Raw genomic sequence first — 278408 nt, 5'->3', positions numbered from 1 at the left:
GTGTGAATTTTGTGCATCTTTATATTATACCATGTATCATATCAAAATGGAAGCTGAGGTCCTGAGGATGAATAAAATACAGTAACAGGTATCATGCCAGGTGGATAATCAATACATTTTGGTTCTGTAAAGGTATTATGGTATTTTTCCTTAGACTCTTCTAGAGATTTCTGGAGTAGGGAACTTGGGGGCAGAGTTCATTTCCCCAGGAATTCTATTGACTGGCTAGGAGACCACATACTATACTTGAAGCAACAAAGAAGCCACATAAAGCACATGTGCTCCTAACATCTCTGGGAGAATCATCTAGAGTCCTAGTTGAATCTCCATATTTGCAAACATTTTCATTTGGGAGAGTATTGCATTTTATTACTTTACAAAGGACTGTAATGTAAATATAAAGCAAAGGACTAAGGTATCAGCCAATTTGCTGACTAGTGAGTGACTCATTAGCCCACACCAGCCTCCAGCCTGGGTGACTCAGAGGTCTGCCCCACCAAATTGCGTGGACTTGTGTGATCTCACAAACGTCAAAATCACCAATGTAAATATGAGAATGTCTACAGTCTAATATATGGTCAAGTGTGCCCTTGAGTTACAGGAATCAAAACAACGGTTAGGCCAAAATGAGCTTGCCTAGTCATTAATTGTTCATGGAGGACATATACGTAGTCTCAGAAGAAGGGTGTGTTTAAATTAGCAAAGAGAGAATTCCAAGTACATAAATCAGCATGATTTAGGATTAAAGATCAAAATGAGAATGATGACCGTGAAACAATGAATAAATAAATTTAATGCATGACATTGACATTGAAGTCGCTCAGTCGTGTCCGACTCTTTGTGACCCCATGGACTGTAGCCTACCAGCCTCCTCCGTCCATGGAATTTTCCAGGCAAGAGTACTGGAGTGGGTTGCCATTTCCTCCTCCAAAATTTAATGCAAGTAGGATGCAATGATGGAAAGGAAGGTCAGGAAGCTCTCAAGGAGTGATATTATGCAAAAAGAAGTCATTAAAGTTAGTCTAAGAAGTTCATCCTTGATACACTAGGCATCAAGCAACAATTTGGTTTTTTTGGCAAGATACTACAATGTGAAGAATAAACATAAAAAAATAAAGTGATCCAAGAACACGTTTTTAAAAAAGTAAGTCAATGTAGGTGAACAGAACAGACCCAAGAGATTACAAGTTTATGGCAAGAATAATCACTTGAAAAGCTCTGAAATGACTCATTAAATTAAAGGGAATGAGAAGTGAGGAGAAATATGCAAATTTAAAAGACATTAAAATTATATTATGGTCAAATCTTGCTGATTGGATTTGGGGAAGGGGAGATAAAAGTGCCAAAAAGCTCATTTTACTTTTAAGTCCGTTTCCTCGGGAGCTGGGAATATTTTCTGAATAAATTTACAATTAACAGTACATCTAATTTGGACAATTGCTTCAGCCAGTCTTCTGGCAAATATTCCACTCAAATCAATGATATATTCTCATATATTATTACTGTCAACACTTTCACACCCAGAAAAGGATTATATGTTTAATCTTTTCTATCGTGTTGCTATCGCTTCATTTTACCTGGAAGAAGATGAGGGTTTTGCTGAGCACAGCGTTGAAGCCCCTTTGTCAAAGGCAGAAAGCAACGCTGATGTGTAATGAGTGGGTCTCAGAGCAGGGCATCCTAGATTCAGTGCCAGTCTGTGTTTCAAAAGAGAGAATATAGAAAGATGGTACAGACAAACTTATTTGCAAAGCAAAAATAGATACAGAGACATAGAGAACAAACGTATGACTACATAGATAGGAAGAGGAAGTGGAGTGGATTGGGAGATTAGGATTGGTATATACACACTGTTGCTACTATCTGTAAAATAGATGACCAGTAAGAACCTCCTGTATAGCGCAGGGAACTCTACTCCATGCTCTGTGGGGACTCAATGGGAGAAAATCCAAGGGATAGGAGATAGAAGCGTATATTTGGTTGATTAGCTTTGCTGTGTAGCAGAAACTAATACAACATTGTAAAGCAACTATACGCCACTAAAAAAAAGGAAAACAAGAGAGGGAGGCCATTAGCCAGATGCCAGATGTTAATGACATGAATGAAAGAGCTCAGTCACGTCCGACTCTTTGTGACCCTATGGAATTCTCCAGGCTAGAACACTGAGTAGGTAGCCTTTTCCTTCTCCGGGGAGCTTCCTAACCCAGGGATAGAACCCAGGTCTCCCACATCGCAGGCTGATTCTTTATCAGCTGAGCCACCAGGGAGGCCCAATTAATGACATGGATAGATCTAAATTTTACTGAGACGTGTGTGTGTGCCAGCATGCAATGTTTGCTGAAATATCTGTTCGGCTACACCATCCAGCAAGAGTGAAAGAAATGGGAAGGGGAGATAAAGAGAAACTTCGTCTCTGAAACTTCAGAATTCCTGTGCATGCTTTTGCTTGACTTTAGTACTCTTTCTTTAAGATTACTTACTACTGCGAACTCAGCAGGAATTTAAGAGAAAAAGAGAAACTGCAGAAATGACTTGGAACATCTTAATCCATGTAGCTGGAAGTGATCAATGACATTTCTCAAATGACTAAAATGCTCTCCCCAACGTTTTTGCAGCCGAATGTCTGTGGTAATGAAGGGAAACACATCATACCTCCTTCCCAGTTAGATCAGTCTGTTGAGGTCTCTCCCAAATTCCAAAATCTCACTTGGTTAAAGCGGTAGTAACCCCTGAGGCATTCTGGATAAAACACGCATCCATTTGTGGCTCATGGTTTCTGTCTCAGAAAAGGAAGATCATTTTAGTCCCTAGAATATGTTTTAATTTCCTTGCTCACCACCTAATGGGGCTTTTGGTGAATATAATCAAATCAAACACTATTTAATGTGAGGGTGGAAAACGGCATCCTATAAAGGTAAATTGGAGATGAGAATTTTTATACATTCTAAAAATAACTGAGTTTATTATCTGTAAAGGAACACATATCCTGGGTTTCCAAGTAAACAGACTTCTGAATAAAATAACTTAATTTTCCCTAAGGGATGTTGGATGTTCCTACAAACTGGAATTAAACTGACCTAGACAGACATTTAAACTGTATTATCTGGACAGACAAAATGATCTGATTCTAATACGTGTGTTTTCACAGCATTCTGGAGGATCTGTAATTTACAAGGGGGGGAGAAAAATGTATGCCCCGAGAACAAAAATAGAAAAATTGAACAATATATGGAACTTTTTTCCAAGTGAATTTTATCTCTCCATTTGTGTGCAATAGAAAGCTAAACAGACAACTGAGACCTAGCTGTGAATTTACATATAACTACACAGCAAAGGGAAACCCTGACTAGGTAAAGGAAACCTGAAACTTAGTCCAAAACATCAGATATTGGAAAACCAGAGAAGTTCTCTGGAGGTTATATATGATGAAGAACGGGTGTTACAAGCCCAGCCAAAGGTCCTCTGTGAGAAACACTCCTCTCATTTCAGTGGAATATACCAGCTGAAAACAAGACATTGAATTGCATATATTTTAAAATTATCTTTCTGTGGTTGATGATGATGTCAAGTTACTAAGACTATGTACCTTCTTCTCAAAAATCTGCAGTGGTGGTTTAGTCTCTGAGGCGTGTCCGACTCTTGCAACCCTGTGGACTGTAGCCCACCAGGCTCCTCTGTCCATAGGATTCTCCAGGTCAAGAATACTGGAGTGGGTATTAGTTGTCAATTACGTGCCATTTTTTCCGAGGGTCAGTTTTTGCTTCTGCTTACGTTTTTGGAAAAGGTCCGTCACTTTGCATTCTCTGCAAGGCATTTCTGGCAAGATTTCTTCTTTATTCCATCCCTGGGGAAGGTGGCAGGGGCAGAATAAAGGGGGCGCAAGTCCTAGGGTGAAAACTCTGAATGAAGGATTCTTTGTCCTAGGCTTTTTGACCCTGAATACAGAGAGATGGTGATGTGTCATAAGCAGTGAGACCACAGTAGCAGGATTAAACTTCTGGGGAAATGTTGTGGCCGAGACAACAGAGCACAGAAGCGACTCTGGATATGCAGCTTGTCTGCTAGCACCTCCTGCCCTCTGACCCAGATGGTTGTCTACTGGATGCACCCAGAGGTCCCATCACAGGATGCAGACCCCTGGGTAGGGCCAGATCCCACTCTGAAACCCTGAAACTGTGAGTCTCATCATCACTGGTACCCTTGACTTTGAAGATGTGTGTTTCATCCTCACAACCCATCAGTAGTATGACTCAGGATATGTCACTGAAACTACAATAAAACTGAGACCATCTTCAAGAGGGAGGTCAAAAACATTTGGAATTAGAAACAGACATTTTGAGCATTTTTAAAAGTTTGATGTGTCAGTGTGAATGGATGTGAGAGTTGGACTATAAAAAAAGTTGAACGCAGAAGAACTGATGCTTTTGAACTGTGGTGTTGGAGAAGACTCTTGAGAGTCCCTTGGAGATCCAATCAGTCCATCCTAAAGGAACTCAGTCCTGGGTGTTCACTGGAAGGACTGATGCTGAAGCTGAAACTCCAATACTTTGGCCACCTGATGTGAAGAGCTGACTCATTGGAAAAGAGCCTGATGCTGGGAAAGATAGAAGGCGGGAGGAGAAGGCGATAACAGAGGATGAGATGGTTGGATGGCATCACCGACTAAATGACATGAGTTTGGGTGAACTCCGGGAGTTGGTGATGAACAGGGAGGCCTGGCGTGCTGCGATTCATGGGGTCACAAAGAGTCAGACACATCTGAGAGACTGAACGGAACTGAACTGAAAAGTTTGATGTGTCAGTGTGAAAGTGAAAGTGTTGTCACTCAGCCATGCCCGACTCTTTGCAACCCCATGGACTCTAGCCAACCAGGCTCCTCTGTCAATGGAATTCTCCAGGCAAGAATACTAGAGTAGGTAGCTGTGCCCTTCTCCAGCGGACCTTCTAGACCAGGAATCAAGCCCAGTCTCCTGCATCTCCTGCACTGCAGGCAGATTCTTTCCTGTCTGAGCCAGTCAGCAATATTATATAAATATCAGGCTTAGTGGACACATCAATCTTCAGATATAGATCTTGATAGAATTCAGTAGAGACAGCATCAGGGCTTTGAAGGCTGACATGAAGAATGAGTTCAGTGCACAGCGACACGTTCTCCCTGACCACGGGCAGTCGACATTTTCTGGCCTTGCCTTTAGTAGCTCCCTCCAGTGTCCTTCTTACTATACATGGTTTGTTTCCAGTGTTACAGCTGGACTCACAACCTAAATCTTTTCAATTCAATGGCTGGTAAGCTAAATAGATTATGGTTTAGTGTGCAGGATTCATATTTCTTAAGTTTGAGCAATGAGTTGTTGCCTGTGGGGATGTGTTAAACTAACATGTGAATAATATACCTCTGGGGACTTCAAACCAAGAGGTGCCTTGTACTCACACCAGGTTTCCCAGGAATTTTTCTCATAATAATTACAGACCAGATAGTATTACTTCAAAATCTAAGCAACAGTAAAGAAAGAAAGTTGAGCAACCAGGGTGATGAACTGTTTAACAAATTTAATAAAAGGAAACAAGTGCTGTAAAAGAAAGTGACTGGAAGAGGGTTCCTGGCATCATTACTCACGTCTGACAGATTCCCTGGGGTGAGGGATGCTGTGAGCAGTTTCCTGCAGCAATATAAGCTTTTAAAACCCTGACTCAGTTGTCCGGAAAAGTTGAAAGAAGTGTGATAATAAAATTACTTCTTCCACAAAAGCACATTTGAAAAGTGACTTTAAAAAGTTCAGTTGACTTACTTCACTCTGTATATTGTAGAGTCATTAACCTCCAATTAAAATAAATACATTTTTTACATTTTAAAAAAGTCAGTTGAAAAACAAAAACAAAGAGATCATTCTGCTTGAAATAGGCATGTTAAACACATCTCTTCTCAGAGCATTCCTGTTGTTCATTGTTCAGTTGCTAAGATGTATCCCACTCTTTGTAATACCACCGACCCCCTGCAGGACGCCAGGTTCCCTGTCCTTTACTATCACGTGGAGTTTGCTCAAATTCATGTCCTCTGAGTCTGTGATTCCACCCAATCATCCCATTCTCTGTCACCCCCTTCTCCTCCTCCCTTCAATCTTTCCCAGCTTCAGGGTGTTTTCCACTGAGTCAGCTCTTCGCATCAGGTGGCCGAAGTATTGGAGCTTCAGCTTCAGCATTAGTCCTTCCATTTAAATGTTTCAGTCAGAAAACTAGTCAACCATTCTCTGAGTTGAGACCATATTTGATCATCAACTCTCCTGTATTTCTCCTGGGATAAAGAAGCAAAGGATAAATATTAAAATGATATGTATGTTCCTGTGAGGAAATAGCAAATTAGCCAAGACGGCGTGTTCAGGCTCTCTCGCCCCAAGTTTGGTAAATAATGACTGTGCAACAGCTGAGATGTATAGATAGCACTGCGCATGCACGCCAGGCACTTGCTTAATCGTGGGTTACTGTGTGCGGTAGGGATACCTGAGCTCCACCTAAAGAAGCGGCGGCATTTACTGCTGTGTCACGGGTATATCCATTGGGTCAGCCACGAGAGGAGAGGATATAGCCTGCCTGCTTCTCCAGCTGCTGCGTGCCGGAAGAGAACACAGTTATGGCTGCTGCAGCCGCCAGGAGAGAGGTTGTGTTGTGTTAGGTTATGCTAAGGCTGTTGCTACGGCTGCTGTGCCATTCAGGAGAGCATAAAGGTGCCTGCAGTTCCTACGGCTCCTTGAGTCTCCTAGCTCGTGCCTTGCCTACCCGAGGTTCAGCAAACAGTGAGATACAGCAAGACAATTGGTGTCACGAACAGGACGATCAGCAATACAATTGGCGTAGTCGGCAGGATACCCAGCAAGTAGAGAAGCCTGAGGCTCCCTGGATGGAGGAAGCCAGTGGCCACCATGTGGTTCCATGTGGCTGTGATCATCTGGGCCTGGGCTGTGGTGGATGGTTCACTGGATAGCACTGAAAAGGTGTTACAGGTGGTGAGTTCCCGTTTGCTGAGCAAGGGGGCAGGGGACTGTCGCTGGCACCCTGGGGTAGATTTTCCTGACCGCTCGAAAGGCGAATATGGATTGTACTCTCGGTGATGCTGTGCCATGTGCAATGTGCAGAGATGCTTGAAAGAACTAGAACAACGCATATTAGCATTAGAGCAAGAACCCCATGGCCCTGAAAAACCCAGCATCTCTGACAGCGAGGCAGTAAGTGACAGTGATGATGAACGCTATGAGACTGCGGGTCCCCACTCAACAGTGAGGCCCATTGTGCAGCAGAAAGTGAAGCGTGAGCAGCCTAAGGCCAAGGGGGGCATCCTCAAGGGGTCCCCAGTATGACTGATTCATACTTAGGCAGAGTTAATTGACTTGGGTAAGCAGTTTTTGCAAAAAACAAAAAAGCAAGGGGAACCCTTGGCAGCATGACTTCTGCAACTCTGGGCTACAGGGGTGGGCCCGGTGCCAATGAAGCTTTTCTTAAACATTATTCCTGGGCTTCCCTGGTGGCTCAGCTGGTAAAGAGTCCGCCTGCAACACGACAGACCTGGGTTCGATCCATGGGTCAGGAAGATCCCCTGGAGAAGGGAACGGCTACCCACTCCAGTATTCTGGCCTGGAGAATTCCATGGACTGTATAGTCCATGGGGTCGCAGAATCGGACACGACGGAGTGACTTTCACTTCACTTCACTGAGAGAAGTAGAGGGCTGCCACGCAAGACCCCAGTTTGAAAGTGTGAAGACCCAAAAGCAGGCTGGCTGTGCAGGTTAGGTGGAGGCAACTGTGGGCGGATTTGTGTGAAGGTACACTGTAAAGGCTGTATCCTATGATGGGTGGTGTAGATTTAGGCTGTATCCTATCATGTATAAAGGCTATGTCCTTGGACACTAACCTCTGATCCTCTAGCAGATTTAGAAAAGTGTAATCAGTGGGCGGTCTGTGAAGCCTGCACTGATCCCTTCCTTGAAGGAGGGGGCCCAGCCCCTGTGGGGGGTTTCGCGGGTCCTTAATAAAATTCCGCAGGAGTAGAGTTGCCCCTGTGGAGGCTTTCCTAGAATCTCACAAGGACAGACAGTGGACTGGACTTGGCCATGAAAGATAGGGGCACTCCACATGTGGTGGGCGGCTCTTCTAGCACCTTGAGGGCAAGGACTGCAACAGGAGTCCCAGGTGACACCTGGTGTTGGGTTTTGCTATGTATTGGGGATGTAACTGTTTGTTGTTTTGGCTACTGCTGTGGCAAGATGCAAATCCAAGGGTCAGCATTACCTGCCAAGGGAATATCACAGATGGACAGCGCATGGAATGTGAGGCAAGAGACCCTAAAGGGGTGGAGTGTGGGGAGAGAGCAAATTAGCTAAAACGGGGTGTCCAGCCTCTCTCCTCCCATATTCTGTAAATAATGACTGCTTAACAGCTGAGACCATATATAGCACTGCCCCTGTGCCTCACGAGGAGCTGGCTAAGTCTCGGGTTACCATGTGTGGTGCAGAGGTGAGCTCCACCTAAATGAGTGGCATTGTTATTGTTGTATCACAGCTGTGTCAGTTGGGTCAGCCATCAGAGGACCGGCTATAGCGTGTCTACTGCCACGGTTGCTGTGTCAGGCAGGAGAGGGAATAAATGTGTCTGCAGTTCCTATGGCTCGTCGAGTCTTCTAGCCTCTTAGTTCGCGTCTTGCCTTCCCTGGGTTTACAGAACAGAGTGCACAGTGAGATAGAGCAAGACAATTGCCGTCATGAACAGGATGAAGAGCGATGCAGCTCCCCTGGTCTCTTTCCTCCAATTTGATATGCACACATACATACGTGTAAGTGTAGTTGACAAAAGTGCCCAGTAGGGAATTGGGAGTAAGTCATTTGTCATGACAGTGGGTTTTGAGTTCAAGGCAAAGAGCAGCGTGGAGGCCTTAAGGGAAGAGTGTCCCATGGCCGCTCAAAGCATTACTTATTTTACCCCTACCACTGCCAAACGGTGGAACTGCAAAGCTCAGCTTCACACGCTGTACGTGACTCTGCCCTTGGGATTCAGTGTCTAAGACTGATACGGCTATGTCAGTGTGTGATCTGGATCATGGTACTACATTCTTGGGTGCAGTACAGAGGACAAGGTGATACTAGACTTGGAAATAAAAAGTCTTTTAGAACTAGAAATTTTATCCCACTGAGGAATTTATCAACAGTTGCCTTCACAAACTAACTGAAATAACAAATGGCAGTTCAATATCACAAAAGTAAATCTAAAAACAAAACAGCAAAGTAAAAAAAAAAACAGAAGAAGAAGAAAGAAAAGAAAGAGAAAAGAATAGTTCACTGAATCGAGTCGTGAGTTTTTCATTTTCAGCTGTTATTATCATACAAAAGTCACATGGACTTCTTGAAAACTAAATATCTTCATTTGTAAAATGTAGATAGTAAGCCTACCTAATCCATGGGTATTTGTACAAATGACAAGAAATAAGACAAGGGGAAAATTTATTTTGATCTATTCCTGACCTTTTTTTTTTTTGAAGGTAACTTGGTAACTTTCGAAAGTATATACAGTAACACAGACTAATTAAAGTGTTTAGAAAATTAACACAAGCGAAAAATAGGAACAGGAGATTAAAGCCAGGTGTATGATAAGCACTAAATTTATACCATACAGTCTGAAATTTTGTTAAAGATGACCTGCCTTTCTCTTTTTTTTTTCTTTTTTTTTCAGTTTTTTATTTTTAAATTTTAAAATCTTTAATTCTTACATGTGTTCCCAAACATGAACCCCCCTCCCACCTCCCTCCCCATAACATCTCTCTGGGTCATCCCCATGCACCAGCCCCAAGCATGCTGCATCCTGCGTCAGACATAGACTGGCGATTCAATTCTTACATGATAGTATACATGTTAGAATGTCATTCTCCCAAATCATCCCACCCTCTCCCTCTCCCTCTGAGTCCAAAAGTCCGTTATACACATCTGTGTCTCTTTCCCTGTCTTGCATACAGGGTCGTCATTGCCATCTTCCTAAATTCCATATATATGTGTTAGTATACTGTATTGGTGTTTTTCTTTCTGGCTTACTTCACTCTGTATAATCGGCTCCAGTTTCATCCATCCCATCAGAACTGATTCAAATGAATTCTTTTCAATGGCTGAGTAATACTCCATTGTGTATATGTACCACAGCTTTCTTATCCATTCATCTGCTGATGGACATCTAGGTTGTTTCCATGTCCTGGCTATTATAAACAGTGCTGCGATGAACATTGGGGTACATGTGTCTCTTTCAATTCTGGTTTCCTCGGTGTGTATGCCCAGCAGTGGGATTGCTGGGTCATAAGGTAGTTCTATTTGCAATTTTTTAAGGAATCTCCACACTGTTCTCCATAGTTGCTGTACTAGTTTGCATTCCCACCAACAGTGTACGAGGGTTCCCTTTTCTCCACACCCTCTCCAGCATTTATTGCTTGCAGATTTTTGGATCACAGCCATTCTGACTGGTGTGAAGTGGTACCTCATTGTGGTTTTGATTTGCATTTCTCTGATAATGAGTGATGTTGAGCATCTTTTCATGTGTTTGTTAGCCATCCGTATGTCTTCTTTGGAGAAATGTCTATTTAGTTCTTTGGCCCATTTTTTGATTGGGTCATTTATTTTTCTGGAATTGAGCTGCAGAAGTTGCTTGTATATTTTTGAGATTAGTTGTTTGTCAGTTGCTTCATTTGCTATTATTTTCTCCCATTCAGAAGGCTGTCTTTTCACCTTGCTTATATTTTCCTTTGTTGTGCAGAAGCTTTTAATTTTAATTAGATCCCATTTGTTTATTTTTGCTTTTATTTCTAGAATTCTGGGAGGTGGATCATAGAGGATCCTGCTGTGATTTATGTCTGAGAGTGTTTTGCCTATGTTCTCCTCTAGGAGTTTTATAGTTTCTGATCTTACATTTAGATCTTTAATCCACTTTGAGTTTATTTTTGTGTGTGGTGTTAGAAAGTGATCTGGTTTCATTCTTTTACAAGTGGTTGACCAGTTTTCCCAGCACCACTTGTTAAAGAGATTGTCTTTACTCCATTGTATATTCTTGCCTCCTTTGTCAAAGATAAGGTGTCCATATGTGTGTGGATTTATCTCTGGGCTTTCTATTTTGTTCCATTGATCTATATGTCTGTCTTTGTGCCAGTACCATACTGTCTTGATGACTGTGGCTTTGTAGTAGAGCCTGAAGTCAGGCAAGTTGATTCCTCCAGTTCCATTCTTCTTTCTCAAGATTGCTTTGGCTATTCGAGGTTTTTGTATTTCCATACAAATCTTGAAATTATTTGTTCTAGTTCTGTGAAAAATGTGGCTGGTAGCTTGATAGGGATTGCATTGAATTTGTAAATTGCTTTGGGTAGTATACTCATTTTCACTCTATTGATTCTTCCGATCCATGAACATGGTATATTTCTCCATCTATTAGTGTCCTCTTTGATTTCTTTCATCAGTGTTTTATAGTTTTCTATATATAGGTCTTTAGTTTCTTTAGGTAGATATATTCCTAAGTATTTTATTCTTTTCGTTGCAATGGTGAATGGAATTGTTTCCTTAATTTCTTTTTCTACTTTCTCATTATTCATGTATAGGAATGCAAGGGATTTCTGTGTGTTGATTTTATATCCTGCAACTTTACTATATTCATTGATTAGCTCTAGTAATTTTCTGGACCTGCCTTTCTCAATCTGTGTTTCCTAGCAGCCCAAACAAACTCTGAAATGATAATGTTTACCAGTGTCTGAAGGATAAAGACTATTTTTTTTTAGTTCATGTGTAAATTCTCTTTTCAACTCTGTAAGTTCTAATTGTAATTAGTGATAATCATTTATGCTTTCTTTACTCAGTTTTTTATTCATGAAATGATAATTATACCAACTGAATGAGATAGGCATACTTACTAAAATTAAATAATTGGATTAAATAATTCATACTCCTGACATGTAGTGCAATTTCATTAAATACTAGGCATTATTAGTACAAACAAAAACATTGCTGTCACTGACACCGGCATGTCTGTCCCTACTTTCACTGATAACATTTTACCACCACTAATGCTGCTATTACTAGCAGGACAATATTTAGCAGCAAACAATTTATCTACTAGTTTATCTATTAGAAATTTCTGAGCAGAGAAATGGAAATAAAAGCAAAAATAAACAAGTGGGACCTAGTTAAAATTAAAAGCTTCTGCACAACAAAGGAAACTATAAGCAAGATGAAAAGACAGCCTTCTGAATGGGAGAAAATAACAGCAAATGAAGCAACGGACAAACAACTAATCTCAAAAATATACAAGCAACTCCTGCAGCTCAATTCCAGAAAAATAAATGACCCAATCAAAAAATGGGCCCCAAAACTAAACAGACGTTTCTCCAAAGAAGACATACAGGTGGCTAACAAACACATGAAAAGATGCTCAACATCACTCATTATCAGAGAAATGCAAATCAAAACCACAATGAGGTACCATTTCACACCAGTCAGAATGGCTGTGATCCAAAAGTCTACAAGCAATAAATGCTGGAGAGGATGTGGAGAAAAGGGATCCCTCTTACACTGTTGGTGGGAACGCAAACTAGTACAGCAACTATGGAGAACAGTGTGGAGATCCCTTAAAAACCTGGAAATAGAACTGCCTTATGACCCAGCAATCCCACTGCTGGGCATGCACACTGAGGAAACCAGAGTTGAAAGAGACTCGTGTACCCCAATGTTCGTCACAGCACTGTTTATAATAGCTAGGACGTGGAAGCAACCTAGACGTCCATCAGCAGATGAATGGATAAGAAAGCTATGGTACATATACACAATGGAGTATTACTCAGCCATTGAAAAGAATACATTTGAATCAGTTCTAATGAGGCGGATGAAACTAGAGCCTATTATACAGACTGAAGTAAGCCAGAAAGAAAAACACCAATATAGTATAGTAACGCATATATATGGAATTTAGAAAGATGGTAATGATAACCCTGCATGCGAGACAGCAAAAAAGACGCAGATGTATAGAAGTCTTTTGGACTCTGTGGGAGAGGGGGAGGGTGGGATGATTTGGGAGAATGGCATTGAAACATGTATATTATCATATGTGAAATGAATTGCCAGTCCAGGTTCAATGCATGAGACAGGGTGCTTAGGGCTGGTGCACTGGGATGACCCAGAGGGATGGGATGGGGAATGAGGTGGGAGGGGGGTTTCAGGATGGGGAACACGTGTACACCTGTGGTGGATTCATGTCAATGTATGGCAAAAACCACTACAATATTGTAAAGTTAAATAAATAAATAAATAAAACTGGAAAAAAAAAAGAAAAACAAAACTTTGCCAAGTTTGCTTCTTCATTCTAACAGTTGTGTGTGTGTATCTCTGGAATCTTCAAGATTTTCTGTATGTAATATCATGGACCTGCAAGCAGAGACGATTTGTACCTCTTCTTTTCTCATTTGAATGCTTTCTTTATTCCTTGTCTAATTGCTCTGGCTAGGACTTTCACCACTATTTTGAATAGAAGCAGTGAGAGTGGGCATCCATGACTTGTTCCTGACCATAGAGTAAAAGCTTTTAGCATTTGCCTGTTGAGTGATTTAGGAATAAGTTTAACCAAGGAGGTGAAAGATCCATACACTGAAAACTATAAGACACTGATGAAAAAAATTTAAGAAAACACAAATACATGGAAAATACCCCATGTGTATGGACTGGAATAATCTAAATATGTTCATGATATCTTAAAGTGATTAAAGTGATTCAGTAAAATTCCTATCAAAATTCCATTGCCATTTTGAACACAAAAAGAAAAAAAAAAACAATCCTAAAATTCATATGGAACCGCAAAAGACCCCAAACAGCAAAAATTACTTTGAGCAAGAAGCACAAAACTGGAGGCACCACACTTTCTGATTTTAAAATATATTACAAAGTTATAATCATCAAGAGAGTATGATACATGCGCAAAAACAGACATATAGACTGGAGAAACAGAGTAGAGAGCCCATAAATGAATAAATAAACCCATGCGTTTGCACCCAAGAGGTCTGTAACAAGAATGTCAAGAAGATGCAACAGAAAAATGACTATTTAAAAAATAGTGTTGGGAAAAGTGAGTATCCATATGCAGAACAATGAACTGAGAGCCTTATGTCACACCATTTATAAAAATCAAAACAAAATACATTAAAGACATAAGTGTAAGACCTGAAATCATGAAACTATTTTTACCTATGAATCTTGACACTGGTCTGAGCAATGTTTTTGACTATACCCCAAAAGCACAGGCAACAAAAGAAAAAGTAGACAAGTGGGATTACATCAAACTAAAAGCTTTCTGAAGAGCTAAGGAAATAATCAAGTTAGGAGCCAACCATGGGATGAAAGAAATTTTTTGTAAACCTTGCATCTGATAGGAAGTCAATATGCAAAATAAACAAGGAAGTTAAACAACTCAATAGCCTATATGTATGTGTGTGTATGTATATATATACACATATATATATATATATATATATATATATATATATCACTCAATTAAAAAGTGGGAAAATAACTTGTTTGGATGGTTTTCAAAAAATACATACAAATGGTGAATAGGCATTTTAAACAAATGTTTCATATCACTAATAATCACAGAAATGCAAATCAAAACTACAGTAAGATATCACCTCATACCTGTTAGAAGGACTGTTCCCTGGTGGCTCAGATGATAAAGAATCTAATAACAACACAACACACACATATGTAGTATACACACGCATTTTCTTTATCTCAGTCATGTCCAACTCTTTGTGACCCCATGGATCGCAGCAAACCAGGCCTCCCTGTCCATCACCAATTCCCGGAGTTTACTCAAACTCACGTCCATTGAGTTGGTGATGCCATCCAACCATCTCGTTCTTTGTCGTCCCTTTCTCCTCTTGCCCTCAATCGTCCCCAGCACCAGAGTCTTTTCCAATGAGTCAACTCCTTGCATCAGGTGGCCAAAGTACTGGAGTTTCAGCTTCAGCATCATTCCTTCCAAAGAAATCCCAGGGCTGATCTCCTTCAGAATGGACTGGTTGGATCTCCTTGCAGTCCAAGGGACTCTCAAGAGGCTTCTCCAACACCACAGTTCAAAAGCATCAATTCTTCGGCACTCAGCTTTCTTTATAGTCCAGCTCTGACATCCATACATGACTACTGGAAAAAACCATAGCTGAGACTAGAAGGACTCGTTGGTAAAGTAATTTCTCTGTTTGTTAATATCCTATCTAGGTGCATCATAGCTTTTCTCCCCATGGCTGCAGTCACCATCTGCAGTGATTTTGGAGCCCCCCCAAAATAAAGTCTGTCACTGTTTCTATTGTTTCCCCTCAGTTTGCCATGAAGTGATGGGACTGGATGCCATGATCTTAGTTTTCTGAATGTTGAACTTTAAGCCAACTTTTTCACTCTCCTATTTCACTTTTATCAAGAAGGTCTTTAGTTCTTTGCTTTCTGCCATAAGTGTGGTGTCATCTGCATATCTGAGGTTATTGATATTTCTCCCAGAAATTTTAATTCCAGTTTGTTCTTCATCCAGCCCAGCGTTTCTTGTGATGTACTCTGCATATAAGTTGAATAAGCAGGGTGACAATATACAGCCTTGACATCCTTTCCCTATTTGGAACCAGTCTGTTGTTCCATGTCCAGTTCTAACTGTTGCTTCCTGACCTGCACACAGATTTCTCAAGAGGCAGGTCAAGTGGTCTGGTATTCCCATCTCTTTCAGAATTTTCCGCAGTTTGCTGTGATCCACACAGAAAGGCTTTTGGTATAGTCAATAAAGCAGGAATAGATGTTTTTCTGGAACTCTCTTGCTTTTTTGATGATCCAGTGGATATTGTCAATTTGATCCCTGGTTCCTTTTCTTAATGCAGCTTGAACATCTGGAAGTTCATGGCTCACATATAATTGAAAAATTGGCTTGAAGAATTTGGAGCCTGGCTTGGAGGATTTTGAGCATTACTTCTAGTGTGTGAGATAAGTGCAGTTGTGCAGTAGTTTGAGCATTCATTGGCATTGTTTCTTTGGGATTGGGATGAAAACTGAACTTTTCCAGTCCTGTGGCCACTGCTGAATTTTCCAAATTTGCTAGCATACTGAGTACAGCACTTTCACAGCATCATCTTTTAGGATTTGAAATAGCTCAACTGAAAGTCCATCACCTCCACTAGCTTTGTTTGTAGTGATGTTTCCCTAAGGCCCACTCGACTTAGCATTCCAGGATGTCTGGCTCTAGGTGAGTGATCACACCATCTTGGTTGTCTGGGTCATGATCTTTTTTGTACAGTTCTGTGTGTTCTTGCTACCTCTTCTTAATATCTTCTGCTTCTGTTAGGTCCATATCTTTTCTGTCCTTTAGTGTACCCATCTTTGCATGAAATGTTCCCTTGTTATCTCTAATTTTCTTGAAGAGATCTCTAGTCTTTCCCTTTGTTGTTTTCCTCTGATCATTTCTTTGCACTGATCACTGAGGAAGGCTTTCTTATCTCTCCTTGCTATTCTTTGGAACTCTACATTCAAATGGGTATATCTTTCCTTTTCTTCTTTGCCTTTTGCTTCTCCTTAGCCTCTGCTGTTTGTAAGGCCTCCTCAGACAACCATTTTGCCTTTTTGCATTTCTTTTTCTTAGGGATGATCTTGATCCCTGCCTCCTATACAGTGTTCTTTATCTATCCATCCATTAATGGACACTTAGTCTGTTTCCATATCTTGGTTCTTGTGAATAATTCAGCAATGACTATCTCTTCAAAGTTTTCATTTCCTTTGTGTATATACTGAGAAGTAGGATTTTTGGATTTTATGGTGGTTCTATTTTTAATTTTTTTGAGGAAAACCTATACATATTTTGATAATGTCTGCACCAATTTACGTTCCCTTCAATAGTGCACAAGGATATGCTTTACACAACATCTTTCTCAGCGTTGTTGTCTTCTGTCTTTGAGTTTATGCTGTGCTTAGTAGCTCAGTCATATCCAACTCTTTGCGACCCCATGGTCTGTAGCCCACAAGTCTCCTGTGTCCGTGGGGATTCTCCAGGCAAGAATACTGGAATGGACTGCCATGCTCTTCTGCAGGAGATCTTGCCAACCCAGAGATTGAACCCTGGTCTCCCACATTGCAGGTGGATTCTTTACTGAGTGAGTTACCATACACACACACATATACTATTAATGTGTGTGTGCAAAAAGTGAAAGTGTTAATTGCTCAGTCATGCCCAACTCTTTGAGACTTCAAGGACTGCAGCCCATCAGGCTCCTCTCTCCATGGAATTCTCCAGAAATTAAATGTATATGAACTTCGCTTGTAGCTCAATTGTAAAGAGTCTGCCTGTCATGCAGGAGACCCATGTTTGATTTCCTGGGTAGGAAAGATCCCCTGGAGAAGGGAATGGCAACCCACTCCAGTATTCTTGCCTAGAGAATTCCACAGGCAGAGGAACCTGATGGATTAGAGTCCATGGAGTCTCAAAGAGTTGGACACGACTGAGCAACTTTCACTCACTAGCTCATAACGTAAATACAACTAAATATATATAAATATATATATATACATACATATAGTAATAGATTGATTCTGATTAATCTTGGGAAACAAAATGAAGTGGAGAGATCAAAGGATATTTGGGAGAAGCAATCTGTCACACATTGATGGATGTAGGTGTCATGAGTGTGTCATGTTAAGGTTACGCCAATGTTTCTGGCATATGTAATTTAGTGTATGAAGATATAATTTCTTGAGAGAGAGAATACAGAAAAAAGTAGAAAGTGGGAGCCGAGTCGGGCAAATGGTTATTTATTAAATGAATAATGAATTAGAAGTATACGATACACCTAACTGAAATAGTTTATGACTTCATTAGATATTATCTCAAAGACTCTCAGGAATGAAAACCTGATGGTCTTTTTCCTCTCTGTATGTGTCTCTCTGTCTGTCTGTCTCTCTTTCTTTCTCTCTGAGGGGGCAATCCAGTCTATAGAGATAGAATCAGAAACATATGTCTTAGATGTCAAAGTGAAAGCTAAAGAAAATAACTGGTGTAATTGCTTAATTGGTGGTTGTCAAGTAAGTGAGGAGGGAAGGAAATGTAATTAGAGTTTGGTAATTTTCCATGCTTTCAGATATCTATCATATTCTTTCTTCCTCTGTCCAAGAGGTGTACAAGAAGTATAATTTTCGTTGACTGATGTACTGATATATTAATATGTATTTCATTTTTCTGACATGTTGATTTTCTTGTATAACAGTGACTTATCCTGAAGTTCCACAGACACGCATCTTCACTCTTCAGTTTATGCTGCTTAGGTACCAGATAATTCCTTCCTGAGAGAGTAAATGACCCCACAATAACCTCCAAGCATAAAATTACCAAAGCATTTCTCAGAGATGTGGCAATTTATAATGTAGCTCTAAGATCAAATAGCTACCAAACTCTCTTTACATTTTGGAAATATCATTCTCTGACCACATAACAGAGGGATACAGAATTCACAATTTGTTTAATTTACTTAATTCACAGGGTATTATGGTACCAGTATCATAGAAGCACAATGCTACTTCAAAAATAAATTCAAAGCCCTGATCCCTTAATAAATTAAACTTAAAATTTTCATCTTATTCCTTATACCACTTCAGTTCAGTTCAGTCAGTCAGTTGTGTCCAAATCTTTGTGACCCTACAGATTGCAGCACACCAGGCCTCCCTGTCCATCACAACTCCTGGAGTTTACTCAAACTCATGTCCACCGTGTTGGTGATGCCTTCCAGCCATCTCATTCTCTCTCATCCCCTTTTTCTCCCCCTATCAATCTTTTCCAGAAACAGGGTCTTTTCTAATGAGTTGGTTCTTCACATCAAGTAGCCAAATATTGAAGTTTCAGTTTCAGCTTCCAGTGAATATTCAGGACTGATTTCCTTTAAGATGGACTGGTTGGATCTCCTTGCAGTCCAACGGACTCTCAAGAGTCTTCTCCAACACCACAGTTCAAAAGCGTCAATTCATCAATGCTCAGCTTTCTTTATAATCCAACTCTCACATCCATACATGACCACTGGAAAAACCATAGCTTTGACTAGTCAGACCCTTACCTTTTGATAAAGTAATGTCTCTGCTTTTTAATATACTGTCTAGGTTTGACACAGCTTTTCTTCCAAGGAGCAAGCGTTTTTTAATGTCATGGCTGCAGTCACCATCTGCAGTGATTTTGGAACCCCCCAAAATAAAGTCTGTCACTGTTTCCTCATCTATTTGCCATGAAGTGATGGGACCAGATGCCGTGATCTTAATTTTCTGAATGTTGAGTTTTAAGCCACCTTTCTCACCCTCCTCTTTCACTTTCACCAAGAGGCTCTTCAGTTCTTCTTCGCTTTCTGCCATAAGGGTGGTGTCATCTGTGTATCTGAGTTTATTGAAATTTCTCCTGGAAATCTTGATTCCAGCTTGTGCTTCATCCAGCCCAGCATTTCTGCATATAAATTAAATAAGCAGGGTGACAATATATAGCCTTGATGTACTCCTTTTCCTATTTGGAATCAGTCTGTTGTTCCATGTCCAGTTCGAACTGTTGCTTCTTGATCTGCATACAGATTTCTCAAGAGGCCAGTCAGATGGTCTGGTATTCCCATTTCTTTAAGAATTTTCCGTAGTTTTTATGATCAGCAGAGTGCAATCCTTTAAAATTTTCATTCGGCCTGCTGCTGCTGCTAAGTCGCTTCAGTTGTGTCCGACTGCGCAACCCCATAGATGGCTCCCCCGTCCCTGAGATTCTCCAGGCAAGAACGCTGGAGTGGGTTGCCATTTCCTTCTCCAACGCATGAAAGTGAAAAGTGAAAGTGAAGTCACTCAGTCATGTCCGACTCTTTGCGACCCCATGGACTGCAGCCTACCAGGCTCCTCTGTCCATGGGATTCTCATTTGGCCTAGACCTTCCCCATTTCAGGAAGGAGACAATTGAATGAACTACTGGTTAGTGAACTGAATTCTCAGTAATACACCTGACGTATGTGAATGACTAACAAATATTTAGTAAGTACTTAGTAGTTGTGTAAGTTTAGTTATGTAATTAATGAGTAGTTCAGAATTCTTTCTACACTTTCCTGGGACAAAACCAGTGTACTAAATGCCTCTCAGTTTGCTTTTTCTTTTTAATTTTTTAAAAATGTTTTTCCATTTCAAATATCTTCTTTTCTCCCTTTGCTGAACAGTTTTGTCTTCCTTTTGTTGTGGCTTCTGAAATGAAAATGAAATGCTAACTACAGTACTTTCCTAAAGTCTTCACTATGCCCCCGCACATTGATATGGTCAAAGGAAAGCAACCAGGCCTGGATCATATGTAGATCCCTGCAACTGAGACTTTGTAGGTAGCCCTCAAAACACACACAGTGATCTAAGCACAGATGAACTCCCATTAACCATCTTTTCATGCCTGATTCAGTTATCTCAATATTCCATGTCCATATGCCACAGTAGTAAAACAGATGAAAAATGAGGGCAAATATTTTGAACATAAAAGACTGATGTTCTTATATATGAAATGTTTCTATAAACCACAAAGAAATGTAAGTTACTGATCTGATTTTTATAAAAGGGCAAAGAATATGAATATGCAGTTCATAGGAAAGGAAATGAAAGGGTTTTTAAATATCTTAGGTAATGTCCAACCACACTTGTAATTAATATTAGATCATAAGAACTTATTTATCTAGACTTTAAGACTGGCAAGGATAAAAATTGGAGAACCATGTTGATACAATTGTGGGGAAATGAGCACTGTCTTACATTGTTGGTGGGGGTGTAAATTGGAACAAAATTTACATAGAAAACTGGGCAACATCTATCTAAACTAATTTTTTTTTAATTTTTGGACAAAGCAGCTTTATTTTTAAAAAGTTGTCCTATAGGAATAAATACAAGATGTTCATTTTGGTATTTTTGTGACAGCAAAGTACTATAAATCAAAATGTTCACTGGTTTAGAATTTGATGGATAAATTATGGCATGTAGACATTAAAAACAATAAGGCAATTGATAACTTGACTCAAAAATATGTCAGTAAGCTAGAAAGCAACATGTATAATCATTATGTGGATGGCTCTTGTGTATCTTTAAAAGATGTATAATCATAACTACTTGTATGTATGGAGAATATTCAGATGGATATATGAAATAGTAACAGTGGTTACATCTTGGAAAGAGCACTGGAGAATGAAGCCCACAGAATGAGAGAGAAACTTACTTTCCAAATATCTACAGAGATGAATTACATATGTGCAGATATGCATTAGTGAATATACTATTTAAACGAAGTCTATAAGGACTGATGCTGAAGCTGAAACTCCAGTACTTTGGCCACCTCATGCAAAAAGCTGACTCATTGGAAAAGACTCTGATGCTGGGAGGGATCGGGGGCAGGAGGAGAAGGGGATGACAGAGGATGAGATGACATCACTGACTCGATGGATGTGAGTTTGAGCAAGCTCTGGGAGTTGGTGGTGGACAAGGAGGCCTGGCATGTTGCTGTCCATGGGGTCACAAAGAGTCGGACACGACTGAGTGACTGAACTAAATTGAACTGAACTGACCTATCTATTATGGCCTGTAACAAATATCCCCAATTATTGTTCTTGGAGCCTCAGAACAATAAACATGTATGTACCAATTTCTCCGGGTTTAGTATCTGGGATGAGGCTTAGCCAGAACGTGTCTCAGTTAAGGTCTCTTAAGATATTCTATAGATTAATAGCCAGGCTGCAGTCATCTCAAAACTTCATTAGCTTAAGGATCCACTTTCAAGCTCACTTATATAGTCGCTGGCAGCCCTTAGTCCTTTCCTACATTGGTCTATCCACACACATAGAAACCCCTCACCCACATAGCCGCTGGCTTCTCCCAGAGGGAGGATAAGAATGAGTGACCAAGACAAAGCCCTGATGCTTTAATAAGCAAAGCTTATAAGTGTCATCCTGTTCCTTCCACCACATACAGTCATTTAGAAGTGAGTGAATAGGTTTAGCCGATACTCAAGCAGAAGGGGTTACACAAGGGCATGAATACAGGGAGCCATTTAGAAGCTACTGCATGGTTTTATGTCTCTATGTTAAGGGAATAGATGTATATCGAAATCATGCAAGAGAATTTTAGTTTTGGCTTCATGGGCTATCTTTTTGATGATTTTGGTTTGGTTTTTGGAGGCAAACAGTTATCTCCTTAAATAGAAACTGAAATATTTGGTGGATAGTGTTAGGGGATGGAGAAGGCAATGGCAACCCACTCCAGTGCTCTTGCCTGGAAAATCCCATGGATGGAGGAGCCTGGTGGGCTGCAGTCTATGGGGTCGCGAAGAGTCGGACATGACTGACCAACTTCACTTTCACTTTTCACTTTCATGCATGGGAGAAGGAAATGGCAACCCACTCCAGTGTTCTTGCCTGGAGAATCCCAGGGACGGTAGAGCCTGGTGGGCTGCCATCTCTGGGGTCACACAGAGTCGGACATGACTGAAGTGACTTAGCAGCAGCAGCAGCAGTGTTAGGTGATGTGATTTACTCCAGATAGGGTTGTGACTGTAAAGTAAGAATATATTCCGTGGTTGAGTCATTGATGTTTTCATCCATCACAGCAGCTACAAGGTGATTTTCAAGTGCACACATTTCCTTTATGTTGTGGACAAGGAAAATGGCAGTCAGATTATGGTTGACTGGGGAATATAAGATTTAGGGGGAGATTCAAGGCAGAAACAAGGGGTGCCCTCTCTTGCTAATGTCCCTGGCACATGATCTGTCTGCCTCCCCCCATGTGACAGTTTTGCAGCTGGAGAAGTTGCTTCGTCATCCAAGGCCAGCTCCAAACTCTTCCTTTCGTTCTTGCTGGGAAATCCTCTTGAGCTTTTAACTGGAATTAAAACATTACTGAAAAGTCATCTGTCTCAAATCTCAGCCATGGTGCAAAAGATTGTCCTGTGAACTGATCTAGTTTCAGAAGGAAGTTTTTAAAATTATTGTTAAAAATAATTCTTTAAAATGTAGTTTATTCTGAAATTTCTCAAAGTAAATTGGTGGAAAGTATCATTTCAATGTTCATCTTTGGAGTGCTGCAATACATGGGCTTGCAAAGAGTCAAACACCACTTAGTGACTGAACAAGTATATATTTCGTAGCACGTGGAACTATAACTATATTCAACATTTTGTAATAATTTATAAAGGAAAATATTCTGAAAAAATAGACATGTATGTATAGTTGAATCACTGTACTATAAACCTGAAACTAACACCACATTATAACTGAATTATTTTTCAATAAAATGTATATATATTTAATTATAAAGACAAAACAATGTAATATAGCCACTATGAAGTTGGAAAAATTGGTAAATTATTAAATAACTGAAATCTACAGGAAGGGCCACATGGCCCCATGATATCCACACAAGAAACTACTGCTCCCTTGACAAGAATATAAGCTTCTGAGAATGACGGGACATAGAGAAGCAGAGGAAAGGAACCTCTGCGCTCATAAATTTTCAGCTCCCAAGCTTTCCCTCCACAGGAATACAGTTTTATGAACCCTATTCTTTGGTTCTGAATCGTGTAGAGACTCTGCAGGCCCAACTGTATGCTAAAATGTAATGGGGCCAATATGACCCAGCCATGCAAATAACTTTTACAAAGAGGGCCTAAAACCAGCATTAACTAAACTGTGCAATATGCCAGAAATGGGATCCCATTTCAAGAATTAACCCACAGGGTCCTCAGTAATAAGTTAACCCTCTTCCTGGAAAACCACATTTTTATCCACTCAAAGTATCAAAAGTCAGTGATCTTTGTGAAGTGCCTGAGGTAGTCAGGGGAGGTATTTTGTAAGACCTTAAGCAAAAGCAGTTACATTCTCTTTTTTTCACTTGTTACCATGTGAAAGGAAAAAAAAAAAAAAAACCCTTACATGTTATTACATCTAATGGTACGTGTTAAAGCCTTGTAAAGATTAGAGTTTTTATTTTTTATTTTTTTATTATGGGAGATCGGTCCACACATTATCCCAGATTCATAGCAGGACTCATACATTTTTTTAATATTTTCTGACTAAGGAGCCTGAAGGACTCATACAGATACTTTCCAAAGCAATAAAACTCCAATTATTTTCTCTGAGCTATCATCTTAAAAGTTTGATTTATACCAAAAGGAAACAAATCCTACTGCATGGGTAGCAGCCAGTTCAGAAAGCTGCACCAGTTAAACATTTCATAATTTTGGAAACAGCATCTGCCAAAGCAGCATGAAACACCCTTAAACAGACAGAGGGGAAGGGCCAAAGGGCATTGCAGTTGAATCTCTCTTATCATAACATGAGACACAGAAGCCAAGAAACATTCACAATTGTTTTTTCAAAAGTTTGGACTTCTGTGTTGAGGCAGTCCAAGCACGGGTTGGAAAAGAATTTCCAGACATAGAGCATTTCAGGAAGTAATGAGTTTATTCGGAACAAAGGACAGAGATAGTGTGCACACTGAGAGTACAGCAGGCCAAGCTGCTTACAGGCCGGGGAGAGTCGACGTGTTTCACGGGTTAGGAGCCGGTGACCTCAAGGAAGATTCCTGCTGCAAGGCTGGCATTAGGTGATTGATTAGGTTGCTATACGGTGAGTACCAGGGTGGGCATTTTGCCTAATTTGGGGTCTGGAAGCCTTCTAGTGATGATCAGGAGGCTTTTGGCAACAGTTACAAAGGGGCTCGGTCAGCTTTGGAGCTGACTTTGATTCTGGGCTCCATGTCTGTGGCTTTGGTACAAAGTCTTGCCCCTGTGGCCTTGGGGCAAGACTCAACATTCTGCACATCATGTGCTTATACAGACTAGGTTATCCATTGACCTTTGCCCTGGCTTGTTAACTTTGAACATCCCTGTGGTGTGTGTTTGAAGATAAACATAAGCAGGTTTCCAGGAGAGATAATCCATATTTTAGCTACTTGCTAAGACCACCGCATACAAGAAGGTGAACCTGTTGAACATTTAGAAGGCTTTCAATTTATTTCCAATCACTTTTCAAGAGTGCACAGTGAATCAGGATATATCCACTGGTTGCAACAGATGGTTTCATTTTACTCAACATGGAAGATACTTTTCAGTATCTTAGAAAGTAAAATGAATACATTTTATTATCATATAAAAGAAAAAAGGCACCCAAAACATAAAGCATACCTAAAATTTACTGAACATTTTCTATATAGCAAGATTTACCTTTATCTCCATTCATCCCCTCAGTAATTCTACAAGCTTGAAACTGGTATTATCAGCCTCATTTTACAGAAGCAAAGCATGGATGTCAAGATGTTGACTAATTTGCTCAAGATTATTCAGCTATTAAGTAGCAAGGAGATCCAGCCAGTCCATTCTGAAGGAGATCAACCCTGGGATTTCTTTGGAAGAAATGGTACTAAAGCTGAAGCTCCAGTACTTTGGCCACCTCATGCGAAGAGTTGACTCATTGGAAAAGACTCTGATGCTGGGAGGGATTGGGGGCAGGAGGAGAAGGGGACGACCGAGGATGAGATGGCTGGATGGCATCACTGACTCAATGGACGTGAGTCTGAGTGAACTCCGGGTGTTGGTGATGGACAGGGAGGCCTGGTGTGCTGCAATTCATGGGGTTGCAGAGTCGGACACGACTGAGCGACTGAACTGAACTGAACTGAAACACATGGCACCCTGCCTTCCTCCATGAGAACAACTACAAAGAATGCACAGGTTTAATGTGTCACCCTTGGAGGACTCTGAAAAGTGCATATACCAGGTGGGCAGAAGAAATGACCCAGAATTCAAAGCATCGGCAAATGTATGATGACTGGACCATGCCTTCCCTTCTCTTTGGAACCAAGACGAGCCCTCCTGGACTTGTTGCTTCCTAGATGAGCCCTCCTAAGACTCTAGGTCATAAATGGAAGTGGATTATAGCCACTAAGTTTGTGTAATTTGTTATGAGCAATAGGAAAGTAATGCAAACACCTAAGTAAAGACCTTTGACATAATGCAAAAACTGATGAAACTGAAGGGAGAATTAAAGATGTCAGTCTCTAGTTGAAGACTTCAATGCTCCTTTCTCAGTAGATAGAACTAGTATATAGAAAACAAGTAAAAATATGTAAGAACTTAATCTTGAGATTTGTCATTTATTCACATTTAAATGATGAAGGCTTTCAACCCAGTCCTTGGAAGAAGGAACAGATGAAGCTTGATACCCAGATGAAACTTTTGTTATATAAGAAACTAAGACTTGGGGATTTTTGTTGTTCTCAAAACAATAATATGAAGCATTTCTTGGTCAGTACAGTCCATCAATGGGGTACTATTTAAATAAGGACAAAGCATTCACATAATAACATTCCATATGAACATGAGATCAATGAGTCAGGTCTCATACTGATGTGGACTGATCTTGAAGATACATTGCTAGTTGAACAAGATATGGTGCAAAAAGAAAGAAAACACCAACTAGCAGGACGCATGCCTGTGCTGTGAGGACAGATGTTCATGATTAGCCTGAGAAGCAAGTGAATCGACGCTGGGGGACATTCCTGGGCCCCAGGGAATGAAGTTAAGAGGCAGATTTTCAGTGCACTCCCTGTTTGTGCTTTCTGAATTTTAAACCTTGAGAGATTATTACCTTTTCAAATATCAATACCTAATTTTATTTTTTAAAAAATCAGTGTTATCCTGATCATGTTTAAAATTACATTTATAGAAAAGAGAGGAAAGAGAAATAAACTAGTTTGCTACTTTTAAAATTTTCTGACTCCTTAATATTTAGTCCATATACTTTTCCATGTCTTCCATGTTGTCTAGAATAAACTTTAAAAATAAATTTATGAATTTGTTTTATAAAATGAAGTACATTTATTATACTCAAATTCTTTGCTTAAAGAGTACACTTTAATTCCTTCTTTAGCAGTCCAGATTTTGCATCATTTATACCTAATCAATCTATCTTCCTAACCCATCTAATAAGCCTCCTATTATAATCAAATGGAAAAATTTCCTCTTTCCTGGAATACATCTTGTATATTCTTGCCAAAGAGCTCAGGCATACTATTTCTAAAAAAAAAAAAAAAAAAAATCACACACACACACAGAAACTTGTTTCTTTCAGAGATTAAGGCATATAATAATGAAAAAGAAAAGAACAAGACCAAGCTGGGATATAGACACTTTGCAGCTGACACTCACCAATGTGTCTTGTTATCAAACATCATGTTTAAACACATGGAGAACTATTCAAGCATGCATATACCTCATTTAAATTATTATTATTATGTAACTATATACTATTACATAATTATATGAAATCTTTACAGATTTTACTGTTTATAAGAACCTATATCTCATTTGAATTTTCCAATTTGTATTATTAGTAATTAGTACTCATGAATGCTAAATGTAAAATGATTGATTTTTCCATAGAAACTATTTGATTATAAGTGCATATTACTCATTAGCAAAGAAACCTTTAGGAACAAGGATGTTGGAATTATTTTTTAAGTTTTGCCAGACTAAAATTTCAATTTTCTCAAACAATAGTCATCATTGATAATTCAGTTTAGCCCCTGGATGACCCTACTCTTCATAGGAAGTTCTAAAAAAAAAAAGGCTGCTTAGCAGAAAAAAGGAATTCTTTTTACCCTGTTGGTGGAAATGTAAATTGATAAAACCAATACGGAGAATGGTATGGAAATTCCTTAAAAAACTAGAAACAAAACGGCCATATGACCCGTATGCCCATTTGGGCATATACCCTTATAAAACTAATTCAAAAAGACACATGTACCACTATGTTCATTGCAGCACTGTTTACAATAGCCAGGACCTGGGAGAAACCTAGATGGTCACTGACAGATGAATGGATAAAGAAGTTGTGGTATATACATACAATGGAATATTACTCAGCCATAAGAAGGAACAGATTTGAATTAGTTGAAATGAGATGGATTAACCTAGAGCCTGTTAAACAGAGCGAAGTCAGCAAGAGAAAGACAAATATCATATATTAATGCATACATATGGAATCTAGAAAAATGTTACTGATGAACTGCTTTACAGGGCAGGAATAGAGATGCAGATGAAGACAATGGTCTACATTGTGGCGACACAACGGGGGAAGGAGAGGGTGGCAAGAATCAAAGGAGAAGCGTTGGCATATATACACCATCATGTGTAAAAAAGAAAGCTGGTAGGAAGCTACTATATAACACAGGAAGCCCAGCCCAGCAGTCTATGGTGATGTACAAGGGTGGGATAGAGTGGGTGATGGGAGGGAAGACCAAGAGGGAGGAGGTATATGTATACTTATGACTGATTCACACTGTTGTATGGCAGAAACCAACACAACATTCTAAAGCAGTTATCCTCCAATTCAAAAAAAAGTAGTTTAGCAAAGTGGACTCCAAGGCCACATTGATATAAATACTAATATACAAACTTCCTGGGAAGTCACTGTCCAAATAGAAAGTGTTTCTCATGCTAAGCAGAGTTTAGAGTCTGTTTGAAAGTCCAGAGTTTTCCAACTCTGTTGAATGAGGCTCTGCATCCTTGAGGTCTAGTGTAAATGTCACAGAGAGGAAATTGAGTCTCTTTCTTTGTGGGAAATCCAGCTGTTCTCAGCGTTTTACATGGTGATTGTCCTCTTCCTGTGTTATACAATTATCAAACTTAAAAAAAAAATACCCACATAAAGATAAATGAGGCAGTACAAAAAAAGAAAAAAGAAAAAATATATATAAAGAAGTTAGAAATAACAGTTAAAACTGTACTAGGGCAAATAACTTGTGAGAAGATAGGAAAGAACCATCAGCAGAATGAAACAAGCAAATAAACAAAACAACAAATAAAATAGCAATGAAAATGTAGGATTAGAAAGTAATCACGTTAAAATATTTGTAAAGTCACTAATACACAACAGCTTTGGCTTGAGTAATGTGTAACAGAGAACTCTATATTAGTGATGATGTCACTTGGGGGATAATGATAGTAATAAAAATAATAGAATTGCAGGGCTTGTGATGATATGTATTGCATGCTCATTGTGTCAGGTATCTTCCAAGGTTTTCAAATTTCATTTAATTCTAGCAGCCACTCTGTGATATTGTGGTCAGCCTTGGTTTTGCTGTTTTACAGGTGAAGTGCATGCTTAGTTACTCAGTCCTGTCCAACCCTTCTCTATGCTTTGAGCTATAGCCCACCAAGCTCCTCTGTCCATGGGATTTTTCAGGCAAGAATACTGGACTAGGTTGTCATTTTCTTTCTCCAGGGGATCTTTCTGATCCAGGGATCAAACCCGTGTTTCTTGCACTGCCCACAATTTTTTTCCAAAGTTAAAACATACTCAGAACATCCATGTGTATAAGAGAGGTAGTAAATGTCAAAGGTAAAACTCAAAACCCACACCATTAACTACTATACATGCGCATATGTATAGTATACATACTGTTAACATCTATGAATACAAAGAGAATAAAAATAGATTCATAAGTTTGAGAGTGATGAGGGAAGCAAGCGATTACTTCAAAAGTTACTAGTATTTCACAGTGTTTGTATATGAAAATGATGTGGGTATATTATCACCATTTTCAAATTATTCTCACAATGTCATCATTTTTATACATCCTAACTCCAGCGAGGACTTTAGTGAGTCAATCAGATACCTTTTCAGGAAAAGTGAGGTGCCCTATGACTCATTCTGACCTCTATTTATCAATGAAATGCCTAACCTAAAATGGAATGGATAATTTGAAAAAAATTGGTCTAAGTCACAAGAATACCTCACTGAAATGGAATGAAATACAAAATCATGAAAATCATGAAAAGATAACATGGAATTTAAATGTACCATTCATATATATATATATGTATATATTTACATTTCTATTTATTCCTCTTTGGCTGTGCTGGGCCTTCGTGGCTGCTTGGGCTGTTCTCCAGCTGCAGCAAGCAAGGGCTCTTCTCTAGTTGCAGTGCATGGGCTTCTCATTGCAGTGGTTTTCTTGTTATGAAGCACTGGCTCCAAGCTGCGGGCTTCCGTAGCTGAAGCACGTGGCCTTTAACTTCAGCAGTTGTGGCTTCCAGGATCTAGAGCACAGGCTTAATAGCTGTGGCACAAGGACTTAGTTGTTCTGCTGCATGTGAGATCTTCCCGGATCAGGGATTGAACCCTTGTCTCTTGCATTGGCAGGCATATGCTTTACCACTGAGCCACCAGGGAAGCCCTCTCTATAGTCTCATCATACTTGAAATGTTATGCAAATAAGCTAGGCAACCATTCAGTTCAGTTCAGTTCATTTCAGCAGCTCCGTTGTATCCGAGTCTTTGCGACCCCATAAACCGCAGCACACCAGGCCTCGCTGTCCATCACCAACTCCTGGATTTTACCCAAACCCATGTCCATTGAGTCCATGGTGCCATCCAACCATCTCATCCTCTGTCATCCCCTTCTCCTCCTGCCCTCAATCTTTCGCAGCATCACGGTCTTTTCAAATAGTCAACTCTTCGCATCAGGCGGCCAAAGTTTTGGAGTTTCAGTTTCAACATCAGTCCTTCCAATGAACACCCAGGACTGATCTCCTTTAGGATGGACTGGTTGGATCTCCTTGCAGTCCAACAGACTCTCAAGAGTCTTCTCCAACACCACAGTTCAAAAGCATCAATTCTCCAGCGCTCAGCTTTCTTTATAGTCCAGCTCTCACATCCATACATCACCACTGGAAAAACCATAGCCTTGACTAGATGGACCTTTGTTGGTAAAGTAATGTCTCTGCTTTTTAATATGCTGTCTAGGCTGGTCATAACTTTCCTTCCAAGGAATAAGCTTCTTTTAATTTCATGGCTGCAGTCACCATCTGTAGCAATCTTGGAGCCCAGAAAAATAAAGTCAGCCACTGTTTCCACTGTTTTCCCATCTATTTGCCATGAAATGGTGGGACTGGATGCCATGATCTCAGTACCTTTGTGATAAACATGGTCTTTGTAAGGCAACTTTTCCCAATTTTGGACTCTGCACATGTTAGACCATGGCAGTGTGACTCTAAGACTGCATCCAACAGTTTTAGCAAGAATAATATGACCTATGAGAAAAATTAGGGCTTGGAGTTCTCAAATGAGCTGAAAAAGGGAACGTTAAGAGCGGAATTATTATTATTAGATGGTAATATCCAACAGCTGTTCTCTTTTTCCAGTGAACCAGGAGGAAGAGGAGACAGGCTTCAGTTGTGGCAAGAGAAATTTAGATTTGACATCTGCTGAGTTAACATAAAGACTCCATATTTTTGGAAGTAAAAAAAGAAAGAAAGAAAGAAAAAAATCTGAGTTGATGTTTTAAAATATTTGTAAAGAATTTCATAAAAAACAAAACCCCACTCTCTCCAATGCATTCTCCAGGAAGGAAACAGAAACATTTACTTGTACCTAAGTAGTATTTTTTGTTACATCATCTGATAATATGCTAAATGAATACTTTGATTAAAGTACTTAAATGAAAAGTTCCATGTAAATATAGCCATAAAGTAGAACATAGAACTAATAGAGACTTAGCATGCTGCTGCTGCTGCTGATAAATCGCTTCAGTCGTGTCCGACTCTGTGCGACCCCATAGATGGCAGGCCACCAGGCTACCCCGTCCCTGGGATTCTCCAAGCAAGAACACTGGAGTGGGTTGCCATTTCCTTCTCCAATGCGTGAAAGTGAAAAGTGAAAGTGAAGTCGCTCAGTCGTGTCCAGCTCTTCACGACCCCATGGACTGCAGCCTACCAGGCTCCTCCGTCCATGGGATTTTCCATCCAAGAGTACTGGAGTGGAGTGTCATCCCCTTCTCTGAGAGACTTAGCATAGAATGTACTAAAAACTATTTACAAGGAGTTTCAAGAATAACTTTTTTACTTTCACAAAAGCGAAAGGAAAAATGGACACATTTTTATCTGGTCTATTCTTATTCTTTCAGATTACACTGATACTAACACTGCTTGTAACAGTAAAAAGTTCTTCATTCTTGGAATAAATTATGAATCTTCTCAGGTGTCAGTGGCTATGTTCTAGCTGACTAATGTATGCTGGGTTTTTTTAAATGTTGTGGTGACTAGCTATCTTATTGTGATTCTTCAAAACCTAAATTCCTAAGCCATTTGAAAGATCAACAATATGAAATAATAAGTGGCAAATGAATTTAGGCAAGAGATATACATACCAAGGGACACTGGCTTTGTTTCCGTCTTGCATCAACCTTTCTGAAATCCTTAAGACTCCTTTAATAGATCTGACCTAGTTATGGCATTCTTTGAGTGTGTGCATGTGCTCATTTTTATATCTACATATGAGATAAAATAGGAATGTTTTTATTTATTGCTCATTTGAGAATTGTTAGTTACGCAATTATTCCCATTTACATATCAAAGTCTCCAGCTCCTGAACTATAGTCCCTGGAGTCAAGAACCGAATGCTTATACCACCTTCAGCCAACTTTGCCTGAAGGTTGCTCTTATGTGTTTAATTACTTCTACATATTTAAGGCATATGCTTTCTGAGAAGGCACACTACATATTTTCAGAATTTCATCACTCAAGGCCACAGCTGGTTAATACCAAACACCACTCATTTCCCAAGTTTTAATGACTATCAACGTGCAATTCTGCATGTCAGAGAAACAATATTCTTATGCTCATTTAAGGTACAACACAAAAACAGGCAAAAATAAATGAAAACCAAGGTGCTACCTTGCAACTACTGTAAAGTACCGACAATCCAGAGATGTAGCAAATGTTCCTTCAATTTTTTTATGAGAAAAGCAAAATAGCATTAATATTCAAATAGATGCCTTCCAAAATTTTGACACTTATTAAAAATCTGTGAAGGCTAAGTTCATTAAATAACCTTGCACTGAGGAAGTGCTGATGGCAACAGCCTAAATGTCTGGCTTTTCCTCACCCCTTCTGCATGGCCCATTTCCAAACATTCCCCTCACTCACTGCACACATTTGCCTAAACTTAATAACATCAGCGCAGGGACAGCCTGGGACTGACTGGAGCCTAATCTTTACAGCACCTGAAATATTCAAAGTCATAATAATCCTCATACACTTTCAAAAAGTGTTTGAGACAAACACCATGGACCAAAACTCTCCAGTTTGCAAAATATTTAAGTTGTCCGCTATGTTTATACAAGAACCCAAAGTGAAAGCTTGTTTTCAAGAATATAAAGAGTTTCTTAACAAAGGAAATAGAGAAACAATTCAAACTGCCTATCTTGATTGAAATTAAATTCATAAGAGATGGTTCCCATATGCAAGGAAAAGCGCTTTGTCTACTTTTGTATTCGCGTGGCACTTGGGGCCCATTTATGACTTCATATACTTGAACACAATGGCAGTTAGCACCTAGTTACAATGGTGGAAGAGGTGGTATTGTGGTAGATATAACCTGAGTGTTAGCAAATGTCATCTAATTGCTATTTCCTAGGCTTCATCAAGCCCAGAGAAGAGAAAAATTAAATGAGATGACTTTACACAATATGTTCCACATAATACTTTTACAGCCTGAGATATACTGTGAGGAGAAATTTACCACATCCAAACCCACACATCTAAATCCAAGACTGTTTTTCTTATAATACTAAAAACTACTGGTACCTAAGGGCTGCTATTTTATTTTTAATATTTATTTTCAGTTCAGTTCAGTTCAGTCGCTCAGTCGTGTCCAACTCTTTGTGACCCCATGAATTGCAGCACGCCAGGCCTCCCTGTCCATCACCATCTCCCGGAGTTCACTCAGACTCACGTTCATCAAGTCCGTGATGCCATCCAGCCGTCTCATCCTCAGTCGTCCCCTTCTCCTCCTGCCCCCAATCCCTCCCAGCATCAGAGTCTTTTCCAATGAGTCAACTCTTCGCATGAGGTGGCCAAAGTACTGGAGTTTCAGCTTTAGCATCATTCCTTCCAAAGAAATCCCAGGACTGATCTCCTTCAGAATGGACTGGTTGGATGTCCTTGCAGTCCAAGGGACTCTCAAGAGTCTTCTCCAACACCACACTTCAAAAACATCAATTATTCGGTGCTCAGCCTTCTTCACAGTCCAGCTCTCATTTTTTAATTTATTTGGCCGCTCCATGTCTTAGTTGTGGCTTTCCAGATCTTCAGTCTTTCTTGCAGCATGCAGAATATTTATTTGCAGGGGGTGCAGACTCTTAGTTGTGGCCTGTGGAATCTAGTTCCATGACCAGGGATTGAACCTGGGTCCCCTGCATTGAGAGCATGGAATCTTAGCCACTGGACCACCGGAGAAGTCCCTGGGCTGCTATTTCAGAGTCAAAAGAATCTTTGAGGTGTCTCTGATTGGGGATTCTGTTATAGTCATTCTTCAATTAAAATATGACATGTTTTAATGTGCCACAAAATGCTATAATCCTACTTTAGACTCTCCCTGCTCTTAAATGATTGCATAGAGTGAAATTTGTTTTGCCAAGGAACCTAATCACGTCTATTTACAGCTCGATCTTTAGTAACTGAGAGTTAAGTGGGGAGACTTGACAAGATGGCAGAGGCGAGGGTGGACATGGAGTAAGTCTCTCTCCTCAGATGCATCAGGAAAACACCTTCAGACACAGAAGATCTTGAAGAATAAAAGCTGAGACCATGCAGGAGTACCTGGCCACTACAGAAGAACACATAGACCTACACAAAACTCAGGAGGATGAAGGAAGAAGGGAGAAAAAGAAGAGAGCGAGCAGGCCTGGACTTGCTCTTGGGGGTGGGGGACCTGAAGCAGGGGTCAGATCCCTACATTGGGGCAACTGTTTGGGAAAGAGGGGAAGCATCTGAGGCTTTTGGAGAGTGTAGGAGCTGATCTGTGACAGTCTGAATGGAATGAGAATCACACGGACAATCCTTTCCCCAGCTTTATATACCCCAGAGAGGGACACAAGTCCCCTAGAAAGCACAGCTGCTGGAGCCGGAGTGTAGGGATTGGAGGGCAATCACAGGGTGAGGGCTGCTGCTAACTGTGGGGAGACGGTCTGCGGGCACCTGAGAGAGGAGATTGTGGTGGGAAATGCCTGTGGAGGAGAACCAGGCAGCTGTGGAGGCAAGGGAATCCTGCTGAGTCACGTGCAGGGGGTGGAGCCATCACTGTAGACACCAAAAAGCATGGCTTTTTGAGTGCCTAATGGAACAACAGACTGGTTCCAAATAGGAAAAGGAGTACGTCAAGGCTGTATATTGTCACCCTGCTTATTTAACTTATATGCAGGGTACATCATGAGAAACACTGGACTGGAAGAAACACAAGCTGGAATCAAGATTGCCAGGAGAAATATCAATAACCTCAGATATGCAGATGACACCACCCTTATGGCAGAAAGTGAAGAGGAACTAAAAAGCCTCTTGATGAAAGTAAAAGAGGAGAGCGAAAAAGTTGGCTTAAAGCTCAACATTCAGAAAATGAAGATCATGGCATCTGGTCCCATCACTTCATGGTAAATAGATGGGGAAACAGTGGAAACAGTGTCAGACTTTATTTTTGGGGGCTCCCAAATCACTGCAGATGGTGATTGCAGCCATGAAATTAAAAGACGCTTACTCCTTGGAAGGAAAGTTATGACCAAGCTAGATAGCATATTGATGCTTTTGAACTATGGTGTTGGAGAAGACTCTTGAGAGTCCCTTGGACTGCAAGGAGATCCAACCAGTCCATCCTAAAGGAGATCGGTCCTGGGTGTTCTTTGGAAGGACTGATGCTAAAGCTGAAACTCCAGTACTTTGGCCACCTGATGCAAAGAGCTGACTCATTGGAAAAGACTCTGATGCTGGGGGGGATTGAGGGCAGGAGGAGAAGGGGACGACAGAGGATGAGATGGCTGGATGGCATTACTGACTCGATGGACGTGAGTCTGAGTGAACTCCGGGAGATGGTGACGGACAGGGAGGCCTGGCGTGCTGCAATTCATGGGGTCGCAAAGAGTCAGACACGACTGAGTGACTGAACTGAATTGAACTGAATATGTTGAGCAACGGAGAAGGACCCCAGCCAGGGGGCGCCCTCTGATACCTGAATGGGCCAAGCAACAGAGAAGGCCAGCCAAATAGGCCCTCTGACCACCAGCTGACAGAGGCTAGAAAAAGACTCTGCTAGGGCCATAGCTCCTGTGGCTGAGGCAGTCAGTGTCCCTGAACACTTGATGCCATGAGGGTCCCCTCAGTCCTAGCAGCCATGCCACCTCCAAGCTCAGTCCTCACTGGGGCAGAACTGTTAGAGGCTAGGAAAAGCCGTTGCAGCACCATATCTCCTGGGACAATAGCCACCGGTACTCCTGTGTATTCCCCGGGATCCAAGCAACCGTGCCACCTCCACACTCGATCCCCACTGGGGCAGAGCCCGCAGAGCCTAGACAACACCCCAAGAGCACCTTATCTCCTGCTGCCCTGGCCACTGGCTCCCCTGAACACCTGGTGCTGCCGGAACTCCTGAGGTCCAGGCAGCTGCGCCCCCTCCTCTCCCAGTCCTCATTAGAGCAGACCCCAGTCCTCCAGGTCACCCTCAGGAGCAAACCTCTGCGGACCACTCACTTGCAGAGGTGGAGAAAAAACCAGAATTGAAACCCAGTGGCTGTATGGCTAAGGATGAGGACCCAAAATTTTCCTACCTGCTGAAAAGCTGCAGATTAAACCCACACAATCAACTAGGCAGACTCTATGCCTATGGAATGTATAAAAAGACAGTAAGAGCTCCCACAAAAGAAAACGCACTCAATCTGGCAGCTGTGGACCTTGGAGGCAGGAACACACCAGAGGAGGACCAGATTAGAGTCTGAGCTGCCCACACAGCAGTTCCAGAGACAAGCCCAGCACTGGAGGGCATCTGACGGAGGCAAGGTGGAAGGACACTAATGGTTGAGAATCAAGAAAAACATTTTTCATTATTCTTATATTTTGACTTGTTCTATAGTTGCTTCTGGATTTTTTTTTCTTTTTTCCTCTGTTGCCACAGTTGTTGATTTTATTAGTACTATTAAATCTATTTTAAGCTTTTGAGAATTTTTCTTTTACAATCACACTTTCTATTTTCTTTATATACTTCTGCCTCTACATTGGCCTTTTGCAGTTCTGTGGGGTTTTTTCTTTTTTCTCTTTTTAATTTAATTTTTAAAATTCATTATTTTTATATTTATTCTTTTTTTTTTTTGCTTTTCTTACTCTTTTCCTGTCATAGTTATTCTTTAATATATATAAATCTTTTTTATCTACCTCTATTTGACTTTGTTTTCTAGTCTTTCTTTCTTTTCTTTCTTTTTCTCACCATGTTAGGTTGTCTTCTTTGCTTTATTTCCCAGTTGGCACCTTGCTTTGGTTTTGTTTTCCAATTTGTTCTTTAGTCAGTTTGGTTTTAACTGGTTTATATCATTTTTGGTTTCCTTTTCTCACTGGGTCAATCTACTTTCTTTTTTTGCACTGTTTTGATTTTGTTTATTTTTGCGCAGGTGTGTGTGTGTGTGTGTGTGTGTGTGTGTGTGTGTGTGTGTATTCCATTGTTTTTGTTATCATTTGCCTGATTTTGTGTTTACCATTTGTCTGGGGCTCTTGTTTCTTGCTTTTGTGTGTTTGTTTTAATCCTCTTTGATGCCATAACAAACCACTTGTGGAATCTCAGTTCCTCAGCCAGAGATTGGTCCCTGAGCCTTTGGAATGGAAGCACTAACTCCAAGACCCTAGGCTGTCAGAGAACTCCTAGCCCTAGGGGTTATTAACTAGTGAGAACTCCCACAAAGGCCTCCACCTGCATACAAGACCTGGCATTACCCAAGGGCCAGCAGCACCCAGGGCAGGATGCCTCACACACAGCAAATGAGACAAACACTAAAATCCAATCATCAATAGACAGGATCACCACGTCACATGGCCCTGCCCATCACTGAGGGCAGAAACCAAAAGGAAGGAGGAATTTGACATTGAAGTTTAGGAAAAGAAGACCTCAAACACATTAAGTTAGAAAAAAAGAGAAGAAAAGAAAAGGCAGCAAAACATTGCCCAAAGGAGGGCACAAGCTAGAAACTCAAATAAAACTCACATAGATAAACTACCTGAAAAAGAATTCAGAGTGAGGATAGTAAAAATGATCCCAAACTGCAAAAATGGAATGGAATAAATGTAAGAATGAATTAACACATTTAACAAGGACCTAGAAGAAATTAAGAATAAGCAAATAGAGATAAACAACACAATTACTGAAATTAAAAATACTCTAGAAGGAATCAATAGCAGAATAACTGAGGCAGAAGAACGGATAAGTGAGCTGGAAGATAGAATGTTGGAAATAGCGGCTGAATAAAGGAAAAAGAATGAAAAGAACTGAGGATCGTCTGAGAGACCCCTGGGACATATTAAACACACCAAAATTCGATTATGCAGATCCTAGAAGAAGAGAAAAAGACAGTACCTGAGAAAATTTTTAAAGAGATTATAGTCAAAAATTTCCCTAACATGGAAAAGGAAATAGTCAAATCCAAGAGATGAAGACTGTAAGCATGAAGCAACCTTCAAACAGTCATATCACAGGGGTGATGCTCTCTTTCTGAAGGCCATTGACATGAATCTTGTCTCATCTTCACATTTATCCCATAAGGTAATGATAGAAGCCATATGTTTTAGGCATCTTGTCTAACACTGCTTCCACCTGTCATGTGTAAGGACTTAACAATATTATTACTTAACATTAGGACTTAATAATAAGGACAATCCTTATTAAAATTGTAAGGATCAATATCTGATCATGATGGCACTATTGATGACAATGATGACTTATCTGCAGGCACTCAGTGAGACTGTGTTTTTATACCACAGACACAGAGGCACAACCCAGCCTCCAGACACTTCCCACAATATCAAGCTGAAAATACCTACATGGTATGTTATCAGCCAGAAAGCTACTGTATATGGAGAATTATTAATGGCTCCAGATCAGGACATCACCACATGCATGACTGGTATTTTGAGAGTCAAGAGCTATGACTGAGGTAATGTTGCTGAACACAAGTTCATCTGCCTGATGCATAGTCAGGCCAAACAAACTAAAACATTGGATTTTGGAGTAGAGAGTTTTATTACAGGGTTATGCAAGGAGACAGGTGACTCATTCTTAAAAAAGCCAAACTCCCTGAAGGGTTTTAGCAAAGCCTTGTTAAAGGCAAAGTGAGGGAGGGGTGTGATTAGTTGTTGCAAAATTCTTGGTGTCAAAATCCTTTCTTCTTGCAGCTGTCCATTTAGGTCAAGTCATGATGTTCATGTGAATGACCAACAAAACAAATGTTATTCTCTGCTCTGCAGGTTTTATCTCAATATGAATGGAATCTTAAAGGTCACAGCCCTGAGAATGGGCTATCCTGTATATTTCAGGCTATAGGCAGCATTCCTTTACAAAAGATGCAAAGCTAGCATGCCCAAGCACAGGCAGCAAAGCCCAAGTGTTAAAAGGAACAGACCTAATACGGAGCCAGATTTGTTCTTCCCTATTACAATAATACTCGTAAGTAGGGATTTAAATATATGGCATGATCCGATGTATTTGCTCTGGAAAAGTCATTCCTAATTTATCCTTGTTTTTCTTTTCTAAATCCTTTATCATTATTCCTCACCTAGATTAAAAATGGAGATATACCTGTGAAGCCGTTCAAATTTACCAGGAATAGGAAAAGACCTAGAGCCTCAAGGCAGTTTATTAGACTCATGAGAAAAACAGCATGTGGAATAAAAGGAAACAGGGGATAAATAAAAAATAAAAAAGAATTCCTAATAAATAAAATAAAAAGTAAATTCCTGGAAAGCTGATTTATGGTCCTGAGAGCACCAACCTATGCCCAAGGAGTGGAAGTAAATGAAATGAACTTGTGTTGTCAGTTTTAAAGCCTGTCACACCCAACCTGCCTAGTGATACTGAGCAAAAAGGAAAAGAGGACACAAAGAGAAGGTAGCTGTTCTGATGGGATGCAATCCCATTCCCCGTCGTTTAGCTTAAAAACAGTTTTCTATCATTTAGAAAAACAACCATCTCATTGACTTTTCAGTTTTTCCCTGTCCATGGAAGGTACAAGTTTGAAAAAAGACACAAACCTTCCCCAGAATTCTCTGTATTAACTATTAGAAAACAGATGAGCGGGCTGGGGGAAAGGAGAAAGGACATGAATGGACAATCCCCAGCACGGAAGTATTATTAAATGTTTCTTAGTGTTTTCCATGATAAGCTGAGTGTAGTTTCTCCTATGAATACCCACTGCGAGGTCATACCATGCATCTCACTCCCTGGATTCAGGTGCCTGTGTGTTCCCTACGGCACTGCTTTGATGCTAATGGGCACAGGGTCATGTGAGCTTTGTGGGTAAGGTTCAGGCTCTGATTTAGGAGGACTGGATTGCCAGGAGATGCCAGTGTTACTGGTCCAGAGATGACACTGTGGGTAGTGCTACTTCACAATTCACATTAGCTTAAAACTGAAGGTTTTAATAGCACCTGCCTACAAGCTACACAATAGATTGCGAGAAAGGGGTTGAGTATTTTCCCTAAACTAAACTTCAAATGAGGACTTTCAGCCTCAAAGACTAAGATCACACTCTAAGTAGATAATAGTATCAAAGTGACTCATTCCAGACGCACTGTAATAAGCAGCAGCCCTGCACTATCTTCAAGACAGATAGTAAGCAGGTAGTTTCACAATGGAATCGTTCAATAAAAGTGATGACATTATGAAACTGAAAGCTGTCTACTTACACACTAGAGAGCTACAGAATTATGATTTTTTTTTTAATGAGTTTTAGCAGTGGTTGTCTTGATTTTCAGGTGAAATCCCTCATCCTTATGTGTAGCTAATATCCAAATGTATGAGACAGATCCGTGGGAGAGAAAGTAACTTTTTTTCAGACAGTGTCCTTGTGCAATGATGCTAAGAAGGTTATTATAAAGACCTCTGGGAAAGCCCTCTGGTGTGAAAACAACTTTTCCAGGAAAAATGCCCTGTTACATTAGACCACGCCTGAAACTAGAGTTTCACACATTTAACAAACCACAAATGAGTCCTTGCTCCTCAATATTGGTTTTCAACTCAATTAACTCTGCCCTTCCAGTCCATTGACCATACTGCCAACAGTAATTTTGCTTAAAGATCGCATTTCTGATATCGCTCTCCTGCCCAATAAAGCCTTCAGTGCTTTCCACTGTTTTAGAAAAATAGAACATTTTTATTAATATAATGTTTAAGATTTGGAATTAAGCGTATCCTGGAATTCTAGCATATCCTGTGACAGAAATCTCTTGACTACTCTGTTTTAGGTTCTTGAACTCCAAAATAAAGACATGCAATTCAGTCGAAAGTAATGTAGAAGAAACTATTTATTTAATTAAAGTTTTTGTCAAAATGATTATTTGGTAAGAAATGAATCAAGTCACTTTTTTCCTCACAAACCACTTAACTTTGAAGCATCACTGAGAAGTTTTATCATCTCTTCTGACCTTTTGTTCAGAAGTTTTGTTGGTTTTGAGGGATTGTATACTTTTTTGATTTTCAAATTTCATTTTTGTTCAAATATTATTTTTCCCTATTTGTACTAGTCATACTAAGTTAGTTTATAAATCAATATGTGTGTATATGCAAGAGTAGTAAAATGTGAGCTCAGTAGAAATACAATAAAATATGTCTGACGCTGGATGCAGCATGCTTGGGGCTGGTGCATGGGGATGACCCAGAGAGATGTTATGGGGAGGGAGGTGGGAGGGGGGTTCATGTTTGGGAACGCATGTAAGAATTAAAGATTTTAAAATTTAAAAAATAAAGAAAAAAAACTACAAAAAAATAAATTAATTAATTAAAAAAATATTAACTCATATTAATATTATTAGAACATTTTCAATAAATTGAAAGATAGGAAAAAGAAGGAAGGGGCTAGATAAGATAATCCTTCTAAATAACCGATACTTGGCTTTAATTTCTTTGCTGATTCCATTCAATTATTGTTGTTATTGTTGTCCATATGACTTAAATATAAAGTAAAATATCACAATTCTAAGTATAAGGAAATTTCCAGATACAAGAAAAATATTAAAAAGTTATAAAGCTGTTCAATGTCAACCTTAATCTATGCCTACTTTTATATACCTCCAAATACATTTCTATTCATCTAAACATGAATGTATAAAAGGGAGGGTGGCTTTGACAATGTACCATGCTAACTATTTTACTTATATAACCTCATAGAATCCTCACAACAGCTTCAAGTGTAGGCATTATCCCCATTTGTCAGATGAAACAACTGAGTTTTAAAGACATTGCAAATTATCCCAGTATGTTGTTAGGCTGTAATTTATTTAGGTAATTCTTTGTTCTTGGAAATGTCACAGTGACAATTTTACTTCTTCCCTTCCAATCTAAATGTCTTTCATTTTTCTTGTCTGATTGCTGTGGCTAGAACTTCTAATATTATGCTAAATAGAAGTGGTGAGAATGGACATCTTTGTCTTTGTTCCAATTTTTTAGAGGAAAAGCTATTAGCCATTGACTATAAAGATTATAGCCATTGTCTATAAAAGCTATTAGCCAATGGCTATAAAGCCATTGACTATGATGTTAGCTGAGGATTTAACATAAATGGTCTTTATGTTGAGGTATGTTCCCTCCATACCAACTTCAATGACAATTTTTGTCATGAATAGATGTTGAAATATGTCAAATGATTTTTTTGCCTTTACTGAATGACCATGTGGTTTTTAATCTTTCCTTTCATTAATGTGGTTCTAGCACATTGACTGAGGATATTGAATGACCTCCCTGGAATAAATCCCACTTAATCACATTGTATAATACTTTTTATATATTGTTGAATTCAATTTGCTAATATTTTTAAAATAATTCTTAATTAGAATAAATGTACAATTTGTAGAAAAAATAAATTTGACTATTAAATTATCATAGTATTCTGTGGAATAAATATAAGTAATAACATAACATTTCCAATTATATTAAAATTTTTTAAATTACATCACTACTGGTAAAGTTCAAATGAATTATCTTTAGGAAAAATGGCAGTGATTATTTTGAAAACAATACTATAAATGTATTTGAAGTATTAGACTTATTACTCCATTTTTCTATTAGAGCACTGAACAACGAACAAAAACAATGTTTGTTTAGGTTACAGGTGACATTATTTAAAAACCAGGTCCAATCAGGTTTAAATGTTGCATGGAAATCCTATCTTCTATCTATGAATTCTCAATCCATGATAAGTGGTTTGTATATGAAACCTATTGACATGTTAGAGAACCTCAGAATAGTCAAAGCGTTCCCTCATGAATTGCTTGTTTTATTTTTAAAAATGTTGATTCAATTTAGGTAACTGTTCCTTAAATCAAAAAAGAGATATGCAAAATAGGTCTTTTTTTATGAATCAGACATATTTTATTTCAACCTATAAGTATAGAATTAAATGTTTCCATTTTAATATGCAGCCTTAATTATTTAACAAAAACAACAAGTTGCATCCCATAAATATTGTCGGTACCCTCTGACATTAGTGCTTGGGATGAGCCATTGTTTCGATTCCTCATGGGCAATGCACCAAATCTACCTGTATACACTCGTGATAGTTTTGCCGCTCTTCAGAAAATTTAAAAATCACTCTTTGGCAAGTTCCTTCGATGACAGCTTCCTCTTTCTCTTCATGTTCAATATACTCCACACTGCAGTGCTATGAATCATCTTCTCAACAGGCTTGCCGCCTATTGTAGGTATTGTGTCTCCTCTCTGAAACCTGAAATGTCTTAGGTTTGTAGGTTAATTCAATCACCACCTTTGCCATCTGATTTTAACACACTCAAGTGACATATATAAATTATATAAAGGAACAAAATCAAAGCATTTCATGGATATTCATATTGTGAAGATTTATATTTTTTATCTAACTTACACCATTTGTAGAATAAAATGAGGAGCATTACCTCCACGAAACATGAGAGGATAAATGATCTGTTCATGATTTTAGGGAAGAAGACATTTATTTGTTCCTAATCCAGCCCATAGAAAACTATTTCCTTTTCTTTCATGTGGCTTCAGTGAAGTAAAAACATCATACTCCAAGCAAAGAAATCATGGCAGGAACCCTCATTCTTGAGAGCTGATGTTAATACAGAAGAGAGGCTTTGTGGCTGGAAGGCAGCCGTGATGTTAACCAGGCCAGGGGGCTGGGAGGTGGTGAGAGGGGTCCTGCAGGCAGCAGGCCACAAGAACACAAACCTCCCGTGGAGCCAGGAGTGGGGCCGGCAGGTGGCCCTGCCAGAGCATCCTATGTCCACCCACTTCTGGGCTCCAGCTCCAGAACACCTGGAAGGCCTCTGGTGCTTCTCACTAAAGAGAATGCAGGCCACACACTGTTCCTTCCTATGAGAAAATCACCATCAAAATAGGTGTCTTCTGTACACTGATGACCACCCTCATGATGCAAAGAAATGGGGCATTTACCTTTGATTGTGTGGTATTTTTAGTCTCTCATAGTGTCCATATATTATTTCAGCATTTTACAAAATGCATTTTTTTTTTTTGGTATTTTCATGACTGACCAACACATTCATAAGGGAAGAAATGTGTTCTTCCAGTTCTCTTATGATTAATATTTTGTACTTTTGAGATATTTCTGACTGAAGAAATTGTGGAATAACCATAATACACTCTTTCAAAATAAAGTTATAGAAAATAAACCTACAATAGGAGAAAGTGTCAGAGTTTGGAATTATTTTCTGAGGCCTGAATCTAAAGCATAAACTATTTGTAACTGTAATTCTACCTGGAAGTGCACACACCCAGATACATACATACTGCCTATATCAAGTTACGAAGAATAAGGCACTATCAAAACTACTTCAATCATCACTCTTTAAGAGACAACTAAGAGTGACATTTCTTAAAGATGTTCATTTTGTTTTGTAAATATTTAAGTTACAAAGGCCAGTCAGGGAGGTAAGGGTTTCAAAGTTTCATTTGGAATTTCATTGCAATAATCTTAAGACTTAATAAGTGTTTTCTTCCTTAAAATATCTGTTAAAGGCATAATTTTGCTTCAGAAGTAAAAATGTTCAATGTTTTAGGGGGAAAATATGGGGTTTCATTGGAAATAGATTAAGCTTCCCTATACAATTGGTTGACATAAGTTCTAAATTGCAAACCAATGGTTCAGTTTTCATGAAAAGTCTAGTAAAGTATTAACAGAACTATACTAAGAACTTCTTGAACTCAAGGATTATTTTATTTTACATCCACCTCCATACATCTGTGTCTAACATATAAGAGGTGCTCAACATGTGTTTATTAAATGATGGATGGAAGGAAGGAGTGTGGGGAAACTTCTGATAAAATGAGTAATGATATAAACACAAAAATGGCATAAGCAGGTATAATAAAATATATATAATACATGGAAGATGATGCAATCTCCTTCATTCAGACTCCAAATTTTGAACATGTTCGACATTCTTCAAAATCCAGGTCTGTCTCAGTTTTGGCTAAAGTCCCATGAGTCTTTCTTCATAATTCCCTCTCTGTCCCCATGTTTCTCACCTTCTCATCAGACACACCTGCAGAACTTCTTCCGTGTCCAGGGATCAAACTCCTGTCCCCTGCAATGGAAGTATGGGGTCCTAAATACCAGACCACCAGGGGATGCCCCTTCCCCTTCTGTGTCTAATCAATGCTTACAGACTCCTTCTGTTTCATATCCCTCCCTCTCACACTTAAGTCATTGGAAAAAATGAATTGCTCTCTGCCCTCTCCAAATCACTTCATCTGTTGTTCATGAGGTTGGATTATTCTAGAACAATTTGCAGCACATGAAATTTGGTTTCAAGCCCTCAATTGCCAGTGGGTCCCAATATGAGCCATGCCCAGAGAATTGTTGAGATTATAAGGGATTATAAGGGATTTAGATTGGGCAGACAAGGGTCATCTTCACTTCACTGAGAAAGCCCAGGACTAGTCATTCTCCTTCCACACTAAGAAGATGTTTTGAGCTCTGGGACCACAGCCAAGTGTGCAGCCTCCCCACACACTGCACACAGCTATCCCCGCCATGGTCCTGAGAAGGAGAAGCCCATATCCTTCCCTGCTGGGTAAAGTACCTTTCACTTAATCAGTTCCTGAAATGAGTTTCTCAGTGAGCTTCAACCAGCAAGATACAATCCGTGTAGGGATTTTCACCAAGAAGTTTTGACAAACACAAACAAACTTTTGCTTCTCTTCCCACTAAAAAACAAAAAACACCACCTAGGATTCAGAAACAAGTGTACATAGATACGTTTGGACTCTTTCAAGAAGGCAAAAGTATCTGGCATATTTTTCTGTCCCTATGGTAACAAAAATAAGCCACAAAACAACCTTTCAGTATATTATCCTTCCACACAATTTTTAACCAGCTGCTTAGACAGATACCTGTTTTTCTTTAAAGTGTCAATGATCTTATTATGAAATTTATAACTCATCCACTTAAAAATAGGTTTTAAACAACTACTCTGAATGCGCTAATGACATTCACAAAATGTATGCTGTGTAACACACACTCTGCTCAGTGATGGTGACAAGAGAGAGAAAAGAAGTATAGACCCCCAGCGCCATGACGCATACAATCTGCTAGAACATTCATGCAAGGAATGAGCCATCCTTAGTGCCGGACCAAGAGTACAGGAGGCTGGGGCAAGGGCATCTCACCCAGATTTCCAGTTTTAGAGGCCAGCACCCCATTGCCCGGAAAATCTCATGGATGAAGGAGCCTGGAAGGCTGCAGTCTATGGGGTTGCTAAGAGTCAGACACGACTGAACAACTTCACTTTCACTTTTCACTTTCATGCATTGGAGAAGGAAATGGCAACCCACTGCACTGTTCTTGCCTGGAGATTAGCAGGGACGGGGGAGCCTGGTGGCCTGCCGTCTATGGGGTCTCACAGAGTCAGACACGACTGAAGAGACTTACCAGCAGCAGCAGCAGCCTACAGGTAAGTGGTGCTCAAGAAATGTTCATTTTAAGAACTTAATCATTTTTCAAAGCTTAAGTAAAATTTTACATGATACATGTCTATCATGACTTGTTCCTCAAGATGGATGAACTTGTGTCGTGTGAGAGACATTTTAAGGATGAAACACTTGGAGAGATAATTTTCTTTATTCATTGTAGAATTAAACTCTGCTGCCTTGAGAATTAATACTTATATTTAGGAGAGGGGGATATGTTCTTTTGCATGTTAATAAATATTCTTTATTTTAAAATTCACACATTTCATTTAACATTCAGTTCAGTTCAGTTCAGTAGCTCAGTCATGTCCGACTGTTTGCAACCCCATGACTTGCAGCACGCCAGGCCTCCCTGTTCATCACGAACTCCCAGAGTTCACCCAAACCCATGTCCATCAAGTCGGTGATGCCATCCAGCCATCTCATCCTCTGTTGTCCCTTCTCCTCCGGCCCCCAATCCCTCCCAGCATCAGAGTCTTTACAATGAGTCAACTCTTCACATGAGGTGGCCAAAGTACTGGAGTTTCAGCTGTAACATCAGTCCTTCCAATGAACACCCAGGACTGATCTCCTTCAGAATGGACTGGTTGGATCTCCTTGCAGTCCAAGGGACTCTCAAGAGTCTTCTCAACACCACACTTCAAAAGCATCAATTCTTTGGCGCTCAGCTTTTTTCACAGTCCAACTCTCACATCCATACATGACCACAGGGAAAACCATAGCCTTGGCTAGACTAACCTTTGTTGGCAAAGTAATGTCTGCTTTTGAATATGCTATCTAGGTTGGTCATAACTTTCCTTCCAAGGAATAAGTGTCTTTTAATTTCATGGCTGCAATCACCATCTGCAGTGATTTGGGATCCCAAAAAAATAAAGTCTGACACTGTTTCCACTGTTTCCCCATCTATTTCCCATGAAGTGATGGGACCAGATGCCATGATCTTCATTTTCTGAATGTTGAGCTTTAGGCCAACTTTTCGCTCTCCTCTTTCACTTTCAAGAGGCTCTTTAGTTCCTCTTCACTTTCTGCCTTAAGGGTGGTGTCATCTGCATATCAGAGGTTATTGATATTTCTCCTGGCAATCTTGATTCCAGCTTGTGCTTCTTCCAGCCCAGCGTTTCTCATGATGTACTTTGCATATAAGTTAAATAAGCAAGGTGCCCCTTTTCCTGTTTGGAACCAGTCTGTTGTTCCATGTCCAGTTCTAACTGTTGCTTCCTGACCTGCACATTTCACAAGTGGATATCTACTATGCAAAACCATATATTCAACTCATTATCATTTCTGTACAGAAGTGTAAGTACAACATTATTTTTTTTGCCACTAAGTTGCTTTTTAGTAAGTCTCACAGGAAGAGAAACATTTAGTAAAAAAAAAAAAAAAAAAGATTGCTTAGATCATACAGCAGGCCTGTGCAGCCATACAACAAGACATAGCCTGAAGAAAGAACAAAGTAATGAGGTTACCTCCATTGTCCCCCAAAGCATGAAAGAATCACATTGACTTAAGCTCAAATTTCACCATTTATTTTCTAGACTTCATGGAGACTAAACAATACCAGTGGAGAGATGTCACTGGTATCACAAGCACAGCCAGGTCCCTTAGTGCCCAGGATCGAGCCTGGCATGTCCACCCCCATTCAGGCATAAGTAGGTTTTATGACAAATCGCCCAGAGCTTTGGAATCATTCATCTCTAGGTTGATTATGGTTTTGTGATGGGAATGTGCTGAGTTTTCAAGCAAATCAAACCTGCAGATAGAATATGAGGCATCCTAAAAGGCTTGCATTATAGAGGTTAGAAGATAACCCACAGCAGGTGGGGGTGAGCAAGGGATGTCAGTTGGCAGTGGAGAAAACTGAATTCAAAAATGGGTGATCCCAAAAGTAGACTAATTGGTATATGGGGAAAATGAGATTTAAAAAATAGCCTTAAATGTCCCTATGTTTTCTTAAATTTCCTGTGCTTTGATTCCCTATAAATACCACTAAATTTGGAGGAAATCTCATGAAGTCGTAGGAGTTGTGATGTGAAGAAATGGAGAAGGAAGCAATTTGAAGGTGCTACGCACCACAACAGATCCTCTGCTGGTTCTTCTGGTGAATAGCAGTATGTGTTTAGGGACCTGGGTCTGAAAGCCCCAGCCAGCCACCAGTCATCAAGAAAAAAATTTTCCATGATGCAACTAATGGCAGTATAGCTGGACTGGTGAGACTAGGAGTGGCTTCACACCACGCACTCAGGAGGAACACGAGAGCCCCTCCCATCCACCCTCAATACACCCTGAGGAAAGGAGGGAGAGGTGCATGATTTCTTATTCTAATTTACTGTGAGCAAAATTCACTTTTCTGTCTCTCTGCCTCCTACTTACTGTTACAAATGACCCTACCTGACTCCTACACTAGCTATATTGGTAGGTCATATGTACTTCTGAAAGAGGATATTCACTTGGGGTATTAAAGAATATGTATAACAGATTCTGCTCTGTGTAAGTGTGGTAATAAATAGCCTCGAATTTACTGTTATAGAAATAAAGTTGCTACTTCAGAATGCATATTTCTTCTGAAATATTTTTAGTTAATTAAAGAGCTGGTGGAATTACTTTACTTCCATTCAGTGAAAGTTGGCACCTACATCATTGTATTTACCAGTTCATATTAATATTAGTCAGACAGAATAAGAAAGTTGGCACTCAACTACGTCTTTAACTAGAAATTCATTTTGTGTGTTGAAAATTTATTATACTATTCAAAAGTGCTAACAAAAAATGTCTACACCAAGTTAAGTAGAAGAGAATAGAGAAAATTGGACTCAAGGTTTTTTTGAAAAAGTAGGATGCCGTCTTCTGTTTGATGTATTTTTTAACCAGTAACTCAGACTCCAGAGGGTGGGGGGAGGCTATCTTTGAAATACTCGCCCATCCTTGGCTTGTCTCCAGTATTTTGTCTGAATGTATAGAAGGATTGAGGGGCTTGAGTTATCTCAGTATGGTAGAGAAGCAACCCCCATGATCATTTAGTACGTTCTGAATGTGTTCTGGATTCTCTGCAGATTCACAAGTCTGATCTTGTCCCTGGACAGTGATTACTTAGTTATAATTGCACTGCAGTATCCAGAGGGAACTGTTTCTGGAACTAAGTAATGATTAAAGGAGAGGAACTGGGATAAAGTGACCAAATGCAGAACTGTCCCTTCATAAAAACAAGAACAGGACATCCATAGGAACAGAGGTTTGGCTGCATGCTCTGTGTGATCATTGGGGAACATGGATCCTCTGCTGATGACTTCTATTTCCTTCAGTTCAGTTCAGTTCAGTCACTCAGTCATGTCCCACTCTTTGTGACCCCACGGACTGCAGCAAGCCAGGTTTTTCTGTCCATCACCAACTCCTGGAGCTTGTTCAAACTCATGTCCATCAAGTCAGTGATGCCACCCAACCAGCTCATCCTCTGTCGTCCCTTTCTCCTCTTGCCTTCAATCTTTCCCAGCATCAGGGTCTTTTCCAGTGAGTCAGTTCTTTGCATCAGGTGGCCAAAGTTTTGGAGCTTCAGCTTCAGCATCAGTCCTTCTAATGAATATTCAGGACTGATTTCCTTTAGGATAGACTGGTTGGATCTCCTTGCTGTCCAAGGGATTCTTAAGAGTCTTCTTCAACACCACAGTTCAAAAGCATAAGTTCTTCAGTTTTCAGCTTTTTTATGGTCCAACTCTTTCATCCATACAGGACTACTGGAAAAAGCATACCATTGACTAAACAGATCTTTGTCAGTAAAGCTATGTCTCTACTTTTTATTATGCTGTCTAGGTTGGTCATAGCTTTTCTTCCAAGGAGAAAATGTCTTTTAATTTCATGACTGCAGCCACCATTTTCAGTGGCATTGGACAAGATGGTGGAGTAGAATGATGTGAGTTCATCTTCTCCTGATAGAATTCCAAAATTTCAACTCACTGTTTAACAACCATTAGTTGTTCATCAACAGAAGAATGTTGGATCCCACCAAAAAATATAACCCATGTTCAAGGACAAAAGAGAAGCCCCAACAAGATGGTAGGAGTGGCAAAATCACGTTTAGAATCAAGCCCCCTACCCATCAGAGATGCTTGGGGGCTCAAAGCCTTGTGTGCACCAAGACCCAGGGAACACATAGACTGAGCCAGACCTGCCTTTGAGTGTTTGAGTGTCTTCTGCGGAGGCATGGGTCAGTAGTGGCCTGCCCTGGGAAAAGGAGCTCTGACTACAGCAGACTTGGGTCATGCAGTGTGTGTCATAAGACCTCTCAGAGGAGGTTGCCATTTGCCCCACCATAGAGCCACTGAGCAGACAACCCACAAACTGCAGAAAAATTATATCAAACAAATTGTTGCACTGTTAAGAAAGTTCTAGGGCCCACAACAGATTTCCCATCCTGGGGATCCAGCACAGGGACTGAGAACCCTTGGGGAATTTCAATTTGGAGGTCAGTGGGATTTGATTTCACAGGATTGGGGAAACAGACTCTCGGAGGGCACAGACAAAAGCTTGTGTGCAACTGGAGCCAGAAGAAAGGAGAAATGTCCTCACAAGAGACTAAGCCAGACTTTCCTGTGTGTCTAGGAGTCTCTCGTACAGATGTGGGTGGGCAGTGGCTTGCTGTGGGGTCAGGGGCACTGAATACAACAGTGAGAGCTCAAGTCTTTTTGAAGGAGGTGTCATTAACCCTACCACAGCTTGACCTCAGGCCAAACAGGGCAAGATCGTAGTTCAGCCCACTAACAGAAAATTGGTTTAAAGATTTACTGAGAATGGCCCCATTCATCAGAAGAAGACTCAGTTTCCCCCACAGTCAGTTTCTCCCATCAGGAAGCTTCCATAAGCCTCTTATGCTTATCCTTCAGAGGGCAGACAGAATGAAAATCAAAATCACAGAAAACTAACCAAACTGATTACATGGAACACAGCCTTGTCTAACTCAATGAAACTATGAGCCATACCATGTAGGGGCTACTCAAGAAAGACTGGTCATGGTGGAGAGTTCTGACAAAACGTGGTCCATTGGAGAAGGTAATGGCAAACCATGTCAGTATTCCTGCCTTGAGAACCCCATGAACAATATGAAAAGGCAAAAATATATGACACTGAAAGATGAACTCCCCAGGTTGGTTGGTGCCCAATATGGTCCTGGAGAAGAGTGGAGAAATAACTCCAGAAAGAATGACGGGATGGAGCCAAAGAGAAAACAATGCCCAGCTGTGGATGTGACTGGTGATGGAAGTAAAATTCAATGCTGTAAAGAACAATATTGCATAGGAACCTGGAAGGTTAGGTCCATGAATCAAGGTAAATTGGAAGTGGAGATGGCAAGAGCTGAACATCAACATTTTAGGAATCAGTGAACTAAAAAGAACCGGGATGGGCTAATTTAAATCATATGACCATTATATCTACTACTTTGGACAAGAATCCCTTAGGAGAAATGGAGTGGCAACAAAAGAGTCTGAAATGCAGTACTGGGGTGCAGTCTCAAAAGTGACAAAATGATCTGTTTGTTTCCAAGGCAAACCATACAAATTCACAATAATCCAAGTCTATGCCCCAACCATTAATGCCAAAGAAGTTGATGTTGAACAGTTCTGTGATGACCTACAAGACCTTCTAGAACTAACACCTAAAAAATATGTCCTTTTCATTATAGGGAACTGGAATGCAAAAGTAGGAAGTTGAGAGATACCTGGAATAACAGGAAAATTTGGCCTTGGAGTACAAAATGAATCAGGGCAAAGGCTAACAGAGTTTTGCAAAGAGAACACATTGGTCATAGCAAACACTCTCTTTCAACAACATAAGAGATGACTTTTCACATGGACATCACCAAATAGTCCATACCAAAATCAGATTGATTATATTCCTTGCAGGTAAAGATGGAGAAGCTCTATGCAGTCACAAAAAAAAAGACTGGGAGATGACTGTGGCTCAGATCATGAGCTACTTATTGCAAAATTCAGACTTAAATTGTAAAAAGTAGGGAAAACTACTAGGCCATTTAGTTATGACCCAAATCAAATCCCTTATGATTATACAGTAGAGGTGACAAATAGATGCAAGGGATTAGATCTGATAAACAGAGTGCCCAAAGAACTATGGACAGAGGTTTGTGACATTGCACAAGAGGCAGTGATAAAGACCATCCCCAAGAAAAAGAAATGCAAAAAGGCAAGATGGTTGTCTGAGCAGGATTTACAAATAGCTGAAAAAAGGAGAGAAGTGAATGGCAAAGGAGAAAAGGAAAGATAAACCCATCTGAATCCAGAGTTCCAAAGAATAGCAAGGAGAGATAAAAAAGCCTTCCTCAGTGATCAGTGCAAAGAAATAGAGGAAAACAATAGAATGGGAAAGAGTAAAGATCTCTTCAAGAAAATTAAAGATACCAAGGGAACATTTCATGCAAAGACAGGCAGAATAATGGACAGAAACGGTATGGATCTAACAGAAGCAGAAGATATTAAGAAGAGGTGGCAAGAATACACAGAAGAATTTTATGAAAAGGATCTTAATGACCCAGATAACCATGATCATGTGATCACTTACCTAGCGCCAGACATACTGGAATGCGAAATCAAGTGGGCCTTAGGAAACATCACAATGAACAAAGCTAGTGGAGGTGATGGAATTCCAGTTGAGCTATTTTAAAATCCTAAAAGACAATGCTGTGAAAGTGCTGCACTCAATATGCCAGCAAATTTGGAAAACTCATCAGTGGACACAGGACAGGAAAGGGTCAGTTTTCATTCCAATTTCAAAGAAAGGCAGTGCCAAAGAATGTTCAAAGTACCACACAATTGCACTTGTTTGACACATTAGCAAATAATTCTGAAAATTCTCCAAGTGAGGCTTCAACAGTACCTGAATGAGAATTTCCAGATGTTCAAGCTGGATTTAGAAAAGGCAGAGGAACCAGAGATCAAATTGCCAACATCCATTAGATCCTCAAAAGGGAGAGAGTTCCAGAAAAACATCTACTTCTGCTTTATTGACTATGCCAAAGCCTTTGACTGTGTGGACCACAATAAACTGTCGAAAATTCTTAAAGAAATGGGAATACCAGACCACTTGACCTGCCTCCTGAGAAACCTGTATGCAGGTCAGGAAGCAACAGTTAGAACTGGACATGGAACAATAGACTGGGTCCAAATAAGGAGTATGTCAAGGCTGTATATTGTCAGCCTGCTTATTTAACTTTTATGCAGAGTACATCATGAGAAATGCTGGGTTGGACGAAGCACAATGTGGAATCAAGATTGCTGGGAGAAATATCAATAACCTCAGATATGTATTTCTTTGAGACCCTTTTTGGAGAGGGAGGCAAGATTACTAGAGTGGGTTTCCACACCGTAGATGTCACAAGAGTGTATGTTCCTCGGTTTTTGTCTCATCACAACAAAGATTTGGAATGACAGACATTAAAGCCCCCTCAGCGTGTCACAGCTCTTGGGTCTTGGATAGATCATGTTATAGCTCTCAGGTCTTAAAAGGACCATGTTATAGCTCTCAGGTCTCAAAAGGACAGTGTTATAGCTCTTAGACAAATCAGTGTTACAGCTTAGTGTTACAGCTCTATTTTATTTAGAAGATAGCAGCAAAATCCATCTTCGAGGCATGAGGGCACGTCAATCCAAAGACGTGAAGAGAAGACCTCCCAGCGCACGGGAGAGAGAGCTAGCTTTGGCTCCTCTTTTCATGTTATTTTTTTTTTTTCTCCCTGGGCCTGTCCTATGCAAATTGCGCCAACCAGGAGTGTTCTTTGTTTTACGTGAGGTCCTCACTCTGGTCCTCGGGCCTTCCTTTATTCTATTTACGCGGGCTTTTCCCTTCCTTGTCTTTTAGCCACCGCCATTTTGGACTCCTTTTCCCTATTCTACACGACAGAAGCGACTTAGCATCAGCAGCAGCAGATATGTAGATGGCACCACCCTTATGGCAGAAAGCAAAGAAGAACTAAAGAGCCTCTTGATGAAAGTGAAAGAGGAGAGTAAAAAACCTGGCTTAAAATTTAACATTTAGAAAAACGAAGATTATGGCGTCTGGTCCCATCACTTCATGGCAAATAGATGGGGAAATAATGGAAACAATGGCAGACTCTATTTTTTTAGTGTAATAGGAACAAAATTTGGTTGTTGGAGGGACGAAGGGTATTAATTTTTTGTTGTAGTTTTGTCACTAAGTCTTTGCCCTCTCTTTTGTGACCCCATGGACTGTAGCCTGCCTGGCTCCTCTTTCATGTGATTTCCCAGGCAAGAATACTGGAGTGGGTTGCCATTTCATTCTCTAGGGCATCTTCTCAACCTTGGGATTGAACCGACATCTCCTGCATTGGCAGCAGAGGCTTTACCACTGAGTCCCCTTGGATCTATTATATGGCTGCAGCAAGAAGGCCCTGTTGAGTTTAGTGGTCATTGATTTACTGGGAAGCCAGTCAACACCACTGTATTTTTTCTCCCATCACACTGAGCCTTGCTGCCAACAGTCTAGAATTGAATCCAATCAAGAGGTTTTTGTATAGAACAAATAAAATAAGAAGGTTAGGGGAGTTTAGGAGGTATTCTGGGAGGTTATCATCTTGATGGTCTTTTTGCTGGATAAGGAGGGAAATTCGGGCTTGAAGGAGAGTGAAAAGTAAAGGGATTGATGGAGAGAAACTCCTATAGGGAAGAGGATGTGAGTTGGAAAGTTGAAAGGGACATATATTTGAAATTAGATCTAGGTATGTACTGCAGTTATAATAATGTCTAAATACAACAATGGGTATTGGTAACTGTGGGAAATGGAGAAGAAATAAGTGATAATTTGACTATGAATTTGAAGTTATTTGTACTAAAACCACAAAATTACAATACAAACACACTTTAAAGTGTTTGAAGCATATATGATAAATAGCTAGTAAATCTATTAAATAAATGCATGTTTTAAATCAATAAAGAAAAGAAAAATATTTCAATAAAAGTTGGCAAACACAGACCTAGGCAATTCTCAACATTTAACATGAAAATTAATAATAAACACATGAAGAATTATTTAAGCAAATTAAGGTATCTGTCAAGTTGGCAAACATATTTGTAACTCCCAATGTTGGCAGATTTATAGTAATAAAATCATTCTCATATAATGCTGGTGAAAGGTTAAATCAGAAAAACTTCTTCAACTTTGGGAATCATGTTTATGAACCTCAAATATGTACATATCCATTGACCCATGAATTCTGTGTCTAAGAATTTGTCCTCGGACACAATGAAAAATTTGTTTCAGATTTTCTGAAGTATAATTGACACCTAACATTATTATTAGTTTTGGATGTATAACATCATGATTTGATATTTGTATACACTGTGACATAATTACCATGAAAGTCTAGTTAATATCCAACACCATACAGAAATACAGAACTTTTCTTTTTTTGTGTGCCTGTGATAAAGACTTCTAAGATCAACTCTTTTAGTGACTTTTTAATATGCAATGCAGTATTGTTAACCATAGTCTCCAGGCTGTTCATTACATCGTCATGACATTTATTTTACAGCTGGAAATGTTTATCTGATTGCTTTTATTTTATGTTTTAATGATGAAGCATTGAAATCATCTTAAATATTGAAAGCACCTTGCAGGACACGGTTACATAAAGATAGATAGAATGAATCAGGAAGCCATCTTTGAGCATCAGCTTTAAATAAAGTTTAATAATAATAACTTTCATTTTAAAAGTACTAAGCAACAAAAGCAAGCTACAAAACTGTAAATACTCAGTTTGCTCCCCAAATGATTATTTATGCTTGTATGTGTGTTTGGGGTATTATGTATGCAAAAAATTATATACATTAATCCTGGAAGGAAAGTCTTAGTGGTGCATATCTTTGGATGCTGGATGACTTAAAAATACTTTTCAACAGTATTTCTGCTCCACCCCATACAGGAACACTCACCTATAATTTATGAGAAGCAAGGATGAGAAAGTTAGAACAAGGGTGTGTTGACATCATTTGGGTTTCTGGATCCAGCTGCATAAATTCAGTTCCCCATTTGCCCTCCCTGCAATTTTATTAAATATACAAACATGACACTCATACTTTATTTTTGTTTATTTCATTTGCTTTTGTTTTTTTTTTTAAATGTAGATTTAGAGGGTTTTTTTTTAAAAATCATTTGAATCAAATTGGTAGAAAGAGATTAATATAATGGCTATTATGGATTACATAGCTATGAATTCTCAGTGCATAAACCTTTGCCCTAATTTCTTCCTATTTCCTTGTTATAGATTCCTAGAGGGAACTGAGTATATAAAAATCTTACTGGCTATTGTTGCAGTTAAAAGAACCATGACATCGTTATCCTGGAGACCAGCCAGCCATATAGGCAGGCTTTGAAAGAGTGACCATATGTGGGTGTATTTTACCACTTCAATGTTCAGGTCCTCAGTTTTGAAAGTCAGGAAACTTAATTTTTATTCATGAATACAAGGTTCAGAGAGAATGATATCAACCTCAAGTAGGAATGCCAGTCGATGGAATCAGGACTATTACCTTCATGTCAAATGAAATATTCAAGGCATTTGATGAGTGCAACTCTCTGCAGAGGAGTCAAATTATTTGACCTTCCTGGGCCATTAGCTAAGCTAGAAGACATTTTAATTCTCACAATGAAGGGCTACTACTGACATCTAGTAAGGTGAGACCAGGAATGCAGCTAAGCATCCTACATTGCATAAGATGCGGCCTCCTATTCCTGCCTACGATAAACAATGATTCAGCCCCAAAATCCAAAGAGCCAAGATTTTAAAACTCTGCAATAGAGGCAAACATTAGTCCACTGATGCAAGCAACTCATCCCAACCAACTCTCTGTCTTCTTGCACAGGAAGTACTGGAGGTACATTAATACTTTTTTTAAAATTTACCTTTATGTTCCCCATTTCTATCCTCCATGCTAAGCATTTATCAACCCTTCATTCAGAAGCCTCCAATCAGGCTACAAACACAGCTCATTAAATTTTAGCTTTCTGGTCCCAAATATATTCCATTCCTGTATCCCTAAGATTGTAATCAAGTCAACTTAACTGGAGTTTTAAGTTTTAAGATGGTCACTGTGCTTTACCCATGTAGAAATGCTGGATCATATGATATATAAATTTCAGCTTTTGTAGAAACTGTCAAATGGATTGTATCAGTTACTTTCCTTCTGACAGAGTTTTCTTCCTTAACCAAACCAATATTTGGCATTTCCAGACTTTAAATGTGTGTCAATCTGTATATAAAATACTACTGCATTACCATTTAATAAACATTTTTCTGAATTCTAGGGCAATTGAGAATTTTCTCAATAGTTTATTAACCTTTCTGGCTATAATATCCGTCACTCACTTCTCTATTAGCTTTTTTTTTTTTTTTTTTTTTTTGCTGTTTCTTATTGATGTACAGAAATCTTTATATTTCCTGGAATCTATTTTTTTTTCTGTTTTATATATTATAATACCATTCAATAACACTTCTTTATGAGAGCAGAACTCATGATTGAAAAAACATTTCAGATCATTTTTAGTCTAAGACAATGTACCTGAGTGTGCTCTGCAAACAATTGCTACTTCCTAATAGTTTAGTTTGGGCTTCCCTGGTGACTCAGTGGTGAAGAATCTGCCTACCAACACAAGAGACATGGATTTGATCCCTGGGTTAGGAAGAACCCTGGAGAAAGAAATGGCAACACACTCCAGTATGCTTGTTTGGGAAATCCCACGGACAGAGGAGCCTAGCAGGCTACAGTCCAAGGAGTCACAAAATAATTGGACAAAGCATAGTGACGAAACAACAGCAGTTTAGTTTATTAATTTCATAAAAGCAAAGATAATCATCAAAGTTCTTCTGTTTCCATATCTTTTCACTTTGGATAAATATTTTCAAAAAGTACCATTTTCTAGTTTCATATATGTTTATGTCAAGGTACCTTTATCTTTCTTTATTTTACATTTGAATTTACTTCAAAACACAGGTCTTCTGTAATAATTTCATCAATTATTACTTATATTTATTGCCACTTAGGATAGTCATACATGTTTCACCTAATGACTTGGAAGTAGATGGTGACGTTATTTGCTGGTGTTTATCTTTGCTATGGGAAAACTACAACAGAGATTTGTCTCATTTTATACAGAGATGAATAGCATGTCTCTCATTTACTTTTTCAGCAAATATTTATTGCATTCCCATTGGTGATGAGTGGTGTTCTTAAGTGCAGGGTATACACTAGGACACAAAACGCATTTAATTCCTGCCCTTCTGGAGCTGACTTGGTGGAGAGAGAAGCAAACAGTAAAGATGATAAATATGTAAAATGTTAGCTAGTGCCTAGGACAGAAGTTGAAGTCCAAAAGTGAATGTCAGTGTGGGAGGTGACAGAGGAGAGTATGATTTTCTAAAGAATCACCCAAAAAGCCTCATTGAAATGGTATTCATGGAAAGACTGAAGGTTGTGGATATTTGGAAGAAGAGCATCTCTATCGAAGGAAAAACAGAACGAGAACAAGAGGGCTGAAGTTTGATGTGCAGGCAGGACACCTGGATGGCTGAAAGGGAGGAGACCAGGGAGAGAGGGGGAGGGCAGGAGCCAGGGGAGGTGCCTTCCTTGTTCTCCATTAAACAGGAGAGTCTGTAGTAGAGAGTGACCACATCTGACTTCCATTTTAAAAGCATAACTCCAGCTCCTGTCTCAAGAAATTTGGCCATGAGACAATGGAGTAGATGAGGAACAGTGAAGGATGCAAGTGCCTACCCTTGCCTCCCCCTTCAGTTCTTTTCAAACCCATTCTAAACAAATATTTGCCCTAATCCTTTGTCCATTAGGCTTCCCTGATAGCTCAGTTGGTAAAGAATCCGCATGTAATGCAGGAGACCCCAGTTCAATTCCTGGGTCAGACAAACCCACTGAAGAAGGGATAGGCTACCCACTCCAGTATTCTTGGGCTTCCCTTGTGGCTCAGTTGGTAAAGAATCCACCTGCAATGCGGGAGACCTTGATTCCTGGGTTGGGAAGAGTCACTGGAGAAGGGAAAGGCTACCCATTCCAGTATTGTGGTCTGGAGAATTCCATGGACTCTATAGTCTGTGGGGTCGCAAAGAGTCAGACATGACTGAGCGACTTTCACTTTCTTTTGTCCATTAAGGGTAACCATAACTTCCACACCTCATCTTAATTGACTTCTCAGGACCTTAAACACCAAGCAGGATTCTGTGGGGCTCCTGTTCACAAAAGTCTCCCTGTGTCCCCTACTTCTTGATTACAGAAAATAAGCTTCATTCAGCCTCCTTGATCTTCCTTGAGTTCCAACAAGCAAGTTCAAGCAGCTGTAACCAGGAAAGGGAGGGGATGCTAAAACAAAGAAGGAGTAGGCAAGAAACAGTAGTGCAGCCTTGGGGCAGGGTCTTGATTCCCCCTCAAAGGATACACACAACAGTATCTTTAAGCTGGTTTGCAGATGCTGAAACCCTCACCACGTGGGAAAAGTGAACTGCATGCTGTCCACAAGCACTTAGACTCCATACTGGTTGGAACCAGGTTGATGATGCTGACTCCCAAATAACCTCACCACCAACCAATCAGAAAACCGTCCATGAGCTGGTCATGCCCTCTTTGAATTCTCACTATACATCTTCTCACTGTCCACTCCAGGTTTGAGGGCATTAGCCTGCTGTGGTCTGCTTTGCTTGGCAAAGCAATAAAGTTTTGTTTTTTTTTTTTTTTAATTCACCCACAAATCTGTCTCTAAGATTTAACTCAGTGCCACGGTACAGAAACCAGATTCAGCTTCAACTCTTTAATCTCATTAAGGCACTTTTTCACTTGTCTTCCAGGATGTCCCAATTTCTTCATTTACCTCCTGATTCACCTACTTACTCTTCTTTTCCAGCTCCATTCATTTTTTCGGCCCTCCTCCCCAGACACTGCCTGTGCAAAATGACAGGGCTCATTTTTCATCTTCTCTTCTTCATCTGCACTGACTCCCTGGATGATCTCAGCCAGTCTCCTGGCTATAAATACCACAGAAACGCTGACAGGTCCCAATTCCTAATTTTACTGATAATGTTTAACGAATTTAAACCTTATACACCTAATGATCTATGATGTTCATCCTCGGATAAGCCCACTCTTCCAGTTGTTTAGGTTAAAAACCTTCAAATCTGAAATTAGGGCCAGAAAGCCAAGCTACAGATATTAATGTGATGGTTAACACAAATAATTTTCAATGATTTTCCCTAAAAGTTATGTCTTAATTTGTGTTTTAAAAGTGTTCCTTCTGTTTGTAAATAGCACCCTTCAGTACAAATGTAATTCTTGCCTCCATCGTAACTACAACCTTTTCTACCTGAGCATTTGTTACTGAGTCTGTCCACGTGGATAGTCAAATTATTAGCTCAGTTCAGTTTAAAATAAATCAATTTAGAAAACAATTTAAACTTTTCTATAGGTACTGAGATTCAGTTGCACAGAAATGACAATAATTTTACCAAAGTAACTTTTCCAGAAGATTTCCTTTCCCACCCACATAAATATATAAAGAGGAAGCTTCTGGGCCAGTTCTTCCTACTGCAAAGTAGAAAGATGGCAGGTCTCCAATGTGTATGAATAGTGTAAGTGGTAAGACTGAATGATGTAGGGACAAAATCAACTCTTGAAGTCATCATATTTTTCATGGCCTACACATCTTTCTGGCATCCACACATCTTGATTTCATTTTAACAATTTTTTAAAGCCATCTACAAAATAAAGTTGTAAAGCTTTTACAAAGAAATATTGAGAAAAATAAATCCAGATATAAACAGTACATCTGTAGGATTGTTATAGAGGCTCTAATTATAATGAAAGCAATGATTTAAGCTTTCTTCCATTATGAGCATAGTGCTCCCAGTATTTCAGAAGCCAGGGGTATATTTATAATGGTCTTGGCCTCACTATGCCAAATGCTTAGCATGTAAACTGAAGCCAGAAAATCGAGGATCCAAATGACACCAAGTAGAATGCCAACACAAGTTTCTTTTCCATTCCCTAAAACGTAAGAAGACTAAGAATTTAGGAAGGTGAGTCCAGCTAAAAATACACTTACCTTTCAATCTTCAAATGTGTGAAATAAAAAACAAGCATTTAGTCTCCACTTCTTGATTTAAATCTGCATTAAAAAAAGCACAGTTGAAATTATTTGAAAATGATTATATGGCAAAGAGGAAGCATTACAAGAAGAAATTAAGCCAAAAGAAGACTTCACCTCTTTCTTGCAAGATACAATAGAGGAAGCTTCCTGGTTTCAGAAAAAGAAAAGAAACTGCAAGCATTTTAAAAGATGTAAAGATAAAAGTGCCAGAGCACAGCATGCTGCAGTTATACCTGCTATCTGTAAATCTCAAGTGGTGAAGGGACAAAATGGATGGATGATTGACAGTAAACACTGAGAAACTGCGGTCTGTTACTGAGTAAAATTAGCTCACTGAAAACCTTTCTTTCCACATAAATTGTAATGAGAGTATTTGTTTTCATACCTACGTGGTATTAGGCCATTTCTCAAGCTCAGACACCCAAACTCTGGAACTTGAGCTATTTTTTCTTTTGTTTTCCATTTCAACTATTGATTTAGTACCAAGCCACCACTGCTGTCTGTTTATTATTACCCAGGTGAAAAGCTGTGAAGCTCTGAGTATTTCCTCTATAAATATCTTTCTTCCTAATAATACTAAAAGTTTCCTTAGCCTGGATAGTTCCAAAGTATCTTCTAATCCCAAAATGTATTCTACTCTTTAATTTTGTGTCTATTGAAATTAGTAAATTTTCACCTGATGTGAAGGAGAAGGCAATGGCACCTCACTCCAGTACTCTTGCCTGGAAAATCCCATGGACAGAGGAGCCTGGTGGGCTGCAGTCCATGGGGTCTCTGAGTCAGACATGACTGAGCGACTTCACTCTCACTTTTCACTTGCATGCATTGGAGAAGGAAATGGCAACCCACTTCAGTGTTCTTGCTTGGAGAATCCCAGGGATGGGGGAGCCTGGTGGGCTGCCATCTATGAGGTCACACAAGAGTCAGACACGACTGAAGCGACTTAGCAGCAGCAGCAGCACTCATTCAGTCATGTTTGTCTCTTTGCGACCCCGTGGAGTGTAGCTGGCCAGGCTCCTCTGTCCATGGGATTTTCCAGACAAGTAAACTGGAATGGCTTGCCATTTCCTTCTCCAAGGTATCTTCACAATCCAGGGATCGTACCCTGGTCTCCCACACTGCAGGCAGACTCTTTACTGTCTAAGCTACCAGGGAAGCCTAACTTTGACTATATGGACCTCTCTTGGCAAAGTGATGTTTCAGCTTTTTAACACTGTCTACATTTGTCATAGCTTTTATTTCAAGGAGAAAAAAATCTTAATTTCATGGCTACAGACACTCTCCATGTTGATTTTGGAGCCCAAGAAAATAAAATTTCCCACTGTTTCCATTTTTTCCTCAACTATTTGCCATGAAGTGATGGAAGCAGATGCCAGCTTTTTCACTTTCCTCTTTCAACCCTCACCAAGAGGTTCTTTAGTCCTCTTCACTTTCTGCCACTAGAGTGGTATCATCTGCGTATCTGAGATAGTGATATTTCTCCCAGCAATCTTGATTCCAACTTGTGACTCTTCCAGTTTGAAATTTCACAGGCTGTTCTCTGAATATGAGTTAAATAAGCAGGGTGACAATAAACAGCCTTGATGTACTCCTTTCCCAATTGGGAGCAAGTCTATTTTTCCATGTCTGATTCTGTTGCTTCTTGACTTGCCTACAGATTTCTCAAGAGGCAGGTAAATTGGTCCCTCATTCCCATCTCTTTAAGAATCTTCCACAGTTTGTTGTGATCCACACAGTCAAAGGCTTTCGCGTAGTCAATAAAGCAGAAGTATGATCCAATGTTGGCAATTTTATCTCTGGTTCCTCTGATGTTTATAAATCCATCTTGTACATCTGGAAGTTCTTGGTTCACATACTGTTGAAATCTAGCTTGAAGGATTTTGAGCATTACCTTGGTGGTATCTGAAATGAGCACAAGTGTATGGTAGTTTGAACATTCTTTGGCATTGAAATGAAAACTGATCTTTTTCAGTCCTATGGCCATCGCTGAGTTTTCCAAATTTGCTAGCATATTGAGTATAGCGCTTTAGTAGCATCATCTTTTAGGATTTGAAATAGTCAGCTGGAATTCCATCACATTCACTAGCTTTGTACATTGTAATGCTTCCTAAGGCCCACTTGACTTCACATTCCAGGATGTCTCTAGGTGAGTGAACACACTATCGTGGTTATCTGGGTCATTAAGACATTTTGGGGCATAGTTATTCTGTGTATTCTTGTTACGTCTTCTTAGTATCTTCTGCTTCTCTTAGGCCCATACAATTTCTGTCCTTTATTGTGCCCACCATTGCATGAAATGTTCCCTTGGTATCTCTGATTTTCTTGAAGAGACCTCTCGTCTTTCCCATTCTATTGTTTCCCTCTTTCTTAGCATTGGTCACTTGAGAAGGCTTTCTTATCTCTCCTTGTTATTCTCTGGAACTCTGCATTCATTTGGGTATATCTGTCCCTTTCTCCTTTGCCTTTCACATCTCTTCTTTTCTCAGCTATTTGTTAGGCCTCCTCAGACAACTACTTGGCCATCTTGCATTTCCTCTGCTTAGGGGTGATTTTCATCACCACCTTGATATACAATGTTACCAACCTCAGTCCATAGTTCTTCAGGCACTCTGTCTACCAGATCTAATCTCTTGAATCTATTCAATCTATGGCTATTTCTGCCCTTGTGTAATGATTTCAAATCAGTCTTTCCTCTAGTTCAGTGAAAGGAATTTGGTTTAAAGATAATTAGGATCAGTTACTAAACCCAGAAAGAGTCACATGACATGGAAATACCACTTTTTGCGGGATCGTATTTGTTGCTTATGGAAGCCCTTTTTTCCTAAAATGAGAACATTCAATTCTTTCCTTCTTTCTTTTGGCTGTTATCTACTTCCCTTGCCCTTGATAGATGCCTTTCTCTACAGTTCCATCCTGATATTAATACTTATCCCAAATTCTACTTTTTAAAGTTATTTTTGTAGTTTCACAAATCTAAAAGACCTTGTGAAAATATATTAGAAGGCAATATGAATCCTCATTCATAAAATGAGAAACACAGATCACTTATTTTAGAAGCAACCATAAACAGTCAACAGTCTCATTTTTTTCTTGTTATAACACTTGACTTGGCTTCTCCTAAGAAAATTCAAAATCCTCTTTCATGTGACCTAGTATTTTCTCACTTCAGCAGTATTACTCCTGATTACTAGGGGTTCAGTTCAGTTCAGCTCAGTTCAGTTGCTCAGTCGTGTCTGACTCTTTGTGACCCCATGAATCACAGCACGCCAGCCTCTCTGTCCATCACCAACTGTTGGAGTTCACTCAAACTCATGTCCATTGAGTTAGTGATGCCATCCAACCATCTCATCCTCTGTCGTCCCCTTCTCCTCCTGCACCCAATCCCTCCCAGCATCAGGGTCTTTTCCAATAAGTCAACCCTTTGCATGAGATGGCCAAAGTATTGGAGTTTCAGCTTTAGCATCAGTCCTTCCAAAGAGCACCCTAGACTGATCTCCTTTAGAATGGACTGGTTGGATCTCCTTGCAGTCCAAGGGACTTTCAAGAGTCTTCTCCAACACTACAGTTTAAAAGCATCAGTTCTTCAGCGCTCAGCTTTCTTCACAGTCCAACTCTCACATCCATAATGACCAGTGGAAAAACCATAGCCTTGACTAGATGGACCTTTGTTGGCAAAGTAATATCTCTGCTTTTCAATATGCTATCTAGGTTGGTCATACCTTTTCTTCCAAGGAGTAAGCATCTTTCAATTTCGTGGCTGCAATCACCATCTGCTGTGATTTTTGAGACCCCAAAAATTAAAGTCTGACACTATTTCCACTGTTTCCCCATCTATTTCCCATGAAGTGATGGGACCAGATGCCATGATCTTCGTTTTCTGAATGTTGAGCTTTAAGCCAACTTTTTCACTCTCCTTTATCACTTTCATCAAGGGGTTATATCCATTAAATAAAGTGTTTATCTTCCCTATTGGCTCAGTTGGTAAAGCATTTGCCTGCAATGTAGGAAACCACCTGCAATGTACATGACCTGGGTTCAATCCCTGGGTCAGACAGATTCCCTGGAGAAGAAAATGGTAATTTCCTAGTTAAGAAATACTTAATTCCTCCAGTATTCTTGTTGGGGAAATCCCATAGACAGAGGAGTTCTTTTAAAAATTAACATTCAAGTTTTTTTTTTTATAATACACATTCATATAACTCCTTTCCATGTAAATAAATAAAATCCAACATGGTGATTTTTTTAATTTGAAATATTCTCAATTTATTTAAGAACAGGAACTCAGGTTAGATTTTTTAAATGAAGAGAAGGTAAAAAAAAAAAAAAGAAAAAGAAAAGAAGAGCTAGTATTACACTCTAAAAACTTTGAAATGATTACCTGAGCAAGATACTAGTAAAAACTCATGGAAAAGAGACAGATTTTTTTCTTCTTGTAAAAGTAGGAAGTCAAGAAACACCTGGAGTAACAGACAAATTTGGCCTTGGAGTAGAGAATGAAGCAGGGCAAAGGCTAATAGAGTTCTTCCCAGAGAATGCACTGGTCATAGCAAACATCTTTTTCCAACAACACAAGAGAAGACTCTACACATGGACATCACCAGATGGTCGACACTGAAATCAGATTGTTCGTATTCTTTGCAGCCAAAGATGGAGAAGCTCTATACAGTCACAAAAACAAGACTGGGAGCTGACTGTGGCTCAGTTCATGAACTCCTGATTGCCAAATTCAGACTGAAATTGAAGAAAGTGGAGAAAATCACTAGACCATTCAGGTATGACCTAAATAAAATCCTTTATGACTATACAGTAGATGTGAGAAATAGATTTAAGAGGCTAGATCTGATAGAGCGCCTGATGAACTATGGATGGAAGTTCATGACATTGTACAGGAGACACGAATCAAGATCATCTCCATGAAAAAGAAATGCAAAAAAAAAAAAAGGTTGCTGAGGAGGACTTACAAATAGGTGTGAGAAGAAGGAAAGTGAAAAGAAAAGGAGAAAAGGAAACATATACCCATTTGAATGTGGAGTTCCAAAGAATAGCAAGAAGAGATAAGAAAACCTTCTTCAGAGATCAATGCAAAGAAATAGAGGAAAATAATAGAATGGGAAAGACCAAAGACCTGTTCAAGAAACTTAGAGATACCAAGGAAATATTTCATGCAAAGATGGGCTCGATAGAGGACAGAAATGGTATGGATCTAACAGAAGCAGAAGATATCAAGAAGAGGTGGTAAGAATACACAGAAGAACTATACAAAAAAGATCTTCAAGACCCAGATAATCACAATGGTGCAATCACTCACCTAGAGCCAGACATCCTGGAATGTGAAGTCAAGTGGGCCTTAGGAAGCATCATTACGAACAAAGCTAGTGGAGGTGATGGAATTCCAGTTGAGCTGTTTCAAATCCTGAAAGATGATGCTGTGAAAGTGTGGCACTCAACATGCCAGCAAATTTGGAAAACTCAACAGTGGCCACAGGACTGGAAAAGGTCAGTTTTCATTCCAATCCCTAAGAAAGACAATGCCAAAGAATGCTCATATGACCATACAATTGCACTCATCTCACATGCTAGTAAAGTGATGCTTAAAATTCTCCAAGTCAGGCTTCAGCAATATGTAAACAGTGAACTTCCAGATGTTCAAGCTGGTTTTAGAAAAGGCAGAGGAACAAGAGATCAAATTGCCAACATCTGCTGGATCATTGAAAAAGCAAGAGAGTTCCAGAAAAATATCTATTTCTGCTTTACTGACTATGCCAAAGCCTTTGACTGTGTGGGTCAAAATAAACTGGAAAATTCTGAAAGAGATGGGAATACAGGCCACCTGACCTGCCTCTTGAGAAACTTATAGCAGGTCAGGAAGCAACAGTTAGAACTGGACATGGAACAACAGACTGATTCTAAATAGGAAAAGGAGTATGTCAAGGCTGTATATTGTCACCCTGCTTATTTAACTTCTATGCAGAGTACATCATGAGAAATGCTGGGCTGGAAGAAACACAAGCTGGAATCAAGATTGCCGGGAGAAATATCAATAACCTCAGATATGTAGATGACACCACCCTTATGGCAGAAAGTGAAGAGGAACTGAAGGACCTCTTGATGAAAGTCAAAGAGGAGAGTGAAAAAGTTGGCTTAAAGCTCAACATTCAGAAAACGAAGATCATGGCACCTGGTCCCATCACTTCGTGGGAAATAGATGGGGAAACAGCGGAAACTGTGTCAGACTTTATTTTTTTGGGCTCCCAAATCACTGCAGATGGTGATTGCAGCCATGAAATTAAAAGACACTTATTCCTTGGAAGAAAAGTTATGACCAATCTACACAGCATATTCAAAAGCGAGACATTACTCTGTCAACAAAGGTCTATCTAGTCAAAGTTATGGTTTTTCCAGCAGTCATGTATGGATGTGAGAGTTGGACTATAAAGAAAGCTGAGTGCCAAAGAATTGATGCTTTTGAACTGTGGTGTTGGAGAATATTCTTGAGAGTCCCTTGGACTGCAAGGAGATCCAGTCCATCCTAAAGGAGATCGGTCCTGGGTGTTCATTAGAAGGACTGATGTTGAAGCTGAATCTCCAATACTTTGGCCACCTGATAGGAAGAGTTGACTCATTTGAAAAGACCGTGATCTGTGAAAGATTGAGGGCAGGAGAAGGGGACGACAGAGGATGAGATGGTTGGATGGCATCACTGACTCAATGGACATGGGTTTAGGTGGACTCCACGTGTTGGTCATTGCCAGGGAGGCCTGGCATGCTGCAGTTCATGGGGTTGCAAAGATTCGGACATGACTGAGCAACTGAACTGAACTGAAAAGCAGTAGTGGAAAAGAACTTTCTCCACAACTTTTTTTTTTTCAATTTTAAATGATGTATTAAAAAATAATAAATGATGTATTTACATATATTATGGAGAATTTATGAAGTTCTATCGTAGAAAAGCCACTGACTACCACATTCAAAGGAGCTGAAACCTTATCATGTGGATAACCCATCTTTTAGCAAGAAGAAACTTTAAAAAAAAAAAAAGAGGAAAACCAAGTTTTTCCTTTTGAAAAGCGCCACCATTCAAGGGCTCATGGGAAATTTACATATAAGGCCACATTCATAAGCCCTTCCACTGGCCCTTTCCAAATCTCCACAGTGTGGCCTTAATGTTGAACCTCATAGAGTACCATTCTATTCAACAGCAATGATGCATCAAATTCATGCTCTTTATTTTGAAAATTCTCTATTTTTTAACAATTTAATCTATGCCTTCTACCCATGAAGTGAATGAGGAGAAGTATTTTCTCGAGGCCAGTAAAAAAATGTAGAGGCAAGCAAGACAGTCAGATGAGGCAGTGGGTGCGTCGTAGAAGATGTGAGGCAAATGCGAGAAAAGAGAGAGGAAGTGCTCCCTGGTACCACACCCACTTCAGCCTTGAGTGACAGAGGTATGTACCTCACCAGCATCCTTGGAGTCAAAACAGGAAGGCAAAGAGGCATTAAGATGGATTGGGCATGCATGCGTTTTGTTTCCTAGAATCCTGTAGGTAGTTGCAAGATCACTTCACAATTACACACACACACACACACACACACACACACACAAAATGATTAAAAGATTGTGAATTGGCACACATGCTGATATCTTAAGGATGATTTTAATCTTATGATTAAATGATTTTGAAATTACCTTTGAAATTAATGCTGAGTTATGTAATTTTTCTCAATGGCTGAACTTTTCTCATGGCACTTCTCTAAAAAGTGTTCAACTTAAACTCATAAGTGCACATAAGCCCCAGGGTATTTTTTAGTACGTGGACTGTTTTGTAACTAGATCCCTTTTTTCTATTAAAAACAGGATAGTATCTTTCAAATTTCCTGAAACTTAATTAGGGAACTATGCTTATTTTTTTCAGGAATGTAGGTAAATATTGGTCAGGAGGAGGTCTGAATAAGCTTCATAGAATGAAGTTTGGGGATAACAGTGGACAATACATCTGAAAAGGCAGATGACTATACCGGGGAATGCAATGGCACCCCACTCCAGTACTCTTGCCTGGAAAATCCCATGGACGGAAGAGCCTGGTAGGTTGCAGTCCACGGGGTTGCTGAGGGTTGGACACAACTGAGCGTCTTCACTCTCACGCATTGGAGAAGGAAATGGCAACCCACTCCAGTGTTCTTGCCTGGAGGATCCCAGGGACGGGGGAGCCTGGTGGGCTGCCGTCTATGGGGTCGCAGAGTCGGACACGACTGAAGTGACTTAGCAGCTTAGCAGCATACATCTGAAAAGTACTTAACAAACTTCTAGAAGGAAATGCTGACAATTATTTGAAAATGTTCTTTCAATTTGCCAGGAACCATTGCCAACATAGGCCTGATGACTTTTGGATCTGGAAGCCTGTGATATTAAAAATCTTTGAAAACAATAAGGTCCTACTGTGTAGCACAGGGAACTATATCCAATATCCTGTGATAAATCATAATGGAAAAGAATATTAAAAAGTATGTATGCTGCTGCTAAGTCGCTTCAGTCGTGTCTGACTCTGTGACCACATAGACGGCAGCCCACCAGACTCCTCTGTCCCTGGGATTCTCCAGGCAAGAACACTGGAGTGGGTTGCCATTGCCTTCTCCGAAAAAGTGTGTATATACATATGTATATATCGCATCCTTGACTCAATGGACATGAGTTTGAGCAAACTCCATGAGATAGTAAAGGACAGGGAAGCCTGGTGTGCTGCAGTCCATGGGGTTACAAAGAATCGGACAGGACTGATACATATATATATATATATATATATATAAACAGTAAATACATATATATATATATATATGTATATATATAAACAAATATAAATATGAACTGAGTCACTTTGCTGTACAGTAAAAATTTAACATATTGTAAATCAACAATATTTCAATTTTTTTCAGTTCAGTTCAGTTCAGTTCAGTTCAGTTGCTCAGTCATGTCCAACTCTTCGTGACCCCATGAATCGCAGCAAGCCAGGCCTCCCTGTCCATCACCATCTCCCGAAGTTCACTCAGACTCACATCCATAGAGTCCATGATGCCATCCAGCCATCTCATCCTGGGTCGTCCCCTTCTCCTCCTGCCCCCAATCTCTCCCAGCATCAGAGTCTTTTCCAATAAGTCAGCTCTTCGCATGAGGTGTCCAAAGTACTGGAGCTTCAGCTTCAGCATCATTTGTTCCAAAGAAATCCCAGGGTTGTTCTCCTTCAGAATGGACTGGTTGGATCTCCTTGCAGTCCAAGGAACCCTCAAGAGTCTTCTCCAAATGCAAAATTCAACCCTGAAAAGTTTTAAAGAAAATAAACAGTTTTGATTTTATCTACCTTTGGACCATATGTGTAATTTAGCCATTTAAATTGTGAAAATGTTGGGTAACTTTTTGTCTAGTGTCTGAGGACTCATTTGATTTTCATGAATTTTTGCTTTGTCTTTTTTTTTTGGCATGATTTCCTCCACTTTAGAGGGATGCAGTAAACAGGAAATTTGGGCATTCATAGAGCTAAGTAAAGAAAGAAAGGCTGGATCAAGATTAAATGTAACAATGCATAGAATATACAAAATGTCTCAGAGTTTCCTGCATATCATAGGCTCTCAATAAATGATAACAGTTTAAAACATTTAGTTGCTATCATGTTCCTATCTACATTTTTACTAGTATAATCCTCACACTATGATGTACATGGGGAGATTGTTATCCTCTTTATACAGACAGGAAGCTAAAGTACAGGGAAGTTAGGCAACTTGCCCACATAGAGACAGCTGGTAGATGGCAGAGGGGGCTTGGCTCCAGCCATCTGCTGGATGGATAGATACAGTGCACTCAAAGAGCAGGTCTGCCAACTGTACAAACTGACCAGACCGTGGTGCCAGAAGGGCTGCAGAGGCAGGAAGAGAGTGATCACAGGCAGGTGTCAGCTATCTGAAGGTGTTTTCTCTTAAAGACACTGGGGGCATCCCTGAAAGTTTTTGAATTAAGAAAGTACTTGAACAAACATGCCAGGTTATTACTTGACTACAGTGTGGAAAAGCAGCAAGGGGCAAAGTGGACCTCAAGCAACCGGTAAAGAGGCTCATATTGTTTAGCAGAAGAGATGTTTTCCAGGTCCAGGAAGCTGGTGTGGAGATAAAGAGGTGCTCTGGGGAAGCATTTCATATTCTAAAAGCATTCATCCTCCTCTAACTAAAATTTCCATTCAAGAAAGTTCCATTACCTGCTGATGTCACTCAAAGGAACTGAACACTGCAGTTATAAACTTCTACTTAATCAGGTTCAAAATCCAGCATAAATGCATCATCCTTCAGTAATGGTCCTGAATTAAGATGCCCCTGTTAAATGCTCTGATCATTATCTCTCATAGAATTTTTAAATAGTGTCTTTATGGAATAGTTTTTTTACTATCCAGTCTCCTCTTTGGAGCTCTTTAAGAGCCACATGTAGTTTGTTCTGGGGCCCCCTGCTTTGGCACAATGCCCACCAGTCAATAATTAATGAATGCTTCATGGCTTTTGAATGGAAAAGGAGAATATAGCTCCTCCCCCCAAGAGTGGTTAATCAGCTCAAACAAATCTGTCCCTGGGAAAATCTGTGGTGTTTATGCCTTTGGGTAAGAAGCTTCATGGACTCTGTGTGTGTGTGTGCGTGTGTGTGTGTGTGCACGCGTGCACGCGCGCATACCTGCATTCGGCAGGAGGAGGTGAGATGAGCTGTCTGTATTGCTGCTCCTGTTCACAGCACCAGTTGCTTTGCTGTTTTCTCACTATGCTCACTGTTTGCTGAACCCATGGTAGGCAAGGTGCAAGCTAAGAGGCTGGAAGAAAATGCAAGGAGCCATAGGAACTGCAGATGCATTCATTCTCTTCTGGCTGGTACAGCAGCCGTAGCACCAGACATAACATAACACAACATAACCATACAATCCTGCAGGGGTTTTCCAGGTGAAGCTTACATACACCCACAGAACAAAAGTAACCCGTGGTCAAGCGAGTACCTTGTGATGTGCACGCACAGAGCTGTAAGTGATCTCGGCTGTTACATAACCATGCAGTCATTGTTTACAGAACATGGGAGGACATGGGAGTGTGGGGTGAGAGAGCCTGACTGGTGCCACCTTGTTAATTTCCCTACGTTCCATCCCTTCAAGGTCTCTTTTCCCACAGATTATGCAGGTTCTAACCTCTGCGGCATCCTCCTAGTGCACAATGCCGCCGCTTGAACCCACAGCCCGCAACAACAGTAGCTACAGCAACAAACAGTTATATCCCCAATACACAGCAAAAGCTAATGCCAGATATCCCCTGGAACTACTGTTGCAGTCCCTGCCCTTATGGGGCTAGAAGAATCCCCCACCACATGGAGAGTGCCTTTATCTTTCAGGGCCAAGTTCAGGCCACTGTCTGTCCTTGGGAACCTGCAGGAAAGCCTCTACAGGGGCAGCCCCACCCCTGTGGAGTTTTTATTAAGGACCCACAAAACCCCCCACAGGCACTCAGTCCATCCCTTCAAAGACGGGATTTTTCTTTTCTTTTTTTCTTTTTTTGGCATTTACAGCTGACCCACATAATTCCAAATGCTTTCCTATTGTTCTAAGTCTGCAAGAAAATCAGAGGACACAGTCTTTACTGCACACTTTTCTGCTAAATCTGCATCACAGGACACAGCCTAAATCTCAATCATTTGGCTGCCAGGAAACTGCTCAGATTCGCCATAAAGAAGGCTGCGTTCAGCACCAGTGTCAACCCGGGCCATTACTCTCCGTACGTTAGCTGGTGACCAGAGAATTGCAAGTTTTACAGGGAGGCCTCCAGCCCCTGCTTGGGCTCTTCAGGAAGACACCTTGGTCTGAGCCCTCTTCAAAGCAGAAAAGGGCAACCTCTAAAGTAACATCCTTGCGAGTCATGCAATCTTTTAACTGAACCGCCCATATCGCTTGCTGTGGGTGCTTCCCAAACTTGGTAAACTTGCTCTGGTTTCAGCTGCCTCCATAGCTCTAGGTCCAGGGTGTCTATCAGTTTTATTTCTGTCAACTCCAAAGGCCAGAAAATCAGCCCACATTTCCATTTTCATCGCTCAAATGGAGGCTTTACCATCTCAGGCCCCTTCGGGGTCTTCACGCTTACAATACCCTTTGCCTGCGGCCGTCCCCCTCTTTCTGTCGAGCTAGCCCCCACAGAGGTCCCCACCTAGACGGGGCGCCACACAGGGGGTGCAAGCACCGCAGCCAGGGATCAAGGCAGAAGGGGCGGCGGTCAAGAGGGCGTCTTAACGCCGCCGGCAGAAGCGCTCGTCATCTGGGCCTCGGGCGTTTGGGTGAAATACTGACTGCTTCGTGCTCAGTTCTCTCACCACCTGGGTCAGCTCGGCATGGGTAGGCCACTGACTCACAGTATCTGGAGCTCTCCCGCGTTTGACTGCACCATGTGGACGGCAGCGTTAATCCATTCCGTAAGTGTGCACGTTTGGTTAGGTGCCCCTTGTGTCAGTCACCTAGTGTTCGGCAAGCTTTGTGGATGCCAACCGTTCTAGTTCATCCCCAGCATATATGCTACTGTCCACCCTTGTGTCCAAAGTCATGAGAGACATGCTGCCAAAGGTTCCCCTTGCTTTTGCCAAAATCGCGTACCCAAGTCAACCAACTCCACCTGAGTATATGGTCGATATATCATGAACTCACGCTGGGGCCCCTTGACGATGCCCCCCCCCCCACACCTCCTTGGCCTTAGGCTGCTCATGCTTCACTTTCTGCTGCACAGCGGGCCTCGCTGCCAAGCGGGGACCCACGGGCTCATAACGTTCATCATCATGGTCACTTACCGCCTCGCTGTCAGAGATGCTGGGTTCCTCAGGGCCACGGGGTTTTTGCTCTAACACCAATATACACTGCTCCAGTTCTTCCAAGTGTCTCTTCATATTGTGCACTGCACTGCATTGCATAGGGCAAGATCTATATTCACTATCGGAGCAGTCAGGAAAATCCACCCCACAGTGCCAGCTGCAGTCCATACCACCTTATTCAGCAAACAGGAACTCAAGGTCTGCATGCTTTTTCAATGCTATCTGGTGAACTGTCCATCCCCTCCCAGTCTTCCACTGGAGCTCAAGCTGAGAGGATCGCGACCACACCATAACCACATGCTATATGGTGGTCACTGGTTTCCTCCATCCAGTGGAGCCTGACATTCCCCTACCTACTGGATATGCTGCAGACAGGGATCAAGACCATCCCCATGGAAAAGAAATGCAAGAAAGCAAAATGGCAGTCTGGGGAGGCCTTACAAGTAGCTGTGAAAAGAAGAGAAGTAAAAAGCAAAGGAGAAAAGGAAAGATATAAGCATCTGAATGCAGAGTGCTAAAGAATAGCAAGAAGAGATAAGAAAGCCTTCCTCAGTGATCAATGCAAAGAAATACAGGAAAACAACACAATGGGAAAGACTAGAGATCTCTTCAAGAAAATTAGAGATACCAAGGGAACATTTCATGCAAAGATGGGCACAATAAAGGACAGAAATAGTATAAATCTAACAGAAGCAGAAGATATTAAGAAGAGGGGGCAAGAATACACAGAAGAACTGTACAAAAGAGATCTTCATGACCAAGATAATCACGATGGTATGATAACTCACCTAGAGCCAGACATCCAGGAATGTGAAGTCAAGTGGGCCTTAGAAAGCATCACTGCGAACAAAGCTAGCAGAGGTCATGGAATTCCAGTTGAACTATTTCAAATCCTGAAAGATGATGCTGTGAAAGTGCTGCACTCAATATGCCAGCAAATTTGGAAAACTCAACAGTGGCCACAGGACTGGAAAAGGTCAGTTTTCATTCCAATTCCAAAGAAAGGCAATGCCAAAGACTGCTCAAACTACTGCACAATTGCACTCATCTCACATGCTAGTAAAGTAATGCTCAAAATTCTCCAAGCCAGGCTTCAGCAATACGTGAACCATGAACTTCCAGATGTTCAAGCTGGTTTTAGAAAAGGCAGAGGAACAAGAGATCAAATTGCCAACATCCTCTGGATCATGGAAAAAGCAAGAGAGTTCCAGACAAACATCTATTTCTGCTTTATTGACTATGCCAAAGCCTTTGACTGTGTGGGTCAAAATAAACTGGGAAATTCTGAAAGAGATGGAAATACAGATCACCTGACCTGCCTCTTGAGAAACTTATATGCGGGTCAGGAAGCAACAGTTAGAACTGGACATGGAACAACAGACTGGTTCCAAATAGGAAAAGGAGTACGTCAAGGCTGTATATTGTTACCCTGCTTATTTAAACTTATATGCAGAGTACATCATGAGAAATGCTGGGCTGGAAGAAGCACAAGCTAGAATCAAAGATTGCTGAGAGAAATATCAATAACTTCAGATATGCAGATGACACCACCCTTATGGCAGAAAGTGAAGAGGAACTGAAGGACCTCTTGATGAAAGTGAAAGAGGAGAGTGAAAAAGTTGGCTTAAAGCTCAACATTCAGAAAACGAAGATCATGGCATCTGGTCCCATCACTTCATGGCAAACAGATGGGGAACCAGTGGAAACAGTGTCAGACTTTACTTTTGGGGGGCTCCAAAATCACTGCAGATGGTGACTGCAGCCATAAAATTAAAAGACGCTTACTCCTTGGAAGAAAAGTTATGACCAACCTAGATAGCATATTCAAAAGCAGAGACATTACTTTGCCAACAAAGGTCCATATAGTCAAGGCTATGGTTTTTCCAGTGGTCATGTATGGATGTGAGAGTTGGACTGTGAAGAAAGCTGAATTGATGCATTTGAGCTGTGGTGTTGGAGAAGATGCCTGAGAGTCCCTTGGACTGCAAGGAGATCCAACCAGTCCATTCCAAAGGAGATCAGCCCTGGGAGTTCTTTGGAAGGACTGATGCTAAAGCTGAAACTCCAGTACTTTGGCCACCTCATGCGAAGAGTTAACTAATTGGAAAAGACTCTGATGCTGGGAGGGATTGGGGGCAGGAGGAGAAGGGGACAACAGAGGATGAGATGGTTGGATGGCATCACCGACTCGATGGACGTGAGTTTGAGTGAACTTCGGGTTGGACAGGGAGGCCTGGTGTGCTGCGATTCATGGGGTCACAAAGAGTCGGACATGACTGAGTGACTGAACTGAACTGATGCCAATTATACTGCTGATCCTGCTCCCAGCACCAGTTGTCTCACTGTTCTCTCATGTACACACTGTTCTCTGAATCTATGGTGGGCAAGGCGAGAGTTAAGAGGCTGGAAGAAAATGTGAGGAGCCAAAGGAAGTGCAGATGCATTTATTCTCTCCTGGATGGCATAGCAGCCGTAGTAGCAGACATAACATAACACAACATAACCACACAACTTCTCAGGACTTTCCAGGGAAAGCTTGTTTATATTTACAGAACAAAAGTAGCCTGTGGCCAAGCAAGTACCTCATGACCTGCATATGCAGTATTATAAGTTATCTCAGCTGCTATATAACCTTGCAAAGTCATTGTTTACACAACATGGGGCAAAAGGGCGTGAGAGCTGGGGTGAGAGCCTGACCAGCACCATCTTGTTAATTTCCCCACACTGGCCTTATTTCTTTAGGAAGTTATCTCTTACTACTTAACAAGCCGTTACACAAAACAATGAGTTCCATAGTAAGCACTGTTTTTTTCCCTTCCTCACCTCTATCTAAAACCAAGGTCCCCTGGAAAGAAAGCTGAGTGCAGAAGAATTGATGCTTTTGGACTGTGGTGTTGGAGAAGACTCTTGAGAGTCCCTTGGACTGCAAGGAGATCCAACCAGTCCATCCTAAAGGAGATCAGCCCCAGGTGTTCACTGTGGAAGAACTGATGTTAAAGCTTAAACTCCAATACTTTGGCCACCTGATGCGAAGAGCCGACTCATTGGAAAAGACCCTGATGCTGGGAAAGATTGAGGACAGGACAAGGGGCGACAGAGGATGAGATGGTTGGATGGCATCACCGACTCAATGGACATGGGTTTGGGTGGACTCGGGGGTTGGTGATGGACAGGGAGGCCGGCGTGCTGGGATTCATGGGGTCACAGAGAGTCAGACATGATTGACCAACTGAACTGAACACAAAATTTTTCTCAAGCCATAAACTTATACCCTTTTTCAAACGATTCCAAATGTCACTGGACTTAATAAAATCAAAGACATCCTCATAGAGAAAAGTCCTTGGAAGAGTGATATAAGTTTGTGAATAACAGAATGAACAGTAGAATCTTGTGCCCATATATACTCATTTTCTGTCAACAATTACAAATAGTTTGTGAAAAAATTCAAATGATTCTCTAATTGCCTTGACCTCTTTCTCAAGTCAACCTGAATTGATATTTGCTGTATAAATTTGTGAAAAAATGCAACATTTGTTGAGTTTATTGAGTGCTTCTTGTATGCAATTTTTATAAAGGCTACACAATTTAAAAAGTCATTAAAATAAAAGACTATCACTCCCAAGAAGATGAAATTCATGTGGAAGCTTATATAAATAAACTTTATATTCTAATGGCTGCAGGAAAAAATGTCTAGCCACCCATGGAATTTTTATCCTTCATGGAATGCTCATAATCATAAAACAGTAATTGTTTCAAAACAAATAAAATGCTAAAGATTTGCTGAAGAGCAGACTAGATTTTCTAATCCCATGTAACTGTAGAAGTCAGCATCAAAATCATCATTTTGACTTTGCCAGAGACCATATTGTATCCGATTCATTTTGAATCAGAGCAGATATAGGTTCTAATCCTGTTCTTATCGTTTGGAGCAGGATCTCAATTCATTTATCTGTAAATAAGGATAATGCCCACTTTCACTTGCAGGTACTGAAGGGCATAATGATATTAAATGTCTAGCACTGTGTCTATCACACAAGAGCAATTAACCATAATCAACAGACTGATAGGCAAATTCCAAACTAAATATGTATTTGAGACCTCACCTACGGATCCTTCAGAGTTCATTTACTAAGTTGTGCCCAACTCTTGGCAATCCTATGGACTGCAGCATGCCAGGCTTCCCTGTCCTTCACTATCTCCCAGAGTTTGCACAAACTCATGTCCATTGAGTCAATGATGCCATCCAACCATCTCATCCTCTGTCGTCCCTTTCACCTCCTGCCTTCAGTCTTTCTCACCATCAAAGTCTTTTCCAAAGAGTCAGCTCTTGCATTAGGGGGCCAAAGTATTGGCTTTAGCTTCAGCATCAGTCTGTCCCGTGAATATTCAAGGTTGATTTCCTTTAGGACTGACGTGTTTGATCTCCTTGCTGTCCAAGGAACTCTCAAGACTCTTCTCTAGCACCGCAGTTTGAAAAAATTAGTTCTTCAGCACTCAGGCTTCTTTTTGGTCCAACTCTCACATCTGTACATGGCTACTAGAAAAACCAGAGCTTTGACTATATGGACCTTTGTTGGCTTTAAAAAGCAGATGTCTCTGCTTTTTAATACACTGTCTAGGTTAGTCATAGCTTCTCTTCCAAGGAGCAAGCGTCTTTTAACTTCATGGCTGGAGTCACCATCTACAGTGATTTTGGAGCCCAAGAAAAGAAAATATGCCACTGTTTCCACTTTTTCTCCAGCTATTTGCCAAGAAGTGATTGGACCAGATGCCATGATCTTAGTCTTTTGAATGCTGAGTGTTAAGCCAGCTTTTTTGCTCTCCTCTTTCACCCTCATCAGGAAGCTCTTTAGTTCCTCTTCACTCTCTGCCATTAGGGTATTATTATCTGCATATGCTGCTGCTAAGTAGCTTCAGTTGTGTCCGACTCTGTGTGACCCCAGAGACGGCAGCCCACCAGGCTCCCCCGTCCCTGGGATTCTCCAGGCAAGAACACTGGAGTGGGTTGCCATTTCCTTCTCCAATGCATCAAAGTGAAAAGTGAAAGTGAAGTCGTTCAGTCATGTCCAACTCCTAGCGACCCCATGGACTGCAGCCTTCCAGGCTCTTCCGTCCATGGGATTTGCCAGGCAAGAGTACTGGAGTGGGTTGCCATTGCCTTCTCAGGATTATCTGCATATATGAGGTTGTTAATATTTCTCCTGGCAATCTTGATTCCAGCTTGTGCCTCATCCAGCCCAGCATTTTTCATGATGTACTCTGCATATAAGTTAAATAAGAGTCTAACAACATACAGCCTTGACATACTCTATTCCCAATTTTGAACCAGTTCATTTTTCCATGTCCAGTTCTAACTGTTGCTTCTTGACTTGCATACAGCTTTCTCAGGAGGCAGGTAAGGTGATCTAGTATATCCATCTCTTTACCAATTTTCCACAGTTTGTTGTGATCCACACAATAAAAAGTTTTAGCATTGTCAATGAAGCAGAAGTAGTTGTTTTTCTGGAATTCTTTTGCTTCTTCTATGACCCAGCAGACATTGGCAATTTGATTTCTGGTTCCTCTGCCTTTTCTAAATCTAGTTTGTACCTCTAGAATTTCTCAGTTCATGTACTGTTGAAGCCTGGCTTGAAGATTTTGAGCATTACCTTGATGGCATGTGAACTGAGCACAAGTGTATGGTAGTCCGAACATTCTTTGGCATTGCCCTTTCTTAGGATTCAAATGAAAACTGATCTTTTCCAGTCCTGTGGCCACTGCTGAGTTTTACAGATTTGCTGGCATACTGAGTGCAGCTGTTTAAGAGCATCATCTTTTAGGATTGGAAATTCCTAGAATTCCTTCACTTACACTAGCTTTGTTTGTAGTGATGCTTCCTAAGGCCCACTTGACTTCACACTTCAGGATATCTGGCTCTAGGTGAGTGCTCACACCATCGTGGTTATCCAAGTCATCAAGGCCTTTTTTGTATAGTTCTATGTATTCTTGCCACCTCTTCTTTATATCTTCTGCTTCTTTTAGGTCTTGCTGTTTCTGTCCTTTATTGTGCCCATCTTTGCATCAAATATTCTCTTGGTATCTCTAATTTTCTTGAAGAGATCTCTCATCTTTCCCATTCTATTGTTTTCCACTATGTCTTTGCATTGTTCACTTAACAAAGCTTTTTATACCTCCTTGCTATTCTTTGGAACTCTGTGTTCAGTTTGGTGTATCTTTCCATTTCTCCTTTGCCTTTTGCTTCTCTTCTCTCCATTATTTGTAAGGCCTCCTCAGACAACCATTTTGCCTTCCTGCCTTTCTTCATCTTTGGGCTGGTTTGGATCACTGCCTCCTGTGTAATGTTACGAGCTCCATTCCATAATTCTTCAGGCACTCTGTCCCTCAGATATAATCCCTTGAACCTGTTTGTCACTTTCACTGAATAATCTTAAGGGGTTTGATTTAGGTCATACCTGAATAGCCTGATGGTTTTCCCTTTCTTCAATTCATATAAAGGCTACTCATTAAATTTTACATCACTGATTGTAACTCTGGGATCTTCAATAACTTTACTGCCAATGAGAAAAATGAGAGAGATCATGAGACCATGCCAAACTTGCACAGCAATCCAAAGTCCATAAGTTAACAAGTGTTTAAATGATTTTCAACATCCTCTGCATAAAAAAAAAGGAAGGAAGAAAGGAAAGAAAGAAAGAAAATTCAAAGAAAAACAATAAGAAATGTTTCTCATGCCAGCAACTCTTGAAAAATAATTTTAAAAAAATGTTCATTTAGCTGGTATCATTTTGCCAAAAGAAAAAAAAAAAACAAATGTAGCTAGAAATCATTGTAGCTCTCTAAATCTCAGCCTTTTGTAGAGCAAATGTTATCTCTGAAATGGTGAACTCAGAGAATTAGCTGCTGTTTCATTGATAAGTGACTTTTTAGTTTAAAGCATAAAGCTAGCAAATGGATAAAATACTAATAGAGAAGAGAGGGCTTTAGATTTTTTTGGTAACTTTAATAGCATCAAGTAGGTGATGGTTCTAGCCAGCTACAGTGCTGAGAAATACCCACTGTACGGGTTGTTATCCTGGATGTTTAATGAACATCAAGATTAGTGTTAAGTCTGGGGCTGCTTTATTTCAAAGAGATATAACTTTAAAGAGAACTAAATGCAATTGGCATCATTTCTGTACAGTTAAATATAGAGTATATCCCTAATATATTTACTACTGTGTGACAGTAATTTGTAAATAAGACTCCATGAAACTATGGGGTCAATAAATCATCTGTTTCTTCAGGGATAACTAATCAAAATATTAATGCATCAAGGCAATGTAGCAAAATAAAAACATCCCTGCCAAGTATGGTATGTACCCAAATAATTATGCTCTTTTCAATGTGTATATAGTCTCTAACGTTCCTACTAAAGAGGAACTTGCTGCCCCTGAAACTAGCACAATGTTGTAAGCCAATAAAGTTAAAATTTCAAAACCAGAAGAGTTTGCTGTATACATAGAATGTATACACTCTTACAATTTTAATGTTTATTCTAACCATACATGATTTTCTCTTACGTCTAACATATGATAAGATTAAAATAATTTTTAAAGATATATGTATATCTTGAAAATATGCATGACATGGTATATGTGCATTTATAAATGTGGCCCCAGTAGAGCAGGTTCTTGATCAAAATTTTATGGTTTCTTATTGAAACATCCCCTGCAGAATGGTTGGGCTCAATATCAGAGAACAGTGAAAATACAGAGCACATCATACTGCAAACTGACTGGAAGAAATAATGCTCTGCTTGATGTAAAAGTAATACTGAACACTTACATTTTTAAGGATTTCTCAGGAGTTTATAAGGATGATTAGACTGTTCTCACCTGTGCAAGTCATTGAAAGGAAGAGTTTTTGATGTAAACTGATCTTAATGAGGAGGCCAAAAAACGTTTTGAACAGGAGCAAGGATTCAGAGCATTACATATTTTCTTTTAAAAGTGGGATGCAATTGCTGTAAGTTTTTCTAACATTTGGGGTCAGAATGCGAGGCCAGGCAAAAGGGCAAAGATGATTCAAGACCAGTAGATTCATTTACTTTGAGCCAATTATAATGAATATCACATCAAGGCTGTTTACATTTCTGCTGTCATCCATATGCATTAGCGCCAGGTTAAGTGCAAGCCGTGAGCCCCACCATAGTTTCATAAATCTCCGCTGTCATTAGATAGCAAAGTCCAATGCCCTAGCCTTACTTCCTGGGAATAACCTTTGATCTTCAGATCAACAGTAAAAATAATTACTGGCTGTGGTCAGAGCAGGATTAGTCATTTGGTTCTGAGTAGTGGCACAGCTGGAGACAGATGTGTGCGTCTCCTGCTGGGATTCTGAAGCATCTTCCCCAAGAGTTTATATCATGCTCGTCATTCGTTTATCAGAGTCCAAATGTTTCTCTTTTGTAAACGTGTGTAAAACATTCTCAGAATTTCAAACAATAACAAATCGGGGTTGAATGTGGCCAAAATGCAAAAAGGAAATCTCCCATCTGTACAAATCAAACCGTTGTAGAAGATAAAAACTAAAACAATACACACATACTATTTTGATATAGATTTCAATAACTTTTTTAATAGAAGTTAATATTCAGAGGAAATATCAAAAGTTTAAATAAGAAGAAAATTACTTAAGATGTAGTAACCTATGAAATTAATTTTTATAGTTAAGTTGACTTTTCTTATTTTCCTTATTTTGTCATGTCATTATCAATATTGATTTTAGGAAAAATAATCTACATGAATAAAATATTCTGTGCAAAATTTTATATTTATTGTCAATAGCCTTATCTGTCATTTATTCAGAGATTATTCCTTTATTCAAGAAATATTTTTTAGAGTCTCTTTCGTGCTGGGCACAGTTCTAGACATTGGTGATACAAGTGTGAACAGGACAGAAGGTAACTCAATGGGTTCAGAGGGTAACTCTAGCTACTGAGAAGAGCCAGGCAGTAAATGAGGAAATGAGCAAGCAACAGAACTGAGAAACAGTGGGGAGATTGGGGTGGGTGAGCATCCTGATGTACGGGTCAAGGTAGACCTCCCTGAAATTGGTGTCTTCTTGTGTAAGACTTAGTGATGAAAAAGAATCAGTCATGAGAGAACTGGAGTTATAAGTTGTCATAATATGCGTAATGAATGACAAGTGAGAAAGTCCTGTGGGGAATGGGTGTGATGTGTCTAAGGAACAGACAAAAACCAGCATAACCTGAGCTCAGAGAACTTACAGGCAGTAGTTTTCACTGTGCCTTAGAGACTATGGTAAGGAGATCTGACTCTATTCTACACACAGTGTGGGTTTTCCTAAGCATATTTTGAACCTTTTCTCCCAATGGATCATGAATAGCATGAAAAGGCTAGAGCTTTCTCTTTATAAATTAATGAATAAGAAAGAAAAATAGGTACAGTGAGGCCTATTCTAGCGTTTAAAAAACCACTTAACAGACTCTTCTTGTTCTGAAAAAGAAATACATTATCCAGCCACACTTTTTTTTCTATCTCCTTAGGTTATAGTCAAACACAAGGCGATAAAGGAAATTTCAGGTTAGATTTCACAACTGTCAAGAACCTCTTGGGGCTGATTTTTATATTTTATTGAATTTGGCTCCTGGACAGTCTAATTTGCCAGGACTGCCTTTACTCTGGGTGTCACACAGACACAGACTAAATAAATTTGCAGTACTTCAGAAGCTCCATTGTTTTCATTCTGATTGTTCACTAGGGCTTATCCCCACTACTTCCTCACTTGAGAAATGACCATCCAGAGGTCACACCTTACTTGAAACTAGCTCAAGATTGCCAAACATTTAACCTAAGCAAATGTTCCCTAAGAAATGGATAGCATTTTGCTAAAGAATTCATTAAATTAATATATTTTCATTTAGCTTCTCAAAGCTAATGACTGCATGTTGATTAAAATCCAAGACATGGCCTGTAAAAACAATTAGAAAAGTACAAAGAAAGTCTCATATGTAATTTCATGACCTGGAGATGACCACAGTTAATATTTTGATGACCGCAGTTGATATTTTGGTTTCTACTTCCCAGATATTAAGACTTTTTAATTCCACCTACTTTTTATTAACTCTTGCTTTGTTTGTTTTAAATTTAATTTACAAGGTTTCATATTCTTCTAAGATATAGAATTATTGATGATAATTGATACAGAGAACAGATTGGTGGACAAAATAGGCAAAGAGGGTCAAAAGGTACAAATTACCAATTATAAAATACCTAAGTCCTTGAATGTAATATACAACAGGGTGACCATAGTTAATATTGTGCTGCATATTTGCAAGTTCTGAGACAGTAAATCTTAAAAGTTCTCATAATGAATAAAATAAGGTATGTAACATTCAGAAAATGAAGATCATGGCATCCGGTCCCATCACTCCATGGGAAATAGATGCGGAAACAGTGGAAACAGTGTCAGACTTCATTTTGGGGGGCTCCAAAATCACTGCAGACGGTGATTGCAGCCATGAAATTAAAAGACACTTACTCCTTGGAAGAAAAGTTGTGAGCAACCTAGATGGCATATTCAAAAGCAGAGACATTACTTTGCCAACTAAGGTCCGTCTAGTCAAGGCCATGGTTTTTCCAGTAGTCATGTATGGATGTGAGAGTTGGACTGTGAAGAAGGCTGAGCACCGAAGAATTGATGCTTTTGAACTGTGGTGTTGGAGAAGACTCTTGAGAGTCTTTTGGACTGCAAGGAGATCCAACCAGTCCATTCTAAAGGAGATTAACCCTGGGATTTCTTTGGAAGGAATGATGCTAAAGCTGAAACTCCAGTACTTTGGCCACCTCATGCGAAGAGTTGACTCATTAGAGAAGACTCTGATGCTGGGAAGGATTGGGGCAGGAGGAGAAGGGAACAACAGAGGATGAGATGGCTGGATGGTATCACTGACTCGATGGACGTGAGTCTGAGTGAACTCCGGGAGTTGGTGATGGACAGGGAGGCCTGGCGTGCTGTGATTCATGGGGTCGCAAAGAGTCGGACATGACTAAGTGACTGAACTGAACTGAACTGAACTATGTGTGGTGGTCATTTTGAAATATATAAAAATATTGAATCATTATGTTTTACACCTGAAACTAAATACAGTGTTATACGTCAATTTTTTCTCAATTAAAAAAAAAAAAAAAAAGGATTGACCAACCCAAAACATTAATAGTATGAAGGTTGAGAATGCCTGGCTTAGGCATTTTAGGCTAGAATAGGCCTCACTATACCTTTTTTTTTTTTTTTTTTTTGAGAAATGGATAATCTTTGGAATTAATAAGATATGTATTCTTTGTGGACTAGAGAACAGAGGTAGTTGGTCTACAGAGCAAGAGAGGAAAGGTCTCCTCCAGGGACATACACACAGGAAAGGTTATGGCTTCCTAGTCTTTGGTTTCCATGCTGCTACTACTGCTAAGTCACTTCAGTTGTGTCTGACTCCATGTGACCCCATAGACGGCAGCCCACCAGGCTCCCCCGTCCCTGGGATTCTCCAGGCAAGAACACTGGAGTGGGTTGCCATTTCCTTCTCCATAACTTGATGCAATGGCTCCATGAGGTATGGAAACATCACATAGTACCCTTATATTAATTCCCATTAAACTAAGTACTAAGCACCATCACAATCTGTTACTTGGGTCTTTCTTTGAACTTTGCCTAAAGAAGTCATTTCAAGAAAATGCACCTTTAGTGCAGAACTCAGGTGGAGGATTACTGATGAATGCAGAAGCCAAAAAAAAAAGGAATGAAGGAAAAAAAAATCATCCCAAGAACAAAATAATCCTACATTGGGAAGCGGGAAAAAGCAATTAAATTAAATAATTAGTGAAAATACTAAATGTGAAAAATATATATTTACAATAAGCTTAAACTTGTAAAGAGGGCAATATAAATAAATTAAAATAAGGATATGGTGTAAAGTATGTTCTCCTTTATTTTAAGCTATCCTGAGTCCAGTTTCCTCATATGCAAAATGAGGGTAATAAAAATGATATAAGCTAGACGCTTTCACTTGAGATGAAGGAAAACCAACTGTTTTATGAGCAATTTGTGGCACAGTCTTGAATCAGGAGAGCCCCTAAATCTTAAATATACCTAAAGCCTGTCACTTGTTTGTTACCAGAACTTTATCTTCTTCCCATCTGTTTTCAAACGTCTCCCTCATTCATTTTTTAATAGCAGTTTTCTTGGGATGTAATTTGTATAGCATAAAATTCATCCTTTTAGAGTGTACAGTGCCCGAGATTATGCAAGTTTCCCACCATCTAATTGCAGAATATTTTCATTATCCCAAAACAAACCCCATATTTATTAGCAGTGGCTCCCCATTCTCCCTCCCTGCAGCCCTAGTCACCCAGTAATCCACGTTCAGTCCCTGTGGATTTGCCTACTCTGGACATTTCATATCGATGGGATCCTGGGACACGTGGCTTTTTGCATCTGGCTTCTTTCAAGGAGCCTCATGTTTTCAAGCTTCATCCATGTTGTAGCATGTGTCACGACTCCATTTCTTTTATCTTTATTGCTTCATTGTTTCATTTTTCTGATTCTCTCCGGAGACCAAAGGCCTCAGCTGCACTGGTACACATGGCTGCCAACAGGTCTGGAGCTTAAATTCTTACAGACTCACACACTGAAGAGAGAATGGCCCCACTCTCTGGGACCCAGAGGCAGAGAGAAGAGCCCTGACTGGTTAAACTCTGGCAAAGCTTATAGATCAATCAACAGGCTAATGTGTGAGGAGCTTACCTTGGGTCCCTCCTTGGTTCTAATCAACTGTAGTCAAGGAAATAGCACCAGGTTATGAAAATGCTTATTTGAGAAAGCCATGTGGAACAAAGATGGAATCATAAATAGGAGTTACATTTCCCAGAGTATTCGGGGAGAGGTAAGTGAGGAGATGAAATAACATATTCAGTATAATTCATGTGTCTAACAAGCAAATAGGAAAATAGATACAAAAATTTTAAGTACATGCAGTATAAACTTTGTCGATTGATTTATCCAAGAAAAGCTTAGGCATTCTAGAGGAACTGTGAAAGGATTGGGGGCGGGGGGGACGAGTTGCCAAGATTTTGATTAATAGAGTCCAACAAGTAATGAACATTGGTGACAACTCTTTGCTGATTTTTTTCTAGAAAAGTATAGAAATGGATTCATGGGCTGCAGAAGAAATAAAGGCAAGGTACAGATTAATGAAATGAACAAATAAGACATGGTATATTTATGCTATGGAACATTGAAGAGCAGTGAAAATTGATTACAACATGCAGCAATAAATTAGAATCTAAAAAGCATATTGTTTCATGAAAGAAGTCACAAATAAAATATACAGTATGATTCTATTTATATAAATGTCAAAAACAGGGGAAACAAGATTATATATATATATATATATATATATATATAAATGCTGTGAGAAAAGCAAGTGAATTCAGTATGATGGCTGCTAACTAGTGGGGGCAATAAATGACTTTGAAAGAGAGCTAATAAAGTGGGTGATTAACTTCTAGAAATAAAGTTCTTTTCTATTATTTCACTTTGACACTGGCTATGTGGATATATATACTTTTTATTATTTTTCAATTATATGTGTGCATTTGTATTTACTTTTGCATATATGATATATTTCATAATTTTATATATATATATATATATATCTCCCTCCAAGCAATAAGGAGGGAGGAGAGAGAGAAAAAAAAGTATGAGAATGAATAACAGTTTTGTTTTTGTTTTTTTACAAAAAGACAAGTGTTCTCAGTTTGCTGACCTTTTCTGTAACAATCACTTGATAATACATGTTGTTTAAGGTATATGTGGAGTGAGTGATGAAGATCATGTTTCATGTGACCTTGAAGATAAAGATAATGTTTTTAAAAAGAAAGAGAATTTTGAAAATTCATTTTAGAAAATGTTTTTACCATTCTAAGATTTTTATAACTAAACATAATTAGTGCTATCTGTAAAATTATATACGTATATACTTTTAAGAACTTTTACTGATTTATAATGTTGTTGCAGTTTCAGGAGCACAGCAAAATGAATCAGTTATGTATATACATATGGCAGCTCTTTTTCAGATTCTTTTCCCATATAGGCCAATAGAGAGTAGAGTTCCCTGTGCTGTAGAGCAGGTCCTTATTAGTTATCTGTTTTATACGTAGTGTGTATATGTCAATCCTGATTTCCACAATTTATCCCACTGCCTTTTTCCCCTCCAGTAACCGTGTTTGTTTTCTGCATCTGTGACTCTATTTCATAAATAACTACATGTGTATCATTTTTCTATGCCACAGATAAGCAATATCTTATGATGTTTGTTTCTCTTTCTGACTTACTTCATTTAGTATGATAATCTCTAGGTCCATCTCATACATATTTTAAAAAGTTGTGGAAAAAGGTATTTATGAAGTACTTTTAAAACATTTCACATGAAGATTTTCAGTGAGAACTTAACCAGTTTGTTATAATCACTAAAAGATACAGATAAAACTTCAAAATAGTAATGATAATAAGAAAACTGACATCTAAGAAGATGGAAATTTATAACCCTATTACCATAAAAAAGTTTAGATCTATAGATCATTTTAAATTATTTTTTCTAGCTGACAGCTTCAAAACCAAGCTTGAAAAGAACAAACTTGAAATCAGTATGAACATTCTATTGTTGTCCCACATTATTAAACAGAGTGTAAAAGTAATAAAATTAATTCAGTTACATTATGCTCACTGCAGTATTAGTATTGATAAATTGGTTTTACCATTAACAGATAAAGTAAATTAAAACTTTATTAAAATATTCAATTCAAATATATACTTTTATTCCAAATTTATTCATTTATTTATATATCTGTTAATTTTTAAATTATCACTTTCTCTCCTTTTAAATGTGTATTTTATGTACTGTGTAATGTTTATTGTCTGCTATTCCAGTGGTTTATGTATATCATTTATATATGAATAAATATACAATTTATTTATTAAATATAGAGATCTCTTCCGGAAAATTGGAAATATCAAGAGAAAATTTTGCCCAAAGGCAGGTGGACACAATAAAGGACAGAAGGGAGAGAGACCTAGTAGATGGTGAAGAGATCAAGAAGACATAGATCATCCCAGTGCACCAGCCCCAAGCATCCTGTATCCTGCATCGAACCTAGACTGGTGATTCATTTCTTATATGATATTATACATATTTCAATGCCATTCTCCCAAATCATCCCACCCTCTCCCTCTCCCTCTCCCACAGAGTCCAAAAGACTGTTCTATACATCTGTGTCTCTTTTGCTGTCTCGCATACAGGGTTATCATTACCATCTTTCTAAATTCCATATATATGTGTTAGTATACTGTATTGGTGCTTTTCTTTCTAAAAATAAAATAAAATGTCAAAAAAAAAAGAGAAGAAGAAGAGATGGAAAGAATGCATGGAAGAACTGTAAAAACAAAGATCCTAATGAACCAGATTACTAAGATGGTGTGGTCAGTCACCCAGAGCCAGACATTCTGGAGAGTGAAGTCAAGTGGGCCTTAGAAAGCACTGCTGTTAATGAAGCTGGTGGAAGCAGCAGAATTCCAGTAGAGCTATGCAAACCCTGAAGGATGATGGCATCAAGGTGGTGCATTCAATATGTTAGCAAATTTGGAAGACCCAGCAGCGGCCACAGGACTGGAAATAGTCAGTCCTCAACCCAGTTCCCAAGAAGAGCAGTACTAATGAATGTGCTGACCATCAGACAATTGCATCCATCTTCCATGCTACTAAGGTCAGGCTGAATATCTTGGATGCTAGGCTTCAGCATTTATGTGAAACAAGAACTCCCAGATGTCCAAACTGGGTCCAGAAAAGGAAGAGGAACCAGAAATCAAGTTGCCAACGTTCACTGGCTCATAGAGAAAACAAAGGAATTTCAGCAAAACATCTATCTCTGTTTCATTGACTATGCTAAAGCCTTTGACTGTGTGGATCATAACAAACTGTGGAAAGCTCTTAAAGTGATGATAACACCAGACCATCTTACCCATCTCCTGAGAAACCTGGATGCGGGTCAAGAAGCAACAGTTAGAACCTTGTATAGAACAACTGATTGGTTCAAGGTTGAGAAAGGAGTACGACAGGGCTACCTGCTGTCATCCCGTTTGTTTATCCTATACCCTGAGCATATCATGAGAAATGCCAGGTTGGATGAGTTACAAGCTAGAATCAAGATAGGTGGCAGAAACATCAACAACCTCAGATACGTAGATGACACCACTCTGATGGCAGGAAGTGAAGAGGAACTAAAGATCCTCTTACTGAGGGTGAAGGAGCAGAATGAAAAACCTGGTTTCAAAGTAAGTATTAACAAAACTAAGATCATGGCATTTGACCCATTACTTCATGGCAAATAGAAGGGGAAAAGGTGCAACTAGTAGCAGATTTCCTCTTCTTGGGCTCTAAAATCACTGCAGTTGGTGACTGCAGCTGTGAAATCAGAGGACAATTACTTGTTGTAAGGAAAGCTATGACAAACCTAGATAGCATGTTGAAAAGCAGAGACGTGACTTTGCTGACAAAGGTCCATATACTCGAGTGGTCATGTATGGTTGTGAGAGCTAGACTATACAGAAGGCAGAGCACCAAGAATTGATGCTTCCGAACTGTGGTGCTGGAGAAGACTCCTGAAAATCCCCTGGACAGCAAAGAGATCAAACCAGTCAATCTTAAGGGAAATCAACCCTGATTACTTGTTGGAAGGATTGATGCTAAAGATGAAGCTTCAGTATTATGGTCAGTTCAGTTCAGTTCAGTCTCTCAGTCGTGTCCGACTCTTTGCAACCCCATGAATCGCAGCACGCCAGGACTCCCTGTCCATCACCAACTCCCGGAGTTCACTCAGACTCACGTCCATCAAGTCAGTGATGCCATCCAGCCATCTCATCCTCTGTCGTCCCCTTCTCCTCCTGCCCCCAGTCCCTCCCAGCATCAGAGTCTTTTCCAGTGAGTCAACTCTTTGCATGAGGTGGTCAAAGTACTGGAGTTTCAGCTTTAGCATCATTCCTCCCAAAGAAATCCCAGGGCTAATCCCCTTCAGAATGGACTGGTTGGATCTCAATGCAGCCCAAGGGACTCTCAAGAGTCTTCTCAAACACTGCAGTTCAAAAGCATCAATTCTTTGGTGCTCAGCCTTCTTCACAGCCCAACTCTCACATCCATACATGACCACTGGAAAAACCATAGCCTTGCCTAGATGGACCCTTGTTGGCAAAGTAATGTCTCTGCTTTTGAATATGCTATCTAGGTTGGTCATAACTTTTCTTCCACGGAGTAAGCATCTTTTAATTTCATGGCTGCAGTCACCCTCTGCAGTGAATCACCTGATGCACAAAGTTGATTCATTGGGAAAGTCCCTGAAGCTAGGAAATTTTGAAGGCAGAAGAAGCGGGCGTCAGAGGATGGCATCATCAGTGCAATGGACATGAACATGGACAAACTTAGGGAGATGGTGAAGGATAGGGAGGCCTCAGGTGCTGCTATCCATGTGGTTGCAAAGAGTCAGACATGACTGGGCAACTGAACAACAGCAACAAAAATATACAATATATTATAATCATGCTGCAAAATTTTAATGAGTGTATGATTTTTATAAGTTTGGAGACCAATGTTCTAAAAATCTTCCTATAATCACATAAAATATAAAATTTGGATATTTTGTCCTTACCCACGTAGTGAGAAAAATCAATATCAGTTACCAGGTCATAGCAAACACCCTCTTTCAACAATACAAGAGATGATCTTACACATGGACATCGCAAGATGGCTAATACTGAAATCAGATTGATTATATTCTTTGCAGGCAAAGATGGAGAAGCTCTATACAGTCAGCAAAAACAAGGCTGGAACAAAGTTCAGATCATGAACTCCTTATTACAAAATTCAGACTTAAATTGAAAAAGTAGGGAAAACCACTGGACTATTCATACATGACATAAATAAAATCTCTTATGATTACGCAGTAGAAGTGAGAAATAGATTCAAGGGATAAGATTTGATAGGCAGAGTGCCAAAGAACTGTGGACAGAGATTTGTAGCATTGTACATGAGGTGGTGATCAAGACCATCCCAAAGAAAAAGAAATGCAAAAAAGGCAAAATGGTTGTCTGATAAGATCTTACAAATAGCCGAGAGAAAAAAAAAATAGAGAAGCTAGAGGCAAAGGAGAAAAGGAAAGATATATCCATCTGAATCCAGAGTTCCAAAGAATAGCAAGGAGAGATAAGAAAGTGTTCCTCAGTGATCAGTGCAAAGAAACAGAGGGAAAAAAAGAATGGGAAAGACTAGAGATCTCTTCAAGAAAATTAGAGACACCAAGATAACGTTTCATGCAAAGATGGGCTCAAGAAAGGACAGAGACAGTATGGACCTAACAGAAGCAGAAGATATTAAGAAGAGGTGGCAAGAATACACAGAAGAACTATACCAAAAGGATCTTAATGACTCTGATAACCGCAATGGTGTGACCACTCACCTAGAGCCAGACATGCTGGAATGCAAAGTCAAGTGGGCCTTAGAAAGCTTCACTATGAACAAAACTAGTGGAGGTGATGGAATTTCAGTTGATCTATTTCAAATCCTAGAAGATGATGCAGTTAAAGTGTTGTGCTCAATATGCCAGCAAATCTGGAAAACTCAACAGTGGACACAGGACTGGAAAAGGTCAGTTTTCATTCCAACCCTAAAGAAAAACAGTGCCAAAGAATGTTCAGACTACCACACAATTGCACTCATCTCAGACACTATCAGAATAACGATCAAAATTCTCAAAGCGAGACATCAACAGTATGTGAACTATGAATTTCCAGATGTTCAAGATGGATTTAGAAAAAGCAGAAGAGCAAAGATCAAATTTCCAAAATCTGTTGGATCATCGAAAAACCAAGAGAGTTCCAGTAAAACATCTACTTCTGCTTTATCGACTGCGCCAAAGCCTTTGACTGTGTGGATCACAACAAACTGGAAAATTCTGAAAGAGTTGGGAATACCAGGCCACCTTACTTGCCTCCTGAGAAATCTGTATGCAGGTCAAGAAGCAACAGTTGGAAATGAACATGGAGCAACAGACTGGTTCCAAATAAGGAAAGGAGTACGTCAAGGCTGTATACTGTCACCCTGCTTATTTAACATATATGCAGAGTACATCATGAGAAATGCTGGGCTGGATGAAGCACAAGCTGGAATCAAGATTGCTGGGAGAAATATCAATAACCTCAGATACGCAGATGACATCACCCTTATGGCAGAAAGTGAAGAAGAACTAAAGTGCCTCTTGATGAAAGTGAAAGAGGAGGGTGAGAAAGTTGTCTTAAAGCTCAACATTCAGAGAACTAAAATCATGGCATCTGGTCTCATCTCTTCATGGCAAATAGATGGAGAAACAGTGGAAATAGTGACAGACTTTATTTTGGGGCTCCAAAATCACTGCAGATGGTGACTGCAGCCATGAAATTAAAAGGCTTGCTCCTTAAGAAAAGCTAAGAGCAACCTAGACAGCATATTAAAAAGCAGAGACATTACCTTGCCAACAAAGGTCCTTCTAGTTTTAGCTGTGGTTTTTCCAGTAGTCACGTATGGGTGTGAGATTTGGAGTATAAAGAAAACTGAGTGCTGAAGAACTGATGCTTTTGAACTGTGGTGTTGGGGAAGACTCTTGAGAGTCCCTTGGATGGCAAGGAGATCCAATCAGTCCATCCTAAAGGAAGTCAGTCCTAAATATTCACTGGAAGGAGTGATGCTGAAACCGAAGCTCCAACACTTTGGCCACCTGATATGAAGAACTGACTCATTTGAAAAGACGCTGAAAAAAAAAAAAAGAAAAAAGAAAAGACGCTGATGCTGGGAAAGGTTGAAGGCAGGAGGAGAAGGAGACAACAAAGGATGAGATGGTTGGATGGCATCACCGACTCAATGGACATGACTTTGAGCAAGCTCTGGGTGTTGGTGATGGACAGTGAAGCTTCGCATGCTGCAGTCCATGACGTCGCAAAGTGTCGCACATGGCTGAGCAACTGCACTGAACTGAAGATATACAATTGTTAGAGTTCTATGTCCTTTGTCGCACAGATTTGTATTTTTACACCATCTTTATGAGGTAACTGTTTTGCATGTTCGTACAATTTGGTTCTTTCTTTAAGCTGAATTTTTATCACTTGCCTTAAGCTTACAAATATTTTCTGGTTTTTCTCTCTTAGAAATACTTGTTACAAAGCAGTATGTTATGTAGACTATATGAGTAACTGAATTTCCAACCAGAAATGCAATGAATTTAGAAGGATGAATGCTTCCTGTTTTTCTTTTGAATTCTATTGAAGTATTTTTGATTTCCAGCATTGTGTTAACTTCTGCTGTAAAGCAAAGTGATTCAGTTATGCATATACTTATTCTTTTTCATGCTTTTTTCCATTATGGTTTATCACAGGATATTGAATAGAATTTCCTGTGCTATACAGTAGGACCTCATTGTTTATCCATCCTATATGTAATAGTTTGCATCTGTTGATCCCAAACTCCCAAACCTAGAAGGATCAGTACTTTATAAGATTGTATACATCTGTTGTGGTAGGTCCTCTGTAGTTCTGAACCTTGCAAAATATTTTATATCTGCCTACATGAAACATGTACATTTTTTTTTCCTGGCAAATGATTTGAGAGTCAGCCAACATATCAACTATCATATGAAATTCTCTTTGTCTGCCTCAACCAGACTCAGCCCATCTTTCGTTTGCTTTCTCCTTTTGTGTTTCACTAGATTTCAAACTATTATTATTTTTATTGCAGTGATTCTTTTAAGAGTTTATGTGTTGATCTCAATCAGTGAACTCTAAATTCTTGAAGACAGAGACTATGTCTTATCACCTAAACTTGTAAGAGATGTTCCAATATTTATTTTTAAATAAATAAATTAGTCATATATTCTTTATTCCTTATATCAGTGTTTCACAAAAAGTGTTCAAAAAAGAATAGTATTAATACTATCTTTGAAAGTGCCTATGGTAAAAGAATTTCATTGCCAAATATTTTTTGTGGTATATATTTTCTTACTAGGAGTTCAAAATGTGCATTAGTCTATTAAAAAGAATAGAGAATTCCTACAATAAATAAACCTATTTAAATTTCTTTAACTCAATATTTCCCAAACATAAATGTAAATATCTCCCTTTTTTCCTAGAACACATATTAATGTCCTGTGGATATGGTTTTCTGTGCGCTAATACTCTAAGAAATGCTATGTTGCAACATTTCTGTTGTTAAATGTGCACGCAGAGAAAGCGATTAAGGGGATGAACTATAATTATATGTATGTAATTTGGTAGGCTATTTGCACCTAAAGCAAAGGAAGTGAATTCTAAATAGTTAAATTATTTACCCATGTAGAAAAATGTCATTTGTTTGTATTAAAAACACAGGTTCTAGATTAAGAGGTAAACTCTATTCTCTGTAAGTTTTCACAGGGAGAAGGTTTTGCAGTTTGACTTGTCTGAAAATGATTATAACTAAAAAGTCACTTAAAAATTATAAATTAAAAGTCATTATAAATTAAAAAGTCAGTTTAAAATAATCAGATCAATATAACTCATAAATTTAGCACAATTGTCTGCTGCCCTCTGTAGTGTCTCTGTATTTAATTCCAGGGTGTTAAATATCTCCAGGGATAGGTCATCAATCACATAATAAAATCAGTTGTCTTTTAAATTTTGACCTCATGTAGGATTGTAAATTTGACCATGAACTTTATGCTTCAAATTTGGATTATAATTCTTTTTTTAAAGAAAATCTGTTCTTAAAGGGTGCGATTTTTTAAACTGCTGGAGTTACTGAAAAACACTTACTTGGGTAAATGAAAAATTTTAGTTGATAACATTTGTTGTGAAATAAAACTTGACATTTAAAAATCAGTCTCATTCATAATTTACAATGGAAAAGAATCGGAGAAAGAACATATATAACACAACATTGCAAGTTAACTATATTCCAATTTTTTAAAATCATTTAAGAAATCCACTTTGGACATCTGACCTCCAAATTATAAAAGAACAAATTTGTGTTGGATTATATCACAAAGTTTATTAGAGCAATAACAGGAAACAAATATAGCTAAAGACAAATGATGTTAAATATTTTTTCCATATGTTTATTCACCTTTACATCTTTGATGAGAGATCTGTCCAGATCAATTGCTTACTTATTAAATCAGGCTGTTTATCTTATTGTTGAATTTTAGGAGTTTTTGTATTTTTTGATATGGGTCTTTATCAAACGCTTCTTTTTTTGCAAATATTTCCACCAGTCTGAGTCTTGTATATTCATTCTACAAATACCTTTGTAGGACAATTTTAATTTTAATGAAGTCTAACTTTTACTTTCATGAGAAGAATCAGTCTATATAGTTGTCATGGTAGGGATGCTGCTGCTGCTGCTAACTGGCTTTAGTCGTGTCCGACTCTGTGCGGCCCCATAGACGGCAGCCCACCAGGCTCCCCATCCCTGGGATTCTCCAGGCAAGAACACTGGAGTGGATTGCCATTTCCTTCTCCAGTATGGTAGGGATGAGTCAATATGAATTTAGCAATGAATATATTAATTATCTGTGATATTACTAAGATTACGTATTTTATTAACTCAAAGAGATTATTTAAAGAAAATATCTTTTAGGTGAATAAAACACCAAAATAAATTTCAAATAATAAGCTATCTTTATTTATTCCTTCAAAAGATATCAGCTAATTATATAAGAAAGCAGAATGAATACCAGTGAATGATTAATTCTTAGAGTATATGTATGGATAGCAAACCAGCTTAGTTTGATGTGTGTGTGTGTGTGTGTGTGTGTGTGTGTGCCAGGAAATATTATTTGATGAGTGTTTTTTTTAACATGCAAAAAAATGAGTTATTTTATGCAACCATGTCATTTATAGGGGGTGGGGGGTAGAAATAAACACAAAAACATAATTCACTACAGAATGCTTAGGAATTCTTTCTCTGTGTCTGTCTGTCTCGCAGCCACCCCCCACCCCCGCCTTTTTTTTGGCTGCACCGGTCACCTGGATCTTAGTTCCCAGAACAGGTATCGAACCCGCACCACCTGCAGAGGATGCAGATAGTTCTAACCACCATAGAATTCTCAACTTTGGAATTCTTTATGCTGCTGATTCAGACCCAGTCCAAATGCATTAAAATAGATTCTTCAAACTCTTAATTCTTTACTCGCATAGAAACCATCAATACTACAAAAAAAGAAGCAATTTCCAGTTTTCTGTGTATCTTATTTTGTTCCTTGGGAGAAGAGGTCGAAAGAAAATAAACTTCCATTCAAAGAAGCATCAAACCAAGGAGAACATCTCTAATGATGAGAAAGTGAAAGTGAAGTCACTCAGTCTTATCTGACTCTCTGCAACCCCATGGACTGCAACGTACCAGGCTTCTCCGTCCATGGGATTTTCCAGGCAAGAATAGTGGAGTGGGTTGCCATTTCCTTCTCCAGGAGATCTTCCCAACCAAGGGATTGAACCTGGGTCTCCCGCATTGCAGGTAGATGCTTTATATTCTGAGCCACCAGGGAAGTAGTAGGAATAATGAGAAAAGCACTACACTTTTCTTCCCTTTTGAATGATTACGTCACCTGAGATCAGTACAGGTATAACATGAATGACTGTGAAATCACCAAGAGTTAGGAGGAAGCGTTAGGCATTCTTAATTCCAAACTATCTGTAAGAAACTCTCTGTAACAGATAAAGGAGAAGAGATGGGATAAGAAAGAAAAATATCTAGCTTTGTACAGACTTGTGAACCACATACTTTTGCTTTTTGAAAACTGTTTTCCACAGAGCTTTTTCCTGTGCAAATATTATTAATCATAATTATCTGATTAATATAAATATAGACTAGGACTAGAGTTGGATATTTAACAAATGAAGTTTATGGGTGAAGAAAAAAGAGATAAGTTTATCTCTAAACGCTGGGAGATGCAATGCTTTTTTCAAACATGGTGCTTCCCACAAAAGTATTTTAGTACTTTGTTAGCATTTTTAAATGATTTATTAGTAACATTTACTCTAGAAATAGTCAAATCCACAGATACTTCTTATATCTATATGCCCAGCATTATCCCTGTGAACATTTCAATAATTTACAGATTTTGACTTAAATTAGTTTCCTATTTTTTAATTTAGAAGACCAGTGACTTGAAATCACACTATATTCATTTCTGCACATTTATATACACACAGTACAAAATGTACTAGATGTACTACAAAAATACAGACTTGACTACAAATCATGCAAAAATAGAATGCCCTTCACTGCAATGTCCGTAATCTATATAGCTGTGACCTTGTTTTTTAAAATGCCTGTTTCGCAAAGGAAAACAAAATCTGTGTGTGTGTGTGTGTGTGTGTGTGTGTCTCTGTGTGTGTGCGCTAAGTCACCTCAGCCATGCCCAACTCTTTGCAATCCCATAGGATTCTCCAGGGAAGAATACTGCAGTGGGTTGCCATGCCCTCCTCCAGGGGATCTTCTCAATCCAGTAGCAAGTGGGTTATTTACCACTAGTACCACCTGGAAAACCTCAATCTGTGTGAGAAATAGTCAATTCACTTATAATTTCACTCTATAATCTAACAGAGAAGTAAGGGTTGTGAGTGGTCACATAATGTTGTCTCAAGTGGGCCTAAAGGAACTTGTGAGGGGTGACCTATAGAAAGTCTGGCATGTAAAGGACTGTCCATTGGACTATCTCATTTGACATTTTCTTTTCAGATGTACCTCTGTTTATTTTTCCCCAACAAACTAAACTGTAAAAATTTGAGTAAAGATACGATCTTTTCTAGTCTTTGTCCATTGAAAAGAAAATAAAATGAACTATCAGAAGCACTTGATTTTAGTTTTAGTGTTCGTGTTTATTTTCTGTTGCTGCCATAAAAATTGCCGCAAATTGAGCTTCAGTTCAGTCACTCAGTCGTGTCCGACTCTTTGCGACCCCATGAATCACAGCATGCCAGGCTTCCCTGTCCATCACCAACTCCCGGAGTTTATCCAAACTTATGTCCATTGAGTCAGTGATACCATCCAACCATCTCATCCTCTGTTGTCCCCTTCTCCTTCTGCCCTCAATCTTTCCCAGCATCAGGGTCTTTTCAAACGAGTCAGCTCTTTGCATCACGTGGCCAAAGTATTGGAGTTTCAGCTTCAACATCAGTCCTTTCAATGAACACTCAGGACTGATCTCCTTTAGGAAGGACTGGTTGGATCTCCTTGCAGTCCAAGGGACTCTCAAGAGTCTTCTCCAACACCACAGTTCAAGAGCATCAATTCTTCTGCACTCAGCTTTCTTTATAGTCCAACTCTCACATCCATACATGACCACTGGAAAAACCATAGCCTTGATGAAACGGACCTTTGTTGACAAAGTAATGTCTCTGCTTTTGAATATGCTGTCCTGGTTGGTCATAACTTTCTTTCCAAGAGCAAGCGCCTTTTCATTTCATGGTTTCAGTCACCAGTTGCAGTGATTTTGGAGCCCAGAAAAATAAACTTTCTCACTGTTTCCTCATCTATTTCCCATGAAGTGATGGGACCGGATGCCATGATCTTCGTTTTCTGAATGTTGAGCTTTAAGCCAACTTTTTCACTCTCCTCTTTCATTTTCATCAAGAGGCTTTTTAGTTCCTCTTCACTTTCTGCCATAAGGGTGCTGTCATCTGCATATCTGAGGTTATTGATATTTCTCCCGGCAATCTTGATTCCAGCTTGTGTTTCTTCCAGCCCAGCATTTCTCATGATGTACTCTGCATATAAGTTAAATAAGCAGGGTGACAGTATACAGTCTTGATGTACTCCTTTTCCTATTTGGAACCAGTCTGTTGGTCCATGTCCAGTTCTAACTGTTGCTTCCTGACCTGCATACAGGTTTCTCAAGAGGCATATCAGGTGGTCTGGTATTCCCATCTCTCTCAGAATTTTCCACAGTGTATTGTGATCCACACAGTCAAAGGCTTTGGCATAGTCAATAAAGCAGAAATAGATGTTTTTCTGGAACTCTCTTGCTTTCTCAATGATCCAGTGGATATTGGCAATTTGATCTCTGGTTCCTCTGCCTTTTCTAAAACCAGCTTGAACATCTGGAAGTTCACGGTTCATGTTTTGCTGAAGCCTGACTTGGAGAAATAGTTTGAGCATTCTTTGGCATTGCTTTTCTTTGGGATTGGAATGAAAACTGACTTTTTCCAGTCCTGTGGCCCCTGCTGAGTTTTCCAAATTTGCTGGCATATTGAGTGTAGCACTTTCACAGCACTATCTTTTAGGATGTGAAATAGCTCAGCAGGAATTCCATCACCTCCACTAGCTTTGTCCATAGTGATGCTTTCTAAGGCCCACTTGACTCCACATTCCAGGATGTCTGGCTCTAGGTGAGTGATCACACCATCGTGATTATCTGGGTCATGAAGATCTTTTTTGTACAGTTCTTCTATGCATTCTTCTTAATATCTTCTGCTTCTGTTAGGTCCATACCATTTCTGTCCTTTATTGAGCCTATCTTTGCTTGAAACGTTCCCTTGGTATTTCTAATTTTCTTGAAGAGCTCTCTAGTAATTTAGTTTAAACTAATGGAAATTTATTAGCTCTGAATTTTGTAACTCAGGAGTATCAACTCCTTTCTTTTCACAGGCTATAATCAAAGTGTCAGCAGAATAGGCTCTTACTAGGATGCTTAGAGTCCAAGAAAGGATCTGCATCTAGGGTGACACAGATTGTTCCCTGTGGGTGTAGGACTGAGGTTCCCATCTTCTTGCTGTTCATCAGCTGTGATCGTTTGCAGCTTCTAAAGGCTGTATATATTCTCCAGCTCATGCCCTCCTTCCTCATCTTCCAAGCCAGTAAACTGGTCGAGGGCTTCTCTACATTTACCTTCCTCCTCCCACCACCCCTGTCCATCTTCCTCTTGGCTGCGTTTCTCTGGGTGCCTCTTCTGTCTCCATCTTCTGCTTCTAAGAGTTCATGTGATTACATTGGTTACACCCTGCTAGTCCAAGCTAATCTCCCTATTTTAAAGTTACCTATACTTTATTGTGCCTATCCTTGCACATCCTTGGAGGAAAGGTTGTGACCAACCTAGACAGCTTGAAGGGCGGAGACATTACTTTGCCAACAGGGGTCCGTCTAGTCAGGGCTATGGTTTTTCCAGTAGTCATGTAAGAAAATATTTTTAAAAAATTTAAAAGTAATTAAAAAAAAATAAAGTTACCTATCTAGCAATCTTAATTTCATATGCAAAGTCTCTTAACAGTAGTGCCTAAATTCATTCATGATTAAATAACCCAAGCAAGGAAAGCTTGGGAAGAGAACACAACTTTGGAATTCTGCCTATAATAATTTTACTAGGAAAAACTTGTGTGATACTGGGCAAAGAAAGAGCCTTCCCTTAGACTCAGTTTCCTATTGCAAAATTAAGAAGTTAGACCAAATATATATTAACTTTCTTTCCGGTTCTGTGTCTATACTTAAAATCTCCTGGCTTTTGCACAGGACAAATGTTCAGTTAGTACCCAATGAATATTTGTTTGAGAAGACATAAATATTCAGGATTGGCAAATACTACCCTTATATCATTTTTAGTTGTCTCTTATAAAACTACATTATATTTATAAAAGTTTATATTACTTATTATATTCCAGTATGTATTTAAATAAAAATTCCTATAACATTGTAAAAGAGTAATACTGGCAACATTAAAAAAAAAATGACAACGCTCCATCACCCCATTTCCTACCCCTCGGTGCTTTCCCAGAACTGGCAAATTCTCCTGTTTACATCATCCCAATGTTATAGTTATGACTTTAAATAATATATTTCTCTGTTTTGATGCAGAATGTACCTATTGCTTATGCCATTGTAAAGAAGGAGGAATTCACTAAAACTGCACTCCACTGCCTCCTTTCACTCACATCCCAAGTAATTATGGCAGATATTATTTTGCGAGATGAGATCTTTCATCCCTTATCTGACAGTGTGATGCTGACTCCCCTTCCTTCCACTGAGGTGTGGGATGTTCATTCCCTTCCCTTGAATCTCACATGCTTGTGAAAACAGCAGAAGTAGTGTAGCGTGACCTTCAAGGGTAGATCATAAAAGACAACACAGTTTTCTCACGATTCTCTTGGGATATTCATTCTTGGAACCCACCTGCCAGATGCCGAAGAAACGCTGATGATAAAGACGGGCCATGTGTACGGGTTCCAGCTAACCCAGCTGAGGTCCTCGCTGACAGCCAGGATAAAACTCCAGACACATGAGGAAGCCTTGGAGATTTTGCGAAGTCCAGTCACCATGTGACAGCGGTCACTGAGAAATCCAGAGTAGCTGAGTCAAGTCAATACCCAAACCATGAGAGATAATAACATGCTTGTTGTTTTAAGCCACTAGGTTTTGGGTCAACAATAGATGACTGGGACAATTATATCTATATTTTATATTACATGCTATTGTCTCAGGATTCTGGTCAGAAATTCCATCATAGTTTTGTTGGATTTGATGAATATTTTTTCTGATTTTATTTTTAATATAATTTTTAAAGATTATATTCCATTTATGATTATTACAAAATATTGGCTATATCCCCTGTGCTCTGCAATATACTCTTGACCCTATCTCACAGCTAGTTGTTTGTACCTCCCATTCCTCACCCCTATGTTGCTCTTCCTATATCCACTGGCAACCAACCACTAGTTTCTTCTCTATATTTGAAGTCTGCTTTTTCTTTTTTTTTGTTATATTCACTAGTTTGTTGTATTTTTAAATTTCAAGTATAAGTGATTTAATAAATTTGTTATCCTGTCTGACTTATTTATTTCACTTACAGCAATGCCCATTGTTATGTCCATCCATATTCTGCAAATGGCAACACTTCATTCTTTTTCTGGGTAACATTCCACTGTATGTTCAGTTCAGTTCAATTCAGTCACTCAGTTGTGTCCAACTCTTTGCAACCCCATGAATCGCAGAATGCCAGGCCTCCCTGTCCATCACCAACTCCAGGAGTTCACTCAAACTCATGTCCATTATCCAGCCCTCTCATCCTCTGTCGTCCCCTTCTCCTCCTGCCCCCAATCCCTCCCAGAATCAGAGTCGTTTCCAATGAGTCAACTCTTTGCATGAGGTGGCCAAAGTATTGGAGTTTCAGCTTCAGCATCATTCCCTCCAAAAGAAATCCCAGGGCTGATCTCCTTTAGCTTGGACTGGTTGGATCTCCTTGCAGTCCAAGGGACTCTCAAGAGTCTTCTCCAACACCACAGTTCAAAAGCATCAGTTCTTCGGCGCTCAGCTTTCTTCACAGTCCAACTCTCACATCCACACATGAACACTGGAAAAACCATAACCTTGGCTAGACGGACCTTTGTTGGCAAAGTAATGTCTCTGCTTTCGAATATGCTATCTAGGTTGGTCATAACTTTCCTTCCAAGGAGCAAGCGTCTTTTAAGCGTCTACTGTATGTAGGTGTATATATATATTTATGTGAAAGTGAAAGTTTCTCAGTCGCGTCCGACTCTTTATGACCCCATGGACTATATATATATGTGTGTGTATATATATATATATATATATATATACTTCACCCATTCATCTGTTGATAAGCACTCGGGTTGTTTCCATATCTTGGCTATTGTAAATAATGCTACTATGAACATATGAACATTGGGGTGCTGCATCTTTTTTCATTAGTGTTTTTGGTTTTGGATATAAACCCAGGATTGGAATTTCTGGGTCATATGATAAGGATGCCCATACTCACAGCTTTTTATTCAACATAGTTTTGAAAACCCTAGCCACAGCAATCAGAGAAGAAAAAGAAATAAAAAGAATCCAAATTGAAAAAGAAGAAGTAAAATTGTCACTGTTTACGGATGGTATGATACTGACCATTTTCATATATAAAGAATAAAAATAAAATTTAGCATATTAGAATTATATAAATATATCAATGCAGAGGATGACAGAGGATGAGATGGTTGGATGGCATCACTGACTCAATGGACATGAGTTTGGGTAAATTCCAGGAGCTGGTGATGGACAGGGAGGCCTGGCATGCTGCAGTCCATGGTTGCAGAGAGTCGGACATGACTGAGCTACTGAACTGAACTGAACTGAACCTTAATGCAAACTTAAGAAATGGAATGAAATGCTTACAGAAGAAAGTGCATTCCTATGTCACTAAGTCCCTGAAACCCACAGGGGAATGTGCCAAACACCAAAGTCCAACACACTCTTTACTAGGCTTTTCAGCTTCCTTTGGTTTTCATAGTCGTCATCAGCTGTCACTCTTATCTGAAGGCATCCTCTTCTTATTGTGCTCTCAAATTTACTTGAGAAATTATATCTTTCTTAGGGACACATGAGCAGAAAATGTTCTTAGATTTAAGTGTGTTTACATTGTCCTCCTACATTCTTGATAACATGGTTTGGTATAGAATTCTAAGTTGAAAATATTGTTTAAAAGAAATTGAAATAATTGCTCTATTGTATCCTATCACCTGATATTATCTTTGGTCCATTGACTGACCCACTGATTGATCTCATCTGTGTGTAATCAATTTCTTGTGTTTAATCAATTTACTGGCAAGATTTTGGAATGTTTTTCTTCATTGGAATTGAAACTATGCATGCATATACCCTTTTTCCTTCATTCCTTTGGGCAATTTTGGGTCCTTTGAATTTGAAGAACCATGTCTTGCCATAGCTTGGGGACATTTTCTTTTATTATCTATTTGATTGTCTTATTCCATCTTCTTGTCTCTTTCATTTTGCTTCTGAACATGTTTTATTTAATAAACACCTCCATTTTCAATCTTCTCTCAGATTCCCCTCATGTCATTTTCGAATTTTTCTTTAGCTCTGCATTATGGGAAAGTTCCATACTTTAAGATAGATCACTCATTTGGTTTTTTAACCTGAACCATTTTAATCTTTATCTGGTTCACTTAACATGTTACAGTTTGGGGGGGAAAAAAGGTATTCATTGCTTAAAATTTCTGTCTTGATTTCTAAATTATTCATTCTTCAGTAGCTATCAATTCTTAATTCATTTATATATACTCTTTCAACTCGCTCTGAATCCTCCCAGTGTTGCTCATGAATTAGCCTCCCAGGGGAAGTTTGACAACATTTGCTCATCACAGATGAGATTTACTAACTGATATCTAGTGGGTATAGGTCAGAGGTGTTGCTAAATATCCTAAAATGTATAGGAAGCACTAGAAGAAGCATCTGGCCCAAAATGTCCACAGTACCAAAGTTGAGAAACATGGAATGTCCCTGTTAGAAACTGAAAATTACCTTTGTTCCATATATCACTTTGAATTCCTTTGGAATTAGTTGTAATACTTTCTTCCATCTATTTATGATTTGTGTGTGTGTATTTTCCAAATATGTGTTGATCTTTGTTCTTAGTTCATAGTTATTTCATGGCTTTTCTCTTGGGTTGTGTTGTCTATTATCCCAGGAGCTTAACTGAGAGACCTAATTATAGGTTTCTGTTAGAGAGTAGGGTCATATCAACAGGTCAATATACTGTAGAGTGCTTGATTATAGAGCAGGCAAACTAATTATTGTCAATTTAAAGAGAGTTTTCTCTGGGGATAAAGTAGTTTACTGTATTTCATACCAGATTGAGCTTTTTTTTTTGTCTCTCTCTCACTCTCTCTTTTTTAGTGTTTTCTCAGTGTCTGATGTAAAGGTCTGGAGTCATTTCAAAACCATCTCTACTTCTCTCACGGGCCCAAATTCATTCTAGAATACCTCCCCAGACAGGTGTTAGGTTCTATCCTGGAGGCAAATACTGCTGCTGTCAGTCATTTTATCTGCAAATATGGCAAAGGAGAAGGGAGAAGGAATACGTTTCTTCAGGCCCTGCTGTTTCGAAAGCAGTTATTTAATTAATTAATTTCCCCAATGATTCCCAGGACCCTCTCCTCATCCTTGTGTTGTCTCTGATCTTAGAATTTCTCATGGGCTCCATTAGGATTGATTGCTTTCACTTCTGGAATCTTGGCTTCGATTCTTCTGCTCTGTTTTCCCCATTAATTCCATCCCACCTGTTTTTTTTAGCTTCTAGGGTTTGTTTAAACTTTCTGGTCCACTGGTATCTCTATTTCCTGTTTTCCAACATGATTGTGTTTGGGTGCTTTTGTAAAATGTTGATTCCAATCATTTTCATGAAACTGCGGGTAGGAGGGGAGGTATTTATGTATACCGGAAGCTTTCCTGAATAAATTACAAACCTTGGCTTTAATGGATAGTCATCATTTTTTATTTCCAATTGCCCTGTATTTGGTCATGTTTCCCCAAAACATATCCTTAGACAATGATTCTTATGTAAGTGATTTATTGAGGAAACGCTGCTCGGGTGGGAGGGAACTTGTATGAGAGTTGGGGGCAGGGGACGGTCAAGGATGAAGGATGGCAAATGTGATAAGCAAATAATACCCCTTCCCCTCAAAAACGTCCCATTCCATCTCTGGAGCTTATGAGTACGGTATGTCACATGGCAGGAGGAACTTCACAGCAGCGATTAAATTAAGGATCTTGAGCCAGAGAGATTACCTGGATTATCCAAGAGAGCCCAATGCCATCACAAGGGCCTTTGCGAATGAAAGATGGAGACAGCAGTCGGAGACTGAGAGGGAGCTGACTACTCTGGGAGATGGCCTTGAAGACGAAGACGGAGGGAGGGCTCAGAAGTCGAGAAGCAGGACGGGGCCTCCTGGCAGATGGCAGCACTGTTAACACCCCATTAGCCCGGAGTGTTGAGCCCATCATGTGTAGCCTGTGTAGCTTTAAGCCTCTGAGTCTCTGGTCATCTGTGAAGGGCAATGGGAAACTCATTCATCAGCGTGGGGAAAGTGCAGGGAAGCCCAACAGAGAGCATCTCTGGCCTGGCCCCACGGGTGTCCCTGCAGCGCTGGAACTGCCTCACCCGACAGGGGCCTGCAGCTTGGAGATGTTCGCCTGCCCTTGCTGTTTCTTAGTTTATGCGTGAATCCCCAGGTACTTCTGGCTTTCTGCCTGATGTGAGGAAAACACAGAACTGTAGAAAGGGTTCTTGGATAAGCACTGACAACATTTACTATACTCCTCTTCACCTCATCATCCCTTTAGACACTCTGCCATTGTGTTTTCAGGATTTCAGAGCAGTAACACCTCTCTAAACATCCATTTTCCAAGTCTCACTCTTCAGCAATCAATTGATTTTCTATGATGTTGCTAGTTTTCAATCTTGAACAGTCTTTTTTTCCCTTAAGACGTCAGTTTCTATTTTTTTGCAACATAAGATTTGCACAACACTGTTGGTAAAAAAAAAAAAAAAAAAAAAACCTTCAAAAAATGTAAAAAAATTTGGTATTGGGCATATGACTAAAATAGGGTGGAAGGCAGCAACAGTCTCGTTAATATTTCAAGGTTGGAATGAAACAAATCTCAACATGAAGTGATTGCATCTGATTAAAATTATTATCTAAGGACATCAGTTATCAAGCATCCTTTGGAAGCAAAGATCTGGGGGTATAGTTAGTTGGGTACTAAGGAACAGTATAAATGGTGTAGAGAAATTAAAGACTAAAACGTGAGGAGTTAATCTGGATTTGGAAATTTTATAGGGGAAAAAAACCCACAAATCTGAAGACTAAATTATAAGCTTAACGAATAATTCCAGTAATACATATCCTTACACTGCACTTTACCTAAAAAGTGAAGAAACCTAAATGAGATAGATGATTCCATTCATTCTTTCTTTGATCAATTCATTGACATCTGAGTGTTGCCTATGATATCTTGTCACCTGGATCATTGCTAGAAATAACAGGGATACTTCAACACATACACAGTCTTTGCCTTCTGGAAGCTTACAGTCCCATACTGTAGGACAGACATAGAATCCTAAATATAAGAGATATATATATATGTATATGATATTTAATGCATTAGATATATCAATTAAATTCTCATAGGCTACCATTGATAAAAAATATAATTCCAGCAATTTAATCATTAATGATAAATTGGCTCAAGAAATACTATGTTTGGTTAAAGAATTACCTTGGAACTATGGGGCAGTCAAAATTTCCAATCTAGGTACAAATTCCTTTCCACCAACACACTGCTTCTGATTCCACAGAATATTTCTAACCAGCTTTTATAGAAAAGCATATTATATATCATCTTCACCATGTGAAAAAGTAATTGCCTATTTCATTAGATCAATGTGGAGCTAAAACATGTAAAGATTTAACCAGCTGCTCATTGTTTCACTCATATTCCATTTCCTTTCTATTCAATTACTATGGAACTTGGGTAACTGCATGATGGGAATTAAAAACTCTCATTGATTTTGGAGATGAGGTTTGAAATTAATTTTTCATATTAGCACTTCATATGATCTTAAAGTTGTTAATTTTGAATAATCCCATTTTCAAAATAAAACTATTTTCCCATCCTATAAACTATACTCATTTATATTCCAACTAAAAAACAACCTCAAATTATATCTATTTAGTGTAGTTGACTAAATAGAAACTACATTTCTTTATTAGGATTTTCCTTGAAGATATTCAAGGTTAAATTTTAAATCCAAAGCACTTAATTTTCCTGGAGTTTAAATTGAATCTGACAATTTTAAGGTAAAATTGAAGTTTTAGTGTCCTAATGAAATGTTTATAAATCAGCTCTAGAGCTCTGGTTTGTCCGTTCTGTTAGATATGCTGAAATCCAGATGCAAGAAATTGTGATTAATTACATTGATTCTCTGTGAGGGAGAAATTCTGGTCAAAAATTTTAAATTTTAATACATTATTTGTAAAAGATTCTCATCTCAATTAAACTAATTGAGATGCTTGGTAGAGTAGATACATAAGTCAGTTATCGATCTCTTCTTTCTTTTTTTTATTGCATCTAACACCCTTCCCTTCGGCATGTAATAATATATAAAAAACTGTTAACAGCACTTATTTTTATTGAACTCCCTTTTTCCTGGTTTCATATGGCATACAGAGTATCAATAGTTGAGAATTGCTGCTGCTCTTTTGGAGGTTATTTATTGTTACTGTTGCTGTCAATATTGTTTTTATCCTAGAAAACGTCATACAAAATGTCATTTTTTTTTAACTGCAAGGTGTTATAGCCAGTGGTTCAAGGCCAATGTTACAGAGCATAAGTCTCTGAGAGTTGAGCCCTGGACAAGGAAAGTACAGTAAGTGGCTGCATGTGACCCCCGTATACAAAAATATCTTCCTCCCTGAGTAGTTTCTGTAATTCCTATTATCAAACCACTTCCTTTCATATTGTAACTACAGTTTGTATCCACCAATGAAATCTTCAGTCTGTGGAAGCTGAAATATATTACTTGAGCTAGGACAAGACATTAAACTAGTGACACCACCCTCATGAATTCCCAGACATAAATACAAGAAGAGCAGGACCAAACAAAAATGATAACCATTAGTATATGGTATTTAGTTGCTTCAGCAGAACAAGAAAGAGACAAAAGAGGTTTCTGGTATCAGGGACCTACGCAGGCATGTCTAAACTGAACTCTTGAGGGGTGTGGGTGTACATATACCTGGGGGAGAAGTAACGAGAGCTGAGCCAGAACTGGTATGATAGTCTAAGAAGGAGATATTGAGGAAGAGGAATGGGTACAGGTGAAGGGTAGGGTAGTTTCTCCTACTTTATCATATTTCTCAGGGTTGACCAACACAACACAGCAACTACTTTTCTAATGTATGTTATTCATCACAGTATGTCCCTTTTGGAAACATTTTCAGTTACAAGCATTTCTAAAATGAAATGTTTTTCATATGTATCCTCAGTTCAGTTCAGTTCAGTCGCTCAGTCGTGTCCGACTCTTTGCGACCCCATGAATTGTGGCAAGCCAGGCCTCCCTGTCCATCACCAACTCCCGGAGTTCACTCAGACTCACGTCCATTGAGACAGTGATCCCATCCAGCCATCTCATCCTCTGTCGTCCCCTTCTCCTCCTGCCCCCAATCCCTCCCAGCATCAGAGTCTCTTCCAATGAGTTAACTCTTTGCATGTGGTGGCCAAAGTACTGGAGTTTCAGCCTTAGCATCATTCCTTCCATGAGCGCCCTGGACTGATCTCCTTCAGAATGGACTGGTTGGATCTCCTCACAGACCAAAGGACCCTCAAGAGTCTTCTCCAACACCACAGTTCAAAAGCATCAATTCTTCGGTGCTCAGCCTTCTTTACAGTCCAACTCTCACATCCATACATGACCACTGGAAAAACCATAGCCTTGACTAGACGGACCTTGGTCGGCAAAGTATTGTCTCTGCTTTTGAATATGCTATCTAGGTTGGTCATAACTTTTCTTCCAAGGAGTAAGCGTCTTTTAATTTCATGGCTGCAGTCACCATCTGCAGTGATTTTGGAGGCCCCAAAAATAAAGTCTGACGCTGTTTGCACTGTTTCCCCATCTATTTCCCATGAAGGGATGGGACCGGATGCCATGATCTTCATTTTCTGAGTGTTGAGCTTTAAGCCAACTTTTTCACTCTCCACTTTCACTTTCATCAAGAGGCTTTTTAGTTCCTCTTCACTTTCCCCACCATAAGGGTGATGTCATCTGCATATCTGAGGTTATTGATATTTCTCCCGGCAATCTTGATTCCAGCTTGTGCTATCAGAGGTTAAATAACCATTTTTGTCAAAATATAATCTTATGTTCATTAAAACATATAAGGAACAATGGCCAATAGCTGTACAGATGTTCATAAAACAAAATGCACCAGCTGATAGAAAATATACAAGAATCATTATTCTTCTACTAGTTGTAATCAAACTACAAATTACCCCCTTTTTTCAAATAGAATTTTAATTTTTTAAAAAAGGTATTTAAAAATTGTGATTAAGTTATTACTCTCCTGATGGACAGAGATGCCGGACTTGCTGCAGTCCATGGGGTCACAAAAAAGTCGGACACAACTGAGGACTGAACTGACACTGAAAATAATTTCAACAGCAAGTAAATGGTGTTTGTTTAAAGAATATAATAATATTTACCTTTGTGATTTAATAGCCTTATTGAAAATTATCTGACATGTATAGCAAAAATCAACTTTGGTTTCTTTCTCTTTTATCATAATGTAACATGAGATGTGATTCTAAGAGTAAACCTTGAGTTTAATTTCCTTCAAAAAAATAAACATATGAGACATATTGGACACTGACATACATTCTAGAAAGAGCAATACAAAACAGATCTCTGGGACTTCCCTGGTGGTCCAGGGGCTAAGACTTTGCCTTTCAAAGCAGAGGATGTAGGTTCTATCCCTAGTCTGGGAGCTAAGCTCCTACATGCCTTGCAGCCAAACACAAACACAAAAACAAAAACACCCAAAACATAAAGAAAGAGAAGCGATATTGTAGCAAATTCAATGAAGACTTTAAAAAATGATTCACATAAAAAGGAAAAAAGAAATCTTTAAAAAACAAAGAAACAAATAAAAGCCAAAACAGATATCTGCCCTTGCCCAGAACTAACATTTCTGAGAAACCAGAGAATAGTGATACTCACACTAGGCCTAATCAATAAAATATAGTTTCTTCAGGGAAGAGAAGAGAGATCTCGGAACAAAACTCCAAATATTTATAGCTCTGTATCAGTGAGCTAATTTTGCAATAATGCTGTCTAAAATTCACCCACAAACATCTCAACAGCATACAGGAGTCATGCTTCTGCAGGTCAGTTTTGGGTTCAGTTCAGTTCAGTTCAGTTCAGTTGCTCAGTCATGTCCGACTCTTTCTGACCCCATGAATCGCAGCACACCAGGCCTCCCTGTCCATCACCAACTCCCGAAGTCCACCCAAACCCATGTTCATTGAGTCAGGGATGCCATCCAACCATCTCATCCTCTGTCATCTCCTTCTCCTCCTGACCCCAATCCCTCCCAGCATCAGGGTCTTTTCAAACGTGTCAGCTCTTCGCATCAGGTAGTCAAAGTATTGGAGTTTCAGCGTCAACATCAGTCCTTCCAATGAACACCCAGGACTGATCTCCTTTAGGATGGACTGGCTGGATCTCCTTGCAGTCCAAGGGACTCTCAAGAGTCTCCTCCAACTTGTAGGTTAGTTGATCTAAACTGGGCAAGACTAACAGCCCTTTTGGTATTGACTGGGCTCTTTCGTGTTTCCATGGTTCCCTAGCTCTCAGTTTCTTATCCTTTCCGGGTCTTCCTTCGTGGCTCAGTGGTAAATCATCTGCCTGCAATGCAGGAGATGCATGAGACACTGGTTTGATCCCTGTAGGGATAGATACAAGGAAGATCCCCTGGAGGAGGGCATAGCAACCCACTCCAGTATTCTTGCCTGGAGAATCCCATGGACAGAGAAGCCTGGCAGCTACAGTCCATATGGTTGCAAAGAGTGGGACACGACTGAAGTGACTAAGCACACACCCTTCTCCTGGGAGAGGGAGCTAGCCTAAACACATCCTTAGGGAACTGGCAGGGGAGCAATAGAGAAAACCCAATCATTTAAGTAGATTCCAATGACTTTTTTTCATATCACATCCACCAATCATCCATTAGACAACATAAGTTACGGGTTCAAGTTCAAAGGCACCGAATGTAGAAACATACCTCACCTTTTAGTGAGATGAACCTCAGAGTCTCATGACACAAGATGTGGATTCTGGGGTGATGGTGGTGGTAAGTGGATCTGTTAACACCATCTGCCGTAACCCCCGCTGTAGCACATGGAAGTCTGCTCCAGCTTCTCCTCTGGCTTCCTTCCTCTTCTCTGACTCCACAGGCCTGAGGGCTTTCACATTTGTTACTGCTGGTTTTCATTTGCTTTTAGACATACCATGCATCGCTCAAGCCATTCACAATTAACTTAAATAGGACCAAGCCCTTCTTGATCCATAAAGACACCACTGAGCAAACACTTCTTCCAAAAAGCCTAATTGGGGAAGTGGTGAAGGGAACGTGGTATCTGAGGTTATACACATGATCTCTTAGGAATTCTGTGCCTATCAGCATGAAAACAAGCCTGTGTTAGCCTGCTAGAGACATAGGCCTGCCCACCATATTACTCTTAGCCGACGGCTGGCACTGACCAAAGGAGCTGGCATGGACCAAGGAACTTGCATCAACTAACTACCAGACAGGAATGAAGCTGTCACAGAACATTCAACCCCAGCAGATGCATAGGCTGACTATACTGAGGAGTGAGTTCAGGCAAGATCAGTAGAACAATCACAGCTGAATCTATTTGAATGGACTGATCCACAAATCTGAGAGTTAATAGTTCACTGTTGTGTCCCACTAAGATGCAAGGGTGTTCTTTTACATAGCAAAAGCTAACTGAAACACAGAGTACGTATACATTTTTTAAATTTTAATGAACTCAGCCATAAATGTGTGTGCTTGCATGCTAAATCCCTGCAGTTGTGTCCAACTCTGTGTGACGCTATGGACTGTAGCCCGCCATTCTCCTCTGTCCATGGGATTCTCCAGGCAAGAATACTAGAGTGGGTTTTCATGCCCTCCTCCAGGGGATTTTCCCTACCCCAGGACTGAACCCATGTCTCTTACATAGCTTGCATTGGCAGGTAAGTTCTTTATCACTAACACCACCTGGGAAGCCCTCAATCATGTATACTACTATTCATATTGAAAAGTAACATTACAGATGGCTCTATTTCAATTAAAACTACTTTCCCATCCCTTTGGGATAATTATTTTCTTGAGTTTTGAATTTTTGTTTTACTATTTTCTTACACCTACAAATATTTCATTTAAAATTATTTTACTTTGAGATTTATAAAATTTACATCAAACTATAGTGTTTTACAATGCACTTTGTTTTTTCAACATTATGTTTATGAGATTTATCTATAAAGTTACCACTTATTCATTTTCCCTGCAGTACAATACAATTTATCTGTCCATTTTCTGTAAATAAACATCTCTGTGTCCAGGTTTTTAGCTGTAACATACAGCCATTTGTTTGGTTATTTATTACTGTTTGCTAAAGTAAATAGTTCTGTCACAGAGTCTTCTGGTATAGTTTCTCTTCTCAGCGGTTCAATGGTAAAGAATCTGCCTGCAGTGCAGGAGATGCAGGCTCAAGTCTTGGATCAAGAAGATCTCCTGGAGAAAGGAAATGACAACCCACTCCAATATTCTTGCTGGAAAATCCGAAGGACAGAGAAACTTGGCGGGTTACAACCATGGGGTCACAAAACAGTCGGACATGACTTAGCAGCTAAACAACAAGACAGTTTCCTAGTTCACATCTCCAAAAGTGTTTCCACGATGAACGTTTAGAAAAGGAATCACTGGGTGGTAGAATATGTGAATATTCTTTATGTGATTAAGCTAGATTGTTTTCAAAACTATTTTTACCAATTTACATTCCCTTTAGCACCATAGTGATCCATATTTTTTTCAACAGTCAATGTTAAAACATTTCTTGATAAAATTATTTAGCAATCTGGTGTGAAATGGATGTTATTCAGAGTGGTCTTTATTTATCTTTTGATAAATGGTGTGAAGCTGAACGTTGTTTCATATATTATTTTGCCATAACTCTTTCCTTTTGGAGGAATTGCCTGTTCAAGTTTTTACTCATTTTTCTGCTAGATGTTTCTATTCCTTTTCTCAACTATTATTCTCATTGCATTTCCTTTCTTTCTGCAGAGAAATCCCCAATATTGTATTCCTTTTTTAATTTTTATTTTTTAAGTTATAAAAGTATGTTTTTGTTCAGTCTCTTGGTTTTGTCCAACTTTTTGTGACCCCATGGACGGCAACACACCAGATTTCCCTGTCTTTCACTATATCCTGGACTTTGCTCAAACTCATGTTCATTGAATCAGTAATGCCTTCCAACCATCTCATCCTTTGTCATCCCCTTCTCCTCCTGCCTTCAATCTTTCCCAACGTCAGAATCTTTCCAATGAGTTGGCTCTTTGCCTCAGGTGGATGCAAAAATGGAACTTCAGCTTCAGCTTCAGTCCTTCCAATGAATGTTAAGGACTGATTACCTTTAGGATTGACTGGTTTGATCTCCTTGCAGTCCAAGGGACTCTCAAGAGTCTTCTCTAGTACCACACTTTGAAAGCATCGATTCTTCTGCACTCAACCTTCTACATGGTCCAACTCTCACATACATACATGATGCCTGAAAAACCATAGCTTTTACTATACGAAACTTTGTCCATAAAGTGATGTCTCTGCTTTTTAGTATGCTGTCTAGGTTTGTCATAGCTTTTCTTCCAAGGATCAAGTGGCTACAGTCACCATCTGCAGTGATTTTGAAATCCAAGAAAATAAAGTCTCTCACTGTTTCCATTGTTTCCCCGTCTCTTTGCCATGAAATGATGGGACCAGATGCCATAATCTTACTTTTTGAATGTTGAGTTTTTAAACCAGTTTTTTCATTCTCCTCTTTCACCTTCATCAAGAGCCTCTTCAGTTCCTCTTTGTTTTCTGCCATAAGGGTGGTTTCATTTGCATATGTGAGGTTATTGATATTTCTCCTGGCAATCTTGATTCCAGCCTGGGCTTCCTCCAGCCCAGCATATCTCATGATGTACTGTGCACAAAAGTTAAATAAGCAGAGTGACAACGTACACGTTTACATACTCCTTTTCCAATTAGGAACCAGTCTGTTCCATGTCCGGTTCTAACTGTTGCTTCTTGTCCTGTATACAGGTTTATCAGGAGGCAGGTAAGATGGTCTGATATTGCCATCTCTTTAAGAATTTTCCACAGTTTGTTGTGACCCACATAGCCAAAGGCTTTAGTGTAGTCAATGAAGCAGAAGTAGATGGTTTTATGGAATTCTCTTACTTTTTCTGTCATTCAGTGAATGTTGCCAATTTGATTTCTGATTCCTCTGCCTTTATTAAATCCAGCTTGTACATTTGGAAGTTCTCAGTTCACATACTATTGAAGCCTAGCTTGAAGAATTCCGAGCATTACCTTGCTAGCATATGAATAGAATATAATTGTGCAGTAGTTTGAACATTCTTTGACATTGCTCTTTGGGTTTGGAATGAAAATTGACCTTTTCCAGTCCTGTGGCCACTGCTGAGTTTTCCAAATTTGCTGGCATATTGAATGTAGCTCTTTAACAGCATCATCTTTTAGGATTTGAAATAGCTCAGCTGGAATTCCATCACCTTCACTAGCTTTGTTCATAGTAATGCTTCCTAAGGCCCACTTAACTGCACACTCCAAGATGTCTGGCTCTAGGCGAGTGATTATACCATCATGGTTATCCAATTCATTAAGACCGTTTCTATATAGTTCTGTGTATTCTTGTCACCTCTCTTAATATCTTCTGGTTCTGTTGGGTCCATACTGTTTCTGTCCTTTATATTGCCCATTTTTACATGAAATGTTCCCTTGGTATCTCTAATTTTCTCTAAGAGATTTCTAGTTTTTCCCACTCTATTATTTTCCTGTATTTCTTTGCACTATTCACTTAGGAAGGCTTTCTTATCTCTCTTTGCTATTCTTTGGAACTCTAGATTCAGATGGGTCTATCTTTCCTTTTCCCCTTTGCCTTTCGCTTCTCTTCTTTTCTCAGCTATTTTTCTGGCCTTGTCAGACAACCATGTTGCCTTTTTGCATTCCTGTTTCTTGGGGATAGTTATGATCACTGCCTCCTGTATAATGTTATGAATACTCCATCCATAGTTCTTCAAGCACTCTGTCAATCAGACCTAATTCCTTGAATCTATTTCTCACTTCCACTGTATAATTATGAGGGATTTTATTTAAGTCATACCTGAATGGCCTGGTGGTTTTCCCTACTTTCTTCAATTTAAGTCTGACTTTTGCAAAAGAGTTCATGATTTGAGCCACAATCAGCTCCAAGTCTTGTTTTTGCTGATTGTATAGAGCTTCTCCATCTTTGGCTGCCAAGAATATAATCAATCTGATTTTAATATTAAATAATGACCATCTGGTGATGTCCATATGTAGAGTCATTTCTTATGTCTTTGGAAGAGGGTGTTTGCTAGGAAGGTATGACAACACATTTATGGGAGACTTGGAAAATACAGAACAAAGTTACACATAGTTCCACTATGTATTGCAATTGTTTTTAAATAGATAAATTAAGATTTTTAGTTGGAGTTTCAATATCAAACTCTCAAAAATTAATAGACTGAATATACAGAAACGTAGGAGGACTCTCATTTCATTTCTATTATCTTTAGAGTGTGTCTCATGTAAGTTTCATAAGTAGCAACTTAAAATCTTCCACAAGAAAAGTTTTTCCTAGACCATCAAGAATGACATATGGTAGCAGCCTAAATGTCTATCAATAGACGAATGGATAAAGAAATTGTGGTAAATAAACTGTGGAAAATTCTGAAAGAGATGGGAATACCAGACCACCTGACCTGCCTCTTGAGAAATCTGTATGCAGGTCAGGAAGCAACAGTTAGATCTGGACATGGAACAACAGACTGGTTCCAAATAGGAAAAAGAGTACGTCAAGGCTGTATATTGTTCCCTGCTTATTAACTTCTATGCAGAGTGCATCATGAGAAATGCTGGGCTGGAAGAAGCACAAGCTAGAATCAAGATTGCCGGGAGAAATATCAATAACCTCAGATATGCAGATGACACCACCCTTATGGCAGAAAGTGAAGAGGAACTAAAAAGCCTCTTGATGAAAGTGAAAGAGGAGAGTGAAAAAGTTGGCTTAAAGCTCAACATTCAGAAAACGAAGATCATGGCATCTGGCCCCATCATGTCATGGCAAATAGATGGGGAAACAGTGGAAACAGTGGCTGACTTTGTTTTGTGGGGCTCCAAAATCACTGCAGATGGTGACTACAGCCATGAAATTAAAAGACGCTTACTCCTTGGAAGAAAACTTATGACCAACCTAGACAGAATATTCAAAAGCAGAGACATTACTTTGCCAACAAAGGTCTGTCTAGTCAAGGCTAGAGTCCATACAAGTCCAGGGGTCATGTATGGATGTGAGAGTTGGACTGTGAAGAAGGCTGACCGCCAAAGAATTGATGCTTTTGAACTGTGGTGTTGGAGAACACTCTTGAGAGTCCCTTGGACTGCAAGGACATCCAACTATTCCATTCTGAAGGAGATCAGCCCTGGAATTTCTTTGGAAGGAATGATGCTGAAGCTGAAACTCCAGTAATTTGGCCACCTCAAGCAAAGAGTTGACTCATTGGAAAAGACTCTGATTCTGGGAGGGATTGGGGGCAGGAGGAGAAGGGGATGACAGAGGATGAGATGGCTGGATGGCATCACTGACTCGATGGATGTGAGTCTGAGTGAACTCCGGGAGATGGTAATGGACAGGGAGGCCTGGCGTGCTGCAATTCATGGGGTCGCAAAGAGTCGGACACGACTGAGCGACTGAGCTGAACTGAACTGATACAATGGAATATTACTCATCTATAAAAAGGAACATATTTATGTCAGTTCTAATAAAGTGGATGAACCTAGAGCCTATTATACAGAGTGAAGTAAGTCAGAGGAAAACAAATATGGTATATTAATGCATATATATGGAATCTAGAAAGATGGTATTGATGATCCTATTTGCAGGACAACAATAGAGATGCAGGCATGAAGAACAGACTTGTGGGCACAGTGGGGGAAAGAGGGAGTGAAATAAATTGAGAGGGTAGCATTGAAAAATATACATTACCATATATAAAATAGCCAGTGGGAACTTTCCGTATGATGCAGGGAGATCAAATCTGATGCTCTGTGACAAACCAGAGGGGTGGGAGGAAGGTTCAGGAGGGAGGGAGCATATGTATACCTATGGCTGATTCATGCTGATATATAGTAGAAACCAACACAATACTGTAAGGTAATTATCCTCCAATTAAAAATAATTAAAAATTTTTAGAAGACCTAAATAAAAAAGAATGGTGCACGTCAATTTACACAGCCTTTCAGCATGAGCATTTTTCTAATTTTTTTTATTTTTCACAGATAAAACTTGGGCTTGTGGTACTTATTTCCAAACAGCTAAAGCATTTGTCCTGATTTGATGGTTTGGTTCTTTCCACATCTTCATGAGGAGAGGTTTAAAAGGCAAAGAGAGAAAAGAGACTTCTTCAAAATGTTCATTCTAGTTAAACATTCAACACACTCAGCTAAACTCTTCTAAATCAACTCCCATGATATCATGTAGGATAAAGTACCTCCTAAGAGAATTGTTAGAAATATAGAATAATAAAACAAATAAAATACAGAATATATTTTAAAGACTTCTCCAGGCTCTGAATACAAAAGCTGAAGCATTGCTATTTAAAGCTAGTAAAACTGAAATAAAAGCTACCAGCACATATTCAAGAAAGGTATCAGAAAAAATCCATATATTCTATTTTTATAATTAGTATTAACACATAATATGTGATTATTTTTAATGGTAAATAACACTCCTTAACCCAACAATAATAGTGTTCACTTACAGGATAGTTGCACTAATGCTACAATAGCTAGAAAAAAATGGGCTGATATTTACATTGTTTCCTTATAATATAAATTCTTTTGCATCAATATATTCAGTTTTATACAAAACAAAGTTTCTTACTAAGTAGGTCTTAATGCAGGAAAAGTTTCAGCAAACAGCTATAAATTTAGTTCAAAACAAAAGTGGGTAAATAAAAGAAATTTTAATAGTACACAAAGAAATTTACAGCAAAAAGTCAGAATTGTACTTTTTAAAAATTGAGAGATAGGGATGATGAAAATTCAACAGCACTTCTATAGTCTTTCAAAGTATTTTCTTGGAGAACCTTTTCAGTGTTCAGTAGAATTTTAAATGCCTCCCTTATATCTCTCCTAAACCTTTAATGCTATCACTAAAGCTCTTTCCCCTTGTTATTACATACACAGAATTGATAGCAAATGAATTCCTTAAAAACATTTTTTAATTGACGTATAGTTGATTTACAATGTTGTGGTAGTTTTTGCTGTATATCAAAGTAACTAAGCTTGTGTGTGTGTGTGTGTGTGTGTGTGTGTGTGTGTGTGTGTCTTTATCATATTCTTTTCCATTATGGTTTGTCCCAGGAGACTGGATATAGTTCCCTGTGCTATACCGTAGAACACTGTTGTTTATCCATTCTAAATGCAACAGCTTGCACCCACTAACCACAAACTCCCAGTCTATCCGACTTCTCTCTTGACAACCACAAATCTGTTCTCTATATCTGTGAATATGCTTCTGTTTTGTAGATAGGTTCATTAGTGCCAAGATGCATTACTTTTTAATGTGTCCTTTATTAGGAACTCATATGCATATAGCATTTATATCAATGACATTTTATACCAATGTTCCCAGATACTGAGCTTCATTTATTAATATCTGTGTTATCTCACTGCCATGCTCATGATCCCAAAGCTCCCCTGGACTCTTAAACACACAGCAAACATTATCGCAAAATTTATATACGTTTAGTAAATTAATACCTACATTCTACTTTCTGCATAGATTTCAGCGAGTTCCAATTGACTACAAAGAGAGATAATGTGATTCAGAAAGCCCCCTGGAAGACAGAAGCAGAGCAGTGATTGTCTTCATGTCAGTACAGTAAGTCCTCTATATATGACTGAGTTCCATTCTGAGAGTTTGTTTCTAAGTCCAACAAAGTTAGCCTAGGTACCCAGCTAACACAATGGCTATATACCATTGCTTTTACGCTTGCTTCAGGACATTCAGGGCTTGAAATAAAGATACTGTACTCTGCATAATGCTGTGCTGTGTTTAGTCACTTGGTTGTGTCAGACCCTTTGTGACCTCATGGACTGTAACCCACCAGGCTCCTCTGTCCACCGGGGGTTCTTCAGGCAAGATGGAGTGGGTTGCCAAGCCCTCCTCCAGGGGATCTTCCCAGCCCAGGGATCGAACCCAGGTCTCCCACATTGCGGGTGGATTCTTTACCATCTCAGCCACCAGAGAAGCCCAAGAAAACTGGAATGGGTAGCCTATCCCTTCTCCAGTGGATCTTCCCAACCCAGGAATTGAACTGGGGTCTCCTGCATTGCAGGCGGCTTCTTTACCAGCTGAGCTACCAGGGAAGCCCCATGCTATACAAGCACTGTACAGAAGAGCACACAACAGCGCCACCAGCTGCAGAGGTTGCATGCCCGTGACAAAGTACACCAGACACGTGAACTTACATGACTGGACACAGAAACACGTGTTACATCTTTGAAAGGTCACAACTTGAAGAGTCATATAAAGGGAACTTCTTGTACCTGATTCCCAAAAACAGACCTTGGGTATGAATGAGCTGTGGGTAAGAAGTTTGGGGAGGGTCTCACTCACAGCAGTGTTTCTACCTGCAGTGGGGATCTCTCTGATCACGTGGTTTTAAACATCATCCCCTGTTGATGACCTATGGATTTATGTCTGGTCAGCCCTGTCTAGAAATCTCAGGTCTCCCATTTTTAACTACTTTTCTGGACAATTCACTCAGAAATTAACATGCCCCAAATCACACTCTCAAGAACATGGTGCAATCCAGCCTCTGCTGAAGCTTGGGAAATTCTCCCCAGCTCATTTCCCCTTACCCAGGCTGTGTTCATGGGAGAAAGAACCTGGAGCTCTCTTCCCATGGACTATAGAATTCACTCCTCCTGTCTGTGTGTTCTCTCTGTTTCTCTGTAGGAACCAGCTAGCTCTTCCTACCTTTATGGAGGTCTTTCTCTGCTCCTACAATTAAGAAATAATCATCCTGTGGGCTCCTTGTGCTCTTTGTTTTACCCAGAGTAGAATTACAGGTTCTGGTTCAAGACAGGTAAGATTCTGAATTTACCTCCTCCTGGAGTGCACTGAATCCACAGCTATGTGGGAACAATGTTCACTGAAGAAGACCTAAAAACTGGTAGAGTAGCCCCTACACATGGGGCAAATGAGAGGGAAATCTCTCTGAAGGGGGTATAAGTGGCTGAGGTGGTCTCTCCCTGACCTCCCCAGGTGCAGGGCCCGCAGTTGGCAGGGAGCTCACACCATGGCTTCTCCAAGAGCAAAGCATCCTCCGCTACACCCAGCTCTCGAGATAGGAGCCTACAGAATGCAGGGTTTTAAGATTAAGTGGCTCCTGCACAGAAACCCATGGCCCGTGGTGTGCTAGGATGCCTCTTCCAGGCTGCCAAAGACTCAGCCTAGTCAGAGGCGGCCCAAGAAAACCACTCAGATTTGATCCAAGAGAGACGTGTTTGCTCATTCTGAAGCAATGGTTTGAGGCAGGGCCCTGCTGAGACTCTCCACGGTGGAGGCAGGGGCACACCTCCGCTCCTGGGCCACCCGCAGGGACCATCTCTCTCTGTTCTCTTTCTCCTTTTCTTTCCCAAATGATTTTCCTTTTTTACTTTTTTTCCCTCCCCTCTATTTTTCTTATCCTTCCATTTTTTTCTTTCCTTTTCTTCTTCTTTTTTACTCTTTTCCCCTTTTTTCATTGAGGGCCATCTTAGCACTGCCCCTCTGCTTTCCTCTAGCCAATGGGCACCATCACCACACCATCCCGAGCTCCAATATCTCCAATGTCTGGTGTCCCAGGTTTTACATCTGGTGACCAGGTATCTCGTGGTTGCCCCCCGGCAGATGCCCTTTCATCACATAGCTCTGGAGGCCTGAGAGGGGGTGGTGTTTGGGGGCTTATGTTCCTGGATCTCAGGGGACTGCGACAATCTGAAAGGTAGTTCTTGGCCAGCTGCAAACCCAGGGCGCTGCACAGGCAGAGCCTGAGATATACACCAGCCTTTCTGAGAAAGAAGCCTCTTTTTCATCCAGCAGCATTGTCCTGGGGGGCAGGCTCCTGGTTTGGAGCTCTTCTGGGGAGTCTCTTCTAGGGGTCCCATGAGGCGCTCCTGGCCTTGGATGCCACCTCTGTTCTCTGCAGAAGGGAGTTCGTCTGATGCTCTGATTGCTGTGGGGGCTGCCAAGGCTCACCTGTGCAATTCTGTTCTGGGTGCCCGGCAGGCTTAAGCTTGAGGGGGTCCTAGGACTGTAAGCTTCCTAGAAGGAAGTATCAAAAATCTAGCAGCCCCAGGGTTCAGCAAGAGGCCACAGACGCAGGAGCTGTCTTTTAGTGAATGAAACCTGTTACCCTGTTGCTATAGCTGCCGCCTGTGTGGCATTGAGAGGGTAATGGGCAGGAAGGCTAGGGGTCTCCAAACTGAGGAAATAGGTTGCAAGTATTTTTTCTCTCTCTCTTAAGCAGCAGGAGGAAATGAACTACAAGTGTTAGATTTTTTTCCCCCATTCTCTATACGAAGTTAAAAGGAGGTTTCTTTTAAAATTCTCTGTTGTCATGAGGACACCTGGTTCCACCTGAACTTAACTTTTCTCAGACCTTGAGCTAACCAATGCATTTTTCTTATGAAAGTGTTTTTCTTAAGCTATGTTAATGAACTATGTATTTACCCTAGACTCTGTCTTTCTTCAAGTTGGTTCCACCTAAGACTCAGAACCGATAATAACTCAGCAAACCCTTATGTTTTACTCATCCTAATCTATGTTACTGAAACTATATATTTGCTTGGAAACCTGCCTTTCTTCAAGATTCATGTCGATTATTTCATGGCCCAGGATGATTCACCTTGTGCCAATGTTATCTCAAAATGCATGTTGCGGGTGAGGGGTCTGGTGCCACTCTCTGAGTTTTGAGACATTTCCTTTCTGTAATTAGCAGCCTGCTGGTAGGTATATCACATACTGCTAAAGACTATCAAGGGGGCATTCTTTCTGCCCCCTGCTGATGTCTATGTCAGAAGCTTTGTCTATCCCTTTTATACTTTAATAAAACTTTATCACACAAAACTCTGAGTGATCAAGCCTCATCACTGGCCCTGGATTGAATTTCTCTCCTCTGAGACCAAGAATCCCAGCATCTTTCACGGCCCAGCATCAGTAGGCTCCTAATGAAGCACACATCTGAGGGCTGACAGTAAGCCTTTCTCGAAAACTCAGAAGGTGGATACCAATTTCTTGTCAGCTGCTCTGCCTCGGAACACAACATCTCTTGAACAGGAGCTCGTATATGAGTTTTGCAGCCGCTGCAGGGGATCCATCTACGTCATCTGACTCTGGTGCCCAGGGGGCCTTGTGTTTCCTGGGCTGCATGGGACTGAAACTGTCAGAGAGTTCTTGACTGGCTTCCACCCCAGTCCAGTTCACAGAGAGCAGCCAGACCACACACCTACCTTTCTACCTGCTGGTACTAGCTTAACCTGAGGGGCAGGCTTCAGAGTCAACAGACGCCTAGAGGCTACAAGAGTGCCCTCTCAGAACATGGGCTAGGGGATGCCAGCTTTGCACTCTCCCTCTGCCTCAATGCAGCTCACTCCCAGAAAGAAGCTTACACATTCCTATGGAGCCCAGATTTTTGCAGCTGTTGCCAAGGAAGAGCTCCAGATCTCCTGACCCTAGCGGCCAGCAGGGCTTAAGCTTCTGGTCCCACAGGACAGTGTATAGTTGCATCCCTTAAGAGCTGCTCCCTGAAGGTCAAGCTGCCAATCTGCCTGAATCTAGGTATTGACTGAGATCTTCCCCTTTGGGACACTGACTATCTTGGCTCACCTTCAACTACTGGGAGCAATTAAAGTAAAATATGTTGCTTGAGAAATTACAGAAATTTGAGAGATGGCCAAGAGCCAGGGCAGGGCTGAATAACAATGTTCATCTCCTACCCAGCACCAACTCTACAAGACTGGAAGAAGGCAGCTATTTCATGTAATTCATAGAAACCTACACAGATAGTCAAGCAAAATGAAGAAACAGAAGAATATGTTCCTAGCAAAAGAACAAGATAAAAACTCAGACAAAACCTTGACAAAATGGAGGTTCAAATGCCCTAAAAGTGAAAGATACTTTAGGGGCATTCTTTATAAAATAAGAACTCTTGTACCTTTACCATCTCAATTTTGACAGTACTGTCTTTATGGTTTGCTGCTTATTTCCCAATAAAGCAGTACATTAAGCTATGCTTTTCCAAGTCATTTGTAGAACATCAACTCCAAGAATATCTTTATGATAATTTTTAAGGAATTAATAAATTCTTTAAAATGGATATGATAAATTTCTTTATCTTACAATTTAGGATTATAAGTTTTTCCCAAATAACTATAGAAACTAGCATGTCTCAGAAGCAAGGGGGCTGCAGTGGCTTATTAGCCAGATCAAACACATGTGGTTTGGTGTATTTGGTCTTTTTGAAGAAAATGGCAAGTGAGAAGAGCCCTCAGGAATTGGCAGAATATCAGTGAGCAGAATTTAGGGAAGATATTTCCCAGGAATGGAAAGTTGTTATCAAGGTCCAGAATCTATTTATGTATTGGGAATACAAAAGTATTATGTATTGGGAATGTACTGGGAATACAAAAGTATTGGGAATACTTTATTTTGACTTAATAATAACCCTAGGAGGTTAGTATGAGATGAGATTCATTGGATTCGTTGCAGTCAATGGCCAAGACTTTTCAAATATATTTTTAATATAAATTTATTTATTTTAATTGGAGGTTAATGACTTTACACTATTCTTATTTTTTATCATGACATCTTTGGACAATTGCTTGTTCATTTTTAAATGCTTTATTTCATGTTCTAAGTAGGATAACTTAGAAAGACTTACTAACATCAGCAAGTATTGAATATTATAGACCTTGATCTCAAAGACAAGTAGTTTTCAAATGACATCTTAATAACCTTAAGAGTGTGATAGTATATGCCAAACTAAAATCATTTTTCTTTACCCATTTTAAACTGGCAATTTTAAAAGGCATTCCAGAGACTATTTTATGAGAAAAAAAGTAAGGTAGCTCAGTTGTATCCGACTCTTTGCGACCCCATGGACTGTAGCCCACCAGGCTCCTCTGTCCATGGGATTTTCCAGTCAAGAATACTGGAGTGGGTCGCCATTTCATTCTCTAATTTCCTTCTCTTATTTTACAAGAAGATATGTCAAAAGTTGAATAGGCAAAAATAGTAGGTCCTTTTATATTTTGCATTTTAGTTATCATTTTATTTCTTTTTACCTTATTTCCTAAAATAATGCTATAATTAAACTTTTGAAGATACTTCTAAATTAAAAAAAATACATAGTAACGCATCATGATTTTGAAGAATGGAGGAAGCACAAAGTATAATAATGTGTTTCCCATCCTCGGATGGTAAAGAATCTGCCTACAATGTGGGAAGCCTCGGTTTGATCCCTGGGTCGGGAAGATCTCCTGGAGAAGGAAATGGCAACGAATTCCAGTATTCCTGCCTGGAGAATCCCACGGACAGAAGAGCCTGATGGGCTACAATCCGTAGGTTGCAAAGAGTTGGAAATGACTGAGCGACTAACTAATATCCTTCTGAAGGAATTTAGTGTGTGTGGCGGGGTGGGGGGCCGGGAAGACAGAAAAACTATTATTAGTCTAACAATACATATGTCCTTCTATTCAAAAGAAAAGGAGGCAATCTATCCCCAAAGCTGCAATCTTTCTAAGGATATATTCTCTTCATTATTTGCCTGCACATCTCAAAGAAGACAGACAAGGAAGAGATTAATTCTTCCAATATTCTTGTCACCAAAGTGATTTGACTTAGGAACCTTATTTTTTTAAAGTTGGTTGAAATGATCAATTTTCAAAGATTTTCCATATTTTCTGGAAAATCATGTATATTTTTAAATGTTCTGTACATATTCATTAGTCAATGTTTGTTAAGTGGGTATATCTGCTCTGCTGCTAAGTCGCTTCAGTCGTGTCCGACTCTGTGCGACGCCATAGACGGCAGCCCACCAGGCTCCCCCATGCCTGGGATTCTCCAGGCAAGAACACTGGAGTAGGCTGCCGTTTCCTTCTCCAATGCATGAAAGTGAAAGTGAAGTCACTTAGTCGTCTCTGATCCTTAGGGACCCCATGGACGGCAGCCCACCAGGCTCCTCCGTCCATGGGATTTTCCAGGCAAGCGTACTGGAGTGGGGTCCCATTGCCTTCTCCAATATCTGCTCTAGCTTCACTGATTATTTTTCCTTAGTATGCCAATTGATCAGAGAGATTTGTTACAATTTCTCACTAAAAAGGTGCAGTTTTAATTTCTTTTAATAATTCTATCAATTTTTGATTTATGTGGTTCTAAAACATAGAATTCTCTTACTTAATAAGCTGAGAAATGACAATAGTGATTAAAATTTTACTGATATGTTTTGCATCTCATTTCCTTGAAGGCTTAATATGCTCATCCAGTTTTGCTCTGATGTGTATTACCTGATATATATTTACTTTCATTTTGCTTTCAACCTTCCTGTGTTATTAAGTTTTAAGTGTGCCTCTTTTGAACAGACTGTAGCTAGTTGTTAACGTTATTATTTTAAATCCAATCTGCTAACAGTGATCTTTTTAGGCCATTTACATGTAATATTATACAATTATGTTGGATGTAATTCTATCATATTATTATATGCAATACTTTCTTTTTGTTATGTTTCTTTTTATCCCTTTCTCTCTTTTCTTCTTTCATCTTATTGAACTGATTTCATTTTACCACGTTGCAATTATTCCATCTACTGGATTAGAATAGAGGTCAGCAAACAATAGCCAATGAGTCACATCCCACTCACAACTTGTTTTTGTAAATAAAATTTAAATCTACCCCTGTTTATTATTTTCTTGTTCATTATATTTGTATACATTACCATTGGGGGTTAATTTTGGTTCTTCCTGAGGTAAAACCTTTAGCAGTGGCTTTACCATTGATGGTAAATTCTAATTTTTATTTGCCTAAGAATGTTTCGTGTTTTTTTTTTTTTTTTTGCCCTAATGTTTTGTTGGATACAGATAGAGTTGCTGGATACAGAATTCCAAATGACAGCTATTTTTCCTGAGCAATTTGAAGATAGTGACTGTCTGTTCACTGCCTTCCAAGTTGAGAAGCCAGCTTAGATTCATAGGTCTGCTGTTTGCCCCTAAATTGTCCCCAGTTCACTGCAATATTGATTAAATGGGTATTACAACTTTGTTAACTTTAAATTCTTTTTGACTTTCCATCACTTCATCTGTTTCAATGTTGTCTTCTGGATAATTCTTTCTTATCTGTCTTTCCACCCACTGTGTTTCCCATAACATATCCTATAAAGTTTAAATCCAGTATTATATTTTTCCTTCACAGAAGTTCTGTTTTGCATTTAAAACATTTTGCTTTAAAAAAAATTTTTTCGGCCGCCCCGTCAGCATGCGGAATCTTTGTTCCCTGACCAGGGATGGAACATGTGGCCCCTGCATCGGACGTGCAGGGTGGTAAACACTGGACTGTCAGGCGAGTTCCTAAAACATTTTGCCTTCATGTTTTTGCGGGCTTCCCAGGTGAGCCAGCAGTAAAGAATCTGTCTGCCAATTCAGGAAACGCTGGAGACACGGATTGGATCCCCTGGAGTAGGAAATGGCAACTCGCTCCAGTATTCTTGCCTAGAAAACTCCATAGACAGAAAAACCTGGCAGGCTACAGTTTATGGGGTCACAAAAGAGTTGGCCACAACTGAGCACACACTCACATCCATGTTTTTATTCTCTCTTCTTTAAAACAATATGTCTTTATAAATATGTGAGTGTGTGCATTTTGTTTAAATAAATACACTTATTTATAAGTGACTGTGTAATAAGTACGTTTTAATGAAGAAAGAGTAAAGATAATCAGAGACATCTTATTGGCCTGTGGCTCAAGGTAGAAAATTATTCTCCTACTTTGGGCTTTTCCTATAGGTATTGACAGGAAAATAACCAGTCTAGTTCTGTTTGTTTTTTTTTTTTTTAGGTTGGTTCTATTGTATTTCATCATGTCATCAGAGCCACAGTGAACTGGGAAGAAAACACCAGCCACACCCCGCTGAACCATCAGCTCTGCTCTTGTTTCCAGATGCTTAGTCTGGAAGCTGTTTTTGCAGGGCTTCCTCTCATCCTCCTATACTCGAGCCGCTGGATTTGAGGCTGAATTGCTTCTCCCCATCCTCTACCCACCGACTGGAGGCTAGCTGCCTCTGTAAAGTTGAAACTAAGATGCAAAGGTTAAAGTGCATGCTTTTCAAAGTCTGAAGTTTCTTTGTACTTTTAAAGGCTGTATGATCCTGGTTCCTCTGTCTTTGAAATTTCCATCTTTCAAACAACCTCTAACAAGTATGACAACAGACTTGGAAGTAATCTTGCAAAACTTGGCTCTTTTTTTGTTGTTGTTGTTTCCTGTCTTTATTTTTTTAATTTGTTTATTTATTTTAATTGAAGGCTAATTACTTTGCAATGTTGTATTGGTTTTGCCATACATCAACAGGAATCCGCCACAGGTTAATTGTTAACTTGAATAGAGTGCCACCTTTCTGCCTACATATGAATAAATACTGTCATACATTAACCTCCACTTAAAATAAATAAATTTATATTAAAAAAATATTGTCAATGATTGTTACTCTTCCTACTTTTTCCTTTGGTTAAAAAGAAAGCAAATGATAAAATACAGATTACAGATAAATACGTAGTGATATATATGCTTTATCAACAAAGGTATCTTCACTTGTAACTTTGAAAAGCACCAGACCCCTCCCCCAAAAATGCAAAAGAAAGAACATAGAAAAGCAGGTAATCTGAGAGCCAGATCTCATATCGACTGCACAACTGACTGAATTGTTATGAGACAGTGACTTGTGTTTGGGAATGAGGATTTCTTCTGCCTTGAGTGAAGTTACACTATAAGCTACCTATTTATTGTAAATGTCTCGAGAGATGACATTTGCAGACTATACAGTCGCCCCTAGATGCTGGTTCAGATTCAACACTGGTGATGCAGGAATTATTAAATGACAGCTCTTTACTTGAGAGAAAAAAAATGTTTTTGCATTTTCTTTTCTGTGTTTGTTTCTTTCTTCAATACAGACAAACTTATTTTTGCCTTAAAACAATGAGTATTTGTCATTTTTGCCCTTCTAGTATCAAAAATGATTAGGACCACTTTACAAAGCAGAAAAATTAAAAACACACCAACAGAAGAGTCAATGCATACCTAGCCAAAAAGATCTGAGTAGTTTGGATCCTGTTAAAACAAACCAAATTATTCTGATTCCTTGTAATAGTCTGAGTATTCAAAGTAATACTAAGCATTTACTCTAATAGTTATTCGAAAATAATGTGACTGACCATATGTGCAGATATATATATGCATACATATTTTGAGAAAATATAAAAATACTCATGCTAAATATCTCCCTTCTTAAATGAAAGAGAATAAATAAGGTCAATGCCCATCCTAATCATTTATTTTTTTGCTATTAAAAATTTTTCCTTATTGTTGGAACAGATTAAGAAAATATTTAACTCATGGATGGTTTCTTTGCTCATTTAATAGTGAATTACTTATCAACAACAGAAAAACTAGTTTTGGCAATTAAAATCATGTAATCCACAAACATTTTAGATCTGATACACTTATAGTTTCAGTTAGGACATACTTATATTTTGTATCCCTCTTAAAAAAAAAAAAAGCCAAATCAAGAAGCACAATAGAAACTAGCATCACAAGTTTAATGTATTTTAAAACATAGAAATATATTTAAACAGCACATTTAAAGAATAATATAATAGACTTTTATTTCTTATTCTTATAATGGTATACCATTAATTCAAAAATATATTACTTAATGTACCTCCAATAGAGTTATTATCAAGTTTACTTTAAGATAATCTGTATTTTAAAACAACATTGCAATATTCCTGAATCTGAACAAACCCATAACATTTTAAGCTATTTTTGAGACAAGTTTTACTTAAAAAGTCCAAAAGGGTGATTAATAAATGATGCTTTATGAGTATTTTAGATGAACTGTAAATAATCCTAGCCGCGGAGCCCACATAAATAGCAACTTATGCACTAAATGTCATTCTTCCAAAAGTCAGTGGGTTAAAGACAAGCCTTAAAAGGCAGAGAGAGAAACAGAGAAAATAAATTAATTTCAGAGGGAAGAACACACAGGCACATACACACAACAGAACCTTCCCACTTGGAATTATTTGTGCTTGGAGGAAGGTTTACAAAATCCCCCTCCAAAATAAGGTTTTCAATGAGCTCATTCTCCAAGATATGAAAAATGGATTTCAGCTGTTCTTTCGAAATGGCAATTCTGTCAAAGCCATTCTGGGATTTGGGGTAATTTCCTCCAGTTGAGTTTCAGTGCTTTTACCCTAAATAAAATCCCTTGCATCACATCAATCAGCAAACTCAGTTATAAAAGAGAGCTACAGAAAACGGCTCTGCCGGTTGCTTTGCTCGGGTATATTTTATGCATGCAGTGACTCTCCTCTGTGGGGAGGGAAGGGGAGCATGTGTAAATGTTTCTTTATTTTGGACTGTTTTTAAATCTGAAAAAAAAAACTGCAGTAGTAGTGTTCTAGATAATAGGCAGACATGATTTATTTGAGGTAAGAAGGTTGTACTATGCTTTTTTAGTGTTAACTTGGAAAATTATGGACACAGGCTCAAGTCTGTCTCCACAGAATTCCTGAAGCTTTGAGCTCTTTGCAAAATCTACAACCGGTGAGCCAAGAAGGAACGCTTTCCTACAGTGAAACCAATTCTGTTCAAGCAAACAGTTAAAATAATTATGTGCAATCTTTCAGCTTCTGTGTTCTGCTCCCGTTTATTTACTCAAATCGAGCTCAACATTTCACTTTATCTAAAGTAGCAGAAACTCTCAAAGAAAAATTGTGTTCCTCCAAGCATTTTTGTTTTGGCTGGTTATTTTTTTTAAGTTTCATTCTAAATATCAATAAATATCCTATCAGTTTACATTGGCACAGCATAACCAGATGCATTCAGCTTCCTTCAACAATACTTAACAGTCAAAGGAGTTCTGTCTAATTTCAGAAAATCATATAAAAATTACGTTAAAAATACTGAAGTGGAATAGAATTGGACTCAGCATATCCTACTAAAAATTAGACTGGGCAATTTTTTGCATAATGAAGTGACCTAAAATACATTTTACTGCAAAGGCATCCACAAAGGAGAATATATATACCTTTAAATAAATAAAAGTGACTATATACATGCTCTTGTACATAGGTTAGAGAGATGAAATGAGCCAGACTAATTTTATTAAATTCCCCTTTTATCTGAAAGGATATTTTTTATTGTAGTCATAAACCTCAATACAGATCTTTTTCTTATTACCATTATTATGCACTATTAGTGGCAACCACACGAACGCACGACCATATTTCTGTACTTTTTCAAAATGACATTGGAGCTGTCATCAAAGTACAACACAGAGATGGCATTTAGTTTGGTTGGCGCACAGCAAGGCTTTGGTACGTGGTCAGGAAACATCAGGTGAACCTGGTTGGGTGGGAGGAAGAAAATGATTTACTTTTTAAGAAAGAAAATAGATATTTTGTCTGCAGTTTTAAGGTGACATTCTTGTTTTATCACTGACAATCAGGCACTCTCTTAAGTTACCTCCCTCTCTTCTATTTTTGCTCCATGGTGAGGTGAGGTGGGAGCTGGTAGTGAAGGATGTATCCTTAAGTATTAACACCTAGACTGGACCCACTGGTTCTAATTACGTGTTGGGGCTTTGGAAAACATTCTACCAAGGAAGGAAAACTCTCTCTATGGAATATTCAGTGGAAATTTTCCTGGAGGAAAGAACATGGCAACTAGGACTGGGCTGCTTTTAGTTAAAATGGCCACTTCTAGGTCTATCATGAGAAGCACGTACGTGATGAATGCAAACTCAACAAAGCAGCAGCACTTGACTGTAGAAAGATCTGGGTCTAAGAATTATTCGTAAAAGGATAACTAAACACTAAATCAGTGCATTTTAAACAATAAAATTAAAAGCGTGCAAATGCTTCATTTCCTTTGGTAAAGGAAGCATAAAAATCACAGCAAAATAAACTCCAGGTAAAAACCCAATGCTTGCTTTAAAGCAATGATTTCAACTCTTCTCCCCATAATGTTTTACCAGATTGGCCAGAGTTTAACATCCTTTGACTTGCTTTCTCCCCTAGACAAGCGCCAAAAATCAAGCTAAGTTCAATCAGAAGAAGCCTAGATATGTTACAACTTGAATATACATCCCTACCTCTCTCTCCACAAGCCTGAAAAGGTAGCTGAACATGGACAGTAAAATGCTTAAGTAGAGGATTTGTTCTCATTTTCGTCAAACTGGCACGTTTACCTCTGATCTTCAACAATCAAAGAAGGAGCCAGAACTCGGTTCCCGGCTTTCCACCCTCCTCTCCTGGCCCTTCCCCCAGAGGAGTTTATGGGAAGTCCCACTGCAGAGTCCTCCGGGATCGACAAAGAGAAAATACAGCTCTTAGAATCTTGGCTGCAAAACCCTGGCTGAAATGATATAGGAGTCCTGCCTATGGACAGACACGGCAGGAAAAATGAGGTGATCTGACACGGACGTGAAATTTCCTAAGACCTCACAAAACTGCAAGCTGGATGGTTCTCCAAATTTCAGAGACAGCCTGAAGCCCTCCTTGGCTTTATTCTCCTCAACCCCCTCACCCGTGATGGATGGATAACCCCCTGCCTCAAGGATCACCTCACCCAGCCATTGTTCTGAAAAAAAAAAAAAAAAATAAGATTGTTCTTCCATCATGTCTCAAACATGTTCGGCACAAACCTGCTTTCCTTTAACAACAAATGCTCCTGTGTTCTTGTTTCATGTCCATCACAAAATAAGCACAGAATGCACAATGCCAGGAAAAAAAAAAAAACAGAAACACCAAACTTCCCATGTTCCCTTCAAGTTCTGTGATGACTTATGCTCCACATCCCAGGACAGCGATACAGACGAGGGGCCTGTTCCAACTCCCTGTCAGCGATTTAAAAAATGTTTGTTTTTAGACGCTGCCTTCTAGACTACAGTCCTAAAAGCTGACAGTATGTAATTATATATTTATTTTTAAAAAAAGAAAAAAAAAAGAGATAGGGGTATTTGACAGTGTTTTTTCAATAATTAAGCTTTGCATAGCCTGAGCGAACCTGGATGTGTTAGATGCATATCAAAGGAAACAGCGAAAGCTTTCTGAGTCATTGAAATGACAATACAAAGAGCTTAATTTCTGGGAAATTAAGTGGCATTTCTATAAATAGTGGCTGTTCTGCTGCGGCCCTACAGATGGACAGTGAGGAGGGCTCTTCCTCTAAGGCGTGAAATAGAAGCATCCTTCTCTCTGCAATGGGCCTTCAGCTGATAGAAGGCTGGACCTCCCCAGACATTCATCTTACTGGAGGACATTTGAATATAACAACTTTTCTTGTGCTGCATACCTGCTCTCTTGCCCCAACACTGATACCATATATCAGGACGTGCTTATAGGGCTCCCCTCATGGTTCAGTGGTGAAGAATCAACCTCCCAAAGCAGGGGACAGGGATTCAATCCCTGGTCTGGGAAGATTCCACATGCCAAGGGGTACCTAAGCCTGCACACTGCAACTACTGAAGCCCACGCACCTAGAACCTATGCTTTGCAACAAGAGAAGCCACCAGAATGAGAAGCCTGAGCGTCACAGCTAGAGAGCAGCCCTCACTTGTTGCAACTGGAGAAAACCCAAGGGCAGCAGTGCACAACCAGGGCAGGCAAAAAAAAAAAAAAAAAAAAGAAAACAAAACACTAAAATTTTTTTAAAGAAGTGCTTATTTTTATGGATAGCATAAAAACATATCATAGACATAGTATGGACATATCAAAACTTAAAATACCCCTAGGAATTGATTCTATACATGCATAAGGGAACCTCATTGGTCAAAAATCAACCAAAAGAAGAATGTTTCTATGGCATTGGCAGCACAAAGCAAGCATGAAAGGAAATGCTGGTTGAAATTTAGACTCCATTTCTTCACTTTAGACAATGAACAAGAGCTGTAGCAAACTAAGGTTTTCTTTTACTTTATATAAATTTTGCAATCAAGAAAGAAATAATAGTTTCTCCCCACACCTATAAGTTTGCTGAATATGATATATTAAAGAAATTTAGGGTGTAAAGATCAGTGTTGGGGAAGGATAGACATGAGGAACTGTTTTCCATTTGTTATTAAAAAGCAACTTGATAATTTTACATGATTGTATTCTGAAATAAATGTTTCTCTTCAAACTTGGGGGAGAAAAGAATATTTATAAGTGACTACCTTTCAAAATACATATTTGTTTTAGCTCTCTGCTTCCTCTCTACTCCAAGGTTATTTCCAAAGTCTTTGACAAAAGCTATGCTCCAGTTGCCACAGGTGTGCATCTTTGTGGTCTAGCTATCCACCAGTACCTCTGAGGTCAGTAAGATGCCAGCAAAACATCAAGTCAAGGATTTCATCTGTCAAGGTGCATACACCGTTCTTATTCAGAAGGGAACTAGGATGTTACTTCCATCAACTTTAAGTTTTCAATAAATTGCAAAAGAAGATAACCTTCTGAAGAGTCAACTCTCCACACATTCTAATAGCTGCTCTTTCTGTTGGTCATAAATAAGACTCACCCACAAAGATGGATTTTTTCTTTCTAACAGCTACTGCTCTCCTACTGTTCTCTACCAAATAGCGCTACTCCCATCAGTGTCTTGAGTCCAAAATTATTTGTTCTCTTCCGTCATGATTACTTATGGTTGAAATGCTCCTGTGAACCCAGCTTTGATGTGGGGTCACATCACACAGCCTATGCATCTTCTAGAACCTCTTCCTCGTCTGCCAGAAGCCGTTCCCCCATCACATTAAAAGGTACAGATGCTGGAGTCAGACTCTCAAGGGTTTTCCTGAGCTCATTAGATAAGTACGATCACTGAGAGACCATGAGATTAACATTTCATTATCTCCTTCACAAAAATTAGCCTACATTGGTGGAGATTAAATCAGTATTACATTCCTAAGTATGGGAGGGAAGAAATGAAGATTAATTTCCACCTTAATGATTATAAATGAAAAAGATATAAAAAAATGGAAACCAATCTTCTACTTATATTCTACACTGAAGAGCTTCCATGATACCAAAGTATGTTATGGAACATTCTTAAATAAGGAGTTAAAAGCCCTCAGATGAAATTCAGCACAGCTATTATTCAAAGTTTTTGTAATGACTGCTAATGAATGGTTAGGTTAGAAACAGCCCCTGTGTGGTTAATCATATTGTCTACTGAAGAAATCAGTGCAAAATGACCATTTTGTGTGATTGCTCCAATTTTCCTTGCTGAATCTTTCCTCATTTTGGAACTAGGATTTTTCTTTAGAGCAGCCTGAGTTTCCTGACTAGATCCACATTTCTTACTCTGGCACAATTTTTACGTTAGGAGTTTGAGAAGAAAATGCATTTAACTCCAAATAGATGCTTTTCTTTAAAGTAACTTTATAAGAAGCCTGCGTCATAAACCACTTTCTATTCTACACAAAGAAAACTTACCAGAGTCTGAACGATGGCATGATTGGTGGCATTCATATGGGCATTGAGTGGAAAAGAACATTCTCCATCACAATAAAATGCAGCATATCCTTCCGGCGCTATAATCCAGTCCTAAAATGCATGAAAGCAGAAGAAATAATATCACCAACATAAAAGTACAGAAAAACAGTTCTTAAAGAATACTTAAATATAATTAATAGAATTCAATATACTATAATATGAAATTAAATACTCTGGATTGGTTTCTCTTTTTGGTTCAACAATTATTCTAATAAGACAGGCTCCTCCAAGCCTTTAATTTATGATTAAGTTAAAGTTTACAACAAAAGTATAAATATTTTCACAAGGAATTGTCCTCTGTAATTTCTCCCAGAGGTCACTACGTAAGATATCCCTAGCCTGTATTAGCCCATATATTCATGAATAAAGCTGCAATCATGAAATAGCATTCTAAATATTGTTTAAACAGGAAATGATGAACTCTGCAAAGTTCAACTGAACCAGAAAGGAAAAGAAGAATAAACGTAATTGAGATAATTCTCATTACTTCTTAATAACTCATTTCTGCTTTAGAAGCTTGACAACCTCTTAAGGCTCTAAGATTTGTTCCTTGTCCTGTTTTTCTTTCCAATCATGTGTTAACTTTATAGTCTCTTAAGAAGAAATGAGTTGGAGAAAAATCCTAATCATTGTATATGAAAAATTTTAGGAAGCTAAAATGTTGGCGCTTGAGATGGTGGCCCTGATATTTTTTTCCAGAGATGTAAAACTTGTCACCGATGTAAAATTATTGAACAATTAATGTTGAAGGTTTATCATAAATTTGAAAATGCTCACGTTACTATCACTTCTCAATATAATAGCTTGTATTCCGAGGATCCATTGTAATGAAATAATCTAATCTAACAATTTAATTTAAACTCTTTTGGCATAGTTGTGAAAATTATTGTGGTTAAATCTTCCTCCTCACTGTGTTTGTGAAGCTTATGTAAAACATAGCAATACGACTTCTAAGTACCAGAAATTTTTTTTTCTCTACGTCTAACTTACCATAGACATAGTCAAGGATTCTACTTCCTATACCGATCATTTGTGACTGTAGAAGGCAAATGGAAATTGCTTGAGTTAATCTGAAAAATGGGAACTAAAATGGAAATTGGGGTATATTTAAACAACAGGGCTTCTTTTTTTCACTTTCTAAGGTTGCATTTGTTCTTCTGCATAAGTTTTTTTTTTTTTACCATAAACTTTATTAATTATGTTTCAATAGTGAAAGGATAATGCAGAAACAAAAATGATGTGGATAATCCATATATGGAACAGTCAATGTCAAAAATAATTGGTATGTTCATTGCAGCACTGTTTATAATAGCCGGGACATAGAAGCAATCTAAATGTCCATTGACAGATGAATGGATAAAGAAGAAACAGAATTGGGTCTTTTGCAGTGATGCAGATGGACCAGAGTTTGTTATACAGGGTGAAGTCAGAAAGAGAAAAACAAGTATCCATACACAGAATCTAAAAGGATGGCCCAGATGAGCCTGTCCTGAGGATAGCAATAGGGGCACAGATGGAGGGAAAGGGTGTGTGAACACAGCGAGGCAAGGAGAGGGTGGGGCGAATTGAGAGAAGCACCGCCCTGTGTTCACTACCATCTGTAGAATGGGCGGCGAGTGGGGCTCAGCTCAGTGCTCCGCAATGACCCAGATGTGAGACTGGGGGCAGGTGGGAGGGAGGGCAGGGGGAGGGGATACAGGTACACGGATAACTGACTCACGTTATTTTAACAGCAATGATACTCCAATAAAAAGTAAAATAAATTACAAACTTCATAGGAAAGATTACAAAGATTACAAGAGATTTAGGATTGATACAAAGCGGAAAAGAAGCAACCAATTTGATCGACCGTTCTTACCTGCCATCCCAGATCCCGGAAGCTCACATAGAGTTCATGCTTTTTACAGGCTTGTTTTTGTTCACTGGTGTTATAATCTGAAAGTGAAAATCAGATTGTCAACAAATGGCAGTCTATCGGGTATATTAATATTTCTTTTGTGAGGTCACTTATAAAGTCAAAAGGAGGCTGTATTTGAACTTGTAGAACATGAGTTTGAATCTCAAAGTGAAAGCCGCTTACTAACTATGTGAACTTCAAGCAAGTCACTCGTGCTGAGTTTCTGCTTCTGTAAAATGCAGACCTTGAGGGGTCCAGACGAGGATCAGGCTGGATCCTTCGTGTTGTGAAAACAGCAGCCTGATACCTGCTACTCAGTGAGTGCTCATTCATAAACTAACTCAAACCACCGTTGTGCTTACTATGCTTAAGCATATGCAATATTCAACCACTATGTTTTGTATTCTTTCACAAGGCAGGCACTGGGAAAGTACCAACTGGGATGTTCCAAAGTACATGTTATCTTAGTACGTATCTTAAACTCAGGATCCCCAGAGTGGAGCTTCTGACCGTCCCCTACCCCCAGACCAATTTCACCTGCAGATAACTGCGAACAAGTTCCCAGGCAAAATAAACACTGTAGTTAAAACATCCTCTTGCCTCTCCCCTCCACATCTAATCTGTCAGGAAATCCTTACATATTTTACCTTCATCTGAAATTTGGCCACCCTCACCAGCTCCATGACTGGCTCTGGTCCACGCCGCTATCCTCTCTTTCCTGAATCACTGCCACATCCTCACTGCTGTTCCTCCGGCTCTGCACCGTCCCCATCCCATCAAAGTAGCCAAGTGGACCAAGTGTCATGCTCCAGCATAAAGTCTCACGGTGGTTCCTGCATCATCAAGGCTCCCAAGGTTCTGCATGGTCCAGTCCCATCACCCTCTGGCCCCTTTGCTCTCCTTCACTCTACTCCAAACAGCCTCCGCGCTGTTTTGCACAGTCTGCTTTCTCTCACCTTAGCTCCTTTACTCTCGACAACCCCACCCTTCCCTGCAATGCTCTTCCCCTGAATATCTACTTAGCTAACGCTCAGAGCTTCCTCAACTCTAAAGCATCATCTTGTCAACAAAGCCTTCACTGATTCCCCTGTTTCATATCCTAACCCCTATTCTCATATTTCTCTCCCCTCCTGCTCTGATTTTTTTTTCCATTTTGCTTACCATCCCTTAATATGTTACACCACTTACTCATTCACCATGTACCCTGTTTCTTATCTGTTTCCTCCCTCTAGAGTGTCAGCTCTCTAGGGGTAAATATCTTGCCTGGTCCCATTTGGTTCTCTGATACCTCAAATGTCAGAAACAGGGCCTGGCACACAGTAGATACTAAATAATTAGGAACTGAAGAATGGATGCTTCAGAATGTTCCGGAAATGGCTTGACGCAAAGGAGATACACACTTTCCGTAACTTATTTTGGAATATAATCTGAAAAATCCATAACCTTTGATAATTGTTGAAAAAAATTAAGAATTCCACTTGCATCTGGAAAAAGTAAAATACAAAAGAAAAACAGAGCATTACAGAAAATGCCTATTCATGCCTTATAATGGAACCCATTTTAATTATTTCCAACCCAAAAAAATGAATGAGGAAAAAAATGTAGGGTGATGGGAACTGTGAAATAATTTATTTTAAAAGAAGACAGCTAATGTTTTCTTCTAGGAATAAATACTACCTTCACTCTGACAGTTGTCTCTAGCAAATCAACATAGAAGTTTGCTATAAAAAGCAGCCTGTCATAAGGTGTCACCTTCCAGTTTAATTATCCTCAACCTCTAATGAAAATGAAGTCACGTCAAAGATCTAAAGGACCTGTCTTAACAGATCCTGTCATCTGCCCTTCATAGTGACATCAGCTAATTATTTAATTAATGTGAGTCTAGCACAGAAGGTTCAATCTGAATGCAGAAATCCTTTTCCTTCTAGACCAGTGTTATTCCTATGTGTGACTACCTTCATTAAACCATGTAAAACAGAGAGCCAATAGGAATTCGCTGTGACTCAGGGAACTCAAACCGGACCTCTGTGACAGTCTGGAGGGGTGGGATGGGGTGGGGTGGGAACAAGGTTCAGGAGGGAGTGGACACATGTATACCTACGGCTGATTCATGTTGATGTATGGCAGAAACCAATACGATATTGTAAAGCAGTTATCCTTCAATTAAAATAAATTTAAAAACATTCCTATCATAAAAACACAGCAGTCAAAGAAAACACAGAAAACTCGAGCAAGGAAACTCCGACACTGTGTTCATGCACGCATACAATCAATCATGCGTTAACTACATTTAGTAAGCACCTCCATGCCAACACCGAGCACAGGAGAATGAATACAATTTCTGTCCTTAAGATGCTCACTGTTTCATTAACAATCAACTAAAAGATCTGAAAAAAATAAATATATAGATAATGACAGAAAATGGAGGAAAGAGAATTTGTTTGAGATTTAGCACTCTTCTTCTTTGGGTAAACTTGTAACTGACATAGCAAAAAAAGTTAACTTCGCCCAAGCATAAAGTAATAGTAAGTGCAAGACCATGAAATGGGTAAGTTTGAACATTGTATCATTTCTAGGGAAAAGGAATAACTCAAGTCTGGTATTAGTTTGACTGCATAAACTTCTTGACATTTTAAATAAATAAATACAAGTTTTAAAGTGTCAGCTATGCATTAGAGCAAGGGAGAGCAATTTATTTTTCCTCAAAAAGGACAGATAATATATATTTCAGGCTACGGGGTTTCCTTCACAATGATTCAGCTTTGCCCCAGTAGGATAAAAGCAGGATTTAGGATGTATTGATAAAAGGATGGATGTGACTGTATTTCAAACAAACTTTGCTTATGGATCCTAAAATTTGAATTTCACATGATTTCTGCATGAAACAAAATATTATTCTATTTTAAGTGTTTTTTTTCACACATCTAAAAATGTAGAAACCATTGCTAGGTTGTACAAAAACAGGCAATGGCTTATTTTGCCAAACCCTGCATCAGACAGTCATGGGAATATTTATTCATCCACCCTTGTCTTAATAAAAAACACTGAATATGAATAAAGACCTTATATCCAATAACACATTCGAGTATATGTGAAAAACCATAACTATGTCTATGACCATTTGAATTCCATGTTTATAAAAAAAAGAAAGTAAAACTTAAAAGTCAAAATAGATCTGTTCCATCTATGCAGCTTTTCATGCAGGCTAAGTGATGTATATATTGCAACATCACATAAAGGTAACGAGCAATGAAATTTATAACAGAATCTGGTTCCAAGAGTCTGATTTCATAGAGCGTTAGGACCATATGCTTAGTTGGTCAGAAATAAAAATTAATGGATACTGAGTAAATGTTGTACCCAAACCAGCAGTCTGTAGTTAGCTTTACTAAATGGTTGGCAGAAAAACCTCTGAGAGGCAAGGCAAAGAAATTAGATTTATATTTTTAAAAAACATTGATCGGCAACCCTTCAAATATGAAAATGAGCTGGACATGATGCTGCTCTTGACAAACCTGCCTAGAATTCAAGAGTATCACCAGAAACCACTTCACATTCTGAAGCCACAGCCAACACTAGAAAAGCATTCCTCAACCACAAGGCAGGTATCACAGACACAGTATTTCTGTTTTGCCTGTTAATGGCAATAATATTGGGAGACCAGTGCCAAAATAATGACTATTGTTAAATACTTTTTGCCAATTTATGATCAATTTCTGGAAAAAAATGCAAATGTATGTTTTACAAGCTATTTGATTATTTTCTCTTCCAGTTTTATTGAGATGTAATTGACATACAGCACTGTACAACTTTAAGATATACAGCATAATTGTTTGACTTACATCCATCATGAAATAATCACCACAGCAAGTTTAGTGAACATCCATGATCAAGGACTTACAGCTGAACAAGCTGGGTTTAGAAAAGACAGAGGAACCAGAGATCAAACTGCCAAACATCCACTGGATCATAGAAAAACCAATGGAATTTAAAAAAGAAAGAAAGAAATCCACATCATTGACTACGCTAAAGCCTTTGACTATGTGACTCACAACAAACTGTGGAAAATTCTTAAAAGGATCGGAATACTAGACCACCTGACCTGCCTCCGGAGAAACCTGTATGCAGGTCCAGAAGCAACAGTTAAAACAGACATGAAACAACAGACTGGTTCCAAATCGGGAAAGGAGGCAACATACGTCAAGACTGTGTATTGTCACCCTGCTTATTTAACTTGCATGCAGAGTGCATCATGGGAAATGCTGGGCTGGATGAATCATAAGCTGGAATCAAGATTGCCGGGAGAAGTAGCAATAACCTCAGACATGCATGTGACAAAGAGGAGAGTGAAAAAGCTGGCTTAAAACTCAACATGGAAAAAACCAAGATCATGGTATCTGGTCCCATCACTTCATGGCAAATAAATGGGGAGAAAGTGGAAACAGTGACAGATTTTATTTTCTTAGGCTCCAAAATCACTGCAGACAGTGACTGCAGCCATGAAATTAAAAGACACTTGCTCCTTGGAAGAAAAGCTATGACGAATCTAGACAGCACATTAATAACCAGAGACATCACTTTGCAAACAAAAGTTCATATAGTCAAAGCTGTGGTTTTTCCAGTAGTCAGGTATGGATGTGAGAATTGGACCATAAAGAAGGCTGAGCACCAAAAAATTGATGCTTTTGAACTGTGCTGGAGAAGACTCTTGAGAGTCCCTTGGAGAGCAAGGAGATCAAACCGATCCATCCTAAAAGAGATCAACCCTAAATATTCACTGGAAGGACTGATGCTGGAGATCAAGTCCAATACTTTGGCCACCTGATGCGAAGAGCTAACTCATTGGAAAAGACCCTGATACTGGGAAAGATTGAAGGTGGGAGGAGAAGGCGACGACAGAGGATAAGATTGTTGGATGGCATCACCGACTCAATGGACATGAGTTTGAGTAAATTCCAGGAGACAGTGAGGGACAGGGAAGATTGGTGTGGTGCAGTCCATGGCATCACAAAGAGTCGGACACGACTTAGCTACTGAACGATATACACAAAATTAAAGAAATAAAAGATGTTCTTGTTTTCTGATGAGAACTCTTAGGATTTATTCTTCCAACAACATTCATATATAATATACAACACTGTTAATTATATTTATCATGTTGTATCCTTAGTATTTCTATTATAACTGGGAGTTTATACTATTTGACCGCCTTCTTCCAGTTCCCCCTTCTCATTTCTATAATACAAATTTAATCTTTGTCTTAGTTTGATTTGTTAAAATTCATTTTGTGTTAGAAAAAAAGTGAAATGCATGGTAAATAAAACCTCTGAGGTCTACACACGGCCTCAATGGTTTGTCCACTAGTCCCTGAAGAAACTACCAGATAAATGAACACATGCTAGGTAAGCTGTGAAGAGCACAAAAGAAAATCCAAAAAAAAAAAAAAAAAAAAACTCCACAAACAGGTACAGGATTCTCTGTCTTAAAATCTAGTGTTAGTGTCTTTGAGGAATAAAATATAGTTAAATCTATAAAAGACAAGAAGAAAAAGTCCAAAATAGAATTCAATCAACAGCTTAAACAAGCCAAATATAATGAGATGCTGTGTCTCAAAACAGAGGAGAGGACGTTCCACATCTCTTGCTTAATACCCTGGGGGAGGTCACAGACATCAGTCTCCACACTGCAGGATATTTCATTAATTAATAGAAAATGAAAATGTCAAATGAAGGAAGTATGAAGTGGCTATAAAATGGCAGGTGCAGTGCTACTGTGGACTATTCAATAATGTAAATTTTGACACGGCCTTTGCGGTAGAGAAAATCATGATAAATCCCAAACAAATAACACCACTCCCAAAGATGAGGGATTTCAAACGCTACTGCTACCCTAGTTTAATCCCCAAGTCCCACATCCAGGGAACTTCTCACCGAACTGACATATAACCCAGTAGGAATTACAGTTATTTATTTGTGTAGGGATTTGTGTACAAATGCGTGACACAGAACAGACACCACAACATAATAACTGTCTGGTGTGTTTGCTTGACTCTGCTCAGCAATGTGTCTCTGTGGATGATGCAGAGGACGTGCTCACCTTAGAGCCTGTTGACATAAAAATCCATCCACAAACCTGTCTCCAAATGCCTGCAAGATGTCTCTGCATGAAAGTTTCTCAAATGCCTCCAACTCACTATTGTGGCTTCTGACCTCATACTGTTTCCATGCCTTCTACTTGGTTAACAGGATCTAGTGGCTCAAGCTAGAAAATTTAATAAATACATTTCTTGATTTTCTTTCATTCTCACTCCTACCCTACATTAAATCCATCCACAGTCCCTTTAAGCGACCAACCTCTAGCCTAGTTAACCTATCAGAAGTCCTTTGCACTCTTGGTTACCTCATACTCCCCCAACATCCTTTCTAGGAACTTGGTCCTAGGATAACCCTTCATCCCCGACTCCTCTTTGCTCTCTGACCTTAAGTCTTTTGCCTTGTTGATGGAATTGCTTTTTTCATTTTGTCTTTACTTAGAGTACAAATGTTCCCAGTGGAGGATCCATCCTTAATGTTTCTCTCTTACTCCGGTTTCTATAGCAGCTTTGAGTCTTGTGCTTCATCTAACCACTGTGCTCAAGGCTGCATCCTATATATTCCACTCACACACCCATCTCTGGAGTCCTACTGGCTCCATTCCATGTATTTTGCTTCCCACTTCCCCTGTCTCCAATCTATAATCTTCATTGCTTGGAGTGTTAGACTAGACTCCTAATCAGATTTTGGCATCCAGTTTCTCCCCTTGGCATCCCATCCTTCTTTCTGATGCCAAATTGAACTTTTAAAAATGCATATCTGATGGTGACACTCCTTTTTCCAAATGCCTGCATGGAAACGCCACAGTGACTGACCGTTATGACTTGGTCCCTGCAAAATGTTCTAGCAGATATCACACTGCTCTCATACAGCAATAGCACAGTGTGGCCATCAGACACTGCTATGTGGTTGTGTAACTGCATATAAGTTCTGAAATGGCTTCACCTCCATTTCTGAAAAGTGTCTATTTTTCTCATTGGGGTCATGCTTTATCCTTACTGCTCCCACACTTCCTTGTAGCTACTCGAGTGGAATTGATCTCCCGAAAATCACTAACATGCATGTCTTTGCCCCTGTCTGAGAGAATGCCTTTTCAGAAGCAAGATTCTGATGCTACCAATCTTGCATGATCATATAGTTAATGGTGTGCACACTGTGGGTGCTTATTTAACAAGGAATCAATATTTTGCAATAAACCACACCCAGACATATCATCTCTAGAATTCTCTCTAGGTAGAAACTTGACAATAAGCGATCAGGGGAATGGGCACTGATGCAAAAGTCTGAACTCTTTAGGCACCAGTTCAGAAAAATCAAACCATAATTTGGTAATAATGATTATGTCTAACCCTGAATAAGTATACACAGTATTCTCCATTCTTTATACCCATTCACTTATTTAATCCTTGCAACTCATGTAATTTTATTCTGTGAGGCAGGTATCATTAATGTTCCCACGTTCCAGATGAAGAAATAGAGAGATGTGACATGCCCTGTCCAAGATTACCCAGCTACTAAGAGGCTGCTGCTGCTGCTAAGTCGCTTCAGTTGTGTCCGACTCTGTGCGACCCCCTAAACGGTAGCCCACCAAGCTCCCCCGTCCCTGGAATTCTCCAGGCAAGAACACTGGAGTGGGTTGCCATTTCCTTCTCCAATGCATGAAAGTGAAAAGTGAAAGTGAAGTTGCTCAGTCATGTCTGACTTAGCGACCCCATGGACTGGACCCAGGGTTAAATGATAGAAGGAAAGATAAAGGTACAGATGAATGGGGCTTTCCAGGTGGCTCAGTGATAAAGAATCCGCCTGTCAAGCAGGAGACACAGGTTCTATCCCTGGGTCAGGAAGATCCCCCTGGGTCAGGAAGTCAACCCACTCCAATATTCTTGCCTGGGAAATCCCATGGACAGAGGAGCCTGGAGGGCTATAATTTCATAGTGTTGCAAAGTCAGACACAACTGAGCGCATGTGCGCATGAGCGGGCACACACACACACACACACACACACACACACACAGATGAATAGATAGATTAAAAAGATGGATCGAACTAGATCTATGTAACAAGATAACTATCATTTGAGAAGGGATTTTCAAAATTTTGCATATTCAGAACACAGATAACAGCCTTTAGTGTTAATTACTATAAAAACCATGTGGATTAAAACCGTTCTCACTGGTGCAGCCTTGCAGGATTTTTACTGCAGCACTGATTTTGAAAGCCCCAATTTAAAAACAGCCAAAATGTCTTTTTCAGAGTGACACGACTAAATAAATTCTGACAAAAGCAGTATTGAATATATTGTAGCAGTATTTAAAAAAATGAAGTCACTAATTTGAAATATGGCTGAAATATGTTGTTTAAAAAATCCATAAGACCAACTATATGATACCAAGAGTGAACATTAGGTAAACCATAGACTGTAGTTGATTGTGATGTGTCCGTGTAGGTTCATCTTTGGTAAGAAATGCGCCACCGTGGGGAGTGATGTTGATAGTGGAGGAGGCTATGCATTTGTGGGGTAGGGAGTACATGGGAAATCTATGTACCTTCCTTCCAATCTTGTGAACTTAAAACTGCTCTTAAAAAAGTTCATAAAAATAGGAACCCTCCTAGACTGTTGGGGAGAATGTAAATTGGTGCCCACTATGGAGAACAGTCTGGAAGTTTCTTAAAAAGATCCAGCAATCCCGCTTCCGAGTGAGAAAACTCTAATTTGAAAAGGCACATGCACCCCAGTGTTCACAGCATCACTGTTTACAAAGTTGAGACATGGAGACAGCCTAAATGTCCAACAAGAGGCAAATGGATTAAAAAAAGAGGTAGTAAACATGTATTGATACAATGGAATATTACTCAGCTGTAGAATAGAATGAAATAATGCCATTTGCAGCAACATGAATGGACCTGCAGATTATCACACTAACTGAAATAAGCAAAACAGAGAAAGGCAAATATTATGTGATGCACTTATATGTGGAATCCTAAAAAAAAAAACAAACCAGATACAAATTAACTTATGCACAAAACAAAGACAGACTTAGATATAGAAAACAAACTTATAGTTACCAAAGGGGGCAGGAAAAGGAGAGAGAAGTTAGGAGTTTGGCATCAGCAGATATACACTACTGTATATAAGACAGATAAATAACAAGGACCTACTGTACCACACAGAGAGCAATATCCAGTATCTTATTATGACCTATAAGAGAAACGAATCTGAAAAAGAATATCTATCTATATAACACATAATAAAATCATATTCTCCAAAAGTGACGCATATAGGGAGGAAAAAACTTGAAAGTACTTGTATTATGTTGATAACAGTGTATCAGCATAACTTATCTTAAAAGGATTAGGTGATTAAAGGAGAATTTTAGCTTTATTTATGATTATTTTTAAAAAATAACACTATGTACTAATTACCTAACAACACACTCTAAACAAATAATTTCAACAGATTGTTCTTTCTGGTTTTGATTAAAATGTTTGTCCAAGAGGAATGACTTTACATTGTATCCTTTAGGCAAGATATAACACCTGTCAGAGTTGGGAGTTATAGGCAGGGCACCAATGGTCATGATACCAAGCTTGTGATAAGCGCCTTTTCAAGCAGTTCTGCAGTAAATGAGAACGTGCTCTGTGCCTTGCAAATACTTTAAATTTTGAATGCTCTATTGTTTTTGCATACTGATATAGTCCTTAAAATAGCATCTTGCTCTTGGTAGGTTCTTTAAAATCTTATCAACTTAGTGCCTCTCCAACCCAAAGGGTGGCAACCTTAATATTTAGCTATTGCCTACATTTCCTTTCCCCTAAACCCAAGTTCAAAGGAAAATCAATTGTGCTGGCTCATTGTAAAATAGGTAACATCTCTCACAAAGTGTCTGCTCAAAGTTCTTGCTAAAAACCTAAAGAGCAGCAAAGATAGAGGGTTTCTGCAGAAAATCTAGGGGCAGTGGTTCTGTATACACAGCTGAAAAAGGAAGCTAGTTCTCCCATACAGTGACCATGTTAACTTCCTGAACGTGTGTTGGTGAAGTTGCTGTTTTGTGCTGGACACTGTTCTAGGTTCTCCCGCAGGAGCACAGAATAGTGAAAGGGCACTGAGAAGTCAGAAGACAGGACTCTTTGAAAGAAGAAAGGGATGAGGTAAAGACAGCAAGAATGACCTGGATTCTGCACTGTTGGAGATTTTTAACATTTGAGAATATGCTTTGCAAAAAAAAAAAAAAAAAAACTGCAACCAAGCAAACTTCTAACAACTCTCCCTACTCCCTACTGACCCCCTTCTTAGTTACGGCATCTTCACACAGTGTTTTAATGTAAAAGCCTAGTAGTATTACAGCATTTGCTATTTATATTTGGATAATTTTAAAATTTCACTAGCATTTCAAGTCTCCTAAGTATCAGATTTTATGTTTATATTAAACCCCTGTCTTTTGGACCAAATCCTACGAGACTTTTTCCTGCCTGCTTGATTACTACCTATTGAAAGGTTAAGTCTCGTACGCACAGACCAACTACTTTCTTTCTTCTTATTATCAAAATATGAACATGTTCCAAAACCACCTACTACATATTTCACAGAAATGGGTGCCAATGACACACTTTTTAAAAAGAAAATATTGGTCTGTATTAGAATAATTTTGTACTCTAAATGGTGTTAGGAAACTGGTGAAAAGTTACGTGATTTCTGCTTCATGCGTTTTATTCACCTCTAGTTATAGAAGCACATTAGTTACCTGTGGTCAGGAAGGGAAGATAAATAGATTTCACCAATGGGGAGAAAGACTTAGATGATTTCATTTGCTGGAATGCCTCTGCCAGAGTCATTACCAGCTCTAATAATACGCAGGTGACTTTTCCCTTTGAAATTTTCTCAAAAATTATTTACTATTCTATTCAAGATTTAACAAATCTTTTTCTTAATGCAATCTGCTGCATTAAATTAAAAACATTTCAACCCATTTCAGAACCATTCTATATGAAAAGAAAAATATACAACTTTGACAGGCTAGTATTTACAAGGAAGAAAAGTTCTTAGAAAGTTATTTTTCTCCGTCTTTCATATTAAGCAATTAAAATTTTCGCCAAACTAAATATCTTATGAAGATCTTTATAAAATAGCCTTGTAATAAGGCACTAATGTCACATTTACTTTCAAGTGAAAAAGACAGTGAAGCTTATTTGATGGAAAATTATTTGAAAGCATGATTTCTGTGTAGAATGTAATTTGCTATAATGCAATTTCATAGAACTCTTTCCTGCGCTTCTGTTGCTAGATACATAAAATAGACTTCTTTCTAACACACTTCTCCTGTGCCTTCACTCTAGGAGGGTTCCAATGAATTCCACTTAGTCTTTTTTCTAAGAGTCCCAGGATCAAAAAAAATTCTATATATTTTTGTTTCATTTATGATCATTAATGGCAAACACTGTGTGAATGTGTCTGTTTGGAAGAGCAAAACATTCGTATTTGCTGAAATACCTATGAAGAGGTCATATCTGTTTTGTTCACCAGCTCATTCATGGTGCCTCACAAGTACACTGCATATGGTGGCCATCAACACAGAAGAATACAGATCTTACAAATGAACAAACACTTCGTACTAACTAGGGATGTTCTAGGGCAAGTTTTCTCCCTCAAATAGGTTTATTTTTCATAGATAAGACAATTCCTAGGAATAAAACAGCCATCATTTTCATCTAAGAACAGCTTATAAAAATTTGTTTGCAACTAGAACTAAACAAGGTACTCACTGGTACAAAGCATATGATTAAATTACTTCAGATTTTCTCAGTTAGATGAGTTCAGATCAAGTGCATTTTTTATCTCTATATCAATTAATAGATTAAACTGCAAGCCCAGTGGGATCAACTGTACATTTACAACATTTTGTTTGATTTCATATGAGCATGTATATATATACACACACTCAAAGCAAATTATCTACATAACATCCCTCTAAATAATTAATGGGAATATAAATATTATCTTAATTTCCATACAGTCTACCCTGCTTCTTTTGTCAGAAAAATTAAGCTCATGATTCACATACTGTTTTAAGTACCAAAGTGATATTTTTATTTTGAATTTACTTGTTACCCATCCATATGTGAGATTCCTGGGAAAGGTCAGCTCACAAGCTGTGGAGTTCAGTTTAGACTAGCTTTTGCTGATGTAGCCATTTAATAATTTTATTATTGCCAGCTTGATTTGAATTTGAATTGCATCTTTCAGCAGATTTAGGTAAGTCCCACTTACTTTAAAATGAATTGCTGCATGATTCGCTAATGAAACATTTGGGGGATGCAAGAAAGATGGCTGGATGATTTAATAGACCAAATGAGGGTATACCAGAGGGTAAATTTACTGTGGCTTCTTGATTTGCAACATACGACCCCATAACTCTCTGTGCAGAACTGCAGCTCTGGTTTTATCTTACCTCCAACACTGGACATTCTGGAGGAGTCCTGATGAGAGCTGGATTTATTGCGGTTTTGATTTTTTCTCTTGTTGGCTGCTCTCACAGATCGGAGAAGTACCTCGCTCGCCTTGAAGAAGGCCACCATGAATGGCTGTTTTGACTGAGGCCCATGTCGTCCCACGAGGCCGGCCGACTTCACGTTGATGCTGTGACCTGGAACCAAGGAAGGGGCACTGGGTTTATCAAGAAGAGATGAAGTTCACCTGCTGAGGGGTGAGCTCAGAGGGTCCCTGGGAAAAGGCAAATGTTTGAAAACACTCAGAACCTTTTATTTGCAGGCCAAATAATCTCATAAATGTGGAAAATGTACTGTTACAGACGATTATTCATTCTTGGTTTTCCATTTCGTATCACTCATTAGCCACACAACACCCCCAGGCCTTCACTGATGGGCTCAGACCTGAACGTTGGTAACGTTCTAAATGACTTGACCACCACCAGCCTGGAAATGTCCGTGTTAACCAGTGATTTCAGAAATATTAGCTATGGGCGCTTCTGCATTGAATGCCTTATAATTTTCCTTCGTGTGATTAAAGCTGGATAGCTGGCTGGGTGTTTTTACTTTTCCCTGCTTCTTTGGAGACTTTCCAGGGTTGATAAACCCCTCCTCGCTTCGGACCTGTGCCCAGCAAACTTTACAAAGCTGTGATCCACTTAAAGCACTTCAAAGATCCTTCCAGAGGCCCCTGCTGGGCATGGAGCTTTACTTTAAGCTCCAGCTCTTTCTCCATGTAAAGGATTTCGAAGCAAACATGAAAATTTCAAAATTTTCTCTGCGCTTGGACACACTTGAATGATGTTTCCTGAAAGGATTTCAGAGGATGCAGATCAAGCCTGGAAATGCTCAGAAAGGAGAAAAATTCCAGATGAGCTTAGTCTAAAGCAGTCTGGTTTAAGATGTCCTAGACCCTTCTGAGTCCATTGTGGTGGTTGTTGATCAGAAAAGGAGTGTGCACAGGGCCTGTGCTCTAGTGGATGAGAAGTCAGCTGCCCTAGAGACTAGAAGCAGATGTTGATAAGTGCTTTTCCCATTGGAGTAGCAAAAATAATACTCATCACTATAACAACATCAAATGCATTTGGAGCACTTGCTATTTACACTAGGTATTCTTTTCTTTTTAAAATATTTTTATTGTGATAAAAGTCACATAATATTAATATAAAACATACTATTTTAACCATACCTTGCACAGTTCACTGGCACTAAGTACATTCACACTGTTGCGCAACTTCAACCATCATCCATGTCCTGAATTTTTCACCTTCCTAAACTGAAACTCGTGTCACTATTAAACGCTAGTCCCCGTTCCCCTTCCCCATCTCTTCCAACACCAGCAGCCACTGGCATCTACCCTGATACTTTCTAACTCTGTGATAGGCATTTTTCTTAGTGGTTTCCATGCATTATTTGATTTGATTTCACAAATACCTTAGGAGTTAGGCATTTGTTATACATTTTACAATTCACTCTTGTTATGATCTTCTCATTTAAAATAAATATCCCAGAAAATTATATATGTGTGTGTGTGTGTATGTGTGTGTGCATGTGTGTGTTTGTATGTATATATGTGCATATATATAAAGAAAACCATTGACTGATAAAAAATTCAATGAAAATTACCCAGAGAGAATGAAGTATTTAACTTTAAGTTGTACATTTAGTTGAAAATTACTCAAAGCTCATGCAAAAAACAATTCTACTCCAGATACGAAAGTTACCAATTTTTTCAGAGTAATATATCATGTGGTTAGAAATACGTGCATGATTGGCCATGCCCTGCCCCTGGAGGGATGTGCAAGTTTTCTTAAAATATTTATTCAGTCAAGACTGTGCAGCAGCTTCAGTGCATTATAAGACCTAACCCACCTTGGAAGAAAGAAATCAAGTCCTTGAAATGGCATCAATGGCATTTTAGCAAATAAACTCTTGCTCTTAACACAATTTATTTTGGCAGCATAAACACTTTTGTGTATACTTGTATTGTGCAGGGACCTTCTACCGTCAGAAAACGAGACTGTGTTAAGTGAGGTGGTGCAGCTGTTGCAAGGGACACAGCAGTCCTTCAAATGTGGAGATATTGGTTGAAAAAATGCATGTGTGTCAATGCAGACAGCATTCACGGGTGTCCTCAACAATTGCTCACTGGGAAAATTTGTTACATTCCTACAAACATGAAAATAGCCGCTCCCTTCCCAAATGCCACTCCACTCCATCCTAGCAGAGAAAGAACTTCAAAATAATCAGAGCAGTAAACCTTAAACAAATAAGCCTATGGGTTTCTCTTTTAAATGCAAACTTACAGTGGCTCCATGCCAGAGTCTATATTTCTTAGAAAAACTCTATCACTGGCATAAATGAAAGAGGCAGTTTGATTTGTGGTCAGAGTAGTTTCCATTCTACTTCCACTGTAACAAATGTATTAATTCAGCTCAGACTTCCTCCTTCTGGCAGCCCTTTTGCTGTAAAAAGAGAAATTAGAAGTTCCAGCCAAATACCATACCTTGAACTGACCCACCTCAATACATAAACACTTTTACAACATGTTTATTCAGGTGTAGCACTTGAAATTGGTTTAAGATGTTTCCAGTGACAGAGAGCACAGCAAAAGAAAAAAAGAAAAACAGAACTGAGAAACTTAACTGTGATGGACTAGAATAACTGGCGATCTGTTCTTTAAATTTTGGAATTTTTTTTTCCTATCCTGGAACACAACATAAAAAGTATTTGTTGAGCTTTGAGTTTGATGTTTTAATGAAGTGTTAATTTAACAGGAATGAAATTTTTTACTTGTATACATGGATAACTGCAGAAATCATTTTTAATAGATGATCTTTCTAATATTGAAATAGGTTGCCACACGATGCACAGACGGAATACAATAAAATCAATTTTCTATTCATTACAACACACTGACCCTTTTCTCATTAAATAAGCACTGAGCCCAAAGTTCCAAATTTCTTTGGTTTATAAGAGGGTACCTTTTGTAATTATTTGAAAGACTTTCAAAATTTTGATTTTTATCTCTGGAGAAAGAAGATTGCTCTCAAGATTTACACTTTGAAAACTATAAAGATGTGTGTGTGTATGTGTGACAAACATGGATTTCTTGGTCTTTACAAAGGGGGATATTGTGTGTGAGGCAAAGTCCCCTTCAAACAAACGTGAACTCCTTTTAAAATAACTTTTGATATTATTAAGTTTCCTCTTGGTTTCCTTTCCACTTCAGCAATGAGGTGACTATTAAGATTCCATAAGTTAATACTTTCTCAGTGGGTCTTGATCTTGAGCCACACCATGGAAGCATTATTTGGCCTTCTCCTTCAGACGCATTACACCTCCACTGATGATGTTGACTGAACCTTTTGAATAGGGCTGAACAGTCACTCTCCTTAGAAGTGCTAAAGAAATCCAGACTCTATTGCAGGTATTAAAAGTAGGGAATCTTTCATAAAGTCTATTTAACAATGCTGACTTTTATTATTAAAGATACAGGATAATTTAGATACTGCAAATATATCAGTAAAGAAACCTATCTAAACCATTGTGAGTTAGGAAAACCATTATATATGTAGACGTGTATTACAGTGGTTTTATTTTTCAAAGCTGATCCTTATTTTTGACTTCTCATTAAAAAACGTAGGTAGGAAACAACAAGGTCCTGCTGTACAGCACATGGAACTATGCTCAACACCCTGTGATAAGCCATGATGGAAGAGAATACGAAAAATATATATGTAAATATACACATTATATACTACATATGCTATGCTAAGTCACTTCAGGCGCGTCCGACTCTGTGTGACCCCATGGACTGCAGCCTATCAGGCTCCTCCATCCATGGGACTCTCCAGACAAGAAATATAAAGAAAATATATATATAACTGAAAAAATAAAAATATAAAAGAATATAAACTGGAAATAAAAATGACCTGGGTAAATAAAAAGAGTAATAAAATGGTGATAAGGGACACCAGCTTGGAATCCAAGCTTAATCATTTTAGGATTCAGACAAGTCTAGGCATAGCTAGAAGAACATGGGTAAGCTTAATTCACCAGGCATACATTTGGAAGAGAATAGAAAGACCTAAAGGGAGAGAACTCATTGTAAGGAAAAGGTGAACCCCTAGAGTACAAATTCAGAATAATGTCCCAGTGAGTATAAGGAAGCAGGGATTTTGAGTCTGTAACTCAGTCCTCCTTCTGGCCTTGCTCCAATGTTTGCAGGATTAATTCCTTAAGAACCAAGGGGATTCACAGAAATCTAACAGAACTATTTTTACCCAAAGCCCCTATAAAATCCTGAGAGAGCAAGGGAGCCCTACTTTGGCGTTTGGTTAATGATGTAACACAAGTGATGGCCAAAGATTCTTCCTACATTAGAAAAGTTGTTTCCAAGTAGCTCCACACTGGTACAAGACGGCAGTCCCAGGATATAGGTGGGTTCAGATGATCTACTATAAGAGCATCAGCTTCAGAGAGTTGCAACAGTTCAGAGGTGAGCCAAGCAGCAATCTGATGGCTTTGGAGGTTTTAAGGTAGATCCAAAACTGTCTCAAAGTGAGGGGTAGGGCAAGTGATGGGAATAAACGGTCCTAGAACAGGAAGACACTTTCTTTACGTCATATCCATGTCCTGATCTTGTTCACTGGAAAGAGGAAATGGGCAGGGTGAGAGCAAGAAAAGGAGAAGAACTTGATTGTTGGGATTTGTTCCAGTTTAAAATCACTTGGAATCTCCCACGCAAAATGGGAGAGGAGGTAGAAAAGCTTCTCTGAAGGATATATCAGCATTCCAGGGATTTCACTGATGGCAACTGGACCCAAAGGAACATGGTACCCAATTATCCCAGGTTTAAGTATCACAGAATTCTTGGATTATAAAATAAATAGGGTGATGAGGACAAATATGGGAGTCCAGAGTTATCATCTTTCACATTTGAACAAAGAATGCCCATTAAATCTTTCCATGTGAATTTTTTTAGAACTATTCCTATTTTGACCATCTTGCTTTCATTCCAAAATTGCTGTACAGTATCAAGGGAAGAGAAAGAATTTCAGAAGTGAATATTGGCACATTTCTCAGTTTTATTAACTGCAAAATGAATAAAGATGGAATTAGGATAGTATCTTCTAAGGAAATAATTTTTCTTTTCACACAAGAATCAACAGGAAAGTATGTGATGCTGGAGCTTTAACCTACACGTTTTGCCATAACTGAAGGTAAAGATTCAAGATTTCCGGATTTGCTCCCCTGATCTGTATGACTTTATATAAGTCCTGGGTGTCAGAGTATTGTATTCATGTCTGCCTCTGAACACAACTATTTAAAGTTTAAAATCATGGAGAAGGTACACTGGCAAACCAAGGATCCATCCCCAACTGATTCATTTTGTATTTCAGACTGTTTTTTTTTGGGGGAAAATGTGACTTTCAAAATGTTTATTTCTTTAAAAACAGGGTTATTAAAGGAGCCTCTGACATAAAACAGCTCTTTAGAGACATGTTGATGTTATAAGGATAAGTGGTTCCAAATATGAGCATTCAGTTTCCCTCCAGAATACACAATTTGAAAAACATTCATTTGAGGATTTATCAGAGCCCAAACATTGATATCACTCTAAGATGTTAGCATAAATTCCACTCCCCCCCCCCATAAACCCACAGTAATTGAATGCTTAACCCAAAACACCTGTGATGAAACTTGTGCACAAAATTACCTATTCTTCACTTCAGAAGAGCTCCCAGCATCTGCTGTGGGCTAGCTCACAGAAAAATCACTGCACTGTTTCTCATTCACATACTCTCTTGCTCTTTGCTTAGTTTCAATCTGTGATTAAATTTGATTTTGGTGCTCTTAAATTATAGTTCCCTGGCTCTAAATTATACTGGAATTGTACCTTTTTTAGAAACAGATGATTTAAAATGTGCAGAATTCTCTACCAGGCATATAGACTAAATCATTTTTATATCAGATTTTAAGGAATGTGGGGGAGATAGAATTTTGTCTACTTAAATTTCATATACATTTTAACTCAGTGAAATCTTAAACTAAGCAATTTTTAATCTAGCTATGAATTTCAAGTGTGTTGTAACTTGATGAAAAATTTGCAGTTCCTATTTTTGTAGTAAAAGCACAGACCTATTGCCAGATATTTGAAGTATCATAAATAGAATTTTACATTCATGCTCAGAATTTTCCTGTTGTGAAGATGGTTTACATTGCCTTGTAATCTCAAACAAAAACAAGGAAAAGCTGGGATTTTAAACTATTTCAGTGACACTGAAAACTCCCAGTAATGTGGTATTGGTAAATTATATATATTCTTGAACTTCAGAGTGCAAGGTGCTTAGAATTTTTAGTGATTCTTCATGGTGATTCTGAGCTTCTATTTAACACTATTTAGCAAGCCAGGCACTTCGTGCAATCCCTTTGCTATACTTAAATTTAAAAGAGTAAATTAAAAATAACTACTTCATCTTATATTAAGTATTATACATTAGCAATTTTATATATATATATATATGTTCATTACTAGAAAGTGCCAACAACAAAAGAACGGTCAAATGTAATACGTGTGCAAATAAGGAAAGAATTCTGTGGCTGATGATAAAGACGAAAATATAACATTGGAGGTATGACGTCCACAGAGGACAGCTGGGGACCAGCTCCTGAGGAGCCCGCATGAGCTGGGGTTGAGCTATACCGGCAGACAAGAAATGCGGTTGCAATTCTTGGTGACATTGCAACGGAAGAAATTCATTTTCCTCTAGGATTGGGATATGTGAAGGATAGAGAAGTTTGAAGGAGGAAAAGATTTTTTAGGGAGTTTCAATTCTTTGTGAAAAGTTTGTGGAAGGAATCGTTATCATCTACCATCTGAGAAAATCATGGAGATGAGAATAGAAATTGGGATGCTTGGTTAGAAATATGGGTATCATGGCTCAAGGCAAGATAGAAGGAAACTCAAACAGCTGAGACCTGCAGTTCAAGAGGCTTCTGGAGGGGGGCCGGGGCAGAAGGAAGAAAGGAAGAGAAACATAAAGGAGCAGGGCCAGAGGTTTGTGCCTCATGGGGGAAGCTTTCCAGAATGCGCAAATGTTTTATTGCGCTTAGGGTGGGACTGAGTGATGGAAAAGGATTAGTCTCCTTCCAGGGACATTGTCTGAAACACAGCGACTCACCGTCTCAGGCGGGTCCAGTCTCACAAATGCTTTTTACTGAGGCTCTCTTTTCAGCTAGTGGAAATATGAGTCTCAAACTAGGAATTGTAGTTTACCTTCACATAAGCACTTACTTTTTAATAGCTCTTCTCTTTATATATAGAGCCTTTCCCCTGAGGCCCTAAGAGTTTTACAGACATCATCTGTCACACGCCCCCAAAAGCTTGGTTACAGTTGGTCTTACAGGTCTCATTTATTTTAAGAAAGCAGAAACATTCTTTTCACAAAACCATGGGAAGAGAGAATTATTTTTAGTATCTTTTCCAGTTCTTATGTGACTTTTTAAAATAAGAAATCTGTACACACGCATGCACTTCTTTCCTTTAAAATCACAGGAGAGTTCAATAAAACTGTAATGAAAGCAGGATTTCAGCAGAAATCAACCAAAAAGTTTTTAAAAACTATATATTACTACGTGTTAAGATATCAATGAAGAAAAGCTTTTAGACGTCAAGCTCGTTTGGGTTTGTTTCATAGCACTGAAATTAATTTCAGACGCTGAATTTTATCTGTAGTGGATGAAAGTGGTCTTTGCAATGAACTTAATGCAGTTACTTGGGAAATTTATGAGTCTCTAAAGGAAACATTCTTTTTTACCAGCTTATATGACAGATTATGCAAAAAGAACTTTTATCATATAGAAAAACATAGTTCATTAAATGTTTGACCTTCCCTTTCAATTTGATACATGAACCTATGAAATGATCATAAGCTACTTCTAGAAGCCTTAGAATAGTGCAGGACTACCAAAATGCAAGAGAAATAAATCATTCTGACACTTAATAAAAAGAAAGAGTGAAAGGAGTAAAAGATACTTTCCAAAATACACATAGTGAAGGCCTGATACTGAATACCTAATGTATATACCATGATAAGTGTCTACTTTTTGTCAAAAAAGAAAAAAATGGAGTTAAGATACTTGGGACTTAGTTTAATCCTTCACATATGATGGTTGGATCACTAACCATTCTTTTGAGTGAAGAAAAGTAGAGACTTACTTACTTACACATAAGGGACCAAGTGAGACCTCATGATTCCATGGTGGCCCCCAGAGCAAAAGCATCCTGCTGAGCTGTCTAGAAGCTAAATAACAGGTACTTCCCAGGTGTTGACCTATTGGTCCTCTTGAGTCAGAAACACACCTGAACTGTCATGCTTCTATCATTTTATCACCTCACAGAGAAATCATGTGAGTACCTCCACTCATAAATAGTGCTGATACCCAAAAGTCATAACCAGCAAGCCTTTCAGAGGGGTCAGGGAAACTGGGTATTGAGGAGAGGAGCTGATTCAACCTTTCTGCAGTTAAAAAGGAAGCCATATTGACACTCGGTAATTCAACGGTTGTTTTACACACAATGTCTTATGTATTCTTTCCAGTAAAATAATGATTACACTTTTTAAAGGAAGAAATGAAGGTCAGAGAAGGGTCATGTTTTTAAGTCATCCCTGCCCACTCTATCCCTTTCAGCACACAGAGTTCCCTTTTGTTAGGGATTCTTTAGGGCTAATGCCTTCCTCTTGGGTCTCTGCTCCCCACCTTGAGAAGACTGGAGGAAATCCAAACATCTCCTGGGTCTGGCAGTGACATCTACATTGCATCTATCAAGGATGCTGTGCTAGTTGCTGGTTTTGTGAAGTTTAAGGTAGAGGACAGGGACGCCTGGCATGCTGAAGTCCACGGTATCACAAAGAGTCAGATACAACTTGGCAACTGAACAACAACATCAAGGGGAAGACCACTCAACACTTCCTCAACCCACAACAACACAGGTGCCCCCCTACCGCTTTCCATTCCCTTCAAATTAAAACTTGACAAGTTTAACTACAGAGAAATTATAACCCATGTTTAAGGATTAGGGACTTGTAATTTTCCTATTGAAGCATCTTCCCTCTAATTTCAAGTTTTGATCCTCACTTACAATACACACTGTTGACTTAGGTGGGTGATGCTTTAGTTTGTTATGATTTTCATTTGTTCCTGTGAGTGAGCCAAAGTTTAGCCAAATCGCCAGTGACTGTTGATGCCTTTCATGGACTAAGAGCTCTCTCTTCTTCCTAAGCTCGTGAACTCTTTATTGCCAAATTCAGACTTAAATTGAAGAAAGTAAGGAAAACCGCTAGACCATTCAGGTATGACCTAAATCAAATCCCTTCCAATTATACAATGGAAGTAACAAATAGATTCAAGGGATTAGATCTGATAGAGTGCCTGAGAACTATGGACCTGTTTGTGACATTGTATAGGAGGCAGTGATTAAGACCATTCCCAAGAAAAAGAAATGAAAAAAGGCAAAATGGTTGTCTGGTGAGGCCTTACAAATAGCTGAGAAAAGAAGAAAAGCTAAGGGCAAAGGAGAAAAGGAAAGATATACCCATTTGAATGCAGAGTTCCAAAGAATAGCAAGAGGAGATAAGAAAGCCTTCCTCAGTGATCAATGCCAAGAAATAGAGGAAAACAATAGAATGGGAAAGACTAGAGATCTACTCAAGAAAATTAGAGATACCAAGAGAACATTTCAGGCAAAGATGAGCACAAGAAAGGACAGAAATGATATGCACCTAACCTAAGCAGAAGTGATTAAGAAAAGGTGGCAAGAATACACAGAAGAACTATACAGAAAAGATCTTCATGACCCAGATAATCACAATGGTGTGATCACTCACCTAGAGCCAGACGTCCTGGAATGTGAAGTCAAGTGGGCCTCCTTAGGAAGCATCACTATGAACAAAGCTAGTGGAGATGATGGAATTCCAGTTGAGCTATTTCAAATCCTAAAAGATCATGCTGTGAAAGTGCAGCACTCAATATGTCAGCAAATTTGGAAAACTCAGCAATGGCCACAGGACTGGAAAAGGTCAGTATTCATTCCAATCCCAAAGAAAGGCAATGCCAAAGAATGTTCAAACTATGGCACAATTGCTCTCATCTCACACACTAGCAAACTAATGCTCAAAATTCTCCAAGCCAAGTTTCAATAGTACATGAGCCAGGAACTTCCAGATGTTCAAGGTGGATTTAGAAATATTGGAATATTTTGGAAATATTGAAGTTGGGAGGAGAAGGGGACGACAGAGGATGAAATGGTTGGATGGTATCACCGACCCAACAGACGTGAGTTTGAGTAAGCTCCAGGAGTTGGTGATGGACAGGGAAGCCTGGAGTGCTGCAGTCCATGGGGTTGCAAAGAGTCGGACATGACTGAGTGACTGAACTAATTATCTAACTTCTTCCCACTGCGCTCCATACTCAAGATGCAAAACCAGCATTGCCCTTATTGTGCAATATGTCTAAGAAATGCATTCAACAATGCTCAACTTATAGGGGAAAGAACAATGGAAGAGACAGAGTTAACTTCTGTGCACGATGAGAATAGGGTAATCTCATATTCTTCATGCTCCTAAATGAAATATTACCATGAAAATATTTACCCTTCAGATCATCAGTCAAAGCAGAATTAGAGTGTAGAAAAACTGGAGTATGTTCCTGACCTTGGCATTTGTTTGGCAAGATGGGTGCTCCATAGTTACTGTTTTGAATTAGGGAAAATCAAAAACAGGAATACAGATGTCGCCAAACACTTCCATTTCCCTTTTCATTAAGGGAAATCTAAAAAATGGTAAAATACCTCTTTCACCAGGTAGTGAAGTAGCACTAACTCCTGTTTGATTTCAAAACTATTTTTCATGTGTGTTTCTGAGTTTTGATGCTAAAATTTGGATAAGTAAATGATGTTTCCAAGTGGCTCTTATTCAAATATAAACATACTATAAAATAAAACCAATAAGTTGATTTAAATTTTGGTTTTAAAACACTATATACATAGTGGACATAAAACAGCACAATCAAGATTTTCCATTTATTACTGAATATATACTATAGTCAAATCTATTTTTAAAGAAAAGCTATTTTCCCTCTACTGATCATTATACAAAACTCAACTAGGCTATGGAGGCTCATCTCAGATGCCAACTAAATAAAAAATGTAATAATAGAGATAGCAAAATAGATATTTAGAAAGAAACCAGCAGCATGAGTTGTTATATCCAAAAGAACTAAGGGATGTGCAATTTACATTGAAACAATTTTGTTCAAAATATGATGTTTTTAGAAAAGCTTTTATGGCTAACCCAATGTAACTCTTAGAAAGCAAAGCTAAGCGCACTGACAAATTAAAAATGTGATTCACTGCCAGATACTTTGTTTTCTTCAATTTTGGGGGAAAATTTTATCCCAATTTGTTGCTCCCCATAATACAATTCAGGGAATCCTCTTTAGGGCTGGAATAATAACAGGTCACCATCAGCCTAGATGCTGGGAAGAGAATTGGTGAGGTAAGACACAGGACGAATTTCATACTGAACTTTTGCAAATAATTAATAAACTGTGGAAACTGCATGCTTGACTGACCTCAAGTGAGTTCACTGCACCATGATTGAAACTACAAACTTGGGTACCCGTTGAGACTTAATAAAGGATGATGGGAAAACAGACCTGAGGATTCCATGATAGGAAGTTTGGACTAAGGGTACAAAAACAGAAGGAGAGGAAACGAGGGGTGGGAGGGAGAACCCAGAAAAATACATTAGTGAGCAACCCAGGGCACAAAGAAAAGGAGACGTCTGTTATCAAAATAAAGAAATGAAATTTGACTAAATTTAATTACATGTTGAAGCTGATCACTGGCAGAAAAAGTTACATTTTCTCTTTTTCAGTCTACAAATTATCAAGTTAACAGTAACTGCGTATGGAGCTATAAGAAATACTGAAGTAGACAGATTTTAAAAAACAAAAAAATGGCCAAAAATGCAGTTACCTTTTGTCGGTCAGATCACAGTTAGATTCCAGGCAGACACTATAAAACCCAAAGGTAATTCCCAACAATCCAACATAAAGCTCAATTTTGTTCCATAACAAACATGATTAATCCACTGTTCTGTTTGGAAATTATAAAAATGCATTGTTTTTCAGTTTGGAATTTATATAAAATTCATCTCATTTGTGAGAGTCATAGTATGTAAGATCTGACTTGGAAGACAAATCATTTTTAGATTCATGGGCAAGATTCTTGAGCTTTGAAAGACTGTTTCTTCATGTACAAAATGAGAAAATAGTGAAAATAAAGCCGACGTTCCATTTAAAAATCTCACTAAATGGCTGACATCTAGCACCTTCTCAGGAAATGTTAGTTTCCATAAGTTATTAAAACTATGTTGGTTGACCACCACAGCAAATACATGGTTTGAATGCTTATTTTATATGAGCTACAGATGTACCTAGGAAATAAAACCTGAATTGATCATGAAAACTAAAAAAAATACAAAATATTAGTATGGAATTATTCAACATACTGACAAAATCAGATTATTAAAAAAGCAGTTTGCATAGACAGAAAACGTTTTACTAGGTTGAGTCAATTTGAAAATACATAAAGTATAGTTTATAAAAATAGTATATGACTAAGAAGAGAATTAATAAGATGTTAGGTTGAACAAGGTAGAAATTTAACAGTGCTTCAATGTTTCTGTTTAGTTACCCTAGCCATGAAAGGCATATTGATGATTTTGCTCATTTTTATGCAGTGGGAAAAGAGCAAAAATCTAAAGCCAGGAAAGATTTATGTTCTCTGATGTGTTTAAGACATAACACAAGTTAGAAAATCCATAGGTCACAGCTTACATGGGTTTGGAAAATTAACAAATACTGATCTTAAACCCCAAAGGAAATCTATGTCATATTTATTTTTAGTGGAAATCTAGTCATTTTTGCCATAAAGATACAGGAAAAAAATCTTCTCAATGGAAACTCTTCTAAATCATTCACATGAATTGACCTAGGCAGTTGTTTTGTTTAGCTATCTTCTAAATCTCACTTTGGCTTGATTTATTTAAAAAAAAAATTGAAAAATGACATATTGCCATAGATGTATTTATGCTTTAACATTTTAAATTTTATAGAAATATCCATTCATCTGGTTGGTTTTTTTTTTTTTTAGTTTTTTATTTTTTAAATTTTAAAATCAAATTTTGACTATTTAACTCAAAAAAAAATTAAAAAAATAAAATTTATAGAAATAGAAGCCTTTTTAAAATGTTTTGGAGAAATTTAGGTTTCCATTGTGGCACTTAAAGAAAAAATATAATCCTACTCAATGCTGTAATAAGAGCTCTCTAGATACTTTAATAATTATAGATTTTCAACTGTGAGCTTATCTGGTCCTTCACATGATTAGCTGGGAATCTGTTTATGCCAAAGTATTCCCCCTCTTTGCATATACACACACATTTATCCCAAAAGAAAGTTCATGGGATATCTAACATTTATTTCCCTTTACCTATTTCTCCATCTCTGATTTTATATAATATCTTGAGTTTTGTTTTGAATGGAACTATTTGATACTAGAAACCTTAAGGTGGTATATATCTATTTACTGTACCCTCTCTGAATATAATATTTATATATGTATCATGCTAAAAGTATAAATATATGCTTATAAATTGCAGTTATCTGAGAAATTATCCCAGGAGATATAATAATCCCTAGACAAAGGTCAAATAAACAGTGAATTCTCCTAGTCACATGAACTCACTCCTTCATGATACAAACAATTCCATAGCCATTAACACCCAGGTCTTGGGGCACTTTTTTTAACCTAATGCCTTCAACCTGCCCTTTTTCACACACGGATTTAATTTCTGAACTAAGGGGAAATTTTAATTTTACTTCTTCATTGCATTTAAGTTTTTGAAGATACCTTGACTAACCGTAGTGGCTCAGATGGTAAAATCTGCCTGCAATGCAGGAGACCTGGGTTAGATCCCTTGATTGGGAAGATCCCCTGGAGGAGGCCATGGCAACCCACTCCAGTATTCTTGCCTGGAGAATCCCCATGGACAGAGGAGCCTGACAGGCTACAGTTGATGGGGTCGCAAAGAGTCAGACACAACTGAGCAACTAAGCACACACACAGGCATTCCTTGACTATCTTCCTAATTTATTCTTAAATGTTCATCCTAAAGTCAAGCAAGTATGCTCTAATTATCCTCAACAGTAAACAGTACATAAAGAACCACTTCATTTATAGTAATATTTACTGAAAACAAATCATAGGACTATATGTTCCTTTTTCCTATTAGAACATTTAGCAAGATATGTGATTCTTACATTTTCTTGGAAGTAGAGAGAAACCAATTGTCATCACTATAAATTCAGCAGCAGGGAAGCATATGGTTTTATGAACAAAAATGACTTAATTGCTTTAAAATGTCAAGTTCAGATAAGGGAAAAGCTATTATCAAATCTCAAAATGTTTAAGAGATCTTCTGATAAGGGGAAATACCTCAACTTTCTGAAGTGAGATGCATAATAGTGAGAAACTGTAGTCAAAACAGCAGGACAAAAAGAAAAATATCACACATGATCTCTGCATTTCTTCTGCTACTTATTAGCACCATGTCAGCTGATAGTCAGATTAAGCACCCATATAGATCATCTGACCCTTAACACAGATAGATAGTCATTGACAACACAGGGGCTTAATTTGGAAAATTTCCCCCTGAAGTACAAAAGATTGTGTTAGGGAATCCAGGGATAACTCAGCAAACTTATTTAATCAGATACTTGCACTGAAAAGAAACAGATTCCAAGACTTACTAACTTTAAGCAGATATCACATTTAGAATGCCACATCTCTCTCAGACAGACGTGCTCACATTTAATAAAAGGAAAAGAATGCCAAAGTGAGCAACTCGCACATTTGCTTAATGTATGGTGACATGAAAACTTTAGATACTAGAATAGATTTTTCTAATTAGGAGTATATATTCTTTAACTCAAAATATATCATGGAATTTTTGAAAAATCTAATTTTTTAAGATAACACATTAAGAAGACCTCACAAATACTGCAATTTTGGAAAAGAAAAATTTATCAGTATGTTAAATTACTCTACACCTAAGAAGCGACAATAGAAATAAGCAACCCATTCATATTTTTGGAGAAACAAATGGAATCCCATTTCTTATCAATGTAAGTGCGGCAGCTATCAATTTCCAGGAATGAACCCTAAAATTCCCACAAGTGAAGAGTACAGAGCATGGTGAAAACTTGGGTAATAAAAGTTTTAAAAATACGCACTTTCAATTTAATTGCACTAACTCAAGACCTTTTTTATAGTTTGAATAGTTATCTTGGTGAAAATAAAAGAGGATTAAATTGTTGGTGTTTTTAGCAAAGCTCTGATGCTGTTTAGTCGCCAAGTCGTGTTTGACTCTCTGGGACTCCATGAACTACAGCAAGCCATGTAGTATCCTTCATGGAGTATCCCTGTCCTTCACTGTCTCCTGGAGTTTGCTCAAACTCATGTCCATTGAGTTAATGATGCCATCCAACCATCTCATCCTCTGTCACTCCCTTCTCCTCTTGCCCTTAGTCTTTCCCAGCATCAGGGTCTTTTCCGGTGAATCGGCTCTTCACATCAGGTGGCCCAAGTATTCATCAGTCCTTCCAATGAATATGCAGGGTTAATATCCTTTAGGATTGACTGATTGGATCTCCTTGCTGTCCAAGGGACTCGCAAGAGTCTTCTCCAACACCAGAGTTCGAAAGCATCAATTATTCAACACTCAGCCTTCTCTACATGGAATAGAGAAATTTTTGCGTACCAACAAGCAGGAAAAATAGTCTTCCTAGGTGGCACCTGAAAGGGAAGTTACACGGGTTTGATCCCTGGGTCAGGAAGGTCCCCTGGAGAGGGAAACGGCAACCCACTCCAGTGTTCTTGCCCGGAAAATTCCAAGCACAGAGGAGCCTGGCAGGCCTGGGCTCTCTGCATGGGGTTGCAAACAGTCAAACAAGACTGAGCACACAGTAAGCAGAAAAAAAATTTTTTAAGCCATGACTTTACCCCTTTACAATGTCTGGGAATTACAGCTGCTAACAAATATGGGTTATAACCTGAGAAAGCAACAATTTCAAGAGTTCGTTTCCTTGACTTTCAGAGAGGTCTTCTATGATGTATTTCCAATCAATGCATAGAGTATCTTCAGTTTTCTGATTTTCTTAATGGAAAATATTATTTATGTAGTGGGGATTTTATACAATTTGCTAAAAATTTTAACACATTAGGAGCTCTTGGGCCCAACTCTTCAACAAAGACAACCAGCGTGTTTTAATCATGTGTTCTATGACCATTAAAATACTGTTTGTAATTCAACTGTCTTTGAAAGAAGCCATATTGATGTGCAAGGTTTGTTAATAGTTTTATGAAGGGTTATGAAGCCAAATGATAGTAATTTACACTGATGTATCTCTGGGCTGAAATTTTTTTCTTATAGTTATATAGGTCAGCCTTTTCAGCCTTTGATCAATTATGCTTGTACAATACACATTACCCTATAACACAGTTGTTTCCCTTATATTCATTGATGTAACTAGTTATTTCCCAAATAACTATATTATTTTTTATTAAGAATTAAATGGTTGACTCTTAAAGCTATCATATTAAGTATTAATAACTTGATATTTTCTGATGCCTATGAAGACCTAGCCAATATAAGCATTCAATTGATCATGGCACATATCACTGAATGTTCATTTCTGTTGGATTCATACCCTAGATCTGAATGTACTTAAAAGCTTCCGACCAATAATCATTATGTTAACCGAAGTTATTAGACATGCACCTAATACACTATGCTTCCAACTCAAGATTTAAGAACATATGTCAATAATCTTGGGGCTTCCCTTGTGGCTCAGACAGTAAAGAATCCTCCTGCAATGCAGCCTCTCTCCAGTGGACTATAATTTGTGAATTCATCTGAAACCCTATTAAATCATCTGTAAAATCTCCACAATAAAAGAACTGACCCTAAATTAAAACAGTGCCATGTGGAATAAGTCTTTGTGTATTTTCTCATCCAATTCAACCCAGAGATTTTTTTCTTGTCCTACCATGTTTCAGGTACTATTGTCTAATATAATTGTGCACCAGTCTTGAAAGTTGTTACCATTTCACTCATTTAGCTAATGCTATGGCTAAAATGTAAAATAGTTTGTCAGAGCCAAGATTTTAATCTAGTTTTCCTAATGATTTCTTTCTAGAATTTGTATTTCCAGAATGGAGCTTTCTACTTTGTTTATCCTCCTTATTTAAACTAAGTATCAAAACCTTAAAATCTAAGTTATCATTAAAAAGCCTATAAATTTCTTTATATTATATTAAACATTATAATGAATCTAATTTGATAGTTTCATACCTCCGAAATTTTCTTGCCCTTGATTTAGCTACAAAATTTACTAAAACTTTGAAATCCCTGACTTAAAATCTGATTTTTTACCTTGATACACTTGGAAATTATGCCACAAACTTTGTTCAAAGAAAAACGGATTTTAGAGTCTTATTTTTTTTAAAGAACCTTATACTGTTTCTTGGACATTAAACAATACTCTGACAGAACAACATTTTGATGACTTGAATACAAATGAATCAGAAACATACGGATTGAATTTTCCTTGACATATAAGTGGGTTTGAAGAGAAAGGAAAAAGTCATTGGCAAAATTTACCCTGAGTATTGCCAAACCTAAAACGTCTGAAAACATAGGATTTTTAAAAAGACATTCTAATGGTCCCAAAAATACTATCTTTGTTTTCCATCTTTAAATTATTCTATAAACCCAAATTTGGAAAAAAAAAAGAATTAATTTACTTGGAAGGCTTAAACTATATAAAGCATCAAACAATGGAAAATTATAGTGTTTGCAGAGAAAACCCAAGTCTTAAAAGCTAGAGTAAATTGCTCTCTGGATAATAAACTCTGTGTACATACACATCTGTCTATGTGTTTGCATATGTGTGTGAGTATGTACATATTTATATATGTAAATGATCATAATTACTGCAGATTTACTAGCAATTTTAATAAAGATCTAACAAGGCATGCAATTAATGTATCTTTACAAATCAGGGAACTGAAAATCTTAAATTTTAAGATAAATCTAAACCTACTCATTTCCTGCTAAAAAAAAAAACAAAGAGAGAGTAACTATTTTACCAGGTTATTGACTACTATGAGAGAGTGTTCAAGAATTCTGAAACTGATTTAGCACAATTGGTACAACCACTTGTATGGAATTTCTAAATTTTGCTGTTAAGAAGTAGCAGTGTTTCTTTTCCATTTGCTTGCTCATATGTTTGCTTTATTTAGCTGAAACAGACATATGGAACTCAGAGAATTTTCTTCTGCCTGAAAAAAATCAATAGAATATCCTTAAACTCTCCTGCCAAATCCATGGCAGTTCATTTATCAAATTACTAAAGAGGATATTTTACAAACTGACATACTTTCCACATGTCCTCTGAGGAATCATGATGTTACTTTTGATTTCAACAGTCTTTTGATTTCCAAAATATATTTAGGCTTCTTAGCTGTTTTTTCTTTGTGAAAGCAGAATAAACAAAATTTAACAATCCGTATCAGTGATTTCCTCCTCACTCTAAGATTGAAGCAGTTTTAACTACTGTACTGTGGTTTGTGGTATAAAGTTTTCCTGTGTTAAACCAAAATTGTTTGGTTAATAATCAACCCAAATTTATAGTTTGGAATTTCTTCTTAAGAGTAACATGTTCATATATGTAAAATAGATAAACAACAAGGTCCTATTATATGGCACAGGGAACTATATTCAATATCATGTAATAAACCAAAATAGAAAAGAAAATGAAAAAGTATATTTATATAACTGTAACAATTTACTGCACACCAGAAACAAACACACTGTAAATCCACTATACTTTAACTTAAAAAAAAAAAAAAAAAGAATAACATGTTCAAGGACAGGTGGTCTGCAAGCATCTTTTCCTTCACAAATTCATCCAGTGATCATTCAGAACATGTTTTTAATACCTACAACCTGCATAGTACCAAATACCAAGGGTACCACTGTGAGCCAGAAATACACATCTAGGATCTTAGGAAACAGATATTCAAATATGTAATCATGAAAGTGTTACTCTGATTGATTAAAGCAGCAAGTCTAGTTCTTCAGTGACTTGTGGTCAAGCTACAAGAATATAGACATAAATGTCACCGCTTGTCCATAACTGATCTCCCAGTCACTTTCATAAAATAACAGCACTTGCAGCCGTAGAAATACATGAAAGCTGTTCTAGCCTAGTCCGGACTTCTGGTTTTTCTGAAGGATACCATGCCATTTTGCCATTCTACGTGTTTACTCACACTGTTTCCTCATCCAGGGACTAACTCACTCCTCCTTCCTTACAGCGCCTCCACTCCCTCCTCATCTTCATTTCTTGAAATCTTAGCCAAGTGACTGAGCCCAAAAAAGTCACCTGGGCCATGGTGCTTTTCGCTCCATTTGGACTTAACCATCTCTCTCACATTTTCCTGTAGTGTCTTGATTGTATTACTATTTTTAGGATTTAAGGCACTTTATTCGTTCTAAAGTAACTACAAATGCCTATCTCCCAGTTCATAGTCTCCTTAACACTTTGCCTTTATTTATTTTTTCACTTTTTGGCTGTGTCACACAGTATGTGGGATCTTAGTTCCCCAAGTAGGGAATCAAACCCTTGGCCCCTGCATTAGAAGTTTGTAGTTTTAACCACAGGACTGCCACGACGTTCCCAGCACTTTGTCTTGCATGGATAGGCGCTAGAAGATTTTGTGCCGAACAAATCAATAAATGAATAATCGTCAGCAAAAGCATTTGAAAGCTGACCCGGACTTTCCTGAGCTTCATGTTTTTATGATTTCCAATTACTTTGCTGAGAAGTAAACATATTCAGAATCCGTTATTGCAAATAAAAGATGCCTGTCTAATCCGTTTGAAGCAATATTCCAATAGCAATATTCCAATAGAACGCTGAAAACATCAGCAGTGATGAGGGAGCAGTAAGCTGGGGCATCTGGTTATCTATGTTTACAGAAGCATGCCACAAGCCTAGTTTCCATGATGCTGTAGTTAATAAAACGAAGATGACCCCAGAGGGTCACTTGCTTTCCCAGGGCCATATATGCGCTAATGGCTGGTTAAAATCTGTTAAGTGTTTAAAAGTTAAGTATCGTTTAAATACAAAAGGCCAAGTTGCCTAGCATATTTAATCCTTTTCACATTTTTGTATCAGACGATATTAAAAAATCAAAGACAAGCAACAAAATGTTATCTCAAGCCTAACTTTTAAATAAAGAATTTGGAAACCTTTGAAATAAGTTCAATGTTAGTTTATTTTAGGCTCCAAAAAAGACCCATAAATAATATGAGCCATTTAAAGTAAAATTACTCCTAAAATATAAGAGAAATCAATCAAAGGAAAAGGATAAACAAAATATAAAGTAGTTCTCAAAGGAAAGGATGAATTGGAAGCAAGAAAGAACTAAACAGTTTAGAGTGTAAAGGAAAGAGAACAAACATAAGAGAAGAAGTAAAAAAAAATAGAGGAGAAATTTCAGAATTTTCTGGTTGAGAGGGAAGGGTGAGGAAGTTAAAAAGAAACAGGGGTCATATTTCACAGATCTCCTGAGTTTTGTTTAGTTAGACATTTCAACATATCTCCAAGGAAAAGACTGGGGGAAGCACATACCACTAATTTAATTTTTCTTCTTTGGACCACATACCAGGGAAGAGACTCCTGGCTCAGCCCCTCCGGGCACATTTCCCTGTCACATTTCTGACCATAAATGTAGAATAGTTGAGCACTGTAAAAATTTAAGGGAGATTATTTAGATGTATGCCTTTCTGTCTACATTGACAGTGATTGAACTCTGAAAATCTTTAATGATAGTCTCAAAGCCATTATGGAAAATATCCTATAATTCAAAATATTTTAATTGCTTATGAAAATTTAAAACGTCAGCATTGTAATTAAAATCTATGAAAAAGTCTGGATTGGGAGGGGTTGGGAGCGGATGTCTCAACTTGTCTGTAACACTTTCAATAAGTGCCTTCCTTTTCTAGCTCAAGATCTGAGGCACGTGAAACCTTCAGTAGACAAACTCTGGAATATATTTGATTTGTGTCTGTCAACCTCACTCCACATACGCAATCTTTGGAGTAACAGCACTGGGCATGGTCTGATTCTCAGGCTACGAATCTGGTTGTAGGTAAAACAATGTTACCGTGAAGTCCAATTGCACCAGTAATGATCCACCTTGAAAAAGACCCAGGGCAGACCTAACAACTTTTACTTCACTCAGCAGTTTATTAAGCAAGGTTTTAGTGTAATAGAGCAAGGAGAAAGGACGGAGGCAGATTCTAGGGCTGATGTTTCTATTGCTGGACCCTGCAAAAAACTAAAGACAGTAAACTAAAATAGGGCACATTCTCTAATAAATTATCACTTTTAAAACCACCCTCTGCAGCCATGATCCTACTATTTTCGGGTGTAGAGCAAAAGCATAAGTTAGGCCCACTTGGTAGACTTCTGAATATTTTGAAAGTACTGATCAAGGTAACAAATCATTAAACGATGTTTTATCCTCCTGTTGTGACAAATACAATTTTAAATGACCTGGAAGCCTAGATTTGAATTTAAAATGTTAGACTCTGAGTGATCAAAGGTGAACAAAGCCTTGCACTTCCTGACCTCTTTATCAAACAGGCCAAAATCCTTCTCATCAGTCTTTGTGAACTCTCTTTTGTTTGCCCAAAATGCCTGCCCTCCAATTTCTTCGGCAATCACGTTTTCCTTAACGTTACGATTGCAGCTAGAATTTTCTCACTGTTTGACACTCAGCATGTAGCGACATGCACTCAGTGACGTTACATGTGGACTACGTCTGCCTCATTCAGTTGCAAGCCTCAGGAAGCCACCTCTGCGCTTGCTCACCATTTTATCTCCAGCATTAAGCCAAGCACATAGCACATCCTTATTCAACGAGTACTTCTGAGCATAAAAATAACTTCTGAAGCTTCTCAGAAAAGATTTCCTATAGACCTGTGCACTAAGAATGCCACCTGCCGTATCAGTAAACAGAGGTCGTTGCAGAATCAAGCCATCCCATTACAGCGGCCCCAGTCAGCCCTGAGGGAACTCCGGGGGGAAACAGGATGCCTCGCTATCAAACTATCAGCCGCCACAGCCACCCCACCTTCACAGCAGTGCACCTGAGGAGCTTCAGATGAGAAAGTACAGGATACTGCCCCCCGCCGACCACCACCGATAGCTGATGTGGATATCAGAGGAATGATTTCAATGAACCCAGACCCTTGCATAGTCCCATACATAGAAAAGCACTAAATTCACTAACTTGAGATGTCTTGCTTTCTTTAATTAACAGTAATCCCTTGATGTTCCAACTACGTGGTCTTTGTTGTAAAAAAATCTCTGTATATCCTGGCTCCCCCTTTACCTCTTTAGAGCAGTCCCTTAGTCATATAAGGATGAGATGGTTGGATGGCATCACTGACTCAATGGACATGAGTTTGAGTAAACTCCGGGAGTTGGTGATAGACAGGGAGGCCTGGCGTGCCGCAGTCCATGGGGTCGCAAACAGTCAGACACACCTGAGCGACTGAACTTGAACTGAACTTAGTCATATAAGAAGCTGCATCCCAGGCCTAAGTCCTCAGTTTTGTCCACCAAGTAAAACATAACTCTCAACTTTTAGGTTGCATTTTTCTTTTTTTAAAGCCAACAAATCTCTCCCAGAAGTGATCCTGGAGCTCTTGTTTTTTGACCAAATATTACAGTATGTTAAGATCTAACTCAATAACATCTTCTGCATATTTTCGTGAGTCTTTTGTTCCATTCTCATCCTCCTCTGTATTATGGTAGGTCATTTGTCTGTTTCCCTATCACCTGCTTTGATATATATTTCGTTTTTAAGTCAAGTTTTGAGATATTCTTTGACTATGGTAATATTTATTCTTCTTTAGAGCACAGTCCTATACATTTTTACAAATTACATGGCTGTGTAACCACCACCACAGTTAAGACATAGACCCACAGCACTTCACACAGCGCTTTCTTTCAGTATTGCTCTATTACAGTTGTGCTGCGTATTTACATACAGACCTTCAACACAATAAAAACCCCAAGAGCAAGAATAAGGCTTAAGTTTTTTTCACTTCCCACAGCCATTGCAGAGCCTGACAATAAATGCATGCTGTTTATAAATCAATTAATCAATACATTGCTCTGTCTTACAGAATGCACCACTTTGCACCTTGTGTGTATAAAAAATACATTGGTTAAACCCCACAAACAGCTGTAACTCTCAACGTGTACAAACCAGTACAAAATTCAGTGCTTACCATCTCCTGTTTCTGCACAAAGTTGTAAGCCCAAATTGTTCTGTGGATTAATCACCCAATGATTGCTGGTCACAGTGATATCAAAGACAAGCCAACCCACATCGAGAGCTTGGGTCTTCCTTGTGTCTAACAAGAATAGATCTGCATCCCTAAGGAGAAAGAAAACAACAACAGAACCAGTTACAGGTTTGAATGAAAATCATCATTCCCTACACTTAAGTGAAAACACTATAAAACCACTCTTAAAATGACAAGAGTTGATTAAGGAACAAGGGGAACGACTCAAGTGATGAGTAATAAGATATAGGACGTTTTATTGCTAGAATCCCATCCCAAATCTGGCACAGATTAGGAATATCTGAAAGTAATTTCCATTTTCCTGCTCTTCACTGTCAAGTTTCCTTTACAAACTGGATTAGCGGTCTTGATTTAGTCCCTGGCAATCAGTATTTCCCCAAACCACTACCTGTGAGGAACAGGACACTGGCAAGTTCATGAGCAACTGTTGAGCTGAATAGAGTGGAAGTGACAACAGCTGCTCCAGTCTGGGTGGCTGTGGATTCTCCACGGAGGTGCAGGGCAGGCAGTCTGTGATACAAGCCTTCCAGAGATTGTTTTCTCTTTTAGAGATCATTTTTCTTTCATTTCTACTTTCTTATGCTTTTTCCCATTTTTATTTCATTTTCTGTTTTTGTTATATAATTATTTTATGGATACCAGAGGCCAAAAGAAGGGCATCAAATACATCACTGGATTAAGGGAGAAGTCCCATAGATTGGGGATTCCCTGGTAGCTCAGTTGGTAAAGAATCCGCCTGCAATGCAGGAGAGCCCAGTTCGATTCCTGGGTCAGGAAAATATGCTGGAGAAGGGATAGACTACCCACTCCAGAGTTCTTGGGCTTCCTTGATGGCTCAGCTGGTTAAGAATCTGGAGACCTGGGTTTGATCCCTGGGTTGGGAAGATCCCCTGGAGAAGGGAAAAGCTATCCACTCCAGTATTCTTGCCAGGAAAAGTCCATGGACTGTATAACCCATGGGGTCACAAAAAGTCAGACATGACTAAGTAACTTTCACTTTTCCCACAGATTGAGCTATGGGTCTACCCTGACTTGCTTTAGCATCATCTGTGTGCACAAGTTCCCTGAGGGCAGTAGCAGCTATGAATATAAGCTTCTATGTTTTAGAATGATCTCCACGGTGTTACTGTGGCTAATATTTATCAATCTTAACTTTAGTATTACCTTTACAAATGTATGAGCATCTGTATAATGAATTATTTTATTATTTCCTTGCTATAGGCAGCCTCTGAGGCAAACGCTACATATTTTTAACATTTAATCTTTTTCTAAATTCATTTTATCAAAATATAGTTGATTTACAGTGTTCTTTTAATTTCTGCTAGGAGAAGACTTTTGAGAGTCCCTTGGACTGCAAGGAGATCCAACCAGTCCATTCTGAAGGAGATCAGCCCTGGGATTTCTTTGGAAGGACTGATGCTAAAGCTGAAACTCCAGTACTTTGGCCACCTCATGCGAAGAGTTGACTCACTGGAAAAGACTCTGATGCTGGGAGGGATTGGGGGCAGGAGGAGAAGGGGACAACAGAGGATGAGATGGCTGGATGGCATCACTGACTCGATGGATGTGAACTCCGGGAGTTGGTGATGGACAGGGAGGCCTGGCGTGCTTTGATTCATGGGGTCGCAAAGAGTTGGACACGACTGAGCGACTGAGCTGAACTGAACTGATAGAGAAACAAGATGCAGTTGTATATATACATACACTTTTTCACAGATATTATTTTTCATATGTTTATATATATCTGTATATATATTCTCTTTCATATAGCAAGATCCTGCTATAAAGTAGGATCTTGTTGTCCATCCATCCTCTCTATATCAATAGTTTGCATCTGCTAATCCCAAATTCCCACTCCATCCCTCCGCCATTCCCCCTCATTCTTGGCAATCACAAACCTGTGCTCTATCGGACATTTAGTCTTTACAGTAGATCTCTTATATTGGTGAAATTGAGGCTAGGGAAGTTTGGTGGTAAAAACAAAGGAAATCCACCAAAGTAGAATAGAAATATACTATTATGCATTGATGACCGCTGCATTTGGCGGCATGTCATCCATATGAGGAAGACCAGAGCTCTGTCATAATAAGTTATGCTCTATTGTTCTATGGTATTTTCCATCAGTCTGTATCTTAGAAGTCACTTCAACAATGGCTTACAAAATTTAAACAATTAACTTTGAATAAAATCATGTACATTTATTATATCCTAAGGAAAAAGGTCATCAGTGATCATTAAAAATTGAACCGTAAAAGAAGTAAAGAATCTCAGTCAATATTTTAGGGGCTCCATTTCTTTACTTAAACTTGATTTAAATCATCCTTCCATTAAACTAGAGAAGTTAAAATAAATGTATTAATGTTCCAATCAATTAAATTGACCAGCTACCATACACCCAAAAATGCAGCTTTCATTCTCCTTCACAATTTTCTTACCAAAGAAGGGTTACAGACACTTTTTCACATCCAATACAGGACTCAGTTTGAGTTACTAAAGACGTACAACAAGCATATAATACAATGCAATGAAAGATTAATTTGTTCCCAGTTGAATTTTAAGGCTCTATCATATTCACACTGTGGTTGAACAGAAGTAAAATTCTCCATGCCTCTCATAACTTGAAAAATCTACCAAATAAACCAAATCTAAGAAAATATTATCTTTTAAATTTTGATATATTTTAAAACTATCTTTGAGACTGTTATCTTGGAATTAATTTAATCACATTGCTAACTTCCTAAGAGAAGGATCCAACTTGTAGTTTTGAAACTACTCAAGTGCTACCCTGATTTTATTTGAAATGTGGTAAAGCTATTCTAATAAACCCTGCAAAGCATTACCAATCCTTGGCATGATATAAATAAATATTTGAATAACAAAACAGAACAAAGAGGTAAGTTCTGAGAGCAATTTCAACTAGTTAACAAATATCTTTAGGTGAAAGTGAAGTGAGAGTGAAAGTCGTTCAGTGGTGTCCAACTCTTTGCGACCCCATGGACTATATAGTCTGTGGAATTCTCCAGGCCAGAATACTGTAGTGGGCAGCCTTTCCTTTCTCCAGGGGATCTTCCCAACCCAGGGATCAAACCCAGGTCTCCCGCATTGCAGGTGGATTCTTCACCAGATGAGCCACAAGGGAAGCTCTACCTTTAGGTAGTTATTTATTATTTTTAAATTGTGCTACTTTTCCAGAAAAAAAGAATTCCCAAACTATTAACATTCAAGTGTCAAAACTTTTAAGCAAGTCTATGGGGAAAATAGTTTCAGTTTTAAAAATACTTAAAAGAAGCATCAGCCAACAGATCCAAGCAAAGCCTAAATACTTGAATTTCTGTGATGCAAATCGCAAGGCATTAAAAGGTAAATCTAGGCAAATAGTATGATTTGAAAAATCTATATATTTCTAGTCCACCTCTGAAAAGTTATAAACATTCAGTTACCTTCCTAAGTTTGAGTAAAGCTATTTTATTTTTGACCCTTAACTTCTATTTTTAAATTTCTCCTCTTTCTTTTTGCATAAAGAACTCTTCTGCATTAACTACAGACAAGAGAATATGCTTTAGGAGAATCAAATCTATTTTTAACAAGCACGATGTTAATAATTACATCATTTTCAGTCATACAGCAACTTTCACAGCAGCATCTTAAAAATAAATTCCTATCCATTCTATAGAAATAGAGATGTGATTTCTTTAGAAGTATAAAATTAGTCCACTAAAGAACAGCATTTAAGTCCCCGGAAATGGCAGAATATTTTGAATTCTCTCTTTAAAGACTACTTTAAAATGACCTCTTTAAAGAATATTTGAGTTATCTCTTTAAAGACTGTTTCTAAGTAATGTGACATTCAGGAGTACTAGAGGCTAGAACTTCAACATATGGATGGGGGAAAGAGGCGAGCAGAGTTTAACCCATAATACTATTTTTGAAAAAAATTTTAAAAGGCAGGAATAATCCTAGATGTGAGCATTCAGTTTACTGACATTACAGAAATTATCAACACTGAAATGTTTTCAAAAATGAATACATGGAAGTCAATTTACATTGACCAAAATAACTCATAATGACTAAAATTTGTATTTTTATTTTTCAGGTAAAATTTGAACCTTTGTATTGAGTATGATACAGATTTGCATACATATTCCTCATAAAGCTAAATTAAGCTATCATGCAGTTGTTAAATATAGAGTCACACAAAACAGATAAAGGATTTTCAGAACAAATAGATATATTAGATATGAAATATATAGATATATTAAATGTAATTACTCACAGGTGAAAAATAATATGTAAATGTGTAGATACAGTTAGAGTTTGGTACAAATACACGTGAGCATATCTTACTACATTCATGTCCAGAGGTTTAAACATGCCTATTCATGGGAAATTGGTGGGCTTGTATATGATACTTTAGAAGACTACAGTTTATTTTACTGACAGAGGAAAGGTGCCTTGGGAGTCTTGAAATATCAAAAGGGTAGGAACTTCAGCTAAGGACTGAGCCTCAGGAGCCAAATTCAGTAAGAGTTGAGTTATCATCATCCTAAAACCACACATCTGAAAATAGTCTTACATATCTAAGACTATGACATTGGGCTTCCCAGGTGGTGCTAACGGTAAAGAAACCAACTACCAAGACAGGAGACATAGGAGACATGGGTTTGATTGCTCTCAGGAAGACCCACTGGAGCAGGAAATGGTCACCCATTCTAGTATTCTTGCCTAAAAAACTCCATGGACAAGAGGCGCTGGGAGGCTACAGTGCTTGGGATCACAGAGAGCTGGATACGACATAGCATGCATGCACATCGAAGACTATGACATCAGAAGAGCTAAACCAGTTTTTATCATCTTTATATAAATATCAATGTATTATAATGAAGTAAATAAAGATGTAGGGAGCAGACAGAGCTTGAACAATTAAGGAATTCTTCAGCCTCAGTTTCCCCATGCATGAAAAGAGTATGATAATCCCTGCTTTAAAAAAGTGTTTGAAGACCAAATGTAATATAATCTGGATCTCTGTTTGGAAGAGAGGAAAATTATAGTTGAATCTTTTGCCACAAGAGGAAAAAATGAAGTTGAAAACATCCAAAGTAAAGTTATTCATGTAATCAACAATGAGATGGTGAAAGAGAAATAGTCTTCATATTGTTACAGTTTCAATCATATGTACTCATGTATATGTGTGTGTATATATATATAGACACACAAATATGCATATATATATATAGAGAGAGAGAGAAAGAGAGAGTGACAGAAAGAAGATGAAGTAGAAGCAGTTATCCAGGAGCATAGACATTTTACTGTCTAAACAAAAAGCTCTAAATCTGGTCAAGAAAAGTTTTGGGAAACTGTCTAGAAGATACAGAGATAAATTTCCAGGCAAAAGTTAAAATACTCTATTTCCATGAGGCAAGAACCTTACAGAGCACAGTGATATCTCCACTTTTCCCAAACTTTCTCCATTATAACTTTTTCAACTCCTTTCATCTCCTTTGTCTCTGAATAGCTTTCCGTGGTTAGTAGAAATGTAATGATGACCACCTAAGAAGAAAGCATCCATCTTTTTCTGAGTATCCAACCATAAATACACACCATCTGAGGAATGTGACACACAGTTCAAGCATGGCACATATTAACAATGGATGCAAATGTTATTCTCTGGAGTTTATAATGTCAATAGTTTCTATCACGAGCAACTTTAAAAGTGTTAGAATTTGACTTTGGTATTTGCAGATAATTGTTTGTTCCTCTCAAAACAAATAAGAAATAATAAGCTTCTGTAAATCTCACAGAACACCCATTTTCAGATTATCTAATTCAATGCTGTGTTTACACTGAAAAGGTATAGATGCAAATTGGTAAAACAGTAATTTAACATGGACTCAAATGGCAAAAATGGAAAACAAGCTGAATTCCCAGTATGAAAATTCAACCACTTTTCTCTTTGCAGATTTTTTTAAATTGCCAAGATCCTGATAATATTAGTAGGTTTCCCAGCACTACACCATTTCATATTTTTCCCTTGCAGAGAGATCTATACATGGGCTACTGAATACACACACACACACGCGCACAGCACGAGAGAGTCCCTCACTCAACAAGAAACAAAGAAGTGACAGTGTTACATACACAAACCAACTACTTTTAAGTTCCCTAATGAATGAATGATATGCCCAGTTCAAGTTCCTAAGAATTCTTCTATGCTATGATTCTTATGACCCCAATGGATATGAAATAGTCAAGGAAAAAATGAGTTTTTAGGGCATGAATTATTCCCATTTTTAGCTTTATAACATAAATCTATAGCTAGAGCAGCATTTCTCGACCTCAGCATTATGGAAAATTTTGACCAGATCGTTCTCTGTTGGGTGGGGGTACCCTGTTTATGGCAGCAGTTTCAGCAGCATCTTTCGTTACCCCAGCATTACTACCCGTTGGATGTCAGTAGGCCTCCACCCTCGCCAACAGTGAAACCCCAAAATGCCTCCAGACATCACTAAACGTCTCCTGGGGGTGAATCCCCTTGGTGGAGAAATGGAGCTAGAGCTTGATCTCTGCAAGTGCAGGGACGCAAGCCATGCCTGGGTGCTGTCCTGTATCCTCAGGGCCAAGGGCACCACCCATCTGAGTGTTATTTCCACTGCTCTCAAGAGCCCATGAGGTCCCCCGGGTGTTACCGTCAGTGTGCATCCTGAAGTACGTGCACAGAAGAGTCACAAATCCTAGAGAAGCCGGAGGGTGAGATGATGTCAACGTGAAACTGACTGTGGATTGGAATGATGACAGCTCAACTAAATATATCCAAGTAGGGAGGGTGGCGAATGACAGCCAGCAGGCCGGCTTAAAATGTTTTTGCAATGGGGCACAGACATTCATATTCACAGTAGAACATTAGGACGGGGTTGAATTCTACACAGCACATTTTCTTCGGGGGATATAGAAATGTATCTCTTTGTGAAAACATTGACTCAAGGAAAGCACTTAGCACGGTGCTAGACACACAGTGAGCACCCCCAAGTGGACAAGTGCTGACTGCTTTGCTTAGTAGCAGGACTGGTGGCATTGTTCTTACCATTTAATAATTCAACTCTCTATGTACTTAGACATGTCAGTGCTTAGGAATATTTCTCCTAGGATCTCTCTCACATCTCTCCCAGCCACCACCCCACTCCTTCTCAGTATAGAAGTTTCTCCTACACTATTGATGGGAATATCAGTTGGTAAAGCCATTGTGGAAATCAGCATGGAAGTTTCTCAAAAAGCTAAAAATAGATTTACTATATGATACAGCAATCCCACTCCTGGGCATATATCCAGAAAAAAAGCTAAAATTCAAAATGGTGCATGTGCCCATACATTCATAGCAGCACTGTTCACGATAGCCAAAACATGGAAACCATCTACACGTCCATCGATAAGGGAATGGATAAAGATGTAGTACCTAGATACAATGGAATACTACTCACCCGTAAAAAGAACAGACTTGTGCCACCAGCAGCAACATGGATGGATCTAGTGAATACCATACAAAGTGAAGTAAGCCAGAAAGACAAAGACAAATCCACATGATATCAGTTACGTGCAGAATCTCAAATATGACACAGATCAACCTATCTATGAAACAGAAATAGACTCACAGTCATAGAGAACAGACTTGTGGTCGCCAAGGTTGAGGAGACTTCGGGGTGGGGGAAGGAGTAGAGTTTGGGATTAGCAGATGCAAACTATTATATATAGGATGGATAAACAACAAGGTCCTCCAGTCTAGCACAGAGAACTATATTTAACATCCCATGATAAACCATAATGAAGGAGGATACGGAAAATTATACATATATACGTATATATATACTCACACATAACTGAGTCACTTTATTGCACAGTAGAAACTCACACTACATTGTAAATCAGCTATACTTCAATAAAGAGTCAGAAAAATACAGTTAGACATTAAAAAAAGTTCTTACTCATTTTCAAAGGCCCAACTCAAGAGTAAATGCCTCCCAGCGGCTTTCCCCAAGGTTCTTCACCCTCCAACATGAAGAATTAATTACCCTCATTTGTATTTCCACAACACGTAGTACATACTTACATCATACTGCTTAGCGCATTGTTTTACAGTTATTAAAGCCTGTGTGTGGCAAGCCCACCTCAACCCCAGCCTCAGGCTATGAACTCTGGGAATCTTACTTACTTGCCTTGTGTGCCCTGTGCTGGCCATGTGCAAGGTGCTCAGCAAAAGCCTGGTCAACTCAGATGTATTATCTGGAAATTTCAATCATGTGGAAACCTCATTTCCCAATAAGGCCAGATATATGAGGTGTGACTGAAAAGTGATGCTTTCTATACAGAATATGAGGCTGTCTGCCTCACACGAAAAGATTAAATAAGTGAAATGATGCAAAGCATGTTAAATTTTTACCAAGAAAAATAAAGATTTGGATAAAATATCAGAACACTCTTTTAAATGGCACACATTTAAACAGGAGTATGAATAAATGAAGGAGGTGGGAGATGATAGGAATAAAATGTATAATTTTAAGACTTATGGGTCTTGCTAAGATAAATAAGTGTGAAAAGAGATGACATCATGTGTCTGTCTCTTTCATATTTGATTACATAACACTATCAAAGTATTTATAGAGTAGAGGGTTAATAGATCAGACAGTGTCTTGAACATAAAATATATCTATAAAGCATAAACCTAAATTACTGCAAGGACCCCCACCCTGACACTCCTAGACGATACCTTAGGGGAAGTAAGCTTTAAATATGCGAAATTATATATATGCACACGCATACATGGGCTTCCCAGGTGGCGCTATTGGTAAAGAACTTGCCTGCCAATGCAAGAAACATAAGAGATGTGGGTTTGATTCTTGGAGGGAAGATTCCTTGGAGGAGGGCATGGCCACCTATCCCAGTATTCTTGCCTGGAGACTCCCATGGATAGAGGAGCTTGGCGGGCTACAGTCTATACGGTCACAGAGTCAGTCATGACTGAAGCAACTTAGCACACAGACACCTACATACACACACACACACACACACACACACACACACACACACACACGTGCACATTTGCAATATCAAAGGCACTGCCTTAAAGAGTACAGCCTGCACTGACTTTTCAATTGTTTCTTGCTGCTAAGTCACTTCAGTCATTTCCAACTCTGTGCAACCCCATAGACGGAAGCCCACCAGGCTCCCCCATCCCTGGGATTTTCCAGGCAAGACTACTGGAGTGGGTTGCCATTGCCTTCTAGAGGTACACTATTACAATCATTAATCATATATCAAACTATACCTTTGATCAGCTGCTTCAAGTCTAGTCATCATTTCCGTTGAAGGGTCAGTCATATACTTGGTAATACAAGAAATAATAATCTTGTGAAAAAAGCAAAATACAAATGGTATAGTTAATAACACTAGAGGAATTAAAAGTAAATATTTAAGCCATGAGCCTCCCACACGAGTGTTTTTTTAAAGATTGTCAAGACTAGGGAATGGGTCACTTAGAGCAGATCTCTGATTTTTCATGTGGTTCAAATGTGTTACATTAAAGGATTTACGAGGTAAAAAAATAGAGCATTCAGTTTGAATTATATGACTCTTGATGAAAGTGAAAGAGGAGAGTGAGAAAGTTGGCTTAAAGCTCAACATTCAGAAAACGAAGATTATGGCATCTGGTCCCATCACTTCATGGGAAATAGATGGGGAAACAGTGGAAACAGTGTCAGGCTTTATTTGGGGGGGGGCTTCAAAATCACTGCAGATGGTGACTGCAGCCATGAAATTAAAAGACGCCTACTCCTTGGAAGGAAAGTTATGACCAACCTAGATAGCATATTCAAAAGCAGAGACATTACTTTGCCAACAAAGGTCCGTCTAGTCAAGGCTGTGGTTTTTCCTGTGGTCATGTATGGATGTGAGAGTTGGACTATGAAGAAAGCTGAGTGCCGAAGAATTGATGCTTCTGAATTGTGGTGTTGGAGAAGACTCTTGAGAGTCCCTTGGACTGCAGGGAGATCCAACCAGTGCATTCTGAAGGAGATCAGCCCTGGGATTTCTTTGGAAGGAATGATGCTAAAGCTGAAACTCCAGTACTTTGACCACCTCATGCAAAGAGTTGACTCACTGGAAAAGACTCTGATGCTGGGAGGGACTGGGGGCAGGAGGAGAAGGGGATGACAGAGGATGAGATGGCTGGATGCATCACCGACTCAATGCATGTGAGTTTGAGTGAACTCCAGGAGTTGGTGATGGACAGGGAGGCCTGGTGTGCTGCGATTCATGGGGTGGCAAAGAGCCAGACACGACTGAGCGACTGAACTGAACTGAATAGCACAGATATGTCCCTGAGATGCTGTAAGGTGTCAAGGGTCTTGCAGTTGTGTAGGGCTGCCTTTCTCATCATAGAGATCTCAGAATTCAATAGGCTAATAGCCTGGTTACTATCATTTAAGGCTTATGAAAGTTGTCAAGGCTTAGATATGGTCAATTACATCCTCCAACCCCACTGAAGGCACACACACACACACACACACACACACACACACACACACACACACACACACACAAGCTTCTAAATGGTCATACCAGTAGAATACAGATCTTTGACCCACTGGGATCATACCAATGGTAGATTGGTTGTGGTTACCTGTAATTTGTTAACATGTATGACCTTAAATTCATGGGAATCCCAGGCTACACCTTCGTATCATGCCTGTAGATGTCAAGGCCATCAATGAGTGCCACAAATCCACTGAGTTCTCTACCAATCACTCTCTCTAAGGGTAATAACAGGCATAGTTCATAAAGCATCCAGCCTTGTCTCATAATTACCAGGTTGATCAGTTTTAGTATGATTTAACCGTTCCCAACATAGAGGAGCCTTTAAACTTAAATGACCATAGCCTGGTGTTAACCATGTAGATCCTCCCCCATAATTGTGGGAGTTTTCCTTTTAATAGACGAGAAGTTAATTTTTTCTTAGTTGAATTCAAAACACTATTACATCTTATACTATATATGAAACAGACAGCCTACAAGGACCTACTGCATAGCACAAGGACAGTGCTACAGTTGATATATTTTAATAACCTGTAATAGGTGAGAATGTAGACAAACATGTTGGGCTTCTCTGGCGGCTCAGAGGTAAGAATCTGCCTGCCAAATAGGAGATACAGGTTGATCCCCAGGTTGAAAAAATCCCCTGGGGAAGGAAATGGCAATCCACTCCAGTATTCTTAGCTGGGAAATTCCATGGACAGAGAGGACCCTGGCAGGTGAGAGTCTGTGGGATCACAAAAGAGTCAGACACGACTTTGCAACTAAACAACGACATATATGTATGTATAAATGTATAACTGAAACACTTGGCGGTTCACCTGAAACTAACACACCATTGTAAATCAACTGCATTTAAATAAGAAAAAAAAATTTTAAAAAACACTAGAGGAGTACATCAAGGCTATATATTGTCACCTTGCTTGTTTAACTTATATGCTGGGTATATCACGAGAAATGCCAGGCTGGATGAAGCACAAGCTGGAATCAAGATTGCCAGGAGAAATATAAATAACCTCAGATAGGCAGAGGACACCACCCTTATGGCAGAAAGAGAAGAGGAACTAAAGAGCCTTTTGATGAAAGTGAAAGGGGAAAGTGAAAATCTGGCTTAAAACTCAACATTCAGAAAACTAAGATTACGGCATCCAGTCCTATCACTTCAGGGCAAACAGATGGGGAAATAATGGAAACAGTGACAGACTTTATTTTCTTGGGCTCCAAAATCACTGCAGATGGTGACTACAGCCACAAAATTAAAAGACCCTTGCTCCTTGGAAGTATAGTTATGACCAACCTAGACAGCATATAAAAAGCAGAGACATTGCTTTGCCAACAAAAGTTCATATAGTCAAAGCTATGGTTTTTCCAGTAGCCATGTATGGATGTGAGAGTTGGACTATAAAGAAAGCTGAGCGCTGAAGAATTGATGCTTTTGAACTGTGGTGTTGGAGAAGACTCTCGAGAGTCCATTGGACTGCAAGGAGATCCAACCAGTCCATCCTAAAGGAGATCAGTCCTGAGTATTCATTGGAAGGACTGATGCTGAAGCTGAAACTCCAGTACTTTGGCCACCTGATTCAAAGAGCTGACTCAATGGAAGAGACCCTGATGCTGGGAAAGATTGAAGGCAGGGGGAGAAGACGGAGAATGAGATGACTGGATGGCATCACTGACTCGACGGACATGAGTTTGAGCAAGCTCTGGGAGTTGGTGACGGACAGGGGAGCCTGGCGTGCTATAGTTCATGGGATCGCAAAGAATCGGACACAACTGAGCAACTGAACAACGACAACGAGGTACATACATAAAACCCACATGCTTGACAACAAGAGTTTTAAGAGGTGACCAAGACTTGAAACTGTCTGACAGTACTAGTTTCCTTTCCCACTTCAGTTCTTAAGTTGAGAAATGTATGAAGCCACGCATAATTAGCGCTCCAGAAATAATAACAGCAACTCAGTATTAAAATTAGTTTTTCAAATTGAAATTCTTTGCATTTTAACTGTGGTCACCTGATAAATAAATGAAGTATTTTTAATGCATTCTTCTCACTTCCAGAGAATTACAGACAAGGTTTTTCATTGTCAAGAACATTTTCCATAAAAAAATGGAAAGAAATAAATTATCTGTGTTCATCCTGTGCCTCTCGTAGCCTAAGAAAAATAAGAAAAACTTTTTTTTTTTTTAATCCTGGTGTTTTGTTCAGTTTAGTTTAGCTCTTTGCCTCTGTCTGCCTGGAAATGTTAGATTGTTATTTTGTAAAGAAACATGTAAAGCTGTTTCATTATCTTCTTTCACTCAATGATGCTTATGCTCGCTTCTGATTATAAAAATAATTTTTACTATAAAAATTTAGAAAGTACAGAAAGGGTGCTGAATTAAAATTTAAAGTTACCACCGAGCGGTTAATGAAAGCTTGCTGCTTCCTTCGTTTTGCACATGAATTTATTCTAACTATGTATAATGTATAAATAAAATTTCTTTCATACTTTTATTTAATTCCCTGGAGAAGGGAAAGGCTACCCACTGCAGTATTCTGGCCTGGAGAACTCCATGGACTGTATAGTCTATGGGGTCGCAAAGAGTTGGACACAACTGAGTGACTTTCACTTTCACTTTCATTTAATTAACATTATAGCCTAAGCACTTTACAGTGTTACTATTAAATAAAATATCTTTAAAACATAATTTCTATTTGCTGTATAAAGTGTAGCATTTCAATATTTCAGGAAACAAAGTACAACTTTTTCTCTTCTCTTTAAAACTGAAATATTGAAAGGGGAAATCAACAATAACACAATAATAGTGGGAGACTTTAATACCCCACTCACACCTACAGACAGATCAACTAAACAGAAAATTAACAAAGAAACGCAAACTTTAAACGATACATTAGATCAGTTAGACCTAATTGATATCTACAGGACATTTCACCCCAAAACAATGAATTTCACCTTTTTTTCAAGTGCTCATGGAACCTTCTCCAGGATAGATCACATCCTGGGCCATAAATCTAAACTTGATAAATTCAAAAAAATCGAAATCATTCCGAGCATCTTTTCTGACCATAATGCATTAAGATTAGATCTCAATTACAGGAGAAAAACTATTAAAAATTCCAACATATGGAGGTTGAACAACACACTTCTGAATAACCAACAAATCACAGAAGAAATCAAAAAAGAAATCAAAATATGCATAGAAACTAATGAAAATGAAAACACAACAACCCAAAACCTGTGGGACACTATAAAAGCAGTGCTAAGAGGAAAGTTCATAGCAATACAGGCATACCTCAAGAAACAAGAAAAAAGTCAAATAAATAACCTAACTCTACAACTAAAGCAACTAGAAAAGGAAGAGTTGGAGAACCCCAGAGTGAGTAGAAGGAAAGAAATCTTAAAAATTAGGGCAGAAATAAATGCAAAAGAAACAAAAGAGACCATAGCAAAAATCAACAAAGCCAAAAGCTGGTTCTTTGAAAGGATAAATAAAATTGACAAACCATTAGCCAGACTCATCAAGAAGCAAAGAGAGAAAAGTCAAATCAATACAATTAGAAATGAAAATGGAGAGATCACAACAGACAACACAGAAATACAAAGGATCATAAGAGACTACTATCAGCAGTTGTATGCCAATAAAATGGACAACGTGGAAGAAATGGACAAATTCTTAGAAAAGTACAATTTTCCAAAACTGAACCAGGAAGAAATAGAAAATCTTAACAGACCCATCACAAGCACGGAAATTGCAACTGTAATCAGAAATCTTCCAGCAAACAAAAGCCCAGGTCCAGACGGCTTCACAGCTGAATTCTACCAAAAATTTCTAGAAGAGCTAACACCTATCCTCCTCAAACTCTTCCAGAAAATTGCAGAGGAAGGTAAACTTCCAAACTCATCCTATGAGGCCACCATCACCCTAATACCAAAACCTGACAAAGATGTCACAAAAAAAGAAAACTACAGGCCAATATCACTGATGAACATAGATGCAAAAATCCTCAACAAAATTCTAGCAATCAGAATCCAACAACACATTAAAAAGATCATACACCATGACCAAGTGGGCTTTATCCCAGGGATGCAAGGATTCTTCAATATCCACAAATCAATCAATGTAATTCACCATATTAACAAATTGAAAAATAAAAACCATATGATTATCTCAATAGATGCAGAGAAGGCCTTTGACAAAATTCAACATCCATTTATGATAAAAACTCTCCAGAAAGCAGGAATAGAAGGAACATACCTCAACATAATAAAAGCTATCTATGACAAACCCACAGCAAACATTATCCTCAATGGTGAAAAATTGAAAGCATTTCCCTTAAAGTCAGGAACAAGACAAGGGTGTCCACTTTCACCGCTACTATTCAACATAGTTCTGAAGTTTTGGCCACAGCAATCAGAACAGAAAAAGAAATAAAAGGAATCCAAATTGGAAAAGAAGAAGTAAAACTCTCACTGTTTGCAGATGACATGATCTCTACATGGAAAACCCTAAAGACTCCACCAGAAAATTACTAGAGATCATCAATGAATATAGTAAAGTTGCAGGATATAAAATCAACACACAGAAATCCCTTGCATTCCTATACACGAATAATGAGAAAGTAGAAAAAAAAATTAAGGAAACAATTCCATTCACCATTGCAACGAAAAGAATAAAATACTTAGGAATATATCTACCTAAAGAAACTAAAGACGTATATATAGAAAACTATAAAACACTGATGAAAGAAATCAAGGAGGACACCAATAGATGGAGAAATATACCATGTTCATGGATCAGAAGAATCAATATAGTGAAAATGAGTATACTACCCAAAGCAATTTACAAATTCAATGCAATCCCTGTCAAGCTACCAGCCACATTTTTCACAGAACTAGAACAAATAATTTCAAGATTTGTATGGAAATACAAAAAACCTCGAATAGCCAAAGCAATCTTGAGAAAGAAGAATGGAACTGGAGGAATCAACTTGCCTGACTTCAGGCTCTACTACAAAGCCACAGTCATCAAGACAGTATGGTACTGGCACAAAGACAGACACATAGATCAATGGAACAAAATAGAAAGCCCAGAGATAAATCCACACACATATGGACACCTTATCTTTGACAAAGGAGGCAAGAATATACAATGGAGTAAAGACAATCTCTTTAACAAGTGGTGCTGGGAAAACTGGTCAACCACTTGTAAAAGAATGAAACTAGATCACTTTCTAACACCGTACACAAAAATAAACTCAAAATGGATTAAAGATCTAAATGTAAGATCAGAAACTATAAAACTCCTAGAGGAGATCATAGGCAAAACACTCTCAGAAATAAATCACAGCAGGATCCTCTATGATCCACCTCCCAGAATACTGGAAATAAAAGCAAAAATAAACAAATGGGATCTAACTAAAATTAAAAGCTTCTGCACAACAAAGGAAAATGTAAGCAAGGTGAAAAGACAGCCTTCTGAATGGGAGAAAATAATAGCAAATGAAGCAACTGACAAACAACTAATCTCAAAAATATACAAGCAACTTATGCAGCTCAATTCCAGAAAATAAACGACCCAATCAAAAAATGGGCCAAAGAACTAAATAGACATTTCTCCAAAGAAGACATACGGATGGCTAACAAACACATGAAAAGATGCTCAACATCACTCATTATTAGAGAAATGCAAATCAAAACCACAATGAGGTACCACTTGACACCAGTCAGAATGGCTGCGATCCAAAAATCTGCAAGCAATAAATGCTGGAGAGGGTGCAGAGAAAAGGGAACCCTCCTACACTGTTGGTGGGAATGCAAACTAGTACAGCCACTATGGAGAACAGTGTGGAGATTCCTTAAAAAATTGCAAATAGAACTACCTTATGACCCAGCAATCCCACTTCTGGGCATACACACCGAGGAAACCAGAATTGAAAGAGACACATGTACCCCAATGTTCATCGCAGCACTATTTATAATAGCCAGGACATGGAAACAACCTAGATGTCCATCAGCAGATGAGTGGATAAGAAAGCTGTGGTACATATACACAATGGAGTATTACTCAGCCGTTAAAAAGAATTCATTTGAATCAGTTCTGATGAGATGGATGAAACTGGAGCCAATTATACAGAGTGAAATAAGCCAGAAAGAAAAACACCAATACAGTATACTAACACATATATATGGAATTTAGGAAGATGGTAATGACGACCCTGTATGCAAGACAGGAAAAAAGACACAGATGTGTATAACGGACTTTTGGACTCAGAGGGAGAGGGAGAGGGTGGGATGATTTGGGAGAATGGGAATTCTAACATGTATGCTATCATGTAAGAATTGAATCGCCAGTCCATGTCTGACGTAGGGTGCAGCATGCTTGGGGCTGGTGCATGGGGATGACCCAGAGAGATGTTGTGGGGAGGGAGGTGGGAGGGGGGGTTCATGTTTGGGAACGCATGTAAGAATTAAAGATTTAAAAATTAAAAAAATAATAATAAATAAAATAAATAAATAAATAAATAAAATAAAACTGAAATATTCACAACTTAGGCAATGGTAAACAATAATACTGTGATAAACATTTATATGTGAATCTTTGTCTAATTTTCTATATCTCTGATATTTCTGTAAAATAAATTCATGGATAAGCAGTCTCTCACCCGCTTTGACTGTATTTTACAGGACAATTAGATTATTTATTTAAAACTTGGGTTTTCAGGAACAAGCACACAAATAGCTTCAACTGCTCATAAGCTGGATGGTGTTCATTTTATTATTAGACTTAAGAATCTAGTACAGCCACTATGGAGAACAGTGTGGAGATTCCTTAAAAAATTGCAAATAGAACTACCTTATGACCCAGCAATCCCACTGCTGGGCATACACACCGAGGAAACCAGAATTGAAAGAGACACATGTACCCCAATGTTCATCGCAGCACTGTTTATAATAGCCAGGACATGGAAACAACCTAGATGTCCATCAGCAGATGAGTGGATAAGAAAGCTGTGGTACATATACACAATGGAGTATTACTCAGCCGTTAAAAGAATTCATTTGAATCAGTTCTCATGAGATGGATGAAACTGGAGCCAATTATACAGAGAGAAGTAAGCCAGAAAGAAAAACACCAATACAGTATACTAACACATATATATGGAATTTAGGAAGATGGCAATGACGACCCTGTATGCAAGACAGGGAAAGAGACACAGATGTGTATAATGGACTTTTGGACTATGTGGGAGAGGGAGAGGGTGGGATGATTTGGGAGAATGACAGTCTAACATGTATACTATCATGTAAGAATTGAATCGCCAGTCTATGTCTGACGCAGGATGCAGCAAGCTTGGGGCTGGTGCATGGGGATGACCCAGAGAGATGTTATGGGGAGGGAGGTGGGAGGGGGGTTCATGTTTGGGAACGCATGTAAGAATTAAAGATTTTAAAATTTAAAAAATAAAAAACTAAAAAAAAAAAAAAAAAGAATGTACCAATTTCCTTCATAGGAATCAAGGATCAGGTAATTTTTTAAAGAAAATCAACTATCATCATTTTGCTTACTTTATCTTGACATAAATAATAGCAAATGGTAGCTACTGTTATTATAGTAACCACCTACTTTTTGTTACCCTTTGTACACAACTCCCTAAATCCTAGTAAAATAGATGATCCTAGAAAGCTGTTGATATACTTATTAAGTATCAACTCTGGTCTTAGCACTGTGATAAGCACCAGTCTTTCCAACAACATCTGAAATATTTTTATTGTTCTGAAATGCTTATTTTTGCTTTTATTTTTGGTTAGATTTATAAACTGAAACTTCAAGATGTATTTTCTCCATATGGGAATTCTGAAGACTGTGCTCTTATTACTATACACCACCATCATCTACAATGACTTTGAAATCCTATATAGAAACGTGAAATACACTACGAGGTGTATGTGGCCTTTCTGCAGCTTCTGGCCCTTAAATGTCTTTCTTTGGCAGAGAAACTGGAGTCCAAAAAGGGGGTCCTAGATTTACAGACAATGGCACAGCATAGGATTGCATTTTATTGCACTGTGGATAGGGCTTCCCAGGTGACGCTAGAGGTAAAGAACCCTCCTGCCAATGCAGGGGACATACGACACTGGTTCCATCCCAGGGTCTGGAAGATCCCCTGGAGAAGGGCATGCCAACCCGCTCCAGTATTCTTGGCTGGAGAATCCCATGGACAGAAGAGCCTGGTGGGCTACAGTCCATGCCGCTGCACAAAGTTGCACACAATTGAAGCGACTTAGCACACATGCACACTTTGGATTAATGAACCATTGGCAGCGGATGAATGTTTTTTTCACATATAAGGAAGGCATTTTGCAAGAGATTCTCCCACCTGGAGAATGATACATAAAACTGAAGTGTCAGGCATGCACGTGTACATTTGTATGTTTTAGTGATTTAAACAAATAGGGAACAAATTCCATACACATTAGCAAATATACAGAAGACAATAAGTATAGCACAACCCTACAGGAGAAAACCAAGAACTTCCAGATATTCAAGATGGATTAAGAAAAGGCAGAGGAACCAGAGATTAAATTACCAACATCCGCTGGATCACAGAAAAAGCAAGAGAGTTCCAGAAAAGCATCTACTTATGCTTTATTGACTACGCCAAAGCCTTTGACTGTGGATCACAGCAAACTGGAAAATTCCTAAAGAGAAGGGAATACCAGACCACCCTACCTGCCTTCTAAGAAATCTGTATGCAGGTCAAGAAGCAACAGATAGAACTGAACATGGAACAATAGACTTGTTCCAAACTGGGAAAGGAGTATGTTGACACTGTATATTGTCACCTTGCTTATTTAACTTATATGCAGAGTACATCATGTGAAATGCCAGGATGGATGATGCACAAGTTGGAATCAAGATTACCAGGAGAAATATCAATAACCTCAGACATCAGATGACATCACCCTTATGGCAGAAAGCGAAGAGAAATTAAAAAGCCTCTTGATGAATGTGAAAGAGAGTGAAAAAGCTGGCTTAAAACTCAGCATTCAAAAAACTAAGATCATGGCACCCAGTCCCATCACTTCATGGCAAGTAGATGGGGAAACAGTGGAAACAGTGACAGACTATTTTCTTAGGCTCCAAAAATCACTGCAGATGGTGACTGCAGCCATGAAATTAAAAGACGCTCCTTGGAAGAAAAGCTATGACAAACCTAGACAGCCTATTAAAAAGCAGAGACATTACTTTGTCAACAAAGGTCCATCTAGTCAAGGTTATGGTTTTTCATGTATGGATGTGAATTTGGACCATAAAGAAAGCTGAGCACCGAAGAATTGATACTTTTGAACTGTGGTGTTGGAGAAGACTCTTGAGAGTCCCTTGGATTGCAAAGAGATCCAACCAGTCCATCCTAAAGGAGATCAGTCCTGAATATTCCCTGGAAGGACTGATGCTGAAGCTGAAACGCCAATACTTTGGCCACCTGATGTGAAGAACTAACTCATTTGAAAAGATGCTGATGCTGGGAAATATTGAAGGCAGGAGGAGAAGACTGAGAATGAGATGGTTGGATGGCATCACCAACTCGATGGACATGAGTTTGAGCAAGCTCCAGGAGTTGGTGATGGACAGGGAAGCCTGGAGTGCTGCAGTCCTTTGGGTCACAAAGAGTCGGACATAACTGAGCAACTGAATTGAACTGAACTGGACAGGACAAAATCACAAAGCAGCAACAGTACTTAATAGTAAATATTAAAAAATGTGAACTTGGTAGAACTGAATTAATATTCAGTTGAATTCACTGAGTTAGATATTTCAAAATAATGTTCATTAAATTGAATAGAATCCTATCCAAGTTATGCCATTCTAGAGTCTGGAATGGTAGGGTGAGAAAATATCAATCAAGGAGATACACGTAGTTTAGATTTCAGAAATCATTTTCAAAGAGTTAGGAAAAATATCAGTGAAATTCTGGATCTTACAGTAGATTTAAACACATATTAAAATAAGTAAAGACTTAACCAAATTATACCCAAGAATAGTGATAGAGCAGTCAGACAGAGTACATGTTTACCAGTTATAATTAGAGAAATACCATAGTTTCAAAATAGACAAATGTTTCATTTTTGGAGAGAAATGAAATTTTCCAAAACTATTATATCTGATAAAGCATCAATACTCATAAATATTTCAAAATGTATTATTAATAAAACTCAGCATATGTTCATTCATAAATAAACCTATAAATATCAATGAATAATTATTAAATAATCATAAATATTAGCATTATTTTCTAATTACAAGTGTATTTGTCCTTTATTTTCATCGTTGTTATTATGTCTTAAATTATGTAACTGTAGTTAACATACTTACAACATAGAATGAAAACAAGCTCAAAGCATAGCTAGTTCAGTGGAGGACATTCAAAAATATCCTGAGCAGATAGAGCAATGGACCTAAATAAAAGTTAGGACCTTTAATTGTGGTCAGTGTAAATGTCTATATTTAGATTCAAACAAATTAATAGGGGCCTGGTGTACAAACAGTTCCTGTAAAAAATACTTGGCATGTTGAATAACCAAGTACAGATTTAACATACATAAAAATATATTGCGAATAGTCAAAAAGTAAGATAATTCAAGCATTTTAGGATATGTCCATGGACGAAGTAGCTGCAGTCCATGGGGTCGCTGAGCGACTTCACTTTCACTTTTCACTTTTCAGTTTCATGCATTGGAGAAGGAAATGGCAACCCACTCCAGTGTTCTTGCCTGGAGAACCCCAGGGATGGGGGAGCCTGGTGGGCTGCCATCTATGGGGTTGCACAGAGTTGGACACGACTGACGTGACTCAGCAGCAGCAGCAGCATGGAGGAAGTACCCCATTCATGGCTAATGATAATTTCAAAATTGTAAATCATATCAAACAAATTCATAGTTCTGATTCTAAAAATAAAAAATTACTTATGACACTGTCCCTTCTTTCAGGGTGTCACAAGCCCAAATGTCAAAACAGACATAGTTAAAAGAGAAATATATGAAGGATTTATTAACTATGGCAATATAATTAAATAGTATTTGGATCATTATTTTCAATTCTAATCATTTAATTTTAAAAGATACCACCATTATTTAGTATTTTTTAAAGAATAAAGTAGTGAGAAAATAACTAGTATCTTTTTATAAATGGAACCACCAGACTGAGATTTAAAAACAAACAAAAAAACTCACCCATAAACAAGTAGCTCGTATGTGTTACAGCTGAGAAAAGAGCAGAGATGTTTCTGCTTTGAAATCACTGCTCAGAAAATAACAGTGTACAGAGATAAGCTTCTATTAAGATGTGTCCTGTTGAGCTAGTGTTTCATAGGATATTAAGGATAACCAAAGGAAAAGATTCTGTAGTTGAGTAATTTTGAAGAAGACCAGGTAAAACTAAATTGACAGGTTTCTTTGTTGACAAGACTTTACTATTCTGATATTAATGGTGAAGCACCTAAAACACAGTCAGACAAGTAGACTTTTGAAATGCATTTGACCCCAGGAGCATTTTATTCTCTTCTTTCACTGAGTATTATAAGGAGTTAGTTTCTATGGAACACTCACTGGAAAACCCTGTACACTCTAACACCAAAAAAAAAAAAAAAAGCAAATGTCAGGAGCTAGAAATATTCAATGAGAGAGAGGCCTCCTCAGGTTCATGACAGGTGTCTTTCTAAATGTTTGTCTTGTCAACAAAGGACATACTATTTCATCAAAGTGGAAATCTAGATTTAATGAATGGAGAACAAATTCCACCTCAACATATCTCAATTAGAATTTTTTAAAAAATGTAAGAGCAGTCCAACAAAAGTGCTTATCAGTTGTCAAAGGTTTTATATAAATAACAGGTTTACCAATTTCTATATTGGTGGAAGGTCTGAAAATACCACTAAAGTCTCTTTCTAATTCTTATATTTGATAGCTCATCTGCAGTAATTATCAGCTGGGGTTTTCATACATTTAGTATTTCAGATTCTCTGTCCATTTTTGTACCATTTTGAATTAAGCATTTTATAGACAGAAGACGTACAGATTAGCTGTCCGTATTTACTGCAAATACAAAACCCACTTAAGTATACACAGTTTACACTTAACACCAGGAAAAAATAAAGTCACTGTTACTTAAAAGACAAGTGATTTAAATAATGTTAATCATACATTCCATATGCGCAGAATTAACATGGAAGTTTTCTCATTTTAGAAACGAGGAAACGGGCCTGGAGAACACATACAGGGGAGCATAAGGCACGGCGTCGGGAGTACGGAAAAGCTGTGAAATATACGAGGCACGTTTCAGTCAGTTACACGCGTCTTCCACGTGTCTATACATGCCTTGGTGCCATCACGTGCAAACAAGCATGACTGGACCCATGGCACGGGTTTTCAACGGATTTTACTACAGTGTGACGTGCATCTGCTAGGATGGAAGTCAAATGAAACACTGATACCTATTTGTGTATTCCTTGATGATCTGATATATGCTAATCTTAATCGTTTCATTTTCAAACCGGCCGTTGCTCCTATCCTTGTATATCCGGAATTCTGCAGCCGTCACTGCTTCTCCTTGAGGAATCTGCGTAAGATCGAACCGGAATTCTTTGTAATGCCTTCGCTGGTGCGAAAAATCTTTGTCTCTTTCAACTGAAACCAACAAACAGAAAAGGAAGTAAAATGTTAGTCCTTTATTAAGTATGGAAATTAATGGTAAATTCTTTCACTTTGGAAAACAAACAAGCAGGATGTTATAAAACTGGGAAAACACTAAAACCACAGACTCATACGTGTTTCTAGTTAAAGGAAATTCCACAAACCAACAGCCTTTAGTTCAAAAGCAATATAACCTCTGCGGTTTTATACAAATTCCTGGCTCCTAAATGGAAAGGTTATCCAAAAATGTTTTTTAAAGGGATGGTTGTGAAGTTATTACTAGTGTGTGTATCCAGTACCGGAACAGAGGAGGCTTCATACAAGAATTAAGACTCTGTGATAGAAAGCTCCAGAGTTCCAGGTGAGGTCAGCGGTGAGATTTAGCACAGCCAAGAGAGGAAAATCGGAAGGCGGCCCAGGGAGCTGCCGGCACAGCGGGACTGTGTTTATGAAATTTTAGAGGTCAAGGAAATAAAACAAATTCATTTTCACAAGGAAGATTATTTCTAAAATGTCTTCCCAGGAGAGTTTTTTCCTCCTTTTAGCAAATGCAGTGCTCTTTTTTTTTTTTTTTTTAATGCACTTTCATTAGTTCTTAGTGGTTACTGAGTGCAACCTCCCCGATCGCCCCCCACCCACCCCCGCGCCCCCGGCCTCTGCACTGGTGGTGCAGCAGCATCCAGTCTCCTAAAGCCCTCCGCCTGTTTTTAGGCTCTGTAATTGAGAGAGGAACATGATTCCGCCTTCAGCAACCTTCCTACCAAAAGAGGTCAGAGAATTTTTCCTCTTGGGAATGTGAAGGAGTGTTGAACTCAGGACAGGAAGTGTCAGGCATATCATTACATAATCTGGCTTTATAAAACGCTGTATTGCTTGATACAGTCTATGCTTGTTATCCACCAGGGGTCTTGGCCTTCCCTAATCAAGAGAAATTGATCAGAGGTCAGACAAGGCTTTACTGGGGCCCCTGTTACAGCAGCAGGGAGCAAAAGCAATAGATGCCCTTGCTTGGTGCTGAGCAGAGGGTGGCAGTGAGCTGGCTCCTTATATGAGCTGAGGGTAGAAGTGGGTCCTGGGTCAGGCCAGAGGGATGGCTCAGGTGGTGCTGTGTGCAGAGGGCATGTGTAGGACCCTGCTTTTGCTCTCAACACCCTGTTTTTGCTCCAGGCTCTTTAGAAGTGGCAGTTGAGTTTTTGATCTTTTTGTATTGGTTGTCTCTATTTTGCCCCAACTGGCATACACATAGTTATTTTTAGCCCCTTATAGTTTCTTTGTATTTTTTTTCCTCAAGAAGACCCTTCCAGGGGCAGGCATGGCAGTGAGGAGGCCTGCATCCCACCTTGTCTCATGCTGGGTGCCAAAGTCTTTCTTAAAGAGCCACCTAATGAAAGGGCACATGTTTAGTAATGACATATCATTTGATGGAACTAAGTTTTGCAGCATTGGTAGGTTTCTTACAATCTGTTATCTCAGATAATATTGGACAATGAAGCCTGGCAGATGATGGTCCAAAGAGAAATGACTGAAGCAATTTAGCATGCATAGGACAGGTTACAAAAAATCCACTGCAAAGTACTGTGTTCCAAGTGTCTCACAAACCTACAATAATATTTTTTACATACATCAGTGATATTTCATTGCTAAAATGTCATTAAAGAAGATAAAAGATGCATGCTATAAAAACAACTCCCAAAGTTTGTTAATGGCATTAAGATACAAGAATATTTATAGGAGATTAATTAAAATGTCATTACCAACGTTGCTGGAAATTTATAACATTGGGGTCCTAAACCAGAGAAAAGGTCAGGATTAAGAAAGAGAGCAGGCAGTCATGATCATTGAGGGGTGATTTTGGGGAATCAAGGCTGTTGGACACTTAAGTACCAGCATCAGACAGGTTCCAAGTCTGAGAGGAAGCTCATGATAAAGAAACCCACAATTCTTTGCCTTTATCCTCAAAAATAATCTCTGGTTTATTTTCCCTAGAGGAGTAGCAGGTGGTTTAGGAGAGCAAGAAGCTCAGCCCCACTTCCACCTTAGATACCTAGCCCAGCAAAAAGGAAAAGGTAAGCTATGCCTGGAGGCATCTTCATCCCATGAACTTGGAGAGACAGTGCTCTCAGGCTGCCTGGCTACACCAACACTATCTCCCATGACTCATGAACTTTTGTTTTATTTAAATATCATTATCTTGGTCCTAAGGGCTTCCCTTGTGGCCCAGCTGGTAAAGAATCCGCCTACAATGTGGGAGACTTGGGTTTGACCCCTGGGTTGGGAAGATTCCTGGAGAAGCGAAAGGCTACCCACTCCAGTATTCTGGCATGGAGAATTCCATGGACTGTCCATGGTATTGCAAAGAGCTGAACATGACTTAGCAACTTTTACTGGTCCTAAAAGAGGTTCTTTCCTGGAGAAATTAATTTACCTTTCCCTAAATAAGGAAGAGACTGCATTTTTAATATCCTATTGTGTTCCATAAATTAAATCACTTTTTTTGTCTAAACAGCAGCTGGCTATAGTGTAGTCTGCTATGAACAAGTCTCCCCCTCCAAAGTGTAAGGGCAGAAAATTACCTACAAACAGGATTTCTAATAGCTAGAGTGTACATATGAATTTAAAATCAGCCAAAACTCTTTTTTTACATAGCACTACATTTAATTCACTGTAAATTTCTTCTTTTCTGATCCTAATTGAGACAAAACAGATGACATAATGAAACATATTAAAAATAAAACTGTTTTAAGCATTTTATTAACATTAACACATTACACTTTACAACAATCTGTGGGGTAGGTTCTATTATCATCCTAATTTTGAAGATGAAGAAACTGAGGAGGCAGAGTAAAGAAACTTTACCAAATAATTTGAATCTGTTAGGTAGAAAGTTAGGCATCAGCAACAAGGGGGTGGCCTGTCTAAAAGGGATGCAAGCTGATCTCTGAACGCCATGCCAGGCACACCCAGGAGAGCTCACAGATATGCTTCAAAGTAACCACAGAGACTTTTTCCACTCCTGCACAGGCACCCTAGGTACACAGGAGGTGCAAAATAACCTCTAAGTAACCTTGGGCAAAGGAGTCCATTAAGGGCTCATGAATATTTTACATTTAATTATAACAGACATAAACAACACAGCTTGTTTATATCTTATGCGAAGACATAAACAACACAGCTTGTTGTCATATAACTTGCAATTTTCAATTGGCCTTGGGGGTAGGCCCGTTTGAATTCCCTTTAATTGACTGGTGGTGGGTCCAAGTCCTTCTTTGCACAGGGCATGGACAAAAGTAGGAACTGAAAGCATGAAAGGGGGGAAGCCAAGAGGGATCAATAGGAAGGAGGAGAGCTACTTTGGGGTCAGCCTGCTCCCATGTCTTGGGAGTGTCTGTCTTAGAAAAGATCTGTGAGCTGAACTGAGCTGAAACTTGTCTGTTGTTCTACACCTTTTACTCCATTGCTCCAAATTTTTGTTGTGCCAAGATAAGAACCGAGGAAGAGACATAAACTGACCTGATAGATCCAAGCACTTGAACCGAACTGTGATTCTTAACAGGAGGCTGGGCTGCTTGTGCTAACAGACTGTTACTTTGTCCTAACTAAGTATTTATGCTTTAATAAAGATCAGATACATTAGAAATTTGGGGTTAACAGATACACACTACCATATATAAAACAGGTAAACAACAAGGACCTACTCTATAGCACAGGGAACTATACTCAATACCTTGTAATAACCTATAATGGAAAAGAATCTGAAAAAGAATATATATATGCATACATATATATGTGAATCATTCTGCTGCACACTTGAAACTAACACAACATTGTAAAGAAACTATATTTCATTTTTTAAAAAAGGAAATAAAAGATCTGAAATTTTGCATTTACAAGTCCAAAATCCAAAAGCCTCTGTAAACTGAAATTTTGGCTTTAGCTTCAACTGGCAGAAAAACTGAAAATTAACCAATTTGAGATGATTTTTAAAGTCCCCATTTATCCCCACTTTATATTTATTGCTTTGCTGCAGAAATGTTCTGTTTGTTTGAGTGGGTGGCACTGATCCAGACTCTGCTTGAGAAATTCCGCACTTTAGACTCTAAGTACTCATCAGTCATTCCAAAGTATATATTCTCTATTCTGAAAGTCAATATTCAAAATTCTGAGTGATAACAACCATTATTCAATTTTCCATTAACAATCAATTTTGCTTTTGAAATTTAGACAAAAGTAACTGTAATTTTGGACATCAGAACTTTGACATGAGTTTGTTACGGTCCAGTCTAAAGCATGCACCTGCACGATGCGGACAAGTATTGAATTCATATTATGTAAAGTCATCTACTGTTCTGGAATCCCCTGTGAGATGTTAGTGTAATAAAGTGGAAAGCTAGAGTTTCAGCTGTTATTATAAAATTTCAGTTTTCTAATCCAGGCTCTTTAACCTAACCCCTTAAGGGGGCAGATTTTCAAAGAGTTTAATAAAATTTTATATTAAATATACCACACAGAATAAAGTTGCAGAGCAGATTTGTCCAGCAATTCAAATTCCTATATCCTACTGCTTTGAATTATAATTGCACCAGTAAATTCCAGGGGACATGTTGCAATGAGTAATGGAATAAAAGCAGTATTTATATAGCCTTGCACTCCTAATGATGCTCACAAATATTCACAAGGTAATCTCAGTTACTTAGGGAAGTGTCAAATACTAATATTCCCAACTTAAGAATAAGAAATTGGGTGATGACAGCTAGGCAGTAACAGATGTCCGTCTTCTAAAGCTCATTATAAATCTTTGTTCAATGTCCATACCACCTACATAATGACATCCTACTTAGGGACTAGTTCATTGTTAGTACAGGTGACTCTTGAACAATACAGGGGCCAGGAAAACTGACCTTCTGCACAGTCAAAAATCTGTGTGTAAGTTTGACTCTGCAAAACTACTAATAGCCTACTGTTGACTGGAAGCCTTACTTATATCATAAACTTTTGATTAACACATATTTTGTATCTTATATCTATCTATATTGTATGCATTCATGACATACTTAACTTTTGTTAATTTTTCTGATTTTTCTAGGTCATTATGTTCATGTCTGAGCTTTTTCAAACTGCTTCAGATCTCCGAAAGTGTTTCCAATATGTTTATTGAAAAAATCTGCATATTAGTGGATCCATGCAGTTCCAACTGTGTTGTTTTGGGGATCAACTGTATATTTCAACAATCTTTATCAGCAATACACAAGAATGTGGAGGACAGGTGAAGTAGCAAGGGTTTGATCACCAGTGTATAATCAGCATCTAACCCAACAAAATATTGATTCAAAGAAATCTCCTAATAAACTTTGGTTGAATGAAAGACTATGAATAGATCAAAGGCTGTTTCCGTCTTTTCCTTCAACACCATCAAGCCACATTTCCCACTGACTGAGGGCATCCTGATTTATTTGCCTCTCATTTGGAGGGAGGGGGACATATAGTTTATTTACTCCTCGAAACTTTACTTATGTCTTTAAGCTTCTCTTACTTGCTCAAGGGCCCACAGCCTATAATTGGGAGAGAGCAGATTTCAGCCCAAGAGCAAGATGTCAACTTGACAAGCCCCAGCAAGACACTGTGTGTTTGCTTTTCCTGGACGTCATTTTGTTTGTTCATTTCGTCTAATTATCCCTCAGGAGAGTTGATCTTTCAATGCTTTCATTCTCCTCTATGAGATGTTCCTACCCTAGAAAGGATGCCTTACATTCTGAACTCCACTCATTCTAGAAATCACTCCCTCCAACCTTTATCTTAGAAAACATTATATTATATTCACTTGTTTAATACTTACTCCACTTCTTATCCAAGGAGATGTTTATGAACAAGCAAGCAATTGTATTCACAAGTTGAATTAATATTATATAATATTTCTTTTTCTTTCTTTCTTTCTTTTTTTTTTTTTTAGTAGCCACATTGCATGGCTTGCGGGATCCCAGTTCTCCAAATAGGGTTCCCTGAAGTGGAAGACAGAGTCTAACCACTGGACTGCCAGAAAAGTCTTTATATAATATATCTATTAGCAAACAAGGTCATCCTTTTCCTACAACTACATTTGAAAATAATTGTAACTCACTAGCTTTTAGCTTTCTCCATCAGAACTACTACCAAAGCAACACTTCCAAAATAGATGAATGAGAACACGTACATTTCATAGTCTTTAAATGTAAGCTTTTTACAGGAGCTATCTTTGCCTTGTTCATATTGTGATTACTTTTATATTAAATATATTGTGTTTCTCTGTATATTACACTGTGCTACATAACTCAATGCAATTGTGAATGGCTTGGAAAGCTCAAAAGATAATAAACAAGTAGAAAAATCATTATAATGTATACAAAATATTTGGAGGTTTTGACTTGATTCACAATGTATTAAATATTTGGATCCTTCAATTCATTATTTTACTTCTGTGTTACATCAACAAATGCTATGCATGAGTTTCCAATACAACCTTATTATCATTTCTAATAAAGTCTGCGTTACAAGATTAAGATCTGCCAGATCTTATAAAAACCATAATTGTCAATACATTCCTATTCAAGTGTAGAAAAGATCTCATTGCCAGCCAAGACAAATAAAAGCAAAAAGTGAAACAGTGAGCTCACTCAAGTCACACCAAGACTTGTCCATGGGGATAAAATGACACAGGGCTTGAAACAGGCTGAGACCAGGAGGTTAACACTTGTTTCTGGTGGGGATCATTTCTTCATCCCACAACACTTCACTGTTTCTCTCATACGAAATGCACAAGAAAGTATAGGGACAAATATGTGCTCAATCGCTCAGTCATGTCTGACTCTTTGCAACCCCAAGGACTGTAGTCCACCAGGGTCCTCTGTCCATGGGGATTCTCCAGGCGAGAACACTGGAGGGGGCTGCCTCATACACCCTCCTCAAGGGGATCTTCCCAAACCAGGGACTGAACCCAGGTCTCCCACATTACAGGTGGATTCTTTACCATCTGAACCACCAGGGTGGCCCAAGACTACTAGAATGGGTAGCCTATCCCTTGTCCAGGGGAACTTCCTAACCCAGTAATCAAACCAGGGACTCCTGCATTGCAGGTGGATTCTTTATCAGCTGAGCTACTTGGGAAGCCCTTAGGAACAAATATAGCTAGACTTAAAACATACATCTTTATCAATTGATTCACCTTTGAAAATTGTATTTAAAAAGAGAAAAAGACAACCTGCCTAGACTTCTATTTTCTTATCTGCTATGTATCTAACCAGATCAACGGGCTATATTTTGCCAAACAGCCATGCAAATACAACCCAAATGCCACAGGCTCCTCTCCCACTGTCGTTTGGGATACACTCTTGTCTCGAAGATTGTTACATGAAAACCAGCGAAGATCACCATACATTAAACAAGCGCATCAACACAGGGTTGTTTATTTAACATTTGAGCTGATGGTGGCCCACAGAGCTCTCTACAAAAATGAAAGATTTGCTTCCTACACACATACACACACACACACACACACACACACACACACACACACACCAACTCACAGAAAAAACATCAAAAAGTCAGCAGAATTAATACAGCTTACCACTCAAAACAGAATTGTAATGATGATGGGAAATGTACCTCCTGCTTTCAGAAAGCATGTTTTGTGTCTTCCAAACGTTTCCATCTACAAACCACCTAGAGCAACTGAAAGGTCACCTACACTGACAGAAACAGAGAATGGATTTATTTTTACAGTTTATTTTAAAAGTGGCAACATCAAAGCATGCAAGAGGTAATATATGAATCAGAAGATTCACATTCCATGAGTAATGGGCTGAGAGTGAAAAGAAACAGGATTGCCTTTGTAGAAGCCCCAAACTACATTCTAAATGCTCTAAATTGCCAAAGTTCTGCAAAGATTAAGCTTCTTCTGTTCAAAGACAAGACATACACGGAGGCATTTTCTTGTTGAGATATAACTTTACAGAAGTCAATGACTGATGGCATTCCCTTTTTTCCAAACAGACACCTCTCTGAATGACTTTATCATAAGTAGAAATTGGATAGAAATGTCCTGACTAAATATTTTGCTGTCTGCAATATCTGAAGAGTAGGTCTAATTAACAGAGAATTGCAGTTTTATCTATTTAGTGATTTATCTGCCGTTTTAAGGGGATGCATCCATGGGTAATCAGTCTTAATCTCCCACACAGGGCTGGAACTTGGAAGATTCAAACAGAACCAGTAGCTGCAAGGCAAAGATAGCATTTTCCCAGGAGCACAGCCAGCTGTTGAAAGAATACAGATCATTGTTTGCTGCTGAGTGCAAAAAATCATTAAGAGATTACTCATAGAATTATTAATCTGTATTACATTTTAAAGTGAAAAAAAAAAGCAAAGCTGTCATGTGACTCCAGAGATGTCTCACTCTGCGAGGCATTCCTCACTGAGTAGTCCGCCAAGAAACATAAACTTGGGCCTATAAAGGCCTATTCATTGGTCAGTGAATGCACATGTCACATGCTTCTTTGAAAGGATAACCATCCCAGAGAGTGTGGTAAACTCCAGATTCCAGAAACCCTAAGAGCCTCTTAATACATAGCCATGTGTGACTTGAAAAAGGGAAAACCATCCCCCGGAATGGTCTATTGCGAAGAACAATTTCAGTTGACTTTTGAATGTCCTATAGTTGAAGTCTTCCTACTGGTGCTCATAAATGCTTCATGAATAGAGTTTGATAAGGAGGAAAAACTGCAAAACAATCGTGAGATGGGTAAATTATTTAAATTTTGTCCTGTGATAGGTAATTTCCTGAATTAATTAAAAGAATGCTGCACACAATTTTGAAATTGACAAAATCGAATTACTGATCCAATATTTATATATTACTTTGCTTTAAAAATATGAGCAATTTAGGGACCCAAAGAATTAAACCTGAGATATACAGAACAGACTTGTGACTGCCAGGTAGGAGGGAGGTGTGAGAGGGAGGGGGTGGGAGTTTGGGATTAGCAGGTACAAACTATTATATATAGGATGGATAAACAACAGGTCCTGCTGTAGAGCACACGGAGCAAAATTCAATATCCTGTGATAAATCATATGGAAAACAATATGAGGAAGCATATATATGCATAACTGAGTCACTTTGCTGTAGAGCAGAGATTAAACACAACTTTGTAAATCAACTATGGTTCATTAAGCCTTCTACAAAAAGAGCTTTGGAACTGGAAGGAAGATTGTCTTAAGGTTTCCTCTCACTTCTCAGACTGGATCGGGCCCGGGACTCAGCCATCAGTGGTTATTAGAACTCAATAATAATAGCTAAATCAGGAATTGGAATAAAAACTGATAAGTTAAATAATAAACAGTAATAGCAATAAATTAAGTACTTGTTGATTTCATAAGATTAAGACATTTTCATTTTAAACGTTTTCTCCCTTCCTTGATCCAATCCCAGTTCTGGCTGTCAGGGAGCTGCTTTTCTCTCTCTGGCCTTGCATATACACACATCTTGATTATCCTGAAAATAGCCACGGTGCTACCTCTAACTTTATTCAAGCCAAAAATATTCATTGGATAACTGCTCCGGGTCAGACCCTAATAGTTAAGGAGATCTGAGAAGCAAAGAGCTAGGAGCTCAGGATGAGAAGAACAGACGTGGAGAAGCACCACGCGGCACAGTGGGGTGGGGTTTTGAGGAAGACATGTGTGGGGACAGAATAAGGAAAGAAGGAGCAACACAGGGTGCAGGAGGCTTCAAGGGGAGGTCATTCTGAACTTGGCCTTAAAGAATCATCACCACTTAGAGAGAGGAGTTTGTATAGGTGGAATTAGATGTGAAATTGAGGGCCACAGGAGTGAATAATAAATAGTTCATTGTCCTTGCACACGGTGGGTTGAGGGTGGACCTAGATCCTAGACCTAAGATCCTCTAAGATGCTTCCCATATGTTCAAAGTCCAAATTCCACTTCTTAAAATCTCCTACTTAGATATCCTTAAAATCTTCTATTTAAAAGGCAATGCCAAAGAATGCTTAAACTACTGCACAACTGCACTCATCTCACATACTAGTAAAGTAATGCTCAAAATTCTCCAAGCCAGGCTTCAACAATACGTGAACCGTGAACTTCCAGATGTTCAAGCTGGTTTTAGAAAAGGCAGAGGAACCAGAGATCAAATTGCCAACATCTGCTGGATCATCGAAAAAGCAAAAGAGTTTCAGAAAAACATTTCTGCTTTATTGACTATGCCAAAGCCTTTGATGTGTGGATCCCACAAACTATGGAAAATTCTGAAAGAGATGGGAATGCCAGACCACCTGACCTGCCTCTTGAGAAATCTGTATGCAGGTTAGAACTGAACATGGAACAACAGAGTGGTTCCAAACAGGAAAAGGAGTACATCCAGGCTGTATATTGTCACCCTGCTTATTTAACTTATATGCAGAGTACATCATGAGAAATGCTGGGCTGGAGGAAACACAAGCTGGAATCAAGATAGCCAGGAGATATATCAATAACCTCAGATATGCAGATGACACCACCCTCATGGCAGAAAGCAAAGAAAAACTAAAGAGCCTGTTGATGAAAGTGAAAGAGGGGAGTGAAAAAGTTGGCTTAAAACTCAACATTCAGAAAACTAAGATCATCCAGTCCCATGACTTCATGGGAAATAGATGGGGAAACAGTGGAAACAGTGGCTGACTTTATTTTGGGGGGCTCCAAAATCACTGCAGATGGTGACTACAGCCATGAAATTAAAAGACGTTTGCTCCTTGGAAGGAAAGTTATGACCAACCTAGACAGCCTATTAAAAAGCAGAGACATTACTTTGTCAACAAAGATCCATCTAGTCAAGGCTATGGTTTTTCCAGTAGTCATGTATGGATGTGAGAGTTGGACTATGAAGAAAGCTGAGTAGTGAAGAATTGATGCTTTTGAACTGTGGTGTTGGGGAGAAGACTCTTGAGAGTCCCTTGGACTGCAAGGAGATCCAACCAGTCCATCCTAAGGGAAATCAGTCCTGAATATTCATTGGAAGGACTGATGCTGAAGCTGAAACTCTGATACTTTGGCCACCTAATGCAAAGAGCTGACTCATTTGAAAAGACCCTGACCCTGGGAAACACTGAAGGTGGAAGGAGAAGGGAATGATAGAGGATGAGGTGGTTGGATGGCATCACCCACTCAATGGACATGAATTTTTATAAACTCCAGGAGTTGGTGATGGACAGGGAGGCCTGCCGTGCAGAAGTCCATGCGGTCGCAACTTAACTGATCTGAACTGACCTTAAAATCTCTAGTTCGAATTCTTCAAAGACTACTTCGAAATCTCCCCCAAATTAATTTCTCCTGCTGGAAGCCTTAGTTTCCTAGCTCTTCCCTGGTGACTCAGATAACGAAGAGTCTGCCTTAATTGCAAGAGACCTGGCTTCAGTCCCTGGCTGGGAACAATCCCCTGGAGAAGAAAATAGCTACCCACTCCAGTGTTCTTGCCTGGAGATTCCATGGACAGAGGAGCCTGGCAGGCTACAGTCCATGGGGTAGCAAAGAGTTGGACACGACTGAGCGACTAACACTTTAACTTTAGTTCCCTAATCTATCCCTTGGACAGCAAGGAGATCAAACCAGTCAATCCTAAAAGAAATCAACCCTGAATATCCATTGGAAGGACTGACGCTCTAATACTTTGGTGATATTAGAAGAGATTTTCAACATCCCTGAGACTTTATTTATCTATCTTTAACATGGAGATCGATCAGGAAAGGCTTTCTCCACAGTGTACTATAGAGGTTAAATAATATTTGAGAGAGAGGATCATTACATAGTTTCTGAAACAGAGCAATTTCTCAAAAAGAAGTAGCTCTCATGTGAATTCCTTTCCATTTACATTATAATTATTACGTCACTTTATATTAATCCCATTGAATAAGATAGTTTAGAGGAATATCCATTTTGTCTTGTCCCTTTTTCTTTGTATTTATACATATATCACAAAAACAGTAAATGATCAATAAAAATTTAACTGCACAAAATTGCTACCTAGCCTGAAACACAGCCATGCTGATGATCAAAAAGTCCATTTCTATATCTGGACTATAGACATGTTAATAAAGGTGACGACTATTATCATGTTTAAATTTTGTTATAATGTTTAACTTTGTTATCAAATTGAAAAGACAAATTTTTTTGGTTTCTAATTTTGCTATGTAATTTTGTTATAGTGTAATAGTTCCTTTTAACTTTTATTTGTTTAGTTATAGTTATATAATTAAATTTTCATATGTTGCTGTAGTGGCATTAAGAAAATCAGAGCAACTTGTATGCAGAACAAAGGCCTGTATGCAGGACAAGAAGCAACAGTTAGAACTGGACTTGAAAAAACTGGCTGTTTCAAAAGTGGGAAAAGAGTACATCAAGGCTGTATATTGTCACCCTGCTTATTTAACATCCGTGCAGAGTACACCATGCGAGATGCTGCTGGGCTGGATGAAGCTCAAGTTGGAATCAAGACTGAGGGGAGAAATATTAATAACCTCAGATATGCAGATGATAACACCTTAATGGCTGAAAGCAAAGAGGAACTAAAGAGCCTCTTGATAAAGGTGAAAGAGAAGAGTGAAAAAGCTGGCTTAAAACTCAACGTTCAAAAACCGAAGATCATGGCATCCAGTCCCATCACTTGATGGCAAATAGATGGGGAGACAATGGAAACAGTGACAGACTTTATTTTCCTGGACTCCAAAATCATTGTGGATGGTGACTGCAGCTGTGAAATTAAAAAAAGTTTGCTCCTTGGAAGACGAATCGCCAGTCTATGTCCGCAGGATACAGCATGCTTGGGGCTGGTGCACGGGGATGACCCGGGGAGATGTTATGGGGAGGGAGGTGGGAGGGGGTTCATGTTTGGGAGCGCATGTACACCCGTGGTGGATTCATGTCAATGTATGGCAAAACCAATACAGTATTGTAAAGTAAAATAAAGTAAAAATAAAAATTAAAAAAAAAAAGAAAAGAAAAGCTATGATAAACCTGGGTAGCATATTAAAAAACAGAGACATGACTTTGCCAGCAAAGGTCCATATAGTCAAAGCTATGGTTTTTCCAATAGTCATGTATGGATGTGAGAGTTGGTCCATAAAGAAAGCTGAGTGCTGAAGAATTGATGCTTTCAAATTGTGGTGCTGGAGAAGACTCTTGAGAGTCCCTTAGACAGCAAGGAGATCAAACCAGTCAATCCTAAAAGAAATCAACCTGAATATTCATTGGAAGGACTGAATCTCCAATACTTTGGCCACTGATATAAAGAGCTGACTCAATGGAAAAGACCCTGGTGCTGGGAAAGATTGAAGGCAGGAGGATGAGGAGATAACAGAAGATGAGGCGGTTTGATGGTATCATGGATTCACGGACATGAGTTTGGGCAAACTCTGGGAGATGATGAAGGACAGGGCTCACAAAGAGTCAGACACAACTTAGTGACTGAACAACAGCAACAAAGAAAATCAGGCTAGATTTTTACAACCGTGGGTAGTTAGAAAACAATTGTATTTACTCGATATCTTGTTTTAAATATTTCACATCTACAAGATAGAGGACACAGCAGCATACATTTTGACATTCATACTCATTCAACATACTCATTTGAGATTCATTACTCATCAATCCAGTCAAATTAGCAGGTCCTGAAGCACTTCCTCTTTAAGAGAGTCTGAAAGTCACTTAGCTTTTTTACCCTGAAGACAATAATGCATCCTGACATGCAGAAAATATTTTGTTGTTTTTTTATTATAGATGTTTTATACAGGAAATAATTATTTGGACTTTAAAACAAATATTCATCTTTTGTGGGTTGGATGTTAATATTAAACTTCAAAAGTCAGTTTAGAATTAATATCCCCAGAGGATGATACCTGATTAATTCATTCTGTGTAATAAAAAATGATTACTTAATGATGAGTGAATATACTTAGTATGTAAATAATGGATTTCAGTTAAACTGCGTACAAATATTTGAGAAATTTTGTGTTTACCTTCAAGAAGTCAATGTAAAAACACAACTATCTGATAATCACCTTTTGGTAAATATTTATCTAGTGTTCTTTAGTGGAAAAATCTGTGGACTTTGTAGATTGCCTGGCAGCTAGAGGTCAACCATCCCAATCGCACCAGATTTCACTGAATGACCTCATGAATCCGTCTGCTCCATTGGTAAAATAACACAGTTCATTTTTAACCACCTGAAGGTGACGGAGGTTACAGTAAATGATATACAGCAAAGAGCCCTCTTTTACATCTTGGATACCATGAAATGAAATGATAGTTTATCTACAGCAAATACTTGTGGTTATCTGACAAAAACAGGTCAAAGGTTTTGTGAGTTTTCTCTGAAATTGCTCAGGGTCTTCGCTAATGACTGATAATTGGAAACAGAGGCTGGACTCCCAAATGTGATGGGTGACAGAAGAGCAGTAGATTAATGTCAATACTTGGTTAGGAGACACTACAAGGTCAGGAGGCACAGGAATCAGGCATTGTGCTGCTGTGAAAAGGCAAACATCAAAAGTCTATTATCCCCTTAAGAGCTCTTCTCCAGGCCTGAAATCCATTCTCACTTGATTTGGTTATAATTGAGAGATATCCTGATGCCACGATACATGCGATGTCAAAGTGAAACCACTCACCCTAGTGTATCAGTCGTTAGGGTTTGCAAGTTTTTATTTATACAATAAAAAAATACTGTTTTCATATCACATTTTTAGTGTACTCAATTGTTCATTTTGGAGAATTTCAGAAACATCTTGTCCAGGAAAAGAATAATAATCACCCTTAGTGGAAAAAAAAGGAAAACTAGAAAACTTGCCATTAAGTGTGTTCAAAATTTCTCTATGGGGGGAAATGAAGGAAGTTTAAGACATTTGCATTGTTTAAAGGATATGAGAATTTCTGTAGCTGAACAAATAAATGTGTTTCTCGAGTGAGCTGCTTTAAATTTGAAATCAATATGATAACTTTTACAGAGTTCACTCAAGTTCAATCTGTGGTTCAAGCCGAACTATATTTTTTCTGCCTAATGGGTTGCACCAATGAAGTTTGGTACAGGAAGGAGGACACAGAGAAATGTGATTGGACTTAAAGCCATATCAAGTTATCAGAAACACAATTATGTGGTTTTATAGGTTTTTAATAAAGGAATAAAATGGTATATATGAATGTATTACCTATATGCTCTATAACTAATTCATCTGTTCTGCTTAGGCAAAGCCCACACGTGGTCATGGGGGCCCAAGTTTATTTCCTATAGTTGCTATTGCTGCCCCTGGCACCAGATTTTAAGCTTGACGACAATAGTTCTGCTTGTCTCATTGCTGTGTACTCCATTCCTTCTCCAATCTCTGATACATAGTAGGTGGGAATATACATGGGAAGAGAATAAATATGCGAATATAGGCATTTATGTCTGATTCTGTTTCTTTTTGTTTGTTTCAGGAGGGAGAATAAATACAAACTCCAATAAATGAACCAACTGGGCTTCCCTTTGTGGCTCAGCTGGCAAAGAATCCGCCTGCAACTCGGGAGACGTTGGTTCGATCCCTGGGTTGGGAAGATCCCCTGGAAAATGGAAAGGCTGCCCATTCTGGTATTTTGGCCTGGAGAATTCCATGGACTGTATAATCCATGGGGTCTCAAAGAGTCGGACATGACTGATCGACTTTCACTTTCACTTTTCCATTGACCCAACTAAGCCAAAAGCCCCTCATTTGTTCTTTTTCAAAAAATTGAAGTCTGGTTGATTTACAGTTTAATCATTTATTCTTAAATGAGTCTTGCTCATGTTTCAAAATAGTATTCTTCCTAATGGTATATTTCTTTCCCCTTTCTTCTTTGAAAGGGATTCACATAAATAAGGATAACTTATAACCCTTATATTTTATATTTATTTTGTTTCCACCAACTAGAATGATACTTAAAGACAAATGCTGAAATAATAGAATCTCTTATTCTTCAATGGATATATTTTACTCTTACGAAAGAAGAAAAAGGTAATAGAAAAATTAACATTGGTATATATTATGGTTATCAATAAAATTATACTTAAAATAATTTGCAAAATGAATCATATGCTGTAGAAAAGAATATGTATTTTAATATAATAATTTATATATTCTGTTAATTTTTCTCTATTTCTATAAAAACATGAATTTCTCCTCTGCAATATGTAATATAAACAAATATTTGGTAACATGTTCATAATATTTTTAATCTTCTTCCAAAAATAATGAAAATAGTTGCTTCTTTCAGAAATATGCTTTGTTTTTTTAGTTTCTTTTTCATTATAAAAATTATTAGAACTGTTTTTATTTGGTATGTTTTTCTAGCATCATCCTTGAAAGTGAAAGTTCATTTCATCAGTCTGAGTGTTTAAAGATAGGAACTGGAATACATAATACATGACTTGTTTAAACATTTCTTTGCAACACATTATTAAAATTGTGTTAGATGAATCAATACATTGTATTAAAAATGCTTTTTATAATTGGAGACCTACTTAAGAACATGTGCTAGATTTAATAAAGATGTAACAGGTGCCAGAATCAATAAAGAAATCACATGACCTTCCCACATTTATGGAATGAGACCACATTGTAATTAGAGTCAAGGGATTCTTAGTGGTCTCAGGTCACGGAGTTTTCATATGAACAGTTTCATATTTTGGTTGATCTGGTTTCACACTCCTGGGTTTTTCCTTTGTTTTGGGATTTCAGGTCAACCACAAAACTCAGAGCAAAATTCAGTGAAGAATCATTGAGCAGTATCTGGTTTTGAGTTCAAACTATACAAAGCCTCCAAGATTCTTCAGACACACACCTGGAGAGAAAATAAGTCTTCTGAGATCCAGCTCTGACGATCCCATTTTAGATTCAAATTTAATAACTTCCTGAGTCTCCAATTCAATTTTATATTAATTATCAGATGAACTGTTTTCTGATGCTTTTATTGCTAATAGTTTGATTTGTTCTGAATGGTATTTCATAATCCATCCAACTACCCATATATGCTGTCACATAAAGAACCAAATTCAGCTACGAGAAAAGCTGGATATCAACCTCATTTAACCTACATATTCCTCCGAATGGCAGCACTTGGTGAGACCTCGTACCTGGACGTGAGTGCACAGAACAGGTGTGAGAATGAGGCTAAAGCAAGAATGGTTGAGTATTAGACGTTTAAGAAGCCGGTGGGGTCTAGATCACCCTCCACACTGTGGTACTTCGTGCTCTGGCCACATGGGGAGAAGTTCGGAAGTTTTCTGGAGAACTGGCATCACCTGCACAGTTGAGAATGTAGTATTCTGCAAACAGAGGAACTAGCCCAACCCATGCAGACTGATGCTGAGTCCTGGGCTTCTTTCCCCACTCAGTTTCCAGAATGTTGACAGCCAGGCCCATGCCTTCCAGACAAGAGAATAAAAGAGCCCTCTTATTGAAATCTGACCATTCCTAGAAGAAAAAAATGTCTCCACAAAATGGCAATGCAAAAATATCTTGGAAAATAATACCAAGTTCCACCCTTATGCTAAGAGTCTCTAGGATGTACTTAGTCCCTCAGTTGTGTCTGACTCTTTGCGACCCCAAGGACTGTAGCCTGCCAGGCTCCTCTGTCCATGGGGATTCTCCAGGCAAGAATACTGAAGTGGGTTGTTGTGCCCCCTTCCAGGGGACCTTCCCAAGCCAGGTCTCTCACATTGCAAGTGGATACTTCACTGTTTGAGACATCAGGGACTCAGCCACCCACTCTCTCATCAGCTTTTAATCTCTTGAAATTAAGTAAGAGCTAACAAGCAAGGATCACTAGATAGCTGAGAAAATTCTCTCCCTTGAAATATAGAGACTAGGAGATTTTTTAAAAAATAAACTTGGAGGTATTTCAATTTAAAAAGTTACTAAAAAATACCAAACAGCCTTTGAGAGTTAAGAGACGCTTTCACATCCATGAAACAAGATGCTATGAAAGACAAATATTCAATGCTAAAACATCTCTTGAAAATGAAGCTGAAAATCAGTCTCAGCTTGAAAGATTGAGTTGAAGAAATTTTCAAAAAATAGAGCAATTAGTCAAAAGAATGAAAAATAGAAGAGAAAGAAAGGAAAGAAGGAAGACATTAAGAAAGGAAAAACAAGGGGAGTAGTTCAGAATGAGCCCTAATAATAGTGGTTCCAGAAAGAGAGATTAGGAAGTGATGAAATCACAAAAGAAATAGTTCAGTTCACTGAGCCAAATGCAAAAGTTTCAAGATTGAAAATGTCTGCTCTGTCAACAAAGAGAAGTTTCTACATGTTTCCAGACACAAAATATAAGCTCCATACATGGGGATCAGGAATCAAAAAGGATTTAGAGTTTTCAAAAACAACATTGCCATCTACAAGACAAGGAGACAATGACTTCAAAATCACAATGAAAATATATTTCCACTTGAGTTGAAATATATTCAACTCAAGTACCCATCGAAATGAAGGTATAACAAGGATACTTCCTGATGTGCAGGGCATTGAAAATTTGATTCCCATAAAACATTTCTTAGGAATTACCTGAAGACTTTGTTCCATCAAAAGCATCACACTAAGTGAAGTTGGACAGAGAAAGACAAATATCATATGATATCACTTATATGTGGAATCTAAAAGACAAAAAAAAGATACAAATGAATCTACTTAAAAACAGAAACAGACGCAGAGAGATATGATATGAAAAAAAAAACTTTGTGGTTACCGGGGGAAGAGTGAGAAGGGAGGGATAGATTGGGAGTTTGGGATTGACATGTATATACTGCTATGCTCGGGGCTGGTGCACTGGGATGACCCAGAGGAATGGTACGGGGAGGGAGGTGGGAGGGGGGCTCAGGATGGGGAACATGTGTACACCTGTGGCGGATTCATGTTGATGTATGGCAAAACCAATACAATATTGTAAAATAATTAGCTTCCAATTAAAATAAATAAATTTTTATTAAAAAATAAATAGAACAGATAACCAACAAAGACCTACTGTCCTTGAATAAAATAAAAACAAATTTAAATAAAAAGTTCTTTGCAAGTAAAAAAATCTTAAAAACAAACAAACCAAAGTATCAGCCAGAAAGAAGGTGAAGGCATAGGCTACAGGAAAAAAGGAGGCTTGATGTGGGAGAAGCAAAGATAATTCCCAGAATGACGATGAAGGAAATCCCAGCATGACAGCTGTGCTCTGGGTACAGAGGCAAACAGTCCGAATTGAAGCAGTGTGACTCCACAGAAAGACACTTTAGGGCTAAAGATCTCTTTTCCCATTGGTGCCAGCCTTTGACCTTAACAAAGTCTGAGTGAGCCTGAGTCACACTTGGACACAGACGTAGCCTTCCTGACATGTATTTATGAAGTTCCTGCTCTCTCTTCAAAGTCCTGCTGCCCAAGTCACGTGAGAATACTCACTTTTCCCATAAAAATAGTTTGAGTTTTCCTTTTTTCTTTTGCCATATTCCTCCAAATTGGCGGTTGACACTAAACCTGGAAGCTGAGATGACATCACAGCCCATACTCCCTCTTGGCTTCAGTGGACTGGGTCATACCCGGCCTCCCCACCTTACAGCTGCCCAGATTCCCAGGACACCACTCCCTAGGAAGGGCATTTAAAAACCGCCAAGCAAATGAACCATAAGTTACTCACAGGCGTGCTTAGCTCATCTTCTGTCAACATTCACCAAACGCTTCCACTTAAATAAGGAGCTTGTGTTTCCTACTAGTTTTAATAATAATTGGTTTTATATTTGCTATTATGTGACATATATCCAATTAAAATAGAAACTCTCATTGAGGTACAGAAAAATATTCATTCAAGTTCACATATACAGTGATTCTTAAAGCATGGATTCAAAGGCAGGTTGAACCACATCAGCACCTCTTAAGAAAAGTTCCAAGAGGCTACAGAATTTTTTTTTGAACTTTCATCTTTATCCTCTGCACCAGTATTTATATTAATTCTAAAACTCTACTTTTCCTCACTTTTCCTTTGGACATATTTCCTTTATAAAGGAACCATAGTGTGATTTGGAATATCCAACACTTGAAGGATTTTCAGCCATCCTCATGTACTGATCCCAGCACAGAACATTTAGACTCTGCAAAATGCAAGTGTTATTTCTAAATTACACTTAAGTACACCAAGAGTGGCTCTTACATGCAAACAGAAAATGCACTTGAAGTTCTGTTTTGTCTTCTCATCCTTAGATGCACATTCACAAGGGCAACCAAAGCATAATTCTGAAAGCATGGGAATGTCACCAAGCAGTTTTATTCTGCACTGCTCTTAACACACTGAAAACGAAAGCAATCCCAAAGCTAAGATGTTTCACGCATTTCCAGTTAAACTACCTACTTTTTTTTTTTTTTTTTTTTTTTTTGCTTCTGAAGGAAACCAGCTAAAATTGAAAATAACCATGGAAAGAATCATTCACCAAAAGAGAGCCGACAATGGTCATGGAAATGGTTGAGGAACCCATTTGAAAGAGAAACTGCATGTGAGAGAGTAAGAGGTTAATAAGGGTTATTAATATTCACGACTTGATACTTTCAAGCAAGGATGTCGAAAGAATATGTCAATCAACAGCAACACAGAAAAAATAAAGCAGTGTCTGTGTCAGGATCGCCTTTCTTCTCACTCAAATCATACAGGACACTCTGTATTCAACCATGCAATCATGATGAACTTATGAAGATTAGCTTCAAAGCCTTAGACTATTCAGACTAAGTAGTAATAATAATTATTATAAACTTATAACTAACATTTATGAGACTTTATACCCAATGCACATAATCTTATTTCATGCAATATGCATTTAGTGAGAGAAGAGAGAAATTCAGCTAACATTAATTGAATGCTTGTTATTCAGTCACCATTTTCAGCAGAGACGGTTAGGGAACAGAAAGGAGAACAGACAGAAAGGAGAAGGTAGAAACAAAAAATTGTCAACGGAAAAAGACTTGTAGACATCGAGGGGACAGGAAGTGGGAGAGAGATGGAGTGGGAGTTGGGGATTAGTAGATGCAAACTATTATATACAGAATGGATGAGCACCAAGGTCCCACTGTAGGGCACAGAGAACTATTCTCAGCAACCCCGTTATAAACTGTAACAGAAAAGCATATGAAAAAGAACACATACGCATATGTGTGTATACATACATATGTATAAACTGGGTCACCTTGTTGCACAACAGAAATGAACACAACATTGTTTACCAACTGTCCGCCAATAAAATAAAGCTTTTAAAATGTTATCTGCCTGTAAGTGTCTCTTATACTCCAACGTTGTTTTGACTAAAAGAAATAAATGAAGTGAAGTCGCTCAGTCGTGTCCGACTCTTTGCGACCCCATGGACTGTAGCCTACCAGGCTCCTCTGTCCATGCCATTTTCCAGGCAAGAGTACTGGAGTGGGTTGCCACTTCCTTCTCCAGGGGATCTTCCCAAACCAGGGATTGAACCCTGGTCTCCTGCATTGTAGACAGACACTTTACCGTCTGAGCCACCAGGGAAGTCCAGAAGAAATAAAGATCACAGAAATAAACAGGAAATTCCTGTTAATTAAATCAGAACACTTTTTCCATCTGTGATGAATCCCTTGATTATTGAAACATGAAATTGTGTGTTCACTTAGGGCTACTTTCAGTTAGATTTCATGCCCAAACACTGCCTCTTCTTTGTCCTAGAATCCTGCTTTTCTTTCCCTCCTAGTTATATTCTGAGAAAAGAATTCAATAAAAGTAAATATACTTGATGTTATGGAGCTTAGATGGGTAAGTGAAGCCTAAGGCCTCCTGTGTTTAACCTAATTAGTCTCCTGTTTCTGACACAGGGATGATTAGGACAGTTTCCCTAATTGACAGGGAAATAGTCACCATTTACTTAATTTACCATCTAAAAAAATAGTTGTATGAGAACCAAGACCCTATTCCAAATTCCCTCCACCGAATTCCAAACAATGAATACATAAGAGAATGCAAGATTTCATCAAAAGCAAGTGTAACATGGATTGGGGCAAAACTTCCTAATTGAACAGGGGTGATCTCTTTGACTGTAAATGCACGTGTACAGGACAACTTGGATTTGGCTAAGTGATGCTGTTTTACCTTTTGCTTTACTTACTACCTTGAAAATAAGTGGCAAAGTGAATTTCACTCATATTTCCTTAGCACCTATTTGGTATCAGTTCCTCAGCTTGAAGCTGCAGAAGGGGCAGTGGAATAAGTGTTATAAACACTGCTTTTGGGTTTGAGACTAAATTACATTGTTCAGGGCTCAAGGGTATACAGTTCTATTTTCCCGCCTCCCTCTGTCTGAGTCTCGGCTTCTGTCCAGTTTTCAGGAACCTGTTTTTCCCTTCCAGAATGCCAGCTCCAGCCTTCATTGTGTTCAAGAGTAAAGGCAGCAGAGAGAGCAGAGTTGCAACACTTGAAAACCACTTCGGTGGCAAGGGGCTGAGAAAGGAATTTTCTGTCAGAAACTATTTGCAGGAAAGTGTTACAAACAGTTTTCAATTTAAAGTTAAAGCCAAAGTGAGAGCTGAATTTAAAGGTAAATGGCACTAGTTTAGAAATTAAAAAAAAAAAAGACATATCATCTACATCACTCTTGGTATGTTTGCGATACATTTTGATTTTACACAAATAAAGTACTGATTCTGTTCCTTCTTCCTTCAGTAGTAAGTGGAGTAATAACACTGCAATGTTAATTATTTAAGTATAGCCTACAGAGCTCAGTATTCCCAACGAAAACAAAAGAAAGCAAAAACAAATGTCAAATTGACACTCTGTGAAGTTGATTTTGATATCTAGAAACGTTCATAAAAATCAAGGAATGAATAATTATTATGATTACAAGTGTTTATTCAGCATTTAAAGTAAACTATGCAATGAATTAAAGGTTATAAATGCCTTTTTGTTAAATACTGTATAAAATCTATAAAGTTCAAAATAACCTTAAAAGTGATTGCTATGACATTTTTGCAGCAAAACTGTTAACAATAAAGAGTAAACATTAACCACGTCCTGGACCTTCTACACACATAGAACTTTCTGCAAGGACTGGAGTGCGTATTTCGAAAGCAAAACAAATAAGCACCTTTCTCTATCCCTTGTATCGGGGTTTAGGTCTTAAACTCAGAGTACCAATCACCAGACTGAAAATCTAATCTAATCTTGGTGATGAATCAATAATAAGAATGAGACTTTTGTCCACTGACACCAGATCCCCTGTTGACAGGCTCTAGGCTGTAGAGATTTAACCTCTCTCCCCACAAACACACACAAGTAGATATCACTCATTGGAAGACCTCCAGATCATCTAGTTTGCCCTCCTTCCTTCAGCCTGATGCCAACTAACATTCCAGAAAAGTGAAAGTGTTAGTGGCTCAGCTGTGTCCTACTCTTTGCGACCCCATGGACTATAGCCTGTCAGGCTCCTCTGTCATGGAATTCCCCAGGCAAGCAAACCGGAGTGGGTTGACATTCTCTTCTCCAGGGGATCTTCCCAACCCAGGGATCAAACTTGGTCACTCACTTTGCGGGCAGATTCTTTACCATGGAAACCCCAACATTTCAGAAAGCACTGTCAATTCTGGACTCATGTGGCTGGACTTTGTAATTTCTTATTTCAGTATGAAACATCAGTGCTAGGATGTTCACAGACCTACCTTAAGTACCATTTTACAGCACAATTTAAAAAACACTTTTTCCATTGTACTTGATGTTTACAAAAATTCAAATCAGAAAAAAATATCGTAGAAAACTAGAATAAATACACTATAAGCAAAATTCTTTAGTAGAGCAAAATGTGCTTTTTTGGTATTGAGAGTATGGGAAGAAATACTGAAAATTCTATAACTGCAAAACATTTTTAAATAGTCATTTACATCTTATAACTAATTTAGACAGGTAAATGAATAGATAGATGTTAGATAGATGAATGGATAAATAGAAGATGGAAATATAGATAAGATAGGTAGTTATTTTGAACTAAATCAGTCCAACCTTTTTAAGCTGTCACATTAAAAAATGTTTTAAGAAATACTGGAGATGTTCTCCAGATCTATAACTCCAAGCTATTCATATTTTTTAAAATATATTTCTTTGTCTCACTATTAGCTCAAAGAAATATCAATAAATCACATATCTCATGATGCTTTTCCTGCTGCATTTCTGTGGAATTTTATAAATTATAAATAACAACATGTTCCATATCCCTTTTCCTTTTAATTGCATTTTGTAATTTCATACAACTCAAAAAAAAATAAAGAAAGCTTTAAAAAATATATGTATAGAAATGAGAGCAAGGATAAATTTAGAATAGTACCATTAGATTGAGTTATTTTGAAAAAAAAAATCCTTCAGTGTTTGAAGTGTACTATGGTATTTATGGGACTACTGACTAATTTCCCCAGTGTAACATGTTCACCATAGCTTCTTTAACAGTTACTATTCCATTTGATGTTTTAACCTGTCTCTTTGATTAGACTGCCTTAAATATTTTCTAACACGAAAAAGAGGGAAAAGCTGAAATGATGAAGACAACAGTATTTGTTTTCATCCTCATCACTGATACATATTCCATTTTCTCTCTATTCCAGTTCCTAGATGACTTTTAGGACACACTATTGCTGCTCCTGCTAAGTCGCTTCAGTCGTGTCCAACTCTGTGCGACCCCATAGATGGCAGCCCACCAGGCTCCCCTGTCCCTGGGATTCTCCAGGCAAGAACACTGGAGCGGGTTGCCATTTCCTTCTCCAATGCATGGAAGAGAAAAATGAAAGTGAAGTCACTCAGTCGTGTCTGACTCTTCGCGACCCCGTGGACTGCAGCCTACCAGACTCCTCTGTCCATGGGATTTTCCAGGCAAGAGTACTGGCAAGCTGAGTATCATCTATTGTATAAAAATACTTTTAGTTTTATAGTTTTTGTGTCAGTATTATTATAAAGCTTTGTAATGAATTGAAATGTTAAGAGAGGTCAAGAAATGGACAGGGGATATAAAGACATAAAAGTTGCTGTTAGTTCAACAAACAGAATATAATAAAATGACACCTACTAGGGGCTATTTTGGAGGTGATGGCACCCAACTCCAGTACTCTTATATATATATAAGAGTATATATATATATATACATACAGTATATATATATATACATACACACACATATATATTTATATGTATATACACACACACGTGTGTATGAGTTAGAAAGGAAATCTCTTTGTAGAAAAATTTATTCCAAAGTCTACATATTGATAACTTCATTTAAAACATTTTGTTCTGAGTACATGAGTAGTCTCACTCTTAACAACATGCTTGTTTTCATCAATGGCAGAGCGGGATTTAACCACCCATTCACATAATCTATAGAGAGATAGGGGGTTTAATTACATAGTTCTTTCAGAGTCATAAAGATGCTGTCCTATTTTTGGCTAGAAGCAAGATAACTTAACTTCTTTTAATTCTAGGATCCATTTTTAATTATCAATTAGTATTATATGGCGTGAGACAGGAATTGAAGCTCATTTTTCCTAAATGTTTCCCAGCTGTCTTAGTCCTGTTGTCCAGAAGACTATCCTTTTTCATTGAATTTCCTTCTCTCCTTGGCACCTTTGCCAAACACTCTTTGATGTGATCCTGTGGGTTGGTTTCAGCATCTGTTGCTCCTTTATTTGTTAGTTTCTTATTCCAATACCACGTAGCCCTGATCATTGTAACTTCACACTAAAGCCTGAACTGAATAATACAAGCTTTCCGTCTTTGTTTCTCCTTTTCCCAAGATCATTTTGGCCACGCCAGGTCTTTTCTGCTTCCATATACATTTCAGAAACAGTTTGTCAATTTATATCTTTTAAGACCATTGGTATTCCATTTGTTGTAATGTTGACTATATAATTCAAGTAGGGGAAGATTGTCGTCTTAACAATATTGAGATTTCGGTGAAGTCAGTCTAGCCCTTCATTTGTTTATTCCAGCTATGTACTTATACAGATTTTTTTTAATCAATTTCTTTTTGGCTGCACTGGGTCTTTGCTGCTTTGCATGAGTTTTCTTTAGTTGTGGCAAGCCGTGGCTACTCTTCTTTGCGGTGCACAGGCTTCTTCCTTTGGTGGCTTGTCTTGTGCAGCACAGGCTGTAGGTTCTGGGGCTTCACTGGCTGTGACTCACAGGCCGCAGAGAGCTAGCTCAGTGGTTGGGACACGGGGGCTAAGTTGCTCTGCAGCGTGTTTCCTCTTCCCAGACCAGAGATCGAATCTGTGTCCCCTGCACCGTCAGACAAATTCTTATCATTTGCACCACCTGGAAACTCCCGATTTATACTTAATAGATACAATAATAAAAGATTAGATCCGATAGACAGAGTGCCTGAAGAACTGTGGATGGACATTTGTAACACTGGAAAGTGTGAAATTGTGAAAGAGTATAGTAGGCAATGATCAAAATCATCTCCAGAAAAAGAAATGCAAAAAGGCCAAATAGTTGTCTGAGGAAGCCTTATAAATAGGTGAGAAAGGAAGAGAAGCAAAAGGCAAAGAAGAAAAGGAAAAATATACCCATCTGAATGCAGAGTTCCAAAGCATAGCAAGGAAAGATTAAAAAAAAAAAACAAAAAAATCTACCTAAGTGAACAATGCAAAGAAATAAAGGAAAATATTAGAATAAGAAAGACTAAAGACTTTCTTCAAGAAAATTAGAGATACCAAGGGAACATTTCATGCAAAGATGAGCGCAATAAAGGACAGAAACAGTATGGACCTAAAAGAAGCAGAACATATTAAGAAGAGGTAGCAAGTATACACAGAAGAACTATAAAAAAGATCTTAATGACCCAGATAGCCACTATGGTGTGATCACTCACCTAGAGCCAAATATCCTGAAGTGCAAAGTCAAGTGGCCTTAGGACGCATCATTACAAACAAAGCTAGTGGAGGTGATGGAATTCCAGTAGGGCTATTTCAAATCCTAAAAGATGATGCTGTGCAAGTGTGGCACTCAGTATACCAGCAAATTTGGAAAACTCAGCAGTGGCCACAGGACTGGAAAAGGTCAGTTTTCATTCCAATCCCAAAGAAGGGCAATGCCAAAGACTGTTCAAACTACTTCACAATTTCAATCATTTCACATGCTAGCAAAGTAATGCTCAACATTCTCCAAGTGAGGCTTCAACAGTATGTGAACCAAGAAATTCCAGATGTTCAAGACAGATTTAGAAAAGGCAAAGGAGCCAGGGTTCAAATTACCATCAGCTGTTGGACCCCTGAAAAAACAAGACGATTCCAGAAAAACTTTTACTTATGTTTCATTGACTATGCTAAATCTTTGTTTGTGTGGATCACAACAAACTAAGGAAAATTCTTAAAGAGATGGGAAACCAGACCACCTTATGAGCCTCCTAAGAAACCTATATGCAGGTCAAGAATCAACGTTAGAATTGGACATGGAACAATGGACTGGTTCTGAATTGGGAAAGGAGTACATCAAGGCAGTATATTGCCAGCCTGCTTTTTTAACTTATATGAAGAGTACATGATGGATGCCCTGGGCTGAATGAAGCACAAGCTGGAATCAAGATTGCCAGGAGAAATATCCATAGCCTCAAATATGCAGACACACCACCCTTATGGCAGAAAGTGAACAGAAACTAAAGAGTCTCTTGCTGGAGGTGAAAGAAGAAAGTGAAAAAGCTGGCTTAAAACTCAGCGTTCAAAAAATGAGGATCATGGCATCCGATCCCATCACTTCATGGCAAATAGATGGGGAAACAATGGAAACAGTGATAGACTTTATTTCTTGGGCTCCAAAATCACTGCAGATGGTGACTGCATCCATGAAATTAAAAGATGCTTCCTCCTTGGAAGAAAAGTTATGATCAACCTAGACAACATATTAAAAAGCAGAGGCATTGCTTTGCTGACAAAGGTCCTTACAGTCAAAGCTATAGTTTTTCTAGTAGTCATGTATGGATGTGAGAGTTGGACCATAAAGAAGGCTGAGCACCGAGAGATTGATGCTTTTAAACTGTGGTGTTGGAGAAGACTCTTGAGGGTCCCTTGAACATCAAAGAGATCAAACCAGTCAATGCTAAAGGAAATCAACCCTCAATATCCATTGGAAGGATGAATGCTAAAGCTGAAGCTCCAATACTTTAGCCACCGGATGGGAAGAGCTGACTCATTAGAAAAGAATCTGATGTTGGGAAAGATTGAATGCAGGAGGAGGAGGAGATGACAGAGGTCAAAATGGTTGGATGGCATCACTGACTCAAATGTAAGTTTGAACAAGCTCCAGGAGATGGTGAGACAGGGAAAACTAGCCTGCTGCAGTTCATGGGGTCACAAAGAGTCAGACATGACTGAGCGACTGAACAAGAACAAAAACAGTATAGAGGTCATATATCTTGCTAAATTTATTTTTGATGTTACAGCAAATGCTGTTTTAAATTTTAATTTTTCAATTATTTGATGCCAGGATATGAATTTACAATTATCACTTTATACGGACTTTGTATTCTGTGACTATTAATCCCACTCATTTTTTTGTTAGTGATGGTGTAGAATTTTTAAAGGAATTTTGTCCAATGTGATGTTGTTTGCAAATAATGGATGTTTTACTCCTTCTTTTTTAATCTTTTGTTTCTTTTGTTTTTCCTGGCTTATTTCCTGGCTATGAACTACAGTAACAATGTTGACTAGACAATGGAAGCATTCTTGTTTCCTAACTTAGAAATCACTCAGAATTTCACCTTCTCCTGTAATGTTAACTGTAGCTTTTATGCAGATGTCCTTCATAAGAGTGATATCATTTGCCTGACCCTGGATATTTTCTTCTAGTATTTCTTAAGATGCAGTTCCCTTGCTTTGAACTATCTCCTCTTTATTTAAAATATATCATTATTTTAGCCATCATTGTGAATGATGCATTATAAAGAGCCTGTACATTTTCATTCTTTAAAAGCTGTTGAGTTTTGTTTTGATAGAAAATTAAATTTCTGATAAATCTGATAGACTTATCAGACTTCATGATTAAGAAATCATGATCTCTTAGAGTAGATCTTAGTTTGTCCTTAGTTCTAGGATGTGAGCCCTACTTTAAGCATCCTTACTCCTAAGGTATGACTTATTTGGGGTCCTAACAAGGTCTCTCCGCACTGGCTAGGTTGGATCTCCTGAGCTGCCGAGGACTTAGTGTCTGGTTCAACGGTGGCAGCTGCTTTCAGCTGTCTAACCAGAGCCTCAACCTGCACATGTAGAGGCCAACATTTGACCAAGTTCTGGAGGGGAGCTCAGCACCTCCACAAAGCTCAGTTATTTACCCAGCTTTTCCCTGAAAACTGCAGCTGCCCTAGGGGCCCCAGACTCCAAGCTCCCCGCTCTGTGCCCAGGCTGCTGCTCTCGGCCTGAACTCCATCTTCCTGCATCAAGGCCCCCATAATGCTCCACACAGAGAATCAGGTGTGAGTTTCCCTTACGTATTCCCTGTTCAACTGGTGATCATAAGCTTCCACCGCCTGATGTCTAGTGCTAGGAAAAGTTGCCTTATATGTATTTTTCCCAGTTTTATAGGTTACTTTGTTTGGTTATATTTTGTTTCTCAACATTAAAGCTCTAAATCTAATAGCAGTTAGTATGTTATAGTTAAAGAAAAAAAAATATTACTTATGTGCTTTTCAAATGGCCAGCTAAAATAATATATATCATATTGAAGAGTTATTTTCTTCACTCATCCACTCACTTCTTTGCTATGAGACTGAAAAGAACCTAACTGCTTGCCTGTACCAGATGTAGTCTCTTAAGAATACATATCATAAAAAAAAATTTTTTTAAAAGAATATATATCATTAAATCTATCCCATGGACATTGATATTGCTTCTTATGAAAGCTTTAAAGCCAAAAAATTAAAGTAATATTTTTCAAAATTTTCTTTTTCCATAAACTTATTAAATTAAAAAAGAAAGTGATTTATGTGAGTACAACAAGGTCATATATTGTCACCCTACTTATTTAACTTATATGCAAAGTACATCATGCAAAAGGCCAGGCTGGATGAATCACAAGCTGGAATCAAGATTGTCGGGGAGAAATATCAACCTCAAATATGCAGATCAGTTTAGTTCAGTCATTCAGTCACGTCCATCTCTTGGTGACCCCATGGACTGCAGCACGCCAGGCCTCCCTATCCATCACCAACTCCCGGAGTCTACCCAAACCCATGTCCCTTGAGTCAGTGATGCCATCCAACCATGTCATCCTCTGTCATCCTCTTCTCCTCCTGCCCTCAATCTTTCCCAGCATCAAGGTCTTTTCAAGTGAGTCAGTTCTTCACATCAGGTGGCCAAAGTATTGGAGCTTAAGGACCAGTCCTTCCAATGAACACCCAGGACTGATCTCCTTTAGGATTGACTGGTTGGATCTCCTTGCAGTCCAAGGGACTCTCGAGAGTCTTCTCCAACACCACAGTTTAAAAGAATCATTTCTTCTGCACTCAGTTTTATTTATAGTCCAATTCTCACATCCATACATGACCACTGGAAAAACAATGGCTTTGACCAGATGGACCTTTGTTGGCAAAGTAATGTCTCTGCTTTTTAATATGCTGTCTAGGTTGATCATAGCTTTCCTTCCAAGGAACAAGTGTCTTTTAATTTCATGGCTGCAGTCACCATCTGCCTGTAATTTTGGAGCTCCAAAATAAAGTCTTTTGCTGTTTCCATTGTCTCCCCATCTATTAGCCAGGAAGTGATTGGACTGGATGCCATGATCTTAGTTTTCTGAATGTTGAGTTTCAAGCCAACTTTTTCACTCTCCTCTTTCACTTTCATCAAGAGGCTCTTTATATGATACCATTCTAATGGCAGAAACCAAAGAGGAACTAAAGATCTTCTTCATGATGGTGAAAGAGAAGAGTGAAAAAGCTGGCTTGAACTCAACATTCGACAAACTTAGATCATGGCATCTAATCCCATCACTTCATGGCAAGCAGAAGAGGAAAAAGTAGAAGCAGTCGTGCATTTTATTTTCTTGGGCTACAGAATCACTGCAAATGGTGACTGCAGCCATGAAATTAAAAGACGCTTGCTCCTTTGGAGGAAAGCTATGACAAACCTAGATAGCATATTAAAAAGCAGACATATCATTCTGCTGACAAATGTCCCTAGAGTCAAAGCTACTGTTTTTCTAATAGATACAGAAGTGAGAGTTGGACCATAAAGAAGACTGAGTGCCGAAGAATTGATGCTTTTGAATTGTGATGTTGGAGAAGACTCTTAAGAATCTTTTGGACAGCAAGGAGATCAAACCAGTCAATCCTAAAGGAACTCAACCCTGAATATTGATTAGAAGGACTGATGCTGAAGTTAAAGTTCCAATATTGTGTCAACCTGATGTGAAGAACCAATTGATTGGAAAATATTGTCGGCAAAAGGAACTGGGGGCAGCAGAGGATGAGACAGTTAAATAGTATCATTGACCGAATCAATGAACAAGAATTTGAGCAAATTCCATGAGATAGTGGAAGACAGGAGAGAGCCTGGTGTGCTACAGTCCATGGGGCCACAGAGAGTCAGATATGACTTAGCAACTGAACAATAAGAACAACAAAACATTCCATCATGTAAAAACACCTTTCCATTTTTTCTCTAAGTATCCTCAGTTCGAATATATGATTTTAAGACTTACTGATGAAAGATTAGCTTTGAAAGCAGACTGGCTGATTCACTGGATTGCTTGGTACAAGTATAATTTTTTTAAAGTTTCTTTTAAATAGTTAAGCATTTAAGCATGTTATAAACTGTATAAATTAATACATGTCTGCAGTCAAGAAATATAGCCAACTAAAGCATAAGTGTACATCTCTATAATGACATTTGGAGCAAAAACTTCAATTACTTGCATACTGGCATAACCGTTTGATCATGCTTGATGTAATGTTTTTCTCCCAAGTGCGGAATTTATATTTTTTCTGCATGACTGTAATATATATGTCCTTTATTTCACATTGGTTAGACTGTTTTAAAGAATGACATGATTCCTAAGTTCAATCATTTAAAAATATTAAAAGCTATAAAGTTTAAATAGATATAAATATATTTGGATGAAAGTGTTTGTAATAAGTCAAGTTACTGCTGAAGATAATTTGAGCACTATATGAATTTGACACTATATGAACTTTCTAGGTTTTGTTATTTCAACATCACTAACTGAAAAACACAAATGGATACTAGACAAGTATCTACTTTGGTGATTTTTTTTAATTCTAATAATAATAACAATTAGGCACTAGTTTTGAGCTAAGGCTTTATATAATTATTTTATTTAATAAAATGGAGGAATTCGTATTCACAGTATACAGTGGAGTAATCTGATATTCAGAAAAAAATAACTAATTTCGAGTAGAAATGATTTGTTTGGTGTCCTGTCATACCAAGTGCAATCTTTGATACATGGCATTCACTTAATGAATGAATTTTGAATAAACTGACAAGACTTTTCAATACTGCCTGAGCCAAGATTCAAAAGGAGGTTTGCATGACTCAAAATCCTGCATGAATAATATCCTGCAAGAAGCTTGAATTATCTGAATAGTTTAAAAATTCAGATTATTGTACTTTTGTGTTTAAGTAAAAAAGGAAATCCTTTAATTGACTTAGGTCTTAGTGACCAGGTTTTTAATGAAAGCCAAACTTGACCCTCAGTAGCTCTTTTCATGTCTCTACCAACACATACACTGAGGGAAAGGGCAGGGGGGGAGTCTTTAGCGGAATCAGTATTTACACTACAAGATAAGTTGCTTTTAGTTTAATGAAGTTTCCATCCGCCCTTGGATAAAGCATCTTATTACTTATCTGCACAGCAGGAGCCAAGGAGTTGATTGCTCTGTCTTTTCCATTAAATTACTTTCCCCACTAAGATTTTGCATTCAAAAGTTTTGCAACCAGAGTTTGGAAGACAGTCCACTGATAATTTATCAGTTCTTTTAACTGCACTGCTATCACCATGACTCATCAATCTAATTTTGATTTGGATAACTGAATAAAAACATCCTCAGGTTTCCTTCTCTGTGACATCAATCTAAAAAGTGTAAACTTTTTCAAAATTCAAACAAAACTATCAGATGAGGGAAGACACAGTATCATGAAGTTATGTAATTTTATACCTGCAACAGATTATGTGTATTTCTGAATTCATTTTTAAGGTTATGTATTTAAATTAGAACCAGTTTCCTTTTTATGATCACCTTTTTCCTTGAGAGTGATATTTTTAGTTCTTCAAATTGGAGATTACATTGTTTTCCAAACTTCAAACTCCAAAAAAGCTCACAGCATATTGCTATAATTCAATTGCTTGTCAATAAATGCAATAGTAATACTTTTTGTTAACAATTTTATAAATTACGTGATCCCTTGAAATTTTGTTTTCTTGCCCTTTAAAATCTAGTAAATGTACAGTCTAACTCTTCCTATAAGCAATTTTAAAATTATACAGATAAATACTTATGATTTCATACCAAATAATATTTGGCATGAAACTTATCCAAAAAAAAAAGGCGATAATGCTATTTAACACCTACCAAAATATTTTCCAAAAGACTTAAATGTTTAGCTAAAAAGGTACATTTTGAAATATTGATTTTGACATGCTAATTTCATTTTAAGTTTATTCCAAAAGCCAAAGCATGACACCTTGTATATATCACATAGCTTCAGTTTAATTCACCATGTACATGACTGTCAGTTGTATTTATTATTTCCTATACACATGAAAAACTATAAACAAATGCTATTCTGCAAGTTATTTGAAACATAGTAAAATTTGAAATCCCTAGAGGGCGTTCACCAAATTTTACGGCTAATGTCTTTACACTGCACATGCTAGTAATGAGAAACAGAGCTGTCATATTTACTTCAATGGACATTTATAATGAGATTTCTGTTTTTGCCAAGAAATCCAAGTTTCACAACAAGTGAGATAGGTTGAGACAATGAAAAATAAACATGAAACCTTATAAATTATTCCAAGATAAAATTTTACCATACAAATTATTTGACATCTGTGAGTAACTGAGTCATCCTGCAGCAAGTTCACCTGAAAAGTTAAATGAGTCTGTAAAGCAACTCTTGAATCCAAGTTATGGTCTGGATGGTTTGATGGAGAGATGCAATCAGAATATGGAGGGATTTCCATGAATGTGTGGATACATAATGCTTCATTTACTATGAAGATGAGCGTCTTCTACCAGCTTAAGATGATTTTCACTTACTGAGCAGAGCTACAGATGATAGCAATAGTGTACTGCTACTTGAAAATTACTTAAATAGCCAAAATACTTATTTGGATTAAAATATGAGGTTGCTCATATCACAAACCTGGAGAAGGTAGTGGCAACCCACTCCAGTATTCCTGCCTGGAGAATCCCACAGACAGAGGAGCCTGGGGCATGGCAGGCTACAGTCCATGGGTCACAAAGAATTGGATACGACTGAGTGACTAACACATATATCACAAAACCACAGTAAGAAGCCTTTCAGAAAAACTCATGTAAAGTGAGAATTGGTTTTTCTCTCATACAGGGACAAGGCTATGTTGCTTCCATCCTTCTGTAATTTGGAGGGAAAACTATGTACCCTTTTCGCTCAATGTATTGGATTTCCCAGGGTCAGTCTTCTTGGAAAGCGTATATTGTTTCATTGCTTGTGTGCTAAGTTGCTTCAGTCCTATCTGACTCATAAATTTGTAAAGTTAATACTGAAGTTAAGATTGATAAATATTAGCCACAGTAACACTATGGAGATCATTCTAAAACATACAAGTTTATATTCATAGCTGCTACACAGATGATGCTAAAGCAAGTCAGCGTAGATCCATAGCTCAATCCATGGGAAAAGGTCACCATTATCTTCATTGACATTGACATTGACATTGAAGTCACTCAGTCGTGTCTGACTCTTTGTGACTGCATGGACTGTAGCCTACCATGCTCCACCATCCATGGTATTTTCCAGGCAAGAGTACTGGAGTGGATTGCCATTTCCTTCTCCAGAGGATCTTCCCAACCCAGGGATCAAACCCGGGTCTCCTGCATTGTAGGCAGACGCTTTACCATCTGAGCCACAAGAGAAGTCCTACTTACACGAAAAACACCAGTAATTCAGCAAAAGTTCAACACAGAAAGGGAAGTCTAAGTAGAATAAAGGCAATATCTTGAAATTAGTGAAGTATGGACTTGCTACTCTATACTGTAGCCAATGTATAATCTAAATGCTATGCATTGATGGTAAAATAAAATAGAAAGGAAAATGCAAGTGTTAATTGGATAAATTTTGCTTTGTTCATATTTTGCTTATTATTATGAGGACACATGTTAGTTGTTTGGAAGGATCCTCACTATATTATTAGAGAGAAATGCTGACCACCTTAGGCAGGCTAGAACAGACGGCACCCCAAGAGGCTCACAGGAGCATTGTTTACGTTCCCACTGGGAAGATTTTAATAGCCCCTCATTTTCTCCCTATCAACAGTTGGTAATTGTTTTGTGTGTATTCTGTCTTCAGTTAAGCTTGAACTCTGAGCCACACACTTATGACCATCCTCCTCCTCTTATCTTGTGCACATGGTTCAGTTTTGTGTCACTTTACACTACTTAACCAGCTCCTCTTTCCCTGAATATCTTCTTTTATTTCAACATGGTTACTTTTTTCCCCATGGAATAGCTTCTGACATCATGTCTCTTCAATTTCAATATTTTCATTTCTAGTAAGTTCAAGCAACTATTTTATTGCTTCATCTACTGAAGCAAGACTCAAGTTTTATATATCTAAATATATAGTATTTTGAAAGTTTTCATTTTATTATTCCTATATATCAACCACATTTAAACATCTGCTGACATTTTATAATTAGGTGTAGGTAGATTATGGTATGGGAGAAGGAAATGGCAACCCGCTCCAGTATTCTTGCCTAGAGAATCCTGTGGACAGAGGAGCATGGTGGGCTGCTGTCCATAGGGTCACACAGAGTTGGACATGACTGAAGCGACTTGGCATGCATGCATGCATTGGAGAAGGACATGGCAACCCACTCCAGTATTCTTGCCTGGAGAGTCCCAGGGACAGAGGAGCCTGGTGGGCTGCCATCTATGGGGTCTCACAGAGTTGGACATGACTGAAGTGACTTAGCAGCAGCAGCAGATTATGTTTTGAGATGCTTTTCATTCCCGAAAAGTAAATATTTAGAGTTAAAAGGTAATTTCAAGATGAAATCTCTAGTCTAAGGTAGGGAGAAGAAGTGACCGCTGATGGCTAACTATGGACCAGGCATGTCCCCAGCCTTGTGTAACCACAACTCCATTATCTCCTATAGTGAGAATTACATTTCTATTTTATAGGTGTAGAATCTGAGGTTCCAAGGGATTTATTTGTCCAGGTTTGCACTAGAAAGTTCTGAAGCTTGGATGCAAAGTCAATGCATTCTAAAGTTCACCCGTGGTGATACAGCAGTTAGGACTCTGCACTTTCACTGTCAGGGGTAAAGGTTCAATCCACGGTTGGTAAACTAAGATCCTGCAAGTTTCAGACTTAAATTGAAGAAAGTAGAGAAAACCACTAGACTACTCAGGTATGACATAAATCAAATCCCTTACGATTATACAGTGGAAGTGACAAATAGATTCAAGGGATTAAATCTGATAGAGTGCCTGAAGAACTATGGATAGAGTTTCATGACATTGTATAGGAGGCAGTGATTAAGACCATTCCCAAAAAAAGAAATGCAAAAAGGAAAAATGGTTGTCTGACGAGGCCTTGCAAATAGCTGCGAAATGAAGAGAAGCTAAAGGCAAAGGAGAAAAGGAAAGATATACCCATTTCAATGCAGAGTTCCAAAGAACAGCAAGGAGAGATAAGAAAGCCTTCCTCAGTGATCAATGCAAAAAAATAGAGGAAAACAATAGAAAGGGAAATACAAGAGATCTACTCAATAAAATTAGAGATACCAAGGGAACATTTCATGCAAAGATGAGCAAAGGAAAGGACAGAAATGGTATGGACCTAACAGAAGCAGAAGATACTAAGAAGAGGTGGCAAGAATACACAGAAGAACTGTACAAAAAGATCTTCATGACCCAGATAACCATGATGGTGTGATCACTCACCTAGGGAAATCTGGAATGTGAAGTCAAGTGGGCCATAGGAAGCATCACTACGAACAAAGCTAGTGGAGGGGATAGAATTTCAGTTGAGCTATTTCAAATCCTGAAAGACGATGCTGTGAAAGTGTTGCACTAAATATGCCAGCAAATTTGGAAAACTCAGCAGTGGCCACAGGACTGGAAAAGGTCTGTTTTCTTTCCAATCCCAAAGAAAGGCAATGCCAAAGAATGCTCAAACTACCATACAATTGTACTCATCTCACATGCTAGTAAAGTAATGCTCAAAATGACCAACCTAGACAACCCACTAAAAAGCAGAGACATTATTTTACCAACAAATGTCCATCTAGTCAAGGCTATGGTTTTTCCACTGGTCATGTATGGATGTGACAGTTGGACCATAAAAAAATCTGAACACCAAAGAATTGATGCTTTTGAACTGTGGTGTTGAAGAAGACTCTTGAGAGTCCCTTGGACTGCTAGGAAATCCAACCAATCAACCCTAAAGGAAATCTGTCCTGAATATTCATTGGAAGGACTGATGCTGAAACGCCAAAACTTTGGCCACCTGAAGCGAACAACTGACTCATTTGAAAAGACTCTGATGCTGGGAAAGATTGAAGGTGGGAGGAGAAGGGGAAGACAGAGGATGAGATTATTGGATGGCATCACTGATGCGATGGACATGATTTTGAGCAGGATCCAGGAGTTGGTGATGGATAGGGAGGCCTGGCATGTTGCCTTCCATGGGGTCACAAAGAGTTGGGAGATGACTGAGCGACTAAACTGACTGAACTGATAGTTTTTTCATAGAGATCACCAATATTCTCAATAAAGAGTACTTTTAATGTTATTCCAATTAATTTTCCTTAGAAGGATAAATGATTCTAACATGAGGTTTGATTCTTAAGCCATTATTTTTAAAACAATTTTTTAAAGACTCCAATTTGCTTTTGAACTGTGGTGTTGGAGAAGACTCTTGAGAGTCCCCTGGACTGTGAGGAGATCCAATCAGTCCATTTTAAACACCAATACAATATACTAACACATATATATGGAATTTAGAAAGATGGTAACGATAACCCTGTATGCAAGACAGCAAAAGAGACACAGATGTATACAACAGTCTTTTGGACTCTGTGGGAGAGGGCAAGGGTGGGATGATTTGGGAGAATGACATTGAAACATGTATAATATCAAAATGAAATGAATTGCCAGTCCAGATTCGATGCATGATACTGGATGCTTGGGGCTGGTGCACTGAGATGATCCAGAGGGATGGTATGGGGAGGGAGTACGGAGGGGTGTTCAGGATGGGGAACACGTGTATACCTGTGGCGGATTCATGTTGATGTATGGCAAAAACCAATACAATATTGTAAAGTAATTAACCTCCAATTGAAATAAATATATTTTTAAAAAAATTAAAATATAAACAAACAAACAAATAAATAAATAAAGGAGATCAGCCCTGAGTGTTCTTTGGAAGAAATGATGCTAAAGCTGAAACTCCAGTACTTTGGCCACCTCATGCGAAGAGTTAACTCATTGGAAAAGACTCTGATGCTGAGAGGGATTGGGGGCAGGAGAAGAAGGGGATGACAGAGGATGAGATGGCTGGATGGCATCACCGACTCAATGGACATGAGTTTGAGTGAACTCCGGGAGATGGTGATGGACAGGGAGGCCTGGCGTGCTGCGATTCAGTTCAGTTCAGTTCAGTCGCTCAGCCGTGTCCGATGCTTTGTGACCCCATGAATCGCAGCATGCCAGGCCTCCCTGTCCATCACCAACTCCCGGAGTTCACTCAGATTCACAACCTTCGAGTTAGTGATGCCATCCAGCCATTTAATCCTCTCTTGTTCCCTTCTCCTCCTGCCCCCAATCCCTCCCATCATCAAACTCTTTTCCAATGAGTCAACTCTTCGCATGAGGTGGCCAAAGTACTGGAGCTTCAGCTTTAGCATCATTCCTTCCAAAGAAATCCCAGGGCTGATCTCCTTCAGAATGGACTGGTTGGATCTCCTTGCAGTCCAAAGGACTCTCAAGAGTCTTCTCCAACAGCACAGTTCAAAAACATCAATTCTTCGGGGTTCAGCCTTCTTTACAGTCCAACTCTCACATCCATACATGACCACAGGAAAAACCATAGCCTTGACCAGATGGACCTTAGTTGGCAAAGTAATGTCTCTGCTTTTGAATATGCTATCTAGGTTGGTCATAACTTTTCGCAAAGAGTTGGACACGACTGAGCAACTGAACTGAACTGAACCTATTTACTTTCTTAGTCAAAATTTCTGGGGAAGCCTAAATTCCATTTAGACTTCCCAGTGTGAAACCAAGTTTCAGCTTTCCAACCAGAAGGCTTCTTTGTATATACTTCTATAATGCTGCTTGTAAAATGTTCTGTTTGTTGTTCTGTTTCCTGGAAGACCACCCTAATGTATGAATAAATATCCTGTGAAAATTCAGCTGACTCCTGGTTTCTGGTTGACCAATTGCTGTCACTTTGGTGTAATCATTCAAAGGCCAAAAGAATGCAAATCTGTAAACAGAGAAAACGCTGCATCCCAGTCACTACATTCTATTCTCTATCTTTTGTTTTATCATAACACACAAAGTTGAGTTGATTTGTCTACCACTTATAGTCTGATATATTCATCCAATTCATAAACTCCATATAATTATACACATACATTTTGCACACATATGTAAGTCTGGCTACCAAACGATGGATGGAATTTCAATGAGAAGAAAGTTCTTGTTTATCTCATTCCCTGCTGTAACCCCAGGATTGAAAGCAACGCCTGGCGTAATTGGAGCTTAATAAATGTTTGTTGTTGAGTGAGGAGCCAGGACTTTATCTGTGGTTGGTGGATGGCCAGAGAGGGATTGCAACTTAATTTTCTATAAGATCTGTCTTGTTTGTCAGCCCTAAACTGTTATGGTTCTGACTGTGCTGTGGAAGGCATTTTCCTCTTCTACTCAGTCATAAAAGACTGGTGATTAAATGAGCTTTTAATCTTCCTCTAGTCTGAGCAGGATCGTGTGTAAATTTTAATTAAGAAATTAGGCAGACACTGCTTGAATATCTTTGGTAACAGGGAACAAACACTCCCCTAACAGTGCATTTCATCTTTGACAGCTGGGACTGTTAGAGTGCTTCCTCATCTTGAGCTCAACTATATAATCTGATTATGTCAGATTATGCATCTGTACAAAAGCAGTTCAAATATTTGAGGATAATGCTGCATTTTACCTACTCCAGCCTGATCATTTGATCAGTTATTCCTCCAGAAAATATTTATTGTGAGCCTACTGTGTGCCACACAGTAGGGCTTCCCTGGTGATTCAGAGGTTAAAGCGTCTGCCTCCAATGTGGGAAACCTGGGTTCGATCCCTGGGTCAGGAAGATTTCCTGGAGAAGGAAATGGTAACCCACTCCAGTATTCTTGCCTGGAGAATCCCATGGACAGAGAAGCCTGGTAGGCTACAGTCCACGGGGCCGCAAAGAGTCGGACACGATTGAGCAACTTCACTTTCACTTTCACTTTACTGTGTGCCACACTCAGTTCTGGGGGTTGGAGGGGTGATTCAGTTTCAGTTCAGTCGCTCAGTCATGTCCAACTCTTTGAGACCCCATGGACTGCAGCATGCCAGGCTTCCCTGTCCATCACCAACCCCCCGAGCTTGGTCAAATTCATGTCCATTGAGTCAGTGATGCCATCCAGCCATCTCATCCTCTGTCATCCCTTTCTCTTCCAGCCTTCAATCTTGCCCAGCATCAAGTTTTTTTTTTTTGTTTTGTTTTTCCATTGAGTTGGTTCTTCTTTCAGGTGGCCAAAGCATTGGAGTTTCAGCTTCAGCATGAGTCCTTCCAATGAATGTTCAGGACTAATTTCCTCTGGGATTGACTGGTTGGATCTCCTTGCAGTTCAAGGGACTCTCAAGAGTCTTCTCCGACACCACAGTTCCAAAGTATCAATTCTTCAACACTCACCTTTCTTTATAGTCCAACTCTCACATCCATACATGATTATTGGAAAAACAGCTTTAGGGGGTGGAACAATGAAAAATCCCAGTCTTTATGGGGTTCAAGTTCATAGTCCACTAGTGAAAGCAGCTATGACATTGACTAAGAATACAGAAATGACATCAGATGGTGATAAATGCAATTTATGGGTGTACATATACATACATGCATATATGCATACATTCACAAAGGATAAGTGAATAGTCAGTAATACAGGTGCTATTTTTTTTTTCTGGTAAAGGATGGGCTCTCTGTAGAAGTGGCAATTTAGTAAGGTGAACATAAGCCACATACATACATTTGGGGAAGAATATTTAGGTGGTGTGAATGACAGGTGCAAAGGTCCTGAGGCACGATGGTGTTTGACTCACTCAAGGGCAATCAGACAAGGGTCAAGTGAACTGCAGGAAGAGTCAAAGGGAAATGTAAGAAAACAAGCCAGAAACTGAATTACTTAAAGTCTTTTCGAACAAATGAGGAGTTTAAATTTTATTCTTTGTAATGGAAAGTTTTTTGATTTCTTTCAAATGCTCCTAAACTAACAAAATGGCTTAGAACAGGCTCACATCCAGCAGTGATCTCCCATGAATTTACTGAACTATCTCTACATGTCTGTTAAATCATGGGGACTGGAAGTTAATGAAAACAAAACTAATTACTCTGATCAAAAATTATAATAGGCCTTGTGTGCTCAGTCACTCAGTCATATTTGACTTGTGACCCCATGGACTGTCACCCACCAGGTTCCTCTGTCAATGGAATATCCCAGGCAAGAATATTCAAGTAGATTGCATTTCCTACTCCAGGGGATCTTCCCCATTCAGGAATAAAACCCACATCTCACGTCTCCTGCATTGGCAGGCAGATTTTTTTTTACCACTGCACTACCTGGGAAGCGCATAGAATAGGACTATTTCCACCCAAGTTTTGATAATCTACTCTATAAATAAAGTTTAAATTGTATTCCATTAAATCACATTTACATTCTAACAAGTGTTTTTTTTTTACTGAGCTTAGAGTCAAAGAACATTCTGGAGTCTTTTGAAACATACATGGTAATTGTTAAGATCTCTAGGTGCTGTATTTTGCTTCTTGTTTTCAACCTAGAGTGAAGCTTTCAGTTTCTCTTGAATTTATCTCCTTTTCTTGGAGGACTTGGATTCAAATCAGAGCTGACATTTACTAGTTGGCATTTCCCATGACTTAACTTTTCCAATCTCATTTTGATTATCAGTAAGATGAAGATTAACAATTGTATTTATATAATAATGATGCTCTTGAGGACTTAGATGGTAGATATAAATTGCTTAGAACATGCCTGGTGAATGAATGATAAGCAGTAGATAAAAGTTAACTCTTTTCCCCTAACATGAAGCCTATACATATATAGGGATGGATTTAGGTACATTTATAGAGATATCCCTCGTCCAAGGTAAGGAGCAGCGGCAGCACTTTGCTGGAGCAGCTGTGAAGAGATAGCCCACGTCCAGGGTAAGAGAAACCCAAGTAAGATGGTAAGTGTTGCAAGAGGGCATCAGAGGGCAGACACACTGAAACCATAATCATAGAAAACTAGTCAATCTAATCACACTAGGACCACAGCCTTGTCTAACTCAATGAAACCAAGCCAGGCCGTGTGGGGCCACCCAAGACAGAAGGGTCATGGTGGAGAGGTCTGACAAAATGTGGTCCACTGGAGAAGGGAATGGCAAACCACTTCAGTATTCTTGCCTTGAGAACCCCATGAACAGTATGAAAAGGCAAAATGATAGGATACTGAAAGAGGAACTCCCCAGGTTGGTATGTGCCCAATATGCTACTGGAGATCAGTACAGAAATAACTCCAGAAAGAATGAAGGGATGGAGCCAAAGCAAAAACAATACCCAGTTTTGCATGTGACTGGTGACAGAAGCAAGGTCCGATGCTGTAAAGAGCAACATTGCATAGGAACCTGGAATGTCAGGTCCATGAATCAAGGCAAATTGGAAGTGGTCAAACAGGAGATGGCAAAAGTGAATGTTGCCATTCTAGGAATCAGCAAAATAAAATGGACTGGAATGGGTGAATTTAACTCAGATGACCATTACATCTACTACTGTGGGCAGGAATCCCTTAGACGAAATAGAGTAGCCATCATGGTCAACAGAAGAGTCCAAAATGCAGTACTTGGATGCAATCTCCAAAACGACAGAATGATCTGTTTGTTTCCAAGGCAAATCATTCAGTATCACAGTAATCCAAGTCTATGCCCCAACCAGTAACGCTAAAGAAGCTGAGGTTGAACGGTTCTATGTACACCTACAAGACCTTTTAGAACTAACACCCAAAAAAGATGTCCTTTTCATTATAGGAGACTGGAATGCAACAGTAGGAAGTCAAGAAACACCTGGAGTAACAGGCAAATTTGGCCTTGGAATATGGAATGCAGCAGGGCAAAGGCTAATAGAGTTTTGCCAAGAAAATGCATAGTATAGTGTAGTTTACTGGTCATAGTAAACACCTTCTTCCAACAATACAAGAGAATACTTTACATATGGACATCACCAGATGGTCAACACCAAAATCAGATTGATTATATTCTTTGCAGCCAAAGATGGAGAAGCTCTATACAGTCAGCAAAAACTAGACTGGGAGCTGACTGTGGCTCAGATCATGAACTCCTTATTATCAAATTCAGACTTAAATTGAAGAAAGTAGGAAAACCACTAAACCATTCAGGTAGGACCTAAATCAAATCCCTTATGATTATTATACATGGAAGTGAGAAATAGATTTAAGGGACTAGATCTGATAGACAGAGTGCCTGATGAACTATGGATGGAGGTTCGTGACATTGTACAGGAGACAGGGATCAAGACCATCCCCATGGAAAAGAAATGCAAAAAAGCAAAATGGCTGTCTGGGGAGGCCTTACAAATAGCTGTGAAAAGAAGAGAAGTGAAATGCAAAGGAGAAAAGGAAAGATATAAGCATCTGAATGCAGAGTTCCAAAGAACAGCAAGGAGAGATAAGAAAGCCTTCACAAGCAATCAATGAAAAGAAATAGAGGAAAACAACAGAATGGGAAAGACTAGAGATCTTTTCAAGAAAATTACAGATACCAAGGGAACATTTCATGCAAAGATGGGCTCAATAAAGGACAGAAATGGTATGGACTTAACAGAAGCAGATGATATTAAGAAGAGGTGGCAAAAATACACAGAACTGTACAAAAAAGATCTTCACAACCAAGATAATCACAATGGTGTGCTCACTCACTTAGAGCCAGACATCATGGAATGTGAAGTCAAGTGGGCCTTAGAAAGCATCATTTACAAACAAAGCTAGTGGTGGTGGAATTCCAGTTGAGCTATCTCAAATCCTGAAAGATGATGCTGTGAAAATGTTGCACTCAATATGCCAGCAATTTTGGAAAATTCAGCAGTGGCCACAGGGCTTGAAAAGGTCAGTTTTCATTCCAATTCCAAAGAAAGGCAATGCCAAAGAAGGCTCCAACTACCACACAATTGCCCTCATCTCACATGCTAGTAAAATAATGCTCAAAATTCTGCAAGCCAGACTTCAGCAATACGTGAACCATGAACTTCCAGATGTTCAAATCGGTTTTAGAAAAGGCAGAGGAACCAGAGATCAAATTGCCAACATCTTCTGGATCATGGAAAAGCAAGAGAGTTCAAAAAAACACCTATTTCTGCTTTATTGATTATGCCAAAGCCTTTGACTGTGTGGATCACAATAAACTCTGGAAAATTCTGAAAGAGATGAGAATACCAGACCACCTGACCTGCCTGTTGAGAAACCTATATGCAAGTCAGGAAGCAACAGTTAGAACTGGACATGGAACAACAGACTGGTTCCAAATAGGAAAAGGAGTACATCAAGGCTGTATATCGTCACCCTGCTTATTTAACTTCTATGCAGAGTACATCGTGAGAAACACTGGGCTAGAAGAAGCACAAGCTGGAATCAAGATTGCCGGGAAAAATATCAATAACCTCAGATATGCAGATGACACCTCCCTTATGGCACAAAGTGAAGAGGAACTAAAAGCCTCTTGATGAAAGTGAAAGTGGAGAGTGAAAAAGTTGGCTTAAAGCTCAGCATTCAGAAAAATAAGATAATGGCATCTGGTCCCATCACTTCATGGGAAATAGATGGGGAAACAGTGAAAGCAGTGTCAGACTTTATTTTGGGGGGCTTCAAAATCACTGCAGATGGTGATTGCAGCTATGAAATTAAAAGACGCTTACTCCTTGGAAGGAAAGTTATGACCAACCTAGATAGCATATTCAAAAGCAGAGACATTACTTTGCCAAGAAAGGTCCATCTAGTCAAGGCTACGGTTATTCCAGTAGTCATGTGTGGATGTATGAGTTGGACTGTGAAGAAATCGGAGCGCTGGAGAATTGATGCTTTTGAACTCTGGTGTTGGGAAAGACTCTTGAGAGTCCCTTGGACTGCAAGGAGATCCAACCATTCCATCCTAAAGGAGACCAGTCCTGGGTGTTCTTTGGAAGGAATGACGCTAAAGCTGAAATTCCAGTATGTTGGCCGCTACATGCGAAGAGTTGACTCATTGGAAAAACTCTGATGCTGGGAGGCATTGGGGACAGTAGGAGAAGGGGACGACGGAGGATGAGATGGCTGGATGGCATTACTGACTTGATGGATGTGAGTTTGATTGAACTCTGGGAGTTGGTGATGGACAGGGAGGCCTGGCATGCTGCAATTCATGGGGTCTCAAAGAGTCAGACACGACTGAGTGACTGAACTGAACTGAATAGATAATGTGCTCAGTTGCTCAATCATGTCCAACATTTGCAGCCTCATGGACTGTAGTCCACCAGGCTCCTATGGCCATGGAATTCTCCAGGCAAGAACACTGGAGTGGGTTGCCATTTCCTACTCCAGGGAATCTTTCTGACCCCAGGATCTAACCCACACCTCTGGTATCTGCACTGGCATGTGGATTCTTTACCACTAACACCACTTGGGAAGCCCTTATAGACAATATCTGCATTTCAGATTTTTAATATCAAAATCTATCACTCCCCCGTGTAAATCCCTAAGCAGGGGTGCTGGCCCCAATCACACATGCAACACTCCTACATTTCCACACCACTCTACCCCGCAGAGCTCTGCTATTCCCATCCACCTTAAACCTGACCTCACGTAAGCCTTATTCAGTGTTTGTTTTCCACCTTCTCCTCTGTCTACTCACAGCAGATGCTCTTTTCCAACAAAAGCACTCACAATTATTTGACAGCAGCACTGTCATATGCTATCAGCTATGTGTTTATTATCATAAATTCTTTCATTAAATATTTATTTAGCATCGACTCAATGTATATGTCTCGAGGCTGTCTGCCATGGGAATGGGTAGAATAATTTCCAATCCCATCTTCTTAATCTATGAGAAGTATGACTTTGGGCAGTTTACCTGGCCTTTTCAAGCCTCAACTCCTTCCTCTGCAAATATCGCATAAACACCAGGACTTACATAACAGGATGGGAACTGGTTCAAAGGATAAAATGTATCTGCAGCATCAGTCACTTTGTGGATTGCAAAGCCAGGGGCATGTTAACAGGTAGTTATTACCAAAGTTATAGTTTTTATCTTTCTGTTGTGTTTTGCTTGCATATTTTTCTGTTTTAATAAAGAAAAAATAAAGCCATTCATAATTTTCTTCTCTTAATTTTTCTCTCCCCATTCCAAGAAGCTATGTAGGGCTTTATGCAAACTTCTCTTTCAGGGAATGATTGTGTTTTATGACAGACAAACAAAAATCCTTTGCTGGCTTTTTTAGGCTTATAACTTAATGATATTGATGGGACTATGCTAAGTATGTCAGATATGAAGACACAGAGGCTAAAAAAAATGCTTCTGAATGGAGATGGACAGGCACCACAGACAGAGCAGAAAGATTCCCCAAGACAGTGGAAGGAGTCCAGAGCCAGGTCCTTCTTAGAGCCAGTAGGTGGTAACATACTGAAAGGGGTATGGAAAGTGGGCTTTCAATCCCAGGGAATGTTCTTGGAATCTTTCTCAAGAGACAGATTGGCACAGGGACATTGCACTTTATAGGAACCTGTGGGCTTGGAAAATAGAGCATGTTTTTGGTTTTAACAGGACTTTGCATCATGGTTTAAAATGTGCATGTATAATTTTGGTAAAAATCAAAATCAACCTAGAAGGATTAAGAATTCCAAAGGTACTTGTTTGTTTTAAGCACTAATCATGTCTATAGTGTTACGACACTGATCAGATGTCATAGAAAGCATCTAAAAAGAGTTTGTCTACCTGTTTCCTACAGTAAATTTAAAAATGACCTTAAAATTATAAAAACCTTTAAGATTGGGCTTTGTCATATTTTTAAGAAGTATATTTTATTGCAAAGATATCCTGTGAGCATAAATTTACAAAAAAGTTGAAGATTCTATTGATTTCCCAATAAATTCAGAAAAAAAGACACTTAAAATTTCATATCTCTTTATCAAATTTTTAAAATAAATTTAAGTACTAGACATCTTTAGTACAAAAACATAAAAAAGAAAAAATGTATGTTTATATATCTGCCCTCACTATATTGAAACTGATCCAATTCAGTAAATGTATAAAATCTTGCTTTGAAATAATTTGTTGCTCAGTAGCTGTCATGTCCAACTTTTTGCGACCCCATGAACTCCAGCCCACCAGGCTTCCCTGTCCTTCAACTGTCTCCCTTAGTTTGCTGAAACTCATGTCCACTGAGTCAGTGTTACACCAACCATCTCATCCTGTATTGTCCCCTTCTCCTCTTTCCTTAAATCTTTCCCAGCATCAAGGTCTTTTGGCTTATTGCGTCAGGTGGCCAGAATATTGGAGCTTCAGCTTCAGCATCAGTCCTTATAATCAGTATTCAGTGTTGATTTCCTTTAGGATTGACTGGTTTAATCTCCTTGTTGTCCAAGGGATCCTCAAGAGTCTTCTCCAACACCACATTCGAAAGCATCAATTCTTCAGCACTCAGCCTTCTTTATGGTCCAACTCTCACATCCATACACGACTACTGGAAAAATCACAGCCTTGACTGTAAGGACCTTGGTCAGCAAAGTGATGTCTCTTCTTTTTAATATCCTGTCTAGGTTGTTCATAACTTCTTTTCCAAGGAGAGAGTGTCTTTTAATTTCATGGTTGAATCACCATCTGTAGTGATTTTGGAGCCTAAGAAAATAAAGTCTGTCACTGTTGCCACTGTTTCCCCATCTATTTGCCATGAAGTGATGGGACTGAATGCCATGATCTTTGTTTTTTGAATGTTGAGTTTTAAGCCAGCTTTTTCAAACTCCCCTTTTACCTTCATCAAGGGACTCTTTAGCTCTTCTTCACTCTCTGCCATTAAAGTGATATCATCTGCATATCTGAAGTTGTTGATATTTTTCCAGGAATCTTCATTATTGCTTGTGAGTCATCCAGCCCATCACTTCATATGATGTACTCTGCATATAAATTAAATAAAAAGAGTGATAATATACAGCCTTGATGTTCTCCTTGCCCAATTTGGAATCTGTCCATTGTTCCATGTTCAGTTCTCTCTGTTGCTTCTTGTCCTGCATAGATGTTTCTCAGGAGGAAGGTAAGGTGGTCTGATATTTTTATCTCTTCAACAATATTCCACAGCCTGTTGTGTTCCACACAGTAAAAGAATTTAGATTTTCTTTGGAATTCCCTTGCTTTTTCTATGATCCAATGGATGTTGACAATTTTATCTCTGGTTCCTCTGTCTTTTCTAAATCCAGCTTGTACACCTGAAAATTCTCAGTTCATGTACTGCCGAAGCCTAGCTTGAAGGATTAGAGACAGAGTGCCTGAAGAACTATGGACAGAGTTTTATAACATTATACAGGAGGTGATGACCAAAACCATCCTACAAAAAAGAAATGCAAAAAAAGGAGGCAAAGTGGTTGTCTGAGGAGATCTTACAAATAACTGAGAAAAGAAGAGACGGGAAAGACAAAGGAAAAAGGAGAAGATATACCCAACTGAATGCAGAATTCCAGAGAATAGCAAAGAGAGATAAGAAAGCCTTAAGTGAACAATGCAAAGAAATAGAGGAAAACAATAGATGGGGGACGTCTAGAGATCTCTTCAAGAAAATTAGAGATACCACGGGAAAATTTCATGCAAAGCTGGGCACAGTAAAGCACAGAAACATTATGGACCTAACAGGAGCAGAAGATATTAAGAAGAAGTGGCAAGAATACACAGAAGAACTACACAAAAAAGATCTTAATGACCCAGATAACTACAATGGTGTGGTCACTCACTTAGAACCAGGCATCCTTGAGTGTGAAGTCCAGTGGACCTTAGGAAGCATTACTACAAACAAAGCTAGTGAAAGTGGTGGAATTCTAACTGAACTATTTCAAACCCTAAATGATGATGCTGTTAAAGAGCTACATTCATTATGCCAGCAAACTTGGAAAACTCAGTGGTGGCCCCACCACTGGCAAAGATCAGTTTTCATTCCAATCCCAAAGAAAGGCAATGCCAAAGATTGTTGAAATTACTATACAGTTGCAAATAATAAGTGATCATTAAAGAAGAAAAAAATAGAAGGAAAAAGATATGGAGTAAACTCTGGAATTTATATAAAATAGAGAAAGTAAAGAGATTTTTCTAGAATAAAGTAAAATAAAAGTCCATCTAGTCAAAGCTATGGTTTTTCCAGTAGTCATGTATGGATGTGAGAGTTGGACCATAAACAAATTGAATGCCAGAGAAATGATGAGTTTGAACTGCAGTGTTGGAGAAGACTCTTCAGAGTCCCTTGGACTGTAAGGAGATCAAACCAATCAATCCTAATGGAAATCAGTGCTGAATATTCATTGGAAAGACTGATGCTGAAAGGGAGCTCCAATACTTTGGCCACCTGGTGCAAAGAAATGACTCACTGGAAAAGGCTCTGATGCTGGGAAAGAGTGAAGGCAGGAGAAGGGGATGACAGAGGATGAGATGGTTGGATGGCATCCCCAACTCAATGGACAGAGTCTGAGCAAGCTCTGGGAGTTGGTGAGGAACAGGAAAGCCTGGTTGTGCTACAGTCCTTTGGGTCACAAAGAGTTGGACATGACTGAGTGACTGAACTGGACTGAAAGAGATTTTGGTGTAGGTATTAAAAAAAATTATTTGTAATGATAAAAATACAACCTCATTATATTTTGAAGAAACAATAACAAAGTATATAAAGAATAAAATTAGATGATTACTGATTTAATTTCCAGAGATTAATCTATTTAAGAGCTCGGTTCATTTTTTTTAGGCATTCTGTGATATATTTTTAAAACCTATTGATAAGTAGTTATATATTCCATAACCGTAGTTTGAGCCGTATTTATAATATAGTCCCTCTTTTTTCAGTTAAAGTCTTGGTGTTTATTTTTATTTATATAAGCTCATTATATAGCTAGCATGCAAAATTTATATTTTATATTGATTCCAATTTTTTTTAATCCAACTGGTTGTTGATCTCCTTTTTCTAGCTCCCTTTTCTTAGGCGGAGAAATTGCTCATTTGTGATATAGTTAAATCTTACTTTTTTCCAAGTTTTTTTCCACTCACACTAAGAGCAGAACTTCTTCCTTCAAAGTAAACATTACTGTGTACAGCATGGTGAGTACAGTTAATAATAAACCTATGTGTATGTAAAAGACAATTCTTTATATCTCTTCTCATTCAGGAAACAGCTTGTCCCTGAATTGATTTATATCTTTTTTAATACTATTTTTTAATTTATGTAAAGCTTTTTATTCACAAAGGTTGCACATGTTTCAGTTGAGGGTTCCATTGAACTTTTTACCTCATTGTGTTGGTGTGTGGTGTTACATCTCCTGTCATTGGGATATAATTTTTCATTATAGATTCTAACTGGCTGTTGTTATTTTCAAAGAAGTATGCATATTTTTCATTTTATTTCTGTTCATTTAGCCGAACCAATTTATCCTAGTACCTTTTCAGCTGATTTCTAAAGTGAGCAATAATGTTAATGGTGTATAGTTAGACTTTGCTTTTCCAGAACTCCCAGACTTCTGTTTATTATTCATGATCATAACCAGCACAATGTTTGTTGTTGCTGTTGTGGTTTTCTTGTTTAGTTTGTTCTTTAAAAAAAAAAAAAAAAGGACTAAAGTGTTAAAATGTTGTTCTTGATTTGCGATAGATTTTATCATGTGAGTAAAATATCATTCTATTCTCAGCTCTCTCTCTCTTCCTCTTGCTCTCTAATAGGATTGGGAATTGAATTTTATTGTACACCATTAATTTTATGAAGATCATTGGTGTACCAAGAGCAGGCGGTTAGAGCAATCTACAGTGGGTCTAGGAAAGAAAGGTATTAATTAAGGATAATAATAAAACCAACTATAAGTCATTCTGCTTTTTATTATCACCACGCTTCACAATTCTAAACAGTGTCAGTGACAGAATACTCCTCGTAGAAAAAATGTTGTATTGATCAGTGTTCAAAAAATTGCTATTACTACTGTTGTATTTTCATAATACACATGTAAGCCCCAAATTAGCACATTTTATTATGTATCCTTAAATAAACATTTTATTCTGTGGATGTTAATGTGGAGAACTACTGTTTATACAGTGAGCTCTAATGCACATGAGTAAGAAATTAAGTTCAATTACATATTTTTCTTTACATTCACTGTACATTTATACCAAATCCACTATTTAAATGGAGACTATATAGTACCCCATGACTTGGAGACATAAATAAAACCTAGATCGAGGTTGAAAAATTCTGAACCATTATGAATTTCAGAAGATTTTACCAAATATAATACTGATATTGGTCAGTATTTTTATTTTCCTTGTGGTTCAGAGGTTAAAGCGCCTGCCTCCAGTGCGGGAGACCTGGGTTCAATCCCTGGGTCGGGAAGATTTCCTGGAGAAGGAAATGGTAACCCACTTCAGTATTCTTACCTGGAAAATCCCATGGACGGAGAAGCCGGGTAGGCTACAGTCCATGGGGTTGCAAAGAGTCGGACATGACTGAGCGACTTCACTTCACTTTATTTCAACAAACTCTTTAATGCAACTTAAAAGTGTTAATCCAGTACCTCTTTTCTTATTATTTTTATATTTTTTTATTATTTTAGTGACATAGATGTATATATACACATGTATCATTCAATAAGGACATTGTTCACTGTATTTTCTTTGTGGTCTTATTTTGCTGAATTCATTTCATGATTATTATTAAATATATTTTGTCAGAGGAGCTAGGTATAATGTACTCTGAGTGTCAGCATTTTATGTGTGCCATCAATCAAGATTATGTAATTCTTTGAATTGACAGATTTCCTGATATTAAATATCAATTCATTTTTAGAATTAAACTCATTTCGTAAAGATATATGGCTATTTTAAATTAATTTCAATTTGCACATATTTTAATTAAAATTTTGCCACAGGATTCTTAATTTGATTTGCAAGTAATTTTAATTGAAATTTTAAGAAAAAACCTCTGTTTCATATTTTCTATCTATGTTTGTTAAATTATTAAAAATTACTCGATGACTTCTTTGTTTAGTATTCTGGACCAGTTTATTAGCATTTGCTTCTCTGTTTCTTAATTTTTTCACTCTTCTGCCCCAATGACAGAGTTTCAATTCCCTGAAAAAATATTTTGATCAAACTGTCAATAATTATCAGTGCTTACCTATTCATACTTCTCACTGTTAAGGTATTTCATTTTCAACTCATTGGCATAGAATTAATGTAGTACTCCATAAAGTGTTAAATTTTATAAATAATTATATGTCATTTATCTATTTTATTTCCATTTTAATTATATTTATCAGAAGTTCACTGATTACTTCATCTTTCAAATTAATCATTTTAAATTAATCAATTCATACTTTGTCTTCTATTCAGTGAATTTTTTTATTTCTATATGTTATCCTTTTAGGACTTAATGGGGCATGTTCAATAAAATGCTTAATTCATTAATCTACCTTCATTTCTATTCTTTTCCTTTTAGTATTAAAGCTCTAAAGGCATGAATTTATCCTAGAGTATAGCTATGGCAACCACTGTTATGTTTTGATAAATTTTCATAAATGGTGTTTTTATTAAAACTTATGACCAATACCAGACCACCTGACCTGCCTCTTGAGAAACCATATGCAGGTCAGGAAGCAATAGTTATAACTGGACATGGAACAACAGACTGATTCCAAACAGGAAAAGGAGTTCATAAAGGCTGTATATTGTCACCCTGCTTACTTAACTTATATGCAGAGTACATCATGAGAAACACTGGGCTGGAGGAAGCACAAGCTGAAATCAAGATTGCCGGGAGAAATATCAATAACCTCAGATATGCAGATGACACCACTCATGGTAGAAAGCGAAGAGGAGCTAAAGAGCCTCTTGATGAAAGTGAAAGAGAATGAAAAAGTTAGCTTTAAAGCTCAGCATTCAGAAAACTAAGGTCATGGCATCTGGTCCCATCACTTCATGGGAAATAGATGGGGAAACAGTGGAAACAGTGACAGACTTTGCTTTGGGGGGGCCCCAAAATCACTGCAGATGGTGATTGCAGCTATGAAATTAAAAGACACTTACTCCTTGGAAGGAAAGTTATGACTGACCTAGATAGCATATTGAAAAGCAGAGACATTACTTTGCCAACAAAGGTCCGTCTAGTCAAGGCTATGGTTTTTGCAGTGGTCATGTATGGATGTGAGAGTTGGACTGTGAAGAAAGCTGAGTGCCAAAGAATTAATGCTTTTGAACTGTGGTGTTGGAGAAGACTCTTGAGAGTCCCTTGGACTGCAAGGAGATCCAACCAGTTCATCCTAAAGGAGATCAGTCCTGGGTGTTCATTGGAAGGACTGATGCTAAAGCTGAAACTCCAGTACTTTGGCCACCTCATGCGAAGAGCTGACTCATTGGAAAAGACCCTGATGCTGGGGATTGGGGGCAGGAGGAGAAGGGGGCGACAAAGGATGAGATGGCTGGATGGCATCATTGACTCAATGCACCTGAGTTTGGGTAAACCCCGGGAGTTGGTGATGGACAGGGAGGCCTCGAGTGCTGCAATTCATGGGGTTGCAAAGAGTCGGACACGACTGAGCGACTGAACTGAACTGATGACCAACCTAGATAGCATATTAAAAAGCAGAGACATTACTTTGTCAACAAAGGTCTGTCTAGTCAAGGCTATGGTTTTTCCAGTGGTCATGAATGGATGTGAGAGTTGGACTGTGAAGAAAGCTGAGCACTGAAGAATTGATGCTTTTAAACTGTGGTGCTGGAGAAGACTCTTGAGATTGGACTGCAAGGAGATTCAACCAGTCCATCCTAAAGGAGACCAGTCCTGGGTGTTCATTGGAAGGACTAATGCTGAGGCTGAAACCCCAATACTTTGGCCCCCTCACGTCAAGAGTTGACTCATTGGAAAAGACCCTGATGCTGGGAGGGATTGGGGGCAGGAAGAGGAGGGAAAGACAGAGGATGAGATGGCTGGATGGCATCACCGACTCGAAGCATATGAGTTTGGGTAAACTCCGGGAATTGGTGATAGACAGGGAGGCCTGGCGTGCTGCGATTCATGGGGTCACAAGGAGTCGGACACCACTGAGCGACTGAACTGAACTGAACTGATTCCTTAAACATCCAATTTATTCTTTAGTCAGGAAATTTATATAGTTATTATATGGTCTATGAATATTCAGTTATAAATATGACATGTAAACTATCTGCCTGTTTGCAATTTATTTTTACAAATAAGCTGCTACTAGCTCTGCGGCTTTTGACAGATGCAGAGGTTTGTAAACACCCCCACAATCTAGATTCACAGAAGTCCCTTCAGTATTGTAGTTTCTCTGTAATCAAACACTTCCTATCTTTAATTCCTGGCAAAAACTCATCTATTCCCCATCTCCATAGTTTTGCTTTTCCTGGTGAAGTGAAGTCATTCAATCATGTCCGACTTTTTGTGACTCCATGGACTATAGCCTACCAGGCTCCTCCGTCCATGGGATTTTCCAGGCAAGAGTACCAGAGTGGGTTGCCATTTCCTTTCCCATGCTTTTCCTAGAATTACATATAAACACAATCATACAATATGTAGCCTTTGGGTCTGGTGGTTTTGCACTTAAAAAAAATGTAATTTAAGTTTACCTGTATCTTAGTATGTAAAGTCACTTCAGTCGTGTTGTATTTTCCCATGGGATTCTCCAGGCAAGAATACTGGAATGGGTTGCCACGCCCTCCTCCAGGGGATCTCTGCAACTCAGGGGTCAAAATCAGGTCTCTTGTGTCTCTTGAACTGACAGGTGGGCTCTTTAACATTAGCGCCACCTTGGAAGCCCCTCTATCTTAGCATGTATAAAATAGTTCTATCATTGAGAATGCCACTGAATAGATGTTTAACCATTAATTAATCTTGGCATGTATAAATAGTTCTACTGTTGAGAATTTCATTGAACAGATGGTTAAGCCATTGAAGAACATTTAAATTCTTTGTACTTTGGGGCAATTATGAAGAGAGTCTCTGTAAACATTCATGTACAGATTTTTATGTATGTGAATTCAGGTACAGATTTCATTTCTCTATAATAAATACCTAGAAGTGATATATCTGGGTCACAGGGCTACTGTATGTGTAATATTATGAGAAACTACCAATATTTTTTTCAAAGAGGCTGTGTCATTTTGCATTCCTATAAGCAATTTATGAGAGTTCCATATCTTTATCAGGGCAGGCACAGGGAGGTTTTGCTGTTGTTTTTTCCCCCTTTTTCCATTTTAGCTTTTTTTTAAGATGTGTAGTGCTATCTTAATGTGCTTTTAATTAGCATTTCCCTAATGACTGATGATGGTGAACACGGTTTGTGCCTATCATCTACCAATAAGTACTGTAATATTTTGAATGCACGTGCTATCCAATTAGTGATTTATGTACGCAGTCCACTAAATTCTAGAAAAAGTATATTCACAACTTGATACAACTAAATACATTTCAAAGTACAGTCCTTGAGGTACTTCAATGAATTTAACTTTATTGGCTGTGTTATTCAAGTACATCATTGTTTTACATTTGTATATGTATGTATTTTATTATGCAGTTTTAACTGCATAGTAAGTTTTCATACTATAACTTTGCTTCAGCTTTTACTTACACGTCTAACAATTTTTATTCCATGCATTTTGATTTATTACTTCCCATACAAAGATTTGGCAAACCTGGAGCTCTGTCAAGTTTTATACAGTCTGTGTTATACTGACTTGCTCTGTTTTATGTCATTCATTTTCCCTTGCATCTTAAACTTGCTAACATAAAATTATGACCCCTGATTTCTTTTGCGTGTGTGTTTCTGATATACCTTATTTCTTGATTCAGAGTTTATCTAATTATTTGATACTGTCACTTCAGCTGAGTTATTTTTGCAGTTGGGACACCATTGTACTAATACTTAGATTTCTACCTGTTGCATAAATGTCTTTTTTAAAAACTACACTATGATATAGCATTGAACTTTTCAGGGCTAAGAGATGTTGATAAGATGATGAACATGTGTAATGAAAAATCATGATTTAGAGACCAGATTTAGCCAAAACAAAACTGTAGGCATATCCTATACTTCCTTAACCTCGGATCAGCCTAGAAGCTGCTAAAGAGGCCAAGTTGAGGAAAGCGGGTCATGAATGTTCCTCATCAATATGATCATTTAAACAACAGCTGATGGCAAGACGTGATTCCAAAACATCTTGCGATTCTGTGAAAAAGACTTAGACCAATAATCAAACTTGATACTAAACTAGAAGGTATGTAATTTGTGGGTAAATGCAGGCAATGGATAATCAATTAAAAATAATTTGTGTAGAGACCACCTTGGTGGTCCACACGAGTTTGATACTTGGTCCGGGTAGATATCACATGTCACAGGGCAGCTAGGCCTGTGTGCCCCAACAAGAGAAACCACTGCATTGAGAAGCACGTCAAGGAAGACTAGCCCCTGCTCTCTGCAGCTCGAGAAAGCCCGCGTGCAGCCAAAAATCAAACAATATTTTTTTTTTCATTTGTGTGTTTACTTAGTGCTCCTCCGTCCAGTTCCCAAATGCCACATGTAAATAGTGTAATCAATGAGATACTTACACCCCTCTGCCACCCCTGTTCTTAGGTTAGCTACAAATGCATGGTTTATAATTAAATTACAGGAGATTATTAGGGCGTTAGTTTATTTAGGCCAAAATTTATTTCTTCTGCTGAATTTTATCCTAAAATATAGTCCCTTGAAGACTATGTACTTTCCATTCTTAGTGATTTCCATTCCAGTAATCAGCTACATGGCACCTTCAAGCAGTTATTTCTGGAGAGGGATGTGGATGAAATATTTCCCAAACTGTTAAATAATGGAAGTGTTTTCCAGTTTTTCTGAATTTTTTTTTAATTCAGAAGAAATACAAATTCAGAAAAAAAAGGTTTAAGATAGTTAAGAATGTAAATATATTAGATTTAATTTAGATTTCAGTATAATAAAATAGTCTATAGAAGGGAATAGCAACCCACTCCAGTATTCTTGCCTGGGGAATTCCATAGACAGAGGAGCCTGGTGGTCAGTCAATAGTCCATGGGGTCGCAAAGAGTTGGACACAACTGAGCGACTAACACCACACACACACACACACACACACACACACGATAAAATAGTACTAGTATTTATGGTTGGTGCAAATAGTAATTGAAACAAGTTGACTGAAAAACAATTTAGTACTATTTAGTAGTTTTTCAGAAGATTTAAAAGATAATTTTATTCTAACTCAATTTTAAAGAACAAATTCTAAGAAAGTGATCAGAAATTGCCAAAAATGTTTATGAACACATATATAAAGATGTTCATTTCAACAGATTATATAATAGTGAAAACTGGAAAAGGGCTTCCCTGGTAGTTCGGTGGTAAAGAATTCACCTGCAATGAAGGAGACACAGGTTTTATCCCTGGGTTGGGAAAATCCCCTGGAGAAGGAAATGCCAACCCACTCTAGTACTCTTGCTTGGGAAATCCCATGAACAGAGAAGCCTGGCAGTATTCAGTCCATGGGGTGGCAAAAGAGTTGGACACAGCTGAACAGCAGCAATAAACAACAACAACAAAAAGGAAAAATTACATGCCCAGCTATAATTATTCAGCTGAAATATTATTGTCATTAAAAATATGCTCATAAAGAGCACACGAAAAAATGAGAATGGTCATATACTTAAAAAATCAAGAATAAACCAAGGGCACAACATTGCATAAACATTGCTTAATTCTAAAAAAGTGAATGCTTGAAAAGTATGGAAAGAAATATTAAAATATCAACAATAGCAGTTCTAGATAATAGATTTAAACTTTTTTGCTGCTTCTTTTTAATTTTGGAAATAAAGTGGTCATAGTGTCAACAAACTAACTTATCATAATACTTTGCTTGCCATTGTTTCCAAAAATGATTTCATATAATAGAATTTTCTCGTGGAGGAGTGTTTCTCAGAGTGAGTTTGCTGTAACACTGGGTATCCATGGCTCTGTCAGGAGAGCTCCAGAGTTCATGTGCCTTGGAAACCTCATAACCCATGTTCTCCTTGCAGAGATGCACAAAGCTCATTAACATAATAAAGATACTGAATAGTCTTCTCTTAGAAATAGCAAACCTATAATGACTATTTCTCAGCACAGTTCAAATTTATTTGACTGTAAAATTTCAGATCTACCCCTTATAGAAGAACTTAAAACACTTTCAAGAAAATCACCTGACAAATGCTAAGAATTCTGATTTAAAACAGTCAGTGATTGAAGGTGCCCAACAGCTTTAAACAATCATGTTTCAGCAGGGGCTTGAGTTGTTAGAGATACCAAGGGAACATTTCATGCAAATATGGGCTCAATAAAGGACAGAAATGGTATGCACCTAACAGAAGCAGAAGATATTAAGAAGAGGTGGCAAGAATACACAAAAGAACTGTACAAAAAAGATCTTCATGACCAAGATAATCACGATGGTGTGATCACTCACCTAGAGCCAGACATCCTGGAATGTGAAGTCAAATGGGCCTTAGAAAGCATCACTATGAACAAAGCTAGCGGAGGGGATGGAATTCCAGTGGAGCTATTTCAAATCCTGAAAGATGATGCTGTGAAAGTGTTACACTCAATATGCCAGCAAATTTGGAAAACTCAGCAGTGGCCACAGGACTGGAAAAGGTCAGTTTTTATTCCAATCCCTAAGAAAGGCAATGCCAAAGAATGCTCAAACTACCTCACAATTGCACTCATCTCACATACTAGTAAAGTAATGCTCAAAATTCTCCAAGCCAGGCTTCAGCAACATGTGAACTGTGAACTTCCTGATGTTCAAGCTGGTTTTAGAAAAGGCAGAGGAACCAGAGATCAAATTCCCAACACCTGCTGGATCGTCAAAAAAGCAAGAGCGTTCCAGAAAAACATCTATTTCTGCTTTATTGATTATGCCAAAGCCTTTGACTATGTGGATCACAATAAACTGTGGAAACTCTGCAAGAGACAGGAATAGCAGACCACCTGACCTGCCGCTTGAGAAACCTATACGCAGGTCAGGAAGCAACAGTTGGAACTGGACATGGAACAACAGACTGGTTCCAAATAGGAAAAGGAGTACGTCAAGGCTGTATATTGTCACCCTGCTTATTTAACTTATGTGCAGAGAACATCATGAGAAACACTAGGCTGGATGAAGCACAAGATTCAAGATTGCCGTGAGAAATATCAATAACCTCAGATATGCAGATGACACCACCCTTATGGCAGAAAGTGAAGAGGAACTAAAAAGCCTCTTGATGAAAGTGAAAGAGGAGAGTGAAAAAGTTGGCTTAAAGCTCAGCATTCAGAAAACTAAGATTATGGCATCTGCTCCCATGACTTCATGGTAAATAGACAGGGAAACAGCAGAAACAGTGTCAGACTTTATTTTGGGGGGCTCCAAAGTCACTGCAGATGGTGATTGCAGCCATGAAATTAAAAGACACTTGCTCCTTGGAAGGAAAGTTATGACCAACCCAGACAGCATATTAAAAAGCAGAGACATTACTTTGTCAACAGAGGTCCATCTAGTCAAGGCTATGGTTTTCCCAGTAGTCATGTATGGATGTGAGAGTTGGGCTATAAAGAAAGCTGAGCACAGACAAATGATGCTTTTGAACTGTGGTGTTGGAGAAGACTCTCGAGAGTCCCTTGGACTGCAAGGAGATCCAGCCAGTCCATCCTAAAGAAGATCAGTCCTGGGTGTTCATTCGAAGGACTGATGTTGAAGCTGAAACTCCAATATTTTGTCCACCTGATGCAAAGAGCTGACTCATTTGAAAAGACCCTGATGCTGGGAACAATGGAAGGCAGGAGGAGAAGGGGATGACAGACTGAGATGGTTAGATGGCATCACTGACTCAATGGACATGAGTTTGGGTAAACCCCAGGTTTATGGGGTCGCAAAGAGTAGGACATGACTGAGCGACTGAACTGAACTGAGTTATTGTATATCAATGAAGTTAGTGGAATTAAAATTAAATATGATTTATGACCCAGTCATAAACAATAATTTTATCTTCTGGCCTTCTAAGTATATCTCAGTCTAAATAATTTGAAATCAGATACTGAGATTGTTCATACTTCCCCTTAGGTTACAAACAGGCTGTGGGTTGATTGGGTGGGAGTGGTCAGGTAAAGGGAAGAGAGAGAGAAAGAAAATAGAATTTTTAAAAATAAGCAGGTTCCATCCTAAATGTTCACCTCTATGCTGCAGCTACTTCTTGATTTGCCTTTCAAAGCAGAGATTAGTCCTCAGGTTTATTGCTGAAATTTGATACATAAATAAACATCCTTGCTTTTTACAAGTCCTCTTTTGATTTCTTGGCTTGGTATTAAGACCCAGGGATCGATCCCAGGACTCCTGCATTTCAAGCAGATTCTTTACCATCTGAGTCACCAGGGAAGCCCACTGAGGGTTGGGGGCAGCTGAGAGTCCCCAGGCACCTTGTCCCCAAAATATTTTCTCTTGGAAAACAAGAGAAAATAAATAAATATTTATTTATTTAATATTCATTTAATATTTATTTAAATAAATAAATATTTATTTATTTAAATGTCCCATTGCGACTACGTGGACTGTAGCCCACCAGGCTTCTCTGTCTGTGGAATTCTCCAGGCAAGAATACTGGAGTGGGTATAGCCACTTCCTTTTCCAGGGGATCTTTCCGACACAGGGATCTCACCCGGGTCTCCCATACTGTACGCAGATTCTTTACCATCTGAGCCACCAGATGGAAGCCCTAAATATCCCAAGGCCTTAGCTTTAAATTCATAAGATATGTGAAAAGCAGAAACAATAGATTTAGCTTTGGTGTGATGTAGGGGCCATGAATGAATTGCGTGAAAGGCACTCACTCTACACGTGCAAGAGATTAGGGCTGTAGCTGCTACAAACCAGGAGACGTGCTTTCTATGTGGAGTGTTCAGTGTTATACAGAACACAGAGGAGACCTCAGCCATAACCAGCAGGATGGAGCAGAGGCTAGCTGCCAGGGCTCCCAGCTGCAATAGCAGGGATTTCCTAACTTGTAGGTTCACGTGGTCCTGCAGCCGAAACTTCTAGTTTAATAGGTGACATTTGCATGACATTTGCGAGCCAGTCCAAGATTGGGTCACAAAAGCTGTGACAAGGCCTTCATCCTAGCTGCAGGGCAGACCTGTTACGTGCCCTTCGACATTGACCAGCAATCTGGTAGTTTTCCAGCATCCAAATGAATGAATTTTATTCCACCCTCCAACCTCTGCTTTTGAGGCCTATTAGTGTTTACAGCTTTGCTAGTCTACCTCTTTTCTTTCTGGCCAAACATTATTCCTGTTCCTCTCAAGTCTGACTTTTGAAGGTAGGACTCAACACAGATCCCCTTTCCCTCATTCATTACTGGCCAACTGGTCAAATGTCACAAAGGTCAGCATCCATGGGGTCTGCAGAGCACTTGCCTCCCTCTGCCTTGCGAGTGTCATGAGGGTCTGCCTTCTTCAAAAGGCCACGCCTCCCCATTCAGGAGAAGGCTTAGAGGAGCCCAGCTCCAGGGAGAAGACTTTTAGTAAGCTCATTCCTAGGGACTTTTCCCCTCTAAAATCTAAAGCATTGCTAATGAAGTGAAACTATCACAAGTCCAATATGGGAAGTGTTGGAAAAATTTACAGAAGTTGATAGAGTTCAAACCATGTCCCAACCAACAGCCTTCCTGACAGCATTTACAAAGGAGACACAGCGGAGCAGGGGGCAGCTTGCACTCTGAATCCACTTCCTCCTCTTACAGGATGCAGGGCTTTGGACCAGTGACATCTTTGGATCTCAGTTCCCTCATCTGTAAAATAAGGTCATTGTGTGGCAATTAAATGTTAGCACTTGAAATACTCTTGGCACACTGGCTGGCACCTTAGCAGCACCGCGTAAGTGTTAGCCGAGGAAGACAGCGCCTTCCACTAGAGCAGAAATCAGGGCAAGTCCTAAGTCCTTCCTCTATGATTTCACTTTGACGATCTGGTGTTGTGTTGATATGAATTCTTGGGTAAGCACCAATCACAGGGATGGCGTCCCAGGAGACTTAGATTCACTTTTTGCAGTATATGTTCATTTCATGATCACAGAAGATTGCTAGGAAAGAGTCAAGCAGTGGTAAAATACTGAGCAATGTTTCTCAATAATCAAGTTGAAATAATAATGGTCTACTGACCAGGATCCTGAGAAGATTCAAAGCGGCATATCCAAAAATTCTGTATACCAGTTTTTTGAATTTCCGTTATTCTGCACATGACAAAGTGTGTCTTCAGTGACTGATTATATCCTGAATCCATACTATGTGCAATATGTACGATAACAGAGGAGATAGCAAACACAAGCTTGTTAGCACACATATGAAGAAGTAACGTAGGGTCTGGGGTGAAAATTCAGACAGATCCAATAATCTAATGTTGAAAAACCGTGTGATCTTTACCCCGGTTTTCTAATCACAGCACAATTCCTTCTCCAAGCACAGCATAATAAATAATAAATGTTTAAGCCACACTTCTCTGGAACATACAGTAAGCATGTGGTGCAAAATATATCGCCCCTAAAATCACTGGACTTTCACATAGTAAGGTCCTATGTGATACAGAGCAGATTTTAGAGAGAGCCTCTAAGCTGTGCTGAAGCCTCAGTCTACCCCTGCATTATGCTTTTTGGACTAACGGGCTTCCTTAGGTTCTGTTTGCTGATAAGATTATAGCTTTTTTTTCTCTTCTTTTTGAAAATTTTCTTTAAAGGGATGGGGGTTTGGAAACTTTTTTCTGTACACAAGAGGTTAATTCTACCTGGTTAGTTCAATAACAAAGGAACACATCGTTTTAGAGAATGTTTGTTAATGCTTTTTTTTTAACTTGGTGCTGGAATTTTTGTGATTTTTTGAAAGGTGACATTAAGCAAAAAAGAAAAAAAAAAAATCCTGACATAAGCATCAAGGGCCTGGACCTCAATTCCCCTGCCCTGTGATCTCGGCAGGGGGACAGGCAGAGCCTCTCCTCGGTGCCTGACCCAACAGCCAGTAGTCAGCTGCATCGGCCCAGTCACTGAATGAGTAATACACATCTCAGCTCTCCAGTGCCCACAGATGCGTATCGTGGTCCTATCTGCTTCCCTGAGTGCTGGATGCAAGGATGATGTACCAAAGTGCAAACCATGATTATTGTTGTTGTTAGAAGTTGCACTGCTGTCTATATATTTCAAAAGTAGGTTACCTATCTAAAGAGTAGTGGCAAAGAACAAAAAAAATGTATAGCCAGACAGATTGTGCTCCCCATACTGATTCTGCCTTTATCAGCTGAGTGAACTTTGTAAGTTATTTAACTTCTAACAAGTCTCAGTTTTCACACCAAAAAAAAAAAGGGATAAGATATTTACCCATGACAGTGGGTTTCAGACACAGATTAACTGAAAAAAAGCATATGAATTACTTAGTCCAGTCCAGGCAGAGGAATTATATTTAATTGTTGTTATTGTTGATTTAAAGACTACTGCTACGACTATACTATCATTTAAAATTATGTGACAGGGACTTCCCTGCTAGTCCAGTGGCTAAGACTCAGTGCTCCTAATGCATGGGGACCCAGATTCGATCTCTGGTTTTGGGGAAGCATATCCCAAGTGCTACAACAACTAAGAGTTCACATGCTACTTTAACTGAAGATCCCACATGTCACAACTAAGACCTGGTGTAGCAAAATACATAAATGATTTTTTTTAAGTAAAATAAAATTATGTGAAAATGTATACTTTATATATATCACGTACACAGAAAACAATGATAACAAGCTTGCGTAATTCTGATAAATTCTTCCTCCAAGTGAACAACTGTAAAATGCTGACCATTTTTGATATGACAGTGCAGAAGAAAAAAATCTTAACTGTTGATTTGCACATGTCAGAACATGTCGGAATCCATACTATAAGAACTTAACTCATCACAATGAAAACTTTAGCAAAGAGCATCATGATGACTTATCTTTCAGCATGTTATCAAATAATGAAAAAACAATAAATCCATATTTTTCCACTCAACATATCAGGAAATAACAAAAGTCCATGTGATGACTTTACAATATGGATAGTGTAAACAGAAGAGGTCCACAGTTCATGCAAGGCCTTTTGTGTGACTTTTTTGGATAAAATCCATGCATTCCCATCTTGCTTTAAAATATTAAAACAAGAAACAATTCAAGAAAAATTAATAAAAAGATCCAACTGTCATCAGGAAAGAAAGAAAACAAAACAAAATTCAAACTCATAGTCTAGGAAAGTCAAAATGCTTCAGGCTGGATTGTGTAAAATAGAAACAAAATTTCAACAATGATACAAACAGTAATGGGAACAGCCAGAAATTAGAAAATCATAAATCCAAACATGATCTGAGAAACAGATAACACTCAAAACACCAGGATTGCATGATTATTTGAACAGAGTGGTTTTCCTTTTTAGAGTTCAGAAGTTTATTCACTGAGATTTTCATCATGAGTCAACTTTTTTTCAAAATTAAAACAAAACAAAAATGCTAGCTTCTGAAAACAAACTTTCAAACTCAAGATTTTTTTCCATCCTTTCAAAGGGTCTTTTAGAGAGTGACCACATCTTCATTACAACACTGGCCTACCAGCAATTTCCCCTTCTCCATAACAAGCAAGGAAATGGAACAGGGACTATCTGGAATGAAAGTAAAATGTTGGGTTCCTTCTAGGAATGGGTCCAAAAGTAATTAAAAAGCATCTTTCAGTAGCCCCTCCCAGAAAGTGTTGCCTTCAGAAGATCACAGGGAGACTTTCCTGTTACCCAAAAGTTCAGCTGTGAACTGACATTTCCCTGGACACCCCAAGGACCGAGCAGAGTCCATCAACTGTCCAACTTGAAAACAGTCCCTGAAAATTCAAGTTCATTTTTTTTTTTTGGATAGAGCAAAATTCATGTGCGTAATGTCCCACAGTTTCAGTTAGAAAATGATCTGATGAGATCTGGTGGACTGGGCTTAAAACACCAACTCCAGCATTAGAACCCTGTGGACCTTACTCGAGCAGAAATTGTTACAATAGCTGTTAACTAAACTCATGTTGGCTCAAAGAGCTATAACCCCACCTTGTTAAGTTCTAACTATTAATACAATTCTGTATCATGATCTCCACTTTACAGACAAGGCAACAGTCCCAACAATGTGAAATCATTTGTTCAAAGATGTGTGTGTGTGTTAGTGTTCAGTCGTATCTGACTCTTTGCGACCCCATGGACTGTAGCCGACCAGGCTCCTCTGTCTGGGGGATTTTCCAGACAAGAATACTGGAGTGGGTTGCCAATCCCTTCTCCAGGGGATCTTCCTGACCAGGAATCAAGCCCAGGTCTCCTGCACTGCAGATTCTTTAGCATCTGAGCCACCAGGGAAGCAACATACACACGTATTAATGCAAAGTTGATATTCAAGCCATTCTGACTCCAAAATGTTTTACTGAGATGGTTAGGAGACCAAGTAACCTGTCCTCACTCTCAGCAAAGAAAACATCTGCAAAATATTAACCATAAGGCCCATATAAATGATGACCTGTACTTCTTCCTCATGAAATTAGTTGTCAATGTCTACGTCAAGATTATCTGCTGAGAAGCCTACAACATTTCCAAATGTAACTCTCTCTTCCTCTGCTTTTGATAACTACAGAAGTAAACTCAGGTTAAAAGCAACCATTCTTTGGCGATTTAAAGGGGAGCAGGGTCTATAATTAATGCTTTTGAATTGTGGTGTTGGAGAAGACTCTTGAGAGTCCCTTGGACTGCAAGGAGATCCAACTAGTCCATTCTGAAGGAGATCAGCCCTGGGATTTCTTTGGAAGGACTGACACTAAAGCTGAAACTCCAGTACTTTGGCCACCTCACACAAAGAGTTGACTCATTGGAAAAGACTCTGATGCTGGAAGGGATTGGGGGCAGGAGGAGAAGGGGACGACAGGGGATGAGATGGCTGGATGGCATCACTGACTCGATGGACATGAGTCTGAGTGAACTCCGGGAGTTGGTGATGGACAGGGAGGCCTGGCGTGCTGCGATTCATGGGGTCGCAAAGAGTCGGACACGACTGAGCAACTGAACTGAACTGAGCTGAGGGTCTATACTGGGAAGAAGCACTTCTACTTGATGCTCATCTGGGATTAAAGGATAGGGGATGCTCTGGCCTCCAGGCTTAGAAGTTGGTTATTTATGAGAACTAAACAGCATATACACCTGTTCCCCCATGAAATTACACATTTGGGAGTCACAGGAACTCTGCCAGAGGGGAAGAGAGGTAGCAAAGGAAAAGACAATTATTCCAATTTACCTCCGCCTGAAATGATTTCTGCCTGCAACAGGAACTGTAGATGGCATCACGTGATTCCACTCAGAATTCAAAAACCTGTCACACACTCATGGGCCATGTGAGGAAGAATGACATAGGATTGAGAATCAACAGGCCTAAGATTGCAAACATATACTGCTCTTTATATTTTCCCTGCATTTATGCTAGCATTTTCTATACAGTTTTGTGATTGGCAATGGTAGTCTACTGTTTATACTGTGGGTTTGTTTTCTGTTTTTTTTTTTTTTTTTAATTAAAAAAGAAATTTGGCTACGTCACCTGTCACTTGGGATCTTAGTTACCCAGCATGGATAGGGCCCACACCCCCAGTGCTGGAAAATTGGAGTCTTAACCACTCAACTACCAGGGAAGTTCCTGTGGGTCTTTGATTTTAATTTTAGTTTGCTATACAATACTTTTAATATATAATATAAAATTACAGATCCAGATACAATTTAAGAACTTTTTTCAGCATCCCATGCCTGTTTTCACCATTCAGTGAATTTGTGATGTAATCAGCTCTCACAATAAATCATTATCTCTTAAATTTTGTAATTAACCTGTACAAGGATTAACGAACATATCAGTAAGTTGCACTGAAGTTGACGTGATTCTAGAACTCTTGTTGACTAAACACTCAATACACATTTATCCATTTGTCCCAGAGATCTTCAGTTTATGCCTCAAGATCCACTCTCCACATTTCTCTGCTCAGCTGTCTGCACCAAGAGGCTGATTTTTCGGGAGCCGACCCAATGGGCCCCATGACCCTGGGCTTTCAGTGATGATCAGCCAACAGGAGACACAGCGGAGGAGTGAAGCGTGCTGTTTACTCCCAGGCCTCGCTCCCTGCTGAGCGCCTAGAGTTGGCTGCCTGTCACCCCTCTCACAAAGACCACGAGTCCCACTAGGGTGCCTTCCCCTACAGCTCTTCTGCTGGTAGCTGTTTCTGCTCCCATCCCATCCCAGCAGTTGGGAAGGAGGGCTCCGCTTCAAGTCCAGGTGCTGCATTATCTCCAGTTTTTCCAGAAGGCCCCACCCACTACATTAGAAACATTATAACCTTAATTAAATTCCCCACAAATGCCTCAGTTTGTGCAAGTTGTCTCTTTCCACTGGGGATAAAAATGGATGAATAGGGCTTGATTCCTGCTAGTGTTACATGTCATCAAATATGCACTTAGGAGGGCCCTATGCTGGGTCTAATACCCTGCAGCCACCATCTTGGAAGTCTTGATAACTTTTAAACAAGTGGCCCCACATTTTCATTTTACATTGAGTTCCACAAATTACTTAGCTGCTCCTGCAAATGCAATACAGATGTTGGCTACAAATACAATTCCAACAACAATCACTGCCATTTCAAGAGGTCTACGGAAATGACAACCCACTCCAGTATTCTTGCCTGGAGAATCCCAGGGATGGGGAAGCCTGGTGCGCAGCCGTCTATGGGGTCGTACAGAGTCGGACACGACTGAAGCGACTTAGCTGCAGCATGCTCCAAATACTCTTCTTAAAATTGTATGTAATTAACTCATTTAATTCTCTCAACACTCAAGGAGAAGGTGTTATTATTATCTTCAGAACTTCTTAGTCAAAGAACCAGAGGCACCTCAAGAACGTAAGTATTGATAACTTCCCTGAGGTCACCCTAAAGGAAAGTGTAGCCTATGGGATTCTAATACAGGCATTCTGGCTTCTTTTCTGCTATTCTGCAATTAGATTTCATTTATAATTAAACCTAATAGCTGTTTGAGCAGTAATATACCATGGACTTTAGGATTCTGCAAATAGACTCCATCTCCCTGCATAGGAAGGCTAATTGCAAAGTTACACTAAGGACAGGAAATCTGTGCACAACAAATAATACTGAATTTCTCATATCAAGACAGCATAGCTGAAGGGGTTTGTAAATGTTAATAAATCTTTTAATGTTGACATGTCTTCTAGGCCTGCATAAAATCTAAATGAGAGTTGCATCTGACCTCTTTAAACTATTTTCTTTATTGCAAACAACTTCAAGAAAGCAATTAAACCACAAGCACAATAAAAGTTGTTCTTTACTTCCAGAAAGAAGTTAAATAAACACAATATGTAAGAGATAATGCAATTAGATGGATTTATTTCTAAAACGCAGCATTCTTTTTGTAATGCAGTTTCCAAGACTGCCTTGTTTAGGGAAAATAGGGTGAAAGGACACATCCTTGTGAAGCCAAGGACCTTAATCATCTTAGAAATTATAAAATAATTAAACCTTGGTTTAATTTCTATACCAACCAAACAATTCAACTTTATACAAGATCCGGGTTTCTACATTTTCTACAATAAGTAGGTAGTTCACTGCTTTCCAAGTATAATATATGTGTTCTCTTTGGTTATGAAGGTTTGTTATTTCCTTTTCTCCTCAAACCACTAAGCAGACTTTTTACTAACTTACAAATGATTTCATTTTTTCATTTTGAACATTGTACTTTTCAACAGATTTCGCGTCTATAATACCTTATTATATTATCAATTTTATCACAGCCATTAAAACAAGACTCTCACAAACCTGGGTTGCTATTTGATTCCATAGATTCTTGTAAACATCTCTGAAAATGGCAGGTGAATACTCCCACTATGATTTTTATCTGAGTCATAATTTTTAAGATCCATGACTGTATCCTAAACATCCCCATCAGGCATGAACAGATCAGCAGCTCCCTTTCCCTCTCCCCGAATAAATGAGCCAGTTGTCAGGACTAACTGGTGTATTTTAAAGGCTATCTTAGCCAAGAGTATTATTTTAAGGGATGAGCAAATGGGGAAACCCCACAGCCCGGCCAATAAAATATGAACTGAAGGTGCAAAGAAGCACTCATAAATATTCCCTAGAACAAGGGACGCATTGTCTCCCTCCCACCCGTTCAGTGGCTCCTCTGATCTCAGCCCCTCTCTGCGTCAGGGAAGCCTCTTCCTTGAACCTGTGGTTTTTTCAAGCTGAGTTACTACATTATTTATGACTGCAAATGTGAGTGGCCCGTCTGTGTGCTCCTTCTACACACACACTGAGTGCCCCCTCCCTCCGCCCCGCTTCGGTATTTCAGTATTTTTCAGTCTGCAAGGATGAAAGGGCTTCCCCCGGAGCTGATGCGGTTGGGGATGTGGCGTGAGCTGCCATCTCAGGATGAGGCGGACAGAGGGTTTCCCCACAGCCTCCACCTGCGAGGCCCAGAGACGGCCCCTCACACTCATTCCATTCATTTTCCTCCTTTACAGGGCTTTAGAAAAATACTTTTTCTGTCTCCGTCTCATCCTCCCTATTCCCTGCCTCCACCAGTTTATTCCTGATCTCTTTATGTTTTCTCAACATCTCTCTCAACTTAAAAAAGGAAACCATCACTCTTCACAGACATGCGACGAGTATTCCATAAAAATTCTATCAGTCGAAGGGTTTTCTGACTCAAAAACGAGTTGCATTTTTGATGAGCATGATTTTTGTTCAGTGATGCGGTTTTTCCCTTTTGTAACACTTGTCCTTGAATTTCCCCCTTTTAAATTTTAATCGTGTTATAAATTAGGAGAGGCACACACAATTAAATATAGTCCAGGAGATCTTCAGGGAGAGGTGAGGAGGCAAGGAAGAATGGGGATGGCAGAGAGCAATTAAAGTGGCCTCAACAGCCTGCTGGAGAGGTTCCGATGCCCTGGGGAGCTTTGCTCCTGATGCACGGAGGCTGCCATGGGCCCTTAGTATCCTTTTCCTTCTCGAGGAGAGAGAAAACAGGAGACTGTACCTCAATTATGGAGCTGTGACAAATTGATTTTCAGCTCATCTAAGCCTCCAGCCATGAAGAAAGAAGGACCAAAGGCAGACCCCAGGAGAGGTGGGGCAGTGAGGAGAGGGATGCCAAGACAGCCTGGAGCTGAAGAGGCCCTAGAACTCCAGGGAAAAGGCCGAAAGACCGGGGTGGTGGAGGGGGAGGCAAAGAAGAGAGGGCAGTGGTACTGCAGAAATGGAAGGATGCAAAGGAAGGAGCTGGAGGCGGCAGGTGAGCCGCCCCAAGCCCTTCCAGAGTGTGTTGTCATGTCAATGCCTTCTCTCCAGCAGGGACTCCTGATCAAACTTCTAAAACTAGCAATTTGTGAGTGACCATTCAAACCCACAAAACACTTCTAATTAAACTATGGTTATAATTATCTCTGCAGCCATGTCGTCCATCAACAAGGACATAGCATTAGAGAACAGGGTTCCCCTCTGGGGCATGGTCAAGAATGCCAAGAGTTCACGGAGAAGAAAGATAGAGGTCTCCACCCTCAGCAACTTATTTTCGAAAGTGAAAAGTGGGGAAACAATGACTATTTCACCCGCTCTTTGCGTTTGTTATTCCAGGCATAAACCTTGAATATGTACTATAATGGTTTTAGATGTTTTTTTCCTCCCATCCCCCCTTCCTAAAAAAATTAAAAAAAAAAAAACTTGCCTGTGTTTATAGGTGTGTTTATGTTACACAAGTGTTAATAACCCTGTTGGAGGGACTACATGGATAGGCTTCTTTAGGTAGATCTGTGTATAAGTTCCTCTCCGCTGGGCACTTGAGTCAGCCAAAACCAACAATAAATATCAATGATGTCTTTCAAATCTGTCAGCTGAGAGTATAAGCACATTTTTTTTCTTCCAGGACCAGGAGAGTTTAATGATTGGGGAGAGTAAGGGAGAAGGCTTTCATTTCAAATTGTGAAACTATTTTTCTATTTCATACCTTAACATGCTAAACATGTTGTTATAAAAATACAAACAAAAAAAATCTAAGCACCACATTTCCATACTTTTATGCATGAGAATGAGTTTACATTCTTGAATTGTACCTAAGTATTGGACTCCAAGCCAACTGATCAAAGCCCATTAATAAACCTAAAGTTCTTTATCAGGGAACTACATGTAGACAAAGAGTAATATTAAAGTGAATTTCCTGTGTTTGTTGTTTTCTGTACTTTACTCTGAAATGTCTACAAATGTTACATCATTTTAATTCTACAGTAACCAAGTAATCAAGTGAAGTTAGTTTCTAACTAAAAGGTCTTAGAAATACACTGCTTGTTTGTCTTTATGTGAACTAGAGATGTACTCAAATATTGCAAACAAGCTACCTAATATTCCTTTCATTTGCAAAGATATTTGATATATAAACTAACCCTTAACATTTTTGAAAAAGTGATAGCTAAAAGAAAATTACCAGAATGATGTTTTTCTTACTAACAAAATAATGTGGAATTGAATAAGCAAAATTCCACTGATATTAAATAGCTTTAAGGACAAACCAAAGAAATCAATCTGTAAAAGCTGTTGACTAGGAGACTGACAAAAGTTGGCCTAAGAATAATGAATAAAATTAGGTGGAAAGTTTCTCTTCACACAATCAATAATTAATATTGTTTCTTCAAAGTGAACAAATCACAAAAAATAATTTAAAGGTCAGAATAGAATAATGTGTTTAATTTCATATTTAGTTATTACATTGCCTTTGAGGCAACTTATTCACATTTTATGTTTTCCTTCTAGTAATTTCCAATCTGTTTTCTGCTTATGAACATAAAATTAATCACAGTTTGAATTAAATTTAATTGTTCTTGGGGAGCAAAACTTATGTTGGGAAAAAAAAAGTGTTTCTAAATGACAAGATAATTGTAGAAAATCCATTATGTAACTTGAAAATGACCCAAGCAGGCATGAATAACAAGGATGCTACTAGAGCCTTTTTATATAATTCAACTTATTATGGGAAATGTCAACAGATTCTTTTCACATATTTAAATATCAGGTGGCTTCCTCAACACAAATCCCTTGCCTCTTGCTAATTTGATCGTTTGCCCTCAGTCTCCACTCTATACATATCTTTAAAGACACTAAAAAAATAAAATAAAATCCTCTTGAGTCTTTATTAATTAATGTTACCGTAAGAAACACTGAATAAGTATGCTTTGACCTGTTTTATTATGGAAGAAATACAGGAGTCAAAGCTTTTTACTAAGTAGTGATTGAGTGCAAGCTTTGGCTGTATTAGAAGGCATGGTCTAAAGAGAATAAAATAAAATTGTGGTTTAATTTTCCTCAGAGACTCCTAGGAAAAACTCACTTAGTATCACAATTAATTAGTCAATAATTTCATGTGAGACATTTAGTTTGGAATTTTTAAAGAAAAAGCAACACAGTTTATTATTTAAGATAAATCACTACTCAGCAAGTTAAGCATGATATGAATAAATAAATAAATAAACATTTTCTGAAACTCATACCCAGTATTGTTTCTTTGGTGTAAAATTAATACTTATATTTCATAATATAATTAATTTACTACTCTGTAATTATAATCCAAGTAATGAAAATTTTACTGATCTAAAAATATAAATATGCTTTAGTGATAAAAATGGTCCCAGAAGTCCCTGAATAAAACTGTTTATTATTATTGTTGGCTTTCTTATTCTATGTAAATTTATAAAAAGCAATGGAACAAGGGTTCAAAAATAGTATTTCATCCCTTTCTAAAAAAGCAAATACACTTCTCTTGTGAATGATCAAAGTATTCAATTGTAATATAATATATTACTAGGACAGATTCAAGACTTAGCTATTGTTTTATAAATCAATAAAGTAATCACTGCTTTTTCAGTGATTTATGAATAGGTAAATCATGCTAGATTGTACTTTTTCTATAAAAATGTTAAAAAGAAAGTTAAGTTATTGAATAATCTTGAGAAATTGCTACAAAGTCAAATATACCATGAGTCATATTTGCATGTCACTCTTACGAGGAAAAAGCAATCAAACTAATTTAGAATTAAGACATATTTTGATGGCTTGAAAGTTCCAAACGGAACCTGTTAATTACATAGAGAAGAAAAGGCCCCCAGGACACTTGATTAAGGCAACCACCAATGACTTACTACAGCTTATAATGAGAGCTTTGTCTCTTATAACATGAAACATATGATTTATCAGGCACCTTATCTTTCCTACTAGGATTGCTCAGAGCAAATGAACGGGGCATATTAAGCAACGCATATTATAAAAGCTTCATGTGTCATTAAGATTTGTTGCTATCTGACTTTTCAAAGAATATTTTTTTAATATATGAGGAAGTTTTTAATTAAGTGTCTAATAGAACATGTCAATTTTAACTCCAAGGAGATTGCACTTTAAAACAAAGTTTTAAACACTCTAACATTAAGAATTGATTACATTTGTTGATTCTATTTAGTTCCTTTTTTTAGAGTCTAAAGATAACAAACTTTTACCTTCAGTGGCTACCAAAAAATTTAAGGAAAATCACAGCCCTTGTAAAATCATTTTAAGACTCTTTAATAATATTGCAAGATGAAAACAAGGCATTAATTTATCATTTGATATTGCCAAGATAAATTTTTTGGTATTGTCAGTATCAGCACTCAGTAAACTATAATTTAAAAATTATTCTTTAAGAATTCTTTTAATTAAATAATTTTTTGATTGACATATTTTTATCTTGAATGACAAGGAAAGTTTTACATAGGTAAAGACCATCATAGCATGTTTTACATTTCTCTTGCCTCTGAAAAAAATCAAGTAAGTATGATGTATTTTAATCATTCTAGTAAAAAAATCTTAGATTGAAAATTCTTTCCCAAAATATTTTTCACAAAATTTCAGAATCTGTCCCTGAAAGTCTCTGATAGTAATCTTTTACAATATTATTTGATCTTAATTAGTTTCACATCAATATTTTCACAGTAGTTTCTGCCCTGAAATGAGAGGTCTTAAGTGGCATGTAAGTTACATTTATATGCTTTTTAAATTACTAACCAAAAAAAAAAAAGAGAAAAGGTTCAGAATGTCACTTTTACCTTTCCATCTGTAAATACCTGCATTATTATTATTTGGCCCATAGATTAGCTGTCTTTATAAATTCTTTAGACTATTGCCTATTTATTCATACATTTAAACAAAATTGAAATTTTAACAAGATGTGAAAAGACCCAAATCTACCCAAACCACATGTTTAATTTTAACTATTTATATTAAAATAATATATATCTGTACATATGACTCTGTTGCCTAAAGCAAAATCTGATATTACATCAACGAAAAAAAGGAAACAGAAGCTGGAGAGGAGAGTTATAGAAAATGACTTTACATAAACATGACCACCTACCAAGCAGCTACTTAGCCATTAGGAAAACGTCCACACTGCAATAACATAGATTAACAAATAAATGAACAACATACCTAAATTGACAAAGCTCATGACCATGTCAGCATCATTCAGAAAGTTGGCATCGTGTAGGCTGGCTAGCGGAGGACTCTGGGTGGTCAGGGGAGACGCTCGAGACAACTGGATGCGGCGAGGGTACCCATTGGGAGAGGCTGGGGAGCCCTTCCTGGATCCCCGGGAGTCTGCAGCCAGGGGCGCCGTCACGGAGTACTCCAGCTCCTCGGGGTTCTCCTCACTGGCCATGGCGTTGTACAGGTCCAGCATAAAGAGAGGTGCAGAGGAAGCTTGTTTTCCAGGTGAAAATGGTCTGGGTCTGTGAGGCAAACCCAAGATAGAGAGAATTTCCCTCTGTATTTCCCGTCGTTCGTGGTTCCGTAGTCTTCTATAAATAAAACTGGAGTGAACATGATTGTCTCCCAAACTTCCTTTCGCAGAACCCACTAGAACCCAGCAGCTCCAGAGGAAACCCACAATACCCCTAAGTAAAAATACAGTCAGATGCATTTTTGTCCAAAAGCAAAAGTTGATATTTTTAGTCCTTCTTGTCCTCTTACCAGAAAGAAAAAAAAAAAAAATTCTAAGTTCTTAGGAGGTATATTTTTCCAGTAGCTGAAAAACAAATTTACCTATTCTTCATTTCTGAAGTGAGAGTGACATTTCTGAACACACATCCTCACTGATTTTCCTGCTCTATTTTCAGGATTTTGAAATATGTCAAGAGTAGTTATTTCTAAGAAAGCTGAAACTCGAATTTCCAATTATCCACAGTTGTTAAGAGCTTTTGCTGCATGGATGGAGCAGAAGGCGGCTAATATTATTTGATCAGATGACCTATGCATTCCTATATCAGTATATGATAATCAGGCCTTTGGTATTGGAATGAACGAAAGTTGATCTTCTAATAAACTGTAGTTCCCACAGTGATCTTCACTTGCTCTTGAGTTCTTCTCAACCCTTGAGCTCTTTCCAAGATAAATCCTGATTTCTGAATCACAGATCTATGCTGATCTGCACCTTGGTGTTGGAATATATATTTGTCCGGCAGCTTGGTGATAACTTTAACATCTTTTGTGTCGTCTTAGTGTAAAACAAGACTCAAGGTTGTACTATTCAAGTCAATGTGTTTTCCTGAATTTACTTGCAAACCTTCCTGTAAGTCCCTTCACTCTCTTTCTCCTTCTTAGTGTTAATTCCACCTCCAGCAGACACAAATATACCAGCCCTCTTCAAGGGAGATCTAAAGAGTAATGTAAGCACAACCCTGCTGGGAAAGAAGAGGCTTCTCATTGTAATTTGAAACTGGTAAAGCAAAAAGAACTTAACCCCTTTGCTACCAGAAAAGCCTCCATTTTCACAATTTCATAGACACGCATCTCACACAGCACAGGGACGCATGGAGCATGTAAGTTCTAGTAGGGGAAAGCCAGTTTTCAAGCAGCAGGCTGAAAATTTGGTCACCAATTTTATAGAGGACCCTTTCAGGTCTTTTTTTCTAACAGTTCACATTTAGTACATTTCCTATATTAAGTCTCAGGTTGTGGCTGAATTAACATGAGATGTCTCTATCCTATATTTGAGATTGTTTCTAGTTTTTACAAGTTGTTAAAGTTTACTTCTTACCAAAGAAAAGGAAGTTTCATAAATGAAGGTTAATTTGTTGTTTGCTAATGACAGCCAGATCTTTTCAGAATAAAATACAGTAGAGAATTCATCATCAGTAAATATGTTCTAGTTCCCAAAGCCGTAGTTATAATAATTCCATAATGGTGATGAGAGAGCCCGGCTTTAGTGATCTTTGAATATCATGATTTTAAGCAGCAAAGTATATTCATACTTCTCTAGTTAATGCAGCGCATTTGAAATACAAATAGCCTAAGATATGGTGTCATGATTCTTAACTTTCAAGTCATTTCAGTTGAAATATAAGCAGATTTACAAATTAGATATTTCCCATATGTTGTACTCAGTATTTTGATTTGCCTTAACCCATACAAATAAACAGAAGTCAAATATGCTTTCTGACTATATGCAGATTTGCATTTTCAAAATCTGATGGGTATAATGGGGAAAGCGCACACCTTTCTAACATACCACACTTAATCCAGGGAAACGAGCGAAGTGCGTGTTTATCCTTAATTTTTAATGCCTTAAAAAATTTGGAAATCTACAATGTTTCTGTGCAGCTATAATTTTCCTTAGAAGCTCTCCCTTAACCTTAGGGCTCACAGTGCTTTTATTGTCTGGGAGAATATTCTGATACCAGTGTAGATTTATCAAACAAATTCTCAAACTATTATGATATTTTAATGTTTTTCCTTTACCGAGAGGTGCCTGGTTTCTTATTTAATTCTTTTTAAATATTTCCTCTGAGGGTTTAAAGCAAAGTCATATTTCTCATAACTCTACAATTTATTGGTGAAGGCAAGATACCAAAAGGGCTTGTGGAATCTTATTGTCCGAATCATTTTTCTAACACAAACTTATTGCATTCAAACTTGATGACGCTGTTGAATATTTGCCCTACTGACAATACTTTATTAACAGCCAAGTAGCATGCCACAGTAGCAGACCCAAATACTGACACACTTTTATAACATAGCTATCCCATGAACAGCAGTAGTGCAGCTTGAAAGTGAATTAAAGAATACCATTTCAGTAAGAAATGATTGAAACCACTAAACTCCTTGATTTCACATCCAAAACAAACTAAGATTTTTTTGGCCAATGGTGAGGATTCAAATCAATTACTTGGAGATAAAAACTTTCTCCCCTGAATTTATTTAACATGCCCCCAGATAAAAGATACTGCAGTTTTTCTCTTTACATTTTAGAAGAGATGGTCAAGGTTATGAATTTGCTTCCTGTCTCTAGAGCACAGCTTAGAGTTACAAGTGAAAACTGGCTGCCCTAGAGGAAGAAACAACTCTTATCTTCCACAGGTGCTGATTTTTCTCCCTAAGATGCAAGTGAAGAATAAAAATGAGTCTAGATGTCACCAGTCCCCAAACTCATTTCCCCAAAGTCTGATTTATAATATCTATCAGTATAATTGTAATTTAATTGCTTAACCAGGCACAGAGCCCACCTCTAGACTAGAAATCAGTTGCTAGCGTTCTTAGTCAGAACTTTTCATATCAACTCTTCCCCACCTCCCTTCCAACTCAGACTAGATTTGGCAAACATTCATTTTCAAAAGGATCAACATGTGTAAAGAGGGAAAGAAAATAAAGAAGAAAAAAAACCTACCAGAAAGAGAGGGGAAATGCTAACCATCAAGCGAAAAGCTAGATTTATTTCAACTTAAAAGTGAAGGTGTTATGCCACATCTTTGGATTTCCGGGTGGGTGTGTATCTAAGTATGTGAAGGCAGTTTAGAAGATTAAGCATTTTGCAATGGCAACGTATTAATGTTCCAAATTTCAGAGCATATATTTAAAAGCTGCATAAGTCATTGAACAGACCAAAGAAATATACTCAGTATGGAAGAAGTTGGGACAGGAGAAAAATCCACGGCATCACAAGAATTGTTCCTAAAGATAAGCACATTCCAAGAAGAGAGGCCTTGGTAAAAACCCACCTCTCACAGAGTAGTCTTTGCCTGGGGTACATGCTAATATAAGTGGCCTTCTGGTTGGAAACAGAGACAATTGAATACATGGAAGAAGTCCTTCCCAGGAGGGAACAGTCCCTCCTGTTCATTTTTCTCTATCCCTCACAAAAATTGGACACATTTAGTCCACAGATATGCAAACCAACAACATTCAGTAGACAGATCCATTTTCCCCTTCAAAAGAAGGTTGCAGTATCTATAAATCTGTGTGGTTCTGGAAAGGTCTTTCTGTTTCATTCCATCTGACTTGGACACGCCTGCAATAACCCAAAAGCGATGTTAATTGTGGATATAGCCTCCACCTTCTCCTGGGTTAATAGTTGTTAAAGAAATATTGAATGTGAATAATGAAAGATAGTT

The 278408-nt window shown here is 38.6% G+C and overlaps 1 protein-coding gene across 1 annotated transcript; it reads right to left on the bottom strand.

The window, feature by feature from the left end:
* Positions 1-131749: 131749 nt before the first annotated feature.
* Positions 131750-275687, bottom strand: BMP5 (bone morphogenetic protein 5). Its single transcript, XM_004018730.6, has 7 exons — positions 274453-275687; positions 198825-199017; positions 175676-175824; positions 152138-152332; positions 139561-139637; positions 137643-137753; positions 131750-133578 (listed from the first exon to the last, which is right to left on the bottom strand). Exons 1-7 carry the CDS (start codon positions 274940-274942, stop codon positions 133429-133431), a joined length of 1365 nt encoding a protein of 454 aa, XP_004018779.1. The 5' UTR covers positions 274943-275687; the 3' UTR covers positions 131750-133428.
* Between the last annotated feature and the right edge of the window lie 2721 nt (positions 275688-278408).

The sequence above is a fragment of the Ovis aries genome, chromosome 20, assembly GCF_016772045.2.
Source record: "Ovis aries strain OAR_USU_Benz2616 breed Rambouillet chromosome 20, ARS-UI_Ramb_v3.0, whole genome shotgun sequence".
NCBI lineage: Eukaryota > Metazoa > Chordata > Mammalia > Artiodactyla > Bovidae > Ovis > Ovis aries.
The sequence above is the reverse complement of the archived record's forward strand: the minus strand, read 5'-3'. Positions and strand labels throughout refer to the sequence as shown.

Coding starts and splice junctions, on each gene's coding strand:
- BMP5 (XM_004018730.6), bottom strand. CDS start 274,942: ATGCATCTGACTGTATTTTTACTTAGGGGTATTGTGGGTTTCCTCTGG. Junction 152,333..175,675: donor TTGTGCAGAAACAGGAGATG/GTAAGCACTGAA, acceptor CCTTGGTTCCAG/GTCACAGCATCAACGTGAAG. Junction 139,638..152,137: donor CAGAATGTCCAGTGTTGGAG/GTAAGATAAAAC, acceptor TTTCACTTTCAG/ATTATAACACCAGTGAACAA.